Raw genomic sequence first — 288,358 nt, 5'->3', positions numbered from 1 at the left:
CAAAAGAAGTCAGGGAAAAAAAGATGTGGAAATTATCTCTGATAATAAAGAAGTTAATAATTTGATATTGTTAACGTGTTCATTATCAAAAGTTTTGGTATAATACCTTTATAAAGGATCATAAACGAAACAGTGAAGACAGGAAATCTATGAAAAATTATAAAAACAAGAGAATGCTAAACACCAGTTTATGCAAGCAGCCAAGGCTGGAGAACACGTTTAGCGTATTAAAAGAAATGATTTACAAGACTAGTGTTTAAAAAAAAATAATAAATGTTTTAATCACAGTAAAATGGGAAAGTAGCAGGTACTTGCTTGAAGACAAGGAAATTAAAAAAGTACCAGCTTAAACAATTATACACCCGTTAAATCTAGCTTTGTTCCCATAATATTCTCGGAGTATTCAGAGAAGCTGAAACAATAAAATGATGGAACCATCAACTCAATTTTCTAAAAACAAATACTTTAAACAACACAATTTCTTTTTCAGAGAGAACCAGGGGAAGGGGAGATGAAGAAGGTAAATCTAAATTCCACTCAAGCACTTGATAGAACAGGAACAATTGTGTCTCCCTCGCTTTGATACTATTCTAAAGATTTGAAAAGCTGATAAGGAGGAAGGTACGGCCTAAAGCATTAGGCATAAAGGTGGAGAGCTAACAGAATGTTTTTTGTTGCCTAGCAGAACATGTAAGTGCTGTTATGATTCTCTTTTTCAAGAAGTTAGATACTGGGCAATTCCCTCACATCACTGAGAGTTCAGGTAGCACAAATACGGCTTAAAATGCTCCTGGGCAGATCTAATCTTACACCAACGGTTCCCAGTAACTGTACATATTTTTCCTAGGATATATTGAAAAGAATATTCTAACCTGAATAATTCTTTGAAATCTTATCCCTAAAATAAGCTTTATTTACTTGGAAATGCACACTAATAGATTAAAAATAATCAGGTAAATAATAGCTATAAACATAAGTAACATACCTTAATATTCATAATAATCAGGGAAGGGTTCTAGTGAGGTTTTACTTTAATAGCTGGGAAGTGTTGAGTATGTGGGGAACAGCCAGGAATTTAATAAAATCTAATGACACAGTAATCAACTGAATAAAGCAATTTAACCTGAAAAGACTGGAAATAAAAGTAGAAAATGAACCGAGTTGTAACATGGCAAGTCGAGCGCATTATCTGGACAGCAGCCATACCAAAGGAAAGGAGAAAGTGATAAAATCAGTCTTAACAAACCCACAGTTAAAAATATAACATGGAAGCAGAAATCAGACCAATGTTATTATAAGCAACAGGAAGCACAGATGTGGTGTAATCTTTTGCAAACAGCTCTAACAGTAGCGTATTTGAAATGCTTCTATTTAGTTGGGATTTCTCACTCTGTTCCAAAAAACAAATTGTAAGAAGAGACTATTTCTGAACATTATTTTTACTATTCCATTAACCTGAATTCTTCAGCTATGTTTGGGTAGTTGAATAACAAATACAGGTGGGGGGGACAAACTAGACATGTAGGAAACAGAAGGATCATAAGCCAATAAAAGAATGAAAGAAATCAAATTACAAGATAAGAGGTGAAATAAGACAAAACATAAAACAGGTTGAATGACACAAAAATGCCTCACCTGCAAGATTAATCATATTCAGCTAAATAAATGAAGGCCTGTGTCAGCACAACTGAAAGCTGTTTCAGGTCAAATGTCACTCAATTTAGCAATTTCAAATCACAGTTTAACAGAAGTAATGTAAGCAGTCTCTAATACATTGGTAAATACTGATCAGAAAAACTTTCTTAAGTTGGCTGAGCATCCTGTCCAATAACCCTTAACAATTGTTTCTCTGGCTCATTTCAATATTTCCATGCTTCATTTATGTCTGTGCCTTTCTAAGAAGTTTAGAGTCCTGCCTGGCAAAAACCTAGCATTGCAGCAAAGGTTAAAGTCTGCAGAAACACTGTATTAAACTCAGGTTATGCAGCAAAGCTATGCTGAATTCTCCATCATTAAACGGAAGTTCACTTTAAACTTTTTGGGTGCTCTTCTATGGAAATGGTTATTACTGCAGCAGAAAAGTAGCTTAATTCAATAAGAACATTAAGAGTCTCCATTTTAACAGAAGATATTGAGAAACTTCAGTGCCATGACTATTTTATTTGCTGAGCTGAGCAGTGGACCTGAGTAGAAATATCTCCACGATTTTGCAATAACTAGCAGCTGAACAAAGCTCAAAGAGACCGTGACACACAGAGCAGTAAGCACCCAGAAAGCTCCTACTGTGGTTCCTTCCCTCTGTCATCCTTCTGGCTGGCTTTCTCATCCTCTTCATGATGAGCCGTGAAGGCTCCTTTCCGAGGTCAAACTTTGTTTTCAAAAAGCAGCTTCAAAATTAATGTACTGAAAAAAAAATTCCAAGTGTTATAAAACTACTTTCTTGCCATTTCTGTTTTCTCCATAAATCTTTGCCCAAGACTTCAGAAGGAGGTCTGGTGTATCTGGATCTTATGAACCTTACTGAATGAACAGTGCTTAGACATCTATCATTTACCAATCACACTAAAAGAGACTAAGCATCAAAAATAAATAAATAAATAAATAAATAAAGGAATTTTGTAACATTTGCCAATTTCACTCTATTTTACAGTCACTGACCAGCAACACAAACCCTGCCTTGTAATCTAGGCCTGTTGCTCCATTTCTGTTTGCAGTTATTTCTCCTCCCCACATGTTGTACTTGCACATTCAATCCAGTAATGTTTTGTACCTGCTGAAAGAGGTAGTAAAAAATGTCCATCATGCCAAAACGCTCTGCATTTCAGCTGTTCCATAGGTAGTCAGAAACCAGGAAAAAAAAAAAAGGGAACTAAAGCCATCTACAGCTGACACAGGTTATTTTCTTTCTGGAAGCAGTCACAGCTTATTTATAGGTGAATATTACTGTTTTATGTTGTCATAGAAGCTCTTTTGAGAGCATTTTTATGCTTTTCTTTATTGATTAAGACAATGTTTGCTATTTTAGGCAGTATTGAAGGCTTCTGCAGGTTTTTAAAATATTAATTATGATACCAAAAATGTCAGAGGGATTAATTAAAAACAGATCATTCTATTATGCATGTACCTTTAAAGTGTGATAAAAGTATACTCCGGTATTAGTTCAGACAGCAAATTCAGTGGGGAACAATTTCTTTATTAAGGATGAGTTTGAGTGTTATGGATGCTAAGGTGTAAGGCTGATTGAACACTGCTGAGCAGATACAGTGAGTTTTTTTTTTACAACAGAAGTATATTACGGGTAACAAAAGGTAGTTTGTTATCTCACTGCTTTTCAAAATGGATCACATATAACCAGACAGCGCTATTGAACTGTTTACTAAATACAGTTATAGCAAGCATGTAGTTCTGAAATTATGCATGAAACAATAAATTGATGCTTCTCATTATCCACCTTAAAACAAAACTATCACTAAAGCTTTGTCTTGTATAAGGTCTTGAATAGGATGTGTCACTCTAGGATTGCTCATAAGGAACTGTTCTTGGTCACAACTTATCCTGAACAAATTTCATTTAAAACTTCTCCCATCTTATTTTCCACTTTACTTGTGCTGACTTGCATGATATTTCTATTAGAAAGATGCAAGGAAAAAGCACTGACTTGACTCACTATTTGCCTAAAGACCAGACAAGTGGTAACTGGGAAGAATTTTTACAGTACTCAAGTGTCTTTAGCCAAGTAATGAGCTCTGAAAAGCTGACCTAAGCATTTTACTTACTGCTTAATTATTTTATTCCACTGGGTCAACTACCTTGACCTAGGTCTCAAATTAATTTCTATTGTCCATTTCCTCACCACATATTTTTTTCTCTCATTTTATCTGAGGATTTCTCCAGGAAAAACAAATCCATATAAGTAGAATAACTCATTTCAGGGTTCCTCACACAAGTCCCCAACAATGTTTTCTGAAACAACTGCACTTAGAACCAGTGAAACTGTCAGGAACATATAGACTGTCACCTTTAAGTGTTTTATATTTTTTGTTTTCACTATTTTCTATAAAGCAGCTGAACTCTGATGCAAGAAGCATAAGATGTTATATGTACTATCTTATACAGCCAGAGCCTTTTGGTTTAAGTGTTCAAGAGCAGAATGCTCTAAGCCTGAGGGTGAGTCTTATGTTCTACAACACAGCAGGATCAGCACCATTTTTAGAGTTGTCCTTCATCATTTCAGCTGACAAAAAGATGAAAAACATCAGGGTTTTGGCGCTGGTATTAGGGCCAAATCATTCCCAAAGATTCCATTTTCAACTGGCTCCAAAGATGAGTTGGTTCTTCGCATTGTATCTATGCCTTCAGTCTAGATATTTACGTAGATATTTATGCCAAGCTTCTCTTCAGAGAGTTTAATTATGTTAAATTCTTAATTTATTTTTTTTTCCCATGAAACAGGGATTTTTGCAAGTAAGCTTTAATTTCCCTGCTGCAGCTTAAGGAGCTTCTTTTTCTAACCTTGCATGGGAAATGAAATCTGTCTCCAGTTACCTTTGGAAACTGCTGAACAAGCTTAGTGGCAGCAGCATATAAAACCACACCACATGTACATGATGGATAGCTGTCCTCTGTTAATCCTACACATGAAATTTGACATGTAACCTCTTGGTCAGCTCAGCAAGTATCACCAAATGAAGACAGTGGAGCTTTTCAGTGACACTGTATAGCGTGAACAGAACTGCACAGTCTAGCGAAGAGATAGGACTACTGAGAAACTTCTTCCCCCTCTTAAATTTTCTGGGAGCCCCGTAATGCAAAATCATCATATTTCTAGAATGAAAATAGAATGTTGCTACTGTTTTAGAAAATTTATGACTGAAATTTCACATAGTCTACAGGCAGTCCTGTCATAGTGGTTCACAACTTCAGTTCATGTTGAAATAAAAACTTTTTGAGTGGAGAAGCAGCCTGCACTGAAGAGCTCTGTTGCCACAATTAGACTGATTCTGGAAATTAAGCTTGCATTAGTATTTCCACATTACTTTACAGACTGTAGTGCAGAAAACAAGTGTCAAAGCATTTCATTACAACATGAGTAGATCTGGAAGACTAAATGTTTCAATCAGAACTAGTTAGAGATTGCTGATAATTTTTTAAATATTATAAATATGTATGATAACTTTTTATTCCACTATATTACATTGTCATGTGTTAGTTCCAAGAATAGCAGTGTGTGTTTCCTAACCAGCTCTCCCTAGACAGTTTCCTCCTGTACTGTATGAGGATACTGATATGAATATCAATGTAATCCACATTTTGTGATAAGTCATGCATCAGGATGCACAAAGTCATTTTACTCTGAACTTTTTATTTAAAAATCCCTTAATGCAAAGTGAGTTTTGAAAGAACTGCAGGAAAGAAAAATTTTGATAAATGCAATTTCTTCAGCATTTTATTGACAGATCATCAATAAAAACAACAAAAAAGCTGCACAACATAATTGAAGTAATTTGTTAGAAAATTCTTTCTCAACAACAACAAAAAATCAGTCCTCCTCATACCACCCTCAGTTTCTAATCTCATCTGGAAAATAAGATTAGGCAAAAAAAAATCTGTGATCATCTGGTACTACAGAGCTTTACAATGAAAAATTACATCACCTGGGTTTTGTTAAAAGCAGGGAGAGAGAAGTAGTTTTCTGCTCAGAAGGAGAGGCTACTCCTGAAACCCATGCCAAAGACAGACCTCAGTTTCACTGCTAAAAACTGAAGAAAGGTTTCCAGTGTCCTGAAATGTTTTAGACAAAACATTTAGAAATTGGGATGTTTTCAGCAAAACAAGATGAATTGCAAATGTACTAAATTGTGTGTGACTAAAAAACATGCCAGACAAAGTAGGAAATAAGTTAGGATTCCTCACCATGCCACTTAAAAAGTGAGAATTTATAGTTTATATTCAATTAACTCATAGCCATATTCAATGGCTGCACAGTGATTTTTGGCAAAGGCAAGAACTGAATGAAGAAAGGAATTCTGAATCCAGAAAAGACTGAAATATGTTGTTCCTTACAGCATAACCTTAATAAACCATAAGGCAGAACTGGCAATGAAATGGGCAGAAGGTGTTCAGGTAAAACTTTGCTCTTTGTTCTCAGAGAAAACTTTCCGGTGAGCACCATAGTCACCAGTAGCACATTATCTGGTAAAACTTACTGACCTTGTGACTAAAATCAAGTTAAATTCTCTTGAAATTTCTCTTTTCCAGATCAAGTTTGTATAAGAGACGTGAATTGTGAATATTTCTGCTGGTTTTGGAAAGCTATTTAAATTTTTCCAAGTAAAAGGCTATTTTCAAGACAAAGCGGGTGAAAAAAAAAACACTAAAAACAATAAGAAAGAATTGTGTCTGATAATAACAAACAACAAAAGCAATCACCATTATTGTTCATCAGACACTAACAAGAGCAATAAAACAAGAAGTGAATTTGAACCAAGGTTCAGGGTATACACAGCACCCTATCCACTATAGTTATGGGCTCTTACTTTCCACTCATGGCACCAGAGGATATCGAACTTTGATTTAAAGAGATCAGCTAATCACACAGAATATTTACTTGTTGAATTTGTATTGTTGAATATTATGTGTTCTCCACCCGATATTCAGCTTTCTGGTAAAATTTCAGGGACTGTCTTAAATGAACTGGTTTTGCAAACAAAACAAAATGCCAGTTATCCACACAACCCAGACTGCAGCTGCATCAGGAAAGTAATTTGCTAGATGAATTCTTCTAAGAAATTCTGAGTAATACAGAACCACTGCAGATTATACTGGGCACAAGAAGAGGAATCATTTAGTTTCAGACAGCTGTTGCAGATGTCTTTAAAAATCCTACTCAAAATACACATTGTCCACCACGTCTCCACTGCACCATGTCAGTCACCTTACATCTGAAATACCTACTCTGCCTGTGGACATGCAATTTCAAATACTAAAATGACCTTGATTTTAAGGCACAGAACCAGCTTACAAAAATTACAATTAAACAAAATCCTAAAAATATTACAAAATGAGTACTTCCATTATTGTAATTATGAATCCAATTTAATGTCACTAAAAGATCTAAAAGTGTGAAGACAACTTCTCTTAAAAACAGGTGATGATGATTCTCATCTTGAGACCTCTTAATTGACTGTTTTCCGACTCTATGAGTGGCTTTCCCTGTATATAAAGAGAGAAAATTAAAAGCAAGTTGCATTTCTTTTAGTTTGAACTGCAAACAAGCAGGACGATCAAATAATATCTTGACTGATACATATCACTGCTGTTTAAAAATTTCATTGTCTCAGAAAGCTTCATACACAGTTCAATTTCTTCTGTGCTATTATATGTATAACATATAATAAAAAAAACATATAATAAAAAAAAGAGAAAGGTTGCACATCTCCTGGCAAACTGATTCTTATTTGTAACTAATTCTGAAGGCTTCTCCTGGCTTCAAGTGGAAAAAGAATGAACAAATCTGTCCACCTCTCTAGTCTCTAGATAACATCCTGAGGGATGTATCTGCTTTTTCTAGATGATATCCTAAGGGTGTTTTAAAAGTTTCTGCAAATATGTTAAAAAGGAAGGAATGAAGGGGAGAAGAGGCAGAAGTAAAGAAAGTAGCATCAGTAGAAAAATAGAAATGGAAGCTAAGGCTGTACAACTTGCTGTTTTCTGCTTCCTGACCAACATGCAGACTACCTCACTGCTAACTGAAAGAGGCTGACTCTTACAAACAGGAGGAAACTACTCCTTCAGACTTGCAGATGTTTTGGGTTCTTTTTCATCTAAAATAAATGTCAGTAATGATGGAAGTAAATCATCATTACTATCCCTGTGGACAGGAATTGTTAGAGATGGTTAGAAGAGAGGAATCAGGGAGTTTTACCAGTACTGGTTTTAGCCAGGGGAGTTTGGATCCATAGCTAACATAAATCTGCAGAGACTTTCTGATTTCAGTTCCCAGCTTGAAAAAGCTGAAATGGAAAGTAAAAATAGCTAGAAAGCCAGTCTTCAAATGACTCAGATAATAGCACTTTATCAGAATTCATAACAAGAGAATAAAGAAAAATGTTATGGTGAAAGAGCTATCTGCAAAAGGAATGGATTTGCAATGCAAAACACTCAATCCCTCACAGAGTGAGAAAAGTGAGATTACTATGAGAGTGGTGTACAGTAAATACATTTTCTGCTCCAAGCAAGTTCAGCTCACTGTTAAACCCTTCTTGCTCTAGTTTTGCTTATCACTCAGAAAAAGCCATGATATTGCTCATAACTGTATTCAGTCATGTCAGAGAGCAAAACAACATAAGCTTGTTTGCCCTTGCCACACACATGACACAGGAACTGACTTGGCCAAGATACCTTTCCTCTAATGGTAACACCATGGTTTTACTAGCTAAAATAGAAATTTGTTTTTTTTCCCCATACATGGATGGCATTGGATCACTTATCTGCACTACACAAAGCAGAAATTAATATCCAGTGAGGAAAAAAAATTGCTGCCAAAACACAGTAAGCTCCTTAATGAAATGATATGTTAGAGTAGTACACAAATTTCAAAGTGAATATTATTCAGCTTAAAAATTCATTTTTGTATGTTGCAACAAGGGAATATTATTAATTCCATCATTTCTACTGTCCTTCCAGCTGAGCAGACACTCTTCATCTCTTGCATAAGCCTCATGATGAAGATAACATCTCATTTTTCAAAGCACAATCACCATGTGTTAGCACTGTTTCAAAAAATCAATAGAAAAAGCAGATGTTGGGATAATTAAAAAAATGTGTCTCCAAACTCTTCCCTCAGCTATTTTTCAAATATTCTGAGAATCATGGTAGATTCCTATTAACGCAAGCATTCAGCAAGTCCAAGAACCTTGCAGAGAGGTCCGTTAGGGAAGAATTGGATTTAGACCCAAACAAGCTGATTGTATCCACACCAACCCAAATGTCAGCAACCATTTAAAAATACGGAACATCTATGTACTGATAAGTAACACAGCCTGGGTTGAATCACGCTGCTGTGTAGGCATGTTACTGCATCTCTACTGCTGCTTTCACCATACTGCCTAATCACATGTTGGTGCACTGTAAGATTTTAGGAAGCTATTTGCAGAACAGGGTGCAGTGCCTGAAGGCCACAGCATGTAGTAATGCATTGTCAATGTTCATTAGAACTACAGCTCTTAGGAAAATATTAAGCATTCAGGCTTCAGTTACAGTGGGTTGCTTTAAAACTCAATGCTTAGCACTCTGCAGAGCTTGCAGAGCTTTACACAATGCAAAAACGATACGTGGATTTTACACAAACACGTGAGACTTTTAACAGATACTGCACAAGTGAACTTGGGAACTCTGCAAACTGGGCTACAACAGCACTGTAATAAATGTAGTTCAGTCAATTGAAAGCACTTTTTTTTTTTATGTTTAGTAGAACTACTGAAACACTGTGAAGTGTCATTTGAAATAGGACATTGCATACTAAAGCACATTTCCTAGGAAATATTGCAACAAAGATCAAAAGAAATGGAAGTCTGCTACAACTAAAAACATTATTTGCTAAGATGCTCCACAAACAAAGCAATGTGTGATCCAGCTGTCCCTCTATCAGGCCTGATAACCAGGCATTTCATTATCATGTCTCCAGCAAAGGACTCTAAACTACAAAAGCATCTTCCAAGGTGTTCCTCCTGATCCAATAGCATAGAATGATTTTGTATATAAATCATGACAAAGAAGAAACAAGAAACATTTTCTTTTTGAATTAAAACCAATAGCTTACTTCAACTGGTTCCATAGCATACCCAAATAAAAACTTTTAGAAGTCACATTATTTTCCTAGTATTTTGTGATGCAATGACAATTACCAATGCACAGCAAAGGGCCATTAAAGTAGTATAATTAAAACCATTTTCCCGAACCTAGATGAACTTTTCTCTTCCTAGCTGAACCCCATGCCTTATGATACCTAATCACACAGAACCAGTACAGCTCAATTGAGGCTACAACTGTCTTATGACTTTAAAATCTCACTTGTAATCAACAATCGACCACTAACAGTAATTCTTTAGCTGTCAAAATATGATTTACAATATTTTTTTCTTTTATTTTTATCTCCACATGACATACAATAACCAAGTATTTTTCTTTAGACAAAAGTAATTCCTTTTGAGCAAAAGCACCATTAACACCACAGGATATCTGGAAGACAATTCTTCATCCAAGATACCTCCAGATAGCGATTGCAAAAGTAAAGTATTCTACTTAGACAGTACGCTTGTTTCCAGAGGTATACAAATCACTGATACATTTTTAAAGTGCAAATTAATACAGGTTTTTTTAAAAGCATAACAGCTCAAGACCAAACCCACAATGCCACCACTACCAACAATAGATCTGGAAGCAAGCTACTTTTCTTCAGTCCTTTCAGGAAAAAAAACTTCTTAGTCCCTTTAGTCCATCCAGGTTTGCCAGGTGGCTGTCCCAGTACAAAGGTACTATGTGCTTTTCTAATGCTTGGCAACTCTTGCACCTAAGGAAAATTTTAAGTATTTCAAGAGCTGAAGATGTCCCCTGTGCATCTTTCAAAGAGTGCAGAGCATCTTTTATCTGTTTTCCACTCCTCTGCAATAGTGGTACATCTGCTTAAAGCAACCTTTCTAGTTGATTTTTGCAGCAGATAGTTACAGACAAGTACAAGTAACCCAGTTTCAAGTCTTCTTAGGGCTCCACTGTGAGCTAACATGAATGAAATTACAAGGTTTTAGGCTCTGTCAATCCCTACTGTGACAGTCAGCTGCTATTTCAGAAAGTAAGGAATTGTATTCTTTAAGCTGCAAAGTAATGCCAACAAGATGTTTCTTTTTCAAAAGGAAACAAACAGGATGAAACGCTTTCCTTTATTAGCATGAAATTTCAGCAGCCACTTGCCTTGTTCCTGGACATAACTGAGCAGAATCTCAAGTCTGCAAGAAGTGCGCTCTCTGTGTGAGATGCTTGGGTGGCTCAGACCTGAAATTTTGTAACACTTTTTAGGCTTTTTTAAAACATTCTTCATCAAATTCAAAACTTTATCAAACAACACATAAGTTTTTGAATCAGAAACACTTTTAATCTTTAAGATAATATGTTCAGATAGGAACATATTTACCAGAATAGATCATAATCTAGCAGTTTTCACACTCATCCGAGGTATGAGATTTAGGTTCGGGTCCTTGTTCCATATATGTCTTATGGAAAGGGAGAAGTCTGACCCGAAGAGACAAGTAGTCACTGAAGAGTAACCACGAACCTTGACCAGTGGATCATTTTACTGCCTCTGCTTGGTTCATCAGAGGCTTCCTCAGGCAAAATACCATAATTATTGTTGTTAGCTAACTACTACATAGCATTCTCTCTCTTGCATATTGCTGCTTTAACAATACCCTTCACAACTCATTTGTTTTCTCATTTATTTTGCAGGTTTGAGTGCGAATGTTCTCGAATTCCAGTAAAGTTTCTCAAATCATGATGGAAACATACATTATTCACTTGTTCTAGCAAATATTTGGATTCAGAGTGAGGTCAAAACTTCTGAGCAGCACAGACATCACCAGTGTTTTGCCAGCTACACAGTCTGTGCCTGGCACCAGGACAACCAAATCCCAATCCTGCAGGCACAGGCAGAGTAAAATCTGTGATACTAACCTGAAATACATAAATAATAGGGGGATAAGTAGTTTTTGGCACATATACATCCCCAAAGCTTATGTAACCACTTGTATGGCTTGGAAAGAGTTTCAGAGAGGATTAGGTTTTTGTCATTTGTCAGAATATTTTAAAATCATTTGGGAACAGCAAACCTACCAATATTACATTTTAAAAAGGAAAATATAATGTAACAGAGAATCCAAGTGTTTTGTTTCTTATTACTCATTCCATGTCACCTAAGGGAAAGAGCAATTAGCAACAAAAGGCCCACAAAACCAATGCTGTGCCTTCTCTGAACTTCTGGAATAATACAGTGTTTCATATAGCAAAAGTAATCAAGAAAAATTAAACAACAAACCTAGAATAAGCTACTCACAATATAGCACACAGACATGTAAAAATATGGAGAACAAGATCTCTATTTCCTAGCCACAGATTTGCAGGTCTATAAGGTTACTAATTACAACAGAAAACTTTTGCCCATGCTACTCTCAAATTCAGATAAAACAGAAAGAATATGCACTACCTATCGAGGAACTTGAACAAATTGTTCCCGGCATATTGGTATAATAACTGCATTTAGGAAAGCGAGAAATCAGAATAATTTGTTCACAATATCTGTTTTGAAGCATTTTTCCACTGGATGGGCTGAAGCATTGTTCCACTGGATTCATGAATGTCACTTGAATGCTAAGGATTTGCTGCTGTGGTGGCTTTTGGACACACACTTCGCATCACATGCCTCAACCTCTAAACACTCTGGGACTGAGTGAGTTACCTCTGCTCTGGAGATAATCAGCATACTTCCAAATGAGAAAGGCTTTGTGAAAATCACCAATGAAATGTCTAAAGTAAGCTGTCACTGCCTAAGTAACTGGACAGATTTCCAAAGACCTCCCATTGAAGAAATAAAAAAGAAGAAACGACACAACTGTCTGAAGTCCTTCCCCATGCTTCTTTTCCATTTAAGTCATATACTTTGGATTTGCTTTGTGAGATATTGGATATGAAATAGATGGGCTACATCTTCTCTGGTCATAGTCTGTATTAAGGTACCTTAAAATCAAATGCCTAAAAGACTACTTAATCCAATATACTCTGATATTTCACTGTCAAAATTACAGTTAAAAGAGGAGGAAACAAAGCACCAATCTTTTTTGTCATAAAAATTGCATGAGAAAGATTAAAATTAACTGTGTTTTGAAGAGTATAATGTCAGAGTGCTCTTTGAATGCATAATTTATGAGATATGCAGCTGTTTTCATTTAGCCTGAAATAAGGCAGAAACAACTTTGTGAAGAGAAAAGAAATGGCTTTGTATTGTACAGACGCAGTTCTTCGGACAGACTAGTTGATCTTAAAACTAACTAAAATTTAGCAGAACTAAAATTTAGTGAAACTAACTAAAATTCAGCATTGGTAAATCCACCAATGCTGAAGGGTTCAGTTACTTTTGCATGGAAAAAGTATTCTCTTATGCTGAAATATGAACAAGCCGCTATATTTGTGGTAGATGTAGAACTGTTTGTAATTAGTTTTAAAAATTCAAGTTTACAGCGTCTATTTAACACAGTTATTTTGACTTACTTGCTTTATGAAACAGAACACTTAATCTGCGCCTTAGTAACATATATAAGACATAGAAAGGGATAAAGTAATTATTAAGCAAGAAAAAGGAGCAAAATAACTCTTGCTAATAGGGACTCGTCCAATTTGTGTATTATTTCCGAATCTGCAACTCATCTCATTTGACCATGGGACACTTAAGGATAAATACATTAGCATTTACATGTCTCCAACTGCAAAGATGGATAACACCACAATGAAGTTCTCTCTGTTTCATGGAAGATCTGGTGCTACAGACACCTGGATTTTGTGAATAATGTATGGCAGAGAGATTGTGTAGTACATGTTTGAGTATCACTCTGTTCTTGTCCCGCCCTATGCACTGCTGCTGGCTGCACTTAGATACAAGACACAGGGCTGTGTAGAACTTTGGACTGCCCCATGTTGACCTTCTCACATACTAATGTTTTCCTGATTATCAAGATTACAAAACAAAGTCTGAGAGCAGCACAACATGTGCACATCATAGGAGCCACTCAGATAACCAAGCACCTGTTTGACCACACAGTTAATCTCCAGATCTCCAGGACTTCAGGATTTTGTTTTCTTTTTTATTTTATATGGTGGTTTCTTTTATTTTTTATTTTTTTGGCGTCAATCTTATCTTTGATCTAAATACTTCTACTTTATCAGAAATCCTAGGAAGGGAGCAGTCTCTTGCTGTAGCACATCCAAACACAGGGAGAATCCCAGTCCTGGAACAACCTCAGTGGAAGGCACAATGCATTGAACAAAATCTCTGCAGCCATCCACATGCAAGGGTACATACACCCTGCAAGTTCTTCAGCCTAATGAAACATTCTCTAGCCATTGTGGCTAATGGTCTATGCATTGCCATGCCAGTGAAACTCTTATCACTGTTGCAGATATAACAATATCACCACAGTCAGCAATAAACAAAAACCTAAAAAAAGCATAAGTTTTCTGAGTACTTGATTATATAAATTGAGTGACCTAATTCAGAGAGCTTTCACAATGCAGATTCTATTTAAGAGAATCTTCCACACCTGTCAAAGGTATTACAATATGTTATTTTGATCCAGAAAATGGATTACAATCCCCTCCACCCTCCCCCCTTCCAATTTTGTCAGTGTTAATTTTTCCTTTCCCCACCCACAAACCAGAAGCTTGCAGGAATGCCTAGCCTCTATTTGGGCACTACTCAGATAAAGCACTGATATGACAGCAACACAGCTCACACAAACTGGCTTATTTATTGAATTTGGGCTGAAAAGATAACTCCTTATTTCCATCAGGAACAGATCAATTTATTGCACTGAAGTTTAATTTTACTCAGGCAAACTGTTAAGGAAAACCTTCTAAATGAGCCTCCCAATTGCTCCACTTAAATAACCGATGTTCGAAATAAAATACTGTGGATATTACATACATGTAATAAAGCTAATAGAAATGTCTCAAAACAGAATATGATCAAAGACAACTGGAAATAAGCTGACCAACTATGAAATGATATTGCAAAGAAAAACTGGAAAATTTTGAGCATATTGAAGTTTCCTTCCCCCAGGGAGTGACTGAGGTAGAAAAAAATGAAAGGCTCTCTCAAGTATGCCAAAAAAAATATTTAAAGCCAAATACACAGTTCTTTGAATTTTCCAGCCTCCTTAAGATGTGGCACATATTCTTACCTTCTTTTTGCAGAGGAATGTTTAAAGTGGTGTAAAACAAGTATCTAATAGCAGGACTCTGAAATGGATGGCAGGCGAGATATGCTCAGTGGTTGCATGAAATAGTTAGATGCTTTGCTTGTACTTGACACAATTCAGCATGCTCTCCTGGGAACACGGTTCAGTTCTGACCCACCCAGGCACAACCTGACAGATAAACTAGATTTCTGGAAACCCTCTGCTAAAGTACTTGCCAGTGCCATTGAGCAGTTTTCAAACAAAAGCAGCACTTTAAGAAGTTAGCTGGGAGAAAGCACTGCAAAATGCCCTTGATGCAGATTGTCTTCCCTTTGTTGCTAACTACCAGGAATCACCACTCTGTCCACTAACATTATTTGACTACGACATTAATTGCAGAGGAGAATAACATTACTGAAGAGGACTACATTTTGGCAGACATGCTACCCAGCAAACTGTGGAGTTCAGTCTTCTGAAGGAACATCCAGGTGACAACTCACTCTCTTGCTTAAGCTTTAGTAGGGTGTTTTTGGGAAGCCCTACTAAAAGGCAGCCATTTCTACCATGTGAACCACTGCACTGCAGAGCACATGGAGAATTTCTATTTCTGAGTTTACTTCGCAGAGATGCTGCAGCTGAAGCTGAGGCAGTTTCCCAGCTGGAGCACATCACAGGCAAGACCCCGCTGCTCTTCACCCATGCATCGGATCTGCATGGAGCTCCTGGGAGCTGTCATTGCTCACTGCATTGGGTTAGTTTGTAACTGCCAGAAAACTGCAACCCTTTTGTGACCAAACAGCTTTATAACACACAGAGGTGCCATGTGAGATAGGTAAAAGAGGGGAAGAGAATGAGACCACTGAGAGACATTCACAGCAATTGCTGCATAATATGAAATCTTGTGTATGCAGTAACGTGAAGATGAAGTGGTGTAGTTTAATCTTTGTGGTTACTCCCCAGCCAGTACTCTTAAAAATGTATATACACTTACCATTCATAACAGTGGCATATACATTGACTTTAACTCATGAGCTCATGTGTGTTTACACCAAGAAATTTAAAATTACTTTTAGCAACATAATGATCATATATTACACAATTACACATTGACCCCACACAGAAACATACCCTGAGCTCAATAGAACTTCCGATAAAATAGAATTATTCTCACCAGTCAGAGCAAAAGACCAGTGACCTCTTTGTTAAGATAAAAGTGAGATGAAAGTGCTAAGTGTTTATTATAGATGGCAAAAATATTTGCCTAGTACTATCAAATCAATAGAGTGAATGCAATATATTATTCAGAGACAACAAAACTAACTTACATGAAAGTTCATCATCATGACCGTGTTCATAAATACAAATAAAATTACTTAAGCAAATTGATGAAGTATGGACCCTGGCAAAAAGTGTGTGTGCGAATACATAACTTCAATTTCAACTAACTTCAATTTAGATTTCATTTAAAGGTTTTATCAAATCTGTTCTAATTCTATAAGACTGTTTCTGTGAGCTGACAACATCAGCAAATACCATCAGCAGATTAAAAGCTTTATTTTCTCATTTAGCAATTGAAATTTCCAAAAGAAGAGGTAAATATTTCATCTCTTCACTAGGAATTATCAATAGGCTTAATGCAACACTGGGAATTCCTTGGCAAGGCTCCAGAAAAAAAAAAAAAAACAAAAAAACATGTTTTAAACACCATAATTTGATCAGCAGCTAAGAAGTTACCTGGCACAGGGTTAGTACACACTACTAAGTTTCAAAGGTTCAGCAACTTTTGCATCCAGCTCTGGCACACATGGAAAAGCATGTTGTGCTCCACTCCTCCCAAGCTGGTAGGCATCCACACGGAGATATATACTCTTCGCTGCTCAATGTTCAAGCCCCAGGGGCCACCTAACCACTCCTAACACATGTGTTTGCCAAAATAAGGGTAGAACTGTTCCCTGTGGAGCAGAAAGAAAAGTTCAAGGCCACCTTGAGACTATAAACCTCCCCAGAAATGGAGGACTCTTACAAACCTCACTGCATTTCTGTAGACATGCAGAGCTCATTTCGTTAACTTGAATTTCTAAGCACCGAGCAGGATGATTACATAACATAGTGCTTCAGCAAGCACAAATGAACAAGGTGCCTGCTGGACCACTACCAAGACAACCCAGCATCACCCCTGGGTGAAGAGGTAGTGAACTCCCTGCAGCGGTCCCCCTCTGCCTAGTGTACGGGTGAGCCCCGCGACTGTGCCAGGGCAGCAGGGGGTCGGTAATACAGTGCCACACACAGCCTAAACCCATCCCTGGTAGCAACTAAACTACTAAGAAGGGAACGGGCAGCTGGATATATTCATAATTAACATACAGTTGATTTCTGTGGGCTCCCCAGGTGACATTTTGTTGCTCTTGCACCTTTCCAGCTGGAAGGTTTCTGAGCAGGGAATTGGAGGGTTGCCGTTGCTGCAGGCATCTTCTATCCTCAGTAATATGATACTGCATTCTTAATATTGTAAAGCTGAAAAAGCTTATGTTCCATAGAAGGAAGAGGAAACATTTACTGACAAATGTTTTAACAGTTTATTATACTGTTTCTTTAGAGTGTGTAAACTTGGCTAACCAATGCTGCTAACAACTTTGATCATCTTTTAAAAATACATATAAGCAGACTCATTAATGTGGCCAGATGAAAATGTATAACCCGGGACTAGCATAAATAAAGCAGATAATGATTTCATAAACAGTATCCTAACACCCACACCATCAATGCCAACTCATCCCCTGAGATAAGAGGGAGAGCAGGAGATGAGCTAAAAGAAAGAGAACTGCCCCAGCTGTGCTGGCTAGTTGGTTCTTAGTACACGTAGATGAATACGCATGAGTTATGCCAATATATTTTTAGGTGTGGAAGTAATTTTATTTTTTAAACTTCTGCAACAAGTCATTCAAAAATAACATTTTTATTTTTCTAAACAGGCACATTCTCTTCCCAGTTTAATTAATGGGATTTGTGCCACTGATATCAGAATGGAAGAACCTGGACCAATATGCTGAAAGCTATTAATAAGGAAGAATTTATACGAAACAGCAGGCTTTTAATAATGTACTACGCACAAGTGGAAGGCTACAGGTAAAACATCTGAAAATATCAAAAAATCTAAAACAGAACTACTAAAAAGCAACTGTGAAAATGGAGTAAACTTCAGTATATATTTTCACGTTACTACTGTGCCACAACTTCAAAAATTCAACCAAATTAAACTACTTATGCAGAATATTCAATTTGTGCTCCATTTTCTGTCTTAGAAGCATTAAAGTATTAAATTTGCAGTAAGCCAATGCATTCAGTAGAAATGTCACTGACACACTAGACAGAATTTTCCTCTTTAGCCTTACCAGGCCTTCTTTTATCTGCACAGAGAAGAAGGGAGATATTAATGTTAATGAATCCCTGCCTGGGATTTGTATATGTTTAGTGGCTATCACCAAAGCAAACAAGAAAAATCCCAAACTAAGTCATACACAGTACATAAAAGATTAAGTATTAATGTGCATGCGGAAATTTTATTTTTGGTCATCCAAAAGAGGAAAATATATTCCTTACAATCCTTATCAAAGAATTAAAACTACACATAACTGCAAGTTCAAATACTGCCCAGGTAGCCTACCATGTTCCATCTGTTAACTACATTTAATCTATTTGTTAAAATATATTTATATATTTGAAAAAAAAATAATATATATATATATATATATATACATAAAACTTAACTTTCAAAATGCAATCCTATTGTTCTTGGTTAAAGGGAACATTCAAAGGTTTTTCAAAGTGCTATCATGCATTCATGACTACTTTATAAAATGAACATACAAAAAAATGTAATGCCGTTTGAGATATTTTATCCTAGACCAACACTCATTTAATCACTAACTTAATAGGATTACACCATTCCAAGTCTGCTGATGGCCTACCCACATCCATTAAAAACAAGGAAATTTCCATGTGGTCTACAACACTTCTTGCCAAAATAAATAAATAAGTGTAAATCCCTAATATCAGTATTTCACTTCACTAGATCCCAGCACATTCTTCTCTGCAAAGACCTTAGCAGACAGGGACAACAGGTTTTCAGATCCCAGTTTTGCTGCCTCTGCAATGAGCCTAGGCTTAAGTTGACAGGCACAGAGGACAGGCACAGTCAGGATGCTCATCGGCATCCTGTGCAAGCAGCCTCTTGGGTCTGCTGTTAGCAGTTTTCAGCTGCTTTGTAAAACATGAGTTTACTGGCCTGTCCTCCTAGAATGTTAAATAGACAGACAGATAAATGAGAGAGAAGACAGACCGAAACACCCGATCAAGAGCACTAGAGAGAAGAAAGTGTACCTTCTGCATTCTTTGACTAGTTTCTTTCATGTTCTTTGTTAGTTTGCCACTAACATTGTGAGAACATACAAGCTGGATAACATGTAGGACCAACATAACTGATCTAATTCAAAAGAATATCCCTAGTGGACGTTCTTTTCTTCTTTTGCAGAGACACTAGCATTGAGAGATTAACATACTGAACATCTGTGGGTGATCTAATCCACTCATCCAGTTATTCTAAAGGGAGCTTTATCCATGATTTTTTTTTTTTAACAAGCCTTATAAATATGCATAATAAAACTGAGGGTTTCAGAGTCTTTCTAGCAGCAAAAGTATGATTAGAAATAGATTTTTCATTTAGAGATTAAAAACACTTTTATAATTGTTTTTCAAAATTCAGAACTTTTGTAGCTGTGGAGAACAACCTTGTAGCAGAACAGATTTTTATGACCTGAAAGAGCTCTCAGCATATGGATAAATTGAATGCTTAAAATATTTTGAACCTTTTTAGAAAACAAAAACATCTACTCCTCTCAGTATTTAGTAAGATATTTAAAAAAAAAAAAAAAAAGAATTTCAAGACACACAATTTCAAGAATTCCCACTGTAGTATGTCAGTAATCAAGTTAAATCAACTGACTGTCTGAGGTCAATATTAGCACTTGGTAGTATACCACAGGTTGTTTTAATGAAGATGCAAGAAAAACAGTAAAATTGGTCAATTTAATTAGATAAAATGTCTTCAGTATTGGTCAGCCCTGTATCTTTATTTGCAAGTGTTTGAGTGCACAGAACACTTCAATGCGTGTTGCTGATTCTACATAATCTTTAAGAAATTCAGCTGAGAAAAAATTAAAGTAGAAAAAATAAAAAGCAGGCTACTCAACTATCACAAACCACAATTGCCTATCCTGCCCATGCAAACTGAATTTGAATGTCCACTACCAAAAAGAACAAAAGAAAATGTGGAAACATCAGTATTATGCTTAAAAAGGAAAGGAAATCATGATATTGTTCCACCATACATGAATGCCTAGGAGTTCATTTGCCATGCTTGTAAATATTCAACTAGCTATTTGTATGAGGCAGGCAAAAAGTGAAAAAAGCAACAGTGCAATTTACGTAACCATGCTATGGCTGGCAGATTGCAAATAGTGAACACGTCAAGCAATAGACAGTGATTAGTTGCTGAGCAATTCACTGTGTGAAATATGTTCTGAAATTCTACAGAAAACAAACTGAATACAACAAAGGAGAAAGCAAAAAATGTATTTGAATAGAGAGACAAATTTGTCCCCTGCAAGTCATGTAAAGTCAATCTTTCTTCTGCCTGTGCCTGGCAAGGCTTGAGTAGAAGCATCTCGTTGGGTTTCAAGCACAACATTCTAGGAAAGATTTGGACCAGGAACAGAAGAGCAGTAAATCAGAGGTGTTAAACCCATGATCCATGGGAAACAATTGCACAAGTGATGCCTATTAAACCACACCAAGACAAGATTAGATACTGGGATAAGCTTTATCTTCCACAAAATATTGCCACAGAGAAAAAGCAAATTAAATGTAGTATATTTTTTCTAAAAAAGCAATTATAGACAGCTTGAGGGAAAAAAAAAATAAAAGAGAGAATTACATATATGGCAGCAAGAAAAGCTTATCTTACATATATGTGGAACTTCTTAACTGTAGCTGTAGTTAAATACAGAAAGAGGTTACCTAGAAGTTTTGTTAAGAGCAGCTTGGACAAACGTCTGTCAGAAGTGGTTTAGACTCAGCTGATCCTGCCCTGGGGTGAGCAAGTGGGCTGGCCAGCTTTGTCATCTGTCTTCAGAATCTGCTTTGTAATTTGTGTACAAAACTGCAAGAATATTTAGAGTATACAAATCATTATTCAAGCCAATCTATTCACAGGAATTCACAAGCATGCTTTTATTCAAGTCAGACAAACAAGTAGCTAGAACTATGCAGCTCTGCTCCGTTGGTGCTGGACATTATTGCCAGATGTAGCAGTTCTCCAAATATTAGCATCAGACTGCAATAAATATGCCTAGCAGCTGGTGATCACATGTAAGGCAGAGGGATGCGCAAGCCATAAGATGAACATCCACTCAGAAGCAGTCCTACCAGCACTGCAGGTCTGGCAGCAGTAACACAGGGTGGCAAGGCAGAGTTTTGGCTGTGGCCAGCCAGAGCTCATAATTAACTCTACGTCAGCAACATTGCTCTGTGCAATTAAAGTGCCACACGTTCCTTGAGCCACCCCCCCCCTCACCCAGCTTCTCATTGCTATACCACCTCAGCCAACAAATCACCATTTTAAAGCAAGTAACATGCAGAGCTGTACTATTGTTTAAGCAGATATTTAAAAATGTTTCTGAATGAGTGTTTGCAAATCCAGATGCCGTGGTTACTGCAGATGACAGTTAACAGTCTTCCAGGCAGAAGCTGCTTCAGTATATCACTGCATGAATGTTTCAGAAGCAAAAACTGGGAGTTCTTGTATTTTTAGGTGAGCCCTGGGGATGTTTGCTTGCTGCTCCTGAACACCAGCCTCCCTTAGTCTACCACAGATGCAGGGGGTAGATGCAGAGGAGGACTGAAACTAGAGCACTATCACACTAATGGAACTCCGTAAAAACAAGTATCTCAGAGATGGGACTGACATTAAGAACTGCTGCTGGCTTCAGCTCAGAAATATGACCTCAGCTGTTCTCCTCCAGCAATAAGTGAATGTTATGAATATTAGCTTACCATAATATAGATTTGAAGTCCAGTCATTGAATTATCATGTTATCCTTTTTCTGTTGTACTATCCGAAAATCAGATATTCTCAGAAGTGTCTGTATAAAATACTTTCACAGAGAGTATTTGAAACTCAGGTACTTGGGAACCAGAGCTACAGCTCATGTGCACAACTGAGCCCAGGCCCCAGACTATTCAGATTCTGTTGATGCACTATCATCTTTCCAAACACGGACGGATTACATTGCTTATTGACACCAGCTGATAAGAACAGAGGAAGGTAATACCAGAATAATCAGATAAGCAGGAATAAAAGGTAATCAAGCCCCAGACAGATTATTATATTTCAGTTCTAATTAAGGGCTAAAACCTTTCCTAAGGAGATTGGCTGTTAATGCAATATTTTATGCAGACTTCAAACTTGTGCACCTGTCACTGTTTAACACCTAGCTCTAAGGTGTATGCTCTAGTGCCCCAAATGTTTGCTTCCAGACCTCATATTTATTAGGATTTGTTATTTTTGACAGTTATGGAAATATCATTAAAGGCATTTGAAAATAAACACACTACACATTCACAGGTTGATATTTTAAGGTAGGAATTAATTAGTACCACCTACTGTTATTCAGGATTACAGGATACTTGCTTGTTTTAGCAATTAGCCAAGGCATTTTGGTCCAGATTCTCGAAGATATTAAGGCTGATTTTTCCTATTGAGAATTAGCATCCAAAGGTCTATGCTTTTTTTTGCACGATAGCATCATTAAATGTTCTTAAACAACTGGATTATTTTGTGCAAATATGAAAGGTTAAATAACTGTTCTAAGGAAAACTTTCATTTTTTATTTTCTAAGGAAATAAGAGAAAAAAAGTGACACAGGTATTTCAAAACAGTCATCTAGAGATCAGTAGCTTCTACATGTGTCTAGAGGCCCCAGGGACCTTAACTTTTGGCTCCAGAATCGCTTAGTTTATTGTACTAGAATATTATTTTAATCAACTTTCACAAACTGGAGCAATTTATTTTTAATTAATTCAAGTATAATTTACCAGTCAAGAATGTACTTTATATTTCAGGCTTCATAACTTTATGACAGCACTTATAGGACAAGATGCACTTTTATTTTTTAAAAATAGTCTCTTGGAATTTTGTTTTCTTTTGGGCCTCTAGATAAATCCCAAAGTTATAATTGGATTTCCCATTCAGTGAAATATTGAATCATTTAAGCTATCCAGGCCTTGAATCTGGTCACATACAGTCATGTGGATTTCATGCAAGGAAAATTTGAAACAATGAAAAAGTCATTTAATTCATAGTAAATAATTATATATTAAATTTATAATATATATCTGTGACAGATAAGATCTGTAGTTCAGGGTTGTTTAAGTTGAAGAAAGAGCTCTCTCCAAAAACACTTCAGTGAGAACAATCCAATTCTGCTTCTGTGAAACAATGCACAGAGCACATGCATTTTGAATTCTTTCACACACTTTTGCAGTGGCCCTGAGAGGATGCATTTCTTCAGTCACAGAACTAAACTGATGTTTTCGCGTGGTTTTCAGACCTACATCACATTTGCAGTGCAAACATATTTTACTCTTTGTGCAGCATTTTTTGGGAGCTCTACATGCTATGACACAGCCCTTCTCCCCCACAGGTAAAGCTCATTGGCACAAGCATTTTGTTCCTTAAGCATCTAGGCAACGCCACCAGAAGAAAGGATCAAAAGAAAGCTTGTTACTTTCTACTAAAGAAACAGATGTTCCAAATGTGAATACAGTAGGTGTTGGGTACTCTGCAACTGTAGGACATTCAATGTCATCTTTAACCATGCAACAGAAAGAACATCACAGCTCCCCTGCCAATTTATTGCTAGCTTCTTGACCTATTTCTTAAATGTTATTCAATGAACCATCCTATATTTCAAGTTGATGAAAATATTCTATAATTCAATGTTTGCCTAAATTTTGCCAGTTTTTCAGTTTCCATAATTTTCCTTTTAATACATTTTTCTCTTCACAACTTCTCATTCCTGCACTGGTAGGGAAGAAAGCATGGACACCTCCCAGCCCCAGTCCCAAGCCCTATACAAAGGCACCTACTTGGCAAAAGCTACAGCGATACACAGCTCAATTCAGTCTAAGACCTGTTACAACAAGAGGCAAAAGCATCAAGTGCATCTATTCCTGATGCACCTTTGGAGTAACTGGCAGCCTTTGCCATTAGTGTTCCAGGATCAGGAATTCATGTCTGGGTGCTCCAGGGACCTAATTCCTGAGTTTCTGTGCACCTGCTGTAGCTTTTGGGCCATTAGATCAGATATTTTTTCACTTCATTTCTTTCCTCAATTAAGGTAATAGCAAGTTTTGCTTAGAATTGCTGGCACAAGGTGTAATTATGATGACAAAACAATTTTAGAGTGTTACTGTAACTGTACTGTATGTGGTTAGCAAATTAGTTATCTCGCAAATCAGAATGCCCATCAAGTCCAGGTATTTCTGGATTGCATGCAGTAATTACCATTTTGTTCTTGAAGTGATTTTTTCCAAATAGAAAATTTTGTCACCCGTGCTCTAATTATTAATGTTGGAGGTTACATGCATTTCCTCTCTGCTTATTGCAGGAAATAAGTACTGAAAGTGTGAAAGGAAATAACTGCTGGTAAGAACAACTGTAAAGGCAAAATAGCTTTCACTGTCTGGTTTAAATAATGATTGAATGTCCCTCTCGGGGACTTTCTTTATTCAGTCTAGTAACCAGTCGAAGTTTAAATGTTCAGCAATTGTACAGCAACGTGGGGCACAAAGGTACAATAGTCCCAAGGAGCCAACTATGTCACAAGAGAAAATAGAATTAAAATCTTTACAGAATAAGTCTCATCTGGAGCAAAGCAAAGTCATTAACAGCTTTAGAGTCTAATTTTGCATTTTGTGCTTTTATTGTTTGAACTTCTGTAAACTATGCTGCTCAGTTCCTCCTCACCAATTTCCAAATGCAGCTCTCGTGCTAAACAGATTCATTAAGAAAAGGCACTGTCCTCATCTATAAGTGCACACATTTGTCTTAGTCAGCCTGAACTATTTGTTGATGTGCTTAAAGCTGTGCAACATCTGTGGGCAGAAGTAAGATCCTTTCTTGCATTCATCCTGGATTATTACATGTATTCAGAAGCAGCGTTTGTCTCAAGAATGAACATGAAAGTGGCAGTGTTAGTCCAAAACTACCCACTTTCCTGCTGAAATGTCTCCATGTCAACTCTGAGACATTATTACAAAGACCTAATAAGTTCCAAAGGACTTTCCCAAATGGAAAATAACTCATTTCTGGTACTCAGGCCCAGCTATTTTTCACACCTGCTCAGTACAATACCATATACTACTCTCACAATAAAGCTTTTAAAATTTTTTTTAAAAAGTGAACTAGGATGTCAAGTATAGTCTGTACCAGAAGAAAGAAAAGAAAAAGAAACAATTTATACTTGTCCTGTGCAAAAGAAAAGGAAGAAAAATGCAGGCTACTCTCATGATCTTAGAATCCGTACAATGTTATACCCTGATTAAAATTGTTCATGAAGTATTTAATAGAGATTTTTTTTTAAACATTGTAACATTAATTTCATTTTAGTTAGCTTGCTACACTGCTTTTCCTAATCAGCATCATTAATTTAATCCAGTCAAACAATGAGTACAATTAGTGAACTCAATTCTGCATTCAATTTTACTCAAGTAAACCTGGTCTAAAAAACAAAAAGCAAAGTTTGACTGTGTTACTTGCAAATATAGCACTGTATGAGCATGGACATTTTAACAGTCCAGCCAAGCAGAAAAAGTGTTAGGTTTCTTTCCATGTTTATTAATTTCAGAATATTCTGTAGTAAACTCAATACCTGGGCTAGCTATTCTTTATTTAAATATTATCAGTTGCAATCCTCTAAAGCTATTTATGTTTTAGTTCATCGTTTGGAATACAATTCTATCAGAAACCTCTCAGAAGGAAGGGAAAACTTTCATCATACCTTTGAATATACAAGGTTGGACTAGAACTTGCATATCACTTGTGTTTTATAATGAAGATCTGTTAACCTCTTCAGAACTATTAAAGTCATTGATATTCTATAAAAGAAACTGGCAACAAGAAAAAACTGTATTAGTAGAGGCTGAAATCTTCTACTGTTGATCTAGTTGCATGTTAGTAAAATGTTTATGTTTTTCAGAACAGAAATGTTTGTCATAAAATGATCATCTTGCAAGAGATATATTCCAGTAATATTTTCTGTACAGTATAAAAGATTTAATTCTTCCTTAGTTGCAGGCCGTGACTTCAATAAGCTGCTCCAAGTTTAGTGCATCACTCAACCTGCTGTAAGTCATCTAAAATCTGTAACTGGATTCTGTGACACAGAAGAAATTACTGCTTACTGTTATACTATTTTCTGTTTAATGTTTGCAAGTCTGATGGACCTCTCCTAATGGGCTGAGATCCCCAACACAGGGCAGCAAACAGAGGTTTTGATCAGATAATAATTTTTTTTCCTTGGATTTACTGTTGAAGGCAGCTATTACATGGTTATTTTAAATAAGTTGACTATTTATTCTGCAACAAGGTTATTCCATTTCTTTCTGACAAAGATGTGTAAAATAAACCAACCAGCCATATAGAATCTACAGAAAGGCCTTTGTTAAGAAAAGAAAAAAAGTTTCTAAAACTTAATGATCACTTTTCTAATTAAAATATATATATATGTATACATATATAGGTCCTGTTCCTGAAAAGCTATTGGAGAATGGGGGAGACAGATTATTGAAAGAGCTTCTGTGAGGTTCCTAACTTTATATATATACATATATATATTATATATGTATGTATTATATACATATTAATATATAATATATATGATATATTAATATATTGGTATATATTATTATATAATATATTATTATTTACTTTAAATGTATTATATATATAAAGTTAGGAACATCACAGAAGCTCTTTAAGCTTCAATAATCTGTCTCCCCCATTCTCCAATAGCTTTTCAGGAACAGGACCTATATATGTATACATACATCTAATCCTACTTATATATAATATATAAACACGCATACACTGAGCAAACAGTCAGAACAGATCTTGAACAAAGAGCAAGAGATGTTACAGAAAGAGCAGGGACCTATCTACACCTGAAAGAGCATGATATCAGGCTGGACAAACTAGCCAACGGAGTGTGGCAGCCAGTACCTCTACCTCCCTCTCATTCTCCGAAATTCCTTTTTTTTCCTGGGAAAGGGACAGACAAAGAAACTAACCCTAAAACAATGTGTGTGCAAGAAGAAAAGGAAATGAGTGTAATCTGGACATGTGAAACACATTTTGTTAATGTTGCAGTAGGACCGCAAATCACATTTCAAAGTGATATGGTCATTAATGACTTCATGCAGCAAACGTGCTACAGCAATTACCACAGCTCCCTCTGCTCTTTGAGTTCTCAGCCTTTTCCTAACACTGGCAGTTCAGCACAAGCCTTTACCCGTCATTCTGCAGCAATCAACAACAGACTAACAAACTTTGTGTACTTTTGGCCAGCTCTTCCTCTGACTGCTGCGAAAAAGTGCACGTTTCTGAGGATTTTTTTCATAGCCTTGCTGCTACAACATTTCCTAATCAATACAGCTCTACATCACACTGCATGAGACCACTCCCTTTTCAGCATTCAGTTCTCAGGTGCCTGTAGCACACCGCAGTATCTGTTCTGTAACACTAAACCCCACAACGTGCTGAACCTGGCACGCATGCAACTTCTGCAGGACTTAGACCTGCTTCTATGGTGCAGGCCCACATGGATGTTCACTGCTCATGGTACACAAACTCTAAACTATGGTACATATTTTATCAAGAACATGTTACATATGTGCTTACTGAAATTGCACATTGCACATTTGCAGTCTTAATTTTGTTAAAATGCCCATTTCTTCCTAACTCATTCCTCCCGTTTTTGCCTTACTGCAGCTATTCTGACAGGAAAGTCATTGATAGCTTTTTGCTAAGTCTGAAACCTTAATGTTCCTAGTCTTTTCCACCCCTGCAGGAGAGGGAATATAATGTCTCCTTCATAAAGGACAAATCAATAACTGTGCCATTCCAGTTGGATACTTGGTGAAGATCTTCAAGAACATGTTGTATATGCCCCACTTGGTACGTTATTTCAGCACTTTACTGTTGTTTTTCTAAAGCTTTTCCTGATGTCTAATAAACCACTTCTGCTGTAATTTAAGCACCCTGATCATTATGTGCAACACAGCAGGAAGAGTTTAATTCTTACCTCTCACCTATCTAAAAACTCTCAGGACACACACACACACACAAGACTGCTTTGGGTCTAGACAAATTCAGCCTCAACTGCAACCTTTCCTCACAGGGCACTGTCTAGGGGTGATGGTTCTCAGCATCTGTCTCTGTTTAGTCTTTATCTTATCTTGTCAGTCTCACATCAGTGCCTGGTAAAATCATGGAGAAGATGGTTCTCAAACGTATTGAGGCGCACCTGGGGGACAATGCAGTCATTGGTCCCAGCCAGCATGGGTTTGTGAAGGGTAGGTCCTGCCTAACTAACCTGATTTCCTTTTATGATAAGATCACCCGTATGGTGGACCAAGGGAAACCAGCTGATGTGATTTTTTTGGACTTCAGCAAGGCTTTTGACACGGTTTCCCATAGGATCCTACTGGACAAAATGTCCAGCATACAGCTAAATAAAAACATCATACGATGGGTGAGCAATTGGCTAACGGGCAGGGCCCAAAGGGTTATGGTGAATGGGGCTGCGTCAGGCTGGCGGGCGGTCACCAGTGGGGTCCCTCAAGGCTCCATTTTAGGGCCGGTACTTTTCAATATTTTTATAAACGATCTGGATGTAGGAATAGAAGGCATTTTGAGCAAGTTTGCTGATGACACCAAGCTTGGAGGAGTTGTGGACTCGAATGAGGGTGGAAAGGCCTTGCAGAGGGATCTGGATAGGTTGGAGAGCTGGGCGATCGCCAACTGCATGAAGTTCAATAAGAGCAAGTGCCGGGTCCTGCACCTGGGACGGGGAAACCCTGGCTGCACGTACAGACTGGGCGATGAGATGCTGGAGAGCAGCCTAGAAGAGAGGGATCTGGGGGTCGTGGTAGACAACAAGTTGAATATGAGCCGGCAGTGTGCCCTGGCAGCCAGGAGGGCCAACCGTGTCCTGGGGTGCATCAAGCACGGCATCGCTAGTAGGTCAAGGGAGGTGATTGTCCCGCTCTACTCTGCGCTGGTGCGGCCTCACCTCGAGTACTGTGTGCAGTTCTGGGCACCACAGTATAAAAAGGACATGAAACTGTTGGAGAGTGTCCAGAGGAGGGCTACGAAGATGGTGAAAGGCCTGGAGGGGAAGACGTACGAGGAACGGCTGAGGGCACTGGGCCTGTTCAGCCTGGAGAAGAGGAGGCTAAGGGGAGACCTCATCGCAGTCTACAACTTCCTCGTAAGGGGGTGTCGAGAGGCAGGAGACCTTTTCTCCATTAACACCAGCGACAGGACCCGCGGGAATGGGGTTAAGCTGAGGCAGGGGAAGTTTAGGCTGGACATCAGGAAGAGGTTCTTCACAGAGAGAGTGGTTGCACACTGGAACAGGCTCCCCAGGGAAGTGGTCACTGCACCGAGCCTGACTGAATTTAAGAAGAGATTGGACTGTGCACTTAGTCACATGGTCTGAACTTGGGTAGACCTGTGCGGTGTCAAGAGTTGGACTTGATGATCCTTAAGGGTCCCTTCCAACTCAGGATATTCTATGATTCTATGATTATCCACACACAGGAAATGCAGACAACATCTGAAGCCTTATCAGAGCAGAAGAAATAATTTGCAATAATAATAATAATAATTCTACAGAGTATTCTGGCTTCTATTTTTGATTCAACACAGTCCTCTCTGATTTTAGGTCAAGTTAAAAATATCCAAATTAAACAACTTAATTACTTGGGAAAAGGTAAGCCAAGAACTTCAAGGAAAAAAAACTGGTCAGTAGCGCGAGTGTAGCTTACTGACACACACACACAAAAGGTAGAGGGGTGAGTGGAGCACAGCATTTCATGAAATTTGAACTCAGATGGAAATCAGGGATAAAAATACTTTTTAAAATAAAAAAATAATAGATGGTTATCTTTTGCTACCTTTGTTACAGCCACTGAAAACAAACTATAAGACAAAATACCAGGACTGCGCTTCATGCATAGCCAAGTCTTGCTCTATTACCCCCACTGTACAGCTGCAGAAGCTGCAGCACATTTGGCAGTCTGCCTAGAAGTAATACTTTTTTATTGATTTTTATTGACCTGGTGTAAGTATGGCACCATACTTATTGTGTGAAGAAGTTTTGATTAAAAACCACAAGGACACTGTAAAGAAACTTCCCCTTACACCATCCTCCATAAGCTGACTAAGGATGCACACTAAGGACACTTCCATTCGTTGAGTTGAAGGCTTTGAGACAAATACCAGAGGGCCCGCTCACACAGGGGGTGTTACATACCATTTTGTACGTCATGGAGTGAAACTGTGGGAAGGAACCAGTGACTGACTCACAGTGTAGAATTAACATCACTGATAACATCTTTGACTTTGGTTGGTCATGTACAACTGGCTCTGTTGTGAGCTAAAACACCTTTTTTTTTTTTTTTTTTTTTTTTTTTGCTTTCTTGTATTGGCAAGTTGGCTTTGAAAATGTATGAAAATCTAAAATAAGACAGATGAAGTGGTGCTCTTTTAACGAGAACAATTCTTTTTGGACCAAACTCCAGATGAAGAGAATATTTTTAGCTAATTTGTACTTGGGATACTGTTTTATTCTATAATGTTTCACTACAACTTCCATTAGTATTGCATGTTGTCTGCTGTAATAATGCTCTGATCAATAGCCTGGGCAGCAGGCATATAAGCAGGAACCACAAGGAGCAAATTGAAATGCAAAATCTGCACTCTGAAGACCAGAAGACTTGAGAGCCTTCCTACACACATCAATTAAGCTCATTAATTCTACACCAAATTTAAGATGCATATGTACAGATTGTTTTGCTACATCTTTCAAAGCCATTCTAAAAATTTACTTAACAGAACTCAAATTTTTGGTCCATCTTAACTTACTGAACTGCTTCTGCCTGATCATACCAGAAATTACACCTGAGTAACCAGGAATTAAATTTTCACCCTGAAGTATTTCCTGAACTATGATCACATGAAAAGGTGGCACATTTTACACTTGCAGCATAGCAATCACACCTGTTCCCTTAAAAGCTCTTTTCATTAATAATTTGAGGCACTGGTTTGTTAAAAGTGACTATTTGGTGAAGCAGGCAAGGCAAGAATTTCACAGTGACTGCGGTACGCATCATGATGCTCCCTTGCTAGCTGTGGTTTGACATCACTAAGCCATGGACAGCAACGTCTCAGTTTCTCACATTTTTACCCTTATTCTCCTTTCCTGCTGTACCAATTCTTCAGTGCTACTGTGGCAATTGTTTGCATGGCTACAGCTTAACCCAGCAGAAACTCAGAAAGGTAGGAATATATATTTTTATTTTTATTATTTTTTTTTTTAGCCAGTTTCACTAGATGTGGCTGCCCAAGTCACAGTAACACAACTGCAGAGGTAACATGAGGACACAGAAAAGAGAGAGAGGCTGCAGCATCACAAAGGGCAGCATGCCTGCCAACCCTGTTCAACATGAAACCACAGCCACAGGGAGACTTGCGTCAGAAATGGAGATGTGTTCTCTGCTCCTGCCTTACACCTCCGTGACTCACCAGTCCACTGCTCATTGGGCTGGACTGTGAATTGGGAACACACAACTGAAACAACCTGTGTTAGAAATATCCTTCTCCCTTGTTTGAAAAATAGTCGATAATTCTATAGAACAGAGAAGAAGGGATGTTTAGGAAATAGTTTTTAAATCCAAGGCCACCACCGTTTTCATTGTGGTCCTGTGCCTCTCTTGGCAGAACTCAAGGCTGGTAGCCTGGGGCTCCAGGAAGGGACCCAGCTGTCATGAGGCAAACATCTGGGAGCTCAGCAGATCCTCAGGGCACTCCGTGGCACTGTCCTGCCATCTGCTCAGCAGCAAGCCGCCCAAGCTGGTGGGGCAGCCTTGCAGGAAACAAGCCACCGCCTTAATCTGAACGATCTTGAAAGTCAACCTACAGAAGATAGCCTTCAGTTCTCAGTTTATACAACACAAAACTTCAAGTTTAATGAAATAGTACAAGACGTAACATCTAGGGAACAGGCATTGGACCAACTCTGAAACAATCTACCTTTGCTACAGAGAACACTGGCACATCAGCTGAGTGTTTTTAACATCAGCTTGGCCTGAGTATTATTCTACAAGTGACAATTTGTCAACAACATGTGATAACGCATCATTGCATTTAGGAACGCATTTACAGGAGAGTCCTACTGCTTTCTACTGACCCATTTCTAGCATTACCATCTCCTAAATGTTTAGCTACGTACTTTCAGTCATTGATCGAAGATAGCAGATCTTTTAGCTATGACAATAATCTATGGGATAAATTAGGTCTCATTAGGCTGATTGTAGGGAGACAAGTGCAAAAGGAGATCATTTATAAATTAGTCAGGCAGAGAATATTCCAAGCACATTTCCAGCACCACTGATTAGGCTGAAAAATTCACTAGCAGGAAATAAAGCCTAAAGAAAAAATCAATCAAGCTTACTAATTAATGGCAAATGAGCATTTATCTGCAATTGTTTCCTTAACAGCAACCTCTCTTAGTCTTCAAAATATCATAAAACAGTTATTGTTTATATTTTGGCAATATTTAATCCTAATGAGGATTGAGAAATCATTATTCAAGACACAGTCATACTCTGAACTGTAGCACAGGACAAAATAGGATTCAAGATAGAAAGATAGGAGCTAGGAAAACCATCCACAGTGGTATGCGAAAGTCCAGATTTCTCATTGTCTGCCTCTTAATCTCTCAGTAGGAACAGCATAGGAGAGGAAGCAAGAAGGAACATGGCAAAGAGCCCAAGAGAATGAAGAAGTACAGGAAGAAGGAAATGCACAGATCCTGCGTCTTGCAGCACATTAGATGCAGTCTCTAGATGCCTGTTAGCACAGCTCTGTGCAGGAGTTCTGTACACATTGTTTTCCTGGAGCCACAGCTTCATTTCAAGGCACATGCAGTACAGGGGCACTCAAAGGACACTTTTGAGCATCCTATAGACCAGAAAAGCAGCTGTGTGTTTTTTGGGCAGTGTTGGGTCCCAGGTAATGAGCACAGTGCTTGGCTAGCACAGCTTTACCACTGTCAGCCCAGAGTGCTGGGAACAGAAATTCACTCTTCTCGGGAGAAGGAACGAATACATCCAGCACAGCCCCCCAGCCCTCACCACATCCTACCTTCTTCTCCCTTTCTTTCTGGATGAAGTTTGAGCTTTGGAGAGCACAGCAACCCAAGGTGCTACAAAGGCTCCTTGTGCCTTCTCCCTCTTGTTCACGTTACCCCTGAAAATCACTTGTAACTATTCAGTATCGTAAAAGCAATATATATATGTATATATATTTATATTAATTGTAGGCTTGACTTTGAATTCAGCATTGCTTTAATATCACCATTTGAAGTTTATTATGCAGCTGAAGTTCTTTGCAATTCCATACTGTATTTGTTTTTATTCATCACACTTATGTTTCAATACAAACAAACAAAAAGTAAATCTTGTCCCTAAGATGAAAGCATCCATCATTTCACACAAAGTTCTATAACCTCTCCCAGGGAAGAGGGCATAGTCCTTTTTGTATGATTTACAAAAGGGGGTAATAAGAGTTTTGCACAATTACACTGCTAATGGCTTTTCTACAGACACCAAAAGATGACAGAACATGTTGCTGCCTTTCATGTTCCAATTAATACAGGCCAGCAGAGACATCCCACTTTGCTCCAGTGTATTCTGGGTGTGGGATTTCCTCTTCCCCACGATCATTTTATGTTTACCTACTGCAGAAGTAATTTTTTTTTTTTTTTTTTTTTTTTTTTTTACAGAGGAAAGAACCAACAGAATAAGATTAAAGACAGTTCCTCAATACAGGCAGTTTGTAACGTCTTAAATTCACTTGTATTACAGCAACAGTCTGCAAACTAACAGTGACATTTACAAATAGAGACAGGTTCACATAAAAATTTAAGTATTAAAAAAGCATGAGAAGCTTTTTGGAAAAAACATCAGCAATCAAGTTAAGGACTGCTATTTATACCGAATGTTATATGGAACACTTTACAAAGTGTGCCTGTGAGAATTTTTAGTAGATTTGTGCCTTCATACCTTAAAAAAGCCTTTAAAAAGGTAATTATACAATAATTAATACTCCTTTAATAGTTGGTATGATGTTCATGACAAAGAGCTGCTAATGAAGGAAATCTAGAAACAAAAGCATAATCTACAGTTTGATTAAAATTATGTATTTTTTCTGGTCTGTTTTCAGGATGTCATAAATATACATAAGATAGGCAAAACTGTGAACTTCCTCGGTTTTATTCACTTTTGTTTGTTTGTTTTCCAATGACTGCTTGTTTTCCTACAGAGCAGGCTTCAGTGAGAAATTTTTTCCCACTTTTTCATACGTTCTGTAATATTCTTGCTTGCACAGAGTCACTTTATCACTTTGACTTGAGCAGCTAGTGTTTGTTGAAGACATTTCATATTGTTTCTATGTTGTGGAAGAAGACTCATGGGATCAAATACCCTCTTCTTCTGAACAAAATATAAACCCATTGCACAAGGTGGTGCTGTCTTTAAAGTGAGGTCAGGACCTAACACAGCTCCCTTATTTGCAGATACAACCAACCGCCTCACAGGTTTCTGCTCTGTAATATTCGCACACATGCACTTGAGCCTCCTCAGTTTGTGCAGAACAGATATCCCAAACAAGTATACTCTGACACCTCTGCTGATTTTCTCTGGCACACTTTTCAAGCAAAGCCTTCACCCACACAATGCAAATAAACTATGCAACTTTAAATTTGCCTTAGTTTGGAGAGGGGATGTATATCCTTTCGGCCAGGTAGAAGCACTGCTGTTTCATAAAGAATTAAACATTTCTCACCATTGATTTTAAATGAAGCATCAGTACATAGATCAATCTTACTGATGTTTTCCTCACTTGATTCTTAGTAGACCTCAAGAACAGGAATAAGCCCTTAAATTGAAGAACAAGATTCACGAGCTCGCCTGATCCAGAATCTGTTGTGCTGTTTATCAGGCAATTCAAATCTGCTAAGGCAGTGGGAAGCCTTTGTGTTTGTGCTCATCAAGAAAAACTATGCACCAGAAGTACTCAGGACAACTCTTGTTCTCATTTCCAGAACCACACAAACACGTTTTGTTACATTATTATAAATAATTTTTGATTTCAAAGTTAATTTTGTAGTCATTAAAGAAGCGTTAGTGCATCACCTGTGCACACTGTTTTTATCGTAATAAAACTACCTCTTTGGAGGCTGACAAGATTTTGGATCTAGAGCTCAATGTATGTTCGTTAGCAGTGCACGTTATTATCACATTTAAGGGGACATTCTGTTTCCTGTAGACCGTGCCTACTCTGCCATGGTGTGGCTGAGTATGTTTGTCAGCTACAAGGGCAGTTATTGGGGTCACTGCCATTTGCTGTTTGCATACTTTACAAGCAGAATAGACCATCATTTTGCCTCTGTGTATTTCAATAAAAGCCGTGAAAGCAAACAGCATTTTCTATTTTATGTAGCAAAACCAAAGCAATTCTAAGAATGAAACTGTCATAAATCTAAATGTTTAGAGATCACAAAGGAGCAGCTGGGGAAATATGCATATGCACATACACAAATATTCAATTCCAAATACAAAAGTGTTCTTCTTTAGTGAGTGAGAAAAATGCCAAGTTATATTGAATTGATCAGCAGCCTGATCTGAATACAAGTTCTGTGTAAACCACTGATACTGAAGATATTGAAATAAAAGCATCAGGGAGAGAATACATTTTGCTTAGTTATACTGAGACACTTCCATAGCAAAATCATCTATGCAGATAAATCTTAGAACTTGGAGTGCAAGGACATAAAAGGGGAACATTCTATAGATTTTCCTTTTTTTTTTTTTTCTAGCCAAGGAAAACAGTGATCTTTGTTTCTTCCTATTTTATAGGCACATATCAGGACAGATTTTGACTACACAAGCAAAATTCCAAATGAATTTGAGCATACCAGTGCAAAGGGACACTATATGGTGCAAACATGCTGCACTGACCACCAGCACACAAATCCCTTTTTTGTAATAATTTTCAATCAGCTACAGAAACTACATTTACTGAAAATATTGCCCAAGCCTGTCAGATGTCACCCAGAGTGGAGAAGGAGGTTGTATCCTTTTGTTTAGTCAAAAACCTAAATGTCTCTGAGATGAACAGTGAGACAGTATTGCAATTTATTCCTTATGTGTTCATATTGTGTTAAAAACTGTGCTGTAGATTATGTAAAAGCTCCAAAACCCCTCTTTCAGTGTTTCAGCTTTGCATTGATTATTGTTATTAAGCCCTCAGGCTACAAGGCATCTGACAGTTTGCTGACATATATATTCAATACATGCTTCATAAGACAACATCTGCCATGCCCCATGGATATACCATACATATATTTACATTGAAGTTCTAGGATCAATAGCCTGACTTGAAAACATAATTAATTTACCACTCAAAGGACAAGCACGTCTTATCATTTCAACCTTCCAAGTGCAGCCCCTAATTATTTTTTTTCTTTAGAGAATCAGAGGGGAAAAACATCTTACGTCTATCAGTGCAAATTTAGAATCCTTTTTGGGCTCAAGAAACAGAATGGTTTTGAGGAAATTAACTATTAAATATTTCACTGATTGTTGATTTTTATTTCAGTGATATAAGCTAGTAAAGAAATCATTTACTTTCACACTAAAAAGATTATGACACAGGCACCAGAACTTCAGAGCAGGGACGGCCAGCAGAACTACCCAGGCTGGTTAAAAGCTTCCTGAAGAGGTACCTCAGTTTTGAAAAAGGTAAGTCCTTGAATACATTCAAAAAGAATTTAAAAGCATTTTTTGTGTTTAAAAAGTGACTTAAATTCAGTCTGGAACATCCTTACCCGGGCTCAGTGAAGTAAGCAGGCATTGCCTACATACCTCTACACAAAATTTTTTTTTTTTCCTGTATGTTTTCTCCGGGATGTATCTATGTTTATGGTCTGATTGAAAAAACAGTAGGAGGAAAAGGGGGTAGTGATGAGAAGACGAAATGTTTTCTTCCACACAGCAAACATATTCAAAGGTTAAACTCCTGTTTCGGCAATAGCAAGACAACTTCAACTTGCCCTTGTTAGACTACCCCGGACATGCTGAGTTCACACTCAATCCTGCATGCGAAAATAACAGTTTGTAAAGAAGTATCCGCATCACACACATCATAGTTATTCATTCTTGAATATCACTGTCTCACTTCAGCACTCACCATTTTTATGCTTCTGCAGTCAGTGATAAGTTCAGATAATGGAGAATATGCCAGGACATGCACCTCCTGGCACTGAGCAGAGACTGCGTAAAAATAGATCATAAAGCATAAAAGTAAGTTTAAGCTTTGGAATAAACATAGTCTCAAGTTTGTATTCTTCCTGCCACTAGCCATTTCAGCATGAAAGCAGTTTCCAAAAGCACCTGCAAAAGCAGCATAAAGGAATAAAAAAAAAGTGAGAGCATCCAATGAGCTGAGGTTCAGCTGTGGTCAGCATAAAGGATTCTCAACAGCTCTCACACGATGACACCTTGTAACAGTCTACTCACTCATGCTGAATACCAGTATTTTGGAAGGTGCTGCAGTGAGGTAAAATGCAAACAGCAAGTAGAAACAAGGAAATTTAAGAATTGTAGAAAGGAGAGAATCTTAAGGATAGTTCAGAAAGGAGGAAGATTTCTGCCTGGATTTTTCTGCAAGCAGCACACTAAATTCAGATGTGGATTTGACAAATCTTTTTCCATCATTAATTTTGAGTACTGTTGGATTCACTACTGGTTTAGATGCTATACCATGGTTAGACAAGTTCTCTGAAATGGACACAAGAAAACCAGTGAATTATCTGATGATTGAAATGTGATCCAGACCAAATGTTGTGAATTTTGCCCTCAAAGTTTTCATTTTTTATTTTTATTTTTTGCAAGTACCTCTTGCAAAGTAACTCACTGTTACTGCTGTTAGCTATGCTTCTCCTAAGACATGCATAGTCTCTACACAACTCTTGGTAGGAACAAGACCTTTTCTTGTATCAAGAACCCAAAGATAAACAGCTTTTAGGAAATGTACACAAAATGGTGTAGAATAACACTATGACAAACACTGTAGAATAACGCTATAAAACCCTCTCAGCCACAGCTGAGCCAGGGCTCCCCCAAGAGTCCTGAAAACTTAGGAAGTGAGGATTGAGGATTTCAGAGCCTGGATCTTAAGAAGAGGACTTCTTAAGGACTTCAGCCCTCAAGTTTTCACAGCTCCCAGTCAGCCTGACAGACAGGCTGTTAGGAAATCAGTTTGCCCATGCTTTCTCTCATTGTGCTAAAAAGGCTGCCAAGCATGGGGGAAAAATGAGCTGGCAGAATACCAGACCTATGGCCACAATTTACTCACTTCCATGCAATTACATTTTGAATAGTTTGAATATTCAAATACTTCTGCAATTGAAAAACGTTGGCAGAATATATTTCACCTGGCCAAACTGAGTGACAGCTCAGCATGATCTATTTTTAAAAAGTGAAGGACAATTAATATCATATTAGGAAATGTAAGATCAGTTCTACTTTTTTTTTTTTTCTTTCCTGTTTGAATGGGCTCATATCCTCCCACTTTCCCCATTGGCTCAGCTGGAAGTCAGATTTTGCACAGGAACCTTCTGCAGTGGTTCCCGTCATAAAATAAATAAATCCCCACTAAATCAGAGCACTTCTCTATTGGCGGAGTCGTAGTATAACTAAAATGCAAAAGAGCAACACGCTGGATGAGCATATCCACCTCGATAGTAAAAATCATGAGAAAAAAATCTCTTTTGAAAGCTTCCCATGTATTTCATGTTCCAGGACTGCTATTCCAAAGAGTATGTTCCTCCTCAGACAGTTAGTTCAAGAAAGAACAAGCCTACAAAGTTGGTAACTATACACTCTTTGGCAAATACATTGTGCTTTTCTAGTTTAGTAGGTTGTTTTCTGGAATGGAATGATTTCATTACTGAGTCCTGTATATTATGCTCATAGTTCCAAATTGTATTGTCACTACTAAAGTGAAATGTACCTAAAATAACTATCTTAAAACATTGGTCCTGTACACACCCGTATGAAGGCAACTGGTGCTGTTCTATTTATCTAGACACAACTCATTTCCATGTGCAGGAAAACAAGTACCGATACGAAGATAGGAATAGAGCTGACACTTGACTATAGGGACCCATCTGCATGATTATATTCAGCAGCCTGTGCAAACATGCTATATTAACTTCCTGCAGCATCAGTTCAGAGTTTTCATCACCTAGACAGAAGTTTCAATTATTGCCTGTCTTCCTCATACCTCAGTAAATACGAAGGCACCTGCCTGCCTCTCTGGAGGGGAGGAACACAAATGTATTGAGCTTCTCTAATCACACAGGCTGTGCAGCAGCAAGGATTTACCTTAAAAATTCTCCAAGAGACAACAACTGGTATTGGCTTCAGGAGAAAAGGGTAGTTTGGCCCATACACTTCTATTTGTACTGAAGAGACATTGCCGTCTGAAGCTTCTAGGTGTGCTGCCTCATTTGTCCAGGAGCTCAAAGTGACCAGTCACCAAGTGATGGTAAGAGTCCTATGGCAACTACTTCACCGATTTTCTTAGAAGCAGCACAATTCCCTCTCATTATGCCAGTCTCTCCATTAGGCACTGCTGTCTTTGACAAAATTATTATTCTTTGTATCTCTTAATATTAATATTAATATTTAAGTCCAAAATATTAAGAGTTATGCATGGTATTATCAACCAAGGGATTCACTCTCACTCCCACTCCCTGTGAAAAAAAAAAGATTTTTTTTTTTAAAACATGACATGCACTGTAATTAACTTCTTTGAAATATGAGCAATCTAAGGGAATTTTGATATGGTAATGTTTACTTACAATAACCTTACCAATCTTTACCAGTGTTGACACTATTAACAACAACCTACTAATTTGTAAACAGTTGAATGTTTACTGTTCTTTTATTTATTAAAAAAAAAAAAAAAAAAACACGCAAGAGGAAAGTTGAAATTTTATGTTTATAGTACTAAAAAGATAGTAACAAATATCACTTCATAACATGGTTAAAATTTAAAAAAGACCTAGAGGGATTAGAAAGACATTAAGAAGGTCCCTGGGTGGCCTAAGCTAGTTGTAGCATCTCAGGTCACGTTTGCAGTCACAGGTCAAAGTAGACCAAATATGTCAGTACCTGTATTTTAAAAGGGTGTACAGGCATCTCAAATATGATCTTGCTTCATGTTCACTTGCCATTTTAATTCTTTCATAAGCTATTCAGATGGGTGTCTTCAAAATTGACACTGTTAAGTCATGGAAAAGTTGGGGAATAGAAGGGAACCTTTGCTTCTGTTCACAGCACATTTTTCTTTCCTAGTTGTCAACATCAGAAACAAGAAAAAATCCTTTTGATTGGCACTTGGAAGTTTTTAAGGATGCCAGTGAAGCTATTCTTCATGGATTAAAACACTTGGTCTTTTCCTGGGAGAAATTTTACTGATATATGATTCAAGTTCTTGAGCTTTAGTACCAACAATAAATCCAGCATTATGCATTGTTAACACAGTAATTACACTTTCCACTTCATAAACCAGCCTGTCGTCATCTCGAGATCTGTGCCATCTGGAGGGCCAGCTGACAGCACAGTCACCTGGGATCCAGTAGGAAGCCGAGCTTCAGTTGCATATCTTGCTCACATTGCATTATACAAGCAAATAACAAATTTTGTCAAGCCATTCATAGTGCCTTGTATTGAAAACAAATTTTGTCAATTAAAATATAACTGAATGTTCATTTATTTAAACCAAGAAATGAATTATTCATGCTTTGAACATTCTTTATTCCAGACACCCTTTGTCTCTTCATCTAGAATGATGAGAATTAGCCTCAAAGGAAGGCCTTGCACGTTGCTATGCTTTTGGTATTCCTGATGGAAACTAAGATTTTCAAAAGGATCAGCCTAACTTCAGAGCAGGAGCCACTTTTGAAATTGGAACAGGGCACACAGTCTGATTATATATTCTGAATTATTATGCTCCTTGTCAAGAACAGATCAGGGAAATAATAATACTCCCAGAAAATTATGCTTCAGAAAAGCCAGACTTTGGAGTGCATGAAGCCTTTTCAGACAGGCTCACAGATGCACTAACTTCTGCAGATTCCAGAGATGAAGCTTTCTTCTCAGTACTCCAGCAGCAATAATAGCTATACAAGCATGGCCATTCAACCACATAAACCCACTGCATTCTCCACAGGTAGGTTCCTGCCTCTTCCTCCACACCAAGGAGGCACAATGACATGCAGCCTCCACCCTGAATTCCTCCCCAGCTTTGCCATTCTTCATTTCAGCATCATTTGTTAATTCTTAGTTACAAGTTTTGAATCTTGCTGTAAGACAGTTTGACATTTCTGCACTTTTTTTTTTAAAACAACGACACGAAAAATTATCATCATAACGTACTTCCCAGTAGGATAAATCAATTAGTAACTAAAAATACAAAGTCAGATTCAGATTTGTCAACTGATGCCAATGATGTCTCCGCGGAACCCACATGCTCTGCAGAATCAGCTGTATATTATGCATGTTCTGATAAAGTAACTTGATTTCTCTGTGCTTTAGCTAACAAAGTAGGTTTGCTTTTTTTTTCCTTGGCCTCCTACTCTAAGTTCTTCACAAGACTATCAGCAAGTCTCCCATGTGAATAGCTTTTAACTGGCAATTCCTTTAAAATTTTGTCTAAAGCATATTGCAGCATAGGAAGGATCTCCTTCCTAATCACTGAAGTGACTTGAATACCCTGGTGACAACCTTAGAGTCAAAGTGACTCAGTTCAAGTCATATCCATTTGCTCCTATACCTTATCAGTCGCTGACCATCTGTACTGAAAAAGCACTAACTGTACTTTTAACACAATTACACAACAGCAGATCTTTGCCCCAGACTGCCTGCAGCTGATCAATAGCAGTAAAAAACTTCTAACTTGTCAAGATTTACTGTAGACCAACTGACTATTTCCAGCATCTCAGTAAATTCTGACCTCTTCCAAAAGCCTGCAGAACATCTTGGCTCAGACTGTGCAGCTTAATTAAACATCGGGAACTATTACTACAATTTAGTATTTGTGCAAGCAAGATTTCAGAACCATGCAGCATCTCATTATAGTGATATATGCATATATATACACACACACTTTCTGCTGAGACAGGAATACCACAATATTAAACTGAGATGAACACAAATGAACTGAGTTGTACTTTGTACAAAGCATACTACCTAGAAGAGACCAAGCTATGGTAATAACAGTGCAGTTTCACCTGCACAGCTTCATTCGGAGTTCTGCGGGCACACTAATATACACTAGGGTTTACTAGTGTGGAAAACGAGTCCATCTCATGCACAGTCCCATTTTCAGGTCTGCCTTCTATTCCATATAAATGTATCACACCTGCAAAAGGCTGGCAGCAAGCTGATGACTTGCATGCTCTGCCCAACATACCCTCTATTGACTGCTCTATGAGCCAGCCCTAGGGAGCCATACGGCCCATTGTTCTGACCCTGTGGTGTTATGCTGAGAACTCATTTTAAGAGCAAGAGGTTTTCAATTAAGCAGCTATTATCCAGAAATCATTCTGCTCGGTATCTCTTGAACAAAATAGGTGCTTGAGGAAAACTTCAAAAGACCATTGTGAGGAACAAAGCAAATAAATGATTTTCTTGGCTTTTTTTTTCCATTAACAGTTGCTATAGCAAGTATAAGATGAACTCTCTCTCAAAAAAAGGGGGAGAGGCAATCCAATAAAGTCACCAAATAGACATCTCTTTATTGCAGACTAGCACTCTGAATTTATAAGTTACAAAGAAGGCTCTCAGCTCCAAACAAAATGTTCAGAACACATTCGGTTATAGTAATGATAGCAAAAACAGGAGAAAAAAAAAAAAAAAGAGACCTCAGTCTTCCAATATATTCACTAATATTGACATTTTCTGCATTTTCTGCAATGTTTATTCCACCAGCTTGGGACTTTCTTTCCCTATAAATAACTTCCAGGTTCCTAATCCTTCTTTGGCACCATATTCAACGGAAGAAAGATTACTCAGAAGCAAGACCACCCCAGTCTTATGCAGAAAACAGTCATTACATTAAACATTTGTTCAACATTCAAATCAAGAATAAGGCAGATCAGCAAGGCAGTGCCAAAGAAACATGAGGTGCTATTGAAGTTCTTCAAAAATCCCTTAGAAGTTATTGATGCCTGACCTCCTGCTGTATGACTGAAAAGCCTGAAGGGTTAGAGTGGATTTGTTATTGACCCTGGATGTTCTGGGTACAGGGACATTTGAGGTATTCTTAACAAATAAATCACTACATCTAAATTATTTTTAATCAGGGAAAATTGCAGTGGAAACTGGGGAGCCGTAGGAGGAATGGCTGCAGATATGCTCTGGCAAAACCACAAAGCCATTAGATCTTTTCATAGGTTACCTTTTACATTGTAAATTAAGCCTTTCCAATGGAGGGTGTCAAAGCAAAATCACATCACAGCCAACTCCACCAATTCCATTAATTAAGACCATCATTGTTTTACGTTAATAGCCTCTTTTCAGAGAAATAACGATTTGGATAATGGATGAAAACAGCCTTAAATTACATTGAAAGTTTTTTTTATAGTGATTTGCTATGTTAATTAAATTTTAAAAGGAAAACTTGCTAAGTTTTACAACAACTAGATGGTATTGTCCAAGTAAGTCGTTACATTCATGCTCGTTTATTTGCTCATTAGACTGAGTTTTCGATTTAAGCAATTAGTTATATTTAGAACAATAATTGCTCTAAATCTTTAGAAGAATTTAAAATAAGATTTTTTTTTTCTTAAAAAGATCCTCTGCTAAAACAAAGGTTAAAACAAATTTCATCTAATTTCAAGTATTGACAGAGAAATTCTAGCCTTACAAATTCTATGGCAAAATTCCAGGTGACTTCAACAGAGCCAGGGTTTGACTCACATGCCAGAGTTCATTAGTAGAATTATATAAGTTTCCCGAACCTTTGGCTTCTTTCGTCTCTCTCCCTGCTTTGCTAAAGCACAAAAACGGATTTTTTGTAATATTAAATGGACCATTAACATTGTCCAGAACACAGCTGGGTTTGATCACATTCTTTCTCCAGCGTTAAGTATGAGGAATTCCAGGTACTTTACTGCTCAGCATTTTATAAACTGCCTGTTAGTAAGAAATGAGACAACATAATAATGAAAAAACTATCAGAGTCAATTTTCAAAATCCTTCAAGCAGTATATGTACAAGAGGGTGGAATAAAGATAAGCTGGCACTTCTGAGAGGGCTGAAATTAGCGACATGCTAGAGGTATTTTTGAAGAATAAATTTGTCTCTACCTTTTTTTTTTTTAACCTGTATTTTATATCCATATTTATATGTACAGATGTAGATTTTAAATTATTGCCCAGTGAGTACTACAGACAGTGCAACGGACAGCATTTGGTGCCCATGCACAGGACTTGAGAGAACATTCAACAGGAGACAGTGACTCATGGTGGCAGGCTGGCTGCATTAGTAAGTGCCAGTCATCTTATCAGGAACCTTTTATTGTTTATTGACTTTCAACTTGGGTGTACTGAAGCACAAAATAATAGGCAATAGCTCATTTCATGTGTCATAATTATAATATGCTGCCCCTAATCAGAGATCAGAGAGAAGAATTAAACTCCAGTTAAAAAAAGTTTCAACATACCCCCCTACAAAGGAAAATAATGGCTTTAGTACAGTCCCTATTGCTTGATAACCTCAATCTCTTACCGCAACCCTGTGGCAGAGGTGCACTTAGCAGGCCCACAGAATGAGAGACAAACACTTGGCCTTTGTGGACAGCCTTGACTTTCAGGCACAGAGAAAAACCTGCTGCAGGGATCTGCCCATCTCATACAGACATGCTGGCGAGAGAAACACTGGGACAAACTGCACCCATGTCAGTCAGATACAGAAAACGGGGAAAAATATAAGGGCTTAACATGATAATTCTATTTGTCCATGGACAAATAAATATTGAGCAACTTTGGGCACACAGTCAGTCTTCGCTCACCACAATTTTATAGTGATCACAGCTGGTGGTAAGTATCCCAAAACTATGGCGTTGCTCTTTCTGAAGATGGCACCAGTAATAGTACTATTCCTTCTTACCTGGGAGGTGCTCCCACATCCCTGTGGGATCCCTTGTGTCCATTTCAGGGCATCTTGGAAATGCCCTGAGCACAGTGGTTCTGTAAGGTGTCCTGGCAAAGTCTCTTTTCAATGTCAGTGTTTTGTCTTTATGCCTCAAAGCTCACCTTTTTTCCCCCTTTCCCTCCAAAGGCACACAGTGTACTATAATGAGAGGTTTTCTCTGCAAGCAAGCTAAGGTCTGTAGAAAACAAGATCACTGGAGCAGAGAGTAAAAGCCCTGCATCCTACTTTGAGAGCACATCCTTGCCAGCAGAGCTATCTTCCCTTGTTCCATTTCAGATGCTATTTAATTCTTTTGTACAAGATAGGACAGCTCTAACAGGTGAGGGCATCCTCCTAGGAGGGGGGGGGGGGAAAGGACACGATTTCAAGTAACCCTCTTGCCAGCTTCACTACTGGATTATTACATAAAAGAGCAGCCCATTCCTCCACCACTATGAATATAGAACTTTGTTGTCCTTTCTTGCAAATACACCAACTTAAGTTGTTCTGCATCATGACATTTTTTATATACCAGCTGAAGATATAGGAATTGATTAATTAGATTCAAATGTGGGTTGAGTGCCTTTGATTTCTTTTTCTTCACCCTACAACAGACACGGGGCAGTGAGGAGGAGGGAAATAAAGTCATTTATTCCTATAAATGACTTTACTGACAAGACCTGAAGAGATTTCTCTGATGAAGCAAAGCCACTTGGGTCTGCTGAGGTCTCACAGGAGAGCTGCGAGCCAAGGACTCTGAGTACAGTGAATTGAATTTTATGTGGGAGAACAGACACAGGCCTGTGAAGTAAAAGTTGTATCCACACAGAGCCTACACAAAGGCTCACAGAAACAGCTTGCCCTCTACCAGACACATCACATCACTCTGCTTTGGTTCACTAATCCCTTTACAAGCCACATGCTTTCAAATGCAGGCACAGTGAATGTTTTATGGACACTTTTAGCAGAGTTCCCCTAAACCAAATACTTCAAGATATTATGCAGATTGCAAATTATTTGCATTTTGATTGACTAATCAGCTTCCTGAACAGAGCTCTCTATATACTATGATTACTGTCTTGATTGGAATTCAGCTTTGCCAGCCTCCTCTATTTTAGTAAATCCATACATTTAGCTTGAATGACAAGGATTCTAGAGCCTTTTCTGTTGTGGTGATGCTGGATTGTTTTTTCCTTAAAGTTGTTGTGTTTTTTAGATGTATTGTTCAAGATCAGTAAAAGCTTTTATTTGGTTGCATTTAAAATGAAAGATGGTCATTTTTTTTGCTGGCAGCTCCTGTGTCATTCACAGTTTGGAAGGCATCTGAAAGATTTTAGTTAAGAACAGGGAGTTCTCCGTTCATACTTGTTTCTGCTCACAGTCCAATTCCGAGACTGTTAGACTTCACTATTGTAAAAAAAGAAGTGTTACTCTAGAAACACTTTTCTGAAAAGACCTTCTCTCCTTCTTGAAAAGCAGTAGCTTTAAATGAGTGGCAGATAGATTGACAAGTGTTCAAAGTAGAAAGGAAATAAAATGAAAGCACCTACTAGCTCTAAGGCATCAGGAGATCCAGGAATAGTCTATGTTGAACAGCTTAGCAGCTCTGGTAAACGTGCTCCCTGCTGTTTATAAGGATATTGTTCATCCCTCTGAGAAAAGTTCCTGTCATGCCAGAGTGAATGCTAGCTAGGTAAGCAAAGCACAACAAGCTACATGTATATACACTGAATCTGCAGCAACATCACTGTGGAAGAAGCAGGGAGAACTGCATCAGTCCCAACAGATAAGAACTGATTTTCCTACTGGGGGGGGGGGGGGGAGGGGGGGAGAGTGAACATTTATAATTTATTTGCATTTGTGCAAAGCACAAAGACACATAGACTACCTTTCCCCTCTCGATCACCCAAATTACAAACATACATCTATGTCTGAGAAGGGCTGAGAACCTCTTATGACTCATAAAAGATGGGAAGAAAGAATAACGGGGAAAAACTGGAAGCAAATTTTTACGGGAAAAGACAACACACTCCTCTCTGTTAATAATGAGGAGCATATCTGGCTTTTCTCCCACAGCATCACTTATGATAGTAAGAAAACAATTAGGTGACATGATATTCTAGGAGACAATTCAGAAGGGCAAAACTACAACTACGTGTAAAAATAAAAGCTAATTAAATAAAAATGGAGAAAATAGCAAAAGGTTCCATTCTAGGCAACTTGAAATAACACACGTGACACTGAACAAACTAAACAGATGACTATTTTTGGTTGAAAGAGCTTCTAAAAACCCTTTCAGCCATCTGCTGTCATTATGTCTGTACTGAAGCTGGAGAAAATCCTTCCTTCCAGAGCCTTGTTGCTACACAGTAGTCTGATTACAGATGCTTTTTACAGTGTACCTAGATTCTAACAGGAATGAAGACATCGCTTTTTTGTGGTTGGAGCTTCACAATTGAGATATAAATCTGTTTCCTTCCAAAGCTTAATGAAAGTTTCCATAACTTTTGCATTGCAGGTCTTCTCAAAGCCACAGCAAGTTAGGTACAAAAAGCCTTTTTGAATGATAACAGTAATGACATGTGGAACAAAGCCAGCTGAGAAGGCAAATGCAATGCTAATTGTAGAAGTGCAACTTGTGTGAACAAAATGATAGACTTGTGTTTATTAACACTTGTCTACACTTAGAATTTTCTCAGAATAGTTCAGTTATCCCACAATAACTATTTTGGTGGAAACTAAAATCACTATTCCGGAACGATTACTGAAAAGGTTTTTCTGGTACATTTTCAAGTATAAGCAAAACCTCATCCCTTGGAATCAATTTAGTACAATAGGCAATTTTAGAAGTTATCATATTTTTTAATATCAATAGATGTGTTTGCACACCTCCCAGTACCAAATCACCTTTCTGCCACAGACTTTAGCCACCCGCTCTTATGACACAGAACTTCTGCAATGCTTAGTAAAACGCACAAGCCACCAGCAGAGTTCAGTCTTCACTGGACTGGTATGCATTTTTCATGGAATGGCTAAAAACAAGTGAATGCCTTTCCACTCAGGTAGCACAGCAGTCTCCATTGTACCCCTGAGGCTTCTTTCCTTGCTTACAAAACCATCATAGTTGAGTCCCAGCAGCAGAAGTTTCTGGGAAGCATTTACCATCAAACTTGCTGCTCTTGTGCCACCGTCAGTTTCTACAGGTCCAGGCTTTCCAGCCTGACAGTTCTCACACAGGTGTCATTACTATCTAGAAAAGCTTAATGTGCCTGCAAAGGTTGAACCATCATCTAAAAGCTGGTACAGAAGAAACGTCTTCTTCCAATGCTTCCCTCAAACCACAGAAATTTTTTTGCTCAGTTTCAAATATCCAGTTCTTCAGAAGAAATAGGAAGTCACTATTGCTATAAAAGATGGCAACCAGAAAAGAACATTATGAGTCAAAACAGGCTTCCTATGTTCAGGCTTGCTGCCATGGCGCATTTTGTACTGCATTTTTTTGTTTTTTCTTGTGGTGTCTTTTCAGGAAATGATTTGCCTCTAGAAACATTCAAGTTTCACATACATGTTCCACTGTGTACGCAGGGGAGGAACAGAGCATTCACACCTCAAAAACATCTTCTAGCCCAATGTCTCTCTAACATCAGAAGAAATAACTACACAGTGTGTGCGCTCACCAGAGCTCAAGTTGCTGAGCAACAGTTCTCATCTTCTGGTCTAGTTTTCTATTTGTTTGGGAGAAGTAGCATAGATCTTTAGATTTATAGACCTCCCTACTCCTTGTGAAGATTATAGCGAAATTAAAAGTTACACATGGAGCATGCAGTTGTCAGGTAATTAGAATAACTACTCCACCCTTCTCACCTACTCATTTTTCATGGAAATCCTAGGAAATTAGATATTTTCTTCCTAAAAGTTAATATAAAATAAATTCTGTATTATGAGTAAACATCTTTCTACAAGTCTAATTAAAAACTGGTAGTTGTGATATGCTTTATAACAGATTTAGTTCGGTATATTTGTTCACATATGGGGCTAGTAAGTTTGTTTATTGGGGAGTAGAAAAACAGTCAGGCATGTACAAAGAAGGGTTAAGATCCAATATGTATAAATATCATCAAGGTCTGACTTTACAGCCCATACAACTCCACCAGTACAGACTTTTTCCACACTAAATACAAAAGTTAAATGCTTTTATAAGGCAAGAAAATCAAGAACATGAAACTGATTTCAACAGTAGAAAAATGGCTTAAGAAAGCCTAGCAAGAGTTTGAAAATATTTTAGTTTACAATTGAACTACAGAGAGAACGTGTATGTTTGGTATCTCTACTCTCCCATGACAAAGGCTGTAATTAAAATCAACTGATAAAACGAAGTTGTTACAGGCATTTTTAAAAACTAAAATAAAAAAGTATACCTGCAGGCACAGCAGGTATTTTCCCTCCCTGGAACCATGGGTCTGCAACACACTTGCAACAGGTGAGAAGCAAAGTCTGAGCCTGCCTTAAAACGTTCCTACACTTTACCACATCAGTGAGAAGATTTGCCACTGTGAAGGCATTTACGTACCATTTTAAAACAAAAATAATACAGTGTGGACAGAAGAATGCATGGCTTTAAGTCTGACAAAAAAAAAGGTGCTACAGTACTCTTTTTTCAAGGGTAAATAGCTTCACATTGGCTCCCTGCAGAACTGTTAACACCTCAGCCCCATTTGCAGCTATATTTTCCCTGCTAGATTTCAATGTTCTCTGAAGATGACCCCTCAAAGTAGCAAAAATAGTTCTTTCTGAAAACAGGGGCTTACCAACAATGGTTTGGTTGGCAAACACTACCACAGTGCTAACGTTACACCAAGAGATCTCAGTTTAACAGGAAAAAAAATCAGTTGCCAACCCTTTGTGGTGTATTCCACAGTCCAATAAAGCACCCACTTTATCGTGGACTTTTTTTTTTTTTTTAAGTTAGTATGATCTTCACTGAAAAAATACTCCTTGAAAGACATTGAGATGAGAAATTCTACCTGGTAATTCTACTCTAAGAATGCAATATAACCAATGATAGCCTGTTCTGTACAGGATCAAAATGTTCTTACCTCACTGGCAGCAGTTACACACCTTCTGTACTATATAATACCACAGCCTCCAAAGAAGAAACAAGGATGAACCAAGCAAGCTGATGTTCCATAGTGAATCTAGATTCTGTATCTAGACTAGATGCATTTGTGTGTATCTATATCCATCTACCATTGATTGGGCTGCAAAGGAGTCATACATCTCTGTTCCCAGGGAGGTGTCTACATGACCATGTGGGATTCCACCACTGATAGCAGAAGCAATAAGAAGATCGTGACAAAAATTCATCAAAAAGTTTCAGAGTATCCTTATGTGGTTAAGACCTTCAGAATTGTTTGAGCAGAAATATAACCTGCTCATCAGCTTTACAGAACGATCAGACCTGCTTTCTTTTGTCTGCAGTCTTGACCTACTTTTAATGAAGATATGCACGCTTAAACCCCAGTCTAACAGTAATAGGCAGTCAGGTTATTTCAGGATTCAAGGCCAGGCTGGAATTTGTCTAGGGCACGGGTGGAGGCCAGCTGGCTGCCTTCCTTGTCTGTTGTTGTGCTGCCCCTTGCAGTTCCTCCTTCATGGGGTGCGCAGGGGTAGGAGAGGAATGCATATTCACTGTCTAATCAGCCATCCCCCTCTACTTCCCTCTAAAGCAGTGAATTAGAAAAGAATTGGGGTCAGTACCACTGGTCTACAGGCTGACACTACTACTCAGCAAATGGTGCCCTAAAGAATTGAGGTCACTGCTGTTTAAACTATAAAGCAACACAAGCAAAGCAGGAATGATGAACATCTCTTACTTTGTATTTGTTTTGCTCACACTCGAGGCTGCTCTTGTTTTCAGGGGATTTTCTCCAGGTTGAATGCACATGTTTAGGTTCAACCTTGAAGAAGTGCAAAGCACTATGCCATTGGAGTAGAAGAACAGAAAGGAAACTTTCACCACCAACAGTACGAACAATCTGCACTTATGTGAGGCCCAAGTCCAAAACTAGAAATCAGTAATCCCATTGGGAGACTTTTTAGTTTCAGCAAAAGACATTTGCAGACCAATACACAGGTTTAAACACAGAATATGTTCTCAGGGAAAAAAAAAAAAAAAAAAAAAGTCCTATTAGAAACCAAGAAGTCTTATAAGAAAACATTTATCTCAGAAAGTATAACTGTGAAAAATAGTTAACTGATTTTATAACTAAGTACACTTTTTATTTTGGAAGAGTTCAGCGTATTCTGCATTTATCTGGAGGAAAAGGAAATTAAGTCAGCATAGTTAAATAGATATTTTGATGTATTTTTCCCTCCCTCTCTTCACCTGAATTACATTGCCTCTGATATTCTCTTTAAGGTATTCTTTATTCAAGTTAAACTACATTTTTTGCTGCCTTCTTACCATTTGTCTTCATTTCTATTCTAAACATGACTAGGCATCAACCACAAATGGCGCTTTATTGTGCTAGGCATCACAGACAGAACAGCAGAGAGTCTGAGAGCAAGCATATGGGAGAAGTACGATGCAGGAAAAGGAACACAGAAACGAACTGTAATAAAACCAGCACATACCAAGCTATAGTTTGCTAGGGGCTAGCTGTGGCTAGGAAGGAATAACAGTGTTATGTGAAGTGAATGCAACTAGGAGGAAAGAGAAGGAAACAAACTGAAGCCAAGGTGAAGCGTCACTTCTCTTCAATTATTCAGCTCAAACATATAGGATATCAAACTGCAAATCATGATTATAAACCCTGTTAGCACATAAGAGCTAAGTGCCAGTTGATCCGTAATTCCTGTTAATCTTACTTCATTCCATGTCTACAGACTACCTCTATTCAACTGCCATTGAGAGTCTTCTAAAATTATATTCAGGGCATCTCAATTGTATAAGTTCAGCTTTCAAATATTCCTCATTAGAAAAACATAAAAGCCACTCTAGAAACTATTTTTGCTACAGTTTTCATAAATTTCACCTCATGAAGACTGCATTCTTACTAGAAATGAACTGCCCACCTCTTGTTGTTACAGCTGTAGAACCATTCTAAACAGGCTATATATATATACACACACACACACACACAGTCATAATAAGAGAAAAAATTGTTTCTCATCTAAGTTCTGAAGCCCAGAACACTGTGTGACCGATTTTGCTTGGGGAGGGGTTGGGAGTAGAAACTCAAATACAAATATACAATAACTAGAGAATGGAAGTAGTGATTATAGTCTTTTCCATGCCAATTCTAAAACTTGAATGAGAATGGTACAAAATTCTTCCTGCAATCAACCTGCTATTCTACAGCTCCCTGTGAAGGCAGTGGAATAATCCAACTAGTTCACATCTGTGAGCAAGAACTGCTTGCCTGCATTACTTTCCTCTGAAATACTGCTGTTATTGGACAAGTCAGGAGAAAGTCACCTGAGGACGCAAGACTCACTCTGCCTGCCTGGTACGTAACAAATTGTGTTTAATGCTCTATATTTCAGGGGGACACCATCTACATGAAGCTATTCTCTATATGTACCTTTTCAAAGGAGGGGGGGTTGGTAACCTCATCAGGATTAACTGCTCTTCACATGCATGGGCACAACTAGGTAAGGGGTGAAGGCCACATCATTGTCACACAGAAAACAATCACACTGGAATAGCAATTGGATAAGCAGAGCAGAAAAAAAAACAGAGGTTTGCTACCTTAACCAGACAACGTGAAGGCTATTGTCAACAGGAACTGTTTCCATGCCTGTTGTCTCTCATCCACAGCAGTGCAACCACTGATCATCATCATAAAGTGTCAAAGATCTATGTCCACGTAAAAGTCTGCAAAGACTACAGCTACAAAAAAAGTTATTTCTTCAATCAAAAATGTAGGGAATAGTGCATTTCAAATGCCTCAGCAGCATCTGCCAACTGAGAAGCAGCTCTGTAATGGCCCTATATAATAGGGCTTGAGGTTACGTATTAATTATGCAGAGAGACACTGTAGAATTACTACATTTAAATCAGAAAAAGAATAATTTTCCTGTGAGCTGCATGGAATAGCGCATGTCCAGACTTGTCTGGATATCCAAGCATAATAGCAAGTGATATTTGGTGATAGTATTGTCCTCTATCCTAAGAAAAAATCCCAACAGAGCAGAAAATAACTTGGAATAAATTCATCAAAATTAGGCAACACAGGTTAACTTCAATTACTAATTAATTTCTGAAGATCATTCTTTCTTCTGCACCATGAATAGATAATGCATCATCATTTATGATTCTTTCCTTGAATAAGTGTGAGGCTTATTATAAATGGGTGAAATATCATTTCTTTTTTAGTACTGTATGAATGAAAAGGTTGATTCTGAACTTAAAACAGTTCAGCCTGTTCTTCCATTTATGAAGTATTTTTCAAATTACTCCATGCAATTTTATGTAAGCCTGCAAGCCCTTTTCCAGTTTGTCATGCTGGAAAATGACATGGACTGGTTGCCTTGGAAAGTGTTTAAAACTTGATCAGCACCTGCCTAGAACTGTAAATTAAGCTATACAATATTATGGCAGATTACAAAGAAGCAGATGTTTTTCAAAGTATTATTGATTACATCTTAAATGTTCTGGTGTTTGAGCCAAAGCTGTTCCTTAAAATTCTTTTGTCTTGATGGAAGCCTTTTTCATATTTCCATACTGTGCACCACAAACCACGACAGACATGAGACGCCTTTCTCCTCAAAAACGGGAAGTGTAAAGGCTGCATTCAGCCCCACTTAAGTCAGTCTTTTTATTGCCATCAATAGGTACTACTGTAGAGCTTTTATGCTACTAAAAAAAAAAAAAAGTCAAGAAAGGAAAAGAGTGCCAAGCAGGTATATTACTTTTCACATGCAAAAGTGAAAAATGCACCACGGCTGAGAACTAAGCTTTCCGGGCATCAGCCAGTCAAGACTCAGAAGAATGCTGTAGGCTATTGTCCTATTTTTTCAAATTCTTTTTATAGATTTGACTCATTTTCCCCAATATGTTTCCCAAGCAGTTTTTTTCTGCATGGTTGGAAGGCAATACAATTGCTGAGCCATTTGTTCGGCTCAGCTGTGCGAATGTATTGTATTTTACTGGTTATTTTCAGCAACACAAATATTCTGTATTTGTCTTCATATCCCCAGATAAGAAGCAGAGAAATGTTTGGCAAGGAATACTTGTCAAGACAATGACAAGCATTACTTGATCTTTGTCCACCTCCCAACTCTTGAGCATTAAGCTCTCATCTGATGTTAAAGACAATGAAAATCCTAAGTGTGTTTTCCATTTCCTCCTAAAGTAACAGCTTTCTTTGCTAAAACATTGAGCCATTGAATTTAACTAATCAGAAGAGTGCATCCTGACACTTCCCAGATGATTATAGTAGTCTGACAAGAAGATATTTGAGGTGGCAAATGTCCTTATATTTCAGCATCAATTGCTTCAAGAATTTATCAGTGAAAGACAAAAACAGTTAAAAAAGATTCCCATGTCAGAATAGCTATTACCAGCAAGTTAATAATTTTACAGCTATTTCAGGAGACATCAGATTACAGATGTACACATAAAGCTGCAGGCTTTTCCGATGCAGCTCCACTGCTTTTTCCACTGCCAGGAGTTCTGTGGCAGAAGAAAACAAGAAGCAGCTCAGAGCAGCAGCTTCCCTGCTTCCTTGCTGCCAGCAATAGCAGCCCATGCTTGCATTGACTGACTCAGCATGACTCAAAACAGCTGACACCTGTAGAAGATGCACTGTAGTCTGTAGGCAATATCGTGATTGCAGGCCCAGTTGCTTATACCTCAATGATTATAAATGGCACTACCCTCTACTCATGAAGGTCTCAGGGTGACAGGCAGACAACAACAGGGAGAAAGGCTTTGAAGAACATCAAGTTCATTATAGGGAGCCTATAACAGCAGCCACAACCCTGCCAATAGTTTCTTCAGCGCCAATAACTTCAGGGGCCAAAAACACCTAGTTAGGTGGGGTGCAGGGAGAAAGAGTTTTAAGGTAAGGCTCACAGTTTCAGGTGTCGAGACCCATATTAAGTAGTTTCTTCATCAGGGAATTCTCTAGGTACTGGGTTATTGATTTCTTACAGCCAATGAAAGCCAGGAGAAAGCAGTAAATGATTCAAGCAGAAATCATTTTCATCTTACTGCCTCCTGAAATAATGCATTTCCAGGCCTGCTTTAAGAAAAAAAAAAAAAAAAAAAAGGACGAGAATGTGGAATGATGAATTTTGGCATATTTTTCTGAATTTTAAAATATTATTTCCAAGGAAACATAAGAATGACCATCCATGCAGATACCTGTAGCTCAGAGCTCAGGGGTGACCTTATTGCTCTGTATAAGTACATTAAAGGAGGCTGTAGCGAGGTGGGGGTTGGCCTGTTCTCCCATGTGCCTGGTGACAGGACGAGGGGGAATGGGCTAAAGTTACGCCAGGGGAGTTTTAGGTTAGATGTTAGGAAGAATTTCTTTACTGAAAGGGTTGTTAGGTACTGGAACGGGCTGCCCAGGGAGGTAGTGGAGTCACCATCCCTGGAAGTCTTCAAAAGACGTTTAGATGTAGAGCTTAGGGATATGGTTTACTGGGGACTGTTAGCGTTAGGTCAGAGGTTGGACTCGATGATCTTGAGGTCTCTTCCAACCTAGAAATTCTGTGATTCTGTGAGAGAACTAGCAATACTTAAATCGGAAAACTAATTGCAGCTTGTTTTGTCCCATGCAGTGAAAGAGTAATAGGGCTAGAGCAACTCCACAAAGACAGAGGAAGGGAAGTCTGAACCAACAACTGAGAAAGCTGAGGAAAAGGTTTAATGTGAGAGCTACGGCTGGCACAGAAATGAAACAATGAGATTGTTGTCATCCATGTAGGCAGAAAACAGAAGATAGGAATAGCTAGCAGTGGTAAAAGTGAGAAGTGCCCACAAGTAGAATATGTTTTGGAGTATCAGTAACGGACAATAGTAAGGTATTAGGTATGAAGACAGTTTACATTATCAGTTCATTTCTGCATCGCTTTCACAACAGTCTGGCCTAAACTGAGCACAACTCATCAACACTTAATGGACATTAGCAAAAGATGTTCTGTGGTGATTACGCAGGTCTTCACAACTGCAACTCAAATTACAGACAAGTTTCATAGCCAGCTTTATTACACCCCGCATAAACACAGCTACTCCACTGCACTTTTAATCACAGACAATTCCAGTAAGATGGGGAACACTGTGGAAAGTGTTAAAAAGCAAAAGCTAGCCAATTCGGACATTTTGTATTAAATATACATATATTTAGGGAGCCAGGAGTCTGACCACTGCACCAGAAAGGTTTTTCTTATTTTTAAAACACTGGCTCATATCTGTTTACATCACAATTCAACCAGACAGAGCCAGCTGGCTCTGGATCTGTCTACACCAGAAAGAGAAATTCATAATAGCTTCCTATTATCTCAGAGTGACTACTTAGGTATGCAAGTTTTGGCACTAGGACTTTACTCATCATCAATAGTATTCTTCCACTGAGTCATTTTGCAGTCAGTTTCCAGTTTTCTATACTGCCTGTAGTCTGTTTTTCTCCCGTGAAGTGAGAGTCATATCAAAGAGTTAACACTGATTGCAAGGATTTGAGATTTAAAATAATGAAATCTGTAGGAGGGAGCTAAAGAGAAAAGAAGTCTGCAACAGCAATATGACAAACTCCTTAGAAGGTCTCTCTGCAGCTGATACTTTATAACTTTTAAAAATAGATACCAGACAACAACTTATTTTTAATGTCGTTACAGATATGTACAAACATGGAAGTTTTTCTGTTGTGGTGTTTTTAATGACTCAAATCAGAGCTCCTTTAGAAAGTACTTCAGAATAAGCTAAAAAGCAGTAACATTCACATATGAGGGTATTCATTATGCAAGTTGGCTCTTCATGCTATTATCTCCTACACAGAAATGGAGCAGAGGAGGTGAAAATTTCTGCTAAGGTTAAGAATGAAAAATATTGACAAAGGGGCAAAACAGAAATTTCTGCATGCTGAGTATCACATTCTGGTGTTAACAGTACCATATCACAACAGTCTCTTAGAGGTGCACTAGCAGCATGGGAGAGAGAACATCGAGGGGAGCATTGCAGTGGACAGAATTACTCTGAGGGATTGGAGATTTAACTAGGATATTTTTAGATTTTTCTGTTCATTTCTTTCTCAGAAGAGTTGAAACAAAGCTCAGCAAGAACCATACAAACCTGTCAGCCTTCTCAAAAAGGACACGAAACCACAGGCTACCATTTGAGTCAGAACTATATTTGCAGTGTTAATTTTTCAGCTTGGGGGTCTTGCAGAGCAAAGTGAACAGCAATAATGTTTTTGTATGACAAAGGCACAAGTCATTACAGGGAAAAAAAAGACAAGGCCCTCAGGGTTCCATCTCACCATAGTACAAGTTCCTTCATTTGCTACTTAAGTTTCACAGCAAAATGGCATGAAGTTTACATAAAGGAGTAATAACTCACCATTTGTGTAGTGGGAATGGCAAGTGGCTTGTGATAGAACTTGGGGAATGGTATAACAAAATAATTACTTGCTGCAAGGAGAGCACAAAAGCATTTGTGATGCTCCTAGCAAGATCTCCAATGCCCAGAACCTTGTTTTGCCCACTGTCTCTGCCTTTCTTACACAAGGTTATTATGCTTAAAGTAATTGGTGTTCAACCAACTTTTATTTATGTCAACAAGACTCAAGACATACCAATAACTCTCTCCTCACTTTTGCTAACATTCCTATCATTTCTCATGACCGTGAAGCAATCGATCATAAAGTTAATTTCAGACCGATGAAACCTAGCATTGTGAAGAATGTGCAATAAAGCACAGACTGGGTATAAACTGGAGAAGACAATAGAAATTCTGAGCCAAGATAAAATTGAACCATCACATCATAAATAGATATTACTTGGCCGAGGGAAGATACACTTACTCAACAGGGCTAAAATCCAGAGTTGTGGTAGTAAGTCACTTAATTGGCACATGAGGCAACATAATACATTATACAGTTATGCAGAGCACCCTCCCTAAGAAGCAGAGATGAATATCTCTGAAGAGTTCCCCAGTATGACATCTCTAGAGCCCAAAGGCTTGTATGACTACAGCTCACGCTTGCAACAGGCAGGCAAAAAAGCACTTCCTTATGCATACCGAGGTCCCAGGTTTAAGAATACCTGAAAAGTATCAGGTCATGATACATGGGAGAGGGACAGCAAAGGAAGCGAGCTCTGGTCACTGCTAGGTGCCATGAGTTTATGATTTTACCTAGTTGGACAGTCCCTACCATTTACTTTTCTTGCTTTTTACCACCTCATTACTTTCTCCTGACATACAGGAAATCTGCAGCAGAAGTCCCTGAGGACACAGGACTGGAGCTAGTTACAGCATGGAGGAAAAATGAATGATCTTGTTTCCTCACTTATTATAAGATCGAAATTGTACTTAGTTTACAAAAAAAAAAAACTTCCAAGATAACATCCAGTTCAAGTTCAGTGATGATTAACATTAGACATATAATTTTTTAAACTATTCTTGTGAAAAATTAGTAACCATTTAGTCATACTTCCAGATTTTTTGCATTTGAGCAATTATTGAACACTCCAAATTATGATTTTTCATTAATTGAGATAATATATACTGAGTAGAAGCTGGTAATACATTACATTTTATTAAATGAAGTATAGTTCAGCAGTATCACTTACATGAAATTTATCAGGGAACATAACACTACTTAGCATGAAGAGGGTAGAAGGGGAAAACTGAATTTCTTGCTTGTTCTGCAGACCAGAAACACACATAATGAAAACTGTAATCTGTCAGTTTTGAGATTTTAGTTTTAAATGACAGGCATTTAACAAGAATGTTTTCAGGGGGCATTATACAGCAACAGCACCTCAGAAGATAGCAGCCCTAGCCTTTTGGCAGAAAGGCATGGTGCTGCTTCAGGAGGAAAGAATCAATCACAAATGGTGGATCACCTACCATTTTGTAGCCACTGAAATCTCATGCTCCACAGAGATACATGCAGCAGACGATAGATGTATCTTTTCCTCTGTATTAGCTATGACATACATGGGTATAATACAGGTGATGGAAGCTCTAGTGACAAAGCAGAGGTGAGGGGTTCTAAATAAGCCATTTATAGGATGTAATCAAAGGAATCACACAGAAGAACTAGTGCATTTTAATCAGCAATATCCAGGAAAAAAAGCCTTATAAAAACAAGTATTTCAAACACAAATAAAACAGCTTCTGATGACTTATATATTCAAATTACAAAACTTGAACATTTGATTGGTATTAAAAGAAACACATACACCCTTTATGGCAGGCTGTTACTATATACTTTCACTTCCAGTGAAACTCCCCCCACGCATGTTTGTTTACTTGCTCTAAACACAAGATTTAGACTGAGGAGATAGGAGTTCTGCTGAAATAGTTTAAGTAAACAAAACCTCAGCAGCAGCACTAGCAGAGCTCTTCCCACACCTCCCATATCCAGCCACGCATTGTGCCTATGCAGAGGCACCAAACTGGAGCACCCAGCCCTCTTTAGCTGGGTGGGCTTCCCTTGCTTCCTGTTCCTGTTCTTCAACAGGCCAATGCACATACAGCAGCTTTCTTTATGTGGCAGAGGATCAGCAGACCCAGACGAGATGCAACCAGGAGAAACAAGGTGGGCCACTAAGCCCGTGCAACTGTGTTAAGTGTTTTGCCTCATTTGAGGCATTTCAGCCTTGCTGTTTCAGATCTTTGCTGGCTATTCCCAGACACTCAGCCTGCTTCTAGCTCCCAGCACAGCACATTGTTGACACTTTGAACTTAACTGAGTTTTTTTTTCCTCCAGCTATGTTGCCAATAGCACTAGTGCTCAAGATAGCACTTGCTCTTACACAATACTAATGTGCAGAGTCAAGAGGGGGTTTCTGATATGGATAACAGCAACCTCACCCCAAGAGGAAGTGTAACCAATGCAATCTCCACTTCCTAAGCTTAACTAGATTGTATTCAATAATAATGTTTATAAAAGCACTTGCTTAATTGCCTCACTAACAAACCCCAGCAAGCCATGCGTAATATAAGCTTACATCAGTATGGGATACCCAGGCAGTTAAAGTAATGATACCTCTACTTCTCCCACCAGGGGTCTTGCAGATTTTTATTTATTTGGTTTTTGAAACCCAGTCACATTAGCACTCCTGTCATGCAAAGTTACATCCATAAACACAGTGATCCAGGTAAAGGGAACAGAAGAGGACATTGCCAGAGAGATCAGGCTAACTTTAACATTAAAAAAAAAAAAAAAAAAAAAAAGATAAACACTAATTTAAAAAGTCAATTAGAAATATAAATAAATGGGCGGCAACAGCAAGGTCAAATATTTAGATTCAGAGCTGTGAATACTGCAGTTACCTAGGCAACATCTGCTTCTCTAGGTAGGCTTTAATCCTTTTAAAATGACAAAAACTGAAGGTTTTCAGAAATTGTTCAGGACTAATTGAAGCAATAATATATATTTTTAAAATATTGTCTTAAGGGGCAAGCATCATTTTATACACTAATGTGCATTTAAGAATTACATTTTTTTTCCATGGATTAATGACAAAAATACTTCTGAGCATCTGAAGTTATTGCCTAAAATAGCCACCGCAATTATTTAAATACTGTGAATATCATTTGAATGATTTCTGCCTGAGATAGCTAGAGCCAGTCCATGGATGAGTTTTACTCATCTCGGTATCTTAGACTTCTCTGAAAATAAAAAAGCAAAGATTATTGCATTATGAAAATTTGCGCTAAAAAATAATCTGAAAATTAAGAGCCTCCAAGAGTGCCAGGCTGGCAAGACCTATTCAGTTTCCATGTCCATTGAGGCCTGCACTGAAATATTTCAGAGTTAACAGAACAGTCAAATCAACTACCTCTTGTAACTTGTTTAATGTAGCGCTGTAGCCAGTGAAATTATGATTGAATTTGTTTTCCTTCAACAGTAATATTTACTACCGTTAAAATCTTTCAGCTTAAAATGAAGGTATTCAAAGACAAATTTGTATCTAGGAAGACAGATTACTACATTAAAATTCACTAATTTATTCTTGCTGCAAAATGAAAACAGTTATTGGATTTGACCATGGAACAAAATGACATTTCTGAGGCATTAATCTTTACAAGATGTTAAATTACTCGTAAAACCTCGAGGAAAAACAAAAGGAATTAGTCAGAGCATCATTTTCTCAAGAAATTAGAGTGACTGAGCAAATTGAACCACATAAAATGCTAAGGACATAATTCTTCAAGAAGTTTAGTGAAATACTCAGTGAGACCCTGTAACACAGCTGTCTTGTCATGGACATGCAATACAAAAATCAGTGTCTTTCTGACACCTGAAGTTTTGCATATTTCCAAACCGGTATTGAGCAATACGCTGTGATCTTGAAGACATAAAACGAGAATATCGTGTGTGCTTTTGGAGCAAGGAGAGAAAGGATTCGACTGCATACATTTATAGACAGAATTCCCTTATTAAGTGGAAAACAGAAGCAGCTAATTCCGTATTTATATTAAAAACTGACAAAAAAACTTGGCTTATAGCTATACTGTTGATACCAATCCATTTGGATAATGCCTGTACATATCCTAAATCCTGAATAAATTTCATTGTTTGGCTGAACTTCTAAGCCTTAATTATTCACATTTAAATTTGAGACTATAAGAGTCCTCACCCAATCACTATGAACTAGCTTTATTTTTCCATTATGAAGTGATTACACACCTGTCCTTTTTATCTACTTGTAGAAGTAGCTTTCTTGTTGTTACCCAAATGCAAATTACAGTTTTAAAACTGGCTTGCAACCATTTTCCAGTACTGCCATTCCATGGTTTGCTATTTGTTGACCAATTACTTCTCTAGATTTTTTGTTGTTATTGTTTTAAAATAGGAAGAGTTTACGAAGTCTTTCCTTACCTGATCTGTTTATTTTCGTTGAAAGATTTCTCATTAAGTGTTATTTCCCATACCAGTGTCAACTGTTTAAACAGAACTAGACAAAACAGTAAGAATTCTATTTGGGGAAAACATGGTGACTTCAGCATGTGTTTTTATGAGGTATCAGGTGGAAAGAGAGAGTCTTGAAGGGAAATATGTGAGAAGGAAATCAGGGAGGAACAACATTCCTCAGCTCTATGATCACTTATACACAAGGAAGAATGAGCCAGGTAGTGAAGGTACCCATCTGCTCTCTTCCTCCCACCCTGCTCTCCAACAGCAGCTGCACTCAATCACCTGACAGCCGCAAGCACACCAACATCAAAGATGGACAATTAGTGTCTTTGCTAATCTTCATTTGCTCAGCTGCATCCCCCAGACTAAAGCTAAACCACAGTTGCCTTCAGTTGTCAAACCACCAGGTTCCATGGGTATTTTAAAAGAAAAACCTGAAGCTATCCATTAACATTTCAGAGAAGCAAATGATGTTTATACAGAAAAGACATCCATCTCCTGAATTACAGCTGCTCTTTAAATGCTTTGTGCCTGCATAAAAAAAGTTCTCCTGCCCTTGGGAATGAACAGGCAGCACTCAGGACTGCTGCCAAGGCAGTCAAGACAGCTTCAGTTACAGTTCAGTGTAAGAATCATAAGACTTTTTTTTGTCAGAACACAGAACAGAAGTCGTGTCAGCAACTTCTTTTAAATTGACAGTCCAGCAAGAGTGTGCCTGAACAAGGTAGGATATTTAAGAATCACAACAGTACCAGTTGCATTTTAATCTCATACACAGCAATGATTGACAGATTGTATTTTCTTATATGTGCACAAGATTTTCCATTTACAAGTACTCACCACCCCACAAAAAGTCAAAACAAAAAGCTTTATAAATTGCAAATTAAGGCTGCTAAATGATGTTTAGTACTCTACCACCATACTATGTTAATCAGTACTCCAGAAGAAAAATCGTATTTCCTTCTTTTAAGTGGTGGTCTCCTTAAGCAATGTCTAGGGCATTTCTAGACACTCTTCTCCCTTAATCCATGGAATCAAACCTCTGTACAATAAGCTTCATAGTTGTACCAATTCCAACAGTGCCATCAGTCCACTTTACATTTACACTCATCAGTTACTCCTTACCTCTGAGATCCTACTGATCATCACTATAACCACTGAAGAGTTCTGCTGGAGGCTCATCCCACAACTTAGTACAGAGAGCTTGCAAGCAGTGCTTAAGCAAGACATTGGGTCTTCTTGGATGCAAAGCACAAGTTGAGAATCTGAAGCATCTAGTTTTACCTGTCTCACAGTATTGCCACACAGTTTTAACCAAACCAACAACACAGCTATACCCAAGCAAAGCATTAACCACACACATCCTCTTTGGCTACCAGCAGCTTCAGAGGGTGTAGGTAAAGTTGGGTCAGTTACTGTGTACTTCAGAATTTTCAGACATTTGATTCTTGCTGAAACTGGTATAATGAATAAACATAAGCTTATAGCAAATAATTTTTACTATACTTCATGAAAAAGTTAAGACAGAACTAGACAAAAAAATTAAGTCTTTTGCACACACATAGATAGGAACCACCTGCAAGAAAAAACCTGTCAGATCCAGCTATGTCCTCCACAGAAGAGATCTCAGAAAGCATGCTCCATCTCTTGGCTGCATTTCTGTCCTTTTGTACCACTTAAGAGCTCAGACACTTTATGCTGCTAAAAGTACTGTCCACAGTCGTCATGGTGGAAACAGTTAATGAAGTTCAGAGATCAAATAGAAACAGCTGATTTTGTTTTAGCAGGGCTCATATGACAGAAACCAGACCTGCAGACAGAAGGTGCTATATATTGAGTGTAAACGGCCTACAGAAAGAATCGTCCTTCCCCCTCTGCTGCACCCCAAGATTTTTGATTCCAGCTCTTAGCTGCTAATACTTTTGCAATTAAATTTCTATGACATTTTTATGAGAGAAGTGGCAGAGGAATTATACCTTTCATGCAAATCATGTGTTTCAACTAACAACTTGATATTTCAGAATGTCACATTTCATGGAAAATTGTTGTTATTTCCCTCTCAGGCTGCTTTCAGCAAGAGTCAAAAGAATTACAAAATTAACAGGTTTGACAGAAATCTCAACAGAAAACCACACTCCAAGTCACCTATGGATCCTCCAATTCCCCAAGTCATTTACACTTCATACAACTGTTCAAAGCACTTTTCTCCCCAGAGCAAAGCATTCATTTCAAGTGCACTCCCGCATTTTCTTGTTCTAAGCCTGTCATTATACTAGCAACCACATGAAGTAATTTGTCTGCTTAAACTTACCAGAGGCATCTTCAACAAACCTCAAGGTCACCTTTGAGGTAGGCAGGCCCAGCACTCAGCTACGTTTGGTCAATCTGTGTAACATGGGGCAGCCTTGCCAGCCACTGCCCTCTCCTCACAGACCTGGGATGTCCCGACGCCATGTTCTGAAATCCACGTTCTGTAAGATGTAGGTGCAAGGAGATATCGATCTGGAAAGGTCTTCTCAGCTTTGGCACAACACATCTACTCTGTCTATTCAAAGGTGCCTGGTATCTTTAAATAAAGAAGAAATTTCTTCCTCAGTTCAGGCCATCTATGTTGCATTAACACTTAAAAGCAAGCACACTTAGACTCCTTTTCTTGCTTGTATCAATTTTCTGGAGATTGAGCTCTTCCCCCCCCCCCCCCCCGCCACGCCCCCCCCCAAATCGGCTTCCCTTTACATATTAACTCAGAAAGCCAGTCAAATTCACCATGTACATCAATTCTAGTGGCTTCATGAGGACACAAGTTCGATAACAGCAGCCAAGGAAGGTCAAAGCACTGCGTGCAACTTCTATGGTAAAAATGAACATACATTGCTTGTTGTCTGAACCACAAGGCTCACCCCTTCTTTCCAAGGGCAGCCCTTAGGGGACTGCTACTGTCCTCCTTCCCACCCACTCCCAATTCCCAAAACACCTATTGCTTTGATTGGCAACAAATCTTCCAAAGAGGCTAAATTAAGTTCCCCAAGCCACAGTACTGAAGGGACACCAAACCATATTCACTCCATCAGTACTGAGGCTCAAGGGAAGGCCACACTCCCACCTCAGGCAATTTTTGCCAAGATGGAAGGTAATTCTCCACAGGTAACCCATACTTCAGAGCACACTAGCTGCCAGCCAGACGATTTTGTGCCATAACCTCATTAACCAAAAGATGCATCTACCTGTACAAAACGTAGCTTGTCCAGCACTGCATTTGGTACTGACTGGCAAGAACAACTCTTAAGACCAATCCTGCAGGTGTCACAGGAAGGCAAAAGCCATCCCACATTCAAGAACAAAGGTCTTCCTTGTTATTAAAAAGCTCATCTTTTTCAGTGTTTTCTTATGCCTGTTCAGCCAGGTCTGTGGCAAAAATATGGTGATTCTCACCATTTTGACGTTTATAGCACTCTGTCAAAAACTACATCATCGTTGCTCCTCAGCACATTTGTCACAAAACTAAGCTGCACAACACTGATAAGCTGGTAGGTCCTTCATCAAACACCTTTCAAAGGCTTCAGAAACCTTCAAATTTGTCATCTTAGTTTTGGACCCTATACCTGAGAATATGATTACTATCTCCTCCCCGCTCTTCAGTACTAGTCACAAACACAAAAATATAAAAAGGTAGCCCAATTCAGAATTCAAAACCTATTTCCACTACTTCTTTCTGGATCAGCTTTACTTTCCAATTTTCTGTAATTCTCACAGTGGTCAGGAAATAGCAAAACTAACTTTTAGCTTTAAGAAATTCCTAAATTCCTACACTACGTTACCCCTATTCCTTTTGGGGCATTGGGATTTCTTTCACTTTCAGGCAGTAGGTACACAACCCAGAATGGAAATTTACATTTAATTTGCTGTTGATGAAGCAGGCTGGGAAAGAAATGTTAGTTCCTGATCTTTACAGATGCATTTATCTCCAGCACAACAACAACAGGATGTTTGGCTTACTAGGGTTTAACAAATACTGAATCTTCCAGATGGAGAGTACTTTGTAAGAACACAATGAACATCAGGGAAGATTTCATTTATAGATTTCTACTTACACTCTCAACACTGCATCTGCCTGCATATTAATAGCTTGTTGTTAAGTTAACTGTATATTTCAGTATTTCTGAAATTGGATGTGCCAGTTTATAGCCATTACTTTATTTTTCCCTTCTGGCATAAAGAGAATACAGCCTGGCCTTGTAAAGAATTGAGCTAACATTTCTGCATATTTTATTCAATATCCTTTCAAGATTATTGGCTTGTAAAGTTCTCCCCAGCTATTAAAAAATCAGAGAAACATTGCAGTTTTAGCTTCTGCATTTGAGCCCTTAGGAAGATGGACTCAACAAGCTAAAGAAAAGGTTCTCTGTTATTTCTTGACACTTTTACCCTGGCGGCAGATATCTAAGCAAATATCTGAGCAGTACACCAAAAGAAATACAAACAGTGAAGCACTTGGTCTCTTTTATAGGGCTAACAATACACAGTGATTACCTCAGTTATAGAACTAGTTGTTTAAGTTGAAGAATTAAGCAGTGACAAATATATAGGAAAAAGAACCTAGTACCTTCTGACTCTCAGATCTCAAAATGATAAAGACTTGGTAAATACATAGCCCACATTCTCAAAGCTCTGGTCGCCAGAGTTAAATTCAGGTCTAAGTTTCCATGGCTGTCTTCTCCATTGTGGTCTAGAGAAAAGTGAGACAGAAGTTTGAAACATACCGGTTGGTAGTCACTTGAAGCCTGAATAACTTGATTTTTGCCTTTCTAGACAAGAATTAGAAGTTTTGAATAATGCAGAATTAATTCTTTAAATTCTCTAGTGAAAAAAAAAAAAACAAAAAACATTGCAGTTGTCTATACTAAACCCAATGAGTGGGCAAAACAACTGAGCAGTTTGAGAGCAAGGTTGCAGAAGCGTTATATTTTTTCACATTAAATACAACATGCCTGAATTTTATTTGGAACGACCACATAATAGGTTTTCAGTTACAATTAAGTGAGAGGGGGAAGAAAAAAAAAAAAAAAAAAGAAGTCTGCTTAACATTCAGTTAAATTCATATCCTTTTGCAGAGGAACAGTATTATAACATTAATCTACACTTTTAAAATCCTACTTGCTGAAGCATTGACAAATTGCTCTCGTGAAAGCACAGAGATCAGCACACAAATTTAATGGAATTCCTGATCAAGTAAGCATTTTCGCAGCACTGAATATGCAGCCCAACAGGCTAGGAAAGGCATTAGGTCTTTACATCTGTTGTAGAAATAACTATTCTTTAGAACTGCTCACTTCAGTTCTTATGTAAGCAGAATACTCTTCAAAGGGAAATAAAAGTTTATCAAATGCAGGCTAAATAAAGATCAGAGAACCTGAAAAATCTTTGATATTTTTATCTCTCTCTGCACCACAGAAGATAAAGCCTACATCACAAGTCACTTTAGTAACCTCCCAGACAAACAGCAGAAACATTTTCTAGATGAGGATCCTGGTCATGAGGAAAAATGTTAACCTCTTGAGAAAAAGAAGATCAAATAAGAGATGTGAATAAGAAAACGTTCATCACAGCAGAAATAACATATGTGATGACAAGCACCCAATTCTTACCTCCCATGGGACTGGAGATCATACTGATTTATTCAACACCTTCAGCAAACAGAGCCCCAAACTTGTCCTCAGCAGTGCAGCTACTCCTTAAAGTCTTTTCCTTCCACTCCCTATCACGCAGAGAAGACGCTACTAACATGCTTCCACACCAAACACCCCTTCTCTCCACCCCCTGAAGACTTATCTAGTTTCTCCTACCTACATGTAGTTTATGGCTTCAGCTGTCATCACTCTCTCAGATCAGACATCACCACCAACACCTGAACAAATTCTGGACATCAAATTACACCTGCAGGAACACCTTTAATCAAATTATCTTATTATGTACTAATTCTGTGGCAGTACCTATGGATTATCAGAGCCTATCTCGTTCTCTGCATTCTGGAATGCTTTATTTGCCTCCAGAAATTTTTGGGGAAAATCAGGGGATTATAGGGTGAAAGAGCCCTATCTTACTCTCAAACCTGCATTTTAAGGTAAACATGCTGTTTATTGGGGGGGGGGGGGAGTCTTACTCCTGTTTTGATCCAGCATTTTATTGAATACGTTATTTGAAAGGTTTTTTTCCATTGAGAAAATTATATCTACCAAGAGACTTCCACTTCCATCCCCTCCATTTTTCTTTGCCAAACAAATTCTTAAACAGCAACACATTTGGGTTAAATATTTACTTTTCAACAAATTGGTGACTTCAAGTAGAAAATTTCTGTTGATATCGATTGCCAATATTGCAGCAGAGGTTATGAGACAGGAACACAGTGTGCTTGATGTTGCAGGTTCTTCTGTCATACCATGCTCTACTTCCATCCTGTATGGAACAAGGTGTGCTTGCTCATTTGTATACTCTATAAATACAACTTTATAAGCAAATTATGTTATTTTTCCACTGCTACCTGCATTTTTTACCACAACCAAATTCCAAGTCAGTGGAACAGCTTCCGTTTCTTTAGGCTGGAATTGGCAGAAATACAATGTGTATTTCACAAGTAGTCCCTGACTAGGTGCACTTGCTGTACCCTCAAGAAAACGTTTTTTAGACATCAAAAGATATGCACAGATCTATATACACTGTCTTGCAAATGCTGGATCTTTTTACTACAACTTACTTTGCTGAAGAAAACAACTAGGATTTTGTTACTTCTTAATCAGGCACCGACTTTTCTTATGCCCTATTAACTTACACAATTATTCCTTCTGACGAAGATATTTTAAAAAACATTTTTAATTCAAAAGGCAAACTAAGTTTTCAGGCAAATATGTAGAGAAAGAACTTATAAAGAAAAAAAGTTAAACTGATTAATTTTCATGTTCAGATAGTTTCAGCAGTTTGAGGCATCTCTAGAGTTGTCTGGACTGGCTTGCTGGAAGTTTGCCCTCCTCTCTTTCAGTGTATCTAGATGTTATCTCAACTCCCTTCTCACAATCTCATTACCTCTGGAAGCAGATATCTGGTCACAACTGATATTGTGAGAAGCAGCAGTGTAGAGACTGAAGCATTCTTTCAGCATCTAATTCAATCAAAATCTGAAGGCTGGTTCCCAGAGGTGAGAAGTTCTTGAATTAACTTACAATAACTGCAAATCTGTTTGTTTGTTTTCTTAATTTGCTTCACTAGGTAATAAAAGCCACTTGTCAAAGACAATTACTAATTCCTGATATGTAATGGCAGTAAATAATGAATAGATGAACGATTTTATAATTTGGAAAGACATTTTCCCTGGAAAAAATAGTTTGCCCTATTCCAGGTGGAACTTTCAAAATCAAACTTCCTTTAGGACTTCTTTTTCCTTCTCCACATCTTTGTGTATATATATATGTGTGTGTGTGTGTATATATTTAAAAAAAACAAAAGTTGTGATTATGGTCTTGCAGTTTCTTTATAGGATGTTTCAATGCAGTCCTCTTATAATTTGGCAATCTCTGCAAGCATTATTGACCCACCTCAGCCCTTTCAAGAATAGATACCATTTTGTAAAGCATTACAATCCGTTACATTCTTTCAGATAAACAAATAACAAAGACAAGCAATCCTAATATCAAAATCTCAGAGTGGTGTCTGAAGCCAAAGAGAGAAAGAGGGGGGGGGGGGGAGAATAATAATCTCAGCTCTTTTTTTCTTGCAGGAAGAGATGCATACAGACTCAGTTAAAGTGTTTCCAGACAGAGACTTCTCAAAGGAAGTCAGGATCAGATGAAATAAGGAAATGTGAACCATTTCCACCTGTGTATTTCACCACTTTCTGGAATACTAAAGCCTGGTTCTTTTCTCATTCATCTGGTAAAATAGTTTTGGATTGTTTCTTCTTCACCCTTGCTTAAATGAGGAGTCTGTCCAAGGCCCTGGGTGCTCTAACATGGCCCTGACCAAACCTTCTCAAGCCTCCTCCCAGGCCTTACTGTGGGATGGGCTCTGTCCCACCAGCCCTGGGACTTCCTCTGTTTACCAGCCCTCGCTGCTGCCTGATGGAGCCAGAAGAGGGACCACCTACTCTTCTGAAAAAGACAACACTGATGGAACCAAGAAGCACCTGTAAATTTATTGCAAATTTTTCCCTTGCACTGGGCACAGTACAGGTCAGAGAGCTTTCAGTCTGAAGAAACACAGCTGTGTTTTGAGTTTAATCTGCATCAGGTGATGCCTACAGTCTGTAAGTATCTCAGAGAATGTGCCTAGGCTGAACCTAAATAAAGCAGCACAGCCATAAGCATAGCGGTTTAAGCTTCAGCGGTTGCTGGACAAGCAGGACCACTGGCAGTATGGTGACAAATTATACAATTACTGACCAAGGGGAAGTCCGCAACACTTCCATCTGACCGGGATACCTGGCCAGCGCGGCCTGGATTGACATACTGTTCCTCTGCAACAAATCCAATGAGGTTGCAGATAGCTCACACAAAATTGACACAGGCTCTACACTGGAGCATCTTACTGTTCTCGTTTGGGCCCACTGTATGGCGAGAGCTAACAGGTTCTCCCACTGCGGCAATGCAACCTTTGGGGCCACACAATATCCAAAAAGCAGTGGGTGTCGACTGTCCCCTTGGGGCAATATTATGACCGCCCCCTCATGCTGTATTAAGATATGTGCCTGAATTCCCTTCCCCGATTCCAGCCTTGCGAGCCCACCCGCCTGCATACGTGAAATGAAAGACTGTAACAATTTTTGATGTGCAGGTAACAATCATCGTGGTGCCGTCAGGTCTGTGTCTCCCTGCAGCAGGTCCAAATCGGCACCCATGGCAGGATGCCCCTGCATGTTACATGCTGCCAAGAGCCTGCTCTGCCAGTACCTTTATATTCTGTTCCCAAAAAGTAGTCTGCGCTGGCATTAAACATAGCCGGGCTACCTGTCGCCAATCAAATATGAGTGGCCCAGAGGCAGCAATAGTGTCCATCAGCAACCGTGTTGCTCCCCCTCAAATCCCGCCCTCCGAAATAGCTTTTTTCAACTGCATCAACAACTTACAGGCTATAGGCTCCCAACCTCTCCCTTGTCCCTGCATAATAACTGGCTACGTGCTCAGTCCCATTGAAGGGACCCCTTCAGGTTGTAATTGAAGTCCTTTCAAAACACACTCCCGTGCCACTGCATTCCAGCCCCCACGCTGACTCGCCTTCTCCCACTCCTTTGACTGTGCCTCAGCGGCTGCTGCCACATTACCCATCTGCATCTGCATTTTTGTAAACCCTTTCAACAACCGCTCCATGCGCTCCTGCAAATCCTTCAACCGTTTCTCCACTCCCTCTTGCTGTTTTCACACCAAGACTGCCTGCCCCAATAAAGGCGACTCCCTCTGTCCTCCTCGAGGACACTCTTGCCTTTGATCCCATCCCTGATCCTCCACTCCCTCTTCCAGAGGCGCTGTCGGCTCCATACATGGTGGAGGCAACGGCAACAACATACTTGTCCCTGACATAGACGCGGAAAGGCCGGAGAGGCACAATGGAGGCAAGGAAAACACTGGAGTAGAAGCAGAACTCGCACCAGAAGGCACCTCGCACACCGGGAATCTGATCATCATGTTCCCCACCATTGTCCACCACCCGTTCTAACCTTCCTCCTTGGTTTTACTCTCAGGTAGGGAAGCCTTAAAGACAGGGGCGCACCAAGGCGCCCCACAGTCCTCTACAGAGGGCCCATCTTTCCCCGAGTCCTTCCCTGCTCCCTTCTCCCTATCACTAGTTTGCGTCCCTTCCCCCCCCTCAGCCGCAGACATTTTGTCAGCCACCGCCATTTTGTCGACTGCTGCCACCACGTTTTCCGACAGGGCACTCGATGACTCCACCTTCACCTCCTGGCCCTGCCTACATTCCTCTGACCCTTGCAACATTCCCGCTGCTGTTGCGAGGACATTTGTTGTCGACGGAAGGAAGACAAGCGCACTCAATATGAGTGATCAGCAAGCTCCATTTTATTGCCCGAATAGCCTAACTTTTATAGTGAACTTAACAGGGGCAGACAGTGTCTCACACAAGATCATTGGTCAAAAGCACTCAGACAAACAGTTACAAGAAAACAACCCCACCTGCAAGAAAAGAACCCCTTGTGATTAGCAGTCACCTAAACCTTGTCCTTGAAGCCAGCTGCTGGTAACAGTATTTTCTGAGTTCCTTAATTGGGCGATGTGGGAGTCATAGCCGTGGAAGCTTCTCACAGTTACTCTGGCAGCTTGGTTTGCTCAGCTACAGCAGGCCCTGAGATTTTCTAAGACCTACCCCTGGTTGCTTAAAGCAAGCTCAAATTGAACAATTGCTCCACGGGCACATGTCCACGTCCTGTATGCCAATTCCCAACACGCTGCCAACTGCCATATGGAGTGCTGCTCCCTCACCTGCTTAAAGGTCTTGAGGATCTTCATAAAAGCAGGAATCAACCCCAGAGCCTCCTTATTCCCATTACAATCCACTGCCCAAAGTTCCTCTTCCACCTTTTCTAGTGTTCGCCGTTCCAGCCAATTGGACGGTGAATCAGCAAATCCCCGCCATTGCATCCATTGGAGCAATGGACAAATCTCCTTCCCCTTTTGTGCGATTCCACACTGATTCCCTAACCCCTTCAGTATACTCACCACCTGATCCATGGATGCCATGGCTATCGGCTTTCCACTCCCTTACCTACCGGTCGGCCACCCACCTATCACGTTGGGGTCACCAAATGTTGCCACTCTGCATGCTACCCCAGCCCAAGAGACATCGATTGGCTGCCTGGGTGTCTGCTCCCCGAGCAGGGACACCAGAGATGGACACACTGTGTCTAGCTCAAGTGCCAATTTATTGCTGCGTAGCATAGCTTCTTATACCCATACACATGACCGCCCTGGATCCCCGTGACCCTTTGTTCCACCCACGGTCCCTCCCAATCCTCTCCCACATCTCACCCCACATGAAGTTAAACAGGAGCCCTTCAAAAAGCAGAGCATTTACAAGAGTGTTCTTGATACCTGCATGTTGCCCTCTGTCTTGGATATTTCACACCATTCACCATCAACCATTATGTTTAAAAGGTAATTAAGTTCCAGTTACAAATGCATTGTTTGCCAATTTACTCACTTTTTTTTTGCACATTTATTCACTTAAAATTGTGGTTTGTGAGGGAGGAAGAGAGCATTTGAGACATTTAAACACGTCCCATATGTTTGATTTTAATGTATTTCCTTTGAAAGGAGAAGAGAAGGTGAGGGAGAGACTGATGGCAGCCATCTCACTCACAAGTGTCAAGTGTTAACAAAGGTGATCCGAGGTAGGAAATCACTGCTTGTTCCCTATTTTGCAATTCTACACTTCTGTTTCTTTAGCTTTATCTTGATTTGGGAGCATCTGTAATATTCTGCTTGGCTTCAAGCAAAACATTTTGTTCTATTTAGAATAATACATTTACTTGTTTATTCCAGAATCAATATACTCAAAACTCATCTTAGCTGATCCTACGCTAATCATTGAGGTGTTTTCCCCAGTTGGGCTGCCACATTATCATCCCATTCATAACTATATTATTCTTGTATTATTCTTGCAACTTTAGGGCCATTATCTGGCTGAATCAAGGCAAAAAATGGAAAAACAGGGTGATATTCAAAATTGGTTTAGGCATAACAGAAATAAGCTATAACAGAAAAAAAAAAAAAAAAAAAAAGAAAAAAAAAGAAGAAGAAAGTTATAACTCCTTCCTTTCCCTAAGAAATTTAAAGCTATTCATAATTAAGAGCCACAAAAGCTCTAGGAATGAATTTATTTGCAAAGAAATTTATGTTAATTGCAGACTTTTTTCAATAGGAAAGACTTTATATAAATGGTTTATAATACAGTCATTGGTAAAGAGAACAAACTGATTTACATGAGAAATAACCTCTATTAAGTAACACTTTGCAAAACTCTTTGGGTTTATCATACAATTAAGTCCCTATGAGCGTTCTACCTAGTTATACCTTGACCATGGAAGGGAACAGACGCCTACTATCTTCCTGATTCTGAGAAGCTGTAGGGCTACAAACCTCCAACAGCACAGTTATCTACCAGGTAACTGCTATTTCAGGCACTTCCAAAGACATCTTTCATTCAAACCACAAATCAGAGAGTTCTTAATATAAAATGATGCCTCTCAAAAGAACCTTACCACCTAGTGCTTATGGTACTTGTTAATTCAGTTAAGGCTTTGTTTTCTAGCCAAAATGAATTATACAAATCCTGGCTGTATACCATGGCAGTTAAAACCAGTTGATGTTTTGTATGAGAGATCTAAAAGCCTTGGGAGAACAGAGAGTTGAATTACATAGAGAAGAGATATTGAAAGTGTTGCTGCTCAGAAACTGTGAAGAATTCAGGACAGATGGATGCTGAATAATTATAGACCCGTAGGATTAAAGGACTTAGAAGAGCTTCTTTACATCTGCCTGCGAATTCAGACTGCCTCCCCGCATACAAGTAGCCACTTCAAATGCAGCCTGGAAAGGAAGGTCAAGGCCCTTTACAAGTTCTACAAGCTAGAAACAGCAAAATGATAGAAATGGCAGTAACTGCTTAATTACACCGTATACTCTTGTTCCAATAAACCAATTTACTTTATTTGCCTAGTTGCTTATTCCCAGCTCTCATGTTTCTTGTGTTGCTTTCTCTCCCTCTCATAGTTGTAGAAGACGAGTTCTATGAATGACTTAAACTGGTTTTGGCTCTTTGGAACTGGCCACTAATATTCAGCAGTGTCCAACCTGGTTAGTCTAGACCTAACTTGAGCTATTGTCTCCTTTTCAAACTGAGCTGAAAAGCCCATTTCCCATTCTTACTGCCACCCACTGTTCGGTGAGTGGGATATTTTCTAATTATTTTATTCTATATAAATAACACAGAAGTTTATCTTTCGTGGACTTCTGCCTCCTCCTCTGTAGCTCTGTGATGGCATCACCTGCTGCCCCACAGTGACACTGCAATTAGCTGGGACACAGCTACCAACAGCTTTTGCTTAAATACACCCAGCCATTCATCTGCATCAGGTTCAAAGAGAACCGAGGCCAAAAGGATTCATATGGGGAATGACCGAGCAGTCATTTCTCAACTTCTGATTTCTTTGATTCTGTTTAGAACAGGCCACAGCAGCATCCTTCAAATGAACCTACTAGCTTGTGTTTGGCTAATACTTCTCCAGAAGAACTTGAGGACATCAAGTAATGAAGAACGTTCTTGTTTCTAGAGAGAGATGCTAGAAAAGCTTAATCTAAGGAGAATAAGTGATATCTAGTTTGTCATTTCCTTTCATTGTCATTCATAAAAAGCACCGATTTCTATCAGACCCAGCTCGTCTTTACAGATCCCTTGGAAATAATGTTGCTGTTCAATGATGATTTTCCAGTAACAAGCACTTTTGGAGATTTGCCAATCCTTATACCATTTCTTCTAAGCTTTGGTATTACCATATAGTGCTGGATATTTAGAAATTGTTGGGATGCCTTTGAGACACATTACTGAATAGTATGTCTATCTTTATTCACATTCCATGAGAGAAAGCTTCCTTCTCAGGATGTTCTCTCCTATAAAAGCGTGTGGGTGTATTATGTTGTAGTGAAATGCATAAACCTGGAACACCTATTAACTCCCTCATTAAAACGTTCAGCAATTTACCACTACTGTGTGCTGCTACCACTGGAACTGCTGCTTAGGACAGAGTTACCCCAGGAATCCTACAGGTACTTTCACAGAGGACTTTCCACCTGATAGTAATTTAGGTTTCATGACAAAGGAAAACTAATTACTCATAGGGATGCAGTTGAATTTCCATGTCTAACATCACACAAACATGAGAAATAAACCACTCCAGTTAGCAAGGACTGTCCAGCATGGCAAAACCAGGCTACCTGGAGAAGGGTGGGACTTGATGCAATCAGATACTGAGGATGGGAACCCCGGGCATTTGCTGTCGCAAATACAAACAAGCTGATGTAACCATGTGTTCTGATATCCATGTTCGAGACACAGCCTGGGGGAGACAGACCTGGGAACAGACCCAGGGACAGAGGACCACCCACTGGAAGCTGGAGCAGCAAGTTTCTCAGAGAACCCCTTTTTCCCAATTGTTTTTTCATTGCAACTCATGTACCCATGCCTCTAGTGTCGAGGTAGATTTTCCATCCCGTTTTCTCCCGTCCTGTCCATAGTCACATAGGTAAAACCACAGGGTGGCACAGGGTGTGTACCCACTATATCATCTTCCTTGCACAGAAGGACACTTAGCCCTGATAGCTGAGACACTGGTTTGTACAGGTGGGGAGGAAGATAAATTATCTTTAAGTTGGTGGACCTCTTCAAAACGTTTCTCCACAGTCAAGATGCATGCCTGTAAGGAAGAGGAGAGACTTTCTTCATACTGCTGGAGTTGTTTAGCCAATTCATCCGCTGTGGGTTCCTCATGGTCTTTCCAGGCCATTACTGCCAATGAGCTGGCATATAATGATGGTGCACTCCGTACAAATTTCCACCACATGGATCATGTACAATTGACTTCATCTGGATCTGTGGATATTTATTTGTTGTCTAGGTCCCTATAAACAGCTGTAAAATTATGGTAACACAATTTTATCAGATCAGATAGCCCAAAGGTTTGGCTACCATAATAGAGTCTGGAGTTTAAAAGTCCTATTTGTCCCCGGATACACGCCCATGTACACTTTAATTTACATGTATTTACCATTTTTTACACTGAAACATCCTGAAAGGCAAAGGGGATTTCCATAAAATCTGAATTAAAAGAAAACTGCAAAAAATATTACCCATAAAGTCCCTCAGATCTGCTTCAGCTCTTTTTTACACATGAATGTTTTCCAAGAATTCTTTCCTCCACTCATTAACAGAAATCAGGACACCAAAGTCTGTGGAGGAGAAATTTTAGCTGAGAGCTGTGACTCTCCCAGATTTTTCAGATAGCCTCATGTGTTTTTTTTTCTAGGAGTTTTAATTAACACGGTGAAAATCCATCCAAATAGTGCCAAACATGACAAATGATGCTATACCACACCAAACTTTTTAGCTATTTTTTGACTCAGAGATAGATTTTTCTTCTCTATTATTTGCACTTTTTCTAACAGGAGAATGTTTACTAAGGTGCACACCTCAGCATACATTAGTCTGTAAGGGAAATCAAGCCAAAAAATGCATTGTACTTACATTCTTGTGAAGACAGACAAACTAAGCTGCAGTCACTTTACTGGTGTAGAGCTTTACATCATAATTTTATTTATCAATTAATGCAATTGTCTAAAAAGGGAGATAAAATAGGATGTGACTAAGGCAGGACCACCTGATATCTACTGCAGTATATCTGTTTGCAACGTTAAGGTGCAAACATCCATGACAAGCATCTCCATCAGACTTGATAAACTTACGTAGGCACTCCTCTGCTGCTGACGACATGATAGCCTTCATGAACCTGCTGCCTGAATCCAGAAGCAGAGCCCAGCACTGATGCAAGAAGGGGACCTTGCCCTTCTTCCCCTCCCTTCTGCCCATGCCTCTTTCTTCTTTGGTATCACCTGTGGGCCCTTCCACCAGCTGCTCACTGTATCAGCAGAAAACCACATCTCATGCAACAGCACCCACAGCAGGCTGTTGGCTGAAACGTCTCAAATCTCAGTTGTGACAAATGAAGATGGGTTTAGTAGAGCACACTGCAGCTGCCTAGAAATGCCCATGGTGAGCTTCTTCCCTAGGTTGTGTGTTTGAAAGCAGAGGCATACAGTTTGCCATCCCTCATCGTCAGCCCAAGCTGCTCTCTGAGGTACCATCTTGTGGACCAAGATTTTGATATTAGTAAGACAACTCAGCATAACTATAATTAATAAAGAATAATCTTGCTCTGTCCCAGAACCGTCTGGTGACAGTGTTTGTCAAGAATGGATCTTTTTTTAAATGAAAATATTACATTAAGCTTTATCTACTAATGTTGGAACACTATAGCTGCAGCACAGCTTGCAACAATTCTCTTTTATTCTCTGCACAGATTAAAACGATGTTCAGGTTTACACAGAGTAAAAATTCACCTCTTGATCAAGACAAATTTTATGTTCTTGTATGGATTGTATTTACTGTTATGTAACCCTGGAGAGTTTGGAATCTTTTAGTTAAAAACAGATGAAAATTACTTTCTTAGCTTTTTCTTTACAAGCTCATGAATCTCATTCCACATAGCAAATATTTGTCTCTAGAGAAGAACATATTTAAACTTCTCCTGGGATTACAAAAGCTCCACTAAATCAGAAAGTTATTATACCACATCCAAAGCAATGTCACAACAGGGCACAAAAGCTCTAACTTCTCAGGCAGGACAAAAGGAATGTAATGTATTGGACCAAGTAATGGAAGAATTAGACAAGCATTTAAGCACAAGTCCTCCCCAGACTCATAAGGACAATTATGTCCTTAGACAACCATGGCTACTGCAGATCCACCAGAGCATGGAAGATAAATGTTGCTGTACGAAGCAGTAAGTACAAAGTGGGGCCTGAAGAAGACTCTGTGTTGGCACAAGCTCATCTGATCTTTTCAGCAATGTCCATCAGTCAAATATATCTCCATTTATAGATACTGTTCTCCTGTCTTTGACAAATCAGAGTCACGGCAAAATACCATGAGTTTTAGCACAGGCTCCAGATATCCCAGAGCACAGCACGCTGTGGAAACCTGGAATAGGTGGAGCTCAGGCAAGATGGTGGCCAGGAGAGATTGGAGGCCTTTCCCCAGACAGGGAAAACCAAACATGAGCACAGGGAATGAAGAGAGATCTAGAAAACACAATCTTTTAAGAAACACTGAAAATCAGTAGACATGAAAGGCCATCCTAAAATATGTAAAAGTAGTCATAGAGAGGTTTTATCCTGTGAGGACAAAACAAGGAGTAAGGAACTGATGTTGTAGGAAGAAGATTTAGAGGACAAGAAAACCTACAGGTGAAGAGGATGAGGTCTAGATGTCCAGAAGGATCTGGACTTCTGCTCTGGTGGACTTTGATACTGGACTGGACTTCCATCTGCCAAGGATATGGCAGATAGAGCTGATTCTTGGAAGAATCACCCAGTCCAACACAACCCTCCTCCAGTCTCTTATTCCTATAGCTTTTCCTTCTCTCTTCTATTTCTGCATGCTGCTGCTCTTCAGGCCATTTTGACTACACGCAGTAGTTCTTTTCCTAAGTTTTTGTGAAGATATTCTACCCTATTTTACCCTCAATTTTATTTCATAAATTTTCATTTAAGTTTACTGAAACTCTCAAAATGCAAAAGCCACATGAAAGGCATTTGAAGTCAGCAAGTTCAAAACAAATGTGAACTGTTTATGCCTAGATATTTTCTGAAGCTTGTGCTATTTGAAAGGAAAAAATAAAAAGTTTCACAATGACAGGCAATGTAGGACATTTTCTGAAGCTTGTTTGCTGCAAAGATTGACTGCAGCTACTGTTGAAGTAAAAAATGAGCTTCATCCTTTCCAGAGGTGTGCTATTCTTTTGTGGTTTTGTTGTAACCCTCACACAGAGATCACTCCTGAACAAGCAGCTAATCTCTATTTCAAGAAAATTACAACACTGATGTTAGAAAATCTTTTTTCTGATGGGCAATTTAGATAAAACCACATTGGATTTTTAGCCTCAAGTTCATACCTTTGCTGGTTTCTTTCATTCAGTTCGATGGGCAAGTTCACACCTTTGCTGGCTTCCTTTATTCAGTTCGATGGGCAAGTTCACAGTTTCCAGATAATGGTTTTGACAGAATGCAGATTAGAGCAGGGATAAGGATGAATTCAGAGTCCTGCCATGCTGGTTTTTGTGCTCACTGGTCAACAGCAGAGCTCTGGGAGATTTGTCTGGTGCTGACAGTGCTGACACCATGACTGCAAACAAGAGAAAGTTGGCACTAACTTGTGGAGGCTGCTTTTTGTCCAAAAGTTTGTGTTGTTCACTGAAGACAGGAGGATAGAAACGCTGCAGTTTTAATTCATTTTAATTCATTTTATAGGGGGTGCTGAGACCTTCTCCAGCTCCTTATTTAAATAAAGTGAAACTGTCAGCATTTGTCTGTCAAACGAATCTCTGATCACACCAGGAACTAATTCAGTGCTTTAGGAGCTCTTGTTTGATTGGTGTCCATGAAACAGTAATTTTGTTGTTTTGGCAGACTCTGAGTCACAGATTTCTTACTTTTTGTTCAGAATTCATGGGACATTATCTCCTGAAGTGTTTGGTCCTTGATACAGGCTCTCATGAAGGCACAGAGATCAGTTCTGTTTGCAGGCAAATTTCCAAAGAAGCCAACACAACCAGGTACAATTACCTTTAAGGACAGGTTTTGGCACATGTTAGTTAACAGTCAGTCAGGGCAACTTGAACAACAGAGCAGCTAATACAGAAATGTGATTTATCACATAGGCAGTTTGCTCTTATTCAATTTACAAGTTGAATAGGTTGCTCCTATTCACCTTCCAAGCTGGGATAGGGTGCTCTATCACACTGTACATGTGCTCCCAACATGACAAGTTTCCTCTTCCTGCTTTAGCCCCTAGCCTAAATGTCTTTGAATCACAGTCTTGAAAAGCAAAACTGTAAGGAGTGGGAAAAAAACTATTACCTAAAATTTAAAAATCGGTACATCACACATCGGTATTCTCTGCAGTTCTGCTGTGCTAGTCTAATATCCAAGTACGCAATGTCCTACTGTCATAGTTCTGAACATGTTTTTGCTTTTCTGTCCATCACTGCATCTATCATAAGCTATTCCAAATCACCTGCAATTAGTCCTACTGTTATGTAGACTCATGTTTTGAGTGTCTTTAGTCAATGCAAGAAAAAATGTCAGTAACCAAGAAACAAAATGTGTCAAAAGAAAGATAATGTAGAAGGCAGTTTTTGAAATTCTCTATCACAATTTAGATTTAATTCACTCATGTCCAGGCAGTAATAAGTTAATTCAGCTTCAGTCATTTGAAAGTTGACATTAAAAAAAAAAAAAAAAAAAAAAAAAAAAAAAAAAACACTATTTAGTGACTCTGGTTCTTTGATTTGATTTAAATAAGATTTTAACTGTTTACAGAAATCTGAAAAATTATATGTTAAAAAGAGAGAAGTGTCCTTGTGCTTTTCTCTAGCAATAATATCTCTGTCAGTAAAGTTAAAAACAAAACCAAAATTGATATTTTGATTCTTCATGTGGGCTGGAAAAGTAGTGATTTAATATTATGTACCAAAGGAACAGTCATCATCCCATTCCCCCTGGAGTGAACAGGACCCTCTCGTGCTGTTTTGCTTTGGACAAAAATTTGTTGATCTTCATAAAAGAACAGAAGAAATTATGGAATAACATTGACTCCACCACTACAACAGTTCCCCAGAAAGGCTGAGAGGTGCCGGATGACCAATGCATCACCTGCAGTGCTCTACCTTTCCCCTCCGCCCATAGCTCATGACAGCGGTGTCCTTGAGACATGTCACAGTGCTGACCGCTGCCTCAGGGCTGCCAGGGCAGGGTGACATCCCTCCCTCCAGGTGACAGATCTTCCTCTCAAAGTACTTCACAGGTGTCTTCCCTTCTGTCCCCCTGCAAGTGCAGAAGAGCCTCAGCACAGGGAAGTGAGTTAGCCTCTCTTGGGCCATTTCAGCTGCTAGACAGAAAACCTGAGGAGGCCTGGCTAGCAGCTGGGTTCGGTGAGGTGCTCAGGCCTTAAGGCACAGGACAGACCTAAGGAGGGGAGGCCAGGTGAATACAGCCCCACTGCTGGGGGTAACCTCTGAGAGAGGCAGGCAGGGACTCACAGCCAAGACTGGCTTCTCCCACCAGTTCCAGCTTCAGCTGCCATGGGCTAGTTTCCCAGCAGATGAAAGAGTGGTGTCCCCATGGGAAATGCTAAATGAGAGAGGAAACAGTACAGCCCATTCCACTAACAGCACACGGGCACTTGGCAGTACTTCTGTTCAGAGAAGTGTGTCTTTCAGCACAGGTGACCACAGAGCAGCCCCAGCCCCAGCTCTGAGCCCACACCTGATCCAGATGAGCAGGCTGTAGGCAGATTAGCACCTGAAACTGTTCACCAGTGCTGTCAGGCAAATTGGTCCGCATACTGAAAGGGACTACCTAATGCTGTTCCATCAGCTCTGAGGAAATCTCTGTTTTATGAATTTCCCCAAATAATGCCAGTACTGCTCATTTCTTTAACATCTTAATGCAAGACATCAGCCCTTACTGACAGCACCAAGATAAGGGAATATCCAATAAGAGCAGCTATCTGCAGAAGCAGCTTCTGCTCCCAGTATCAGATCGGCCCCAATGTCCCTCCAGGTTCCTGCCAATAGAAGCAGATTTGCTGGTACAAACTCAAGAGCTATTAATATAATCAGAGGAAGAAGTAGTTGCACACTCCCATCAAGATATAAAGTAGCACAGGTACTGGATTTCCACTGACCAGGCCTGCACACAGACTGTAACCACTTTGAATGTCTAGGTCACCTGGAAGTCCTTTTTCATTTGCAGTGTGTATGTAAGTAATGGTTTTAATTTCAGGAAACTAGATTTCAGCCAGACACAATTAAAATATTTTCATGTTAATGAAGCACTGCTGCAATTACTCCTATCAATCTCCTAGTTCTAGTTGTGCACAGCACACGTTCCTCTCATTATTCATAGACTGGGTACATCCCTTAGAGCAAGCATTTTGTAAGTACCAATGCTGAAAATAAAGACATATTAGCAGCTTTCCTAAGGGGCACAGAGATGTGCAACCCTCGGGAGATGTCCCTCCAGGGCACACCAAAGCATGCATGTCAAACCAGGCCTGCTGTTTCTACCAGCTGGAAGACAAAACTGTTAAGACTGCCATGCAGCAGAGCAGCAGGCAGCCAGGTTGACAATGCTGGCAACTATCCAGCAGCACAGTTCTTTACTCGTGACAAGAACACAACCCTACATAGTGGTGATGGGGGCTTTACTAACCTCTCCTTTCTCCTCTAAATCCAACATTTGACCAGTAGTGCCCTAAGTAATTGTAACGACCACATCTGTCTCAAAGTCCTCTCAAACACTAAAATCTCTCTCCTATTTATTAATTCTGAGCAATTTTATCTTACTTCTGCTTTGTTGATATCAACTTTTGAAATGTCTGGACTAAATCAGGCACCTTGTCCTTGAATTCTGCATAGAAGTTGCTCAGATGGCCTGCATTAAGGAGGAAGAATGTGGGACTAAAACTGCATGAAACCAGTACACAGAACAGCAGTGTGATCTCTAAGAAAGGGAGAACAAAGGGAATGGTGGACATTAAAAATACCTTTTAAGCCTTGATAATATATATGACAAAAAAAAAAAAAAGTCAGGTAAAACAAGTCTAAAGAATGAAAGGCAGTAAGGCAAAGGTATAAAGCAATACTTAAAAGTCATTCAAAAAGATGGAATTAGATAGCTTTTGATGCAACATCTAACCTCTAATACAGCATTCTTGGTGGAATTGGAAAACTCCGTAACAGGAGAGTCCTCTTTTTTTCTTCCTTAACTTCATCTTTTTTGCTGGAGAGGTCAGGGAGCACACAATCACAGCAGTTGGTGCCCACCCTCATTTTCATCTGTAGAGCATTGACTTCTAAACAACATATTTTCCCTAGTGGCTATAACATTAAAGCGACACGGGTGAGAAAGGTCATTTTACACAGGTTTTTGAACTTTTTATTCCCCTTATGAAAAAAATATTTTTAAAAATAATTTGGGAGATAAATATTATTAATGTGTTTGAAGTAAAACATTTCCTTTCCTGTAAATCACAAAGGTTAAGCAAATGCAGTTTTCATGAAGTATATATATCTTGTACTGGAATTTAGATTTGTACTTCCCGGACCACTGAAATGTTTGAGTTATGAAGTAGTTAGTATTTTGGCAATACATGTATATAACGAGTTTCCTCTTTCATCAGTTACACTTACTGCATTAGCTAACAGGTGTTGCTCCAAAAATGAATCCAACTTCAGGGTTTTTCTTCAAAAGAAGTTATGACAGTCTAGGAGACTGACTGTACTTGCTGTTCCTTTCTTCATTACTCATTTGCCTCACTGGAATTTAACTGTTTATGAAGTTTAATTTGCTAGGAAGAGAAAATTTTCTTTATGTGAGATGGTCCAAGAGATCTGCTATGGGCTCTGTTGCAGCACCCCAGAAGCTGTGTGCAGGCTGAAGCCTTTGGCATGCACTTAGGAAAATATTGACTTCCTGAGGAGCTCTGCTCCAGCAGTGCCTGCAGGAATAAGCACCTCACCAGGCCATTTTCCATAAGTGAGAAGCTTAACAGTCAGTAGTACTGATGAGAGCACCTATCCAGACATCTTTGCATTATTAACAGGAGCTAGAGGAAGTCAGTGCCATGTGGCATTCTACATGTTAACATCACATGCTTCAAAATATGACGTGAATTGAGCTCAAGGCATTTCCTCCAGAATTTGTGTGAAAACAACCTCAAATATATATATATATTATTCAGAGGTGTTATTTGGATAATGTATTTTAGCTGGCTAAACTACTTGGAAAGAAAGACATCCAGAGAACCTTGCACACAGAGTGCCCATAAAGCAATTATTTCCCTAATTTCAAAATTATTTATTGAACCACTAAAAGACTGTTTCTTTCTTAGCAGCTGGACATGGCTTAGTGCTCTGAAAGCTGCATACTGGGTGATTTACACTTTATAAAGGGAAAATTTAAACAGGTGACTGGAAAGTAGACTTGCTTCTGCCATCCCACCACAGGTAAGGAAAGAGAAATTTTAACTAGAGAAATGATGGAAAAGAAGAGTAGAGTTTCCTAGGCTGTTCCTGGTGTAGTTTGTGTTTTGTTTTTGTTTGAGTTTGTTGTGTTGTTTTTTTTTTAACAACTGAGAAAAATGCCTCACATTTAATATCAGATCAGGACCAGCAAGATTCATCCCTGCCAAATGAGGATTAAGTGTCTTTTTCAAATTCCTGTGAGCATAGAGGTGTCTCTGTAAAGCAAGTCTCCTTAGAAACTCAGCCGTTGCCCTCATTTCAACACCTAGCTATACTTAAAGCTTCACAGATGCTTTTCGAACACTCTCATATCACAGAAGCAGTGTACTCATTCTGAGGGGAGTAAAGGCATAGGTTTTTTCATCTTTTCTCCAGATGTCTTTTCCTCGTAAACATCTTAAGCCCCGAATGGAGATATACAGATAAAACATGTCCACGTTGTTATGGATGATAAAGCCAGAGCTTCTCGTGGGAGAACGAGAGGATGTCAACCTGCACAGCAGTCGATACCTTTAAGTATCAGCTGATCTGTTACCACAGATGATCACATCTTTCTCGCAGTGAGGAAACACCAGAATCCATGGTTGTAACATTCATTGCAGAGGAGGAGGTTATGACCACATGTGTGTAGAGCTCAGTTTGAGACCACCCAGCACCTCCCACATTTAGGAGTCAAATCATATTTCTACAAGGTCTAAATAATTGGTCAAAAAAACTAACATCACATTAAATACTGAGAGTCTGGTGGAGCTGGTGGTGGAGCTGGGATTAAATGCAGGTAATTTCATTCCATTTACAACTGAGCAGCAGAGAGCTCAGAGACTCGGCAGAAATGACAAGAGAACAAATTTCTCTGTTTTTTTTTTAGGCAATCGGCTCCGGGGCAGACGCGTTCTGCAGCAGAGTGGGGGGTCGGACAGGCAGGGCTAATTTTTCCAACACCGAGCCCACTCGAGGGAGCCGCCACGACCCGGCAGCCCTCGCCCTCCCGAGGGAGGTGAACGAGGCGAGAAGGAGGCGTAGGCGGAGCCAGCAGCGCCCCCTCCCCGGCCGGTCAAAAGCTGCCCCTAGGGACTTCGAGTGACCTGGAGCGTGCGCTCTCCAGGAAGTCTGTACACACCCAGACCGACTGCCCGCACAAAACTGCGGCAGTTCAGGTCTCCGGGTGCAGGGAGTGCCTGAGCCTGTTGCTACCACCTGTGGGGGGCAGAGAGACTGTGTGCGTGAGGGGCGAGCAGGTGGATGACCTGGTCCGCCTCGTGGCAGAACTCAAGGAGGAGGTTGAGAGCTTGAGGGATATCAGGGAGTGTGAGCGGGAGATAGACTTGTGGAGCGACTCCCTGCACGGCCTGAAGGACAGGCACTGGGGTGAGACCCCCCAGATGGGGGTGGACCCCCTGCCCTGCCCTGTTGCTGTCGGGCAGAGGGAGGGGACCTAGGAGTTGAGGAGGAATGGAAACAGGTCCCTGCTCGACATCGCAGGCGATGCCCCCCCCTACCGGCCCCACCTTCCCAGGTGCCCTTAGCAACAGGTTTGAGGCCCTGGAGCTTGAGAGACTGGTAGCTGAGGAAGAGGTAGGAAGTCTACCCAGGAGGATGCCTGGTGCGAGGAAGTTGACTCCACGCCTCAGGACTGCCTCCACCAGGACAGAAAGAAGGGTGATTGTTGTGGGCGACTCCCTTCTCAGGGGAACAGAGGGACCTATTTGTCGGCCTGACCCTACCCGTAGGGAAGTCTGCTGCCTCCCTGGGGCCAGGGTCAGGGACATTGCCAGAAAGCTTCCCAACCTGGTTCGCCCCTCTGACTATTGTCCTCTTTCAATAGTTCAGACTGGCAGTGATGACACTGAAGAGAGAAGCCTGAAGACCATCAAATGGGACTTTAGGGGACTGGGACGGTTAGTGGATGGAGCAGGAGTACAGGTGGTGTTTTCGTCCATCCCTACGGTGGCAGGGAGGGGTACAGAGAGGACACGGAAAGCCCACCTGATAAACACATGGCTCAGAGGCTGGTGCCAACACAGAAATTTTGGTTTTTCTGACCATGGGGCACTTTACTCGGCACCCGGACTGATGGCCGCAGGGGGGTTCCTATCTCTAAGGGGAAAACGGATCCTGGGCCAGGAGCTGGCGGGACTCATTGAGAGGGCTTTAAACTAGGTAAGAGGGGGGACGGGGCTGAAACAAGGCTTGTTAGGGCTGTGCCAGGGGTAACAATGGCAAGGCTGGGAGAGAAGGCAATGGCCCAACTGAAGTGCATCTACACTAATGCATGCAGCATGGGTAGCAAACAGGGGAGCTGGAAGCCATCGTGCAGCAGGCAGGCTATGACTTGGTTGCCATCACGGAAACGTGGTGGGACCACTGTCATGACTGGATTGCTGCAGTGTCTGGCTATAGGCTCTTCAGAAGGGACAGGCAGCATGGAAGGGGTGGAGGTGTGGCTCTGTGTATCAGAGGGAGTTTTGATGTTGTGGAACTTGAGGCTGGAAATGATAAGGTGGAGTCCCTATGGATTAGGATCAGCGGGAAGGCCAACAAGGGAAGCATCCTGATGGGGGTCTGTTATTGACAACCGAACCAGTATGAGGAGACTGATAAGGAGTTCTACAGGCAGCTGACAAAAGTTGCGAAGTCGTCAGGACTTGTTCTTGTGAGGGACTTCAACTTCCCAGATATATCCTGGAAGCACAACACAGCCCAGAGAAAGCAGTCTAGGAGGTTTCTGGAGAGCGTGGAAGATAGCTTCCTGACGCAGCTGGTTAGTGAGCCTACCAGGGGAGGTGCCCCACTAGACCTTCTCTTCACAAACAGAGAAGGACTGGTGGGATATGTAGTGGTTGGAAACTGTCTTGGGCAGAGTGACCATGAAATGGTAGAGTTCTCCATTCTTGGAGAAGCCAGGATGGGGACCAGTAAAACTGCTGTATTGGACTTCCGGAGGGCTGACTTTGAACTGTTCAGGACACTGGTTGGCAGAGTCCCTTGGGAGGCAGTTCTGAAGGGCAGAGGAGTCCAGGAAGGCTGGGAGCTCTTCAAGAAGGAAATCTGTCCCCACGTGCCCAAAGACGAGCCGGAGGGGAAGAAGACCGGCCTGGCTGAACAGAGAATTGTGGCTTGAGCTTAGGAGGAAAAAGAGAGTTTACAATCTTTGGAAAAGAGGGTGGGCCACTCAGGAGGACTATAAGGATGTTGCGAGGCAGTGCAGGGACAAAAGTAGAAAGGCCAAAGCTCATCTGGAGCTCAATCTGGCTACTGCCATCAAAGACAACAAAAAATGTTTTTACAAATACATCAGTGCAAAATGGAGGACTAAGGAGACTCTCCAGCCTTTACTGGATGCATGGGGGAACTTAGTTACAAAAGATGAGGAAAAGGTGGAGGTGCTTAATGGCTTCTTTGCCTCAGTCTTTAGCGGCAAAACCAGTTGCTCTCCCAGTACCCTGAACTGGTGGAAGGGGATGGGGAGCAGAATGTGGCCCTCACTATCCATGAGGAAATGGTTGGCAACCTGCTACGGCACTTGGATGTATGCAAGTCCATGGGGCCAGATGCGATCCACCCAAGGATACTGAGAGAACTGGCGGAGGAGCTGGCCAAGCCACTTACCATCATTTATCAGCAGTCCTGGCTGTCTGGGGAGGTCCCAGTCGACTGGCAGCTAGCAAACGTGACCTCCATCTACAAGAAGGGCTGGAGGACAGACCTGGGGAACTATAGGCCTGTCAGTTTGACCTCAGTGCCAGGGAAGCTCATGGAGCAGATTATCTTGAGTGTCATCATGTGGCACTTACAGGGCAAGCAGGTGATCAGGCCCAGTCAGCATGTGTTTATGAAAGGCAGGTCCTGCTTGATGAACCTGATCTCCTTCTATGACAAAGTGATGTGCTTGGTGGATGAGGGAAAGGCTGTGGATGTGGTCTACCTTGACTTCAGCAAGGCTTTTGACACCGTTTCCCACAGCATTCTCCTCAAGAAACTGGCTGCTCTTGGCTTGGACTGGCGTACGCTTCGTTGGGTTAAAAACTGGCTGGATAGCTGGGCCCAAAGAGTCGTGGTGAATGGAGTCAAATCCAGTTGGAGGCCAGTCACTAGTGGTGTCCCCCAGGGCTCGGTGCTGGGGCCGGTCCTCTTTAATATCTTTATTGATGATCTGGATGAGGGCATTGAGTGCACCCTCAGTAAGTTCACAGATGACACCAAGTTAGGTGTGTGTGTTGATCTGCTGGAGGGTAGGAAGGCTCTGCAGGAGGATCTGGATAGGCTGGACCAATGGGTTGAGGTCAACTGCATGAAGTTCAACAAGGCCAAGTGCCGGGTCCTCCACCTGGGGCGCAATAACCCCAAGCAGAGCTACAGGCTGGGAGATGAGTGGTTGGAAAGCTGCCAGGCGGAGAAGAACCTGGGAGTATTGGTGGATAGTCGGCTGAATATGAACCAGCAGTGTGCTCAGGTGGCCAAGAAGGCCAACGGCATCCTGGCTTGCATAAGAAGCAGTGTGGCCAGCAGGGCTAGGGAAGTGATCGTCCCCCTGTACTCAGCTCTGGTGAGGCCGCACCTGGAGTACTGTGTTCAGTTTTGGGCCCGTCGCTACAAGAAGGACATTGAGGTGCTCAAGCGGGTCCAGAGAAGGGCGACGAAGCTGGTGAGGGGTCTGGAGAACAAGTCCTGCAAGGAGCAGCTGAGGGAGCTGGGTTTGTTCAGCCCGGAGAAAAGGAGGCTCGGGGGCGACCTTATCGCTCTTTATAAGTACATTTTTAAGGAGGCTGTAGCGAGGTGGGGGTTGGTCTATTCTCCCACGTGCCTGGTGACAGGATGAGGGGGAATGGGCTTAAGTTGCACCAGGGGTGTTTTAGGTTGGATATTAGGAAGACCTTTACTGAGAGGGTTGTGAGGCATTGGAATGGGCTGCCCAGGATAGTGGTGGAGTCACCATCCCTGGAGGTCTTTAAAAGACGTTTAGATGTTGAGCTTAGCGATATGGTTTAGCGGAGGACTTGTTAGTGTTATGTCAGAAGTTGGACTCTATGATCTTGAGGTCTCTTCCAACCTAGACAATTCTGTGGTTCTGCTCCTTTGCTGACTGTTGAGTAGTGCCCATGGCCAGCCTTTGGGTGACAGCACTGTCACAGCTCAGAGGGCTGCAGCTAGAAAAGAGCCACCACTATCTAGTTAACAAACATCTTGTAGCAAAAGAGCAGCACTGAAAAAAAAAAGTATGCCTCTCTTGCCCTAATCACCTCGCAAAGCCTAAGCTCGGAACCTAGTAATAACATAGTCTTCAAATGTTGTCAACAGCTTTGAGAGATAATTTAAGTTAAAATGGTTAAGTGTCAAATGCTTGAAACTGATCGAACTGCTATGTTAAATGCTTAATTTCTAAAAAAAAAATTAAGCAACTTGTTTTCCCCAGCTGTTGTGCATTATGAAAACACACAGAAATGAGTCTGAGACTCACCAAACACACTATGTGACATTTTGTAAAAAGTCAGTTATGTAGCAGCAAACCGCATAGGAGTGTAGTAAATGGACAACTACTTTTTTTTTTTTTTTTTTTTTGTACAGCGGAAGCCAGTAATTAGGCTGTTCTCATAGTAAAAATGCTATTTTAAAAATAGTGCTTCTGTTGTGTAATTAAATGTGTCTTGAAATGTCCAATACTGATGTTAACATCTCCTGGAACAAGTAGTTTACTCTCACCCCTCCAAAGCCTTTGCCTCCAATGTCACACTGTCAATAACTTGCAGTCTTCTGGAACAGAAATATTTGCAAATAATTTGCAAGTTGTAACTGATCAGTCACTAATCAATTCAAGTCATAGTGTTTCATTTTGCAATTTGATCATGAGACATTCTGTTGTACAATTTGGTATTTTTAGGTTGTAAAATAACCCCAAGTTTGTTTCTCAGGAGAGTCCTTATTCACTCAAAAATAGAACAAGTTTATAGCACTTACTTGAAACATGTTTTAAATCCCTCTAGAGGAATAGTTTTTGTTTTGGGTCAACATCTCTGGAGAAAAATAAAAATTCAGCTTACTGGGAATCTCTAAGTATTAAAATGAGCAATTTCAGAAACAAACTCTTCCTTGGAGAAACTGATATCCTATGTTTTCTCTTAAACCTCAGAGAAACTCTATTTCTGCCTAATGAATTTTTCAGCGTGAATTTCGCTTGTAAATAAGATGAAGGATTAGTGTGTAAACTCCTCTGAAAAGTTAGCTTGCAGCAAGAGATAAACAGGTTACAGTAGGCATCAGTACACACAAACCAATGCTTTATCTCAATCCTGAAACTACAGTTTTAAGTTTTCACTAAAATGACCTATAGATATAATCAGTTTACGATAAATAACATTTTCTGTTGTTAAAATTGACAAAAACAACAGGGAAGACAAAACATAGCAGTGTTTGACTAGAGAACTAGGTAAGACTCAATATCACTAGGGGACTGATGGACTTATCTAGATAGTGGTGTTCTGGTAGTCTTCTGTTGCAGTTTCTGATGTTTGCATGCGTATACATAAGACTACACAGCTGAAACAAGGCTAAAGGTCTTATTTACGTGCCTGTGAGACATTGTGCTTGCTGACAGCTTCTGACAGACTTTGTAAAATGGTTTCACTTCATGGGACTCCATAGAATTTAATGGTGAAACTGATGCCACTTCTGTAAATATACAGCTGTCATAAATAATTCTGCACTTCTCTGAGACAAGTTTGAGGAGGAAGTCTTAAATGTTGTTACAAACACATTTACCTAGGAACAGCACTAGACATTCATTTAACAATTTCACCTATGAACTCCTCTTGAGCTGGCACATCTGGCTTTACAAGCCAAGGTAGGCTTTGAAAAGTGTGCAGCTTTAACTGCAGCAAGAAATCCTATTCCTATTGACTTCCACAGAAGATTTAGGTCAACTCTGAAATTCCTCCCTTTCCATGAAATCCTGCTGCGTGAAACTGTACAATAGAAAAAAAAAATAGAGGGTTTCTTGTAGAAGCCAGATGGACCACAGATGGGATGTGGTACTGAACCAGCAGCAAATCAGGTGCTGAATGAAGCTCAGCTTTATTAGAGTCACTGGCTATGAATTACAGATGGATAGGAATTACATACTTGCAGTAAAATGAAAGAATATGGAGCCTTTAGTTACTCTGTGCATCTGCTCAAACAGTTGAATTTTCTATCTACGAGAAAACTGAAAATAAAGCATTGCACACACAAGGTGCCAGTATATGAATGTTCAGAAGGTAGTCTAGCTTTTGACTTTAGATAGTTCAGAAGAATTTTGATTACTTAAATTAATTGAAAAGTATGTAAAGGAAGCAGCACAGAAACCTAAACTGGTAAACTACGTATTGAAACCTAACATTAGCAGTACAATTCTTACGGTGGGTACATGAAGATGAGAGAGAGTTTATGGCTGAAGAACTGGAGCAGAACATGCATCTCCAGCAGTGACAGAGGTAGGACACTGAAACCACTGCAATAGAGATGCTCACCACAGATGACAAAAGCTCAGAAGCTGAGGGATTTCCCACTACCAACAATGCAAGTCAGTAGCCCTTAAGGGGAACCACAACACTATGTCATGGAGCAGTCCTCACCTGGAAAGGTGAGGAAAACTACAGCCTGCCAGACTTCTGAGTCCGTCCAGACGTTTAAGCGTATGGCACAAAAATATGTCCTGAAGAAAATCCTTTGTAACAGGGCTGTATGCTTAATGCTTGTGTGCACGTGTAGTATTCATTGCAGTAGGGAAAAACAACTGAGTAGGTCTCTTAGTGAAGACCTAGACTGTATTTCACCAACATTTCGTTCCACACTTTCTACAACACTTGTCTAAGTGTGATGAGAAGTGGATTAGTTAACAAAAAGCATATGGAAAAAAAAAAACAAAAACAAAAAAAACACAAACACACACGTTTTCTGCCTTCTTGCACCTCCCAGCTGAAGATCTCAGTTGGGAGAGCTGAGGCAAAGAAGGGTGCCTCAGCGCCATCTTCTGGGGACTGAGCTGTTGTAGGGAAGACACGAGTTCAGCAGGCCTGCAGATGTGCACACCCACCCAAGCAGGCCCGTTTTTTCTTGATTTTGGTTCTTTCACAGCACTAGTCAAGTTGCAAGAACATATTATAGAAAACTATCCTGTTACTGAAGAAACACCCCCAAAATACTCTGCTTCTCACAGAAACGAGCAGAAAATAAATCCATGCTCTAAATTCTAGAAAGTTACCCTCATTTTAGTGAGTTGTCTGATCACATTGCCACTGCTCCTCCCTGTTTTCTTTTGCCAAAGGAAAGCCTGAAATGTATGAAGTAGTGCCTTCCAGTAGTATTAGCATTCCAGAAGCCTTTGCTATAACCATAATCAGGGTGCCATGAAGAGGAAGAAAAAAAAAAAAAAAACAGTTCACCCCCAAATTAGCCAGAGGTAAACAAGGAATAGTCTTTTCAAGATGTAACTTATCCATTGGAAAAATTATACAGCCTGATACAACTGTAACACGTTATTTTCTGGGAACTCCTTATAGCATGACATGCTTTAAAGGAACTATTCAGTGACAGACATGTTTGGCAACACTTATTAAAACAAACTGCTTGATCAATTGTTGGAAGTTTAGTCTTTATGAAGAGGATTTCTGTTGCTGTTGGTTTGTGTGTTGTTTTTTTTTTTCTTTTTTTTTCTGCCAGTATTACCTATTACTTCACAGTGTAGCATCACTTGCTGTGTGAACACATTTTGTAACACGCACTTCATGACTGAATACTGTAACAGCTCCTTTGCAACCTTTGAAAGTGATTTTTCAAAGGAGCTGTATGCTGACAGGTGATTTAAAGCAGCTCCAGCTTACTGCTATTCAAATAAGAATGGCATTTCACTACCTTCAATTTTAAAACCAGATTGAGAGACAATAGCATGCCCGTACAAAGCACTTAGCAGAACTATGGTGTTAGATCAGAAATTGAAATGTTTCATGCTACATAAGTTTCCTTCTTCGTATGGGAAACAACAAAAAGTGAGGCTACGTTTGTTACTGAAGTTATAGTCATCTAAGTTCATTCTTTCCTGGGAAAAGGAAACTTCATTTTAAGTATCAGAATTTCTCAATATATGAAAACAATCAATACCAAGCTACATTGTCTTATTTCAGATAGTTCCAGCAACTAGGTCTCCTCAAATTTAGAAAGAATAAGGGAAGTTACTGTTGCTACCCCAAGAGACTTTCCTTTGTGAGATTTTAGTTCTCTTAGGATATCAGTATTGATATCCTAAACTGCTTGACCCAGTTTTGTAGTTAGGTCTTATTCTCCTCTTCAGCCAGTGATGCACAAGTGGTACATACATCAGAGAACACCACTGGGTTATGCCTTCCTGCAGATGGAAAGTTCACGAGACAACAAGGAAGACTTAAATATCAGGTGTCTTCTCTTTACTCCAAGCCAAACAATGAAGTTGATAAGGAGGTTTAGAATAAATGAGGAGGTATATTCATGCTCAGCTTTTACCTACCTACAGCATTTATCAGCAAAAGTCAGAAGACAAAGGAAGGTGATGTTCTAAAACACCTTTGTGCTTGGTCCCCCAGAAAAGGAGCTGAAAGGAGGACAACATCAAGCTAACTGGAAGCCTGGCCAAGAAAAGGCATTTTCTGTTACTTCCAAAGAATTTAAAGTGAACATATTATATCACCAAACAAGTGCTTTCCTAGTGTTTTGTTTTTAACATCACATTTTGACAGTCACATTCTTCCTACTCAGGAGGGAACTTTTATTCCTGACATGGACAATGGAGTACACAGAGCATGATTCATTTTCTAGGCTAACATATAGGCTCAACCTTCAAGAGGTGTAGGAAGTAAGCACAAAAATCACAATCCCTTGACCAAAGCAAAGGAAATGTGTTAACTCTGCAAATATTAGAAATTTTTAATTATGAAGTATGATAACCACACCTGAATTAAATTATGAATTTAATTCAGTGCAGTTTCTACAATTACAGAGGCTATCCTAGCAACCAAATACCCTGGAATAAGTGAAATAGACAAATACCAAAATTGTGTAAGTACAGGTACTCTAATGTACAGTACTCAGCAATTATATTAAAAACATCTATTCAAATGGCTTTCTGAAAGAACAGCTTACTTTCTGGAAAAAATATGGTTTCCAGATAGCTCAGCAACACTGTTGAGCTTCTAATACTAAGTATGAGAATTTAGAAAAGTTGACAATGCAGATGGTGAAATACAGTAGAATTCCTGTAGGTCATAGTAGCTTGACTTAGTTAATAGAATCTGTATTCTAGTTAGATGCACAAATGACTAAATTGCAATTAACACAGCAATTAATTGAAATAAAGTTCTCACTTGCTTTTTTTTTTTTTTAACCCACAAAAGCTAAAAGCATTAAGGATTTGAAACTATGAAACTTCAAATTTGGTAGGGAGAAGAACAAACATTACCAATCAGCAATTTCAGAGACGTCAAGTGGCTGAAGGTATTTCTACTACTTCCCCATACATCTCAGTCAATAAAGAAATCATACATCCAAAAATCAAGTGATGTAGAATCCTTTCAATCCTGCATTTTACCTTGCCTTTTTTTTTTTTTTTTTTTTTTGTAAAACAAGAGCTATAAGCTTCTGCTGATTTAATGATAAGCAATCAAACTGTCATTCAAAGCAACACGATGGAATATGAATCTTGCTAGAGGCAAGCACAAGGTTACACACAATGGAAGGACCAATCCAGCTAAACAAGGACATGCTGATGGGTTCTAAAATTAACTGAAATTATTCAGGAAAAACAAGTTAGGGGTCAAGATGAACAGCTGACTGAAAACATCTGCTAAACATGGAACAACGCAGATCAAATATTGAGGAAGACAAAGAATAAATGTGGCAAGTACAGCCCCGTTGTGTAAGAGCGTTACATGACTTCACCTTGCATATTTACTATGGTTCCAGCTATGACACTTGTCTAAAAATCAGTAGCATCTACCTCAAGTAAGTCTTCACTGCTATACTCGTCTATAGTCCTGAAAGAATTTAGTCCAGATACCTGGACCAGACAGCAGAAAACGGAAGAGCTGGAGAAGAACAGTGATTTGATTATGAACTAAAATCTTAGTACAAAAAGCACCTGTTCTAGTTGAGGATTGGATGGTTAGAATAAGCTTTCAGACGTCTACACCAAACTGTGTCACTTGAAATATCAGATTACATTTATAGATATTAATACTCCTTCAGGGATTATAAAGAATTTAAGGATGCACAAGTCATGATGTGTACTCTTCCTCCTAACCTTGCCACCCCAAATTTAGGGTAAGTATACGAGCCACCTGAAAACAAGAATTTAAGCCGTTCTTCACAGGCATAGTTATCACTGAACAACGGATAACTAAGGAACAGTTCCTATAAAAAAAAAAGATACAAGCTTTCTTGAGCTTATTTCAATTTTAATTAAGTCAAAGTGTGAAACCATCAGGAATATTCTACATACCTATATACAAGCTTAGTAGCATGACAAAGTATCTATCACCTCCTATATACAATCAGCTAAAATAATACAATAAAGCATGCCTTGACTAGGAAGTACAAACATGCTTCTGCAAGATTATTTAGCTGGTTTTGATCGGAGACGTCGCTTGATGATTAGATGATCACTTTCCTTCTCATTTTGTTCTATAAAAATCTGAAAAAGACATTTCAAGAGTTACTCATCTTTTCTTTATAGAAGGCTGACATACACTTCTAGACTCATGTAATCAACTACATGTTTTTCTCCCCATAATAGGCAAATTTCATTCTGAAAACATCTTCTCTTTTAACCAGGTGTTTATAGGACAGAGACCATTTTACAGCTGCTTGATTAGAAGCAACAAAAATGCTATGACCATACAAAATTCCATTTATCTTAAAAAATGTCCAAAGAAAATCTGAAGGCAAATTTAACTTCTTAACTCTAATACTCATTTTGTGAAATGAGGTGTTCAAAATACATTTATAGCTTAAACTTCTGTGGCTTTCTCACTTTCCCAGAATTCCGTCTTTCATTTTTCCTTTCAATTTCATGTTTCTCAGTTTCTGTTGTCTCTGTAGTTCTGTCCCATTTTCTTCATCTTCTAACAAACAACCTTTTGGTTTCTGCCTCCTTCATTCATACAATTTGAATGAAGAAAATTCAATGAGATAATGCAGCATGGACAAATGCTCACCATCATGAATAGAAGAAAGGCTTAAACAGATTTAAAAGACGTAGTTCCAATAGAGCAGGAGTACTACCAGCACCATAGCTACTGAGAGCCATGAAATCGCATTTCAGGAACAGTACATCGAGCCTTAGCACTTAAGACCCTTCATAAACTGGCTTAGACAGGAGAACACAGCTCAAGCATACCCAGCAGGCTGTCTAAAGTGTACTTTGGAAAAGCACAGATGTATACAACTTTTTAAAGTAACCTGAAGATCAGCTAGACGTAAATGGAATTTGAAGTTACCTTAAGCACTCACTTCCACTGCAAAGTTAATTGTACATGCAGAATTTTCTTTAGTGCTTTGATCATGCTGTTCCAAATTAATGGATCCCTAAATTGCCTGTATTTCTATTCTTTCTTTATGCTATAGTTAACTAGCATAGCATAAGTAGTATCGTATAACAAGTTATGTTATGCCAGTTAATTGCTGGAAGAAACACATACATTATGACTCAACTACTGTAGCAGAATAATTCACATTCCCCGTTACCAGAACTAAGCTACTTATGGCTCCAAATAGAAAGAGATCTCCAAGATTGTTTATATCACCTATCAAGTCACAATCAAACACAGAAGAGAGGTGATAATAGAAAATGAAACAGTAGGAAAACATTACCAAAAAGAATGGCTAGGTATAATCAAGAAATGCTCAGTACTATCAAACCCCTTATGCAAATTTACCAGACTTTCAAGTTTGTTCTGTTCCCCTTATAGCTTATTCTGAGCAAAGATCATAGAAATATATTACATTAGAGTAACCTGTAAGTACTTACTGAAGAAGCAGAGATATCTAGAGGGTAGGAAATGTCAGTTGAATACAGCTTTCTCTTAGCTCTTTTGGGCTTGATCTCATTTTCTTTGAGACTTTCTGGTTCTGAAGACTTCGGAGAGCTCTTTGGAGAGCTTATTGTTGCCATCAGCTTCTTTGCTAGAAGAATTTTAAGCCATAAATCAGTATCTTACTGGTTTAGTGAGCCTCAAAAAGGTAATGAATACAAAAAGAAGTAGTTAAAAATAAACAGAATGAAGTGGAAACATTCAAACATTTTATTTCACCACCACGGTTTCTACAGATGAAACATCTTTTTGGATGCAAGAGTTTAAAGTATACATTCAAAAGGGATATTAAAATAAATTCAGGTTCAAATGTCACTAAAAGTTAAACTTCAGCAGGAGTTGGACAGCAGGCCTAAGTTTATACACTTACATGGTTTCAAACTAGTACTAAATCTCTAAAGAGATGAGTACTTGCATATTATGAGCTAGAAGAAAACAAGAAAACTCCAGAAATACTAAGTTATGCAAATAGGGAAAGAAAATACCAGATGTGGTAATGAAGGTTGAAAACTGAAACCCATTTACTTGAATTAAGTAACTCCAGGTTGAAATTTTGAATAATCTGAATTTGGTTTCTATTGATATGCTGTCCCCATAGAATAGATATAAGCCTGGAAAGTTTTTGAACAATCCCGCTATCATCGACTAGATTATTTTAGAACACAGAAATAACATCTATTTTGTAGCAACTTTTCAAATTGGTGTAGAGATCTTCAGTTTTCACTATCTACACAGAATGTTTGAACGAATGTTTGAACCAGCCAGATAAGAATGTCTTTTGGGACTTAAAACTGATCATCTTTTATGCATTCTGCTAATCTTTTTAAGCCATAGAACCTCAGATTGTACATTACTGTAGGAAAGAACAGAAAAGGTTCTTCAGTGAAGATGCCTAGCAGTTAATCTTCCCAAAACTATGTTTAAATATAAGGAAGATCATCAATAAAATATGGCAATTAACGTACTCTGTATTATCATATAGCTTTCATATTCTGTAGAACTAATCTTCTCACAAATACACGCATCAAAAGTCATTATTACACATTATACAGAAAACATGGACAGGTAGAGATGGAAAAAAAAAGGATTACTTATGGAAATACAAAGGATTTTGAATTTGGATTTAGTTCACCTCCTAATTCTTAGTGGCCTCTAATCCCACCAAGATTACCTTTTACACTTAACCAAAACTTTAGAACTGTATGGTCCTTGCAATCAAGATAGCCTTTTCCACTCTGCAGGATTCAACATAGCAGTCCCTAATTCAGTTTCCATTATTTCATAAACTACTTAACATGGCAGACATGTCCTTTAATAACATGCACATTAACAGACCACAGTAGAAACACGCCATTACACAATGCCCAGAAAACACAGAATAAGTCTTATTTATTCTGTACAAACCTTTAGAATGAATAATAGTAGGAGAACTCTGAAAAAAGCCTCCAAGCTTTTGTAGTGTTCCATCCTTTTTTCTAGCTGACCTTTTGTTTGATGTAGATTCTTGCTTTCTTAGAGAATATTCTTTTCTAGACGTCTGTGTAGTAGACACCTGAGCAGAAATACAAGACCAGTGTTTAAGCTGAAGTCTGAGTTATTTTCAAATTTAATTCCATTTTATTTCAATGGTTTTTTTTAAGCTGACATTTTGAGCTTTGCTACTGACACCACTTTGGTCTATATTGCTCGCTGTGGGAGTATCTCATTCTATATCCAGAAAAAGTTGTCAATGTTTCAAGTATTTCAGGGCACGAGTGAAATACCTGAAAACAGTTTCTTTAAACATCAATTACAGGTTGTAGAGCATTTCTTTACACAAACCATTCTAATTATAAATAAAACATAAGGAAACTGATAGGAAAAAAAATACAGTACCCACCCTCTGAACTTGCCCAGGATAGTACTGCAGCCTGAAGACATTTTTGTAATTGTTGTGTATTTAAGTGACATGCATTTAAATGAACTTTAGTTTTACTTCAAGAGCATCACCTACAACAGCACTTATTGATACACTCAAACTTGACTTTCCTGATATTCAGCATGCAACAACATCCTTTCCTCCAGATCATTATACAATACAGCCAGTACACGCTTAGCAAACAGACTTACTCTCTCCTTGGTTAGCCTATAGGATTTAAGAGGAACAAAGTGTTTAAGAAACCTTATATATATACTTGAGTGAGATAAGATATTGCTGAGTAATAATGTTCACTCCTTTCACATCTCCAGAAAGTTAGAGAAATACATTACAGAAAATGCCAAACTATCAAAAATAGTAAAAAAAAAAATAAAAATAAAAATAAAAACTTCAAAAACACTAAAATACTTCAAAAGAAGAAGAAATACGTCAAAAATAGGAAAAAAAAAACAAACCGTTTTCTTGTTGCTTGTAGAAGGTGAGCTAAAAGCCATAGATTTTTCATTTTTCTTGTTTTCACTTTTCACAAAATCCTAGGAAAAGAAATACGTAAATTTTGGCTAGGATTCTTCCAGAAATAATTTGTCATATAAACAACCACTGCTTAAACTTAAATGCTATGGCTAACAGTATGGAGGTGTTTGCTAATGTGGATATTTGGATATTTTGCTAATATGGATAATTGGATAGTGGTAACTATTCAAATGCTACATAAACTTAAAAGGAACTAGAAATACCTGTAGGCAAACCATTCTGCCATTTGAAATTCTCTTCTCTCCATTATTTCGTACACATCCAGTATTGAGGTATTTAACAAGCAAACATGTAAGTTGAATTTATACTTAGATTTATTGAGTTGCTTTCAGGTTTATGGTGACAATGATAAAAACAGATTGTTACTAACAGATTAACAATAGAATTAAGGCATCTCTCTACATAAGCTTTTCTTTGAAGATCCATGTGAAGCAAAACTGCACATCGACAATTCTATTAAAGACACGCTTGGATACTTTAGAAAGCCAATGTATGGGAAGTCTAAAAAGCTGATTTGTGTGTACAGCTGTCTAGAGAAGAAATGCAATGGATTTCAGATAAGATAACTAAATACTCTTCTCCCTTTTCTGATGCCGTTATAGGTCTGCATGGCTGTTAATTTGTTCAGTTAAAGATTGTACTCTGTACAAGGTTCAATTTTGTATATTTCTAAAAGCAAAAAAATAATTTAAGGTCAACAAGAAAGAGTCGTTTCACCATTAATAGTTTTTAATTTGTCCCTGACTTTAGTGTTGACAATACGCTTTTCAGTTCTGAGGAATTTAAAAACCATCACTAGTTTGAGACACCGTTAAAGTTACTGAATAATTTCATAATTTGTTTGGCACACGTAATGCAAAAATAAATATTTAAGAGTAATATTCAGATGAATAAAACAGCAATAAAAATAAGTTAGCATTACATAATTAAGTAACATTTCTAAGTTTAGTTAAGTGTTATCCCATGAAGGTATGGACCATTATACTATGAAAGGATTTAAGTGAATCGTTATAGCAGTCTTTAAAAAGGTGGATAAGCACATTAGATGAAATATATTCATCTGCAGATAAGGTTCAGCAGTTTTTCCAGTGCCTTCAGAAGGGTGGTTATTTTTTACTTCAAGTTTTCCATCTGTTTGATGGATATTACTCCTGAATGAAATTGGTTTAAGATGCAAATATTTTAAATCCACTCTGGACACTAACCCAGAATAAAGCGTAAATTCCAGGTAACTTAACTTACGCAGCTTTCAACAGTTATTTTTGCAATCCAGGTTACGTATTTTGCAAAAAAAAAAAAAAAAAAACCACGCAAGTGAATTTATAGAAATACTGTTGAACACTAAATCACTGATGTGATTATTTTCCTCAACTACTTCACTGAGATAAAGTTATCATTTGGTAATGCTTGAATAAGAGATGCTAGAAAAGCAAATGTTTCACTCTCCAGCTGGGACAAGCTCACCCACTTGAAAGACATCACACATTAGCCAAGTCATCCACAAGTCACCTCCTTCTTACTAACCTGTCAACTCCGTAAGTCCTTACAGATTCAAATAAGGCCCTTAAGTAGCATTACAGGTACAAAACCCTAAGACCAAACTGTGGTATTTAGGTAGCCTTGAGATAGCTGTGTTGGTGCTAATGCCGTGAAAAGTATGCTGGTAACGTGCAGGGAACAACATATACCATCCTGAACTGCACTGGAGTCTCAGGCTCACATACAAACATACAGCACATTAAGAAGGCTGCAGCATATAACCTAGCCCAACTTAATTCATCTTCAGTTCATTCAAGTCTACAGAAAACAGCAAGTTCAGGTGCTGGTGCAGTTCTGTGCAGCCCCTCATATGATGGAAAAAAAAAAAAAAGGAGGTGGCCTTGGAGTTCAGGAATGTGTTGATTAAGCTTAATTTGAAATTAGGTATTAGGAGAGAACCAACAGTTGCCGAAGCCAAAACTAGCAATTCTGTAGAATTGGTCTGCAATCCCACAAATGAGAGCTGGGGACAGAGCAAATGGTACTGGCAGGGAGAGCACAGTGTAAAAGGCAAAGAGGAAATGCAAGGCAGGGATATGGGGCCAGAGATATGGGGCCTGGATATATTGAAGTCTATGGCCTTATTCAACACACACTGGCGATCCACCACTCATGTCTATTTAAACTTCTTTCACACCCCCACCCCTCCCTGATATAGAGGTATTTGTAGACCTCGGTAATCTCATTGAGAATCAGATAATAAATTTCTAATAAAGTATCACAGTAATACACTGAAAAACTACACAATACTTTGTTAGTTGGTCTAGGTCATACCTCATCCATTTCGTCACTCTTCCTTTTCCTTCTTGTTTTGAGCATTTTAACTGTCACAGGTAAGGCACTGCCCTGATGCTTTACTTCCATCTTATTTGGTTGCAGAGGTGTGAACTGGATTTCCATCTCTGGTTTTGGGAACCGACTAGTTCTTCCATTTTCTGTGGACACTTCAGAAGAGTCAAGGACAGTTTCTGAATGCTCCTGCAATATATGGAAATTCTTAGGAAACAAATTAAGTAATTATGAGATAAAAATATAATGCAATCCCCCCTGGAAAAGGATACGTGAAGTAAGCATTCAATCAATTTTTCAGATACTAGTTTACAGAGTTCTTATGACAGAAGAACCCCAGTCCAATTATAACCGAGTTTAACCCTTATTTTCTAGGGGGTCTTTATTTTTTTCCAGTTATAGATTGGAATAAAAACTTAAGTTTTCCATGCTGAATTCAGCTTGATACTTCCCAGGTCGTTTTCCTCAATGGCACAAACAACTGGGTTGTTTATGCAGCTATCAGCAGCAGAATTGACATGATTGTCCATTTCAATTCTGCTGCTTAGGAACTGGGCAGGTACAAGAGGTTTAGGCAGATACAAGAGCTTTAGACAGAACAATTGAATTTCTCTGTAGCCTATCTTCAGAGAGTTTGCCCTTCTCCTTCAACACTATGGAAGTTAATTGTGTAAATAACAAGGTCCAGCTGGCAAGCTACAAGCCAAATTCAATCTGCAGGAGTCTTATCACTTTTTTTTCCCTGGAGAAAGCCCAGGCATTCAGACAGCAACGCTGTCAACAAGCTGAAGATTTTCTCTTGTACCACCTCACAGCCGAACCACACATCTTGCATTTCCAAGAATGAGTTGGTTAATAATAACATTTTTCTTTATGTAACTGCTACTTTATGAAAGATAGCAATCAAAGATTTGCATAGGGTTGGTTAGCATCCTCAGCTAACATGGCTTCAGAAGTGTTTTTCCAGGTGGCTTATCTAATCAGCTACTTTATAATGAAAGTTTTCAAAAGCACATAGATAAAATTCACCACTAAGTTATGTTTCTTCAGCTTTTGGTGCTACCAAAAGCTCTCAAATCAGACAATCTGATCACGTCAAAAGATACCTGCAGAATAACTTCAGAATTGTTCAGACATGACACTGTTTCCTACCCATTTTTTTACTTATCAAATCCATACACTATACAACTATAAAACTTTCCAGTTTAAAGTTCCATACCAACCTCAGTTTCACTTAATGAAGAAGCACTGTTGGAATCATTCTCCTTAACTTCATGTCTTATTGGAACAGTGTCTCCAGTGATTGGATTAATCTCACTCTGTTTCTTCATAAACTGTAAATATTTAGAATGAATAAAAGTTATCCTATAGGATGAACTTTAAAAAAAAAAAAACACTGAGTTCTCTAAATTTATAAAATCTCAAGCACAGACACCTCATGAACACCTAGACTAAAAGACAGCACAAGTCTGAGAAGCAAGTAACATCATGATGTGATTGTAAGATGTGAGCTGCTGGGTCTCAGCAACAGTCCATCTTTTTCAATACTCTGTCTCTGAAAGTGGCAAAGGGAAATTCTATCTAGGGGTGTGTGATTCTGGACAGCTTGTCCATTCCCTTCCTGCTCTCACAGCACTCTCAATGACTGTCAACACCAGTTGGCTTTTCTCCTCATTCATAAGTAGTGAGTGTCCATGCATAACCCTTCACAGAAGCAGGAACAGTAAAACCAATTAAGTCAATTCAAACAAACAGAATGGGACTGATGTGAGCACTGCTGTTGGGAACAACTATTTTACAGGAAAGTAAGTGAAAGAACAAAACAGAAGCTACTTCTGAAGCTGTATTGCTGGCCTTTTCCTCATGCCACATAAACTAGAGAACTGCATATGTATTTCTTCCAATAGTAATAATAGCACCAGCCACAAACTTGTTTAATCACGCTGGTCACGCTGTTTGCTTGGACACGTGGGGATGATCAAAAGAAAAGTCTAGCAGCACTTGTTTTTTCTTTCAAGCCAGACACATGTGGTAGAGCTTGCAAATTTCATTATCTGGATACTAGAATTATATCAGCAAGATTAGTGGAGAATGCATGATAACCTACACAACCTTTTCTTTTGGGAACATGGGAACTTTTTTTAAAAAATACACTTAACAGTTCATTTTGGAAGTTCCTGAAGTTATAACTTTTGGGATATTACCAGTATCTCATAAATATATACTGAGAAAGGAACAGAACAACAATTATTACAATTATTTTCTCTAAATATAACAAACATTAGTATGTACTAATCATACCTCTTTGTTTACAGGTAAATCCACTGTATCTTGACTTTCTTCATGTAAAGGTACTTCTGGTGAAAACTGAAGGCTTTCATGGTTAATGCATTTTTTCAATTCCTTTATGAAGTCCTCTTTATCAGCCAACTGTTTTCTTAGTTCTATCACAGTTTCATTATCCTAACAAACATAGTAAAAATTGCCAAATTACAGGATTGGCAAAAAGAATTAACATATACATGAGCAGCACTGCAATTACTCAATAGCATTAATTTTAGTTTTCTGTTCTAGCCTGCAATTCTATCAAACGGAAGCTACGATAGTTTAAATTATTTGTGTGGCCACTATTGGAAGTAAATAAGTCACGTAGCCTGGAAAGATGTAATACGATTTTTATTTTGCTCTATTTACGTGCTTCAGTCATCTTCCCTAAGGTCTAAGAAGTTTGGCTTTCTATTTTTTCCATTAAGTCCTTGCTGCTGTGAAAGAGCCAGCAGTTGGGGTCATTTTGTTTTAAGCATGTCCACCTGGAGAGACTGAGGTCAAATATCCAGAGAAGGGATAACTAAATCAGTCTTCTGTTTAGCTTTTGAAGTCGTATGCTGCTAATTAGATTTGCTATCCTGGTTAAGAGCTGGACACAGAAATTAAAAAAAACTTGAGAAATCATTCCTTCTCTGCCTCCATTGTTTTCTTTCAACTTTCCTCACTTCTTTCATCTCATGCCACTCTACATGTTAGATCAGAAAAGCACCTGAAGAAAGAGAAAACTATTTCCTATTAAGTGTTCAGCCTAGCCTGGGGCAAAGTCCTACAAGCTACAGGAAAAGTCATTTTAAAATTTTTAGTCCAACTTTGCAAACAAAGAATCAAATTGACTTGTGCATTTATTTGTACTATTAAACATTTTGAAATTTTAGCCACTAACACAAATTCAGTTTCAAAAGAACATAAAGCCAGCCTTATTTTAAGCTGGCTGCAAATGTTAATATGACCATGTTTAAGAACAAAAATACAGCTGAAATGGTGAGTAAGAAAAGTGTTTTGCAGAATTTATTGGAAGCAATTGACATGGTAAGAAAAAAAAAAAAAGCTGACCTTTCCCGAATCCTTTAGGACAGACTGTTTCAGTTCTGCTATTTCTTTATCTTTTTGTATGGTCTTAGAAGCCAAAGTCTTGAGCTGTACTTCCAAAGCTTCTACTAATTTATCTCTCTCTTCACGCCACTTACTAAGATCGCTGTCCTTCTCCACCAGCTGTGCAGCAAGTCTTTCCTAAATGGAGAAAAGATTAAAAACGAACACTACTACTACACACTATCCGAACTGTTCTGACAGTTTGGCTTCATATAGTTAGTGCTATTTTACGGCCTTAGCAAACTTGAGAGCGCTTTTACATCTTAAAAAGGACATGCAGAACTAGAAATATATTGTATACAAATACACAAAAGCAAACCACGCTTCAATTTTCACAGTCTATTTCTCCTTGTGAAGAAAGATTTTTTTCCCAAAGAACCTCAACCTCTGTTTGTTAAAGTGATTATTAACAAGCATCAGGAAAAGTAACAGAGTAATAGTAATACTAAGCTCCTAACGTTTTTTCTGTGCTGGTTGCAGGTCCACAAAATCAATGCTAACTACTTCTAGATAATAAATATAGTTCTGTAGACTGTACAGATTCATACAGTTTCATGTGCTTAAGAAGTTGCAGACATGACAACAGGCTTGTGAGCATGCAAAGTAGTTATATTTTCATAAATTATCAGTCACTGTTTTGAAAGCTATATGGGAGCAAAACATTGGCATTTTGACCAAGTGTTTTTACTTTTTATCTGGAGAGAAGCTTTTTTCTTGCCACCTTCTGATTATTCTTTCTTCATCCTTCTAAGGCCTTATAGGCTTCTATTTTTATAGAAGATTTATAGGAGACCCAAGAAACAAATTGTTATTCGAAATATGTTTCCTTAGCTTCGTTAAACAGTAATTCATTTTCAGTTGTAGATCCCGTATTGATGGCTTACACTATATACTATGCTTTTTTTCTTTTTTTTTATTTTTTTTATTCTTTGACCCTCCTTCCCTTTTCCATATGGAGAACATCTCATCTGGGCTTTGTGTCATGTAAGAAAGTGAGTGGACTTTGACAAACGTAACCTACTCTCAAATGCTGATACTGCTAGTACTTGACATGAAATTTGTTCTGCACTACAGACTTACACTAAAGGACTCTGCCAAGACCTCATCACTTACAATTTCTGCTTGCTGCTTTATATGACGCTCTCTGTCCTCAGCAAATTTTTTCATTTCTCTGTTGCGATGGCTCTCAGCTTCTTTTACTTGATCTATGAGTCCTTTTTTTTCTTCCATCCACTTTTTTCTGTCAGTTTGATACTTCACCTCATTTTCCTATTTTTAAAAGAGATTTGAAATGAAGTCATAAGAAATCAAGCAAAACCAAAGTCTTAAAAGCCAGATTACCATTAAATAGACTTGTTTCAGAACGATAAATACTAACAGTTTTACTCCAGCATATTCTCAAATGCTGGTATTAGATATTCATCACTTCTTTTCTATTGGAAAAGACATTATCAATTTTCAGCATTTCTTATTCAGAAAGAAGCGACTTCATAAAACATTTCTTTAAAAATGCTCCGAGTAAATCATGAGCACTATAAAAGTTACACCAAAAGTAGTACTAAGGAGACCCTTCTAACTTACAAGCATCTAATCTTTTATGCCACCTTACAGGAAACATTAGAAAACTTGCTTCTAATTTAAGACTGAAAGGCAAAGAATGCAGTACAATTTAAATGGTAGGAGTAGATGAGTACCTAAGAACGGCCAATCCACAGCAACCTTGCCTTTTTTTTTTTTTTTTAAATCACACTCAAATCTGTTATCCTTCTCTTATGTAAGGCAGACAGCGCCTGAGAAACTGCTTGGAAAAAAGTCTACGTAATCTAAGTAGCTTATTTAGTTAACCAAATCAATTGACAGGAAACGCGTTTGACAAAACTATCATCTGAAGTTTATGATTTGCTTCGAGTTCGTATTTCCTTCTTGCATATGATGTACAAATCGACTAAGTACTTGGTTTATATTGTGTAGATCTAGTATAAAATGGAGCAATGAGTGTTCAACTTTCCCTTCTGTTTGAAGGACAGCATTTGTTTTATGCATTAGAAACAAATAATTTTTCAGGAGGAAAGAAAAAAGTGCAGAACCATTGCACTAACGGAATAAATGCAATCTGTTGTATAATCACGTCGGAAATTCCAGTGAGTCTATTTCTTTTTTCAATGAAGGAAGTCAGATCGGTTAAGACAAACATTCAGGGGAAGGCAGCAACAGAAGCACTGTCCATTGTAGCATAATGTAGGGAAAGTTGTACTCCTTATCATATGATTATGAAAAAAAACTAGTCTCCTAGAAGGTACTGCTTTAAAATTAAGTATGAATTAAGTCACCCTATTTTACCTTCAGTTCTTTCTGCAGCTTTATTAATTCCTCATTTCCATTTATGTTTGTGTCATCATTTCTGGTCATCTTTGGCTGCCACTCAGTATTGCTCTGGTTATTCAGCTGCATATATTTCTGCTTCCACATTTCCAATTCTAGTTGGTACAGAAAATGAGGTTACATGGTGTGTAGTTTCAAATATGTATTTGACCACATTAACATTTACCTGCTAAAGTCACTTGGCTTTATCAGCTACTAACACAAAGGAATAACAGAAGCCTTCAACTATTAGAAATTTGTTATGCATTACAGAAAATTAATACCTAAATAACGGTCAACTGGAAAATAGAAGTGGCTACTGCAACATATATAAAAAAACAACGTTGCCTCCCTGCTTCCTTTCCCTGGAGAGATTACCTGAAACTAATCTGCTGTTTTCTTCTAGTTTGGCTTCAAGTACTTGTTCTTGTTCAATCTGAGTCTGCTCTTGTTCTTCTAACGTCATCCGCATATCTTCAATTATTTTTTCTTTTGCACTGAGTTCTGAAGGTTTGAAAACAAATTTACAGATGAACCCCCTACCAGTTCCCATGATTTTTTTTAAGAAAGCCTTCAATACAAAGTAGTTTCCCCCTATGATCAAAAGATCTATTAGAAATAGAGCATCTCTATTCAAATATTTATATACAAATAAATAAAAAAGCTTAAGAAAGCCTTACTGAATAGAGTTAAATCTCTCATCTAAGTTTAAGATAAATAAGAATATTGACTGTATTATGAGAAAGCCATGATTCAGCTACTCTAAGTTCATCAAGCCTACAGAATCTATTGTTGTAGGATTTCATATTTCAGTGTTTGATTTTTGTTAAAGGTCATTTATTTTGGCAAATAAATACCAGATTAAAGAAAGTACAGCATATCTACACTTTCTCAAGGACTTGTTTCTTATTTTAATTCTGTTTCTCTGCTTTCAAATACACATGATAAGAGTGATACAACAAAAATTAATTGCTAACTAACATTTTAACATTCAGCTTAGGGTTTCTCAAATCATGTCTCACTATACGAATATGTAAAACTTATCAAGGTAGTTAATAGCATGACAACTCATTACACTGACATTCCACACCCAAAAAACAGAAAAGTAATGGCTTTTTCTGACCTTTACGTGTATTCTCATACTGTCTGGAGACTTCTTCCAGCTTCTCATTACTCAACTGCTCCTACATATCATTGAAAGCAAGTTAAAGAAGAGTGTTGAAAGAAAAACATACATACTAGAAATCAGTAGCAGCCTACAATGCTTTTCATTCTGAACTTGAATGAGTGGAACATTTAAGACAGTCTAGAATAAATATTTTTTTCTATAGAGTGTAAAGGAGCATTCAAGCTGATAAAAAAGGTTTAGAGAAAGACATCTCAACTAAAAAAAAGTAGACATCACAAAATAGAATCAGGGTATTACATATGTATTTACTAAGCTGATTGCTGTATTTAAAAAAAATTACCAGTGCTCTGCAATAATCTTTTAAACACTTCCCATCTGTTATGTCTAGTTTCAGCTGGTTACTCTAGTTTTACCTCCAGTTCTGTAAGCTTTGTTACTTAGAGAACATGTCATTAACAGACTAGTTAAAAAATTAAGAGAAAAAAAAATACCCTTTTAAATTGCTGGATAGCACGCTGTTTGATATCCAGTTCTTCACTCAACTGTTTTTTGATTTTTTCAAGTTCATTAACTTTGTTCCTCAGGGATTTCTCTTCGGAACGCATTGTGGACACCTACAATGGAGGTAGAATGCAGAGACAACAAACAAAGCTGACAATTAGTTACAAGCTTTTTTTATACAATCTAGAGTTACTTAAATAACTAAATACTTTCATTAAAAAAAAATCAATTTATTGCAAGAATATGAACGTCTTAACTAAATTTCAGGGTCTGGATGTGCATTATACTGTGCATTCTTTCTGACACGATTTTCCATCAGTTATTACAGTATGTTTGGCAGGAAAAACAAAACTCAAATGGCATAATCTAAACTCCAAATTTAGTTGTCTATTTGGAAAAACAACAGTTTTTTGACATGATTTCACCACCCCTTACTCTTTGTCAAATAAAGAAGAATTAACCACCAAACTCTGAGCAGTAAAAGGTCAGCAAGCATAAAGCTACAAGAAAGACACTATTACATTTTTAAGCCTTCATTTTCAATCCCAAACTCTTCCAATCTTTTGTACTAAATTCTTGCAATAACTTATCAGGTTCTAAGAAACTATCACTTCATAACTATATACTAACAATTATTATTACTACAAGTTACGAATGCAAAAAATAACTGAAATTGAAAAGAAGCCTTGGAGTGCTTTCTTCTGGTATATACCACTTTTCCTCCCAGATATATTCATTTTCCACAAGTCTGAAGGTTGAGGCTTTAAAGTTAGCACAAATACCACTGTAAGACATAATACTTGTTATAGTAAAGTATCTCGCCATAATCAAATCATCCTTTCTTTCCCCACAACTCTTTTTCAAGGTCACTAATAAAATTTACTTCTTCCTTTCCCCATTACCTATATTAAACCACATTTTGGCATCTCATCTTCTCTACAACTTCAACAGAAATATTAACAATTCACAGCTACTCTAGCTGTATAACAAAATAGTCTTAACATGAAACACTTAACCTTCAAAGTTGGAGATTTGAGAGAAACATGTTTCAAATAAAACCAAGAATAAAATTGCAGAAGAAACATCTTGACTACGACTACAAACCTCTTTTTGTACTTGCTGGATTTGTTTCTTAGCATCAGAAAATTTCTCTTTCAAATCTTCATAATCTTCCTCTTTCCTCTGCAAATCTTTTTTCAAACTCTGTACAAGGGCAGAACTATCCAAGAGATCTTTATTTAGCCTGGTGTTAGAAATAAAAAGACAGAAATAACATTATTACTCATCTGAAAGAAACAACATTCACAGGTTAAGCTAAGCTCTGACTGTTGGTTTCTATCAATAAATAGTATCTCAGATCTATCAAGATCAATAACAAATTCTATGTGTTTACTTTCAGATTTCAGCTTTTCCTAAGGTGCTAAAGCAAACTACTCAAATTCAGTTCTCATGAATATACAGCATAAAACTATTATAAATCCCCAATTTATTCTGTTACCCTGTATGTTTCTGTTTTCCCCTTAATTTCAAGGTAGTAAGATATCTTGTAGTAGTAGTTTAGTAAATGATATTGATAACATGCAGATGGGTTATGTTAAAGAAGATCAGTGTTCATAGAAGGTAGTTTTAACTCAGACTCAGTCTCAAAGGGCTATGAGTTATCTCACTATTTACTTACAGTTCTATGGACTGTGTTCTCTCGTTTTCATATTTCTCCTTTTCCCAAAGAGAGTGTTTCATCTTCTCCAAGCTGTTTGTCAACTGCACAACTTCTTCGTTCAAATTTGCTTCTTGACTATATAACTCTTTGATTTTTTGGTCTGAATTAGCACATTTTTCTTGCAGAGCTACTGTATTAGCTTCTAAATTTAAAATAATAGATTCCTTTTGTTTAAGTATTTCTTCTAACTTTGTCATGCTGTCTTCTTTTTTTTGAAAAGCTTCTAAGAGGCATTCAAGTTTTCTTATTTTTACCTTGTAACTTGTAACTTCCTCCTCCAATTGTGTAATTACTCTATGATCTTCTGCAGCCTGTTTTTCAAAATCTTGAGTTTTCTTTTGGATTTGCTCTTTTAACTGATCCATAAGATCCTTTTCCTTTATGGACTGACTATCTTGTTTTGTCATCTCACTTAGTTTTACTTTTAGTTGATTATTACAGTTTTCACTGTCCTCGAGTCCCTTCTTTAAGTTTTCAACTTCTTGAACTAGTTCTTTGATCTGCTGACTTTTCTGCGAGGAAGCCTTAATAATACTTTTGCATTCTTCCCAAATGCTTTCAACACTGTAGTGAAAGGAGCTCTCCCATCTTGGATCTGCTATAGAAGTCGTTTGGGACTGCATATCCATAGAATTAATTTGAGATGTCTCCAATTCATCTTTTTCATAATCTAAGGAATCCTTTAGATCAACTAAATCCATAGCATGAGACTCTAAGTGAGATTTACATAGCTTATCTACTTTGGACTGCATTGTTTTTATTTGTGACACTTTATCAATTATATTTTGTTTGGCATCTTCTACTTCCTTTTTTAGTTGAAGAATCTTTTCTTCTTTCTCCTTATTTATAGTCTTCTGTTTATCCAATTCAGAAACAGTTTGCTGATAGTCAGTTCGATACTGCTGAAGCTCTTCACTCAAGCCAGTTGCCCTTTCTTCAGAGTGGGAGAGCTGAAGTTGCAAGTTTGTTACCTGCTCACTGAACTCTTCTTTTTCATTTTCTTCTCTTCTGCATTGTTCTTCAAGTGCAGCTATCTGACTCTCCAAGGTTTCAACTCTTTCCTTCAGTGCTAGCATTTCCATATGTTTGTCATGACTATTTTGGTTCACGTGCTCAGTTCTTTCTCGCTCTATTGAGAGATCTTCCCAGCTGTCTTTCACAACTCCTAAAAATGAATACAGCTCAGGTTGATTAAAATCATTAAGTTATTAGCAATACCAAGTAGCAATTATGATGTGAAAAATGGTCACAATATGGAAAACATACCCTCACGTCAGATGGCCTTTTGAAGTCTCAAAGTAATTAAAGCCCTCTGAATAGCTTAACATGAAATAGGTGCCTTGGACTTCTAAGTACTTTGCACCAAAAGGCCCTCAGCCTGAAAAAATTCTCTGCCTTAGCTCTGTTCAAACCTTCTACTCTAACACTAGTAGAGAACCTATCTAGTTTATAAAAATGTTCCAATATTATGAGCTAGATAATTTAGTTCTATCTAGTTTCCACATTCACTGGTTCAACAATCCCTTCAATACAGCTAATCACCCAAACTATGTTTAGAAGAGCAAACGCATGATACGCTTTTTGAGAAGTTTCATTCATACTCAACGTCCCCTTACTTTAAAAAGGAAGCTGAAATCCCACAAGTTTATCACTGTGTTCCTATCCTTCCCCTCCTCTTTTTTCAATTGGACTCTAAAAAAAATGTAAGAATCACCACTTCTGCCTACACCTACAGCATCGCATGCAAAGTTCTCTCACAAAGAGATACAAATTTCCAAACTCAAATTGCATAAATATTTTATTAGCTTGAGACTGCTTTTTCCATAAGTAATGAGCAATTAACTAAAAATCACATGCATTTTCTCTCTATCAAAAGGGACTCCAGCTGCATTTCATGAGTGCTTGAGAATCCAGCCGCCTGTTCAGTAACCTGCATGCCATGTTTTAGTACAAAAAAGCCTGACCATCTCTAAGGTTGAGGTTATGACAATTATGTATTCTAGGGAGATACTGTTTCTTGCAAGTACTGCACCTACCACAGGGTGGAATTGGGTGGCCATATCACATAGCATCACATGCACTGCATGGAAGCAGCCTCTGAACTGATCCAACAACTCTTACAGACAGCCCACAACCAATTTAATAAAAACAGTCATCAAATTGTACCAAACACTTTCTTCCTGCTGATCTCTTCTAATTAGACCTACCAAAAGCTCCTGCTAGATCAAACACGATGATAGCAGTACTTTAGCTTGTAAAGCCATGCTTTTAAGTTCTAGAAGACTAAAAGTTTTGGGTTAGGAGATAGTTTTCCTCTGAAAGGCCAATTGTGTGGGCAGGCCCAAGAAAATGTATCAAACTAAACACTACATATTCTTCATACTAGACAGTTTTACATACTTCATTGAAGGGGAAAGGAGCTGAGGTACTATAAGGTACTATGTTATCTCAGGCATCAAGAGAGAAATTGAAGAGCTTATAGCCCAACACCTACAGTAAGAAGAAGATAGCCATTCACAAGAGAAATTAGAAGCAATTGCAATGCTTTGTGCTGAAAACCATAATTATGCTTATAAAGCAAGATAAATATTACTGCAAGAAGATAGCGTGCCATTCAGTCCAGAATCTTCTAATTCAGGAAGTACTAAAAGCACCGTCCCAAAACATGGAAGGCAAGACCTAAAGGCCAAAGAAATGTACAAAAACTTCAAGCCAAGATAACACATCATCTCTTAAAACAAATTTAGCTCACGCCACCAGTATGGCAAAATCCTATGAAACAGCCAACACAATATATTTGTGCTCTTTTTGCTATTGTGCCAAGTATACTTAACAAGAATGGTAAATTTTTTTAACATGTATTTTTAACCATTATGGAACATCTCACAGCTCAGTTTTGAAGTCAGACACTTAAACACCTAAAAATAAGAGGAACACCTAAAGTGACTGAATAGCCTGTATTTCTCAACAGAAAAATCTCAATGCCGGAACTGTCAGTTCTCAAAATAAATTTCTATTTTTTGTTGTTGTTTTGAGAGTGTTTTAGTTGTTATAACAAATCCACTACCATCTAGTGTATTAAAGAGTCTACACCAGCTTCATCAACTGCCCCCACCTCCTCCTGTAACACTGATGTACATGGTACCTTCAAGTGGTACCATTAGGACCCAGTATTCACTCCAAACAAAGATGGTAGAGACAGAGATGTTTGGTGTACCTTGGTGTACCAAGCCACCTTCTGACAGAGACAGAACTTTCTTTCAGTGAGACTTCAGATATTTGACAATTGTTCAATTAAGTTGTAAAAACAGCAGAAATGCTCTACTGGGTCACACATACCATTTGCCCACTAGTATTTTACCTCCCTTGGCTACTGTTGGCAAACCTAGTCTCTTCCTCCAGACCTTTCCTTGCACAAAACAGTTGTGAATGTTGTTCCAATACTAAACACACCTCTGCTTAACACTTTATGAACCTGTTGGCTGTTAGTTTGTATAATCACTCCTAGAACCTGTCGAGAATTACTTGCTTCCTCTGCTTCCTAGGGCAGCATCCTCATCTAAACAAGGCCTAGATTTCCTTCCTCAAACGTACTTTGCAAGAGGAAGGCAAGAAAGAAAGAGGCAAGAAAGAAAGGGTCAAAGGGAAGTGTCAAAGGGATGTTTGATTCCCTTTTTGCATATGGCTTCCATAGTTCTAGGAAACTGAAGCCCAGCTGCGTCCAGAAGTTAAATGTGAAATGGTACCTGTAAGCTCTGCCTGCACAAATCAGGCCCACATAGCTCTATCTTGATGATTAAACAGACTTTAATGACGCTGATAGAAATAAGAAGCGGTACCCTGGGAAACTTGAAAATAAAGTAAAGAAAGCAAGATAACTGAAAGTGCAAACATAAGAGCTGTGCAACAGGCCAGCTATGGACTTAAATAGTTACTTCTATTCAGATGGAAGTCTTTTCTTCTTTGCCAGAACTATCATCTTGACCAGTGCTGGTGTGTTCACAGCACACACACAGAATTAAACATGGTCTCACAGCACGTATTGTATGACTGAGCAATTAATAAGTCATTGACAGCTTTGATGCTTGTCCTGAGAAATTCTGAAGCACTTGAGCAGGTGATGTTACTCTCCCAGAAGAAGAGCAGAAGTGGAAGTAAGGTTAATATGAGAACAATCCTGAAGATTAGAATTACTACTGAGTCTGGGAGTTTATCAGCAGATGAGGAAAAAGCAACAGAGGAAGCAGTCTAAAAAACTAACTTTTATTTTAAGCTTTTAAGAGTGAACAGTATAAGACCTTCTGCAAACAAGCATTGACATAACAGTTACTTCCATTTACATTTTAGCACAGATTTTCTCCTCATACCACAAAGTTTACGCTTTGCAACTTTTGGCTTCTGCTCTGGAATAGGAATCAAGTTTTTTTGAAAGACACCTTGTCCTGTGACGGTAGAAATTGTACCTTTCTTTGTAGGTGGCTCTTCTTCCACAGTAGGTTCATTTCCTAATGAACGCTTTCTTCCCACTTCCAATACAGTTTCCTCAGATTCCTTTACCTGGCTGCTTTCAGCTACTTTGTTAGAGCTCTCCTCTGCCATTTTTCTTTTAATGCTAGTTACAGTCTTGTCCTGGATTAAAATAAAGTCAGTTACATTGAAGTTTTTACAAAATGAGCACTTAAGTCTTAGTACATTTTGTAAATGTATTTGCATACAAAAAATATCTGGGTAAGATGTTCCTCTGAAAACCCCCACAGAAATCAATTACATATCTTAAAGCAAGAGCAAGTATGCCTTCAGATACCGAGAGCACAATGCTTTCGACAACATAGAAGGCAGAGAGAGCAAGAGCTTGGGAAACTGCAAAAATGTGAAGATTCACATACAATCAATGAGTTTACCACCCAAAAAAGAATTTCCTATGTACAGAGTTTATATAATTGCCAATTTGTTTGAAGGACAAATCATCAGTTCTTACGACACTGAAGTGATGAGCTTGTATGTCTGCTATAGTTTGGAGTTATAATCAACTTCAAAGGCACAGATCATTTTATTCATGACAGACAATGCAGTTTGAAAGCCTGGTCAGTTCTGTTGTACATACTTTGGACCAGGTGTTTAACTGAGTTAAGATGAGTTAAAGTTTCTTACAAGATGACACAAACAGTAAGCCATGCTGGCACTGCCAAGGACTTATTACTCATCCTCAGGACTTCAAGAAAATCTTACTAGTAGTGTTAAGGCTCGTGGCCATGTTTTAAGTGTCATGCCACACAGTCTCATAGAAACATTGGATAGAGTTGGAACCTTGCTCTTGGAAAAAATAGTAATAATAGGTAGCAGTTATTGTGACTCTCACTCAGCTTTAATAATATAGAAAACCTAAATTGCAGTGAGGAAGAGATAGGGAGTCAAAGGCTAAGCAAGGTCAAAGCCTTATTTTTTCAGGGGAAGAGAAACTGATTGAATGCTGACAAAGTAAACTCCATTTAAAGTGTTCTCAGAACTACTTAAGACTACTGAGCATCAGGTTCAAAAAAGCTACTGCATGTTTTTTCTTAATTTTTAAATCTACACACACTGCCCAGGTACACTTTAGGAATTCAGCAGCTAGCAGTACATTAGCCAGTAGCAAGTTTATTAGTCACAACAAAAGCAGAGATACCCTGGTTGTACATACTCTGGCTCTTCCTTTGGAAGTGGGTCTGTGGGATGATGGTTGTTGGGCCACACTAATATTTTCGTTCCTAATTCACGCAGTTGATCTTTATATTATTAACCTGAAGCTTCAATTAAATTTGAACTCTTCTTCTCAGTCCTCCCTTTCATTCAGGCCAAAGTACAGTCAATGACACAATCTGTTTGTTCCCACTGCCTAAGCCCTCCCAGTGTGAGCTGTTTCTTTAGAGGGCCTACTCAGTCTCATCAATAGTCCTCCAGTAATTTTAGTTCCATGCTTCTGAAGTCTCGTCTTTCATATTTCAACCCCAACACACACACTTTCCACTTGGTATTGCTTGAAATGGAAACAAGCGTGTTGAGACTGAACCTAGAAGTTATGACTACTTACAGAAAATTAGTTTTCCAAAACAGATAAATCCATGGCAAGCATAGGTTTGGTTTTTTTTCTTATAAAGAAAATTGAGATATGTACAACTTACATAGTCTTTTACAGTTTCTTCTAAATGGGATATTAAATCTTGTAGCCTTGTAATAACATCATCCTTTTGCCCCACAATGTCCATTAGTTCTTGAATCCTTGTATTCTGTGTATTCATTTTCTTGGAAATATGAAACAGCAGTTCAGTCAGTTTCTAATGTAGTATTAAGTCGTTGAATTAAACAATGCATTTTAAAGCAAGTTCAGATAAGCTCAAGCGAAAGAGCTATAAACGGACTGAAAAAAAGCATTTTAAGCTACCAGAAGCACAAGATTTTCTTGATAAAATTACCTCAGTTGCTTTTTTAAGTTGCTCAGCAGACTCATCCAGTTTAGTCATCTGCATTTCAAGGTCTGTAACATACAGAGAAGTCTGCATAATATAAGCAGCCATTATATTGTTTACTCACTAGTGCATTTTTCTAAATACTCGTGTACCTAAGTAGCTTCTGAATAAATTGATTCATTTTCACATTAACTTCTCATAGAACACATTTCAAACGTCGTCTAGATTTCTTGGAGAAGGATAATGGAGTCTTGCAACCCATATTAAGCGTAAGTCATATCAAGAGAATGTTGAAATCATTGTTGTATCCTTTGTCAATATTCCACAAGGTACCTGAAAACACTGCCTCAACATCATGTAAAGCGTAGGGATTACAACATAATCATCAATAACATAGACATTCTACCCCACACTTCAGAAAGTTTATAACTGTTTGTTGCAGACTTGTCCTAGAAAAACTAAAATGGAACAACCAAGATTTGTGTTGTTCAACCTGAATACACACACAACAGGTTACCACTTCTGGTATGCAACATGGTTCCCAGTTCTAGAGTTTCCCTCCTCCCCCCCCCCCCCCCAGTTCCCGCTCAAACGAATTATTTCCATTTCACCTTGGTTAACTATTTATTTCTTCTGCCTTCCATATCAATTATACTCAACTCACCCCTGTTTTTCTGTGTCAGCTCTTCTTCAGCTTTGGTTAGTTCAGTGGTTTTCTTTGTCAGTTCTTCTTTGGTCTTCGTTAGTTCAGTGGTAATTTTTCCCAGTTGGTTTTCAAGCCAACCTACAGCTTCCTGTGGGTCCTCTAGGGACACAATGTACCTATGTGCTGCTTCTGCCTGCTTTTTAATATCAATGACATCATTCTGCAGAGAATCAATAATGCCCTCAAGATCAATGCAGGTGCCTGGCACTACGCTATATTCTCCATCCTGAAAGATAATTCACATCCATTAAAAATTGGCAAATAATTACACAATAACCATTATTTCTAGAAAAATTATGTAGAATACCATTATGAATTCAACTATAAAAAGACAATTTTAGTTCCAGCTTCAAACGCTATCTTGTGAGTTCACATGCAACTTGGTTGCCAGTCCTTGTCTCCCTCCACATACAAGCCTATTATCAAGTAACAGCTGCCCTATTTCTATAGCATCTAATGATCCACCATTACATTCCCTTTCATACAATTACAGATAACTTGCGTTCAAGTTTAACATACAAGCTAAGACTTCTGAATGTGTACTTTAGACTCAGCAACCACTCTTCTATCTATATTTCATTTAACGTCTTGCTGAGGATACGGCTTTAGAAAACATCCTTGAAATAATCCTTCTGTCTAATCCTGATAAGGGATCCCACCCCATAAAAATTAGTAAAAACCAAAACAGCTTCAGGGGAAAAAGTCAATAAAAAATACCAGAGGTCCAGCCTGTTCACTGCAACACTGATCCTTGAATTTCTCTTCTTCATCAGGGTTTTTAGTATAACCATTTACAAGTTCCTTGAAGATTTCCAGACGCCTTTCAGAATTTTCTTCGAGCCGTTCACGTTCATGAGAAAGACACTCTCTGTAGTAGAAGAGAAAGTCAGCTAAAAGAGCTGCTAAGTTATTAGCACAGCTTCCCATAAACAAAGATGTTTCTCCTTTATTTTGGTACGACAGAATAATACACAGAATACTACTCTTACACTAAAAAAAGAAGTGTATTTCCCCCCACTCCCCCAAGATTTGCTGGGGGAATGGAGTTGGGAGATGGCAGCAAACAGAGCAAGGAGGAATTACAACAGTTTGAAGTGTATCCTAGAAGCATTTTTTCTAAGTTTCTTGAGCCAGAATACTTGTCTTGTCTGGAGTATCACTAAGGACTCCAGAGATACAGCCTCCCCCTTCCCATGGCCCCGCCCCCCAAACTTTTATACAGCGTGTTTTTCCTGAACTCATAGTACAAATAGAAACAGATATATTAACAGGTAAGAGTAACAGAGCAAGCCTAGCAGAAGAGTACAATCTATTACGGCCAAAGGTCAGTGTATTTACTTACTTTTAAGCAATAGTTCTAAGTCAAATTAAAAGCTAACTTACTTGAAATCTATTTCCCGTTCAGCAAAGTATTGGGAAAATTCTTGTATCACTTCTTCACGAATTTTTAATTCCAGCAGTAGCTTATTTTTCTTTTCAGTAATAAGTTTGTTCTTCAAGTCTTCTATAAGACTCAGCAGTGCCTAGAATTACAATTAGCATTTTTCATAAAGTATTGGTTTCCCCAGAAGTGAGATTTTTCCCCATTCCTCGAACACTAAAACACCACTTCACTATGTTTGGAAAAAAAAAAAAAAGTTCTTTCAATTCTTTTATTAACTTCTTCATAAACAAGAGCATTCACAATTAGATTGAAGAATAAAGTGCTGTGCTAGTAACGAACAGATAAATTTGCACAGAAATGGCATTTGTCAAGAACTTCAAGTCCTGCAAAATTAAGCTTTTTTAGCTCTTGCATTTCAAATACCCATTTTTGGTTGAGATAAATGAAGCCTCCACAAAACAGACTCTGATCTGTTCCCTACTCCCTCTTTTATCTGGAAGTAACTTTCTGAAGAAGCACTGTCCCAAAAGAGACTAAAATCTTAAAAGTAACTGTTAACAAAATGTAAGGGAAAGGTCTTCTCTGTTGATAGAACACAAGTAATCCTTGACACATACTGACCAGAGGTTACACAAAGCCAATAGAAGCAAACCTGCAGGTGTCATTGCTCAGTGTGTATTTCAACACATTTCATGCATCTTTCCTACAATAGATGAAAAATCTGAGTAATCCCGCTTTTAGTTCTTAACACTGGATTTATGGAAAAAGGTGATCAAAAGGAATACGAGAGAGGTGAAGGAAACCAGGAGAATACGTTTTTTCAAGACTCAGTGCTACACTAATTCCTGAAGTAGTCCTGATACGTACTGTATATTCTTCTTTTCCAATAAGGACTTGATTTTCATCATGTTTCTGCTCTTCTTCTTCTCTTTCCATATTATGATGTTCCTCCATCTCATCATTATCATCTTCGATCACATCTTCTAAGCTCCGGTCCCATAGAATAGTAGCTCTTTTCCTCGGAATAGGAATTTTAGCATCACTTAGTAGTGATGATTCTCTTACCAATTTCTGGCCAAATGACTGATCATGGGGAAGAATAGATGTGTCCATAACTAAAACCTACTCAGAAAATAAAGAACAAAGCAATCAGTATTTCTTAAATCTCAGAAGCTTTTGTGTCTTCCATTAAGGCTCCAGTACTGATCTGACAGTTTAGTCTTCTATCTTTTTCAAGGTTATATCATTGCATTTACTCTTAGCCATTCTGCTTAACCTCCACTTTCCTACCTTTCCAAAACCTTTCAGGCTTTGCTGTCGAACTTTTGTCAATACTTGAACAGTATTCAGAATTCGGATGTCAGTGGCATATGGGGCAGCTAACGTGCTCTCCTGGATAGGACTATATTATGTGCAGAGAAACAAAGTTTACCCAATTTTAGGGAGTTTCTTCTAAATATAAGAAGCCTCTTCCATTCAGGCTAGACATTTTGCAGGAGTAGAGGATTTTCTTGGTAGAGGATGTTCCTGCCCTCACACTCCAAAGTAAAAGAATGTTCTAGTAGAGCTTCTTAGACACTTCACAAGAAAATAAAGCCTGACTAAAAGTAATTAGAAAATTTGATCACAACATGGGGACAGAAAATGCAGTAATTAAATTCATGTTCTTAGAAGTGAGAGAGCCCCTTCTTTAAATGCAAATCATAATTATTGATCAACAAGATAAACAACTACACACTTACTTTTTGTGCAATGGCTGAGAATTTCAGCACATTGAGTGTTTCATCATATGCTGAAGCACACTGGCTTATGTTTACTATCATGTATACTTTCCCTCTTCCACTGAAGAATCCTTGAAGAAAATGAGTTAATTTACTTTCCCGAAATGGTATGTGCTGCTGCAGCCTTTGAAGACAAAAAAAAAATCATGGCCAGAAGTTAAAAAAGTTCCAGTCAATATAAGAGCTATCCAGCTGGAAGACTACAAGCTATAACTAACTACAGTAATATTTATATGAATTAAAATTGTTTTTTGCTAGATACACCTGCTCATGGAGATTGCATGGCTGTTTCAGCTGCTACTTAATCATTATCTTCTCAGTTAGGATACAGTAAAACTACCAATGGGAGCCCTTTAACATGTTCAACATTTAACCTAGGGTAGGTCACACAGCCTCACATGACAGCTGTTGAATTACATGAATAATGCTACAGAACATATCAAGGCAGTTACACTGTCAGAACATGTGACCCACAAGCAGGAGCAATAACCAATCATTTTAAGAAAAATAACTGCAAAAAAGTCAAATATTTTAAGAAATCATGCTTCAGAACATTTGTTGTATGTTGTTAGAATTCCAAGTTATTAGGACCAGAAAGACATTCTGAATACATTCAAGCCCATTATGAATCTGGTAGTTTTAATGCATCCTTCCTATCTAGAATGGACAGAAAGATAGGAGACTTCAAGTCACTAGCAAAGCTTTTTTTTTAAAAAAAAAAAATTCTTTTAAGCATAATAGACTGTGAATAGGCTGTCAGGCACAGCGTAATGGCACAAGTGGTAAAGCTCATAAGGGCATATCATGAGCAAAGTGAGTTCATTCAACTTCTGGAAAAGAAAGATCTTTAGATGAGAAACTGTGGAAAAGAATTCCTGGAAAGTTACAACTAGATGTGACAATATATATTGTACAGTTGTTTAAAATACAAAAAGTTCAGTCTACTCTCATTTAGATCCCAATCTAGCCTATAAATAGCAGGTAGGCTTTTTTGTCTGCATATGGTTACCATTCTTTCTGATCTGGCTAGTGTTACATCAAAATTTGGAAAAACAATTCTTTTTGTTAGGATAAACGTAGCAATATCACTGTGAGGAAAATTGGGACAGTAGAATTACATAGCAAATGGCATAGTAGAATTACATAGCAAATTGTTAACAGAGAAATAAATGAGTTAAACTTTCATCCTTTTACAGTAAGAGTAGTGAAAAGTGGTTTTAAAAGTCATTCCAGAATTTGTTTGACAAGCCAAACTCAGAAGAGTTAAATTGCTAAAACCTATGACAGCATGTTTACCAATTTACAATTTAATGATTTAATTAAAAAGCAAAGCAAACAAATTTATAGAGCACTTTAGTAGATCAAAAAGACTTTATACATCTGGAAAGTCTATCCATCTTTTCCAGAAGAAACTCAGCGTCAGCTAGTATATTTCAAGTACTAGCTTAACTGTTGTATGCAATGCATGAGAAGTATCTATGTATATATATATATATATATATATGTATATACATGTTTGCAATCTGTAGGACTTACTTTGACTGTTGACAGTTCTTGAGTGCATTAATACACTTGCCTAGAATCAGGAGAGAGGTATTTATATTTCCACTCTCTTTCAATCTATCACCTTCATTACGTGTCTTGGTGCATCTTTCTGAACCAGCAAGATCACACAGTGACAATCTAAAGGCAAAAATAGGAAAATTCAGCTTTCTTGCCTTGGAATATGCGCTAATTATTTATCACTTTAATCAAATTTTCTTAGAGAAAGGATTTTTTAGTCTTCATCTACATCAATCCTTCCACCTTTTCAGCATTGCTTCCCCAGTCAAGTTTGACACTACTTCCTGCCAAACCCCTTCCCAAAAAGCTTCCTATATTTCCCCTTCATCCTCTTCCGTGAGGACTTGTATGACTTCATAAGTAGAGTGAAGCAGGGTAGGGAAACATTGTGCTGAGCAGAGGATGCAAGATATAGAACATTGCAACCTGACAGCTTGAGGTAGAAGGCTTAGTACTACAAATAGATAAGAAATGGGGAAACCATAGTTTTATGCATGAGGCCAGGGAACACTAGGTGTACAGCACAGTACCAATACACCAGCATGGAAGGCAACTAATGACACATCCCAAAGGAAAAGGTGAATTCTGCTCTGAACTTACTCATTGACTCGCGTCACCCGGGGTGTTTCAAAATCTTCAATTTTCAGTACCTTAACTGTGAATATGCTGTGACTGAAAGAAGTTGGAAGTCAGTAGAGAGAAATGAAGTGAGACTAAAACTTAGAAAAAACACTTTGCTATCTACAACACCTGTTCAAAACCCCGTTAAATCTGTCCATGTATCTAAGCATTTACTCTACCAGATACATTAAACTTTTTAAACAGCTGGAACTCACACTAATTATTTTGCTTAGAGGAAGAATTTCTTGGTCTTCATCTACATGAAACCTTCTATTCTTTTCAGCTTTTCTTTCGGGATATAAATTTTTGTTGTATGGATTTTGCCCCCCCCCCCAGACATCTAGATGGACTAAAGCTAAGTTCGTCTGCCTTGAAGAGAATATTTGATAAAATATTGTTAGCTTTTATACACATTCATCTTCTTGAAGGAAGAATCCTTTTGATTTAAAGCATGGGGTCACATGCTGTTAGAGGACGAATTGAAACCTATGTATCTAGAACTTGTTAAAACCTCTTACCCTCCGAAAGCCACAGTCCATATTCTAGCTTCTCCTTCCCACCCACACCATCTTATATTCTATGTTATTCAAAATTTCTCACCTTCTGCTGGAGGAAGTATTTAATTTTGTACTTGCAATACTCTGGTGTTTCAGCCCCAGTTTCAGAAGTCTAAAAGCTTCTCTGGAATCAGAGATCTGAACCCATTGCAGATCTTTAGGAAAAAAGAAAGTCATTTTGTAACCATCATTAGACAACAGGAAGAAGAGAGCTGGGGATAATATATGCACACGGAGAATTATACATTTTCAAGCTATACAAACATTTTACTAATGTTTTTACTAATTTTACTAAAACTCTTCAGACAAATTATAGAATGATAACAAAGAGGATTAAATTCCTCCTCCAATGAAAAAGAAAGGGCAAGGTATATCACATCATTTCATCCTATCAACACACTAAAGCATGTTCTATCCAAATTAAGCAAGCAGCCTTAGCATGAGCACTGAAAAGCCGAGGTAGGCTCTAATATTACAAAAGTCTTATGTCTGCATTAAGGCAGAATACGCGAACCACTTTCTGTTTCAGCCAGCAGACTGGGAGTATGGGGAAGGACACCCACAACAGGTTATCTGGATACCTTTTCGGGCCACCAACTTAACTGAAAAAGCATCAGTGAGGAATTTTGGCTACAACATAATGACTATTTCATCTCTGTATGTGCTAGAGTTAATACCTACAGTCACCCTAACAGATCTTATAATATCAACAGCAGAAAGGCCACCAAAATTGTATTGGCAAGTATACCATGTGACCAAGAAAAAAAAAAAGAATAACAAGAGTCCTTAAGTGGTTCCTCAAGAAAAACGAAATCATTAAGTGTTTCTCTCAATAACAGCCTGACACTAAGCTTTATAATCAAGATTAAGCCAAAGCATAGCTCGAAGTAGGCTATTTCTTATTTCACACACTTTGGTGTTTGAAGAAGTGAATGAGTTAGGTTTAACGTCCACTTCAGCTTTCTCAATTTATGGCCTTGCCTATGTAAGATAAAAACATGCCAAATACCAGCAAACAAGCTTTTAATAATCTAGAATTGGCATCTCAATTGTCAAAAAAAGTAGAACAAGTCAAACAAGTATCAAACCCTACTTTTTCCAGGACCCGACATAAAGATTGAATTGTTATATATGAGGTCTGATACCACCCCCCAAAACTAATAATCAAATTTGTAATATTATTGGTTTGAAGTACTGTAAAATGTAAATCTGTAGCCATAACAAGTTTTCTTATATAGTGACTAAAATCTGATTTTCCACAGAAGATACTAAGAAACCCAACTGTTGAGCCAGTTATAACCACAGGTAAGAACTTCTAGAACTTTTTTTTTTTAAATGGAAAAGAACAAGATTTAAGATTCTCTTGTTTCTATGTTTCTAAGAAATATGAAGACTGTGGAATCCACACAGGCCTACATGCAGGGAAAGGGAAGACAATATTGAAGATAAGAGCTGTATATAGACTTGCCTTTCATATTCAACTGGACATTTCTAGTGCTTCACTGAATCTATTTAGGCATTTTCTAATCTAGAAAAACACGACTATAGGAAGAACAATTTTCCATACCAAGCTCCACATTTTACAATAGATTCTAATCACCTTTTACATAAGGACATCCCTTGACATCTTGAGCCAGGCGGAGTGTTTTTCTTTTCTTGTCATTTGATATAGGAACCAGTAAATCATAAAAACATTCATTATATATCTCAAAAAATGATACCCAAACAGAGAACTTCAAGTAATTTTCCACTGTGGTGCTAGATTGTTCTGATCCTTTTAAGGGTTCTTCCAAGTCTGTAAAGAACAAAATATTACAAAGTAAACAGAGCTAGTAAAGTGAGCTGTATTTAGAAATGATTAAGTGACCTACTACATAAGCCTTCTCAAAAAAAAAAAAGCTTTCTATTGAAATTCCGCCCCCCTTAAACATCTGGAAGTCATATTCTTACCTTACACATTTGCAAAGACACCTAAAACTAGAACATGTATTTCCAAGCTCATTATCTGATTAGATTTTAGGAATGGTTAGAATTACTGAAATCTCTTCAATATCTTCAGAAGATACACAATTAAGCTGAGTAGTATACTTCACTCTGACTGGAGGCAAACTTATTATTTAGGTAGTTTTTAAATGCTAGAGTTGTTCTTTTCTAATTAAATAAATACTGTAGAAGTCTGTCAGGATTCCATTAAGGACTCATAGCACAAGCAGCACTACTTTTCCTTGCTGTAGTTTTACCTCATGTAATACCAGTTTAGGGTAGATGCACAGGTAGTCTCCTAACCATTTCATCCTTGTGTTTTCTGTCTAGATAGCTTGCTCATTATTCAGTTCAGTCATAATAATAATAATAAAAGGATCATTTGGCATTTAACCTAAGCCAGAAGCCAGTTATCGACCTTAAAAAGCATCTTTGCCAGTTTTATTAATGGTAGTTCTTTAGTATCAAACATACCCTTAGAATCAACTGGTGCTTTGCTGTTGGCAGTATTTTGATGCTCTACCTACAAAAAAAAAAAACAGAGACTTTAGGATGTATCATTGAAGTGCGGCTTGCGAGCACACTTCTAGAAATTAGAGGAGGCACATACATCACGTGAACAGATTTGTTTACTGTTACTGCATGTACCTACACACAGCTGTTTACATTATTTTATTCTTATATCCTCACTCATCCTAGATCAGTTTTACACAGCTTTTTCCCCCCACACACACACAGAGAAGACTTTTTTCCCTAAAGTACTTAAAGACTGTTGAAGCTATACTGAATACATGCCTGTGCCTTTAAAGTGAGTTGTACTGCCACCTACCTTCCACACCACAGAAATTCACACTTAACTCACAGATAAAATCAAGGTAACGAACTCCACAGGTTAGAATACCCCAGTAAGACCAAGCACACCACTAAGGAAATGCTTCAATCTTCCCCAGTGAAAAAAGAAAATAGCACAAGAATCACTCTCTATTTTTAGTTTGTAGCATCTGCTCCTTTTTTGTAATACACCATCCATTCTGAATTAAAAACACCAAGAAAGAAGTATGCTAGTGTAAGACACAGCCCCCACAACTGTAATTGGACTAAGCAGGTTGAATTCCAGATAACTCATGCAACTGAAGTGTATTTTTGGACCGCTCAACAGTTAATGACAGCTATCTGCTAAGACTACCAGAAACCTATTTTGTTTCAAATCTTTAAAGCTCCACTGGCTTTATGCCTTTTCCATTTCAAAATAATTTTTGGCTTCCTTTAAATACACAATGCCAAACTGAAAGAGGGAAATGTCCTGAAGAGCATGAATTTCTTCCAGGTGTCCTGGAAGCCAGTAAACTGTTTAAAGGTATGGACCTACCCATGTCCCCACAGATTGGGTGCTACTTACATTCAGTCTTTATTAACGAACAGCAACCCCAGAGGATAAGTTATTAAGTGCTTAAGCTATAGAAAAAAAACCTTAGAGCTTACATGCTATCAAGCATTCAGCTACAAAACAAATCCACAGGAGACCACGGCTCATTAGCTCTATTGCTTACTTTACTGCTAATTTGAGTGCCTGCCCAATAGTAGATATACCCATGCATAAACACAGAAGCCTCTTTCCATTGAAAAATGAACAGGAGGAACACTGAGCTATCTAAGATGCATGTGCTTATCATAGAAAGAAGCGCTCCTCTACCTCTTTTGTTAGACGAAGTAGAGAGTTTTTAATAGCAGTTTCTTCTCTCACTTGGTCTTTAGTCAGCTTTACATAATCTCTACATCGATGGGGTTTGAGATCCATTCCTGGGTATAGCCTTCCTTGAATACTTTTGAACAGCATATCCATAGTCCTTGGCAGAACACCAACGTCATCTTCTGTTCCTGTAAGCAGCATCCAAAAGAAAGATACCAGTTACTATTGTAAACAAGACATACACATACATGAGGACAAAGATAAGTGATTCCAATCTCAAGGCATACATGAGGAATTCGGAGGCCAGTTACAGCCAGAAGTAATGTTTTCCATGTCCTTATGTCAGAGTGCTTTTGGAAAGTATTGGCTTGAAGCAGCAGCTCATGCTCTATTCCTTTGATAGTACAGGATCCACCATAACACAAAGAATGACAGCAAAAACTGTATAAGCTTAGCCTTACGAGTTTGAAAAGTCTATTGCGAACACAAGTGAGACCATGTACTGGAAAAGTTACGGAACGCTCTATGAAAGTTATCTATGTGTTTTTAAAGACTTAGATATTGAGCAATAGTAAGAATTGACAGGGCTGAATGGTGAAGACCTAGAAGCATAATACCTTGAGAAAGCATCAAATCTAAAAATGCATTAATCAAAAAAGTTAATGAATAGCCACATCTCATAATATACCCCAACCCAGTTCACATCAAAAAGAAATGTTGTTTCTATTACAACAAGAAATAGTTGGCATTATCACCCCCAAGTAATGATAACTGAATTCACGGGCAGTAGTCTTCACTTATAATTCACCTAAAAGAACATAACCTAGAATGACACTGAACCTTGTGTCATAGGAAATTCACATTTATTGAAATGACTGATCACTAGAATACCGATTGTCTTCTACTACTTCTGTGTATCAGGTAATTCATATAGCATCTAGAACTACTGAAAGTATCATAAAGAAAAAGGGGAACTTGATTCTCTGTAAATCCGGTCACCTCATTTGTTAAGATTGGTTGAAAAATAAAGAAGGACATCTTCTGGCCAGAAAGGAGATTGAGCTTTAACAGTACAAAAATAGATGATCTTGACTCCTGATGTGCTGTGATATTATTGCTAAACTCGGATACTTGAGGCAAGGTATAAATACTTAAAAGTAATCAAACATTTCAAGAATGTTTGCTCTTTGCCTATGACAAATGTAACAAACTCAGATATACTTTCTTCAAACAAGGAACAGCATTAAAGATACGTATGTAACTTCAATGTAGTAACAACAAAAAAAAAGAAATTAGCCTGCTGTAGAGTGACTTATATACCAGGATGTGTGAAGTGTGTAGAACATGTATTTTTTCTCAACCCCCCACCGCCCCACACTGACATTCAAGACACCTGACTAAAATTGTTACAGCCTGACAAATGAATATCACTGTATTTATACATAAATTCTGGTAGTGACTCCAGTTGCTGCCAGTTTAATGATATTTGTTATGGAATGAGACTTTCAAAGGCAAATTACTAATATTTGCTAATATTAAAGAGAAGCCAACATGCAGGTTCTGTAGTATCACTAAATGAAAGAGTTAGAATGACTCTACCAGAAGGAATTCTCACTTTACTAAGTGAAGAAAGTTAGTTCATTAGTTCAAGGAAAAAAAGTCATTACTCATACCTAGGAACGTGTATGTTTTCCCAGCATTTGTAACACCGTATGTAAAAATAAGACGATTATATCCTTCTAAGAAGTCTTGCACTGGTTGCTTCATTGTACCTTCAAAGAATTCTTCTTGAGTTGTTTCAGGTCCAAAAACCTGAACATTACCAAGAAACTGGTTAATATCTTTATTTAATCAATCATTAAAGACTTTTAAAGAACCAGGTATTGTTTTGTTTTTAATCTTAGACTAAAAGATTAAAAGAAGTTTGCTTGTTTTGCTTTTATTAAGTAATAGAAGTCAAGCAACATTTTTCCCCCCCCAATAAATAACTTAAAAGCTTTTAAAGACAAGTCATTTACCTGTGAAAAAGTGAATTTCTGTATCTGCTGCCCAGCAGTTTTTTCACTCAGTCGATTCAAGGAATTTTTAGGGGGCTTCAGTATAATACTTGTTGAATCCTCCAGTAAAAAACAGTCCTATTAAAAGGAAGCAAAAGCAAAACAGACATGAAAAAGAGTAAAAAGCTCACCTTACTGGAAAGGCATATATATTTTTTAATTAAATAAATGTCACACCTGTGATTCATTTTCTTTTTCCAATGATGTAAATGGCCTAACACGCAGGCAAACTTCAATGTGTCCTTTAGACTCCAAACTGCTCCTCTTAAAATAAAAGATGAGAATGAAGTTAGAAGTTTGACTAGATTCTGTTTGATATCTAGCACGTTAAGGCATTGCTGTTTTCATTAGGCTATTTTGGATAGACTCATTTGATGACACAGGAAGCAAAAATAACTCACTATGTCAGTTTTCACAAGCACTCAGGCCCCTACAAGAGTTCCCTGTGATAATCTAAAGTCTCAAAACAAATAATATTATAGCACATATGTATACTGCATTGCAAGAACAAAATACATAAAAAAAAATCTTATGATTAAGCTGCACTGATCTGACATTAGCCTCATCCACATGTAAAGATGATGCACCTTTTAGGTGCATCACCGCAATTTTGTCTATCCTATGCATACCCTTCAAATTAAAAGGACAGTAAAGAAGCTTTTCATCTCCTCTGTAAAATTGTAATGATTCTTACCAATGAAAGAACTACGTTTATTAAAACAATCAAAATAATGTAAGCATTTAAAGCTTTCTTACCTGGCTTGTATCAGAGCTCGATGAAACCAATGAAAATTCATCAGAGAGATCTGCTTTAATATCTTCCACACTTACTGGTCCTGTTCTTTGAGGCAGCTCAGCACTTGTAACGTAGGATGGTCTGAAAAATTTATCTTCATCCCAAATTGGGTCCATCCTGCAAGATGATATATTAAGTATTTTGTTTGTTATTTCTAGATAATGTAGAGTTCCTAAACTCTGACAAATGACATGAGGCTAAGTGACACCCATAACTTCTTTCAGGAGAAGGCTTTCTTCACACTGTTCATGGCTTGCACATCAAGCTTCCAATACTTGGACAGAAGCATTGACATCAGAACGCATTAAGACCAGCCACAGTTTTCTGTGAAAAGCAACTTGTCCTGGTTCCAGATAAAACAGTGTTAGTTTTCTTCATAGTACCTAGTATGGTATCATGTTGTGGATTTAGAAGAAGAAAAACATTGATAACACACAGATGTTTCAGTTGTTGCAGAGTAGTGCTCACACTAACTCAAGGACTTTTCAGCTTCTGTTGCTGCCCTGCCTGGGAGGAGGCTGGGGGTGCTCCAGGAGCTGGGAGGGGACAGAACCAGGACAACTGGCCCTGACTGCCCAGAGGGATGTCCCATACCATGTGTTGTAGTGCTGAACAAGAAAACTGGGGAGGCTGGCTGAGGTGGGAGAAGCTGCTGCCTACCCTGTTCCCGCACGTCAGTCAACAGGTGGTAAGCAATTGCATTGTGCATCTTATTTTGATTTTATTATTTCCCCTTCCTTTATCTCAACCCATGAGTTTTACTGTTTTCCTGTTCCCTCCCATCTCATTGTGGAAGGGGTGAATGCACAGCTGTGGGCTGCTATGCTGCCTGCTGTGCTAAACCACAACACAACTGTTTACCAGGAAAAAGCCTTTTCTGTGTACCACAACCTTGCCAAAACCACAGTGCCTGATTAGAAAATGTTTACATACGCTATTTAATAAGAACAGCCACATTGTTCCATATCCGCTTTGTCACATTTTGCATTTAGTGTCCAGTTGGAATAAAAGCTCCTTGCAAGATTAATCCAAGCTGCAGTTATCTCCACAGGACCTAACAAACAGTTGGAATTGTGGACATAACCCAGCGTAGCTTAACATGGGACAGACCTCAGAGACATTCCACAGCCTAACGGTTGGTGACTATGACAGTTGGTGACTTCGCGGCTTTTATCGGGCGTTACAGTAGCTCGCTGGGCTGTTACTCACGCACCACGGCAGCAAGTGTCTTGGCAATTCAACAATTATTTATTGCCCGGCTTCCCACTATTTTGGACGCAGCGATTCAGCAGCCTTCCAACGCCCACCCCCATGCCTACACCAGAGAACCGTACGGCTGCCACCTCCCTAACGGCAGCAGGGGACACGCAGCACTCGTTAAAGAGCAGACAGCGCCAGGGCCGCTTCAGAGCCCCCTCGCTCCTGACCCCACAGCCCCCCCACAGCCCCCCCCCCAGCCCCGTGTGCCCCACACCCGCCGCCTTGTTCGCCTACAGCACGCACACGGCTGCGCCCCGCGTCGCCTAACGGGCACCAGCCGGCCGCGGGGCCGCAGCGGGAGGGCTGCGCAGTGAGCACAGGCCGGCAGCCGCCCTGACAGAGCCCCCGGCCAGCAGCAGCAGCGCCACGACGCGCACAGAGCCCCCTCACCCCGGCCCCACCACCCCTCACCTGCCCCGGGAGCAGCGGACGCCTCAGAGCGAACCGGCCGCGGGCTCTATTCAAATCCAGCCAACGGCAGCGCGCCGCGCGGCATGCTGGGAGCCGGGAAGGGGCCGGCCGCTGGAATGGATGCGGCGCAAGGCTCGCTGGGAAATGTAGTCCGGGGGGGTGGGGGGAGGCGGGGGGTGGGGGGGCCGGCTGTGAGCAGCGGCCTGGGGGGCTCCTGGGACGGCAGCGGGGGAAATCCGCCGGGTTTCTGGTCAAAGCAGCGAGTGCCAATCGCTGTCCTGATCGTCCTGTTACAGAATGGCAGGGCACGGTAACGCACAGCGCTTATAATGGTAACGTACGGCTCTCGTGGTAACCGACTGCAGCTCTCGCTAACAGCAATCGCCACACGTTTCTCCTCAGGCTCACTCAGGGGTGCTTTGAACGCTAACGAGGACCGGCTGTCTGCTGTGCCTTGGAATAAAAGGAAAAGGCAAGTCGTAACTACCGAACCCAGAGGTTTGTTTTTCATTTGGATGAAAGAGCGCCGTGTAAGCGCAAGGAATTCTGTAAAAATAAATAAATAAATAAATAAATAAATAAATAAACAGTCTACGCAGGTCTTGTATCAAGCTTTGATGAGGTTGCCTTACATCCCGTAATCCCATCGTTCTTTAAACAGAGGCTGTGTCATCAGCAAAAGATGTGTATTGGATCTGGGTTTGGATGCAGGCCGTTTTGCAAGAGTTGCTCTGTTTTAACAGCACAAAATGATGTAACTTTGAATTTGAAATCGTTTGCTAAACATAAGCAAAAAAGCTCTTTTAGACTCTTTGAGTCTAATTTTTTAAAAGTACCCTAGTTTCTGTTGTGAACAGAAGTTACTGAACTCAGCTAATTCCAAACAACCTGTGTTCCTTTCAGGAGGGGACTGAGAACAGCTGTCAAAGAAAGGGAAGAAATTGCTTCTGGGGCAAACCTGAAAGTTCTTCTCTTCCACTTGCTGGGAAGGAAAGCTGAAGATCTTCTCAGAATATTTTGCAAGGTATGTTCTGAACAACGTTGCACTATTTCCATCAGAATTTTTTTTCTTGCTAAGGTGAGGAGCATAGCAAAGGATATGCTACGAGCAACATTTTGGTTTTGTTTGAACACTAGATTTCTGAAGCTATTTTTATTAAACTGCACGTGCTGCATAACTTAACCTAGTATCTCAAAGGGATATCATCATCATTCTAAAAGAGCAAACTAAAATACAATTTAACATGCGCTCCTAACCTTACACAAACTGTGATAAAGAAAACATTAGATCAGCATAACCAACCCAGCCTGTTTTGGCGTGAAAGATGATGAAACACCATCTATGTAAATAAACTTTATGGCATTCTACCAATATAGTCTCCTTAAGTGGTTTGTGCAAGGACAGCCAGTTACAACAAATACCTGCTGCCAAAACTATTAACTCATTGCCTTCTGAAATTTGATTATGTTCTTTTCAAATTCTCTGTAACTTGTGGAGCAAAGTTGTCACTCCACAAGGGGGTAAGATTTTTATAAATGACTTTTTAGAACTCTCCCCATTATCCTTGGAAACATAGGCTGCTTGTATTTGGGACAGGGTTCAAAAGTTGTGGATAGTTTACTCATCTGAGTAATAAGATGCCTTGTGAGACAGCTTATCTCAGTTGGCTTTTACATAGCTGTCAGAAGTAATTAGAGACACAGTCAGCACAGCTGGGACTTGGCCCAGAACCCTTCAGCACATCCGAGCAGCAGCCAAACCAGGATTGGCTCCAGTACCTTTGTAGTCAACTCACCTTCCCCAGGGAATTAACAAAGTACTTCAGTATCCCGTCATTGTCCTGGGTCCACTGTTCTTCTCCCGCGTTTGGCTCACAGAGACAGGCTTCCTTTCCAGTCTGGTTGCTGGGAAAGTCTTCCTGTGAGGGTTAGTTTGGAGCTCATTGGCACAGAAAGCTCCTGGTTATTGTCACAGGTGTCTTAGCAGAAAATGGTGTGATTCTTGAGTTATCTTCTTGGTAGTTGCTGCATGAGCCCCTTTTCACCCCATCCTTCAGGGCAGTGCTTGTTATTTATCTTGTCATTTGCACAGTTGTGGAAGCATTTCACACTGCCCTGAATTTGAACCTATGAAGAAGTACCCTCACTGTCCCACCCCAATCATTTGCCTTCAGGTGACATAATTTCTCATGTGTACGCAGCTAATTTTATGAACTCGACACTTTGCAGGCTGTTCATTTGCTTTTTATTTTTCTTTAGTGCCATAGGTATGTTTTCCTTCACCATACCTTCTAAGCAACAAGCTATATCCTTGGGCTTTCAATTCCCAGTTTGTTCCATACCATTTTGCTATGACCAACTCACTTCTTTACTTTGCCTCTTGCTCGTTCCTTACAACGTCTCAATTTGGTTTTCCGTGGAAGATGGTCTCCTGGTGCCTGGAACCTTGAGACTAGCATTAAAGGCACAAACAGAAGAGAAAAATGGCTTGGATTCTTCAGTGCAATTTTGTGCTTCAGGGTATGCCTGCCCGAGCTCTCCCTTCATCCCTGGAGCACGGAGGCGGTCACCTGAAAACCAGCAAGTTTGGTGGCTGTCCAGTGCAGACTTACACAGCATTTCTTCCCTCAGTCAGCCACGACAGACTGCCAGACAGAGCAGGTGACAGCACCGGGGCTGGGCTGGGTGGTCAGAGCCTCTTCCCTTTCCCCCAGTTCCCCAGTGGCTGTTCCCTCGGGGTGCCCAGTGGCTCAGCATGCTGCCCTGGGGTGAATTGGCCCCAGCCCAATTGGCCCACGGCTGGGGGCACAGCGGAGTTAAGATGGCTTGTCTGGATGCCACATGGTGTGCACGCTGTGCTCAGCTGCAGCCTGGCCAGCTGGTCCCATGCCTGTGTTTTGTGTGCTGCGTGTGATCAGCACGCTGGTTTTAAGTCTTTGAAGTTCTATTTAAAAACTCGTGTATGATAAAGATAGTATTACTCGTTGAGCGGCAATGTATTGCCTTACGTAGGAGAAGGTTTGGAGTGTATTTTCTGAGATTATTTTGTTCAGTTGTGTAACTCCAGACTTAGTTAATCTTTTTTAACTAAAGTGTTTTTTAAAAGTGCAGCTGAGACAAAGAAGCTGTCACTAATTCTTCCTGTTTCTCCCTCTACCCTCTCATTACTTGTTCTGTCCTTTATTTCACAATTCTCTGTTGAACTAAAAAGATCATTTAAGCTGTAATCAACCATTTAATTTTGTAACTGAAAACATCTCAAAATTATTTATATTATCGTACTACAGAAAAAAAAACAATCACTGCTTTGAAGGTCTGATCTAGCATTTTGAAATGGTTACCAACTATATGAGGGTACTTGGCTTCTTAGATTATTTTAATTTGAACAACCCTTTAATGAGCACATGTAACAAAGTGCCTTGTTCTATACTGGCTGTTGTTCTGCCTTTTCTAGGGTCTTTCTACAACTGGCAACAAATACCTCAAGACCACTACGGTGGCTAAGGATTTGTTGCTTTAGTGCTGAAAGGAGCTGAAGCATTTGGACATCAGTCAGTTGATCAGGCCAAGCAACACAATACCATATTAGTCAGTATTACAGCAAAAGTGGCCTTAGCTGGAGAAAATGGGGAAATATGTTTTTGCATTGACACAAGTATTTGTCATGTTAATATATCAGTTGTTTTGTCTGACTTATTCATAGTCATGTAGCAAATGGTGTAGTTGGTTATCAGGTGTTTACCATGTCTGTTGTGAATATTAAAACAATTGTTTAAAATACACAGTCAAAGTATTTTGTAAAAATGTAGTTACACAAGAAAAAAGGACTGCTCTTAAATTAAGTGATTATTGTTATTAAGAACAAATCTGCATAGATGGCTTTTCCATAGAATTGGTTGATAAGTAAAACTTCTGGGATATTTGTGGCGTATCCTGGAGCATTAACACTAACTCAGCCAGTTCCAGGACACTGTCTCATTTTGTGTTAAGATTGCACTGCATCATGTAAGCTGGGTACTTTTGAGTTACTGGAAATTACGTAATTGGGGATGTAGGCAGAGAATCCACAAACAGAAATATTGATAGTATTGACTAGACATATAATATTCTTCCCTCCTAATCAACATGATGCTGATGTCTCAGGAGATACCATAAGAAGTGGTTTTGCAGTGGGAATGGTAAATTGAATCATCTGCTGAGTGGCAAAACTCACACCAACTTCTGTCTTCACACCTTTATCCCAGGATGTGGGATCCTTACACCACGATCTTACACCTTTAACTGCCACTGGACAAGGTTTTTGCCTTCCTTCTTGTTTAAAAATTGTTGCATAGCATTGTTGATACAGAAGGACAGACACATTCTAGGCATGCTCGCTGCTTCATAAAATGTTGTCTGTACATGCTGCTTAGATTTCATGAACATGTGTTTTAAGTGTGAATCCAAATCTTGTTGGTTCCCTGAAATGCCTTTGTATTTTTTTTCTAAACCTAGGCCTGTTGCTGCATTTTGCTCTACAGTATATTAATTATTTTCTTTGCAGATTGTGTGTTGGCTTGTAGTCTCCAGGTGAAGGACTGGGGATGAATTCCAGATGTAATTAGTAAAGTTTTATTTATCTTGATGTGTTGCTGATTCTTTTTCAATCAGCCATAGAGCTGTTCAAATATAAATATAGGTAATCATAATTTAATGTTAAAATTTGAGGACTGACTTTCCTAAAATGAAATATATCTTTGGGGTTTTTTTGTTTGTTTGTTTGTTTGTTTGTTTTGTTTTGTTTTTCTAATAGAGGTTTCAGAAGTTCTATTTCAGTTCTAAGCTTCTTATGGCAATTATTCATATTGCAAGGAATTCAAGCTTTAATCCTTAGGATGACTTTTTTGAGAATACTGCTTCTTCTTTTGCAGTGTTACATACATTTTAGGCTATACGTAGCGGTCTAATGATTCCAGAGCCCTCAGAACAGCCCCAGAAAATTTTACCGAAAGAAGTCATTCTATTGATGATCACATTTTCACCCGTTGTTCTGTCATTTTACTAGAAACTTAGTAAGAAGTACATTAGAGCACGAGGTCAATACAAACCCAGAACAACGCAATGCAGAAGTAGTAAAACTGGCTGAATGCCAAGATATTTCTTAAGATATATACATATTTATTAGTTTCATGCAGAAGCTGCAAGACTGGATGCTGCAGTATCTCAAAAATATGAGGTGTCTCAAAAAGATGAGGTTCCGGGGCCAGAAGATTACTGCTTATGTAAGACGGGCTAAGTCCAAGGAGCAGGATATGTTACAGTGCAGCCACTACAGTATTTCAGTGTAGTATTACTCATCGGTCTGGCTCTTATACCCAGGACATAGCTGCATTTATTCTTGGCAGCACCCCTGTCTGTCTTGACCTCAGAAGCTAGTGCTGTTCTCTGGCGTTACGTACTGTTCCTCTGAATGTCATCATGGCGTTGGGCACTCTGGGCTTCTCCTTGACCCCATGTGAAGATGTGGATGGAGTGGAATAGTCACGCCACTGACCTTCACATGTTGGATTTGGGCTTCCTGGAAAGAGAGGAGAAAAGTGCTCAGAATTGTTTCAGGCATAGGTTAAATTCTTGTTCTGGAAGTGCTGTTATTCTGCTTGGTACAGCTAAACAACGTGACCACAACCTGAATTGCCCAGGAGGAACCTTGCTTTCTTTACTAGCCTCTTAGTTTAGATATAAAAGTAAAACGTGTAGTATTAAGTGACACAGTTATCCTACAACATGATAGAAAGCAAAGAAGGCACATTTAGAAAACAAATTTCTCAACCAGTGACTTATCTCTAAAGCACTTGAAAGTAATGGTTCTTCGACAATAGAAAATTACCCAGGGCATTTCCTGTTTCTGTGTGAAGTCATCTCTTTTTTTTTCCTTTTACTTTTCTAAAGCCTGTATTTTAGTAGTCTATCAGGATGCACAGTGCCTATCCTGTAGGAAAGAGAAAAGGCAGGGAGTTTAATACATGTCAAACATCTGTCCTGTGTGGAGTTGTACTCCTGAGAGAAAGGACCTGGGTTTGTGCCATGCAGTGCTGAAGAGAAACACAGCCATCTTCCCTGAAAGTGGGCCGGCAGGTTAAATGTGATAAATAGGCATGGAGTCTCAGTTGCTTCTCAAAAGGAAGGTTAATGAACAGATAATTGTTTAAACACATTCTTAAACCATTATTTTCAGCCAGACTGACAAACAGATCTGCATGGACAAACAAGTTCTGGGGCAGCAGAAGAGCAGGCAGAAATGCTGGTGGGACAGGAGGGCCAGGCTGCTTCTGTTCTGTTAGGCCCTCAGAGATTGGCTACGCTGCTTGTCAAGTTGCATCTTTGGCAGTTCTTCAACCAGAAGTCAAATATGCTGGCTGGATATACAAATATGCAGCCTGATATACTTACCTTTGGGCATATCCAGACTTGTGCAGGTAGAGAATTTCCAAGTGTAGTTCAACGTAGAGTTCTTAATTTGATGTTGTTCTGCCTCATGCTGTCACAACATGCTCCAGCCAAGGATGAGTGAAGTTTTCAAACAGGCCAGGCTTCCTTACTCAGAGTTTGCACGCAGCTAATCTGAGGAAACTGAAAGGTTTCCACCAAAATGGTGAGTTTTACCAAGCTCTGGCTGATCTGACTCTCAGAAGGTAAACCCAATTTTGCAAAAACAGAGACGTAAATGGCCAGATTCCATTGCCAGTGAAACCTTGATGTTTCTCAATTTCCCCTGTGCTGTTTCAAAAGACTGAAGGATTTGCTTGCAGTTCCAATCAGGTGCTCCTGTATAAAGTTGCCATGTGTTCTCATGCTACCATGAGAATACCATACCATATATATGGGTGCAACAAAGAATACAAAAAACTCAATCTTCATACACGTTTGAAAATACACACATTTATAAATCATCATAAGATCTTTCTGGGTGAATGGCATTACATAAAGTGAAGATACTTGTTCCAACAGCTAACCTAAATATTCTATATAAACCAGCATTCTGGCATTGTGAAAAGAACCAAAGCATGCAACAATTTATGGGTAAGGAGGAATTCTGTGATGCTAAGGGTAAGATTAATATAAAGTTAGAGAATGACTCATTTCTAACTGTGTGACTCATGCTCTCAGTAAATAAATTACCCAAGACAAATGACTCAGAAATAGATGCTGTAGTATTATTATTGTTTTAATCAGATGTTGCAAATAAACATGAGGCTTGATTTCAGATATAACAAATATAGCTGTACCCTACACATTATGTCATAGTGCTGCTTGAGAATGTGCTGCACATGCCAAAATTGCTTATCCGATGTTTTGTTTTCAGTTTTAGGTGGATGGTATAGCTGGCAACTGGGTGTCTAAAGCAGCCTTTAACATGGCCACTGAGAATCTCAGCACTGGACTTGGACAAGAAAAATCTAGCGTGGTAGGTATTTATTTGCATCTGGAAACTGTAAACAGTGGTTCATTAAAGCCTTATCACAGGAACATTCCTGTGAATAAACTTCTCACACCAAAGTTCTTAACAAATTGTTTGATGAATATAATGGAGAACGTTGATATGGGGAAGATGGGAGGATCCATCCCATCTTTGCTTGGGGTCAATACAGTACTGAAGGGATGCAAGACATGAACTCCTGATGGCTCTTGAATAGAAGGCGTTTATTGCCCATTTTCACTACTACATATACTTTCCCTGTAGCCCCATGCGCTGTCCACGTGCCCGAATCTGCCATACAATTGGTTAGAGACCCTCAGACACGTACCTGGAGCCTGCCAGCAATTAGCCACTGCCCCAAAGCTCATCTTTAACACTGTAGCCAGTTTTATCTCGACCTTGCTCAAGCTTTTGCTTCTACTGCTTGTTTCCTCATTATCTCTAATCCAGGGACGTGTGAAACAGTGCGGAGCCACCTGCAAATTCCTTTCCTACACAGTACCTCAGTAAAATTCCCTTTATGGAGACGCGCAGTGTTGTATCAATAAGAACCTAAATGCCTTGTGGGAGTTGTGCTTGATATGGTTGGTTTTGGTATAGCTTATCCTAAGACAATTTAGGAGAGAATGGAATGGAGTCCTAACCTCAATAATGATAAGCTTTATGTCTGAGCAAATAACTCCACGTTCTTTTTGCCTGAACACACTGTTTGGTAATTTGGAAGAACAGTGCTTTCCATATTGTGGACTTCTGTAAGGCTAAACATACTGGGCATTACTGACTGCATGCGTTCCTGTTAGGCCATCACCATTTGGAATATTAGCTAGGATCTACTCCTAGAAAACCATTTTTTTTAGTTTTAGTAAGCTTGCTTTTTATCAGTTAGTTTAGCCTGCAGATAGTAATAGAATTTATAGTGGTATTCTGGTAATTTCACGATTCTGAACACACAGTGATACCAGCCAAAATGGTGGGGTCACTGCCAACTGTGCTCTGTCACAAAATGGATGGAGATGACAGCACAGCTTGGCACTGCTACACCTCTTCCCAAGTATGGCCTTAGTTATCCAGCCCAGATCCACTTTGCTTGAGCCCCCATGCTGTAGATACTGTTCTGGATGTTTCCAGAGAGTGCTGCTTACTTATCTTCTCTGCATCAGAGAAGAGGAAGAGAGCGCGAGGAGGAATTACTAAAGCATAAATGAAAGACAAGGAGTATGCAACTTCACAGTAGTTCCCCAACAAATGCTTCCTTAAAAAGCAGCTGTGAAAGGCTGCTGGTCACAACTCTCTCTCCCTCTCCATTCCTCCTCCCCCTGCCCCTTCTTTTGTGTTTGTTTTTCCCCTTTTGCTACAGCTTATAAGGTATATATCATAATGCCAGTCTCATCTGACAAAACCACAGCTAACACTGATGCATGCTTATGATGGGAAGAGAACACAGACCACAGACTTGGGAACACTAGCCTCTTATTAGGCAGCACTGCGACAGGAAAATGGCTTAAGAGCAGTGCCTTGACTAGTAGTTTCTATTCCTTTGCTTTTGTTCAGTTGTAAATGAAGTAGACAACGGATCGAATAACTATTGACGTAGAGAATAGCACAGATTATGTCAAACAAGGACTTCAAACAGTGTGTTTGGAGGTCAGTAACCTGTGTGCCTAGAACTTTGATCACAGTGGTAACAGCCATAACTTAGGTGGATGTACAGGCAAAGATAAATAAGTAGCTTTTCACTGAATGTTACAAGCAGAACAACAAGATGTTGGTGGGCTGAAAATGTGTGTTTCTAGTAGGCTCAAGGAGCTTCAGCAAAGGAAGCTAATACTGATGAGTTAAGTTGTTGAAACTGCAAGCAAGGTTGGTTTTTTTTGGTTTATTGTTGTTTTTAAGAAACAAACAAAACAAACAAACAACAACAACAAAAAACTGAAATGGATCCTGGTTTCAATAAGTAGCTTGAAGGAGGAGTCTTTCCAGGGCCCTGCCATATCAAATGGAAGACAGCATGTTCTGTCTGATGAAATGTAAGTTTGACTGCTAATCAGCCAATCCAAAACATTGCTAGATTAATAGACAAACTGCCGTGGATACAATTTCTGCTAGATTGATAGACAGTTTGCTGGGAATACAATTTCTGGGGAACTGAAGCTGTTTGTTGAATCTGTGTTTGGCTTGAGATAAACAGGAATTCCTTTTCAGAAAATTAAGATATTTATTTCTGATGTTTTTCCAACAGAGTTGGAATCTTGCTGACCTTGTCTGGGCAAATGCAGTACAAATCTGAGAATGATTGTGGAATCCTCCAGCTATGTTTTTCACTTGAGGGGGCCTGGGTATTTTCATTTCCATTTTGGGGTCAATCTGATCCCAATACTGGTTTTAGTTTAGAGGTGAGAACTGTCCTTTCTCTGCTCTCTCACTACTTTCTAATTGTTGCTTTTCTCTCTTTGAATGAGAGGTGAGAAGAACAGTTTTTCACAGTTTGTGAAGTGCTTGAAGATCTCTGGGTACAGAGCGCTACATAAGTACCAAGTATTTAAACTGTTATGCCATTTCCCTTTTCCCTTACACCAGTTTGTGCTGTGACTCAAATCAATCTGCTTGTAATCAAATTTAAATTTGCTTGGTGGAAGGCGTGGAAGATTGTTTGTTTTGTTTGTTTGTAACCACAGACTTTCTAATTCCCTGTTTTTAACACAGACTTTCTAATTTCCTGAAACTGGAACTCCGGCCTGATTTCTCTCTGCGGGAAAGAGATCCCAGTAAACTTTTTATTAAGCATTTTCACTGAATAAGTAGTCTTTCCTAATGCTATGAAAAACAGTCATGGTGTGTCAGCTCAGTGCTGTTTGCATTTGCATCAAAATGTGGGAATTAAAATGAATTGGTTTATCTATACATTGTTTAGTTTATGTGCTCTGAGAGAATCTAAGGTATGAAAAATGGCATAATAAGGAAGTCATAAATCAGACTAGATTAGGGTTTTAGGTCAGATATATCAGTTTCACTTTATATTAGACTTGTTTTGTGCCTGTGAATGGAAACAAGATCATACTGTGTTACTTGTGGGGATTCTGTTATTTGCAGTTGTCAACCACTGTTGCCTCATGATTACTGTAGCAGTACTTATGTCATGCCTTCACGTGGCAGGGTAGCTGTACCTCCCTTCCTGGCTTGCGTGCTAGCTCTCTTTCTCCACTCTTCCCTCTTCTAAGAGGTGATGGAATGAAGATGAGGTACATGGCTCTTTTGATCTTTTGATGATTTTAGAGCAGTTAGGCAAGAAGTATTGGAGACCAACATCCTAGCCCCATCATTTCTGCTTTGAGTGGATATACAGAGGTCTTAGAAACAAACAAGCAAAAAAATCAATCTCTCCTGTTGTATGTGAGATATAAAATGCTTTTGTTTTCTTTTCCCATCTGTGAAATGGCTGGCACAAAAAAAAGGCTCTGTAGCTTCCTTTGACTTCCTTGTCAAAGTTGAGGATAACTACAACATATTTGGTTAGCGGTGTTCATGAGATTAAGGAGTCTAAATGTGCATCATCAGGACATTATGTGTGAGTGTCAAAAGAATGCTTTGGTCCCAAGATGTCCAGTCACATCTTACAAGATATTAGATACTTGGTGTACATCTTTCTGACCCGTTCAGATTAGTCATTGATTCAAAAAACTTATTTTGATGACCAAGATGATTTCTGTGGGTCTTAAGTTCCCATTAGACTAAGTGTGCATATGGATGATAAGTTATGTTTTATCACAAGGAAATAAATGTTTTGGTAACATGAAGGTTCCTGCAGTGAAGTGCAAATTCCCTATACAGGAGAAACCCTGCAAGTTACTTTATTTTTCTTTTCACAGTGTATCTAATGAGAAGATAGAAGTCTGTAATTATAGATTTTTTTGTTTGTGTACATAGTTTGTACTGACCACCTGAAAACCTGAAATCTCTAAATAGGCTTCTTGAGTAAAACCAAATTCATTGCACACAACAGACTATTCACTGTAATATTTACTCTAAAAGATCACCAATCCCAGAAATATCAGAGGATGTAACTATGGCAAACTTACCCAATGTTAGCATAATGTTTGGTTGTTTTTATTCTTTGTTACTAGGTAGCTGGAGCTTTTAGGAACAAGTTTGTCATTTATAGCACAGCCCCTTCCTACACAAGATTCTAGTTCCTTGCAAACATGGACTTTAAAAAGATACTTAAAAAAAGATTAGCTTTTGAGTTTTTAGTGTCTGTCGTTTTAGTTTAATCTCACAAGGACTTATATAAAGTGTTTTTTCAGCATCAAAACCATAGGTAAACCTTTGGTTTAATTATCTGAAAGCAAAGTCATATGGTTGAGGTACTGAAGGTTTAACTCTAGTCTTAGTTGTGGTGTTTGGATGTTGCCCTGTGCTTAAATGCTCGTTCAGACAGACATCTCCCTGCTCCTGAAGGTGGTTGAGGAGCAATGCCAAAGGTGTGATGTTTCCCTTATGCAGTTCCTTCTTCCAAACTAGTCCAGTCTGTGGACTAGTTTGGAAGAAGGAAACTAATGTTTGGAAGAGGGAACGTGTGTCCTTTATGTCCTTGGAGAGCTAATCCAGTTCTCTCTGGATTGAAGGTATGTCTGGCCAGAACAGTTCAGAGAGAAGCCTTTTTTTCTTCTCCCGCATACCCGCATAGGTCCGGTCCCCTGTTTTAACTTAATCCATGATCTTTAATATCCATGGGAATTTCACGTCAGCATTTAAGCACTGGGAATACAGAACAATGCAAGTGGAAAATCTCAGTGCAGCTGAATTTTGACAGATGAACCAGGTAATTTTTGTATCTGGTAGTGCTGGATGAGCAAGAGTTTTTTGTAGTTGTCAGTTGTAATTGTCAACTATTCTGTTGTTGTATTGCAGAGTGCTTGTTTTGAAACTGTCACTTCTTTACCAATGGCATTTTGATGAATGGGTGATATAAAAACACTGGGTTGAAAGAAACACCATAAATATATTCAGCCAAGCAAAACCAGTACGTGTATTTACAGGAGGATAATTGTCTACAGGGTAGCAGTCATAGAGCAAAGGCCATTGTTTTCTATGCTGAAAGCTCCACCACTTGTCACAATCATTTTTTACAATGATGAACACTATTTCTCAATCAGTGGGTTGTGAAGTTGCGTGTTTTCCAATTAAATTTTGTGTATTTAAAGATAAGTGTAAAGATAAGTGTGCTGAGCTAAGTACTCAGGAAGCAAAGAGAGAGTGGGTTAATGAATGGGGCCAAAGGAGAGTGTATTTGCAACAAGATTTTCAGCTTTTTATATATGTAATAGTTTGAATCCATTACCTGGTTTCAGCTTTTTTTTTTTTTTTGCTTTTTTTTTGCTTTTTTTTTTTTAGCAAACTGCAAAATAGGAACTATGGCATGGAAAACAATGATTCATCTCCAACACCTACTTCATTATCATTGACTTGTACTCCTAAGCAATAATCAAGGACTTGATTTTAAATGTTTACCGATTAGGGGAGTTTTATTTGAAATGTCTGAACTAAGCCACAGAAGGTTTTTGTTTTGTATAAAAGATGGACACCAACAGCTCTGCTGGAGAGTAAACACCTGTAAACTAAGATGTAATTGTCTGGTTGGGCACAGAGAAACAGAGGTATTGGCAGGCAAAGCTTTGGAAGGAAGGGTTGTTGTTCTGTGGCTGCTGCATGCTTTTTTCAGTTTGTTTGAAAGAGGGCAACCACAAACTTAACGTCATCTCAGATCTTCCTGAGAATATCTGTGGAAACCACTCAGCCAGCAAAAAGTCTGAATGGACAGACTGGTGAGGCCCGACTATGCCTGTGTACTCTCTTAACTGTTACTCCCATGTCTTAGCTAGTGTTGTTAGATATACGGGTCGTGTCCTAGAAAAACTTCCCAGGCAGCCTTCATCCTGCCTTGCCTGGACACTCAGCTTGGGCTTAGAGGTCTATCAGTGCACAATTTGTCATCAGTGAAGTGAAAGAACATTTTTCCTGATGGCTTTTCAGACCACCATGCTAGGTTTCTGCTTAGAGTGCTGCTCTCTGTCTTTCTCTCCCTTGAGCCAAGTGGTGGGGAGATGAGCTTTGGCTGTGTAGAGGAACAGAGCAGCTCTTTGCAAAATCAACAGTTGTTAAGTGTCACAGAAGGCATAACTGAAAAGAGCCAAGAGGTGGGTGGGGAGGGAAAGAATGGATGGTTTCAGTTAAAAAAAAAAAAAAAAAAAAAAGTAATCCCTCCCCAGGTTCTGAAGAAATCGGAAAAGAAATCTGAAAAAAAGGACTGGACTCGTGGACGTGGCACTTTCCTTCAGATATGTGTGAATATGTGAACGTAGCTGAAACAAATCAACAGTATCTGATTTTTGAAAGCAATGTTCCTAATATTTTTAATGTTAATTAAGCTGTGCTGTATTTATTTTCTAAGAGGAAAAATTGAATAAGAACTGGTATAAACTGGTATGACATTCCTGTAGTATACAAACAGGATAAAAATAAAGTAACCTGAATGGAAATGTAAGCAGGAATGGCAGAGTGCCAGCAATCCCTTGGACATAAATCTGCAGGCAGCTAAACCAGAAGTCTGTTTCCTTACACTCTTCACATTGCATAGTATGGTTTGTATAATTCGGGAAGGATGTTGCTTCTTATAAAAAGATGTCGCTCCTTATTACCACTTTTCTCCAGAATATGACCAAAGCTTTGTAGTTGACTGGCTTTGAATTAGAATAACACCAGTGCTCTGTTGCAGTTTTGAGGGGTTCTCGGGTACTGGGTTTACATGTGGCCTGCACCTGTTTGGTGCTTGCTTCTGCTTTGCCTCAATCTGGGGATATGCGAGCCCCACAGAATGAGCAAGAAATTCCTGAAAATTTCAGGCAGAGTTGCCTGCCTGATGATAAGACACTTGAATATGGGCGTTTGTTGTTTTTTGCTTGTGTGTTTGTTCTTTTTTTGTTCCCCTCATTGCCACTGGGCTTGAAACTGTAGGGCTTGGGGTACAGGGCTTTTGCTCCTGTGGTAAAGTATCTTAACCATGATGTGGTTGCTAGTTTGATGGAACTGACTTATAGAGTTAGAATATTACAGCCTGGTTCCGTGTGTTTATGAACAAATAAGTAGAGGCGATACAAAGCTGGGCATCTGAAGTGCAGGCAGGAACGGAATAATGGATGAAATGTTTGCCATCCAAATAATATGCAGTGAGTCAGCGTTAGACTAGTTACACTATAGCAGTACTATGTACACCTCAGGGCATGAGATTCCTTCATTTTAAACCCTCACAGGTCATCACGATGCATTAAACATCATCTAATTTTATCCATTTTGTCTTAATTTGCATTACAGAAGAGGGGAAGAATTCTGAAACTAAAATTGAGGGGCTATGTAAAATCTTTTTAAAAGCTTTTCAAAATGAAGCAATGTAAACTAAAACAAACAAACAAACAAAAAAGTGGTATTTTGAAGTACATAAATCAGTTCGTGTGATATTTGTCCATACAAGAGTCTGAAATTGTTTTGGTAAAGCAGCACATTAGTTTGAAATGTAATCTTTCCACAGTAATGCAAAAAATTTGGAAAGTGTTTTTGTTGATACCTGACAGAAAGCTTACAAGATTAGGGCAACTTGTGCACTTAGAATGGAATCTGTCCTTGTATGCAAAACCTGTTGATTGATTTGGACCACTCTAACATTTCTCCATGTTTATGTTTTCTCCAATATTATTTGTGGGTGACACTCCTCTTGTTGTATTGCCTCTGAACTTGTGACTGATGTGGATCATATCCTAACAGAATGTTGTCCTAACCTCCTCCTTCCATTCAGCACAATCCATTCCACTTCTACCCTGGACATAATTGTGCAGTGTCTACAGCAAAACATTAGGCAAATACTAGAAATATAAGATTGGAACAAATCTCAAAAAGTTATCTAGGCCAGGCCTTCAAAGCATCTGATGCTTCTCTGACTTCATTGTAGGAAATACCTGCCTCACATCTAAATCAAAATTCCCATACTGCAGCTAACATTCATGAATTCTTTCTTGTTTCTCAGCAGCCACAATATATTTCCTTTGCTGTTACCCATTCCAGGTTTGAATATTCCTTCAAATCTTTCCTTTCCAGTGTTGTTGTTTTATCCTTTGTTAGTTATTCTGGAAGTTTAGTGCCTAAGGTTGGATGCAGAACTTGAACCAGGTACTACATTCCATTGCAGAGTCAGCAGAAAGGCTGCTTCTCCTACCACAAGGAAACATAAGCGTGCAATTAAAAGTGGTTTTGCTTTGGTGGGGTAAGGTAAAAAGTTGCCGCCCTTCAGCCGAGTTGTGGTAAGTGCCCACGCGTCTACTCCCACTTCGGCTGCAGTTGCAGAGAAAAACAGGTTTGGAGGAAGATCTGCTCTGCATCAGGCTGGCTGTGTGTGCGGTCAGCTCCTGGGTCACAGATGGAGACGGCAACAGCCTTTGCTGGGCAGGGGACAGAAGCAGCAAGGACTCCTCATGACCTGAGCGGTCCCAAATACCACGTACAAACCCTTCCCAGCCAGCTGCCCACTGCAAACACGGCTGTGCAGGGCCCTGAACGCCAGCCCAGGGAACAGTGGTCTTGGGTTGAGTTATATGTCATTCGGTAAGGTGGTGAGCTCTTGGTGACTTCCACAGTTGGAAGGCCTACAGCTCCTAGCAGTAAATGTGTGCTGCCTCCATTCAGGGCAGCTGCCTCGGGGACAATCCTGATCCCCCAGAAATTGTTTTTATGAGGAAAATCGTTCGTGCTGTTTGTTCGCAGACACACTTTTCACTTCCCCAGCTTCACGCACGGCTCATTCTCGGTGCCGTGCGTATCGCCCGGCCGGCTCAGGCAGCAGGAGGGCTCCTCGTTCCCTCCCAGGGCGTTTTCCAGCGCGGCATCCCTGTCAGGAGGCGGTCGGCGCGGCTCCGTGCCCCGGGGGCACCGCGCACAACGCTAATTTCGGGTGCGAGGAGGAGCCGCGGGGCTCGCCGGCGGCCACCCCACAAACGACCTTCTTTTCTCCTCAGGGCACGGCCGCGGCCCGGCGGGGCGGGGGCCAGGCGGAGCCCCGGGCCGGGCGCCTCCAAGGTCGCTGCCGCCGGCTCCGTGCCGGGAGCGCGCCTCCTCCTCCGCCCCCCCCCAGGGCGCGTTCCCGAGGGCCCCGCAGGTGCCGCGGGGGGCGCGGCGGGTCCGGCCCCTCCGCAGCGCGCTGCGGCCACCACGCCTGCGCCGTCCCCGGGCTGAGGGGGGAGCGGGCGCCGCATCCCCGGGCGGCGTGAGCGGAGGCTCCGGCGCGCCCAGCCGGGGCCGAGCCGGCAGACAAAGGGGCCGAGGCGGCCGCCATGGGGGAGCAGCTCCGCGCCCAGCCCGCCGCTGCCGCCGCCGCCTCGTCCTGCTCGCGGCTCGGTGGGCTGCTACACGCCGGCCGCCCGCCGCCCGGCCCGCCGCTCGCCAACGGAGGCTGCGGGGAGGCGCCGCACCCGCTGCTGCTCCGCGCGGAGCCGCCGCCCTGCCACGGCTCGCCGGCCAAGAAGTGCAGGCTGCGCCGCCGGAGGGACTCGGGCAGGCGGCACCGGCCACGTAAGTGCCCAGCGCGGGGGGCCCGGCTCGGCAGCGCCCGGTCGCCACCGCCATCCCCCCCCCCCCCCCCCCTTCCCACCGCGGGCGGAGCGAGGCCCCCGCCGCTCGCCCAATGCGGCGGCGCCCGCCCGGCACGGCCCCGCCCTGCGCCAATGGGGCGGCGGCGGGCGGGGAGCGGCGGCCCCGCACAAACGCGGGCGGCGGCCCCGGGTCTGCCCTCAGCCCGGCTCCGCGTCTCGGGCGGCTCCCGGGGGTCTCTGCCGGCCGTGCCGCCTCCATGAAGCTGATCGTGCACAAGCAGCGCTGTGAGTAGCGGGGGGGAGGCAGGGCCCCTCGGGGGGGTTCTTGGTTTGGACTGAGTGCTCACAGGCTTTTCTCAGCACAGCGAAATGGTCAGGAGCAGCCTTGAGGAGCTGCAGCTTTCCTCCTGCTGCTGAAACGCTTCTGCTGAGCTCTGCCTCCCCCTTTCCCTCCCCATGGTCTCCGTATCGGTTCGTGCTGTGGTGCTTGCGGTACCTGTGGCTGTCTAAAGCAGGCTGCCACCGGACCGAACGTGCTGCTGACCCCATCAATCTCCGCCACAAACCGGCTCTGTTTCCAAAAGTTCCTTCAATTTTTCCAAAATTTCCTTTAAGAACAAAACCAAAAGAACTTGAACTAACTCCCACCTTCATCTGGTGGAGCTAAGAAGAGCCAGCACTTGTATATCAAACTCTTCATGATGCTTAAATCTATTCTGAAGCAAAGAATAAGGCTTCCAGGGGGTCATGCAATCATGAGTGAAACAGAAACGAGGAATTTTGATTCCCTCCCAATTTGAGGGGAAAAATCAGCAGAGCCCAGGTGACAGTGGTTGTGTTGCCCAGGATGTGCAGCAGCTGAGCCTTCGGCTCTGGGGTTTCCTAAGAGGGCTGTAATGAAAACAGCAGCCAAGGGAAGAAGTGCTTTTTAAAACTCTCTTGTGGGCAATTTTTGTCTTTCATTTGAAATGCATAAATTGTTGCTGATCTCATCCTTTTATTCTTGTCCAGAAAGCATATAAATTAACTTGCAGTTTAGTATTAGTCTTCCAAGAAAGCATGATAACACATTATCCTGAACTTAAAAAGTTGATTAAATCTGACTCGCGTTCTGGTGCTGCATTGCTTCCCACTGCATCCATCTCCAGAGAGTACTACACAGTCCTGTTTTTCTTGTTTTTAAGTTTAATCCTGTTCTTTACAGATGTTTGTTCTGTGCTTAGGGACACATTGCAAAATGTGGTGCAGTTGCCACATGGTGTGTAAGACTTGAATATTGATTGTGGGATTTGCTTTGCATGGTGATGAAGCTAATTGTCGTTTCCCAATATTCCAAAAATGAAACTCTGTTGCAATTCTTCCTTCAAATCCTCACAAATTGCATGTTTTCTTGAATGATTTTACTTCCTGCCAAGGTGCAGCAGACTTCTGTGTTCCCAAGCCCTTCTCCCCTCTGAGGAGGGGGGGTTCCCCTTGAAACACACATTCTTTGCTGATCTCAGTGGTGAGAGAGGATCTGGGAACTAACTTGCCTCCTGCCGAAGAGCTGGTCTTGGCTTTGTTTCTTTCTTGGTTGAACCAGGTGAGTTGTTTGGGGGTGTCAGGCTTCTGCCAGTTTTCTGGCCCCTCTGGGGCAGGCCCTTGGTGGAGCTGAGGTTTGTTACCTGTCTGTACTGCAGCCTGGTGTAACAAATACAGCCAAATACCTGTGATGATGCCTTGTGCTCTGTAGTGCTCCGGGTGATGATAAACTAGTCAAATGTTGTGAATTCTGCAAATTCCGAAAGCCTGCTGAAGTCACCATGTTCAGTATAAATGTGATCTTTGAACAGAAGAAAGAAGAACAGTTAAGTGCCTTCATCGATCCAATCTCCACAGAAGAGCACCGTAGCCAAGTAAGACCCAAGATTTCCGCATGGCAGTTACCTGGACAGATACTTGATGGCACTGTTCTACATCACGCATAGGGAAGAATCCAGCTGGACTTCTGAATTGGACTGCTTTTCTGAAATTAAGATAAAGTTTTGGGGTCTCTATTCAAGCAGTATCTTAGATCTCTCCACACCTCAGTTGGTAATAGGTGGAGGTCAAATAATGCATGCTTGGAGGCAGCAGGACTACTTACACCCAATGTGCCTTACAGCTGCCCCGATCAAACACAAGTTGCAGCTCCACAGTAAATAATGCTTTTGGCCAGTATTTACATCGTTACGTCTGTGGGGCATGGATGCAGCATAGTTATGCAGCACTACTTATTCTGGGTATTTCAATGTGAAAAGCTTTTTTTTTTTTTTTCAGTTGTGGTGATGTTAAATGTGGAACGCCATGACTTACAGAATGGCTTTTAGCGGAGAGCACAGGGAGTGACGTGGTTTGGATCTTACCACTCTTTGACACAGTGAACAAGTGCTGCTGGATGCTGATGCTTTGTCCAAGGAGTTGGAATATCCCACCATTTTCTAATCTTGTAAATTATTTCTGGAGGCACGCTGCTTTTCAGGTCTCCAGCCGATTTGCATGTAGGCAGATGTAAGGGCTGCTTGAGGAATGGGGCTCGTCGTAACCAGCTGAACCAGTGGGCGTGTTGTGGTGAGTGAGCATCCTGCGGGTTCCAGCCGTGTGCCAGCCCTACCGTGAGGAATGCTTTGTCAACAAGAGAGGGAAGCTTAGATCCTCTCGCTGCCATTGGGCTGGGCACTGTCAGATGCAAGAAGGAAAATCTTGTCAGGTGATCATCGCTTGCAGCTTTGTGAATTTGGCTTTTGGGTGGTTGTCTTCTTCTGAAGCTATCCATGAGGTAGTGACTTAGTCTCATGCTGCTGTCTTCAGAAATAGGTTTGTGGTAACAGAGGTACCTACATGTGGATGGATGGTCACACCTGTGTGACAGACAGCTCTGCTTTGGGATTTAAGATTTTTTTTCTTCATCTTTGTGATGAGGAGGCAGGCATTCAGGAAGAGCCTGCTGCTGAAAATGAGCTGCAAAGCCACACTTAATGCGGGTGTAAGGTTTGAAGAAACTTCCATTACTAAGCACTTGTAATTCATCTGTTAAGCTACATATTCTATTTTTGTTCAAAGGAAAACAAATGCTTCCATTTTAAAACATATGTTTGGATTGCTCAGAATAACTGTGCAAAATAGGAAGGAGTGATTGAAATATATATGTAAACTATTACTGCTTTATAAATGGAAAGCAGCTTTCAGAAGCTGTGAGGAGAATATCCTATCTTATGCGTGACTTTCATTTTGGTTTCCCCCCCTCTATTTTTAGTCTTGGCTTTCTTTCCCCTCTTCCAGTCCCAATTAAAGCAGGAAGTTCTTAGCTCATCAGTGCATCAAGCCATGGAAATAAGATGTAAATGAAATCATAGAATTTCGTCACATGCATCCAGGAAAAAAAACACAAGACAACAAGCAGCAGATGCTAAGGTCTTTTATCTGCGATTTATGGTGAAGGTATCAAAGAGTATTGATATCACCGTTCAAGTTATTGATAAAAATATTGAGATACTGTACCTGCGCTTGAGGGAAAGAATCAATTCAGACAAGCGCAGGGAAAGGGAATTCCTTAGTGATGAAAGGAGGCTGAATGAGACCAGCCAGGTTTGTGTAATTAAGGCTGCAGAGGTGTTACTGCCTGTTGTAGGGAGATGATCATCACAACTACCTTTGTGTGATGATTGCTGAAATGGATGAAAGGGATTGCCCTCTGTTATCCCTTCTAATTGGGGGCAATATTGCTGAGTGGCTTAGGAGCTCTCCTTTACATCTCCTGAGTAGTGGAGGAGGAGCAGGTTAGGCTGATACTCCCTGACCCCACCTTAAATTCTGTTAGTGGTAGGATGATTAAAAATCAAACGTTCAATTTTAAGTGTAATGTGCCTTATAGGAAAAGCTTTGTGGGTTCATATTGTTCATAGCTTGTGGAGAAACTAGGTGAAGTGTATCATGGAATTTCTCATGAGTGAACCTTTCCCCCAGATAGCACAGCTGTTGGTGTGCATCAGATTACCTCATTATGCAATGCTGTGGATACCTTCTGTTTGCATTGTCACATGCTTCTGCAGCTAAGTTTTGGAGTAATGGAAATTTTTCTCTCTAGTTAACAAACCGGTAAGTTGGTGCAGTTTATTAACATACAGAGAATAAATTTTCACAAGAAGATTAAGTGGAGCTTTTGATTTATGCAAGGCTTTTAAGACAGCATGATTCATCTTGATGCTTTCTGTATCATTTCTGTCAGACCTAGGCCTAGCTTTCACACTGTTATCACTTTTTATGACTTACTGCAATGCACTGGTACAGTAGGGTAGTTCTATTTTCTCTACAATAACAGATTTCATTGAGCCAATAGGTATACTGCTTACTGCCTTTGAGAAGAGACAAATCGGCTCACAAGTCGTATCAGAGAATTTTAACTAAGAAGTGCACGTCTTACGCTGTAGAAGCATTCTGCAACATGTCCAGATAACTCAAAATCATGTGATTTACTACAAAAAATGAATTATCTCAAACTATCAGCTAGGATGTAGATCTCACTGATTTCACTTCTTGCATTTTTGGTTTTTAACTACCCAAGAAACTGAACTTTGATGCATCATTTTAAGTTATCAAATTCTAGTGTTAAATAAAATAACACTTCTCCCCCTATCTCCTCTCAGGTCTGTGGAGACAGATACCTTTCTTCATACCCTCTGGTTGCAGCAGTGATGGACCTTGTAATTTTGGTGGCTTCTGAATGGTGTTACTGTCTGCATTCAGGGAGGCAGGAGAAGCCAGGACCACCTGCAGCCAGGCCTGCCTGTGTGCTCCTGTTGATACTGCATTAGCCGAGTCAGGAAAGCTGAAGTGTAGAAGAACTCACTAGGGTGGGCTGTCTAAAGATGCTGGAAAGACCTGGTGGTGCTTGAGTGTTGTGTTTTGTTCCAGGGTATATTGATGGTTACAGGAGGTACAACAAGTAAATTGTTGAAGTAGCCACTGGAATGCAGAAGTTTGTACTGTGACTCCAGTTACATGGAGGTTATTCAATTTTTAGCAGGACTCGTCAGGTACTTTGACACTTGGTTTATGTCCCAGTTGACCAAGATATGTCTCCTTTACTGCAAGTGGTTAGCAACAGATCACCAGTGTTAGCAGCTGTGAAGAAAACTAAGCTGTTTTCTTGCATAGCTGAAATATCAGTAGTTGTGGTCTGATCTTGTGCTCTTTATTTACTTGTGCTAAAGAAAACTGCTGTTGTTGTAGGAGCAAAGTTCTTTTTGTTCTGCAGCTCGCTGTTTGGCTCACAGCAAAAGGAAAGAGCCTTAGATTCATGGAGAGAATAAACTGGAAAAAAGAGTTGGTGTTTCCACTTGCTTTTTAAATGAGCATTGCATGCATATCCCAAGAAATAAACAGACTTGACTTAACTTGGTGGTGGTGGTTGTTTTTTTATTTCTGTTTTGTTTTACAGTATTTCTTGTTTGTTAATGATTTAATTATGACTTCTCAAAGTTAAATGACTGCCAGGACGTTTACATCTTATGAATAACTCGGAGCTATTAGCACTTACGCTTTCATTACTGGCTTTATATTTAATAAGGGGAAGGAATGCTTCTTCCCCCTCAGAAACTAAATCTGCACAACAGCTTTACAGCAACTGCCAGTGCAGGTAGATTATAGCAGAGTTCATGTCCATAATGTTAGAATATTGGTGTTCAGTGTATTCTTAGGAATAGGCTGGGTCTGCATGCCACAGTCCAACCATGCTGCTTTTAATATTAAACTTCCTGCTTGCATAGTTAAGATATGTCCTAGGTGGAGGAGACTTACTGTTCCAGTGCAACAAGTAATTAAAGATCTCAGTAGCTTAAGCAAAGATTTGTGCAAATCACTACTGGGACTGACATCCAAAGTTCCACTGCGTTGCAGTGTTGTACAGTGTGGACCCAGCTATTTTTGCTTAAGTATTTCTCTTCTACTTCCAGAAGTGATCAAATTACAGGTTACTACATGGTAAAATATTTCGCCCTTTCAAAATAAAGTCTGTTTTTAAAACACTTGTTTCAAATTTTTCTCATTTCAGGGAGCCGACATGCATCAATTCTGTATAGGACACATCTTCCTAAACATCAAATTGGATTTCATTTCAATGTCTTGGTGTCTTGCAGCTTGTAGGGAATGGAAAATGAAATCAACCAGACTTTACCATAGGTAACAGTAGGTGCTCTTATGGAAAGTGAGTGGTAAGGAAGCAACTTTATTGTAGTTAATTGCATTATACCCTCCCTGTGTTTATGGAAAGCAGGGTGAAATTGATTATTTGGCATGCAGTAATGGAGCAAAGAAGCCATTTTAAGCATCTGACATTTAAAGGTTTGTGTTTTTTGTTTTCCTCTTGGTATTAACAATTATGAAACTTAGCCTTTTGAATTATTCAGTCAGGCAAGAATGAGGCATAGGCTGAGACCCTTGTGGTGAGACGTAAGACTCTAAGCTCCTTTCAGCCTGAAACTTAGTAACTTCATACTGCTCTGTGATCACCCAAGGAAGAACAGTGTGATCACTACCCCATGTGCTTATTAAAATCTCTTTTCCGAAGTCGTTCATAGCTAGGTTCACTGGCAGAAAAAAAGTGATGCACATAGTATCGGTGGTTTGGAGCTCGTATCAGCACTAAATTGGGATGCCCTAGTCGGTAGCATTGTGTTTCTGTCAAGGCTGCTTGCTTCTCCCTGAAATCAGAGAGGTGATTGCGTGACTACTCTTTTTGAAATCCATCTTGCACGTCAGCAACATACTAGAGTGCTTTTTAATTTCAGTTTGTCTAAGAAATGCTACTAGAAGCTGCTTTCTGCAGTACGTGTGTATAGCTTCTGTGTTCTTACTTCTCAGTGCTTCATAAAGTTACCTGGCCCACTGTTGAAAATGCATGTGGGCTTGTATATGGAAGTAGAGCAGGAAGACCAACCTTGTTCAGTTGTTGTAGAAAGCAGAGGATGCTGATTTTTCTCTTGCTGCTACCAGTACAAAGGCTTTTGTAGACCTGGGACAGCTGGGGCAAATCTATATGCTAAGAAGCAGAGAGTGGCATTTCGTACATAATTGTATAATAGCTAATGCACCCAGCAGGAAAGGGAATCTATGCTCTGTAAAGATGACTGTCAGTGGGGTTTAAACACTGAATTTAAAACAGCTCATTCTATTCTAATATATGCAATAATTGTAGTTCTGACAGAGACACTGGTTGTGGTGCGTTGTGGAGATTCCCACTACGAGGGGAGAGGCATGGGTTGCTGCTGTTCAGGCAGAGCATTGCCATTGCAGAAATTCCAGTTCGTATCAGAAGGGGGTTTGTAGATGTGCTGTGGGAGTGTGACTTGAGAGATTTTGCTCTCCTGTTTGGCTGTGTCCCCTCCAGTTTACTTTAAGAATCAGTGCTGGGAGTCAGACCGGGTGTCATGCTGTAAATGTGCTCCATCAAGAGGTGCTGACTGGGGAGTAAAATGTTTTCCTGGAAAAATTATCGTTGCATTCTACAACCTGCTTCTCCAGAGAAGGATTTTTGGTGGTTTTTCTTCTTTCTTTTTATTAACAGGCTTTATGAAGTCTTAGAGAGTGCATGTGAATTGGAAACATGAGTGACCACTAGCTTTTAGGAGCAGGTGCTGATACTGTAACTTGCACTGCGCCAAACTGTCATTCAGCAGGTATTTGAAGTGCTGTGGCTAACCTGTGTATTTACAGTGGCTTTCTCTTTTTTTCCTCCCAAACCCCCATCCTTAGCGTTTCCATGGTTTGGAATGGATATCGGTGGAACGTTGGTTAAACTGGTCTACTTCGAACCTAAGGACATTACTGCAGAAGAGGAACAGGAGGAGGTGGAGAACCTGAAAAGCATTAGGAAATACCTGACCTCCAATACTGCCTATGGCAAAACTGGCATTCGTGATGTCCATCTCGAACTGAAAAATTTGACTATGTGTGGACGCAAAGGAAACCTGCACTTCATCCGCTTTCCTAGCTGTGCCATGCACAGGTTCATACAGATGGGTAGTGAAAAGAACTTCTCCAGTTTGCATACTACGCTCTGTGCCACAGGAGGTGGAGCTTACAAATTTGAGGAGGACTTTAGAACGGTATGTGAACGGTTCGTGTGGGTTCAGTGGGAAGTACTTGGAAGAAAAAAGTCATGGGAGTCCTATTGCTTAAAACTTGCAGAGAAAATAACGCATTTTGCTCATCCTAAATGGTTAAGACGAACAGTATCAATGCATATTTGTTAATTGGTAGAATTGCTGAGAACATAGAGGAGGCAAAGGCAGGTGGGGAGGCTTGTGTATTCCACTGAAGTATGACTGTTGGATGTCTTCAGTAAATGGCTCCTTAGAGTGCAGCTGTGGAGATCAGATACCTCCTAGTCAGCTGAGGGTGTATTATGACATCTTTGAAGCCTGAGACTACAGCTGTTCATCTGTATGTGTATTGGAAATCCAGAAATGAAACCATACCGGCTGGAGACTATATCCTGGTTCCCTTCCCCTGGTATTAGTCCTTTTGGAGGCTTAAATCAAGATTGTGGAAGATTAAGCCTGGAATAGGGAAAGAAGTAGCGTATGGGTGCATGGCAATAGCAGCTTGCTTCTGATTTCCAATTCTGGGAGTAAGTCACTTCAAGAACTGCCTTTCTTCATGTGACAATGTCCCAGCTTTCCTAGAACTTACAAATAACCTCTCCAGGGAGCTCTGGAAGCTGAGGTAAATCTGAAGTATTGAGATGCATACTTTTTGTGCAAACTTCAGCAATAGTCTCAGCTCCAGAATGAGTGCACTTTAGAAATGAACTTGTGCAAAAATGGCACAAAGCTGTTGTACAACTTGCATTTTAAAGCAAGTCATTGCGAAGCAGTTGCCTGTCATGTATGTATCTCTGTTGGGGTGTATTTTCATATATTTCTGTAGAAAAATGTGAAAATGCCCTGCTACAGTCAAACTAGTCAAAGAGTAACATGGAGTATTTACTCAAGAAGGTCTAACACTTGTCCCTAGCTTTTGACCTGATCTTGATGGTGAGGGATGGCTCGGGGAGACAGGTTACAGCAGTTGCTCTTCTGTGGCTGCTTCAGTCTACAGAGCTGTCACGCTGATTTATCAACTGCTGTTGAATGCAGTCCTTGACTGTGTTTGGTTCAGTTTTAATTCCAAGCACCCATTCCTGCATCCTCAAGAGGGCTTTGTTTTGTCTTGTTTTTCCCTTTGTTAATATCCCTCACCTACCAGATGGTTAAAATTCTCTGATTCCTCGGCAAAGAGGGTGCTGCAAGAGATGAACGTGAACTCCAACTGTTACATTGTTGTGCAATGATTTTCAGTAAGTGTTGGATGTGGAAGAAGCTAGTCTAATGAAGGACTGTCAGACTTCTGAATAGCTGTAGCAGTCTACTACTAGTACCAGATTTCTTGCCATTTAAGGGACTTTCAGGCAGCCTAAGTGTTAGGTTCTGGTGATGTTTGAGTTCTCGAAAGGAGTGGTTTTCATTTCTCTTGCATTGTGTAGGGGATATCAGGTACCACAGTCTGAGGTGAGCTCTAGCAGTAGTCAGTGTGGCCTTAGGTCAGGTTTTAGGTCAGGGGCATCCTTGCGCATGCCCAGGGATGATTCAGGTCATGTTGTCTAGTAAGAATGGGAGGTCATTTTGAGGCTTTCTGAAGAGGCTGGCTATTCCTTCGGAAAGGTCAGTGTTCCCAGATTTCTCTTGCATCATGGAGCAGCAGCTAGAATTGCCTCTTGAGTAAGGAAGTTCACGTGCCGTGTTCCCATAGCTGTGGAATTGAACTAGAAGCTGCTTGGTGGCTGTCACAGCTAGGCATCTCTCTCCAGAGCTTTCACCTTATCTGGTGAGAATAGGCAGTTTACAGGGAGGGGACCAATTAATTCCAGTTCAGCTGAATGTAGGGCTAGAAGTCTTAGTCGAAGCTGAGGCTATTTTACTAGCTGTTGTACAAAAATGAGGTCACACTGCTAATTTCTGAAGCACCTGGGCATGAAGTCCTACACTGTGTGTTATGACTCTTGCAAGTAGTTTAAGAAAAACACTTTAAAGGCTGTCTTGGGGTATTGTGTAGTATGATGCAACCAGTGAAGTGCACTCACACATGAGATTAGGGCTTTGGACACCTTGCAGCTAGCTATCAAATTCCACACCGTATTTTAAAGCAAACATTTATTGGTTCAAACTGCAATATCCATAGAGTATTACAGAAGCAAAATATTGTCTGTTACAGGAGGGTTTGCTTGTTTAATATCACTAGAAGGACTAAGTGTCCTGGGCACTAGCACTTAAATTGTCACACCTCATTAGTCATTTTAACAACAGCTGGTGATCTTAATGTGTTCTGCTGACTGTAAATTGCCGTTGGACCACAGCTTCAGAATTGTTCTCAAAGCATTAAAATGCCTGGTTCAAATATTTGATCAGTAATGTACTGGCAGAAGTAGAGAACAAGTGCCAAGTGTGATACCCTGCTGCTGTGGGATTCAACATTACATAATGCCTTTTAGGGAGGAGGCTTTAAATGTTGATGTCCCTGCTAGAAGCAGTGTGGAAAAACTGAGGTATGGTTCTGGGTGCTCTTAATTTCATGAAGAAGTCTAGTTAAGTGCTAGTAAAGTCATGAAACTGATACAAGTAACATGCTTTTCTCCTAGCCCTCTATTTCCCTATGCATGTACTTTTAAATTATTTGTCTTTCGTGGTATTTCTAAATGTTTGTGGGACTTCCAGAATTGCATAGATTTTGGACGAAAGATCCAACATATTGCAAAATAACATATTCAAATCCCAAAGTAAGTTTCCCTCTGAGGTTGCAGCCACTATTTCTCCTTACAATAAACTAAAAAATAAGCAAATACTCTTACTTGCCTATTCTAGTGTCCAATTCTGAATCCCTAAATAAGTTAAATAGGGTTGTTCTAGACATCTGTGTTGCTTTGGTATATTAAAACAAAACTGGGAGACATCTTGTGTTTTTCTAACAGCTGTCTTTTGTGCCACAGGAAGGCAACTAAACTTACAGAGCCAGCTAGGTTTGACTGTCTGACCTCTCCCTCTCTTGTGATCCACGCTAATTGATAGAAGGAGACCTGGAAGAGTCTCTGTGGACTGCTTGATGACTGCCAGCAATAATGTTCAACAGCCTGCAAATTATTTAATTCACTCTTAAGATCGGAATGCTCCTGTTAGAAGTAGGAAAACTGACTGGATTCATTAAACCAGACCACAGAAATAATTTTACCAAGCATATGGTTATATTTGATGCTCATTAAAGAGCATCAGTAAGTAATTCACTAAAAGGACTGTTTCCAGCTTAGTTTTTTCTTGTGCGTGTATATGTTCTTTGTTTTGTTTTTTCCCTTCCTTTCTTAATGTCTGGTCTGTATGGCTGACTTCTGTTATTTTCAGGTAGCAGTGCTGTTGAGGCATAGATGAATCAGTCACCTAATTCTGCTTATCCTCCTTCCTTTCTCCAAATACGTACTGTCACCTCACATCTCCTATGAATGTTAAAGCCACACCACCTCTTGAAATGAGGAAACGACGTGGTCTTATTTGCCTGTGTACCTGTAATATAAAGTGCTTATGCTCTTTGCCTCCCCCATGCTAGCAGGCGTGCTGCTTTCACAGAAGTATGTTGTTAATATCACGAGGAATAAACAGGCTGTCACTTTGTTCTGTAAAACAGGTCACTAGGAGGGACGTGTGGGGGAGAGGGAAGAAAGGCCTATTCAGACTTCTGTCTGAAACCTGCTCTGCTGCAGGGTTCCCGCAGATGGGTAACTGGAGGACCTGACTTGGCTCCACTGCAGCTTCACTGCTGGCTCCACTGGAAGCAGGGCCTGAGCCAAAAGGCAGTCACTTAATAAAGCACATTTGGGGGGCATGCGAGGGGGGAGGGCTGTTACCAGCACAGACTTAGACCTTGACCTTCCCCTTGACCATAAGAAAAATGTTTTTAGACTAAGCTTGGCAGTTGGAGAGCGTTTTCCTCGTGCCAGTTACTAGCTGGTTCTGGAGCTTGCCTATGTGTTAGGGCCTGAGTGCCTGGGGGCAACTTGTGGGCCACATTTCACTTCAGGGGGCCTGGGGAGAGGCAGTGTGCATCTCCTCCCTGCCCAGGGAGGGAGGGCATCCTTCTGGCTGCCTGGGCAAGAGGGCAGGTGCTGAAGAGCATCCTGGGCTGGTGCTTTTTTTGCTCAAAGCTGATACAGCGTCTGTGTTCGCTTCTGCCTCAGTGAACATTAGGCTGACCTTTCAGTTGTGACAGATTTTGTCTTACTTGAATCTGAAGGGTTATTGCCCAGCTTCAGGGTGGGGAAGGAGCTGCAGGGAGTACCCTCACCAGAGCTCGAAATGGAGCAAGTTTGGGGGCTGGATGGGCAGTTGAGGTGAAGACAATTGAAACGTGAAGAAAGTGAAGTACCTATTTGTGAAAGTGGAGGAGAGCTACTGGAGATGGAAGGCAAAAATAGACTGAGCTATTATAGGAAATAAAAACTGGAGCAAAGCCCAGAAGGAATATAAAAGCCAGCATGATGCAGTAAGTGAGGCTGTTGTAGCTGATAATTAAAAACTTGCAAGAAGTTACATTCCTAACAGTCTGTTACAGAAGTATTTTTTTAGTTCTCATTGAAAGTCCAAGACACAAATGAACTTGTAACTGCACCCACGTTCTGCGGTTCCTGTGCTCTCCAGAGCTCAGTAACAGTTTAAAAATTCAAACCAGGTGAAATCTTTCATGAGCCTAAGCTCCTCTGAGGAGATGTATGTGTCCTGATGCTGATCCATCAGGCTTCAGCCCTCTGCAGGTACCTCACAGCGGCCTCAGCCCCTCTCGGGGACTGGGCTGTTCCATGTCCTCCTTTCCTGAGGTGGAAGTACTCGTGAAAGCAAACATGACCTAAGTCTTCAGCTGTGCTTCCACGCTACAAAGAAGCTGAAAGTTGGTACCTCTTTTTTTCCTGGCAGCAAGGCTCTGTCAGCTGCCCTGCTGTGGTCAGCACGGTGCTAATCTTGCTGGGTTGAATTATTGTTATGCTGCCCGGTATAGCTAAAGCTCATTTGACACTATGCATGTTACAAAAAAGCCTCGAGCAGACTGTTGTTGAACAGCACTCCTTATGGGTTTATAACAAGAGGTGGGCTTTCATTCTCCTTAGGATAGCATCTATGTATGGCAACGAGGGGCTTCTTGCATATCCTTGCAATCAGCTGTTTTAGGAGCTGGTAGCAAAGGCATGGACTGTCACATGGAAGCATTCACTGCTCCCGTGCTGTGTTGCACTCTCTTGTAAACATGACTAAAATCCAGAGTCCCTGCTCTGAAGAATTCCTTGAGATCTAATGTGTTCTGTTCCCTCCCTCTACCTGGTATTTGAAAGCAGTCTAAAATGAATTTCTATGGTCTGACCATAATGTAGAAAACCTGTTCTTTTAAAAAACGTATGGTTTTGCTGTAACAGTCATAAATTTTGTCCTACAGGGTCCTGTTTAGTGCTCTGTTCTGCTGTTCTTCCTCCATAGCACAACTTTCTGACATCTCATTTTTTGAGAGAGGCACCATACTGAACGTAGTTGCAGGAGCATGAAGTAGAGCAGTGTGCTGTCTGCCATCATATTAGTGGCTGTAAAGGGCCAGTGAACATTTAAAAATGCTTTTTGTAAAAAGTTGTGGGAAGAATATATAATGCTCTTCTCCTGCAAGAACTGTCTTGAACAGCTCAAAGATGAGGGTGAGTAGAGGGTGGGGTGAGGTGGTGGTAGCAGAAAAACACATACGTTAGTTACAATGTTTTCAAGCATATCTATTTTGTGATGCAGTTGAGCTGCTTCAGTCACTGTGAGCAGAGAATGAATAGAGTGAAAAGCAGTTTTACATACAGTGAAAGGGACTGGGAAGGGTTTGTGGCCCAGGCCCATCCTGGCTTCTTGTGTGAAGCTGGGTTACAGTATTTCTTGCAACTCTGTCCTAATTTGTGCTTAGGGGAGAAAAAAAAAAAAAAAAAAAAAAAAAACAAAACAAGCTTGCTGGGCTGCCCAAAGCCTCTGGAGACTGAGGGTGAAGAGCTTGCAGGTTGCTCAATGCAGGCAGGCTGCGTGGAATACTGATGCCAGTCCTTCCAAAAATGAGAAACAGACTGCTGTAACAGTTCAGGAAAACAGTTTTTCAGTCTGCTATGAATATCACACATGAAAGAAAGTAGTATAAGTCTTTCCTGCTTGCAGTATATTAGCTGTTAAATGTAGCACAGAACCATAAAAAAAGAGTAAATCTTAATGTGGCTTTTATATGTGGATGGTTGGACCTAATAAGACTTCTGTGCTTAGTGCCTAAAAGAAGCCTCTGATTACTTGCTTTTGTTCTGTCCTTATAAAAGTGCTGGGCTGGCTGGAGAGCTGGTAGAAAAGAGCACTTTATCGTTCTGCACTAATGCCAGAAGTGTTTTTACCCTTAGATTTGTATTGCTCGTGTTTTTGCAAGTACTTGAGATTATGTATTTATTTAAGTGTAATGCTGGTGAGACAAAAGCAGCTTGTGGCTGGTTGTTTGGCCTACAGGATGACCAGAGATTTTGACAGTAAGGGCAATACATCTACTAATGACTCTTCTTTGTGTTGCAGGCTTCTGTTTCATAGCATGTTTGTGTATGATACAGCTGTTGGATCATGTCTTATTGTGCTGCGTCTAGTTCGTACAGTAAAATCAGGACTACGAGACTCCAGACTACTTTACCTAGAGAAATACGGCTGGTATACAATCGCCTGTTTTGACAAGCTAGTGCAACACTTACTAGTTGTAATAGAACAAATAAATCCTCTAACTAGTAATGCCTCAGTGAACTCCATACAACATTGCAAGAAAGAGTGCATGAGTTGTTTGCTGGTAATCTCTTGCACTGTATGTCTCTTGGAGATGTTTCTCTCAGTCTAATACCAAGAAATAGCTGAAATCCAAGATATTTGGAAAGACAGCCTTAAGATTTTTTTGTGATGCTTCTTTAATTTTCTCCCCAGTTTGTGCTTGCTTCTTTTATTTGCTGGGCAGATGGTTCAAGACTTATAATGCATTTCTTTAGTTGTAACTTGTATAGCCATGTGGTAACCAAGGGAAGCATGTGAAGGGATTGTAAAATTGCAGGAAGAAATGCTGAAAGAAAAATAAGTGATCCCCACCTGTGTCTGTTGTCCTATGAATAACTGTATTTATACTGAGGTCTTTGAGTTTGCTTGGTTTTGTCTTGTGTAGAAATACTTTTCTATAGTTGCAGGATTTGAGAACTAGCAAACATAAAGTGAGGACAGACCCAAACAGTAGGGCAGCTTTCAGTTCAGGCTAGTTAGAGCAGTGTAAGAGCAGACAAAACGTAAGGGGAGAGATTTAAATAGCTCAGAAGAATGTAACCTATTGGCTGTGCCTGTTCCACAGAAATAGCTTCTCTTTGTAGTGGCTGAATGTATCTTCCAAAATTAAAAATAGGAGGTAGGTAGCCCTTTGAATCTTATCTATTAGCTGTTATAAAAACATCCTGCAATATGCAAATATTTGAGAACCTGCTCTGAGCTGAATAGCTCCCATTTGTTCTTAATACCCTGCTGCTTTTTCTGGTAGAAGTGGAGTAGATAAGCCCTACTGTGCTGGTGTGAGGATGCAAGTGGCCGCAGGATTTGCATGTGAGACTTTTCTGTATTTTCTCCCTCCTCCCTTACACGTTTAATTTCAATGTCATTTGGAGAGCAGATTTTCTACAGATTATCACTATCTTGTTTCCTAGAAAGGAGTGGGATTTTTAACTCTAGTAAACAGAGTGCTATGATAAGTAGATGTCTGCTCATCACAGTAATGGGTGACCTGTAAGATCGAAAAGAATATGCTTTTTAAGCTCTTACACTTGTTTTTCTGCCTTTTCCTACAGTAATTTTTTTTTTACAAATATTATTATGGGGGCATGGGCCTGAGGATATTTTTGGTTTTTTTTTTTTTTTGGATAGTTTTTCATCAAACACTGGGAATGCTGTATTTTTTCTCATGAGGCGTTTTAAAATACTCATTGTAATTTAAAGAAGCAATTCTCATTACTGGAGAAATGCACTTGGAGGAAAAAAAAAAAAAAGAAAGTCTTTAAGTATAATCCACTGCATTCTTAATGGGTATTGACATACAAATGTGCACTTTGCAAAGCTTCAGTTATCTTGTACTTTAAATGCAGTTTCTTGACCTTACTGCTTCTGCCAAATATTTCATTAAATGTCTGGGAGATGTAGATGGATGATGAGTTAAAGCACTGTGCATCCTGATGAATGCTGCTTTGCCTACATGTGTCAGATACTGTCCCAAAGCTGCAGATCACAGTCCCCATGGGGTGGGAATGAGGGGAAAAATTTGTTGTTGCAGACTGTTGTTGGGGAGGAAAATTTTTCCTGGACTGCTTGCAGAGCATGGGTTATCTGTGAAAGGCAAACGAACTGAAGGACAGTGCTGCCTAACACCTTGTTTTGGGAGGTACCATTGCCAGGCAGAAAGCAAACTCCTTGTATTTTGGACCTCATGCTTGGACAGATCTTTGTACTGTTTGAAGAGCACAATACGTTACTGTTAAATTGATGAAAGTGCTTCAGCAGCACCTTTTGTCCTTCTCAGTGTTGTACTATACTAAGAAATATTTATTAATTTCTTGTTCTATTCCAGATTGCTGATCTACAACTCCACAAGCTGGATGAATTGGACTGTTTGATCCAGGGCCTGCTTTATGTTGATTCTGTTGGTTTCAATGGTCAACCGGAGTGCTATTATTTTGAAAATCCTACAAATCCTGAACAATGCCAGAAAAAACCTTACTGCCTTGATAATCCATATCCTATGCTGCTGGTTAACATAGGCTCAGGGGTCAGCATCCTAGCTGTATATTCAAAGGACAACTATAAGAGAGTCACAGGATCCAGGTAAATTTAATTCTATTTTGTTCTTCATATTTGAACAGATAAAAGCAGACAGTGACAATAGGTCCAGCTTCAAATTATTTTCATCTTCCCATTTCTTAAAAAAAAAAAAAAAAAAAAAAAAAACTTGCTAGTAGCAAGGCTGGAAATATCCCAGGATTTCTTCAGAGGAGGGTGTAGGTCAGTGAAATCACTTGTTCATTCAGTTTCAGAGCTGCTTTAGTCTCTCCTGCATGTTCTCACCTGCTTCCGATCTCTTGCTGTGAGTTACCAAAATAGACCTGTTCCAATAAATAGATGTTCTCTTCCCTATGCTTTGATCCACTAGAATAGCCAGAGCAGTAAAGTAAAAACGTTTGGGCCAAACAAAAATGTCTTGCTTAATAATTAGGATGTGTATCCAGGATACAGGAAAACTTTATGGTATTACCTGTTACCACTGGATTTTGGCAGGGGAGTCTTATTAGATGTCTTGTTTCCTTACTGACTGCAGTAGGCTTTGGACTGTGCTGGTAAATCAACGAATAGCAGCATTTAAAGACTAGAATTTGTATTCTTACTTGATTCTCAGCATGATTTCTGCCTGTGTCAGTTAGTGTTGTCTGAAGCAATTTGTAGGGTACGGTGGAGTTGAAATGGACTTTGGCTTCTGTTCAATAAAAGGGGAAAAAAACTTTAAATGTGACTGCTCTGTTTAAGAGCTTGGGAGTTCAGTGTTGTGGATGCAAAATTTTGCTGTTAAGGCCACAGCAGCCTGAGGCATGCTGAAGTTTACTCATATTATAAACTGTGATGTGGCCACAGAAAGTATTTACTTGTAGGGAGCTACTTTAGTCCAGATGGGCATGCTTCCAGGTAGTATTGAAGCTTCCAGGTAGTATTGAAAATACATACGTATCTATGTACTCTTCAGTCATACATACAAGCTAAATTGATATATTTCATATTAGTAATCTTGTGACCTTAAAAACAAAAGTGTGTGTGTGTGTACATACATACATACATATATATATGTACGCACACACACACATTCCTCCCCACCCCCAAGTCCACTTCCAAAGCAACAACCAAAGAAACTTTGGATTTGCTATGGCCTGTTCCAAAGCTGCATTCTGTTCTTCAGTGCATGGTATATATTAATGAAGTTTTTCATACACCCTCTAGATGACTGCATGTCTGTTTTCCATTATCTGAAGTGTATCTTAATATCATAATTGTAGACATGAGCCATTTTTCTGTATACAGTACAAATGAACAAAGTTGATTTTAGGGGAGGCTTTGGTGTTCGTGCCATTCCAGTGTGTTTTGTTCAATCACAGCCCTTTCAATATCTGTAGATCTACTTCTGAGCATTTACATCACAAAGGGAAAAACATGACTGCAGCAGGTTGTCGACTTGTTAGCAATGATGAAATCAATATTGTCTCATGTCTGCTGTGCAGAGCTTCCTGCTGTTCAGATATTAAATATATTACAGCACTACTAGATGTTTTCTGAAAAACTTCCCTAATAATTGAACACCACCGTCTAAGCAGTGTTCCTGTCTAACCTGCAGTGTGTTCTGTGAAGTGCAAATGCAGCATCTCATTGGTCTTGTTTACTGTGACTGCAATCTGTGCAAATAAGTTACTCTTTCTTAATCTTCAAGGAAGTTAAGGAAGGATGTAGAGGTTAGTAAGTTGAAGTTCATGTCTACTTTGGACTCTGCAGTCTTAACAGAATTCTAATGAATGCATTAGTAACTCGTTACACATAGTTGGATACTGAGTAAATATGTGCAAAGTTTTCAAGAAAAGTGACTGTTCCTTGCTCAGAGATCTATGGAGGGCTGAGACAGGCATGGAGGGGTGCTGCCAGCCTTGCTTTGAACAGGAACTAAACGGACTATTTCCTGCCATTGCCTTGGGGGACAAGATGCATCTTAGCTGCTTGCCCCTGCATAGATACTTTGTGTTGATTGCCATTTATTCTTTTATTGCTGACTCTGGTGATTTGGCAGGCTGCCTGTTTTCTTACCCCAGAAGAAAATTGGTTGAGCGCTACCAATAGCAAACTGGCATCCGCCGAGTTGGATTGGGCCATGTTCTCAGCTAGCACTTTCTTTAGCATGATTTTTTCCTGTTCAAATATAAAGAACTGACGAGTAGTTGAGTTGAAAACCATGCAGGTGTATTAAACAGGAACTCCGCCTGGGGGGGGTATCTTTCCTCGCTTCTCCAAGAGGAGTTGCAAAATTAGAGTTGGTAGCTGTGCAGATCACTTTGAAAACAAGAGTCTGAAGATCTGTGGTGAAAGCTGGTCCCAGCTGCTGTTCTGAAGGCAATGTGCTTTTCTAGTCTTGGAGGAGGAACCTTCCTGGGCCTCTGCTGCTTGCTGACTGGCTGTGAAACCTTCGAAGAAGCACTAGAAATGGCCGCAAAAGGAGACAGCACCAATGTGGATAAACTGGTGAAAGATATTTACGGAGGAGACTACGAGCGGTTTGGCCTTCAAGGGTCTGCTGTAGCCTCAAGGTATGCTTGGGGCTGTTTCTAAGGAGTTCTGGGAAACTTGGTGTGCATGCTGAACTGCGTGCGTAATGATGTGCTGTGTCCATGTGGGACTGTCACTCTGAATGGATCATGTGCTTTGCACTTAGATCTCTCACCTACTTCTTACTGTGTGTTTTTTCTAAGCAGGTATAAGCAATGCTTTAGCTAGCTTGCCTCCATTAAATTATTTTAAAAGTATCTTTGCTCATTGCTTTGTCTTTCCAATGTGATCACTTCTTACATATTACATTATGTCTAAAGCTGATGGATGTCAAATCCGAACAAAACTAATTATTTAATTTAATACCTTTCTAAGGGCTTTCAACACTCTTAAATGCCTCATTAAAAGGAATGATTTTCCTCACACAGCTTTGGCCATATGATGAGTAAAGAAAAGAGGGATTCCATCAGTAAAGAGGACTTGGCCAGAGCTACTTTGGTTACCATCACCAACAACATAGGTTCTATTGCTCGCATGTGTGCACTGAATGAGGTAAGACAATATATTAACTATAAGCTTAAGCCCTTTAAAAAGAGCTTACTAAGATTATCAGAACACAAAAATGCAAATTGCTGGTGTAGTAGGTATGTAATTGCTTGGTAAATACGCGTGTATTTAATGCTGTGTCTTAAATGCTGTCTTTAATTCTTGTGATTTGTCATGTATGCTGTGGTGCAAAGAGTAAGATACTTTGAGCTTTGAAAGTAGGGAAGAGGGGAGAAAAGTTGACTGTAAAGCTCTCCTTGAATGATTGATGCATAGAGCAGTACAATTGTTCTTGAACTGTACTCAATAGATATCAGTGCCTTTAATCCAAATTAATACTCTTAACTACTTCTTTGTTATTAACAGATGATATATTGTGACACTTTATTTTTAAACAAAACAAAAATAAGTAGGGATTTTTTGTGAGCTGCAAGTTGCATCCATTAGTATTACTTGGTAACTGACTGCTTTTGTCTAATCTCTATGAATTTATCTAAAATTTTGGGGGGTACATTAATGATTTTAGCTCTACAACATTCGCTGGTTAGAATAAAAGTTGCTTTTTTTTTTTAATCAAACAAAACACCAAAGAAACCCCCTAAACTGCCACCTTATGACTTTATTGTGTGCAACTTAATTTTTTACTTTATGAGAAACAGCAGACAACTAATCACCAGTAGTTTTTTATAAGCCTTTGTCATATCTCCCTCTTGATTTATTTTTTTTAAAGACAAAAATTCCTAATGCTTAATCTCTCCTCTATGGGAGAGACAGTTACTCTTTACCAGTGTTTCATTTTGCCTCTTTAATATTTATGGTTCTAATTTTTAGATGAAATTATAGGTCTTTATGTAGTATGTGGAAAGTGGTTGGACAATGGAATTGTGATTGCATACTGATAAATCTTGCAGTCAGTTCCTTTACTAACAGTTTTTAACACCTGATTTTTGTGAGCGTGAGCTCCTACCTTTGAGAAACCATCTACAGTCTCTTCAGTCTTTCTTGAGTGGTGGTGGTTGATCTAGAGCCTATTCTTGTGTCTAAATACTAAATTCTTTCCCCCTTCTGTGTCTTCACTTTTTAAATTTCAGTTTCATCTACTATGTTATGGCTCAGTCATTAAGTCTCTTCAGCATTGCTATGCTGTTCATTTTTTATTTGATTCTCCCAAGTAACTTTGTATGTCAAGTTATGTTTGTTACTAATATCCCTTTCTAGAGCACTTCTGAAATATTTTGAACGGCACAAGTCTCTGTCTGTGCTCCTATCAAATGCTACAGATAACATCCTTTTATTGTGAAAAGTGACTATATACCTTTTTTTGGCAATTTGACTTTCTCAGTCGTGATGATTCTCTTTCGGTGTTCTCTTTGCTTTCAGCTTCTTTACAGTGTTGCCTTGTGGCATGGAGTTCAAGCAGCATTGTACAGGGCTATCAAAGCATGGAGAGTTGCAGCAGGGAACCACATGCGATGCATTCAGAGGAGGAAATAGGCTACTAATGCAACTAATGCTTCTGAGTCATTGTGGAAAAGTTGCTAACTTTTTTTTGTCGCGGATGGGCTTATTTAAACTGGACGTGATCCACAGAATTTTATGGAGTAATGTGGCTTGATGTGTTAAGTATTCTTCACGTCCCAGACAATGTCAAAGCAGAATTTCTCCAACATTTGAGAAACAAATTATTCCATGGTTTTAGAGAAGAACTTTATTTAGTAGCTTTATGTTAGTAAAAAAAAAAATAAATAAAGAACATTGAAACACGGTATCACTGCAAGTCAGCTACAATCCAGATAGCATTACTACTTTCTTCAGAGCAAGCTACTATTCTGTTAAGTACTCCAGACACATAAATTGTCATTGTGAGTTACAGCTGTATCTTCCAACAAGGCTAGTGAATGAAACATCTGAGTGAGAGCTCTATGCTTAAAAACCAGTTGAATTTGATAAGTTATTTTGTGGAATGTATGCATTAGATTTAGGGTTATGGTAAAGCTCACTTTGACAAAATCAATTTATGCCCTGAAGCGTGAGGTGTTTTTTTGTGTGTTTTTTTTTTTTGCAATTGCAGCTTTAATATTGTGTTGAAAATGACTTGCATATGTGCAGAAAACATGAGGCTGGGGAATAAATGAAATATTCGTTCTGCAAAACTTCAAAGAAAAGCTTGCTTGCACAAAGTTGGCAGTAGGGTAAAAAAAAATTCCAGAGTCTGGAACCATTTGGCTACACATCATTTGAAACAGTCTGTTGTAGGCACAACAGAACTACATAAAGGAAACCAATCTCCATCATTTATACTTTCCATACAAGCAGAACATGTAAGCTGCATCTGAACAAGCCTTCTTGCAAAAGTATGTGCAAGTTGTTTCTGTGTTGCATTGGTATAGATTCCACTGTTCAATTGAATTGGCAAATGTGTATATGCTATGTTTAAAGGCATAGTATAATTTTCTACTGCAGGGTAGTTGAACAACTTAGCAAAGCCCCAGGATGGAAGAGTGTATGTCTTTTCCATGATGTTGTAATTTGGTTAGCTTAAGCAAGAGTTTCATCACCAACCCTCATCGGTTTAAGGGCTCTGTCTTTCAGCTTTGAATATTTCATCTGTTAACAATTCTAAGTTAATAGGCAAGACTCTCTTAAGAGATGAAATAGCATGCCTTCGTTTTCAAAGCCCTGAGAAATGCTAAAGCTGTTTTCTGTTCAATTCCAAAATCTGGGAAACTAACAATTTTTAACCTTGACAAGCAAAGGAATGTTGGAAAATAGTTGATAGAAAACTTGTGTGCTGACAGACACTGCTATTCTAGTAGATAATGACTACTATTTTTGGATTTAACGTTTTAGTAATTTTTACAGTCAGTGTTAAGTATTGCTTGCTTGAATTTAAGATATGAGTAGCTTCGTGTTTATGTTCAGGAAAAAGAAATTTGGGAAATGAAGTTCTAATCAATTTTATGGTACTGACTTACAGGAAAATAATCAGTTACATGTTTATCCCTCCTTTGTTAGAGATGATTCCAGAGCTAGAACTGCTTTGTCAGAGGGTGCAGAGTCCCCTTGGCCATGTTTAATAGCAACCTTCTGAAACTGGAGAAGCTCTTATTTTCAGCGATATAATTTACTAGGAAAGCGTATTGAATGCATGCTGATGTGTCTGCAGAGTATAAGTGGATAGATGACTACAATCCTGAATTATTTAATTAAAGTTTGTGTGTTGCTGTGTTTGATTTGAGAAGGATGATCAGAAATGAAACTCTTAAGTCACTGGAGACTGAATAAATGCCTCACTGCATCTGGATACCAGCACTGTCCGGTACTGAGCCTTCAGGTGAAAGTGTTGTGTGTGGTGTGTCACACACACAGTACCGGACACTACAAACCTGCTGTTTGTAGGGAAATAACTGCTGCAGAACAGAGTGCCAGGCCTACTCAGTGCTTGGTAATGCTGGTCTCAGCAGGTTTTTGCTGTTAATTTTCATTAGAGGGTTGTGAGGATGTGTTCTAACATTCCCTCAAGGCTCCTTGAAGAGCTTATGTCTCTAGGATTTGGTCTCCTACCAAATCTTCTACAGCAGTTCTAGTGTATGGTGAGCATCACGTGCAGCATGCCAGCTCAGAATGCACATACAGATGTTTTTGTGCATAACTGGTGCAACAGGGTCCAGTAAAATAGTTACTGGCATTAAGTACCAGAGCTGTTGGTAATGAACCCCGGTGTGTACGCAAGTAAGGATGTGGTATGGCTTTTGCACTGACAGTGTGGCACTGATTGTCTGGAAAACCTAAGCTTCTTTATAAATGCTGAGTGCAAGTGAGCTCTGAAACGAAGGAGTGCGATACGCATGAAGTGTCATGTTGGCTATGGTTCACTTGCTTTTTGTAAACAGAACCGCAGTTGAGATAATAGGTACTGAAAGATGATTCATCCACTCTCTAAGGTAATTCTCGTCAGATACCTTTCAGAGGTTCTCCACGTGTATTCTCCAGTGCATCTGCGTCATATACAAACAATGAATCCTGTTTGCTGGGAAGGTTGTGGGCTTCTAAACATGCATTCACCATCTGTGGTACCAGCCTCTCTCTAGAAAAAAAAAAACAAAAAAAAAAACTTATTTTATTGCAACACATCTACTTAGTGGTCAGTGACTAAAATTATTTGGGGGCTTTTTGGTCTGGAGAATTTAAATGTAACCCAAAATACCCGTATAATTTTATAGCGGAGACAGAAGTATATGTTGAATGGGACAAATAACGCAGCTGAATGTAATTTTTGCTGGTCTGCTTTTCAATTTTACAGAACATTGACAAGGTGGTGTTTGTTGGAAACTTTCTCAGAATTAATATGATTTCTATGAAGGTGCTAGCATATGCTATGGATTATTGGTCCAAGGGACAGCTGAAAGCTCTGTTTTTGGAACATGAGGTAAGGAAATAAGTGTTGAAATTTCTTCTATTTATAAGGGAAAAATTCTTGTGGTTCCTTACTTTTTTGATGAAGTTAAAAGGGAGAAACTCAATGGTATTGCTTTGAAGTGAAAGCAAAAACTAAGTTCTGTATAAATACCATTTAATTATGAGTTCTTTTAAAAATATCCCTTATTAGCTCCATGGCTTTACCACTAATCTTGTGGTGTTTATTGCTAAACATCACACATGCTTCTTGACCCTACTAACAACTGTGTTGTGTGTGGCATTATATATGAGCCTCAACTAGAATGAATTTCAGCAAGTGGTTCTGAGGGGACTGTCGGATGGTTATGTTCAGAATGGAAACTGCACTGCCTCAGCACACCATCACTGTAGTGGTTCTGTTGTTTTTCAACAGTTTTAGAGAACTGTGTGAGGTTTCTCACGATAAAATGTTCTGCTGGACCTAAACAATATTGTATTAAATCGTAATTCAGATAGAGCAAATGCTTGGCACAGTGGGGCTGATCTTGTAAGAAAGGTCTTTTAATTGTCTTACTAAAACTGAAAGCTTTGCATGATCATGCTTCTGTCTTATTTTGGAATTTGATTGCATTTTGTTTTGTTTTTGCTTGTTTGAAGGGTTATTTTGGAGCTGTTGGGGCTCTTCTAGAATTGCTTAAAATGACAGATGATCAGTGATGAAGCTGTCTGAAGAGATTTTTACTGCAGATGCTGCTGGATAAGAGCGGAAGCCACTACAAGGATGGAAATGAAGCCATTATGATAGTTCTACCTGCTGGATTTGTAAATAATTTAAAATCCTTTTAGCTGATCTCTAACTTCTGGGTTTTGAGCTTAACTTCAAAATTCATACGGGGAATACTGAGATTTTTTTTCTGTACACTGTATTTTTTAGGGGAAAAATGTGCAACGTGGCCAAACATACAGATTTTATGGAATTATTTTAAAAAGTGGATACTGTTCAATGTAGGACCTGTGGTACTAGGCATCTGCTTTTCTTCTGGGGTTTACTGATTAGTGCGGTAATTTTAACTTCATTTAGTAATCACTCTAGGAGATTTTTATCTTATTTTCATGACGTTTCATGATTTGTTCTTGGTTTCAAATGAAACTACAAAGCTGATGCATTTTACTGTGAAAACTAGTCATTGATTTGTTGCCTTTCCTTTCCTCGTTAGATGAGACACACTTTTATTTAACAGCTTTCCCTCACCCTGCCAAAAATAAATAAATAAATGAGCTGCTTGGCAAGACTGCAAGAAAACCTGGGGGGAGTGTGTGTGTTTAAACACTAAATTTTCAGTGCTCCTGACTTTAAAGATCAGGAACAGACTGGTAACTGGTTTTGCAGTACTGTCCTTTTTATTGGAAATTGTAAACAATGCAAAGGAGAATTTTAATTATTGGCTTGATACTGAAATTTGTTTCTTTTGAAAAAACTCTGATCTATATGGAGAGTTCCATAGTACAGATGTTGTTTATGTATCGTACATACTTGGTGTTAGATGACAAAGGGAGGAGATTGTTTCAATTTATTTGAAGACTTTTCTGCAGTTTCTAAGTTGATCATAATTGAAAACAACTGATAACTGCATTATTCAAAGCCCAGTTTCTAAAACTAGAAAATCACTCACTAATGTTTTTTTTGGTTTTTAAGCTAATGCCAACTTTCCCTCTCGAACACTAAGGTTTGAGTGTTTATTCCAGTGCAGTATTTTCTACATTGGTTTCATTGGTGGACCTCTCTAAATTTTTTCAGTTGAATTGAGACCACTTTGAAATCTGTGTACTTGATTGCGCATGGCATGTATGAACTAGCTTTTCCTAGACACTTTGAAGGCTCATAAATCAGAGGCTGAAAACCAGTCCATAAATTATTTTGTCTTGTAAAACTGTATGTGATGTCACATAATGTAAAGGGCTCATCAGAGGGACAGTGTAAAATTCAGACTTACGTATTATCCAATATATTTTTGGAAGGGGGTTAACTCACTTTTTTAAGTCATTAATTTCCATATCTCACAAATGGTGAAATGAATTCATATTAGTTGAAGTGTTACCTTGTCTGATGGAAATAAAGACCACCACTGTTTTGACTGTTTTAATGCATCTGTGGAATTCATTTCTTGAAATTGGTTATATGAAATGCATAACTGTTTCATGGCACATGGCAAGTTACTTTCATGATAACTCTTTGGTACTTTTTTAAAAAAATCTTCTGTTACATTCCTTTCGTCTTTGAAGCTGTAGCTGTTCAAAACTGTTTTTTTTTGTAGTTTGTAAATAACTACATGAGAATGTTAGCATGTTGTAGTTGATCCTTCCTGTAACACTTCATGGGAGATGAGTGGCATTAGTTCTGCTCAGTGCCTCTCATTTTTCTTGAACGAAATGAAACTTACTAGTTTATTTGTGAAGTTTTACCTGCAACTTAAGGATTCTTCTTTTTCCTCAAAGGAATATTCAGAGGATACAAAACGGTATATACAATGTCATATGTAGAGCTATTTCAGTTTCTAGAAATACTGGAAAGAGTTTAGAAATGGGATTTTTGAAGTGTGATCTTTGGTCATAGAATCTTCCACTGGTGTTGATCCAGGACAAGATAATTCTGGACTTCTACCAGGTGGTGATAAATGTTTGTAAGCCTTTTCCTTCAGAGGGGGGAAAAAAGCAACACCACATTTTGGTTCTTTTTTTTTTTTCTTCTTGTTTTTATTTACCAGACTAGTGTTGTAGACCTTCAAGTTCATTTGGTATGCAGTTCTTCATTCCTGTGTGAAGCTACAATGTCAAGTATTATTGACAATCTCCTAGTGAGACAATTTGAGAACTGTAAAGCTGTTTGAACAACAGTTAGTGTTTTAGTTCAAAATATGATGAACTGCTTGTTGTTGCTCTCTCCTCTCCCTTGAGTGTTGCTATCAGGAAGTGTAAGACAAGCAGATTTGCTAGTGGCTGCTCTTACACAGTTGTCACCTGCCCCTAGTGAGGGGAGAAGGTCCAGGCAGCAGAGCAGAAAAGACGTGTGGGTGGGTAAGATGGGAATGTTGTTCATGTGCCTACATACTGCTAATGCTGTCTTCACTTGTTTTTTCAATCTGATGGTTGCTTCTGGAAGTCTGTGGGAAGGAATATTCCCCTGAAGGAAAGAAGGATTGTCTTTCTGTAACAGTTGCAATAACTCTGAAATATCAGGCTGCTGTCGGGACTGCTTAACCAACTCCCTTTCTTCCACCCACTTATTTAATCTAGATTGTGTCAGTGTGCCTGGTCTTGCCTAGCAGAAATCAGATGAACATCATTGTTACTACATTCAGTAACAAAAATCATGTAGGTTACGTGTAGAAAAGAGCTCTAAAGATTTTCTTATGGGTAGTTTACATTGTATCAAAACTACTATTTCTCTTTAATCAGTTTTTATAAAACACATGTATAACTTTATAGCCTTTTAGTTCAGTTTGCAGTTTATACACAAAGGAATAAATGAACGAGCAGAATTTTTGCCAACTATCTTTTCATGGCTCTCTTTAACCAGACTTCAGTGTTAAGAGTTGCCTGCACTTCGTAGGACAAACAGCAGAGGGAAGCATTACATCAGCAATATAAATGTGCTTTGCTGAAGGGAGAGCATAGGGCAACTTGGGGAGGGGGGCGGGAAGGGTATTTTTTTTTTAGTTTTAGTTTGTTTCCCTCCCTTTTCCTCCAGAAAAGATTTGATCTTTCCCTCCAAAGTCTTTTTAGGAGATCTGATTTGGGCATGTTTGTCACTGATATTCCTCTATTAGCATTTATAGTTACGTGATGAAAGAATGTAAGGTTAAGTAAACAAATAGGAAGTATCGGTGCTTTTAAATGCAAATCTTCAACAAAAAGATGCAAAACTCTTGGAGGGGGGGGAACCCACAACCTTAGCAAGTCATTCAGGAAAATACATTCATAGACTGCAATATGAACAAATGCAGGCTTTGCGATTGAAGAAGGAAAGCACAGTTCCTAACATTAGCTGTAAGTTTCGGAGGACTGTCAGTCAGGTAAGTTAATCACAGCAGTTTTAAGCAGATCATGGAATGAAACTAACTTCAAAATGTTGAACTGAGACTTAAGGTACTTAATATGCCAGGTGCCACAGCAGAGAGACTGGGGGGAAAAATGCTCTGAAGTATAAAACACATTGAAAAGGGTCTGAATAGAGTCTTACTTGATGATGTGGTGAACAAAAGAACTTTGTGCTTTTCCAATAAGTGACACAAACTGGCATTTTGAGCAAGCAAAGTTCTGTCGCACCACTGTGGAAGGTCTGTCTAAAGAACTTTGAAATAGCAGGTCCTTGAATCTTTGTGTTTTGAGAAGGGTGAGGGTGAAGGAGCAGACTTCTGGGGAAGATCAGTGAGTCTGCAGGTTTAGTACATATTCAAAATGCTTGTTTCAGTATAAATTGATGAGGTCTCTTAACAAACCAGGCTGTGTTAATCTAGCTTGTTTCTGAATCATGCTAAGGTTAAGTGTTAATGTGAGTTGGAGTAGAGTGAACAGGATTCCTTGTATTCTCTTGTGATGGCTTCTGCCAAGTTCCACCGCTTTTGGTTGTGAACACTTGTTGAAATGCATGCTGCTCCCATTGTTCTTCCCCACACCCTGATTTTTAACAGTTTTGATGGAAAGTCAAATTATGTCCCATAGGAAGAGGGATCTGTGCTTTAAAGTGGAGTTTTTGGTCTAATTATTGGGTAGAAGTTGTAATTTGGGGCTGAATTTAGTGGCTGAAGAGTGAGAGGTGACTAAGATACAGCACTTAACTGATCAGACACGACAGAGAAGACAAGTACGGGATGCCTGGGGACAGTGCAGGAATCTGACTTCCAAGACAAGCGGTGTGTCTTGTGGTGCATTCCAACCTCAGCAAAACCGTCCTGGTGTTTCAGTGGTATCAGCACTTATGTTCCTGTTAGACTGTCACAAGATACTCGCAAGTGATTTTTGGCAGAACACAGCAGAATTCTAGAGATGGGAAAACCATATGGGGTTGAACTGGTGACAAAATAAACATACATGATTGTTTCCAGTCAGAAACAATCCAGTTCTTCTACTGGGATTTGTTTTCAGAGTACAAGGTGTCTTTTTCATAGCCTGTATTTTGTTTTATCCCAGATTCAAAGACCACAGTCTCTTGTGTATTTCTACCTCTGGGCACCTGGGAGGTAGAGAACATCTGAACTTCAGAATGTGCTGGACAGTGAGTGCTTGTTCAAACCTAAAAAAATGAATCCAGTTTCCAATTCTCTAAGTATTACTAGTACTGACTGAAACTCAATTGTAGCGCGAGTGTTAGCATGTTCGGAGGAAGAGATGTAGGGACTGTGACACTGTCTGCAGTTAAGTATTCTTCAAGTCTCCCATACTAAATCCCACCAAAAAATCCCAACAGAAAGAAGCATAATAGAAATTTATCCTAAATTGTAGGAGCTTGGAGAACCTGTTGACTACCTTGGGATTTGATATCTTCCTCCTTTGAAGCAAGAAGAGGGATGGCACCTGAAAAGGTGGAAAAGAAAGGAGCAAAGAAAAGCTGGGGTTCACGAAAGGGGAAGCTAGTGAGCCTGGGAAAGGGGCATGGCAGTGGTACTCGGGGTTTATGGTGGGGGATGGCAAGGATAAGGTGGGAAGAGTGCTGTTGGTGGTGTGGCAGAAGGGCAGGAGTGAATGGGTTGCTGTGAGCTAAATAAAGCACTTACTGAGTAGTACTTGGCTTGAGCACCTCTGAGGAAAGCACCCAGTGATCTCTGCTGCAGAGTTATGTCTTCATCTAGGTGCAGATCTGCTCTCCAGAGCAGGCAATCGCCTGGTCTCGAACATGGCTCATCTAGTACGTGAGAGACACAGTAGAGGATGTGCTGGCCTCAGAATGGTTTTTACATCAAAACCAGTTACATTGTATTGGCAGAAGCACCTCTCTTCTGGCCCGGAGCGTGGGGCTGTGCTGCGGTGTGTGCAGCTGTGCACAGATATGCACCACAGCTGGCTGTTGCGAGTGGTCCTGGGGCTGCCCGAGCCCTGGGGCATCTCAGTGCAGCCACAGCCATGCCGGGGCAGCTCCACGCCTGCCTGTTTTATTTCTAAACACATGAACATAGCTTTGGAGCACCACGTTAAAGGGATGGTTTAAGGTTGTAAAGGAGGGCGACAGCCTGAAATGACAGTGTCATGCTGAAAACAGCAGCGTGTCACCCCCTGCTCTCAAGTGGCTTCCTTTACTTTGTTTACTTTGCTGTGAGGGATCAGTGTGCTTTCTCTCTTCAAGCTGGTCAGCTCACAGTTGTTCAGCTCTTCTGACTCATCCATCCCTCTGCGAACTTCCAAGCGTGAGCAGGTCTGACACAACCCAGATGTTACTCTCTAACAAATGTGTGTGCATCATGAGTTAAGTTCAGCCCCGGTACTGAGTCTCCATTCCTGCAGATGCAGGATGTGGCCTCTCCTCTGTATTAACACTTTCTCATGTTAAACTGTTTTTTTCCACCAAGTAGCACCTATTTTTCCCTTACTCTTTTGTGAGAGGAACTTTGCCGGGTGAGGGAATACGTAGCCTCTGCTGCATTGAAAGCATCAAGGAACAATGCTTAGACAGCGCTTCATCGGGAGTGATTGCTGCTTTGGTGATTGCAACAGAGACATCGGTGCTTCAAGCAACGAGATGGTGTGGCTGGTGGTATGTTGAGACTTGCCATTTTTGTATTCATATCTGCTAGTTAATTGCTCCCAAAATAAAATAGCTGGTCTCAGCTTGCAGGTGCTCACAAGACAAACGCTAGGGATGTCTGTGTAAAGACAAGGAATACCTTGAGCCAGTAGGAAAAATGTGCTGATCAATGTTCTTTCCTACAAGCTTCTGTAACACTTGTATCAGCTGGGAGATTGCAATCTAAGTATCTTGTATAAATTGCTAAATCATTACCAACTGGCAAAACTAATTTATCTATTCTGCTGAACCTGTCCCCTCTCTCCTCCCAGTGGCATTACTAATCTGTGTGATGATTGACAGTGTACCCTTAGTCTGGGGTGTGAGAGCCATAAAAAGTCTGAATACCTCTTTTATGAAACATAGCAGTAAAATGGGGGCATGGCAACCGAAGCTATGAAAGAATCTTTGGAGAATGTAGCTTGGGCTTCACCTGGAGACTGAAGTAAAAAAACAAAACAAAACAAAGAAACTGTAATTGAGAACACTGAGAATGCTCTTTTGTATCTGAAAATTGTGTACTTCTTAAAAATAAAATCCACAATTCAAAGAACTAAATGAGCAAACTAATTTTACATTTTTGAAGGTAGCTGGCTAAATGAAACTCAAAATGCTGAATGTATTTAAGATTTTGGTTCCTTTTAGCAGAATTGTTGTGTGGATTTGTGTGGTTGTTTTTTGTTTTTTTTTTTTTTTGAGCAACTTCACCCCTGGTGTTATTTGACTAAGTAAATAAATACATGCTGTTCTTAAGACATAGCATGAAGCATGCTGTTACCCAGCTAGCATTCAGTGTATTGCACTTGGCTACAAAAGGCCATACACAAAATAATCCAGAAGTTTTTGAGACAAGCCAAAAACAGTTTCCTACATTTCCCAATGTTTGTCTTTTCTTTTTAGCTTAGAAAGTAAGCTTTCTCTCTCTCCTTCTTTCCAAATATAGGAGGCTTGAAGTCTCTGCAGCAGATTCACCTGTGCAGTGTGGCAACTCCCTGCGCATACCTGGCTTGTCTTTTTGAAGAAGAAAGAGCAGTGCAAGGGAAACCAATGCTGTGTTCTGCTGAAGGCTGCAAGCTGACCCAAACCCATCTCATGCTGCAGCTGCTCTTTCTCTTTTATAGGTAAGACAGAAAATATTCAGGAAATAATCCTTTGTAAGGTTTTTCTTTCACATCCTTTGCTCTCATCACACTAGATATTGCATCTAAGAAGAATTAATCTGAAGAGGCACTAATGCCTGAAAACGAATTCACTTACTCATGAAAAGAAATGCCAAAGCATCAGTTACCAGTTGTAAACTTAGCAGCATTAGCTTTACGGCAGTTAAATGATGTAGTTACTACTGTTCCCTGTCTCTGTAATATTTTAAAAATTATGTGAGCAGCTGAGTTGAGGCTTCCAGGCAGTTTGCAGACCCAAGAGAACAGAGGCTGCATTTACCCTGGCCCACTGGAGAGCGCTCTAATGTGCACACACATGGGACGTCAGTTGTTCACAGACGTTTTTTCAGGCCCACTGCAGTGTCCCCCAGCCTTGTGTAATATCTGTGTAGTTGTGCAAGATGCCCAACATCTGTGTACTCCTACAGCAGGAAAACCTGGTGAAAAGGTTGGTTTGTGCTGATCTGGAAGCTCTTGGCCTTGCAGCATCATACTTTCTCCTCCCAACCACCACTGTCACAAAGAGCCAGGCCTTTGAGCAGTTTTTCCCACTAGATGGCATCGCCAGCCCGGACTTCAGCTCCTGTCGGCGGCTGGGAGTACACCGGGGCTGCGGTAGGGGCTGCTCTTGGTGGGGTCTGCTCCCGGCGGGGTCTGTCTGGGGCAGTCACATAATTCACACACGTTTCAAGTCGCTGCTCAGTATCCACGATAAGACACCGCTGAGATCCCCGAGACAGCTTGCCCAGCTGCTGCTCTGTGGCTGGTGGTGCCCGTGCAGCTGCTGCGTTAGATGGTGGCAACCTCTCTAGCTTTGCAGCCACATGGCCGGTGCTAAGGTGCAAGGCCATGGAGCATCAGTGTCATAATGTTTACCAAAACGTCTTGCTACACGGAGCAGGTTTTCGATGTACATTTAGCTGGCGGTGGTTTAGGTATCTGTCTGCACATGCCCAAGTCAAAGAGAAAAAAGCAGGGGTGGTGTAGGGAACAACCCACTTGCACACGAACAGAATTTAAAAAAGAAAAAATCAGCAGGAAGGTTTTGTGTTGCATAAGTGCCCCTGGAACTCATCTGGTACATCTCCAAGTAAAACAGCACTTTGATGCTTGCAACTTTCTGGGTAGAATGACAATATTATCCGGAGTTTGTTAGCTCTGTAAATATTTGCTGTAGATATTATCAATGGGCATGTTTTATGTAAAGAAGTATAATAATGTTTAAAACAAAGAAACTCTTCCCTGGCCTGTAAACACAACAACAAAAAGAAATTAAGTCATAAAAAATATATTGAAATTAGTGATAGCTATTAAGTCTATTAAGTTGTGTGTTTTACAGGTGAACTGGAGCAAAAAATGCCCAGAGCCGCAGTATACCCCAGGGAGGATGAGGTGCAATGCCTGAAAGCCTCAGCAGGAGTGGTGTCCGAGGTACAGCCTGGGCTTGGCAGGTAACCATTCTCTGCTTTGTAGAGCTGTGGAGAATTGGAGGTGGCTCACCATCTCCTCTTACTTGGCATTGTGTACCAGTTTGGGGAATAAGACAAAACTTGCGCTGTCTTCAGGCTTTGAAGCCCAGCTCAACTTTATGCAAGTTTTTCATAGGGGCAGAGTTCTTTGTGCTTTTCCCCAGAAGTCGGTGGGGGTGAGGTGGTGGGTGATCAGGGTGAGTTGCTAACACCTTTTCTGCAGAACACAGCAAGCCAAACTTGTCATCCAGCAGGGAGAAGAGAAACATAATGCCATGAAAATTTGTATGGAAATGGTTAGCTGTCCTCAAACGGGCGCAACCTACAGGCTGTATTTGGTGTCACGTTCCTACATGGATTGAGACAGCCTGAGCCTCTGGTCTGCAGTAGAGTGGACGTGGAAGAGAGACGAGTGGCTGTGCAAAGGCTTGTTTCCAAGTACAACTAATTCAAATTGGTCATTCCTATGCTGTGAAAAGTTCCAATGTCTAATTAAAGATTTGGACTGTAGTTGCAGAGGCGGAACTGAGTGAACTATAGGGACTACAGTTTGTCCAGCCTGTGCTGTTTTTCGCTTCATTTTTGGAGATGTCAAGGAAGCTGTGTCCCTTTGACTATAGGGTGCCAAAGGTGGTAGGTCCAAGTGTGAGTGAACAGATTAGAAAAAGTGACTCTGTACAACTGGCTGACTGTCAGGGAGGTGGAAGCAGAGGGCAGAAGAAGGAGGTTGGTGTCACTTACAGTGCATACCCTATTGTCATTAATTTAATGCAACTAATTGCGTACAAAGGCTGATGTATTAAAAGGGCATACTGGCATAGGAAGTCCACTCAAGTGTACCACGGTACATAACTGTCTTCCAAACTGTAAAAGCATTTATCTCACCCGTTAAGTTCTAGTGTTGCAGTTTATTTTTTTTTCTCCTTTGGAAAGTGGGAGAATGCGTAAAGGTGGTATCTTGTTTGCATAGGGACAAAACAATCCCTTTCCCAGATATGGTGTCCTTACCTGGCCAGGCAGTCCAGGTGAGGGAACGTGTCCTTTGATGCCTTGATGACAGCTGTCCTGGAGGAGTGATGTATGTAGTCCTGCCACCCTGAAGTGATTACGGTCTTTCCAAGTGAGTTATATTGTTGCTTATCAGACAGTGGGATGGATCATTTTTCTGGTGTCAGCAGTTGAAACTTGCATGAGAAAAATGTCCTGGTGGTAATGAGAAGAAGCTTGTCATGAATGTGTAAAGCAAGTATAAAGCAAAACCTTGTAGTCACTGGTAATCACTGGTAGTGTTGCTCTGAGAGCCAAATGCAGTTGTGTCTTTTGGTGATACCTAGTTTGTGATGCTTCAGTGCTGAAAATGAATTTGTATAAAAATTAACACAAAAGCTTTTCACAGTTGCAGTAGTCCTAATGGCCAGCTAAGCAGACTGTGAGTGGTGTTACAGCCTCTGTGTGTTCCTGGGACGTGCAACACATGATGCGTGTGCTTCTGTGGTGCTCTGACCATATCCTTCCCACACCACAGAGAAGGAAGTATTACCTGTTGTTGACCCAGCATATTAGCAGACAACATAAATAACCACTGCCGTTCTCATCGCTGATGGGGAGTTGTCATAGAGATGCTTCCAATGAGATGTTCTCTGAGGAGTTTTGCTGCAATGCTGAGATCCCCAATCTCTTGCATGGCAGCTTAATGCCCAGGCTGTCTTGTTTGGAGCTCTCTGTTATCTTGCAGTGTTATGCAGCACAAATAAAGCCACTTGCAATTACATGAGAGTATGTTTTGGCAAGGAAAATCTTTGGATATGAAGCACATTGAAGCATTTAACTAATATTAACTTTTCTTTTTTTTTGCCAAAATACTATGGAACTGTAAAAATAAAAACCCAAACCTCACCAAGAAAGTAAGATCTGCATTTGTTCTCATTCAAGAACAAGTTTTCATTACCCATACAGTTGGTTGTGAAAAACCTAGCCCTCCTCCCTGTGGCTGCTGTGAGCTACCACGCACCAGGATCCTAGGGAGGGTGTGCACAGGTGTTGCAGGTTGCCCAGCACCCTGCTTCATCCTGCAGCGTGCCAGAGGGGGAGGCACTTTCAGACCAGCCTCTGCTGGCCCCTTCCTGCCTCTGTATTCTCCAGAATAGCCCTGTCACCTTGGAAAAGGAGCCTCTGCTAGCTAATAACCCACCCCAAAGCTGCCATGCTTACCCAGATTGTGTGTACTTCCTTTTGTTGAAGGATTTTGAGCTTTCCCTGGAAGAGCGGCATAGCGAATGGCTCCCAGCCCCCTGTGCTCCATCCCTGGTTCACTTCTGGGTGCTCTGCGCTTGCTCTTCGTGGCAGTGCTGAAAGGCAGGAACCAGGCAGTCCTTGTCAGGCAGCAGTGTTCGGGAGGGAAGGAAAAGGTCCTCTTTTATCTTGGTTCTCATGGAAAGTGTCACTGGACGTCTCACGTCCCTTCTGAGCAAAGACCTGTTGTTTCCCAGATCACGTCTGAAAGCCCACGGGGTATTCAGCAGGCCACTTAGTTTATCTCCCTTGGATAAACAAAAAAAGCTGCTGGAATTTGAAACTCGTTCCAAGAGTCTAGGGTCCAAAGCCTGCTGAAATCCGTGTGAGTCCTGCCCCTGGCCTGGGGCTTTGACTTGGCTTTAAGCATTTCACAGAGCAGCGGCAGCACGGCTCCTAACGGGGTGTGCGGGACTGGAGGCCACCTGCGTGCACAAGTCGTGGTGCTAAGTCCAGTCTGAGCGTTGCCTGGTTTAAAAATACCTCCTCAAGTGGCAGGGGAGCGCTCAACCACACACCCCGGTGCGAGCTTCGCCTGCGTGGGGAAGAAAGAAAAGAAAGGAGGGGGTGGAAATAAGAGGTGGGTGCCCGGGGCACGGGGAGCCGCGCACCGGGGGCAGGTGGCGGGGCGAGCAGGGAGCTGCTTGCTGCCTCGGGGAGACCCGGGGGGGCTCCGGGAGGGGGTGTCCCGGTTCCTCCGTGCAGCCGGGACGGAACCGGGGCTCTCCGCTCCGCCCCGGGTCCGCGGCGGCCCCGCTCCGCCCCGCCGCGTCCTGCGCTGGGCTCGGCGGGGCTGCAAGGGCCGCAGGTAGGGCGGGGGGCGCGGGGCGGGCGGGCAGGCGGCGAGGTGCGAAAGGCTGAAATGCAAGCCTGGAGTGCGGGGGGGCGGCAGGAGCCGCGCCGGAGAGGGAACGGAACAGCCCAAGGGTGCCCGCTGAGATGGTCCTGCACCGCTCACCGGGTCCTAGGGGGTAGCTGGGGGGTGCCGGGGGGTCCCCGAGCCCTCTATGGGGCTGCCCCGGGTCAGGGCGGGGCTCAGGTGCGTGCCTGCATCGGCACCTGGCTCTGCGGGGAAATAACGCCCCGGAGGCGCTATCCCCGCGGCGGGCTGCGCTCGGCTGGGGGCTCGCCGTCGCCAAACGGGCGCTGTGAGTGGAGTGTCCGGGGCGGGCTGGGGTCTGCCGGCAGCCTTTGGAGCGAGCTGATTTCGTGAAGTTAGCAGCCCGGCCGGGCTGGTTGTTGTTGTAAGCCTACTCCCGCGGCGGCGATGAGGAAACGTTTCCGTTAGTGCTGGGAAATGCAGGGGCAGCGCAGAACTTAGCGAAGTGGGGCAGGATGGCATTTTGCTTGGTGTTTTGCGCTGCGCCTCGTTAGGGCTCTCTTACTGCTCACCTCAAATCCTCGGCCGTTATGGTCTCTTCATGCAGAGTCCGTGTGGTTACATATTGCTTATTCTCTTTGCTTTTATTTTTCACTTGCATCGTACTTTAGTTTACTTTCCCATCTTTTACAGCCATGTAGTGGCAGCTGCATTTTAATCGCGGGTTTCTCAGGGCTTCCCTTCAGGGCTTCCATGTTAACGATTTGAAAATTCAATCATTAACTTCTGCCTTACACTCCGCTTGCAAAGTGATGACGACAGGAGAACCAGCGCAGCGTGTAACTTCATCTTACACAGCTTCACCAGAACTTGGGGGGGGGGGCTTCAGAAGCCTCCCTTTCCCCAGCTTGTCCTGCACTATGCGTCCTGCTGCCCGAGGAGTGACCGGCTGCAGCGGGTCTCTGCCTGGGTGTCCTCAGTCCGTTCCCTCCTGCGGCGGTGAGGAGCAGACCGAGGAGACCCCGGGGATCCATCCCAGATCTGTATTCCTGCGCCAGCATCCCACGGCTTGGGCACGGGCAGGGGGGAAGATTTTTGAGATGTTTTGATGCAAACACAATTGCTTTCTCAGGGAGAAATTTGGCCTGCGTTTCTGTAGACAACCGTGCTTGCGTAAGCAACCCCCTGCCACCCTCGGAGCCGTACTAGTACAGCCCTTTGTGGGACTGGTGGAGAACCTCATTGAGGAGCTGCTGCAGGTTCAGGAGGGCTCCTGCTCCGTGCTGGTTGGTGACTTGTAGCCCCGACCTGGCTGGCGGTGGGCCCTGCAGACGGCTGCTGCGTTGGGGCCGGGGGCAGGAGGTAAGGGGTGTGCTGCTGCTGCTGCAAGATTGTCTTATCAAGTTGTGGCTGGTAGTGGACAACATGCTTCTGGCAGGAGCATGACAAATGTAGCCGAACGCTCAGATATCTTAATGAGGTTGCCTGCATGTGCAGCTAGCTGTATGCACAAAGGACAGATCCTGTACTTCTGATGCAATGCTGAGTCTTCACCTAAAGGTATTTATTTTAGTGTTGTAGAGCTGTGTCTTTGCATAAATTCAGAATATGTTTCCTATACTATTCTCTTGTGAAGTATGAGGGTTTCAGAAGCCATTTTTTCCTGGCACATAGACCTAGGCATCATAAGGGTTTTATGAATCGCTTTATTTTCTGCTGGATAGACAGATACCTAAAATTCTGAAAGGGAAGATTAAGCCACTCCTGAGAGGGTGCCTGTAATCACAGAATACAACTGTCACCTGCATGCAATTTATTCTCTTCTACAAATGTGTGTAATTTTAAATATACTTTTGAATGTAGGGTAGACCCACTGTTAAATTGTGAATGGCAGATGTGATTATGCAAGCAGCACCATTTTAACTGGTATGGTGAGACTGAACAGTCAGTGGAGCGTAAGCTTCCTATAATATGCTGTAATTTATTTCAATCTGAAAAGCACTGCTGCTTTTGCAAGTACTTTTGGGACTTGTTCTCACTCTTAGTTATGCACCTTGTTTAACTGTCATGATCCTATTGCAGCCACTAAGAAAGCACTCAGAGCACATCAGCTTCTTCTGCGTAGCATGTGTGCATTTGGAGAATGATGGTACACTTTATGTTCATGGAACTTGAAGGAGTGATTACTTGTTATTGCAATCTTCAACAGAGAAAACAGTTGTGTTTTTTTTTCTTCTAACCTAAAACATTGCGTGAGTTAAGAAAAATGTTATCTTTACTGTTTATCCTGCAATTGCAATTTGGATTGTTATCTTACAGTCTTATGTAGATATGTTTAAAAAAAAAAAAAAGAAAAGGTAGACTTAAAAACATAGATTGAAAATATGTTAATTTTATCTGCTCTTTCTAAGAGGAAAGGAGTCTCTTGCCGGCAGCCATAGGAGAGACAAACAAATCTTTCATGTGCTGTATTATTGCCTGTATTAATTGACAGATATTGATGTGTCTGTGAGCAGCAAAATTGCAAGCTACAGCCTTTCTGCATGCAGTAGGCTCCCAGCCTGTGATAGGGGGGAATTTGGAAAGGTATAATCCTTTAAAACCAAAGCCCAAGACATCCAGGCTAATCACTCAATTTTTCTTCACTGAAGCTGAAGACATTTGCTGTTGAGCTTATTGGACTGTGGAGGCAGCTTTGCTTTCTTCTCTGGAAGCTGTCTGCACCTGTTCTGCTGTAGTAGGTGGTAGAGCTGGTGCCAGTGGGACCACAGAGCAATCGAGCTGCTCTGGATGAAGATGCCCACATGGATTGTCTCCTTGTCTCTCTTAAGCTCGTAGGGTACTGGATGTAACTGCATGCAGGGTAAGTTATGATCTTCTGTATTTATCTTTCTAGCAAGACAGGGCTCTAGTTGGATTTTGAATGCAGTTCTGCAGCCTGTGCACAGCCTTCGCTGTGGTGAGGGTCTCTGTGGGCTGGGTGCTTGCAGTTAGCCCTGCTTTGTGCTGTGCCTTGCAATCCTGCAGCACCTGCATTGCTTCAGACAGAAATGGGTTTGCAGTGTGAAATTCTCTCTGTTCTTCCTGTCTTACTGTATGCACAGGTCGGTGTAAGCAGGGACATCAGCTATTTCCTGCTGAATGTAACAGGCTCGTGCAGTTCGTGCATCAGGGAAGCAGGCACAAACGTGGGCAGCTCATGAAATGGCAGCTATGTTTTCTTGTATGGGGTCTCATTCAGCTCACCCGGGAGTCAATGTTTTTCAGGGACTGTTTACTGAGTAGAAATCTGCTGGAGCTAAGGTTCCTCATCCCCCCTGCTTTTGGAAGAAGCATTCTGTTTCCAGCCCTGGAGGGAGGATTGGTGCTGTTTGCCTGGCTGTTTTAGATGATGCCCATCTGGCACTATCATAGGTACTGTGGCAGCACTGATCAGGATCCCGCAGAACCCAGAAACAGCCTGGTGGCACATGCAGCATCTTTCCTTTCCCCGTAAAGACAAGATCCCTGCTTCATCCCTGCTGAATTTAAAGCTGTGCTGGCCCCAGAAGCAGTAGATCATTATTTTGGCAGCAAAATAACACTCGGTAGTAAGATGAGCCAGCAATTTGTGGCAGCCTTATTCCCCAGAGTCTGTGACAGCTGAGGATTGTCGCTCTGCCTCAGGGGAACAAGATAATGTATTTTGTTAGTGAGCTGGGATGAGTTTACTCTTCATTAGTAAATTTAATCACTTACTTTGCATACAATACAAAAGCCATTGAAAAGTTGCTTCTCTGCTGTGGTTCAGCGTTGGAGAGTTGTCGGCTACCCACAAAGCAGCATGTGCTTACTTCCTTTCCTTGGCACTTCTAACAAATGAAGCAGCACTTTCCTGCTGCTGTTTGTTTTGTATGTCATATTTATTAGTTTCTGCTTGTTTCATTTGATGGGGCAATGAACCGAGAAAGCAGTAACTGTCTTTAGCGTTTGCTTTTAGTCAGTTACTGCATTTTATGAAGGGATTATTGGACCCTTTCTCTCTTCTTCTGATGGTTTTATTGTAAGATAATTTTATTGGCTTTGGTATGAATGTTGTTTCAGGGTGTGATGTAAATAACAAGTGTGAACGGAGGTAAAAGAGACCATTGCTACATGTGTATTTTATGCCTGGTATATGTTTTGGATGTATCTCCACATTCGTATGCAGGAAATGGATTTGCAAGATGGTGCAAAGTGTAAGTTGGGTAAGTCCACCTAAGTGAATTGAGCTACAATTAATGTAAAAACAATGCATCTGAGTTAAATTGTACTCCTAGAAAATGCTTTTACCTATTAAACATTGATTTTCATTAACCATTGTGGTTATCACAAGAATCTATTAGGGTTCTGTGGAATATTACCCTTGAGTGCTTTCTGAATGGTAAGTATATTGGTTGCTGCCAGAAGATCATCACAACAGTATCCAGAAATAATGGTAATGTTGTAGCCCTTAGCCAGATGTGGATACGTAATTATAACGTACATTATTGTTGTCTTAGCTCGCTGGTTATCTATGGAAAACTAATTTGACACCCTTCCCTTCCCAATCGCAGAACAGTTTGTATTGGAAGGGACCTTAAAGCTCAGCTAGTTCCAACCCCCCTGCCTGTGGGCAGGGATGTTTTCCACTAGACCAGGCTGCTCAAAGCCCCATCCCATTTGCAGAGTTATTTGTGCGCTCTGGAAGGGACTGGGGATTGTACATTATCCTTCTGTTAGAGGCGAGCTGGCCTGTGCTTTTCAAGAGCACAGAAGAAGTGTCTCTCTTGGTCTTGACACTTAGTGATACCATCAAAACGATGTCCACAGCTTGCCAAGAGACATGACCAAGCTTCTGGGTTTCCTTAGCTGTCTGTTTGGTAGTGTCCTTGGGGGGGTTGTGTGTACACACCACTTATACTCCACTTCTGGATTAGCAGTGTATGTGTTTGAATTTACTTTGAGCATTAGATAAGAATGCAGGTGGAAGTACAGTAAAAGAAATTTCAGTTCTTGATTAAAAAGTTGGAGGCAAAGTTCCAGACAGGAGACAAACAGAAGAAGAAAATATTGCCTTTCAAAAATTAAAGTTGTTTCTCATCTGTTCATAGAATCCTTGGGGCAAGTTTGGGGTACAAAAATGGAGAAAATGTTTCAGCTAACTACCTAACTCTTGCATCCTCTCCTCTGCATAGGACCTGAAAGTAGTTTTGGAGTTGGGAATGTAAGTCCTCATCCACAGTCCTCAGCAGGACAGTGCTGACTTTGCTCTCTCTTTGTTCAGAATGGAAACAGTCCCCTCTCTTTCATTCTCCCTCCCCCCCAGTTCAAAGCTTCCTTCCTTCCTTCCTGCAGTTTCTGGATTTATACCAATGTGGATGTGATGACTCAAATTTCCCAGATGTGAAATGCAAATGAGGGAAGTGGGATCTTTCTCTTGCCTCTCTGGGGGTTTCTTGAAGTCTGTGATGCTGCTGAGTTTCCTAAATAATATGTCCCTCCTGCATTTTTGGTTGCTGTTATGGCATTCAGTGAGTCTTGTCTTAGAGCGTTCATTGTACTCGCGTCTTAAGCTTGTTTGGCTTTGAGAGATTCTTGAAGACCATGCAAAGCTTCTTAATGTAGTATGTTGATGTAGGCAAAGACCTCCTGCTCTTGTCAGTTTTGGGGCTTAAATCTTCAAGTATTCATGGCTGACATCAGTCTTCCTCGACAGAGGGGTGTTAGGAACTTGTTCAGGTAACGTGCTGGTTCGTATGCAGTTCAGAAGCTGGTGGGACAGGGCTGTACACTGTTTGTCTGTGGTCCCTACGCCAGCTCCTCTCAGTTCTGTCCCAGTTTGATGACACTGCTATGGGCTATTTGATCCTGCATGAAATTCCGGGCATTACTCATAGGCTTTCTCCAGGGTACCTTGTTACATGGAATGGTGACATCTTTGTGTTTGTTCTTCTTTGGAGGCTCCCATATTCAGCCTAAAATGCTGCAGCCAGCCTCAGTGATTTAGGCTGAAATTTTCTGGGCTAGGGACATCACGCTCAGCCTTGTCTCTGCAGGTGTGGCTCAATGTCAGTGTTCAATAAATATCCAAGACTTTGAAGTTGCTCTATCTGATCTGCTTAATCTAACAAACCAAACCAACAATGCTTTTTCTGGATGAAGGCAATAGGCATTTGGGAAATTTCTTTATGAAGTATCCCATGTCTGCTGATCCCCCTTTTCCCTCTTTACTAAAGTTCTGAAATAGCCTTTCTTTAATAAGTCTGAATGCTCCTTGGCGCAGATATAGTATGGTGTCAGAAGTAGCAAATCTGACGACCAAAAGTCCATCTTTTTTTTGGAAAAGACTGGAAAAAGTGTTCCTGTGGGCAGACAGAATATCAGCATGGAAATCAGCTGAGCTGGGTTAGCCTGCTGAAACCAGCAGCACTTTCCGTTGTGAAGGGACTGAGAACACCATGACCAGGTAATTTCTCTCCTTGAGATGTATCGGTGCTGTGTTCCAGTAACATCTAGGGCTTTTTGTATAAAAGCAGTTTTCATTGTTGAATACAGAATTAGTATTTTGTTTCCTCATCTAAAACAATTCAGGCTGTTTCTCCATGCATCTGATGTTTAGGTCACATTAAATACGAAGTATTTGGGAAATGCTACTGCCATGCAATAGAATGTGATCGTAGCAGAGAAATTGGCACTGGATGAAAAATATGCTGAATGTGCCATCACAAAGGGCCCTCAAGCTCACTGCAGAAATACGCAATTTGTGTCATTACGTGCTGAAAGGGCCTGGCTTCCACCCTAAATACGTAAAAATCTCAACAGTCAAAATGGGATGTAATTGGAGAACAATTGTTTTGGTAAGCTTGGTTTTCATGTTTGCAGATTGATACATAGCTACCACGTAAATCAGCAGAGCAGCAAGCTTTTGCAGCAGCAGGGACATCCGTGTGCAGCCCAGCCAAGAAGCAAGCACTGTATTGCTGTACCCCATTCTTTACTTTGATGCTGCACAGCACGGGGCCCAAGTGTTGAACAGTTACCATTTCTGTTTGCTTGGGCACCTGCATGAGGAGTGTGTGAGACAGCACAGCAAGGCAATGCAAGAGAGAACCTCTAATTGAGGATGTGCTGTAAATCCTCCCATACCTGATCCACTGTGCTCTACTAGTCATGCAGCCAGTGTTTCACCTTTTTCTTGTTTGTGGTTAATTCTATCGATGTCAATTTCATTTAGCCTGATGGAGCAGCAAGTTGAAGAGAATAAACAGATGTATCCCACACAGCTGGTTTATTCTTAATGAAGTTAATGGAGCTGAGATTAATCTTCTGGGAGCTGAAACCCATACGATGTAATGAAGCCTGTTGCTTGTGGTGTGCACTACATAAAAACAGCCCACGCAAGGCCAATATTAAAATGGCATGTCAGAGTTTCCAAACTCTGCTTTTTTTGCCAGAAAAGGTGGAATAATGAAATCTTTCACATAAGAGCTCTTGCATGGGTATCTCAGGCATAACTGCAGAGGACATATTGGACAACTTGGCTGCTCTGTAGCTAGATGAGAAAGTAAATTTTGGGAAACACTTGTGTAAAGGTTGTACCTGGAGCTACTCATTTGCAAAACTCCTTGAAAGTTAGGTGATAATTTTTATTGTTCCTAAAGAATGTAACAAGTAAATGAAGTTGTCAATGTACAAATGCCTCCTGACGGTAAAGGACTATGGAGCTTATACTGAGGCACTAATGAAAAACTGGGTGGGGGAAAAATGAAATAAAGAGGATGTGCAGGTGGTGACAGTCAGAAAAACATGTAAAAACAAGTTGAGTGTTTTAGGGTGCTTGTGAAGGAGGAAAATGAAATCAGGTGGCACTTGAGGACTGATTAAAAAAAAAGTTAGTCTTTTTCTTCAGGTGAATTTGGAAATTTATAGTCATTTCAAGTTTATCTAATACAACCTAATTGAAATGCATGTACAAGAGGAAAAATGATCCAATAGTGCAGGATGTGGAGCATGCAAGCTGAAAAGAGCTTTGCTCAGAAAGTAGGTTCATAGGCAGAAGATGCTGGCAATGTATTTCCATGTACAAGTGTTGCCTAACTGGAAAAGAAAACTTGTCTCAACTGAGCTAAGATATTAATTGACTTTTCCTTTAATGTTTGTTTCCCATTTTTGATGTGAGCTCAAGGTTTTCCTTTCATAATTGTGCTGTCAACCAAGAGTTCCCTGTAACAACTGTTCTTTGAGATACCCCAGGTTGCTCTTTCAGGTAACTCAGAAGATAGAATTTTAATAAGTTAATTCTCTCTAATAGTTTATTCCTTTAGGGTAAATTTCCATTGTAAATAGAAGTTCTTGGAAAAAAAAATCACTTTTCATTTCACCTGGAATAGATTTTAAGCTTTTAAAGATTTTAATATCATTCTCTGTGTATCAAGATAAAACACTTTTTTTTGGACAAAAGAATACTCAGACAATAAAAATTGAGCTATTTTTGTTTATGTCATCCTGTATAATAAGCTTTTTAAAGTGAAACTGATCCCACTGAAAGGATTATTGATAATGGGATCTACTTAAGGAACAATTAGAAAGTTGGTTGGAATAAAAGGATAAGAGGATATCTGTTGGGTCCTTCTTTTAAATCTCTTGCCTTTTGGCTCCTGAGTTGTCACATGTAGTGAGACTTTGACTAAACAGTACACTTGTGACTGTCCCATCTGAACAAGTAGCAAATCATAGAATCATAGAATATCCTGAGTTGGAAGGGACCCTTAAGGATCATCAAGTCCAACTCTTGACACCGCACAGGTCTACCCAAAAGTTCAGACCATGTGACTAAGTGCACAGTCCAATCTCTTCTTAAATTCCGACAGGCTCGGTGCAGTGACCACTTCCCTGGGGAGCCTGTTCCAGTGTGCAAATGCATGTCTTCATCACGGCTTCTTGACCAGCAATATCAGAAGATGAGAGAGGATGCAGGATTATTGTAATTATATTTCTCCTGACTCTTGTAGGAGAACAGTACCAGCTTGGAAGCCCGTACTTACATTTACAATCTTTTCTTGATTTTTTTTTTTTTTTTTTAACCAGATGCTTGGTTTCGTAAACTTTCTATTGCAGTGGTTTCTGAGTAGCGGTTCAGGGTGCTGTGATATATGGCCTGCAGTTGGTGTATGGGGCCACGTTAAGCAGCAGCGCCTGCATAGTTCCCTTCTGAAATGTTTCCATTTGCGAGTCACTGATAGGAGCGATTGGGTGTTTTATGGGATCTCTGGCACGCTGAGCTGTGGTTGTAAATGCTCTGCAGCTCTGCTCTGACTGGGAGGACTGGGTTTAACAGGAAGAAGAGATGGAGCTTTTTTTTAATCAGTTCTTTTGTGACTGGTTCTTAGATATATTTCTAGTTTGGTTTGTTAGATAGCATCGGTCTTTCTATTTTCCCTTTTCAAGTCCTTTAAAGCTTTGCCATTTATGGGCTCTCTTATCATTGCTGTCTAACACATAACGAGATAACTACCCGATGTCTTGTCTTGCTGCTCCATATGCTCTGTTTTCCTCTGTTGTAGTTACGTGTGTGCCTTTTCAGTGTAGCCATTGAAGAGCAAAGAAAAACAAGGTACAATCTGGGGAAACTGGTTTCCTGTTTCTATGTGTACTGCCTCATTCCTCCTAATGTAACTCACCCTTCTTTTCTGTCATGTTCCAGTCCTCCCTGTTCACAGGTTGGTTTTTGTGCCAGAGGCACCCTTGGTTCTTTGTTGCAGAGCTGCCTCTCACTTACCTCGTCCTTGGTTTCTATTTATGAGTTAAGACAAACCCTCACTTCGTGTGGCTGGCTTTTTTTTTTTTTCTAGCATTTTTTCCAGTTAACGCATAAGTTCCTTAAATGTGAACATAGGTGTGTTTGTCAGAAAAATTACTCAAATATTCTGCTTGCTGCCAGTTTGGTATATGTATGGAGCTGAGAGGGTACAAGCTGAGGAGCTGTATAGGAACATCAGAGAAAAACAAAAATATAAATCAGATTTCCAGCTATTTTAAAAGCTACAGAGCAAAGGTAAAATATTTGTAATGAGGCAGGGAGTTTTTTCATGTTTTGCTTACCAAAACAAATCTATATGAAGAGAGATGTCCCTTAACATAGCACTGGGAAACTGTAGATTTGGGCTGCAATAACAATTAGCAGAATTACACCCATAAGTAGCATGGAAAGTTCTTGCTGGTTGTTCCTGAAAATGAGGTAACTGAGCAGCTGCACCAACATGCACTCAGCAGAGGCACTTTTCTTGAAGTTTTAAAGATTTACTAAGAGCTAAAATAAGCTTTTGGATCTAGTTGAAGTGTGGCTTGGTGAAGCTGAATGGAAGACAGAGCATGAAGAATGTGCTGATCTGCTCAAGATGTGTCAGTTGTTTGTTAACTTCCAGTGTGTGATTTCACTAAGACAAACTGTTACTTGTGAGTAGATGCATGTTTTCACAATGTGCATGTAGCCGAATATGTTCTTCCTGGTCAGAGATAATACTTTTTTTTTTTTTCTTTTATAACAAACAATGTGTTTTTCTGTTTGTTTTTTTTCCCTTGACCTCCAATCATTTCCTTGTCTTTCACTGTAGCATTTAATGTTTTCTTCCCAGCTTGGTAGCTGCTGTGTTGTCATTTTCTGAAGTTTTCTACCCTTTTAAAAAAGGTGTAGAGCGTGTGCTGTGATTTTATCCTCATGGCGGATAGGGCTCTGGCTACCCTTAAACTGGTTAAGAAGCCTAGGGTTTCCAGATAATCTTAGAAAAATAATTTATAACTGCTCTCAGCTGAACTGATCTATGCATGAAATATTTTGCCTGCTATTAAAATGGGGAAGGCCTCCAGAGTAAATATTTCTGCCTAGATGGCATCAGATGCTGATAGCACATACGACTGAAGGAGAAAAATTCTAATATTACAGAGGGAATTTTTAGGCAAATAGAACACACGTTTTTCCAGAAAGATTGGCCAAGGTGTGAGAGTTCATGTCACTGTTCTCATTACTTTTCATATGAAAATTCATATGGTGTTATTAAAAAATGATGATGATCGCTTTGCTTTTTTCTCATTCAAAATGTGACACTTGAAGATTTTCTGTACTCTGCTGACTTCCGTAGACATCATATCATCCCTGACTTAAAGGATTGTAAATTGTTGTCTCTGCTGCTGTTTCCCATAGCATCTGTGTGTGTTTGTTTTACTTCCCATGTGATAACAATCGAGATTTAACTCGTGTTTGTTTCTCAGCACTAACAAGCTTGCTGCATGAGAAGTTATAGCCCAAAACGTCATCTGTTACGTGACTCAAAATTGTGCATGCTGGAGATGGAAAATTTACTATTAGAGGATTTATCCATCCCCTATGTTAGTGTATGTGCTCTCATTGTTCTCCACTCTTATTCTGCAGCTAGCTTTAAATAATGCCACTGGTGATATTCCTGCCACTGGTGGTATTCCCAACACTTTGTAATGAGACAGGTTGCCTGAGGAGCCCTGTGCTTCAGAGCACCACTCTGCTAGTCACAGCTGATCTTTGAGCTAAGGTATTGTTGCCCATAGCTTCTCCCAAACTGTGTTCCTGCTACTGTAATCACATTCAAGAGCAAGGAAAAGTAAGCAATTTTTGCCTGATCAGTACCAGTGTGCAGTTTGTTCATGTGCAGAGGTATCCTGCAGCGTTGCCCATGTTTTCTTCCATGAGCAAGGAGACAAAGTGGTTACTCTAAAGCAGTCTGGTGTGGGAACAAGATTGTTTAAATTGTGCTTGTCAGACCAACGTATGTCTCATGTGATTTGTGGTCTATCAGTCAGACTGAGAAGGCTGAAGACTCTTCCAGCATCACACCCTGACACCGCTCCAGACTCAGAAATGAGCCTTCTCAGATGGGATCCTCACTGTTTGTCCTGCTTTGTGCCTGAGGACTCATTAAAGCAATTCATGTAAAAGATTTATTATACCAATATCTGTACACAGATTTTTCTGTCTTCGTACCTTTGACTGTAAATTGCCCCAAATGTGAAGTTAAGCAGAAAAATGTTTCTGTGAGGTGAAGCTCAGACCTGACTCTGACACTTTGAAAAGCCATCAATTCAAGGTCTTATTAGAATAAAACTTGATGCGCGTTGCCTGGGGGTGTATTTTGAAATGTGTGTATGTGCCTCTTTCACACACTTCCTCATGTTCATATTCATAGAACCATAGAGTGGCTTGGGTTGGAAGGGACCTCAAAGATCATCTAGTTCCACCCCTCTGTATGATATATAGTGTGTATATATTGTGCATGGTACTGCTCTCAGTTGTATTTAGGTGATTTAATGCTGATTCGAAACAGCCCATTAAAGTATATGTCCATGCATACCATATATAGTATATATGTCTCCTGTATTAGAGATTTTCTTCCATTACTGCTGGGAATTATAGTAACATACCATAGTATATACAGCAATTATACAGTATAATTATTAAAAATAAACACCAGCGGCTTTGGGATTAAAATTGTGAGTTTTACAAGGCTCATGGTTTCAGCTGTAAGCCTTCCAAGAAAAATAATGATCATGGTGACAGTTTTTGGTGTCATATTGTGTGTATTGTCCAGTAGAAGAGCACATATGGCATTAACTATCCTAATAGGTTTCTCTTGAAACGTAAGCTTGTGTGAATGAAAGGAAATAGCCTGCCTTGCCTTTTCATGCCTGATTAGTTTTTGCAAACAAGTCTTGTGTATTGAGGAAAAGAAAACAAATTGACGTTAATAGCAGCCCTAGAACATCAGATAAATAGAGGCAATCTTCTGGATAGCTCGTTCTGTAGGTACAGGATTTGGTTTCTAAAATGTTATCTGCCTTTCTATTAGAAAGCAATTTGGTAAGACTGACATCTTGCAAATTAACAGTGCAGACTACTTTTTTTGAGTTATTGTCTTTTTTTATTAAAAAAAAAAAAAAAAAGCTACTCGGCTCTGAGCACTAAAAGAACAGGACAGAAAGGTATTTCTGTTTAAGTACAGCTCCTCATTTCACTAAAACCCAGACATGAACCTCAGGGGCATTATAAACCAAATTAGTTTTTCACAGCTTGAATAAGGCTCTTCCATAAACACAAAAGCCGAAATGATGACAACAGTGAAAGAGCTCAAAATACATTTTCTGTAAGTTTATCACCAAGCTTTCTAGGTGAGGACAGATCAGTCTCTGCAGCCCTGCTGCCTGCTTTTCTGGCTGCCTCTCTGTCGAGGAGTGCTCCAGTGCTGGGCTGCAGCTTTCCCAAGCAGAGCATTTGCTAGCGCCTTCCCAGGCTGTGACATCCCCAGCAGGGACCTGCACTGGGTGGCCTTGGTGCTTCCCCTCCAGGTGTGTCCAGGAAGCCTTGCTCTCTGTCTTGTGCCTGGGCACTGCTGGCTGTCATCAGCATCAGCATCCTCGTTTTCTCCAGAGGGATCCAAAGAGCATTAGTTTGGTACCTTCCTCCTTCACCAGGCCATCTCCAGCTAATCCAAAGAGGATTTAGGGATCCCTCTCACCCAAGTATAGAATCCAGTGTGCAGCATCAGTAAAAGAAGTCGAGAGCAATCATTTCCCCAGCTGACTGCAGCAGTCTGGGGAAAAAAACATCCTGTTCCCACATGTTGGTGGCAGCTCTGCAGCAGTGTCCTTTCTCAGGACAAGATTTTCCTGAAGGTGGAAAAATTAATATACCAGATATGGGAAAAATGTCAGCTGAAGACCACTTTGAATAAAAAGCCTTTTCAGCATTTCCCAACAGTTATTGTTGTATCTTAATATTTATTCAGAAATATAATGATATATGATTAAGTGCCTGATCCAGAGAAGTGCATTTTTGATTTATTGAACTGATAGAAATGACTCAAAGTGATTGGAGTATCATGTAGTTAAAAATTTAACTGTAAACAAGGAAGTTAAATAAAATATTTAGTCACCTTTAATGACACCTTAACAATCTTAAAAGGAAGAGACAAATGCCATGTAATTAGAAATCAGTTAATGTGTAAGTAATGGTGTAAACAAACAAAAACCTTCCACAACCATTCCCTACCCACCATGTGTTAAAAAAAATAAAATATAGGAAATAAATATGAGGTAAGCATGGGGGAATTATTAGCATCAGAGAATTCTGCTGCTATTTTATGCTCCCCGTGTGTCCTCAGCAGCCCTCCAACGCCAAAACTTCCATGAGTTTGTTGCAGAAGTTTTGTGCAACTGCAGTTGTTGGGCAGTAGGCATTGAGTATGTTACTAAGTATGTTATTAATGTTGCTCTTAATTGATATCATAGGGAACTTCCCTACCCCCTTTGCCTTCCCCCCCCCCCCCAAAAAAAAAAAAAAAATAAAAATTGAAAAGGTGTTAAAGATGTGCAGAGCAGAGTATCCAGATTGATTCAGGTCCATTGTAGGTAGATATCTGGAAAAAGAGTGAAGCGCTTATTGCAATCTGCGTAGTAAGCCTCTTGTCTTAACGTGGTGGCATCAATTAGAAGCAAGGTTGTTGGGTTTTGTTGTTGTTGTTTAGTTTGTTTTATTATTTGTTTGCTTTATTTCTGGTATAAGTCCCTAAATGAACTTTGAGGTGAGTGGTAACCATTTGTAGTGCTGCTGGTGAGGTTATTGGGAAGCTGAATTTGTGCCTAGTTTTTATAAATACCCATAACCATCAAAATTTCTGTCTTCCATAAAGAAAATGTCAGTGGAGCAGTCTACCAATCTTACAAGGAGAGCATTAACTTTGGCTTTATCTGAAGATTGGACAGAGCCACCTTTAAGCAGAGAAGAAAGTTGAGGCTATAGATCAGCAGCCTTGAGATGCTCAATGGAGTTATTTTTATTTAGGAACACAGGGCTGGAAGGGACCTCTTGGGTCATTTTGAAACAAGTCAAAGTCATAATCGTGCAATTCTTGATAAATAACCTCAGCTGAAGTCGAAACAAGCTGTTCCTTTCCAGTTAAATAGCTGACCCAGGGTGCAGAATGGGACAGCTCTTTATTGGAAAAAAATACTAGATTAGAAATAACCTTTGAATCCTAAGAGCTGTACAGAATTAAAGAGCATTTACTTCCTCTGTATTTAAGAACATGGAGTTTAGCTGGCTGCCACACCACTGACTGAAGTGCCTACCATGGTATGCAGCTGCTGGGGGGTAAAAAAGGCAAAAGGAGGCTGAAAAAGTGCTATTCCCTACACTACGCAGTTGACACTTGTGCAGCTGTCAGCATCTTTGGTGCTCCTATCAAATTGTGTCCTCTTTGAATGTGCTCCACTGTGTGTGGTGACGTGTAAGAAATGAGATAAGGGGCTGGCAAGCCTGTGCTGGGGGGACAGACAGACGGACAACGTTGTTCAGTGGGGAAGGGAGGGTCTGGCCTCAGCAAATATTTAACCTTACACGTCTGGTGGTCCATTGTACGTGCTCTGTGACAATGTTTCTCTCTGTTCTTTAACATTTTTCTTTTTTTCCCCTCTCCCATCCTTTGCTGCTCTTCTTGTGCCCTTTCTGTTCTTCTTCGGTTGTTGTTCTTTTCTTCTGTTGTTTTTCTTTTTGTTTATTAAAGGTGTGGCAGTTGGAGAAAAAGGAACAGAAAATAAGAAAATTAAAGGAAGAGGTTAAGATATATAAACATGTCAAAAGCCTACAAATAATTAATGCTTGGTACAATCTTAAGGATAAATAAGAAATGCAGTAAAACTATCCTAGTGAGCTATGTAAATAGGGTAAATGTGGGAAAATATTAAAACTGTCCTGGAGCTCGGTGAGTAGGGTAAATGTAGCAAACATCCACAGTTCCATTACCTTTCAGTCTAAGCATTAATGGATTTTCTCCAGCTGTGCCTAGGCTGCTTTATATTTGTTCTTCATAAAATTCGTCTGCACGAATGTTCTCCAAGTGACTTTGAAAGCTGTGTATGTTTCTGTTCACAAGAAAACAGAGTTTAAATTCCTTTGTGTGAATAAATCTGCTCTGGGAGTGTGTCCTGGCATTCATATGCAGACTGGCACAAGTTTCTCAGGCTCAGGTAGTGAGTGGCATCTACAGAGAATGTATATGTATGTATTTCAACTTTGCATTGATCCAAAAAGAAAATTCTTGTGTTAAGCACATTTCTGTAATGCCAAACAGGTAAGAATTCGTTGAATCCCATGCTTATTTACAGTGGTATTTAGATTTGAGCCAACTCCTTTGGGATAAACTACGGAAAATCCTTTCGTGCAGTTCTGAAAGGAATTGCAAAGTCATCTGAATGTGCAGCTGTTTTAACTTTCGTGGTGTAGAGGAGCAGAAAGCAGCAGGGGTGAGAGCCCAGGCTGGGCACAGGTGCTGCTGCTCCTGCTGTGGGCACTGTCAGCGTGCCTGTGTTTTCATCTGAATTCATTGCCTGCTCAAAACAAAGTGTTTTGAGAATATAAAAGACATAAAATATACATAATATAAAAGAATATAAAATATATTAAATTATATATAATTATGTAAATTATATATAATTATAAATTATATAAAGAATATAATATAAAAGAATATAAAATATAAAAGTTTTTGAGTATAAAAGAATATTTATAAAAGGTTTAGAAGGCAAGCAAACAGAGCTGGGTGTGTGGGGAGTCTACGCTCCACCAACACGCACACACGAACATCAAACATTCTAAATATACGGAACATTGCTTTTACATACTAAACCTGAGTATGCCTATACAATGAGAAAAGGTAACAAACAATCCTTTAAGTTCCATTACTTAACAGTCTCCATTTACCCTTCCTTTTGAACAATATGTCTTGCTTTAAGTTGTCAAGCAACTCGATCTTTGGGCCTTACGTATCCTGTTCTTCCCGGATCGAAGACAAGCATATCCATCTCCTTTTCAAGGCCAACAGGGCCTGGGCCAAAAGGCACGTCCAGGTCACCAGGGGGCGTAACAGCAAAAGCCTTCGATGGCTGTAGCAATGGAGGGGCCGATGGCACAGCAGTCGGATCAGTAGAGGAGCCCGCAGCTCCCTCACTGCCTGGCAAACCACACGTTTGTGATTGTGGTCCCACAGGGCTCTTTAAGGCCTCAGAGACTGCTCGCCAGGTGCCGAGCAATCCCGCTGCTACCTTGTTGTTTTTAGTAGCAGAGTCCCACACTTTGACCTCAATTTGGTCCCATATTTCAGGCTCATAAACTGTCTGACTGTTAATAAGGAGAATAAGCTGTAAGGTTACCAGGACAGTCTTTATTCCTAAGGACGTATGATTCCCCATAATGCGCAGCTGGTTACCAGCGAGGGGCAGTTGTGTGTACGGCTCTGCTTCTCTCAGCTTGAACTTCTTCCCAGCTCCAGCGCGCCTATTTCCAGCGACTTCCTGTACGAGCTTCTCTGAGCGGTTTGCTGGGTTTGGCCGAACCCATATTCATGAGGCAATCAAAGTGCCTGTTCCCATCTTGGTCTCCGTTCTGCTAGCCTGTTCCTTTTCATTCCTTCTTCCTACTTCTTTATTGATGACATCACTTCATCGTGTTGCCTTCTTTTTTTTGATCTTGAGGGCAGGCTCCCCTCTTATACCCTTTACCCCATAGCAGTTCTTTTCAAAACAATTTTTCGTTGGTCAAACAACTTTGCAAATAACAGCAACAGCAAACACCCAGAAACTTCCATGCCTTAATGGCTAGAGAACAAGCAACTCTGAGACTGCAGGGAATCTCCTGAATCACCCTTCTTTGTTCCCTGTAAACTCTTTTACATTCCTGATGGCCTCATTGTTAAGAGTCTGATGTTATCATCAACCACGGGGCTTTCTGACCCCCACGGCCACACTCCCACATCTCCCCCTTCTTTATTAATATCAACCATTTTCTTGACACGAGTTACCACTCCATGTATAAAAACGGTCATGCCCAGGTACATCAGAGCTGCAAGTCATGCAGCTTGACCCCAAAGAGACAAGTGTGAATGCACCTGGTGCTCCTCGGAGCAGCAATGCTTCCTTGCTCACATCACCTTCATTTCATGCTGTAGCTATATCATTATTCAGCAAGTTTGTTTAAAAAAGGTCTTTGCAGTGGCAGGAACGGTGGGCGGAGGGGGCAGTGAGGGCTGTGCTGTCTGCTCCCACATTGGTCAGCAGCAGCTGGCCATACGCAGGGCAGTTGATAGGCTGCCATGGATTTCTGCTCTCTCTTCCCTTGCAGGAGGCACCATGTGGCAAGGTGCAGGATTAACCTGGCACTTTCTCAGTAGCTTCGCCCACTCCTTTCTACTGCTGGCTGAGCAGGCACAGTAAGGGAGATGCTCGCAGGAGCAGTTGCTTTCTTTGCAGGGCTCTTGAAAACAGCAGCTGAAGTAAGGGATAGGTAATTTATCCTCCCACGTCAGAGTCTAACGCGTTAATGTCAGAGGCAGTCACTGCTCTGCGAGCTGCCAGGGTAACTGAGGCTTCCTTAGGTATAGGCAGAATTGGTTGCCACCTTCACCCCACTGCTGCCTTCTGTGAACCCACAGCAAAGCACATTTATTTGGTGCTTGATTGAACATCATCTGACAAAGGGTGCAAACAGCAGAGCTCTTTCATGAGCTTTTCTTTCCACCCTGCTTTCTTTAACAGGAGCTTTTATGCATGGATAAGGTGTGTTATAACAGCAGCCAGGACTGCAAGTGGGGATCAGGCCTTACAGTGCTAAAGTTTGAAGAGAGAGATAATTTGGGACTTAATGCTGCACTAGAAAGCTTGAGGAAAGATGAACACAAGAGTGAACTAAGGTAGGGTTGGGAAGGGAGGAGGGCATGGTTCCCCAGGTAAAGCATGTGCAGAGTCTGTGATCTGTACTGTCCATGGCATGGATGCACTTGGAAAACAGCATCAGGGTGTAAGCCAGTGAAGTTTTCTAACCTCAGCATAAATCTGTTAGGATGTCATACTAAGTGCTTATTAGGTATGCACAGTGAGAAAGCAGGTGATTATTTAACTTACCAGTTTACCTATTAATTCAGTGGCTATGACAGGCACAATACTCCCTGAAGGGAGCGTGAAGTCAAGGAGACGGTTTTCACAGGACCTGCTATGGGAAGGTTGGGTGGCCTGTTGTTGTGTTTGCCAGGCAGCTCCCATAATGGCATTGTTTTCAGCTGCTGGTAGCCCCATTAAGTGTTTGCTGTTCACGTGTGTGTGTTAGCAGGCAGGGATCTGTGAAAATAACAGCAAGTGATCACATAACCAAATACCCAATCTATAGTTGCTTAGCCTGATATGTCATCAAATTCTTCACAAGTATGCTAACATACAGCAAAAATGATAACTGGGGTCTCAGACCCTATTGAAGCTTGCCTGGGAAGTTGGGTCAGGGACCTAGGCTGAGGACCAAGTACCCAGCTCTTGCTGTACGTGCATTAAAAATAGCTAGGGCTTTCCATTTGGAGACTGTTGAATCCTCTGAAAGATTGTGTGTGTGTTTCCACTTTATTACAACATACTTAATAAATCAGGGTTATAGTTATCTCACCTGACTTTTCTGGAACTTCCTCTTCCATCCTTAATAACCAAAATTTGAAATACAATTTTCATCCTTCCAGGAGGGGCAGCAAAATATATTGTTCAGATCCAAAATAAGAATCCCTGCCTTGCCAAGACTCTACAAAAGTGCTGCAGAGGTAACATCTGAATCACATAGGATCCCTCTGCAGTGTATCATGTGCTTATTGCAAACTCCACCAAACTGCATTACTTGTGATCGCCAGCAAAACTTCAAGCAAAATCGCTGGCACTTTATCAGTGTGCTATTAATTCAGGCAGCTGTCGTGGATTGTCATGGGATATTCTATAACCCAGGCATTTGAATGTAACATATTAAACCTGTAATAAATCCATCTTTGAGGCCCCTAGTGTTGGATGCAAAGTGTGGTTGCTGCTCGGTACTTGCTGTGCTTGTTCAGATGAGTTTGTCAGGGTAATGTTGCAATGGGAGGCTTTGCTGCCAAACCAGGATATAATCTATCTGTGACACTCTGGCTTCATGCTAGATTGGATATCTGCTTTTCTTGTGGCTATGTTAGAAGCAAATACCTACGAAAGTGTTGAATTTTGTTTCCCATCTGCATAGACAGGGAGACAGGGATGTGGTTGTTGCTTGCATCAAATTGTGCTGTTTTTTTTCATGCCCTGGTCATTTACTGATCCAGAATGAAGAATCATGTAATGACACAGCCTTCACCGTCAGACAGTTGCTGCTTGGAGCTATGCAGACAGGGATGCAGAATTGACCCTAGTAGTTAAAAAATCAAGAATGAGTAATTCGTTCAAGTCAGCTCAGTCCAAAAGTAAAGTACACCCTGCAAAATTGTGTCATATGGATGGATTCAGCACTTAAGATGTATGGTCTGCTCATAAATCTGCAGTGCATGCTGGAAGGCAAATACAGAATGTGGGCATCAAGTAGCAAGTCTATGGACGTGTCCTCTGTATCATGCGCCTGGAATCCTCTAACTTTTGATTGCATACTTTTTCAGCTTCCCTAATGGACTTTTAACAAAAATTTTGTGAATAATGCTATACTTCCTTGCCTACACACATACTTTCTTATCTTACTGCATTAGCCCATGTGGTTTACCTTCCTTCCTCTATTTGTTCATATGCTGCCTCAAGGCAGAGCAAGTTTTGTTTAAGTCAGATTTTGTTTCAGAACATAGTGGGGAAGAAGGGTGTGGGTATGCACTGGTTTGTGTAGTGCTGTTTGTTTGCCTTGAAGTAAATAGGTAAAGTCAAAAAATGGACTTTACACTTCAAGGAAAAAGCCACAAGGCTTGTGAGGAGGCCAGTGATGTCCTCTGGATCATGTGGGCATCTGCAAAGGCTGCTTAGAGAGCTATGTCAGCTACGTAGGCAAATTTGGCTACACGTTGGAAAGTTGTGTCAGAAAACTATCCTGTCTCCACTCTGAAACTTTCAATGATCTTTTACATACCAGAGTCCTAGCAATTGAACACCTTGAAGATGTGGTTTGAAATCTTAAACTCATTTGGATTTCCTTTGCTTTGTGTGTTTTGTTCTTATCAGCTGTGGGAATGAACTTGTAAAGACTACATCCAGCTGGGACCCTTTACAGTCACTTAGGAGCATGCATGAGGTACCAGGTTTGGAGATGCTTACAAAAGCTCTGATAGTTGCAGCTGTGAATTTGTTTGATCTTTCTGAGCTGCTGTGACCATTGCTATGTGATCCAAACTGTGACTATGTCAGATGTCCCATTTGAGATGTGACCTTTCTAAAAAGAGTGTAGCACTTTATTAATATCAATCATCTTCTCGACACGAATTACCACTAGGAAGCTGCGCTTCCTAGCCAGGCAGTGTGATTTCACAGCTCCGTACCTTGACCCCTCTCTACCTGCTTTTCTTCCCTTTCTGCAGATGGCGAACAGCCCACGGGCTGGGCCACCCCAGCAAGCGGTGTCAGGAGGAGCCAGCCCCCAGCCCTGAGGAGGGGAAGAGGAGCGTGGCTGCACAGCGCCATGGCCCCGCGCAGTGGCCCACCTGATGGCGGCTGGGGCTGGATGATCGTTGCCGGCTGCTTCCTGGTCACCATCTGTACTAGGGCCGTGACGAGGTAAAGGGGCTGCTGCATGTCTCTCCGGCCTGCTGCGGCACTACCCCTTTCTTTTGTCCCCTCAGAAATATTTCTCAACAATGGAAAGAAGAGGAATAGGCCACTGCCTTGCACAAACATGATGTGTGTCTTTGGGGTGAGATGGCTTCCACAGCTGCTGCTGGGCCGCTTTGCTGTCAGCTGGAGACAGCAGCCTGCTCCCTGTGAACATGGATGTTAAGCTATGTTAAGCTGAGACAGGCACCTTGGGGAGGGAGAGACGCTGAGACAGCATCTTCTTGGACAGTCAGTATAATATAAATGGAGTGTTTCCCACTAAATATATATATGTATATATATATATATATATATATAATTTTTATTATTTTTTTTAATAAAACTGCCAGGTTAAGGATCTGAAGTCTAGGATCTTGGGATAAATAGCACAGAAGTGGCATGCAAACATCGACACAGTGTAATCTCTCTCAGTTAGTTAAATCTATCTGAATTAGGTTGTAGATCAGCCTGATTCCCCTGTTAGGATCATAGCTGGGCGCCATTTTGTGATTCCATTGTTGCCAGTGCAAAGCAAGGGTTCTTCCCTAGCTGAATCACACTAACCAAAGTGCTTTATATAAAGTACTGTTGGGACTACTGAACTTGCAGGTGCCATATGACGTTTTGTCTCATGTATTAATTATCTTCATTTCCAATACCCTTTTGCAACTGTTTAAAAATGTCCATCCAGCTGGGATCAATACGAACCAGATTTAATTTTCCTGGGAGCTGGAGAAGACCTTCAAGAAGGTTCTCTTTACTGCTGAAGAATGAGACTGCTTTCTGTGAGGCAAATATCCCAGGTTTAACAGACTGTTGTTCATGTTATCTTTCCTAGGTGCATCTCAATTTTTTTTGTGGAGTTCCAGGCATATTTTGGGCAGGATTATGCCAGAACAGCTTGGATCCACTCCATTGTCGACTGTGCCACGATGCTCTGTGGTGTGTATTACACTTTGACGACAAGTGTGACTGCTTTTTCTTCAGTTCCATCTCGTTTTGGCACACTCGTCAGCCAGTGGAGTAGGCTGGGAAACATGGTTGCTGTGGACTCTCTGGGGTCTGGTATAACTGAGCCGCTTCCCTCAGCATAGTTGGGCAGGAAGGGAGTGTCTTCATACTACTGAAAAGAAACACAATTTTGTTTTGTCAAATGATCTAAGTTTCCAGAAATGTACTTTTGTCAAGGTCTAGTGGGACAAGTTGTGTTTGAGAGCTGCTAACTGAGCATGTGTTTCTTTTGCCTATTGATTGGAATCATATTTGAGAGCTAGCACAGTCTGTACTTCTAGCCTTCGAATCATGTCACATCATCATCATTTTAGCAGACTTGTATTTACAAATATTCTTTTCCCTTAAAAGGAACTTCTGCGCTAAGAATAATATGCATCAATTCAGCAGCTGCACTAACGTTTCTCATGGGTTTACTTCAAAATTATACAATTAGGTGAAAATTCAGGCTTTAATCCTGACATGGAGGGGTTAATCCATGAGAATATCCATGAGGGCTTAGGAACACAGCCGAATTGAGACATAGCAACTCTCCTGCATCAGCCAGGCTATGTCTTGAAAAAAGATAGATGAGGATAAGCTTGTCCTGGCATTACAGGTAGCAGAGAGGGAGAGGGCTGGAGATGACATCCCCTGGTAGAGGCAGGGTGACCTGGGAACTGTCACTGTAGGAGAAGTTCCGGACAGGTTTGGTGGCTCTGGAGATGGTCCTCTGGAGACCTCTCACACCTAAGTCTGGCACAGAGCCTGCAGGAAGGACGCCTGAAGTTTCTGAAGTCTGAAGAGCAGATTGCGTGTTGGGGAAGGCCTCTGCAGTTGTACGAATGGAGTAAAGAACAGCGTGGGCTGTATCCGGTTGTTGCTGTGGCCTCTCTTGACCCTGAAAACTTCAGAGTAGCTGTGTCCCGTAATGACTTTGATCTGCTGAAAAAGCTACTGTAAACTTTAGCTTTATCCTGACTTTCGGGAAAATAATTTTAGAAGGTTTTTGATTCTCACACCATTCTGATAGGAAGGGTTGCTGAAAGACCACCCTGCGTAGCTGTGATCACCGCTTTCCCCTGCTTTCCTGCTGTGTCCTTTCCCTTGATGTTAGTTGCAATGAACTATTTTCGAGGACTTGCTATTAACTACCAGCTTTATTTGTTTCTTTGAAGCCCCACTTGGGAGTTTAATAAGTAATCATGTATCCTGCCAAGTTGGTATCATGCTAGGAGGGCTGCTTGCATCTACTGGACTAATTTTGAGCTCCTTCGCCGCCAGCCTGGAACATCTCTACTTATCATTAGGAGTCCTTACAGGTAGGAGGCACTCAGCTCCTTTGGTCTAGTCAGGAAAGCAACACGGGAATGATAAAAAATTACAGCCTTTCCTTTAAAGAGGGGTGATCTCTTCTCCATGTCATATTGCCACATCCATGGTCAGTAGAGATACTGAGGCTTGTTCTCCTCATTGTGAAAAAAGGGGTTCTGGCTGAAGTCAATGGGTGAACTGCCCAAATATTGCATGCTGCTACAGCATCACTTTAACGTTAGAGAGAAGACTATGGAAAAAGCTGTGAAACGATGGGAGCTCAAGAAGGACTTCCGCTACCAGTGATACACATAAAATTTTCTCTTTTGCCTGTGATTTGTGAGGATTTTGTTGTGGTAGTGGTTCTAGAGTGCCCCCAAATATTTGCATATTAAAAAATGAAATTTAAATCAAAACAAAAGAACTAATTGGGCAGGGTAGCCCTGGGTGAATACGTAGTACTTCAGCTGTGCACTTTATCTGCATTATATTCCCTTTGAAAAGCAAACACATCCCTGGCTGATAGTATTGCTGTAGCAGCTCCTCCATTTGCATTCAGGTATGTAGATAGCAGATATTTTTGCTCTGTCCAATTTTCCCATGTTCGCAGTGAACTGAGGAACATTAGTGGTGCCCATAGTCACACTGACATTCCTTCATTATTAATACTGACCTGGTAGCCACGGTGATATAAGCCCTTGTACTTGGTCCCCTGCTGTTTAGTAAGGAGGTAGTGGAATTACTGCAGTTCACATGCTGCCAACAGCTTATTAAAAAAAAAAAAATAAATCCGTGTTGTAGTGCATGTAGCTCCTTCATTACAGTGTTAATCTGTTGACAAATGTGTTCATAACAAATAAAAAGGTTCCTTGTAACTCAAAAGGGCTGTGCCACATACAACCCTAATGCCACGGAGGCTTCCTTAGTGAAAACCACAATTAATATTGGGGTGGAAAAGCAATTGCACTTCATAGATGGGGCTGTAAAGAGTCCATTCTGCAAGCAGTTAACTTCTAGTCTGTAGGGAGTGATTAATGTAGAGATAACTGTCGGTAAATGCTAGTGGTGATGCTCCAATCCAGAGAGGAGGCAGGAACATAACTGACAAAGGTCCATAAAAATGCAGGACTTGAAACCGTGAAAAGTGAGGCAGAGATGAGAAAGGGGACTGACAACAGGTAGCAGAGCTCACTCTAAGAGACATGGAAATATTTTCAGTCACAAACTTTGCATTTCCACTTTTCACTGGACATTTTTGGCTTTTGGGGACCTATTTCCTCTGCCAACTCATTCGAAATAGAGTATGCTTGTCACTGCTGCTCTGCCATCTCCTTCCCTTGCCCCCTCTAATCCACTTAGCTCAGCACTTGCCCAGCACAGAGGAGGCCTTTGAGGAGAATCTTGCAAGCCAGTTATGGCACAGATGATTACCTCCCTGGCTGGCAAATTCTGCCGGAAGCCATGGGGACCCTTTTAACCGGAACGTAGGATGTGTTCCAAAACCCTAGTCAGTAACACATTTCAGTGTCTGATTCAGAAGTGCATGTTTAGTATTGGGGCGAGTAATTGATGGTTAAAATTGCTCTGGTTTATGCAGCAGAGACCACAGTCTTTTCCAAGAGATTTTATTTGTCTGCTGACTTGGGCATGGCTTTTTCTTCTGAGGCTTTTTTCCCCTCCTTACTTGTACAAAGAGATTTACAAATGCTCAGGACTCCAACCAGCTGCTGCAATGAGTTAGTTTAGCTGACTAAAACACGTTTAGTGCAGGATATCAGTGACAGAGTCTAACTCCTTGTGCTGCCTTTGAGACCTGAAAATGAATAGCTGGGTTTGCACCAGACTGAAACACAAAGCATTGCCTCACCAGACCAGTGTGCCCCACACTGGTGTCTGTGTGGGCTCTGGGATGAGACCTCATGTGGTATCCAGGACACCTCATCTGGTATCCCGGAAAAACTGACATGCTGTTTTTCTGCTGTTCATTGATAGTCCTTGTTCTCGTTATTAAACGCACCCCATCACTCCTGTCTGAGCCTTGTTATCATAGATTTATAATGATCCATTAGATTTGTCAAGCCAGTGACCCTGATGGTGGAAGAAGGGAATCATCCTGGTTTCTTTTCACACTATGACTGGGCTGCATGTCAGGAAGAGCTTCCTATTCATTTGTGCTGATGGAAGTAGGCTGTGTGGTTTAATTTAATGTGTTCCATATGTTCGTGCTCAGAATTAAGCCATCTGCACTGTGCTTTCTCTTCCAGGACTTGGGTTTGCACTCTGTTATTCCCCAGCCATCGCAATGGTGGGCAAATATTTCAACAAAAGGAAAGCATTGGCTTATGGAATAGCCATGTCTGGAAGCGGAATTGGTACCTTCATCCTGGCCCCTGTGGTCCAACTCCTAATTGAGCAGTTTTCCTGGCGTGGGGCATTACTCATCCTGGGAGGTTTTGTTCTAAACCTCTGCGTCTGTGGTGCCTTGATGCGGCCCATCGCCCTTAAGGAGGATCATAAAACTGCTCCGGGGCTTCTTGAACAGGAGTATGTCCCTGAAGCACAGAAACAAGACTTAAAGCGAATGTCCATCTGTTCACCTTTAATCAAAGCATGGTCGCACGAGTGTTTATGCTACTGTTCATGGAAGGAATATGACTTTTTGCTGATGCCAGGCTTCATGGTGCTAGCAGTGTCGGTCTTATTTATGGCGTATGGCTGCAGCCCTCTCTTTGTCTACTTAGTGCCTTATGCCTTGAGCGTTGGAGTGAGCCATCACCAGGCTGCCTTCCTCATGTCCATACTTGGTGTCGTTGATATCATTGGTAACATCACCTTTGGATGGCTAACAGACAGAAGGTAATGGCGTACAGCTAAGGAAATGCAAGCGTTAGCCAGTGGGAGGCTAGATGCAAATGGGGTGTAATGCACATAAAAGGTAACATTATGGATGTTGTCTGTAGCACCTGTAATGTTTCTAGAAAACCAATGAACAAACTTTCAGAAATGCTTGCTGTTTAATGGTTTTGTCTCTTTGGAGTTCATTGGCATCTACTGGACCCTGCCCAACCCCAAGAAACGATGTGTTTCTGAAAAGCTAAAAGCTCTTCCATTTGACCATGGAAATGTAACCTCTTTCCTAAGGTATATCAAGCATGAACTTCTGTACCTAATCCCTAGAGGATGATGCTACTTGTGCCTTTCCATCTCTTTTGTGCTGCTGGAGGGATGCAGAAGTGATGGAAAAGGACCAAGTACATGCCTACCACTGTCAGGCATGTACTTCAGGGCTGACCTAAAACTGTTATACATCTCCCAGTATAAGAGAACTCACCATGCTTTATTAACTCAGCCATTCGAGACATCTGTGTGCAGCATCTGGCAAAACTAAGAGATGTTTTGGTTCTAAGGAGCACATTATTCTTTGTGCTTACTCAGTTTGTAGGAAAAATCAGTCATTGGTTTTGTGGGGCAGGGAGAGAGGAATTGCCATCTCACTTGGCTAAACTAACTCCAGTGTTTAAGGGCCAATGTGAAGCTGAGAGAGATGTACTGTAGCATTTTTTGCATAATACTGAGAGAACCTTTTAATACTGAGAGGACCTTTTTGAGCTGGAAAGCCCCTGAAATACTGCTTTGAACACTGAGACTTCAGAGGGCTGCAAAATCCTGGCAGCCTCGCTAGGGGCAGCCCTGAGAATAGTGTGGGGTGCTGCTCTCCAGGTGTTTCTGCAACTGTAGCGGGGTATCTTTCGTCAGCCAAGCACCTCACTGGTTGAGCTTTTAATCTTGAAGATGGAGTAATAAGTTGGACTTAAATTTGAGCAACATGAAAGAGAGAAGTGCTGCACAGTGACCGCGATGCTGTGTCCAGTGATACCCTTTCCTGTTTTGAATTTGCAGGTGTCTGAAGAAGCATCGGCACTTTTGCTACCTCTTTGCTGTGGGAATGGATGGCCTCTGCTGCCTTTTCTTGCCAGTTCTCCAGACCTTCCCCTTGCTTGTGCCTTTCTCCTTTACCTTTGGCTACTTTGATGGAGCCTATGTAACGCTGATCCCTGTTGTGACGGCAGATGTTGTGGGAACTTCTTCCTTATCTTCAGCACTGGGTGTTGTGTATTTTCTGCATGCCATACCGTATCTAGTGAGCCCGCCTGTTGCAGGTCAGTTCACAAATGACTTTCCTATAATCTCATCATTACTTTGATTTCAACTGTTGACCAAAGCAAAATAGTCTGGCATTTAGTCTAGAGCTTGAACAAAAATAGATATCAATGTGATAGTAAACATTTTACTGTCACTTTCAATTACCATTTTACAATTTGATGGAAGATTTCTTTGAAAAAATCTTTTTTTTTTTTTCTTTTTCCTGGAAGCTTTTGAGCATCTCATGTTTTACCCTCTGACAGAGCATTCTCTTTCTGTGGAACTGTGCACTGAAGGGTGAAGCACAGGCATGCACCCTGTGGTGTCCAGGTGGGGAGGGCCTGGCCCCTGGCTCTGGGCTGCTTTCCTGCAGCTTGTTTCTCTGTCGCTAGTGACTAAAAGCTGTGGTACAGTATTTACTCTAATTTTCAAGCTATAGGTTTTTCAGCATTTTGAGTATATTAGTAACAGTCCCCATTTTTCCCTTTGAATTGGTCAAAATGATATTCCTCTGGTGTGTTTATTGGACTGGTGGGAAAAAGGTGCAAAGTGCCTTGTCATCTCCTTTTCGGATTCCCAGGAAGAAATGCAGGTGGGCTTTGGTGGGATGTAATAGGAAAGGATAGGAAATACACACTGAATGGGAAGGTAGCCCCTGGGCAGAGAAGCAACACACGCAGACCTTCATAAGACTTGAGATCCACTTAAGCTCTGTCTTGATAGAATGATTTCTACATATAGAGTAAGCTGAAATTAAGAAACAAAACAAAACAAAGAACAGACAAAAACACTACGAAATTGGGTTTCTAACAGCTGTTACATTATCACTTCACATAGGTTAGAAATTGTGTAAGTAGATGGAAGAAAAGATTTCTCTGAAATAATACAGTTTTGAAAATGATAGCTAAAGAGATTCATTGCAAGTTGTTTTTTTTTTTATTTTTTTGATCTAGAGGACTTAATCTTTTTATCTCTGAACTGCTTTGAACAGTGGGTGAGTCAGCTTCACTACTGTTGGTCACAAACTCACAAACTCATCCCTGTGGTATCAAACCATCTTTTCCCCTATCAGTTTCATTGCAGTGAAGTAATGATGAGAGCTGTACTCCTGTTATTCTTTAGAAAGATCTTGACACAGTTATGAATATTATAGAAGGTCAGAAATCTTTTTCAAATGTATAAATATGTCTTGTACATCTCTGCTATTCACATCAATTTCCAATTGGGCTCTATTTCTGAGGCTTTTAATTTAATTTTCTGTAGCAAAAGATACTGCAAAAAGGAATACTTTGAAGTGATGCGCGAGCCTAGGGCATAGCTCACTAGCTTCAGTCAGAGGATCTCATATACACTGTATTTAATCCTGTGGCTCTTCTAAGCATGTCTAAAGACTTCCAGTTAAATCCACATGGTTGAAAGATGTCTGTGCAGTATCATGGTGATGACTGCTGTGCTTTTTCTCATGGGTTTGACTTCCAAACAAAGGCACATAATAAAATTATCTGCCTGCTGATGTTGTGGACAAATTTCCCCCAGCCCCAGGAGGTAAAGGTATAGTGATGGCAATGTAAACCTGTCTTGTTTGATGGTGTTTGTCTGTGATCACAGGACTTGGCAAATTACAAGAATTCTGTCAAGACTGAAAAAAAAAAAAGACTTCTCTTCCTACAGGTTGGCTTGTGGATACAACGGGCAGTTACACCGCGTCATTCCTCCTGTGTGGATTTTCTATGATATTTAGTTCAACGTTACTGTGTTTTGCGAGACTGGCAAAGAAAATCAAAAGAACACATTTAAGGTCACTCACCAATGACACCCACAGCAAACATCACATCTGGACAAATGGAGCAATAGCTTACTCTGTCACCGGAGAATTAGACCAAAAGGATGCTGAACTTTTGTCTGTGGATACAAGCAGCTATAGCAACAGATGACAAGCACTGTCAAAATTCAGCGCTGTGCAGCCATGACTGAGACAGAGGGGGCTGCATCGTGTTGCACTGCTGAAGATGCTACTTCTGTGAAACAAGGCATCTCCGTTAGATTTTTATGTCAGGTTTTGGTAGGCTAAAATCTACACACAGAATAGAAAGTTAATGCAGTAATAGAACAAAGCTAGACTGAAAGTGAAGAGAGTTGGTAGATACAAGTGTCGACAGATTTATTTCTAAGGAAATATGTTGACTCCAAAGGTAATCTCAAAAAACATAATTGGATATAATGAAAAGAAAAATACAAAGTAATCAGTCACCAAAGCTGAACAATGATGTTTAAATTATTTAAAAAATAGTATTAATGAAATAATTTTTTTGGTGTTCCAATCAATTGTTTCAATGGAGTAACACATGCCACTGAGAAACCTCTCCATTTATCAGTGTTCATTAAACTCTTTGTCAAATGCCAAAGCTATTTGTTATAAAATTCGCCAGGAAGCTGTGATTAATGCTGAAAGCATCTCTGAAGCAGCTTTAATTTTTACAGCATGCCTGAATCTTGTACATACATTGCAACTTCATTTCAAATGTGGTTTTAGAGCTACTTTCCTAGTCCTCCTACAGCAAAATTTTGAGGTGGCTGCTGTTTTGTTTTTTTTTTTTTTTTTTTTTTCTCATTTTTCTTTTTTTTTTTCTTTCTCTTGGAAATCTCTAAAGGATGAATTTCTAAACTTTGACATTCCCAGTATGATCCTCCAGCTGATCTTTTCTGGGTGGATGGAAGAATTGCTGTGGCTTCTCAGCCATCTGAAAAGGAGTGAATCTGTACCAGGAGACTAGGTGTGCTGGTAGACAAACCTGCTCTAGCTTCATTAGTTGGAAGAAGTCCAAAGGCAGCCCAGGAGACTGGGAGGAGAAGCTCTTGTTTTTCCAAATGCAGAGTCTCTTCCTCCTGCAAAATCACTAGTTGCTGAAAAAATTAATTTTTGCAAGCAGATGACTGAGAAACCCCCACCCCAGATCTCGGAAGACAAGTTGCTCATCCTGCATATTGCAATGGCAAGCCTGTCCCTTTTTGGATCCAGGAGACATATCTTCAGGTGGTGCAAATTACTCATTCATACTAACTGGAGAGCTGATCGAGTCACTTGTCCTGGCTGGCCAGACAGCAGCGGCTGTGATTTGCTGATGATTTCCTCTTACTTGTGCTAGGGATGTACTACAGCTGGCTGACTTGTTGAACCTAGAGACTGAATGTAGCTCATGGAAGTAAATTACTGATGGGATAGTTTATTAATTAACAAAATGCTTCTACATTTCCAAAGTGAAACTGTTAGAGATGGAGGAACTTCACATTCTGAAGTGCAAATGTTTTCTGTTTGATGCTGTATAAAACTGTATTCTGTTCACTAGCAAATTGATCAGAGTCCAGATAAGTTTTATTAATGCTATGCTAGTAATTTTATTAATCACTTGCGGTATATTTGATGTTTGCTATTGGTGTCCTATTCCATTCTGTGCCTCAGAAGGGAAAGCAACACAGGCTGCTGTTCACAAATTTTAATTAGATCAGGAGTACACCCACAGGGTCATAATGTATTTTTATATATATACGAATAGTATGTGTATCAATTTCTTCTATTTTTCATGCATATTTCAAATATAACATATTAAAATTGTTTGACTTCAGTTGTCTGCACTCAAAGCATTTACCACTACCATGCTCCAGAAGTACACTTAGAAGTACAGTTAAAGATTGTTTTATTAAGGGATGATAATGTTCAGGCTGTTCTCCATACAGGGTAGGCTGGCATAGCACAGTGCAGCAGTAGGCACAGACACCTCAGAAATCTGTGAACAATTTCCCAGGATAACGTGGTGCTTTCCCACCAGCCCACTGAGCACTGATGGATGCAAGCTTGGATAGAGCACTCAGATGAATCCTGTCTGTGCTAATGCTCTGCTTCAGGTGTTCCATGCAGTGCATGAAAATACAGTGTAAGTGCAGAATATGATTCATATTAATATGATTTAATTGGTTTTATATATTTTTTTTTCTAGGCCTTTGGACAGCTCTGCCATTTCAGCTTTGTGTTTAGTCTTGCATTGTACCTTTGGAAAGTTGAATTTTCATGTTAGCAAAAAGTACATGTGGGCAACTAACACATCCCTAGGTGGATTTAGCACTTACTCCCCCATGGAGTGAATGAGTGGGTCCTGAAGAGCAGGATATTTAGGGATCCAGTGAATGGGGCCCAAACAAACAAAAAAGTGCATAGGAGCAATTGCATTAAAGAGTAATGAATGACAGTGGACTGGAAAGGCAGTGGGGGACTCAACTGCTGGAAGCACAGCATTTGTTTCTGTCCCAGGAGGTTTGAAATGGAGCAATCATCATTCTTTTGGGAGTCCTTATATTGAAGTGGGAATCGTTTATCAAATCTGTTTTGGAGAGGGAGGAAATTGTGCCTTGAAAACCTGTGTGAAAACCATACTGGAAAAGTAAAGCCCCTTCTGTGGAAAACAACAACATTTAAACACTTCTACCACCTTGGATACTTTCGCCCCCGAAAAACAAAGGTGTCTGTGCTATTATATGGTGAATATACTTCATATTGCCATAATTCCTTGTCTGCTTTCCGAAGTGTCACAAGTTTGTTTGGGAAGAAAGGCTTGGTTAAGATAAGCTGTAACAACGCCTCCTGGTGGGCACAATGAAGACCTTAAGCACAGTCACAGAATCACAGAATTGTCTAGGTTGGAAGAGACCTCAAGATCATCAAGTCCAACCTCTGACCTAACACTAACAAGTCCTCCACTAAACCATATCACTAAAGTTCAACATCTAAACATCTTTTAAAGACCTCCAGGGATGGATGGTGACTCCACCACTATCCTGGGCAGCCCATTCCAATGCCTCACAACCCCCTAGGTAAAGAAGTTCTTCATAATATCCAACCTAAAACACCCCTGGTGCAACTTAAGCCCATTCCCCCTCGTCCTGTCACCAGGCATGTGGGATAATAGACCAACCCCCACCTCGCTACAGCCTCCTTTAATGTACTTACAAAGAGCGATAAGGTCGCCCCTGAGCCTCCTCTTCTCGAGGCTGAACAAGCCCAGCTCCTTCAGCCGCTCCTCGTAGGACTTGTTCTCCAGACCCCTCACCAGCTTCATTGCCCTTCTCTGGGGTCTTTCAAGCATCTCGATGTCCTTCTTGTAGCGAGGGGCCCAAAACTGAACACAGTACTCGAGATGCGGCCACACCAGAACTGAGTACAGGGGGACAATCACTTCCCTAGCCCTGCCGGCCACACTGCTTCTTATACAAGCCAGGATGCTGTTGGCCTTCTTGGCCACCTGAGCACACTGCTGGCTCATATTCAGCCGACAATCCACCAATACTCCCAGGTCCTTCTCCACCTGGCAGCTCTCCAACCACTCATCTCCCAGCCTGTAGCTCTGCTTGGGATTATTGCGCCCCGGGTGCAGGACCCGGCACTTGGCCTTGTTGAACTTCATACAGTTGGCCTCAGCCCATCGGTGCAGCCTATCCAGATCCTCCTGCAGAGCCTTCCTACCCTCGAGCAGATCAACACACGCACCTAACTTAGTGTCATCTGCAAACTTACTGAAGGTGCACTCAATGCCCTCATCCAGATCATCAATAAAGATATTAAAGAGGACCGGCCCCAGTACCGAGCCCTGGGGAACGCCACCAGTGACTGGCCTCCAACTGGTTTTGACTCCATTCACCACGACTCTTTGGGCCCAACTATCCAGCCAGTTTTTAACCCAACAAAGCATACGCCAGTCTAAGCCACAAGCAGCCAGTTTCTTGAGGAGAATGCTGTGGGAAACGGTGTCAAAAGCCTTGCTGAAGTCAAGGTAGACCACATCCACAGCCTTTCCCTCATCCACCAAGCCCATCACTTTGTCATAGAAGGAGATCAGGTTCGTCAAGCAGGACCTGCCTTTCATAAACACATGCTGACTGGGCCGGATCACCTGCTTGCCCTGTAAGTGCCACAAGATGACACTCAAGGTAATCTGCTCAATGATTTTCCCTGGCACTGAGGTCAAACTGACAGGCCTATAGTTCCCCAGGTCGGTCCTCCAACCCTTCTTGTAGCTGATAAATGATGGTAAGTGGCTTGGCCAGCTCCTCTGCCAGTTCTCTCAGTATCCTCAGGTGGATCCCATCTGGCCCCATCGACTTGCATACATCCAAGTGCTGCAGCAGGTCGCCAACCATTTCCTCATGGATAGTGAGGGCCACATTCTGCTCCCCATCCCCTTCCACCAGTTCAGGGTACTGGGTATCCAGAGAGCAACTGGTTTTGCCGCTAAAGACTGAAGCAAAGAAGGCATTAAGCACCTCTGCCTTTTCCTCATCTTTTGTAACCCCTCCCACCTCCCGCATCCAGTAAAGGCTGGAGATTCTCCTTAGTCCTCCATTTTGCATTGATGTATTTGTAAAAACAATTTTTGTTGTCTTTGATGGCAGTAGCCAGATTGAGCTCCAGATGAGCTTTGGCCTTTCTACTTTTGTCCCTGCACTGCCTCGCAACATTCTTATAGTCCTCCCAAGTGGCCCGCCCTCTTTTCCAAAGATTGTAAACCCTCTTTTTCCTCCTAAGCTCAAGCCACAATTCTCTGTTCAGCCAGGCCGGTCTTCTTCCCCTCCGGCTTGTCTTTGGGCACGTGGGGACAGATTTCCTTCTTGAAGAGCGCCCAGCCTTCCTGGACTCCTCTGCCCTTCAGAACTGCCTCCCAAGGGACTCTGCCAACCAGTGTCCTGAACAGTTCAAAGTCGGCCCTCCAGAAGTCCAATACAGCGGTTTTACTGGTCCCCTTCCTGACTTCTCCTAGAATAGAGAACTCTACCATTTCATGGTCACTCTGCCCAAGACAGTTTCCAACCACCACATCTCCCACCAGTCCTTCTCTGTTTGTGAAGAGAAGGTCTAGTGGGGCACCTCCCCTGGTAGGCTCACTAACCTGCTGCATCAGGAAGCTATCTTCCACGCTCTCCAGAAACCTCCTAGACTGCTTTCTCTGGGCCGTGTTGTGCTTCCAGGATATATCTGGGAAGTTGAAGTCCCACACGAGAATAAGCTCTGACGATTTTGCAACTTTTGTCAGCTGCTTGTGTAACTCCTCATCCGTTTTGTCATCCTGGTTTGGCGGTCTATAACAGACCCCCATCAGGATGCCTCCCTTGTTGGCATTCCCACTGGTCCTAATCCATAGGGACTCCACCTTATCATTCCCAGCCTCAAGTTCCACAACATCAAAACTCCCTCTGATACAGGGAGCCACACCACCACCCCTTCCATGCTGCCTGTCCCTTCTGAAGAGCCTATAGCCAGACATTGCAGCATTCCAGTCATGACAGTGGTCCCACCACGTTTCCGTGATGGCAACCAAGTCGTAGCCTGCCTGCCGCATGATGGCTTCCATCTCCTCCTGTTTGCTACCCATGCTGCGTGCATTAGTGTAGATGCACTTCAGTTGGGCCATTGCCTTCTCTCCCAGCCTTGCCATTGTTCCCCTGACACAGCCCTAACAAGCCTTGTTTCAGCCCTGCCCCCCCTCTTACCTAGTTTAAAGCCCTCTCAGTGAGTCCCGCCAGCTCCTGGCCTAGGATCTGTTTTCCCCTTAGAGATAGGGACCCATCTGCGGTCATCGGGCCAAGTCCCGAGTAAAGCGCCCCATGGTCAGAAAAAACAGAATTTCTGTGTTGGCACCAGCCTCTGAGCCATGTGTTTATCAGGTGGGCTTTCCGTGTCCTCTCTGTACCCCTCCCTGCCACCGTAGGGATGGACGAAAACACCACCTGTACTCCCGCTCCATCCACTAACCGTCCCAGTCCCCTAGAGTCCCGTTTGATGGGTTTGATGGTCTTCAGGCTTCTCTCTTCAGTGTCATCACTGCCAGCCTGGACTATTAAAAGAGGACAATAGTCAGAGGGGCGAACCAGGTTGGGAAGCTTTCTGGCAATGTCCCTGACCCTGGCCCCAGGGAGGCAGCAGACTTCCCTACGGGTAGGGTCAGGCCGACAAATAGGTCCCTCTGTTCCCCTGAGAAGGGAGTCGCCCACAACAATCACCCTTCTTTCTGTCCTGGTGGAGGCAGTCCTGAGGCGTGGAGTCAACTTCCTCGCCCTAGGCATCTTCCTGGGTAGACTTCCTACCTCTTCCTCAGCTACCAGTCTCTCAAGCTCCAGGGCCTCAAACCTGTTGCTAAGGGCACCTGGGAAGGTGGGGCCGGTAGGGGGGGGCATCGCCTGCGATGTGGAGCAGGGACCTGTCTCCATTCCTCCTCAACTCCTAGGTCCTCTGCCTCTGCCCGACAGCAGCCGGGCAGGGGGTCCACCCCCATTTGGGGGGTCTCACCCCGGTACCTGCCCTTCAGGCCACTCAGGGAGTTGCTCCCCAAGTCTATCTCCCGCTCACACTCCCTGATATCCCTCAAGCTCTCGACCTCCTCCTTGAGTTCTGCCACGAGGCGGACCAGGTCATCCACCTGCTGGCACCTCACGCACACAGTCTCTCTGCCCCCCACAGGTGGTAGCAACAGGCTCAGGCACTCCCTGCACCCGGAGACCTGAACTGCCGCAGTTTCGAGCGGGCAGTCGGTCTGGGTGTGTACAGACTTCCTGGAGAGCGCACTGTGCGTGGTGTACACCATTGCAGCTGAGCTAGCGGCAGACCGCCGTTAGAGGAGGTGTTCGTATGGGCGGGGGGGAACGCTCTGCCCTTCCCGCTCATCCTGCCTCAGCTAACTGCCACGCCACACGCGAACTGCCGCGCCACGCCCTGACTGCCGCGCCTCACCCTTCCGACACGCCACGCCCTGTTTGCCCGTCCTGGTCGACGCGCTCCAGGTCACTCGTGTTCCCTAGGGGCAGCTTTTGACCGGCCGGGGAGGGGGCGCTGCTGGCTCTGCCTACGCCTCCTTCTCACCTCGTTCACCTCCCTCGGGAGGGCTGCCGGGTCCTGGCGGCTCCCTCGAGTGGGCTCGGTACCAGAAAAATTAGCCCTGCCTGTCCGATCCTCCGCTCCGCTACAGAACGCGTCTGCCCCGGAGCCGATCACCTCGGCAAGTGGCCTCAATAAATAATGCCTTCTGCTAAGGGCCTTATGGTGTATTCCAGTGCAGTCTCGTAGATGATCTAGGAGGTGATTTGGCCTCTTAAACGAATGCCTCGTGCAGGGTTATCCCCCCTCCTTTTTCCTGCAGCGAGGTCTTTGCGTTCACACGCGGATCAGCCGGCCTCGCTCCGGCGCCGCTCCGCTTCTGCCCGCTGGGCTCGGGCGGCGCGGGGGGCGGTGCCGCAGCACCACCCAGCGGGACGCGATGCGGATCGCTCACGGTGATGAAGACCGCGCCTGTCAGGCTTGCGTTTTTTCCCTAAATAGCTGGCTGCCTCGCCGTGTTTCCCGGGAAAGGGGCGGCAGGGTGTGGAGGGGAGCTGGGGTGTGCAACCGGGCCTTCGGCAGCCTGTGCGACCCGTCCCTTCGTCTCTTCCCTGCTGCCCTCAGGAAGGCTTGGATGGAAATTGCGCTGAGGTGAGAAACCTCGAGACTGAGCAGGGTAGTGGGGTCACCTCGTGTACCGTTATGCCCCACAGCTGAGCCCAACACCACCGGTAATCACTAGTTCCTGACTTCAGCCCTGCTGTTGTACCTACAAGCTCTGAGCACCGTGTCTCAGTCCCGCTCCCATCCTTCCCGTTCTCCTCCCTCCCCTTTCCCTAGGTAGGGCCACCGCTGTTTGTAAGAGGAAAAGCTGGCAGGTGGCTAGAAAACAAGGCCAGATTTGGTTAAATTTGTGAAGTTAGCAGTCCCAGGTGTGGTTGAGTGTGCAGTGCACACTGTTATGCTCCTGGCTGCTTTTGCTCATGCTATAAAAGATTCTTAGAGAGCTGAGAGGTGACAGGTTCCTTGATGCTTCATTGCCTGGCACCATGTTTTACGCTCCTGTAGGACACCGTCCTGTCTGCGCACGGGGCCTGCTGCTGTTCAGGGGGCAGGAAGGCTGCCGGGGGCTGGGAACAGAAATGACCACCCTCCCACCCTCTCAGGGGCACGCGTATGGGCTGCTTAAGCGCTGGCCGTTGGATAGTGTTGCTGCCATATGTGTGGCTGAAGCTCTGACATCTTCTGAAGCTTGTCAGACTTCAGTGTGCACCTTAACCTGGTGTGTGGGCTCTGCCACCGGCTGGCTTCGTTCTACATGACTGACTAGGGCTCAGGAGTGTTCTGGAAGTGCAGTCTTAATTTTCCCCAAGCACCATCATCTATTATGCCAAGGTACGTAATGTGGAATTAGACTGGCAAGCCGTGAATACCTTTAGTTTAGTGATCTGAAGACAATCACTTCCTTAAGCTAGTCACTGTCCTTTCAACCCTTTCTTCCCTTGTTGCGTGCTTTTTGTTCACCCAGCTCTTCTCCCACCTGCACCTTGCACTCGGGTTTCCATTTCTCTGGTTCTCCAGCTTCACTCCATGCCCCAATTCCGGTTCAGTACATTGCTCGTGTTTTCTGTCCCTTGTTTCACCACATAGCCACAGACAACCATCTCTCTGGCATCTCAGACACTGCCTTTCCTTCCACTCCAGATGTTTGCCCTAATGGCTCCCAAGAGTGCCAGTTTGGGTAAACTATATGGATGCTATTTTCTGCACAAATTGATTCTCTGGAGGAGCATCTCTGAACCCAGCCTCGCCGAGAGTCTGGGAAAATAAATGGGGCTATCTCCTGACCTTTCCATGTCCCGCCCAAACTTTATCTCTTTTACTCTTTTGAATGGATGTTTCCCTTTCTTTCATCTACTAACATGAGCATTAGTCAGAGAAGAAATACTAGAAGCAGCAATTGGACGATGCATGCTCTTGGATAGTTCACAACAATGATACATGTTTTCAGTTCCAAGTAAACTAGACAAACAGTGGTTGTTTAAACAGTGGTCATTTATGATAAACAGCATACAAGGTGGTAATCTGAACAACTGTTCAGCACAAATTTCTTCTAAATGACACGAAAAGAGTCTTTCCTTAATATTTGAAAATGCACCAACAATCTATATTAACCATCAGCATGCCTTTTAAATTGATAGAATAAATGTTACAATATCATAATTCTCTGATCTTTTTGTCAGTAGAAGGTAAGATCTGGTTCCAGCTGTGTCCTACAGATCATCACTCAAAGACAACCTTTATACTAGTATTAGTATGTAAGGCTAAGATAGCTTAGCTATTTTTCTTTCTAAGCATGCCCTTTAATAGTGAACAAGCAAGCAAATGCACAATCATCATCCAGTCACCATCTGCAGTTTCTGCAGTTTTCACCAGAATGTGGTGGTACCGGGTTTTTCATCAGGTTATAACTTCAACCTTAAAATGTGCTTTTTTTTTGTGTACTTTTTTTTTTTTTTTTTTGTCAGAGAGGGATTTTTGGGAGCTTCAGCTTGAGAGGGAAAGTCGTAGCTCACATAATGCACTCAGATATTCTTCATTGTCAGGGTTACGTTCAATGGCTTTCTCATAGCACTCAATTGCTTCATCGTTCTTACCATCTAGCTGGTAAATAAGTCCAAGTGTACCAAAATCTGCTTCATCTGCTAAACCTTTCTGAATTCTCTCTCCCAACAATTTTTTGAGGGCAGTTTTGCACATACATCTTCCATGAGAATCTTCTTCAATTTTCAGCCCTTCTTTGTAATATCTAATGGCTTCAGATTCTGATCTCTTACAATACTGATGAAAATATCCATATCGGTAGCATAGGAATTGTTTTTCATCGTTACTCAGAGTCTTTATCTGAAATGCTTTCTGATATGTCTCTTCTGCTTTTTTATACTTCTTTGCTTTTGCATACATGACTGCTAAGTCAGTATAGGCAGAACAAAATCTTGGTTTTTGGTCAATCACTGCTTTAAAATGAAAAATGCATTCTTGAATGAGTTTTTCCACTTGATCTTGAGGTGGATTTCCTGTCCTTTCCAACTGCTTCAGCTTTGCTCTGTAGCTGACTCCCATCTGGTGATGCAAAAACGTAGATTTTGGTGTCACTTTTAAGGCTTTTCTCAAAATCTCCAGTGCCTTGTCCACTTCCCCTTTCTTTCTATAAAATATAGCAGCATATCGCAGGAAATAAGGAAGATTGGGGGTTTTCTTCATTGCTTCTTCAATGTATCTCTCCCCTTCATCATCTTGATGTAACTGCTGAAGTTTTAATGCTAGTAGTGCCATAACAACAGTGTCCATTTGATTCAGTTCCACTGCACGCTTCAGGATCTCCACAGATGAGTTTGCTTCTTCATTTTTTCCATTACTGTGTTCTTCCAAACGATATGCTGCTATTGCATAGCCAGCATTAAATTCCGGGTTGTTGGGTTCTTTGCTCAGAGCCTTTTCAAAACACTCCTTTGCTCTGCCATAGTACTTTTTCCCAAACTTTAATAGTGCCCACCCTTGCTCAGCATAGATTTCTGGAAGCTGAATCTTCAACTGAGCAGTACCTGAAAGTTTTTTGCAGCTGTTTTCCACTTGGCTTACATAAGCTTGAGCTTCTTCGTATCTGTCCATGTGGTAATAGATCCAAGCATAGTTTCCCCAGGTAACAAGACTTTTCATGTCGATTTCATTTGGATGACATTTTTGAACAAATTCTTCAGCTTTCTGGAGATTTTCCAGGGCTTCCTTGTTCAAGTGCTTTAGGTGATATACATAAGAGAGTAGATTGTAATTTGTGAAATTTGCATAAAATCCAATGTCAATCAGATCAATTATTGATTCTTCTAGGTTATCAAGATCTACATCCTCCTTCAGCAAAGTCCATGTAAAATGACATTCTAGCTGCAGCAGGGACTTCTTCAAGGAATTCTTGGAAATGGTACTAGAAGAAATCAAAGAAAAGATTACTTACACTCAATTTACTTTTTTGCTACTCTTGTTTTTAAACTGGGCATGATGTACTTCAAAATCAGCCAATACCTCACTTGGTGCCACTCGTCAACAGTAGTTCAAGTAAGCCAAAGCTGTGGTGCGCTGTAAGTCTAGAGAGCTCTGCAGTTCTTTCATTAATTCTCTTTGCCAGTGGAACTGGGGGCACCACAGCCAAAGAGCTGCTAGTCTAGATGCCATAAAGGAGGGCTGGTCTCTACTGTAAGGTTGGCACTCCCCTGGGCCTCAGAAATGTATTACCCTTCTTGGAAAGTTTGCCAACCTAAAAGAGGTAATCATATAAAAGTGGGATGCCCTCAGCTGCACTGGTGTCCCTGGGCTTCTCCATGTGTGAGGATACAATATCAGGACCTTAGATAAGTCACACAGCAGCTGAGGCAGGGTATTTGTCAAGTCCCCCTCCTACCACCATCTACCTGTCCCCATTTGTGGGTGTGCAGACAAGCTTTTATCATGTAGCCTATCAATGATACACCTTTACTCCATATTAGTCCCTTCCTTAAAGAAGTACTGGCTCCTTGGTCAGATCCTCCTTTGTTAGAAAAGACAGCTCTGCTCTCCATTTTGTAAAACCAGGAGGATCTACAAACCTGCACAGTGCTACATGCACTGCTGTGCCACTGCAACGTCCCATTAAAAAAAAAAAAAAAAGGAAAATTCTGAGGAGACAAGTGAAGGAGGAATTGGGAAGCAGGTATTGATGGTTTTGGAACAACATGCAGGATGCTGGGGAAAACAAAACAATATAAATTCCCACCCAAACCACCTGGAGTACTACAGATACTGGAGAAAATAGGTATTTATAAATGCTGTTAATGTCTAAGTTTGTCTTACTGACCTCCTTGCCCTTATCAAGTAATCTTCTCCAACCAACTGATTCTTTACTGGTATCAACAACAGTTCTTAATTAGAAAACTCCATGTAGGAAATTACATTTTTTTCTAGGATGAAGGGGAAGTGAGAGCAAGTTCCTGCTGTGAGCACTACCTTGTTATAAACCTTTGTCTCCTGGGGAACACCAAGGAAGAACAGATACTGGCTGCCAAATCAGCAAAAATAGTCCAGGAATAGCTTGAAGCATTTAAGTAGTCCCCGTCAAATCAAAATTGAAATGTATTGTTCAAATTGTGGCACTAAGGAGCATGACCTAGTGATGGGACTTGGTACGTCAGGTTGATGGCTTCACTTGAATGACCTTGAAAGTCCTTCCCAACCTACATGATTCTGTGAAAATGAAATAAGTGATTATGTGATAAGTGACCTGTTGTTTTGTTGCCTCAGCTGAGAACACAGAACATTTCCATGGATAAAAACCACAGCGGAGAGTAATTTCATGAAAAGACATTTGTTGGAAATGAATGTCCCCAGAATGGATTTGTGATGCAGATTAAACACAGTTTAGCTCAGTTCAATGCTTAGTTTGTAAGTGCAATTTCCTAGGTTCTCATAAACATCCTGGTTCTGCCCTATTTGAGTGTCTGTGTGTGCATGACAGTCCTCAGCAAATGTTATAACTTTTCTTCTGCTTCAGACTGCAATCCAGAACTGTTTGCTGGTCCTCGCAGCAGTAGAAAAGAGAAAGTAAATTGTCAGCCTTAAACAGTGCCAGCCATCCTTTTGGCTGGTCAGAGGCTGCTACTGCAGCCTGCATTTCATCCATGAACTGCCTGCACACTGTTCCTGACTGTCAGTTCTGAAAAAAGCAATAACATTACAGCATCCAATGGAATCCTCGTTTAATTTTCATTCCTCCAATAAATATTCTATAAAATATTTTCTGATGCTTGAATTCTCCAAGTCCCTTACTACTTTCTGTTACGCATATTATAAGCCTACATTCCCATAGCATAAGAGCACAGCAAAAAAGCAGCAATCAGAGACTACGTTGTTTTCTTACCTCATGTTTTTCCTTCTTTTTCCTTGCTTTCCTTTCTCTACCCGTTTGAAGGTAGCTTGGAAGCCAAAGTGCTCACTGTTGTTGTGGCTTGCCTTTTATGTGCTCCAGCCCTTGTGTTGTGTGAGTGAAATAACAGGGAACCAGAAAGTGAAACCATGCTAGCTATCTGAATCTGCAAGATGAAGCACAACCACTGCCAGATGGGGAATAGAAACTTAGGAGCAGTTTTTATTATCTTGGATTTATGGCATTACTATTCATGAAGATTAATGAATGACAGCGGACTGGAAAAGCCGTGGGGGGATACAACTGCTAGAAGCACAGCATTTGTTTGTGTCACAGGAGGTTTGAAATGCAGCAATCGTCATTATTTTGAATGTCCTTATATTGAAGTGAGAATCATTTATCAAATCTGTTTTGGAGAGGGAGGCATCTAAGAAATTGCACCTTGAAAACCTGTGTGAAAACTGTGTTGGAAAAGTAAAGCCCCTTCTGTTGAAATACCAGGAGGAAAAAAAAATCTACCAGGTTGGATACTTTCTCCCCTGAAAAATGAAGGTGTCTGTGCTATTATACGGTGGATATATTTTATATTGCCACACTTCCTTGTCTGAGAGTGTTGTCCAAATGCTTCCTGAACTCCAGCAGGCTCAGGGCCATGACCACTGCCCTGGGGAGCCTGTCCCAGTGCCCGACCACCCTCTGGGAGCAGAACCTTTCCCTAACCCCCAGCCTGACTCTCCCCTGTCCCAGCTCCATGCCGTTCCCTCAGGTCCTGTCGCTGTCCCCAAAGAGCAGAGCTCAGCACCTGCCCCTCTGCTCCCCTCGTGAGGGAGCTGCAGGCAGCCATGAGGCCTCCCCTCGGCCTTCTCTGCTCCGCGCTGAACAAACCAAGGCACCTCAGCTGCTCCTCACACATCTCCTCTGGACCTCACCCCACCTTTGTAGCCCTCCGTTGGATACTCTCTAATGGTTTTATGTCCTTATATTGTGGTGCCCAAAAGTGCACGCAGTGCTTGAGGTGAGGCCAAGCCAGCACAGAGCAGGACAATCCCTCCCCTCTGCTGGGTAGCCACGCTGCACCTGAAGCACCCCAGGGTACAGATGGCCCTTGTGGCTGCAGGGCACGCTGGTGACTCCTGTTCAACTTTCTGTCAACCAGAACACCTAGATCTTTTTTCACAGGGATGCTCTCGAGCCTCTCATCCCCCAGTCTGTACATATAGCCAGGGTTGCCCTGTCCCAAATGCAGAATCCAGCACTTGCTCTTGTTAACTTTCACGTGGTTAGCGATTGCCCAGCCCAGTAATTTGTGTTTGCAGATTACACTAAATTGGGAAATCTTAGTATACAGTTGAGTCCTGCATCCAGACTGTTTATAAAAACACTGAAGAGAATTGGCCCTAAAACAGAGCGCTTCAGAACCCCACTAGTGACTGGCTGCCAGCATGATGTGACCCCATTTACTAGAACCCTTTGAGCCTGACCTGTCATCCAACTGTTCACCTACCACATTATATATTTATCTAGCTCTACTTCTCCTTGCTGTCCTGCAGTCTAGCATCCTCAATAGCTCACACTACTGCAAGCAACTGCTTGCTCTCTCCCAAAAGAGAGTGCTGCTGCTCTTTCCCAAAAACTACAGTTGTACCACACAAAGAAACATCATAGTACCTATCTCCATTCTTGAATTCATTCCAGTTTAAAATGTGAACCAAAATAAAGACATATTTTTGATACACTGTCTACTGTCCTTTCATATTGATATTTGAGTCCTCCCATTTCGTGAGAAAAAGGTTATAAAAATACTCCCAGGGCACCTCATGAGACTTTTCATGGTTCCTGCCTATACATAATCTATAATCTGCCTTTACGCCTGCGGCTTGGCCAGGAGATGGCTCTGCCTGACCAGCTGTGTAGAGCATGAGGGTGGGTGCGTGGTGCACTCAGCAGCCTGCAGGAGAGGCAGCACTTCAGTGGGTTTGATAGGACAGCAGCAGGGTTCAGCCCCAGACGATATCCAGCAGGCAGTGAAGCTGTGGTCAAGTCTGTCTTTTCACTGTCAGCCTGTCCCAGGTGCAGGTTTTGCCTGCTAACTGGATTATGCTGCAGGTCTGGTGGGAATAAAAACAAATTAAGGAAGCAAACTAAAACAAATGAATCAGAATTGTCATTGACTAACGGTGCTAAATTAAACTATATGCACTATAAAAGGCAGTTTTATTAATCTTCCATTTTAATACATCTTTTCTATCCCTTAGGATTAACTCCAGGATGGCTGGAAGAACAGAGCAATTCTCTTCCCATGGTACTGGTAATCTATAAACAGGAGTGTTGGTACACTTGTCCTTGAGATGTGTCTTCCTGCAGCAGTTGTTGGTCATGCTATCTGTGGCACTAAGCGGGAAAGTGGGAAAAGAGCTTGAGCACAGAAGGTTATCTGGAGTTTGAAAAGGTGCAAATAAGATGGTGATAAAGCAGAAAACATAGATAAACCAAGCTTTGACATCTTTGTTAGAAAGGGAGATAGTGATCTAATTGGTAATTATATGATCTCCTCGTCAATTTGGGAAACTGTCCGTGCTGAAGCTTTTTTGTCGGATTCTGATAGTACCTTTTCTAAGCTTAGTCCATATATCAACAATGCTATGTAAATATAAAATGGCATAGAGCTTCCGTGTTTGGAAGCATGATGCACAGAAATGCTGATTCTTGCTTCAATATCTGCACCAAACGACTTTGCTAAGAGTGAGCATGACGTTGCAAATTAAGTTGTCAAAAACTGGAAACTGAGAGCAACAAAGCAATATAGAGAGCTACAGGGATGTGAAACCGCAATCTCAAGTGTCCAAAAGCATGTGCAGAGGGGAATCAATCCAAAACTGCCTGTGAAATATCTGTGCACCCTATACAATGCAGGTATTTTCCATCTGGAATGCAAAAATTTGCCCTAATGGTTTGTATTTTTACAGATTTAGTTACATCTATGCTTCAGTTTGACACAAATGCTTGTTGAATAAAGTAAGTGCAGAAACCGCTTGAAATGAAGTAAAGTTAGAAGAATATATGCAATGTCTTTCTGCAGCTGTCTTTGTAACTCTTTTGGCACAACACACACACACACACACACAAAAAAAAAATCAGAAATATTTCTTCAGTTCTGCTACTTTGTCTTCAAGGAAAGCTGCAGAAGTTTTGATGAGAGCTGCATCTTTCAGTGAGAGCTGCATTGTTCAGCAGCAAGTACTAGAGATTCTTGGAAAACATGCAGAAATGGGCTGGAAAGATCAACTGTGTTCATATTTTTTAGATTACTTATTTTAATGTTCTGTACATATACAAGAATAGGGAGTGTCTTTAAAAATATCTACTAATCGTAGAGAGAAAACTCATGTCTGTATGTTTCCTTGGATTTGAAATCTTTTTCAAATGTATAAATATGTCTTGTACATCTCTGCTATTCACATCAATTTCCAATTGGACTCTATTTCTGAGGCTTTTAATTTAATTTTCTGTAGCAAAAGACACTGCAAAAAGGAATACTTTGAAGTGATGTGCAAGCCTAAGGCATAGCTCACTAGCTTCAGTCAGAGGATCTCATATACACTGTATTTAATCCTGTGGCTCTTCTAAGCATGTCTAAAGACTTCCAGTTAAATCCACATGGTTGAAAGATGCCTGTGCAGTATCGTGGTGATGACTGCTGTGCTTTTTCTCATGGGTTTGACTTCCAAACAAAGGCACATAATAAAATTATCTGCCTGCTGATGTTGTGGACAAATTTCCCCCAGCCCCAGGAGGTAAAGGTATAGTGATGGCAATGTAAACCTGTCTTGTTTGATGGTGTTTGTCTGTGATCACAGGACTTGCAAATTACAAAAATTCTGTCAAGCCTGAAAAAAAAAAAGCCTTGTCTTCCTACAGGTTGGCTTGTGGATACAACAGGCAGTTACACCACATCATTCCTGTTGTGTGGATTTTCTATGATATTTAGTTCAACGTTACTGTGTTTTGCGAGACTGGCAAAGAAAATCAAAAGAATGCATTTAAAGTCACTCACCAATGACACCCACAGCAAACATCACATCTGGACAAATGGAGCAATAGCTTACTCTGTCACCGGAGAATTAGACCAAAAGGATGCTGAACTTTTGTCTGTGGATACAAGCAGCTATAGCAACAGATGACAAGCACTGTCAAAATTCAGCACTGTGCAGCCATGACTGAGACAGAGGGGGCTGCATCGTGTTGCACTGCTGAAGATGCTACTTCTGTGAAACAAGGCATCTCCGTTAGATTTTTATGTCAGGTTTTGGTAGGCTAAAATCTACACACAGAATAGAAAGTTAATGCAGTAATAGAACAAAGCTAGACTGAAAGTGAAGAGAGTTGGTAGATACAAGTGTCGACAGATTTATTTCTAAGGAAATATGTTGACTCCAAAGGTAATCTCAAAAAACATAATTGGATATAATGAAAAGAAAAATACAAAGTAATCAGTCACCAAAGCTGAACAATAATGTTTAAATTATTTCAAAAATAGTATTAATGAAATAATTTTTTTGGTGTTCCAATCAATTATTTCAATGGAGTAACACATGCCACTGAGAAACCTCTCCATTTATCAGTGTTCATTAAACTCTTTGTCAAATGCCAAAGCTATTTGTTATAAAATTCGCCAGGAAGCTGTGATTAATGCTGAAAGCATCTCTGAAGCAGATTTAATTTTTACAGCATGCCTGAATCTTGTACATACATTGCAACTTCATTTCAAATGTGGTTTTAGAGCTACTTTCCTAGTCCTCCTACAGCAAAATTTTGAGGTGGCTGCTGTTTGTTCATTTTCCTTTTTTCTTTTTTCTTTTTTTTTTCTTTCTCTTGGAAATCTCTAAAGGATGAATTTCGAAACATTGACATTCCAGGTATGATCCTCCAGCTGATCTTTTCTGGGTGGATGGAAGAATTGCTGTGGCTTCTCAGCCATCTGAAAAGGAGTGAATCTGTACCAGGAGACTAGGTGTGCTGGTAGACAAACCTGCTCTAGCTTCATTAGTTGGAAGAAGTCCAAAGGCAGCCCAGGAGACTGGGAGGAGAAGCTCTTGTTTTTCCAAATGCAGAGTCTCTTCCTCCTCCAAAATCACTAGTTGCTGAAAAAATTATTTTTTGCAAGCAGATGACTGAGAAACCCCCACCCCAGATCTCGGAAGACAAGTTGCTCATCCTGCATATTGCAATGGCAAGCCTGTCCCTTTTTGGATCCAGGAGACATATCTTCAGGTGGTGCAAATTACTCATTCATACTAACTGGAGAGCTGATCGAGTCACTTGTCCTGGCTGGCCAGACAGCAGCGGCTGTGATTTGCTGATGATTTCCTCTTACTTGTGCTAGGGATGTACTACAGCTGGCTGACTTGTTGAACCTAGAGACTGAATGTAGCTCATGGAAGTAAATTACTGATGGGATAGTTTATTAATTAACAAAATGCTTCTACATTTCCAAAGTGAAACTGTTAGAGATGGAGGAACTTCACATTCTGAAGTGCAAATGTTTTCTGTTTGATGCTGTATAAAACTGTATTCTGTTCACTAGCAAATTGATCAGAGTCCAGATAAGTTTTATTAATGCTATGCTAGTAATTTTATTAATCACTTGCGGTATATTTGATGTTTGCTATTGGTGTCCTATTCCATTCTGTGCCTCAGAAGGGAAAGCAACACAGGCTGCTGTTCACAAATTTTAATTAGATCAGGAGTACACCCACAGGGTCATAATGTATTTTTATATATATACGAATAGTATGTGTATCAATTTCTTCTATTTTTCATGCATATTTCAAATATAACATATTAAAATTGTTTGACTTCAGTTGTCTGCACTCAAAGCATTTACCACTACCATGCTCCAGAAGTACACTTAGAAGTACAGTTAAAGATTGTTTTATTAAGGGATGATAATGTTCAGGCTGTTCTCCATACAGGGTAGGCTGGCATAGCACAGTGCAGCAGTAGGCACAGACACCTCAGAAATCTGTGAACAATTTCCCAGGATAACGTGGTGCTTTCCCACCAGCCCACTGAGCACTGATGGATGCAAGCTTGGATAGAACACTCAGATGAATCCTGTCTGTGCTAATGTTCTGCTCCAGGTGTTCCATGCAGTGCATGAAAATACAGTGTAAGTGCAGAATATGATCCTTAACTGGTTTTATATATTTTTTTTCTAGGCCTTTGGACAGCTCTGCCATTTCAGCTTTGTGTTTAGTCTTGCATTGTACCTTTGGAAAGTTGAATTTTCATGTTAGCAAAAAGTACATGTGGGCAACTAACACATCCCTAGGTGGATTTAGCACTTACTCCCCCATGGAGTGAATGAGTGGGTCCTGAAGAGCAGGATATTTAGGGATCCAGTGAATGGGGCCCAAACAAACAAAAAAGTGCATAGGAGCAATTGCATTAAATGAATTGTCCACAAACAAGCCCCAGTTTTGCAAAGGTGAGCTAAGCAAAACCACCCTGAGGCTTTTTGTTACTCTATGGAAACCTCCCACTGCTGGGATGTCACTTGCTACAAACCCCAGCTGCCCAACAGCTCCGGGTCTGAATTTAACCCCAAACTCCCAGTGCTGAGCAGTGCTCAGCTGGTAAGGCCTGCAGAGCTACTCTGTCCTAGGTGGCAGCCAGAAACTTGCTTGCGCAGATGCAGGATGCTGTCAGGGCTTCTTAAAGAGTAATGAATGACAGTGGACTGGAAAGGCAGTGGGGGACTCAACTGCTGGAAGCACAGCATTTGTTTCTGTCCCAGGAGGTTTGAAATGGAGCAATCATCATTCTTTTGGGAGTCCTTATATTGAAGTGGGAATCGTTTATCAAATCTGTTTTGGAGAGGGAGGAAATTGTGCCTTGAAAATCTGTGTGAAAACCATATTGGAAAAGTAAAGCCCCTTCTGTGGAAAACAACAACATTTAAACACTTCTACCACCTTGGATACTTTCGCCCCCGAAAAACAAAGGTGTCTGTGCTATTATATGGTGAATATACTTCATATTGCCATAATTCCTTGTCTGCTTTCCGAAGTGTCACAAGTTTGTTTGGGAAGAAAGGCTTGGTTAAGATAAGCTGTAACAACGCCTCCTGGTGGGCACAATGAAGACCTTAAGCACAGTCACAGAATCACAGAATTGTCTAGGTTGGAAGAGACCTCAAGATCATCAAGTCCAACCTCTGACCTAACACTAACAAGTCCTCCACTAAACCATATCACTAAAGTTCAACATCTAAACATCTTTTAAAGACCTCCAGGGATGGTGACTCCACCACTGTCCTGGGCAGCCCATTCCAATGCCTCACAACCTTCTCAGTAAAGAAGTTCTTCATAATATCCAACCTAAAACACCCCTGGTGCAACTTAAGCCCATTCCCCCTCGTCCAGTCACCAGGCATGTGGGAGAATAGACCAACCCCCACCTCGCTACAGCCTCCTTTAATGTACTTATAAAGAGCAATAAGGTCGCCCCTGAGCCTCCTCTTCTCCAGGCTGAACAAACCCAGCTCCCTCAGCTGCTCCTTGCAGGACTTGTTCTCCAGAACCCTCACCAGCTTCGTCGCCCTTCTCTGGGGTCTTTTGAGCACCTCAATGTCCTTCTTGTAGCGAGGGGCCCAAAACTGAACACAGTACTCAAGGTGCGGCCTCACCAGAACTGAGTACAGGGGGACAATCACTTCCCTAGACCTGCTGGCCACACTGCTTCTTATGCAAGCCAGGATGCTGTTGGCCTTCTTGGCCACCTGAGCACACTGCTGGCTCATATTCAGCCGACAATCCACCAATACTCCCAGGTCCTTCTCTGCCTGGCAGCTCTCCAACCACTCATCTCCCAGCCTGTAGCTCTGCTTGGGGTTATTGCGCCCCAGGTGCAGGACCCGGCACTTGGCCTTGTTGAACTTCATACAGTTGGCCTCAGGCCATAGGTGCAGCCTATCCAGATCCTCCTGCAGAGCCTTCCTACCCTCGAGCAGATCAACACACGCACCTAGCTTGGTGTCATCTGCGATCGCACTGAGGGTGCACTCAATGCCCTCATCCAGATCATTGATGAAGATATTAAAGAGGACCGGCCCCAGTACCGAGCCCTGGGGAACGCCACCAGTGACTGGCCTCCAACTGGATTTGACTCCATTCACCACAACTCTTTGGGCCCAGCTATCCAGCCAGTTTTTAACCCAACAAAGCATACGCCAGTCTAAGCCACGAGCAGACAGTTTCTTGAGGAGAATGCTGTAGGAAACGGTGTCAAAAGCCTTGCTGAAGTCAAGGTAGACCACATCCACAGCCTTTCCCTCATCCACCAAGCACATCACTTTGTCATAGAAGGAGATCAGGTTCATCAAGCAGGACCTGCCTTTCATAAACACATGCTGATTGGGCCTGATCGCCTGGTTGCCCTGTAAGTGTCGCGTGACGACACTCAAGGTAATCTGCTCCATGAGTTTCTCTGCCACTGAGGTCAAACTGACAGGCCTGTAGTTTCCCAGGTCTGTCCTCCAGCCCTTCTTGTAGATGGAGGTCACGTTTGCTAGCTGCCAGTCGACTGGGACCTCCCCAGATAGCCAGGACTGCTGATAAATGATGGTAAGCAGCTTGGCCAGCTCCTCTGCCAGTTCTCTCAGTATCCTCAGGTGGATCCCATCTGGCCCCATCGACTTGCATACATCCCAGTGCCGTAGCAGGTCGCCAGCCATTTCCTCATGGATAGTGAGGGCCACATTCTGCTCCCCATCCCCTTCCACCAGTTCAGGGTACTGGGTATCCAGAGAGCAACTGGTTTTGCCGCTAAAGACTGAAGCAAAGAAGGCATTAAGCACCTCTGCCTTTTCCTCATCTTTTGTAACCCCTCCCACCCCCCGCATCCAGTAAAGACTGGAGATTCTCCTTAGTCCTCCATTTTGCATTGATGTATTTGTAAAAACAATTTTTGTTGTCTTTGACGGCAGTAGCCAGATTGAGCTCCAGATGAGCTTTGGCCTTTCTACTTTTGTCCCTGCACTGCCTCGCAACATTCTTATAGTCCTCCCTAGTGGCCCGCCCTCTTTTCCAAAGATTGTAAACCCTCTTTTTCCTCCTAAGCTCAAGCCACAATTCTCTGTTCAGCCAGGTCGGTCTTCTTCCCCTCCGGCTCGTCTTTGGGCACGTGGGGACAGACCGTTCCTGCACCATTAAGACTTCCTTCTTGAAGAGCGCCCAGCCTTCCTGGACTCCTCTGCCCTTCAGAACCGCCTCCCAAGGGACCCTGCCAACCAGTGTCCTGAACAGTTCAGTCGGCCCTCCAGAAGCCCAATACAGCGGTTTTACTGGTCCCCTTCCTGACTTCTCCTAGAATAGAGAACTCTACCATTTCATGGTCACTCTGCCCAAGACAGTTTCCAACCACCACATCTCCCACCAGTCCTTCTCTGTTTGTGAAGAGAAGGTCTAGTGGGGCACCTGCCCTGGTAGGCTCACTAACCAGCTGCGTCAGGAAGCTATCTTCCACGCTCTCCAGAAACCTCCTAGACTGCTTTCTCTGGGCTGTGTTGTGCTTCCAGGATATATCTGGGAAGTTGAAGTCCCACACGAGAATAAGCGCTGACGATTTTGCAACTTTTGTCAGCTGCTTGTGTAACTCCTCATCCATTTTCTCATCCTGGTTTGGCGGTCTATAACAGACCCCCATCAGGATGCCTCCCTTGTTGGCATTCCCACTGATCCTAATCCATAGGGACTCCACCTTATCATTCCCAGCCTCAAGTTCCACAACATCAAAACTCCCTCTGATACAGGGAGCCACACCACCACCCCTTCCATGCTGCCTGTCCCTTCTGAAGAGCCTATAGCCAGACACTGCAGCAATCCAGTCATGACAGTGGTCCCACCACGTTTCCGTGATGGCAACCAAGTCGTAGCCTGTCTGCTGCACGATGGCTTCCAGCTCCCCTGTTTGTTACCCATGCTGCGTGCATTAGTGTAGATGCACTTCAGTTGGGCCATTGCCTTCTCTCCCAGCCTTGCCATTGTTCCCCTGACACAGCCCTAACAAGCCTTGTTTCAGCCCCATCCCCCCTCTTACCTAGTTTAAAGCCCTCTCAATGAGCCCCGCCAGCTCCTGGCCCAGGATCCGTTTTCCCCTTAGAGATAGGGACCCATCTGTGGCCATCAGGCCAAGTCCCGAGTAAAGCGCCCCATGGTCAGAAAAAACAGAATTTCTGTGTTGGCACCAGCCTCTGAGCCATGTGTTTATCAGGTGGGCTTTCCGTGTCCTCTCTGTACCCCTCCCTGCCACCGTAGGGATGGACGAAAACACCAGTGGAGAGCACGCTGTGCCTGGTGTACACCGCTGCAGCTGAGCTAGCGGCAGACCGCCGTTAGAGGAGGTGTTCGTATGGGCGGGGGGGAACGCTCTGCCCTTCCCGCTCATCCTGCCTCAGCTAACTGCCACGCCACACGCGAACTGCCGCGCCACGCCCTGACTGCCGCGCCTCACCCTTCCGACACGCCACGCCCTGTTTGCCCGTCCTGGTCGACGCGCTCCAGGTCACTCGTGTTCCCTAGGGGCAGCTTTTGACCGGCCGGGGAGGGGGCGCTGCTGGCTCTGCCTACGCCTCCTTCTCACCTCGTTCACCTCCCTCGGGAGGGCTGCCGGGTCCTGGCGGCTCCCTCGAGTGGGCTCGGTACCAGAAAAATTAGCCCTGCCTGTCCGATCCTCCGCTCCGCTACAGAACGCGTCTGCCCCGGAGCCGATCACCTCGGCAAGTGGCCTCAATAAATAATGCCTTCTGCTAAGGGCCTTATGGTGTATTCCAGTGCAGTCTCGTAGATGATCTAGGAGGTGATTTGGCCTCTTAAACGAATGCCTCGTGCAGGGTTATCCCCCCTCCTTTTTCCTGCAGCGAGGTCTTTGCGTTCACACGCGGATCAGCCGGCCTCGCTCCGGCGCCGCTCCGCTTCTGCCCGCTGGGCTCGGGCGGCGCGGGGGGCGGTGCCGCAGCACCACCCAGCGGGACGCGATGCGGATCGCTCACGGTGATGAAGACCGCGCCTGTCAGGCTTGCGTTTTTTCCCTAAATAGCTGGCTGCCTCGCCGTGTTTCCCGGGAAAGGGGCGGCAGGGTGTGGAGGGGAGCTGGGGTGTGCAACCGGGCCTTCGGCAGCCTGTGCGACCCGTCCCTTCGTCTCTTCCCTGCTGCCCTCAGGAAGGCTTGGATGGAAATTGCGCTGAGGTGAGAAACCTCGAGACTGAGCAGGGTAGTGGGGTCACCTCGTGTACCGTTATGCCCCACAGCTGAGCCCAACACCACCGGTAATCACTAGTTCCTGACTTCAGCCCTGCTGTTGTACCTACAAGCTCTGAGCACCGTGTCTCAGTCCCGCTCCCATCCTTCCCGTTCTCCTCCCTCCCCTTTCCCTAGGTAGGGCCACCGCTGTTTGTAAGAGGAAAAGCTGGCAGGTGGCTAGAAAACAAGGCCAGATTTGGTTAAATTTGTGAAGTTAGCAGTCCCAGGTGTGGTTGAGTGTGCAGTGCACACTGTTATGCTCCTGGCTGCTTTTGCTCATGCTATAAAAGATTCTTAGAGAGCTGAGAGGTGACAGGTTCCTTGATGCTTCATTGCCTGGCACCATGTTTTACGCTCCTGTAGGACACCGTCCTGTCTGCGCACGGGGCCTGCTGCTGTTCAGGGGGCAGGAAGGCTGCCGGGGGCTGGGAACAGAAATGACCACCCTCCCACCCTCTCAGGGGCACGCGTATGGGCTGCTTAAGCGCTGGCCGTTGGATAGTGTTGCTGCCATATGTGTGGCTGAAGCTCTGACATCTTCTGAAGCTTGTCAGACTTCAGTGTGCACCTTAACCTGGTGTGTGGGCTCTGCCACCGGCTGGCTTCGTTCTACATGACTGACTAGGGCTCAGGAGTGTTCTGGAAGTGCAGTCTTAATTTTCCCCAAGCACCATCATCTATTATGCCAAGGTACGTAATGTGGAATTAGACTGGCAAGCCGTGAATACCTTTAGTTTAGTGATCTGAAGACAATCACTTCCTTAAGCTAGTCACTGTCCTTTCAACCCTTTCTTCCCTTGTTGCGTGCTTTTTGTTCACCCAGCTCTTCTCCCACCTGCACCTTGCACTCGGGTTTCCATTTCTCTGGTTCTCCAGCTTCACTCCATGCCCCAATTCCGGTTCAGTACATTGCTCGTGTTTTCTGTCCCTTGTTTCACCACATAGCCACAGACAACCATCTCTCTGGCATCTCAGACACTGCCTTTCCTTCCACTCCAGATGTTTGCCCTAATGGCTCCCAAGAGTGCCAGTTTGGGTAAACTATATGGATGCTATTTTCTGCACAAATTGATTCTCTGGAGGAGCATCTCTGAACCCAGCCTCGCCGAGAGTCTGGGAAAATAAATGGGGCTATCTCCTGACCTTTCCATGTCCCGCCCAAACTTTATCCCTTTTACTCTTTTGAATGGATGTTTCCCTTTCTTTCATCTACTAACATGAGCATTAGTCAGAGAAGAAATACTAGAAGCAGCAATCGGACGATGCAATGCTCTTTGATAGTTCACAACAATGATACATGTTTTCTGTTACAAGTAAACTAGACAAACAGTGGTTGTTTAAACAGTGGTCATTTATGATAAACAGAATACAAGGTGGTAATCTGAACAACTGTTCAGCACAAATTTCTTCTAAATGACACGAAAAGAGTCCTTAATATTTGAAAATGCACCAACAATCTATATTAACCATCAGCATGCCTTTTAAATTGATAGATTAAATGTTACAATATCATAATTCTCTGATCTTTTTGTCAGTAGAAGGTAAGATCTGGTTCCAGCTGTGTCCTACAGATCATCACTCAAAGACAACCTTTATACTAGTATTAGTATGTAAGGCTAAGATAGCTTAGCTATTTTTCTTTCTAAGCATGCCCTTTAATAGTGAACAAGCAAGCAAATGCACAATCATCATCCAGTCACCATCTGCAGTTTCTGCAGTTTTCACCAGAATGTGGTGGTACCGGGTTTTTCATCAGGTTATAACTTCAACCTTAAAATGTGCTTTTTTTTTGTGTACTTTTTTTTTTTTTTTTTTGTCAGAGAGGGATTTTTGGGAGCTTCAGCTTGAGAGGGAAAGTCGTAGCTCACATAATGCACTCAGATATTCTTCATTGTCAGGGTTACGTTCAATGGCTTTCTCATAGCACTCAATTGCTTCATGGTTCTTACCATCTAGCTGGTAAATGAGTCCAAGTGTACCAAAATCTGCTTCATCTGCTAAACCTTTCTGAATTCTCTTTTCCAACAATTTTTTGAGGGCAGTTTTGCACATACATCTTCCATGAGAATCTTCTTCAATTTTCAGCCCTTCTTTGTAATATCTAATGGCTTCAGATTCTGATCTCTTACAATACTGATGAAAATTTCCATACTGGTAGCACAGGGATTGTTTTTCATCGTTAGTTAGAGTCTTTATCTGAAATGCTTTCTGGTATGTCTCTTCTGCTTCTTTATACTTCTTTGCTTTTTCATACATGACTGCTAAGTCAATGTGGCCAGAACAAAATTTTGTTTTTTGGTCAACCACTGCTTTAAAATGAAAAATGCATTCTTGAATGAGTTTTTCCACTTGATCTTGAGGTGGATTTCCTGTCCTTTCCAACTGCTTCAGCTTTGCTCTGTAGCTGACTCCCATCTGGTGATGCAAAAACATAGATTTTGGTGTCACTGTTAAGGCTTTTCTCAAAATCTCCAGTGCCTTGTCCACTTTCCCTTTCTTTCTATAAAATATAGCAGCATATCGCAGGAAATAAGGAAGATTGGGGGTTTTCTTCATTGCTTCTTCAATGTATCTCTCCCCTTCATCATCTTGATGTAACTGCTGAAGTTTTAATGCTAGTAGTGCCATAACAACAGTGTCTATTTGATTCAGTTCCACTGCACGCTTCAGGATCTCCACAGATGAGTTTGCTTCTTCATTTTTTCCATTACTGTGTTCTTCCAAACGATATGCTGCTATTGCATAGCCAGCATTAAATTCCGGGTTGTTGGGTTTTTTGCTCAGAGCCTTTTCAAAGCACTCCTTTGCTCTGCCATAGTACTTTTTCCCAAACTTTAATAGTGCCCACCCTTGCTCAGCATAGATTTCTGGAAGCTGAATCTTCAACTGAGCAGTACCTGAAAGTTTTTTGCAGCTGTTTTCCACTTGGCTTACATAAGCTTGAGCTTCTTCGTATCTGTCCATGTGGTAATAGATCCAAGCATAGTTTCCCCAGGTAACAAGACTTTTCATGTCGATTTCATTTGGATGACATTTTTGAACAAATTCTTCAGCTTTCTGGAGATTTTCCAGGGCTTCCTTGTTCAAGTGCTTTAGGTGATATACATAAGAGAGTAGATTGTAATTTGTGAGATTTTCATAAAATCCAATGTCAATCAGATCAATTATTGATTCTTCTAGGTTATCAAGATCTACATCCTCCTTCAGCAAAGTCCATGTAAAATGACATTCTAGCTGCAGCAGGGACTTTTTCAAGGAATTCTTGGAAATGGTACTAGAAGAAATCAAAGAAAAGATTACTTACACTCAATTTACTTTTTTGCTACTCTTGTTTTTAAACTGGGCATGATGTACTTCAAAATCAGCCAATACCTCACTTGGTGCCACTCGTCAACAGTAGTTCAAGTAAGCCAAAGCTGTGGTGCGCTGTAAGTCTAGAGAGCTCTGCAGTTCTTTCATTAATTCTCTTTGCCAGTGGAACTGGGGGCACCTCTTACATAGCCAAAGAGCTGGTGGTCTAGATGCCATAAAGGAGGGCTGGTCTCTACTGTAAGGTTGGCACTCCCCTGGGCCTCAGAAATGTATTACCCTTCTTGGAAAGTTTGCCAACCTAAAAGAGGTAATCATATAAAAGTGGGATGCCCCCAGCTGCACTGGTGTCCCTGGGCTTCTCCGTGTGTGAGGATACAATATCAGGACCTTAGATAAGTCATGCAGCAGCTGAGGCAGGGTATTTGTCAAGTCCCCCTCCTACCACCATCTACCTGTCCCCATTTGTGGGTGTGCAGACAAGCTTTTATCATGTAGCCTATCAATGATACACGTTTACTCCATATTAGTCCCTTCCTTAAAGAAGTACTGGCTCCTTGGTCAGATCCTCCTTTGTTAGAAAGACAGCTCTGCTCTCCATTTTGTAAAACCAAGAGGATCTACAAACCTGCACAGTTCTACATGCACTGCTGTGCCACTGCAACGTCCCATTAAAAAAAAAAAAAGGAAAATTCTGAGGAGACAAGTGAAGGAGGAATTGGGAAGCAGGTATTGATGGTTTTGGAACAACATGCAGGATGCTGGGGAAAACAAAACAATATAAATTCCCACCCAAACCACCTGGAGTACTACAGATACTGGAGAAAATAGGTATTTATAAATGCTGTTAATGTCTAAGTTTGTCTTACTGACCTCCTTGCCCTTATCAAGTAATCTTCTCCAACCAACTGATTCTTTACTGGTATCAACAACAGTTCTTAATTAGAAAACTCCATGTAGGAAATTACATTTTTTTCTAGGATGAAGGGGAAGTGAGAGCAAGTTCCTGCTGTGAGCACTACCTTGTTATAAACCTTTGTCTCCTGGGGAACACCAAGGAAGAACAGATACTGGCTGCCAAATCAGCAAAAATAGTCCAGGAATAGCTTGAAGCATTTAAGTAGTCCCCGTCAAATCAAAATTGAAATGTATTGTTCAAATTGTGGCACTAAGGAGCATGACCTAGTGATGGGACTTGGTACGTCAGGTTGATGGCTTCACTTGAATGACCTTGAAAGTCCTTCCCAACCTACATGATTCTATGAAAATTAAATAAATGATTATGTGATAAGTGACCTGTTGTTTTGTTGCCTCAGCTGAGAACACAGAACATTTCCATGGATGAAAACCACAGCGGAGAGTAATTTCATGAAAAGACATTTGTTGGAAATGAATGTCCCCAGAATGGATTTGTGATGCAGATTAAACACTGTTTAGCTCAGTTCAATGCTTAGTTTGTAAGTGCAATTTCCTAGGTTCTCATAAACATCCTGGTTCTGCTCTATTTGAGTGTCTGTGTGTGCACGACAGTCCTCAGCAAATGTTATAACTTTTCTTCTGCTTCAGACTGCAATCCAGAACTGTTTGCTGGTCCTCGCAGCAGTAGAAAAGAGAAAGTAAATTGTCAGCCTTAAACAGTGCCAGCCATCCTTTTGGCTGGTCAGAGGCTGCTACTGCAGCCTGCATTTCATCCATGAACTGCCTGCACACTGTTCCTGACTGTCAGTTCTGAAAAAAGCAATAACATTACAGCATCCAATGGAATCCTCGTTTAATTTTCATTCCTCCAATAAATATTCTATAAAATATTTTCTGATGCTTGAATTCTCCAAGTCCCTTACTACTTTCTGTTACGCATATTATAAGCCTACATTCCCATAGCATAAGAGCACAGCAAAAAAGCAGCAATCAGAGACTACGTTGTTTTCTTACCTCATGTTTTTCCTTCTTTTTCCTTGCTTTCCTTTCTCTACCCGTTTGAAGGTAGCTTGGAAGCCAAAGTGCTCACTGTTGTTGTGGCTTGCCTTTTATGTGCTCCAGCCCTTGTGTTGTGTGAGTGAAATAACGGGGAACCAGAAAGTGAAACCAAGCTCGCTATCTGAATCTGCAAGATGAAGCGCAACCACTGCCAGATGGGGAATAGAAACTTAGGAGCATTTTTTTTTTTCTTGGATTTATGGCGTTACTATTCCTGAAGATTAATGAATGACAGCGGACTGGAAAGGCAGTGGGGGGATACAACTGCTAGAAGCACAGCATTTGTTTGTGTCACAGGAGGTTTGAAATGCAGCAATCGTCATTATTTTGAATGTCCTTATATTGAAGTGAGAATCATTTATCAAATCTGTTTTGGAGAGGGAGGCATCTAAGAAATTGCACCTTGAAAACCTGTGTGAAAACTGTGTTGGAAAAGTAAAGCCCCTTCTGTTGAAATACCAGGAAGAAAAAAAATCTACCAGGTTGGATACTTTCTCCCCTGAAAAATGAAGGTGTCTGTGCTATTATACGGTGGATATATTTTATATTGCCACACTTCCTTGTCTGAGAGTGTTGTCCAAATGCTTCCTGAACTCCAGCAGGCTCAGGGCCATGACCACTGCCCTGGGGAGCCTGTCCCAGTGCCCGACCACCCTCTGGGAGCAGAACCTTTCCCTAACCCCCAGCCTGACTCTCCCCTGTCCCAGCTCCATGCCGTTCCCTCAGGTCCTGTCGCTGTCCCCAAAGAGCAGAGCTCAGCACCTGCCCCTCTGCTCCCCTCGTGAGGGAGCTGCAGGCAGCCATGAGGCCTCTCCTCGGCCTTCTCTGCTCCGCGCTGAACAAACCAAGGCACCTCAGCTGCTCCTCACACATCTCCTCTGGACCTCACCCCATCTTTGTAGCCCTCCGTTGGATGCTCTCTAATAGTTTTATGTCCTTATATTGTGGTGCCCAAAAGTGCACGCAGTGCTTGAGGTGAGGCCAAGCCAGCACAGAGCAGGACAATCCCTCCCCTCTGCTGGGTAGCCACGCTGCACCTGAAGCACCCCAGGGTACAGATGGCCCTTGTGGCTGCAGGGCACGCTGGTGACTCCTGTTCAACTTTCTGTCAACCAGAACACCTAGATCTTTTTTCACAGGGATGCTCTCGAGCCTCTCATCCCCCAGTCTGTACATATAGCCAGGGTTGCCCTGTCCCAAATGCAGAATCCAGCACTTGCTCTTGTTAACTTTCACGTGGTTAGCGATTGCCCAGCCCAGTAATTTGTGTTTGCAGATTACACTAAATTGGGAAATCTTAGTATACAGTTGAGTCCTGCATCCAGACTGTTTATAAAAACACTGAAGAGAATTGGCCCTAAAACAGAGCGCTTCAGAACCCCACTAGTGACTGGCTGCCAGCATGATGTGACCCCATTTACTAGAACCCTTTGAGCCTGACCTGTCATCCAACTGTTCACCTATCACATTATATATTTATCTAGCTCTACTTCTCCTTGCTGTCCTGCAGTCTAGCATCCTCAATAGCTCACACTACTGCAAGCAACTGCTTGCTCTCTCCCAAAAGAGAGTGCTGCTGCTCTTTCCCAAAAACTACAGTTGTACCACACAAAGAAACATCATAGTACCTATCTCCATTCTTGAATTCATTCCAGTTTAAAATGTGAACCAAAATAAAGACATATTTTTGATACACTGTCTACTGTCCTTTCATACTGATATTTGAGTCCTCCCATTTCGTGAGAAAAAGGTTATAAAAATACTCCCAGGGCACCTCATGAGACTTTTCATGGTTCCTGCCTATACATAATCTATAATCTGCCTTTACGCCTGCGGCTTGGCCAGGAGATGGCTCTGCCTGACCAGCTGTGTAGAGCATGAGGGTGGGTGCGTGGTGCACTCAGCAGCCTGCAGGAGAGGCAGCACTTCAGTGGGTTTGATAGGACAGCAGCAGGGTTCAGCCCCAGACGATATCCAGCAGGCAGTGAAGCTGTGGTCAAGTCTGTCTTTTCACTGTCAGCCTGCCCCAGGTGCAGGTTTTGCCTGCTAACTGGATTATGCTGCAGGTCTGGTGGGAATAAAAACAAATTAAGGAAGCAAACTAAAACAAATGAATCAGAATCGTCATTGACTAACGGTGCTAAATTAAACTATATGCACTATAAAAGGCAGTTTTATTAATCTTCCATTTTAATACATCTTTTCTATCCCTTAGGATTAACTCCAGGATGGCTGGAAGAACAGAGCAATTCTCTTCCCATGGTACTGGTAATCTACAAACAGGAGTGTTGGTACACTTGTCCTTGAGATGTGTCTTCCTGCAGCAGTTGTTGGTCATGCTATCTGTGGCACTAAGCGGGAAAGTGGGAAAAGAGCTTGAGCACAGAAGGTTATCTGGAGTTTGAAAAGGTGCAAATAAGATGGTGATAAAGCAGAAAACATAGATAAACCAAGCTTTGACATCTTTGTTAGAAAGGGAGATAGTGATCTAATTGGTAATTATATGATCTCCTCGTCAATTTGGGAAACTGTCCGTGCTGAAGCTTTTTTGTCAGATTCTGATAGTACCTTTTCTAAGCTTAATCCATATATCAACAATGCTATGTAAATATAAAATGGCATAGAGCTTCCGTGTTTGGAAGCATGATGCACAGAAATGCTGATTCTTGCTTCAATATCTGCACCAAACGACTTTGCTAAGAGTGAGCATGACGTTGCAAATTAAGTTGTCAGAAACTGGAAACTGAGAGCAACAAAGCAATATAGAGAGCTACAGGGATGTGAAACCGCAATCTCAAGTGTCCAAAAGCATGTGCAGATATAGTCCACATGTGCAGAGGGGAATCATTCCAAAACTGCCTGTGAAATATCTGTGCACCCTATACAATGCAGGTATTTTCCATCTGGAATGCAAAAATTTGCCCTAATGGTTTGTATTTTTACAGATTTAGTTACATCTATGCTTCAGTTTGACACAAATGCTTGTTGAATAAAGTAAGTGCAGAAACCGCTTGAAATGAAGTAAAGTTAGAAGAATATATGCAATGTCTTTCTGCAGCTGTCTTTGTAACTCTTTTGGCACAACACACACACACACACACACAAAAAAAAAATCAGAAATATTTCTTCAGTTCTGCTACTTTGTCTTCAAGGAAAGCTGCAGAAGTTTTGATGAGAGCTGCATCTTTCAGTGAGAGCTGCATTGTTCAGCAGCAAGTACTAGAGATTCTTGGAAAACATGCAGAAATGGGCTGGAAAGAACAACTGTGTTCATATTTTTTAGATTACTTATTTTAATGTTCTGTACATATACAAGAATAGGGAGTGTCTTTAAAAATATCTACTCATTGTAGAGTGAAAACTCATGTCTGTATGTTTCCTTGGAGCTGAAATGGATACCTGCTGTGAAAGAATTCTCCCCCAGTGTAATTAGCTCAGCCAAATAATTGCCAGTGTTCCTTATTAAAATCATGTGTATGCAGTGTGCCATTGTAAACATTTGGATCACTTTAATATCTAGTTTCAGTTTAGCCGAGTTTAGCATGCCATTACTACATTTGAGAGCAGCACTTGTGGCATTTTGTAATTTAGGTTTTCCTCTGGAGAGAAGAGTACTCTGTAATTAATTTTGCAGAAAACCCAGGTGAATCACTGAGCAATGTTTTTACTACCCAACTTCTTTAAAACAAAACATGACCCTAAGAAATGAGATCTAGGAATCCAAAGGGTTGCAGAACATGTCTTTCACTGAGTGCACAGGACACCTCGATCTATCAAAACAAGTGCAGACTATGATGCTGAAGGGCCTGAGATAGCTCTTCTAACATATTTCCCCAAAAGTAGTTCATTTGTGGTCTTATCACTTTCATTGTTGAGAAAGATGAAAGAAAAGCATATAAACTTGTAAAAAGAGCCTTAAAAGAGCCTTTGAGACTCCACATTAGTATTACTTTGTGGTATTCTGTTTCTAAATGTCAAACATTTTACCCTTGCACTTTTTATAGCACTTTTTATCTGATAGTGTACCCTGTAAACTAACTGAATTCCAAAACATCCTTGTAAAGCAGGAAAATCATACTTATAAAAATATCCACCTGTGTTGGAAGGGGATGTGTAACTTATCCCATGAAGCTGTGAACTTCCAGTTCCAAAGGCACAGGTCTCCAGGTGTCCACCACTGGAGAGACAGACAGAGGGAGATGGAAACATATCATGTTGCACAGGAGGTAATGATTCCCTCAGACTTAAATCCTACAGAGGTGCCTAAACTGCAGTCATTACTGGTACTGCAGCTCACAAAGATACATCCAAGCCCAAATTTTAACCTCATTAAGTAAAAATGAGACATGTTTATCAGTTCACTGGGTAGAAGAACTTCATCCTTTCTCATGGAAAGCCACAGAACTACTGCTCTCAAACCGAGGTGCTGACTGAGTTAGCTCTGCATTTTCTTTCTCCTGCACATAGAATGCACACAGGAGCATCACAAGTGCACGCGGTGTGAGGACCTGGCCTCCTACGTGGTGCTCTGTGACCCCAAGTGCCAGGCACAGCTGGGTGGCATGTAGAGCAGGAAAAGGACCAACACACAGGACTGTGGACAGCCTGATTGCCTAGTGGTGTCAAATGGTCTTGTTCACAGTCTTGTTAAAAAGTGTGCTCTCCAGCTGCTCAGCTACACCCAGGCACTGTGGCCTTGCCTTGCCATACGAACTTTTCTGCCTCACAGCCCCTTCAAATGATCACTAGCTGTGACCTCACAACTTGGAAGAAGAAAATTGAGGATGATGTTAAGGAGAGCAACTTCTGAAAATGAAAACATCTATGAAAGTCTTAATGCTCTATAAAAATCAAAAAAAAAAAAAGAAAAAAAGAAAAAAAAAGTTTATTATGTTGACATATTACTGCCCTACTACTGTGTATTTCAGGTTTTGGTATTATTCTGAGGATATTACTGTGTACCAAGTAATATGAATATTTATGTTTCAGGATTGAATTTGGCCCAAGGTTTTGCAAGCACGGCCACACATCGCCTGACCACAGGCACTCTGCTCTGTGGAGCTATAGATTATCAACTGTGGTGCCAACTGCCTCAGAGTGCAAGGACAGACCAGATTCGCAGGGAGATGTGGTGACAGCACTGCTGGGACTGTGCACTTGCATGTAATTTAGGCCTGTTTGTATTAGATTTGATGTACTTATTTTGTGGTCAACAATTGATTATTTCTGTGAGAACAGTGCTTGTTGACAACGCCTCGTAGTCCTTAGGAGTGACCCCCTTGCCCTTCATAGCGCTCAGCGCCCAAGCTCTGAGGGGGCAATCGGTGCAGCAGGCGGAGCTATGAGGACTAACATCTCAGCCAGATGATAAGAGCAGGTGCAGGAGAGGAGGAAGCAAGAACAAGGGGCCAAAACACTGAAAAACGGAGCTCGGGGGGGCGGGCTGGGCGGCCGGCCGCTACCGCCGCCGATAGGCCGCGCCGCATCGCCTGAGCGCCGCCGCCGCCGCCCAGCGCCCTCCTCCCGCCGCGCTGCGGGGAGCGGGGGGCCGCGGCCGGGCGGAGAGGGGCAGCGGCGGGGCCGCGGGGCGCGGCGGGGGCAGCGCCTTGCCCGCCGGGCTCGGCCGCGCTCCCTCAGCCCCTCGGGGCCGGACGACGCCCGTCAGGAGGGCGGCCGCCCCCGCCCCGTCACGCGGTGCCGTGCCGGCCGCGGGGCTCGGCGGAGGCGGAACATAAGGCGGCGGCTGGAGAGCCGTGCTCCGCTCCGCTGCGCTCCCATCGGCTCCGAGCCGTGCCAGGCCAGGATGCGGGGCTTGGTGCTCGCCGCCCTCCTCCTGCACAGCGCCGGTGTTGCGGGCGCGTTCGCCGGCGGGCGGGGGAACGTGGACCCCGAGACCAACATGAACATCGTGAGTCCCGGGGGGCGCGGGGCGGCCGGCGGGGCCACAGCCGGGCCTGACAGGGTGTTCAGGGTCATCCAGATCGCGTCAGGGGGCTGTGACATGGGCACTCAGTCTAAGGTTAATGGAATTCGATAGAGTTTAGTTTTAAAATCGCTTCGGAATGTTAATGTCACTGTTAACTACTGAAGATTTGGCTAAGAGACATAGCGTGGTTTGTGTAAGTGCCCCTCTCTTCCCTGCCCGGCAGCCTGCCAGTAGACTTCCAGTCGTGTCTTGCATTTCTGACATTCTCTCAAAGCATAATTGGAGTCAAAAACAAATAGCAAGTTCACTGGCCTAATGGAGTTGCAGATGGAAGAAGTGAAATTGACATAAAGCTTGAGACAGAAGAGATGGGGGATGCATCTGTTAATGAAACTACAGCATTAAAAAAAGTGCGGCGGTTTTATTGTTTTCTTCTTTGGCTTGTCAGGAAGTTCAGTTAAAAGCCGTGCAATACACATAAAACTTTAGGAGAACAGTGAGTAAGAAATGACACACGAAACTGCAGGTGGAGGCGGCAATATCAGCAGCTCATGCGTGTGAGGACTGTGATCTTAGTGCTTTAAAGCAGCTCTGTTGGTAGGTTTGTTTCAGCACATTGCCTAAATGTAACACAGAGAACATGATAACACTAAATTAGTCATAAAGCTTGTGTATGAATCTGCAATGTCTTTGAGGAAGTCTTTCTCTTCAGAAGAGAGATGAACTCTGCATGGAATCATAGAACCACACAATACGCTGAATTGGAAGGGACTCACAGCGATCACAGAGTCCAACTCATGGCATTCTCACAGGACCACCCAAAAATCAGGCCGTGTGTCTGGGAGCGTTGTCCAAATGCTTCTTGAGTTCTGGCAGATTCAGTGCCGTGACCGCTGCCCTGGGGAGCCTGTCCCAGTGCCCAAACAGGATTATTCCCTCTTTCTCATCCCTCAGTGTTCCACTGTGATACCAAGTGTTGTGAGAACTTGGTTCTTACTGGAAGATACTAGTTTTCTGGAGAGCAAATTTTATTTTTTGCCTACCATTTCTGTCTCAGTGTTTTGTCCTGTCACGATAATTGCCTTTTCAACTTCGCAATCTCCTTTATCACTGGAAGTGGTGCTCAGGGTAACTAACCTGACAGATATGGATGGGGACAGGTTAGGGAGTTTGCCTCGGTTAAAGTTTGTGCTCCGACTAGTTCCTATGCGGGGTAAGTTGCAGAAGAGAACCTGTCTGCATTGAATAGATGAATGGTTATGGCACATTCCTACCACATCCTTTGATTTCACTTTGCCGTCTCTGGAAGGAACACAGAGTACTTCGAACATGTTAATGAGTGAACGAGGCTGAGAGTCTGACTTCAAGTTGGTTTCTTTTCTTTCTTCAGAGTCAAATTATCGTCTTCAGGGGATATCCTAGTGAGGAGTATGAAGTGACGACAGAAGATGGCTATATCCTTTCCCTTAACAGAATTCCTTATGGAAGAAAAGGTCATGGGTTGAGCAAAGGTAGGGTTGATTTCTGCTTGGAAAAATGGAAAGTCATTAAAAAGCTTTCCTTCACTTACAGAATTTCTGTTCCTGTAATGATCCAGAAAAATTAAAGACTATAACTTGTGTGGTTAGATGACTGCTGAATGTTATGACCAGAATAATTCAGGCACATGTAGAGTGACTTGAGTACAAGAAGGGAGAAGAAGTTAGAAAGCTATATTTTCCTGGTGCTCACATTTTGTGTTAGTAATACACACCCCTTAGTGTTTGATTTTATTTGCGGGGCTCAGAGGCCTCAAATTTCTAGTAAGTGGAGAATAAGGGTTAAGATTTTTTTAAGTAACAAAGTATGTTGAAAAGAGATTGATTGTACCATTGTTGTATTGTTTCAAAACATATTAAAAAATACCTTTTCATTAAAAAAATATTTTTGTTTAAAATGCCTGAGAGTTTTCAGAAATAAGGGCAGTTAGTATGCTTCTTTTTATGATGTATAAGTGAACTGTAAGAGTTCTCACTGGAGTGTTCACAAAATAATTGCTGCCTGATTTCTGGAAAAAAACTATTTTGTTAATTATAACCTTTGAAGTTGCCTTTGCAGAAAGTTACAAGCTAGAGCAATTCTGTCTACTGTTGTGGTGTCATTTTGTACACAGTACATGGCTGGTTAAATAGATAAAATACTATTATAAGAGAAAATCCCCTGAGAGCATCTTGAGGACAATACTTTTAAAAATATATTGCAAACAGGTGGTAGATGGGAAGTGTAAAGGGAATGTAAGCTGAGACTTACAGGCATGATACAGGTGAAGGTTTTTGCAAAGACAGAAGGATGGAATGCTTTAAAAATGAGAGAAATGTACTTGGAAGAAGAGAGATGGATGACCTTTGACTTGCTGTCATCTTGCATTGCATACGTAAATAACAGTACATCTGAACAGCAGTCATGGAATTTGGTATCATGTCACCACCCATTGTAAAAGATCTTACCAACAATTGCATGCACGCAACACCAGCCAGTTTGTATAGGAGTTGTACATGTCCTAAAGACTACCTGAGAACTTTTGAGAGGTAAAAACATGGCACTCGCAAGGAAAGGAGTGACTGCCCTAGGGTACGAACAAGACCCGTGGAAAAATCCTTTCCTCTGCCAAAGGCTGAGCAGCAGTCTTCCTGACCTTAACTGTTGGTTTTGCACAAACTAGGATGTTTGCACTACACGTTGCCACTCACAAGGTTGGTGCATAAAGATCGGTGCATGGACGAGGCCAGTCAAATCTGGCAGGTGTCTTTGTCCTTAAAAATTTTAAAGAAGCTACAGGAAAAAGACTGCCTTTGAGCATGCTGATTTTGTCAAATCCTTCATCTATGACATAAGCAAACAGAAGTTTCCTGACTCGTGGGAATTCTCCACATTCCCCTTGCCACACCCTCGACCCCAAGTTCATGTTTTGCAAAGTGCTTTAATTTTAAAAACAAGGATTACTGAGCACATTGGGGAAGTATGATCTCCTAGAAGAATGAAGATTTCAAAGTTCATGTTGATCTTCAGTTTTTATAGACTTGGTATCTTTTCCCAGAAAGATACCAATGTTGTGTTACTGCTGACTTAGTGTATGTATGCCGTAATTCTTTTGCAATACCTGCTTAATGTGAATAGGATCCCTTGGAGTTACGTATCACATGATGTTTTGGAACAAGACCTACAGTTCCTCAGCTCAAAAAAAATGGAAAAATGACTGTAGATCCTAAAAGCAAAAAATCTGACTTTTCCATTTTTAGTAGGAATTAGTTTTAACTGTCTTAATGAAAGATGTTGTTGATGAAACACTAAAAGAGAACATGATGGTAAGAATGAAAGGGATTAAATTTGGAAATATATTTTCCATTTAGATCTGGGGTTGTGTGTGACGAGAACAGAATAATACATACACGAAATGGTAGTTTAAGTCCTTACCCTCTTTATTCATTCTATTTTATTTTTTGGATTAGAGGTGATACAAAATTGTTATTGTCCAAGTCAGTTTGTCTTGTGATGGTACAAGTCATGTGCTTGGTGAAGTGAAAGAGGAATTGGCAGAAATTCAGCAATTGGTGGCAAATAGGAGAACAGTTAAAAACATTAAAGGATTTAAACAGTTTCTCCTTCCTGTGTTATGAAACATGCAAGTAGTGGTTTGAGAAGAGCCTCTTCTTCAAAAAAATAAGAAGTTGGTTGGCCTGAGTTCAGTAAAAGGGAAGAAAGTATAAAGCAAAAGTGACCATTACAGAAAACAAATTTAATGTTAGGCTTGAAAATCACGCACTCTGTTCCTAAAGCGATGTACTGTTACCACAGTGCAGTAAACAGTGGTGTGGAACTATACTGTCTCGTGCTAGTCTGACACTGCCAGAAACTTGCTGTGATTCCATGGACAGTGCACCACAATTTAATTCTTTTTTTTTTTTTTTCCAAACAAAATGGGAAAAGCAGGCACCAAAAAGCTTCATTGTCACAGCTATAAAGGCTGCCAGCAGGGAGGAATCTTGTTAATTTGGATTTATGGAACTCACAACAACCTCTTATGGCCATGACAGAATGTAGGGTCTTGTTGTGACTTGGATGTTTTTGCTGAAAGATCTAAGTCCACTTTACTGAACTGACTCACTGTTTTCTCCGTTGAAATTGTAATAGAATGATCCCTCACTGCAGGAGGTAAATTCCTGAGTCATTTCTGTCATTGAGCTGAAATTACCACATATCAGATTTTAGTTATTAATGTGGGAAAAATGTCACCTTTGATACTGTGTGATCTTGAGCTAGGTCTTTAGAATTTCTGACCTTCATTTTCCTCCTGAAGGATAATATGTCATTTTATTTTCCTTCAGCTGGAACCTTCCCTTTTTAATCTGTATTCCAGGTAAAGGTTTCACTTCTCTTTTGCAGTAGGAGAGTCAGGAGAGAACCTTCCTAAATTTCATGCGGGTCTTCACTGCGGTTCTTTTAACTGCTTAAGTTAAGGGCAAAAAGGCCTTTGGAACCTGGGTTTCCTTGTTGTCTATCCACACTGCTCTTCAGGTTCTGCCAGAGCTTTGCTAACAGAATGGTGTTGCATAGAGATAATGTTGGTGCTGCTAACCTTAGTAGATTAAATCAAGTAGATTAGATATGTCTGCGTCAGATTTGAATAACTCACGTGAATTTCTCTGAGGCGTTCAATTCCAGATGAACAGGAAGCTATAATAAATGCATTGTTTTTCAGGTCCAAGGCCTGCTGTGTTTCTGCAGCATGGTTTACTTGCTGATGGCAGCAACTGGATCACAAACTTGGATTACAATAGCCTTGGCTTTATGCTGGCAGACGCTGGCTATGATGTATGGCTGGGAAACAGCAGAGGGAACACCTGGTCCAGGAAGCATATACACTTCACAGTGAAGCAGGATGAATTCTGGGTTTTCAGGTATCCTCATTTTTGTAGAGAAACTTCACATTTTGTAGAGAAACTGCTGTTTGCGAGCAGGCTTCTCTTCCTGTCTTTGCCCATCATTTGAGCTCAGTCACAATGTGAATGTACGTGATATGGTTACGTGTGCTGTCTCATATGTAGGGGTAGCAAAAGGGAGTTCTATATCAGTATGGTGTCCTGGGACAGCTTTCATAGATGGTCAGTAGAACAGTAACTGCTTTCAGCAGTGCTTGGTGTGTTGACTTAATCGCCAGGTGTACTGTTTCATCCAAAGGCAGCTGTGCTTTATGTCCAGACAACTGATCTTCAGTGCAGTAAAGTTCCATGCAGCCATAACACACTGATATTTTTCTTTGCTTTGTAGCTTTGATGAAATGGCTAAATATGATGTTCCAGCCTCAGTGGACTTCATATTGAAGAAAACTGGCCAGGAACAAGTATTTTACGTTGGCCATTCCCAGGGCACCACCATGGGTATGTGAAGAGATGCATTCATTAGAACATGCTGTAGTTGAAATGGTATCAAGTTCTATATGTGTGGGTTAATGAGGAAAAGAATAGAACTTCAGAAATACTCATCAACATTAAAAAGAAAATAATTAATTAATTCTGTGCTTGCATAAAGTGGGAAGCTGTTGAAATGAAAAATTGAAGTCACAGGTAGTCAGTACGGTTTCTGTTAAATACTTTGAGCTACACAATAATCTAGAATCATTATGTATGTGTAGAATAGAAATTGTCATTTACTGTATGTAAGGTCTGCATCAGGTGCTTTTAGACCTGCATACAGAAAGAGCAGGAAGAGTATTGGGTTAGTTAGCATGGACTTGTTTTTCAGAAGAGAAGAAATCCTCCTAATATGTCTAGTTTAATTTGTGTTCTGTGGTAATTAATAACTTGAAATACCTAAACAGTCAATCCATTAATCTAAAAATCCTTTTGTACACTACATCTTAAACTTTGTAGAATCACCAAATAGAATTCTCATCTATCTTGTGTTATTGCTAATTATTCTTGTATTATTTACAGCTTTCATTGCTTTTTCAACTTTGCCACAGCTGGCTAAGAAAATCAAAATGTTCTTTGCCTTGGCACCAGTAGCTACAGTCAAGTTTGCTACTAGCCCTCTGACAAAACTGGGAGTGTTTCCTGAGCTGCTTCTCAAGGTTTGTGTTTGAATGTATAAATTTTAAGGTGAATGAAGGGCGTCCCTCTCTGGTTGAAAACAGCATAGCAAATAATGGTAATAGTTGTGGATTAAAGATGAGCATATCCCACAAGAATGCTGGGCCAGTTTTTCCAGCATAATGCTATAATGCTATGGAAGTCAGCAGTGGTTTCTCTAGTTTTACTACTGTCTAATGAAACAATTTTCATCAGTGCAAAGTAGTACTTAACAAGCACAACTTAATAGGTGGAATAAAGTTATGTTTTTCCAGTTACAAATTTCTAGAATTCAGGCTACAGAAATCACACGATTACTTAAATAGGTGGTCTGTTTTAGAAGAGTCATGTGTTAGCTTTATATAGAATTCTTTTTGAATTGCCATGAACTTTAACAGATTTATTTCTCAACCATTTAATATTGGAAGAGGATCCACCAGAGCGTGATTAAGTGCAGCAGCTTTATTTAGATGCTATGAATCATTCTCTGAATGAGTTTACCTTTCACCATTATTAACAGCAACTGGGACATGGGCAGATTGGCAGGCTGCAGTTAAGTGCCTGGAGTCAGACATCGTGAACGTCCTGCTGTGTGTCACTTTTAACACTAGCATTTCTTTACACCACCCACAGAGCTTTCCACATAGACCTGTTTGTCCTGTGAGATAAACCTTTCCCTGATGTGCCTTGTACAGATGTAATGCTTGTCCTTGTGCTTTATTTGTTCCCCTCTCCAAAGGGAGTTGAGAGAAAAGTGGTGGTAACAGTTGTGATCTCCTGTTGCTTGTGTACTGAGCTTTGTCTGATGAGGATGGAGCTGATCAGTGCCTTGTGCAGATGGTCATGTTGTGCTGGGGAACTTGATTCTCATGATGACTTGCAAAAAAAACCTGCAGTGTACAAATGCATGACAGTCTGGGGGTCAGTCATATCCTTGAAGAGCTGTCACTTTCTACGGAAGTGCTCAGTTGGCTGTTTTCAAATCCTTGGCTGTTTTTAAAAATACCCACCAAAAGGAAGTGGCCACCACAGCTCATGCATCTGGTTTTTCTTTCATGGTTTGAAGAGAGGAAGTTGCAGTACAGAGCCATTTAACAGCAGATGCAGCTTAGAATATTTTAGCCTTAAACAATTCTGATGACGAGAAGCTCTACAGTACTTCTATAAAATACTGAATTTAAAACAGATTAGGTTTGAAATTCTTGAGTGATTGCCTCAGTTTCCACATACGTTTTGTGGGTGTTGATTGACTGCATCATTTGTAGCAGAAGTACTAACCCTGACCTTCCCATTGGACTGTAAACAAAGGTTGATAAGGAAATACGTCATATGAAAATGACTTAACTTACCTATCACCAGTGTGAATGGAAGTAACTGCCTTAAGAATGCTTTAGTATGAAAAGTAAAACCAGGTGATTCTATACAATTACATGTTTGTCTTATGTGTTTGTTGTTTTTCAGGACATGTTTGGAAAGAAACAATTCCTTCCTCAGAACTTTTGGTTGAAGTGGCTTGCTACCCATGTTTGCACCCACAGAATACTTGATGACCTTTGTGGCAACATATTCTTTCTTCTGTGTGGCTTTAATGAGAGAAACTTGAATATGGTGTGTTTTGGTCACTTTGATAGTTAACTTATTGTGAATGCAGTATTGATTGTATGATTGTACTGATGGTTCTTTATGTGTAATTAGGAAAAAAAAAAAGCCTTCTTCACTGTACCGAGTTAGGTTGAATATCTTTCTTTGATGTAGACGTAGTTTCCCAGTTGGAATGGATAAAATTAGCCTTTGAAAAAGGTACTAGAAAACAAAAATTAATTTAGATCTGTTGGAGTAGTGTTTTCTGCTACTGTCTGCAGAACTGTTGAAGTTTTTTGGTCTCTTGGTGGGCATATAAAATTACTTTCTCTGGGAGCAGTTTCTGTCCCTGCTGATACCTTTATCTGTGGTCCTAGTTTGAGAGGACTCGTCCATAGGATTTGTTCAGTTGTCTAAAAGCTAGTTAACAGCAATTGGCGTGAGACTGCTTTTTTTTATGATGATGCTTAGTGTTTCTACATCCCTGAAATCATTAGAAGCTGGTATCAGCTTACCCACAGGTGGAAGAAGGCTGAGGATTTTTTTAATTGTAGCGAGATAGAATTAGCATTTTTTTTTTCACTATTCACTGTGTGCGGGGGAAAAAAAAAGTACGTATTTCACATCAACGTGATAGTACTTCTTTAAAATATATTTTTTCTTGCCCAGCACGTGGTTTCCATGGTTTTGTGTATTTTTTTTTTCCTGTCAGGATTTAAGTTTCCCCTAGGTATCATGTGCTTCTAAAGTCAGGGTGTATGAAGTTTTGAATCACTGTGAACTGACAACTTCTAGTTTAGATGTAGAATAGGGTCTAGGTTTCTGTGGAGGTCCATCTAACTATTATTTACCATGTTCCCAATTCTTAAAATATTAGCACTTTAAAAAAGATGGTCCTTAAGTATTTTTATATATTTATAATGTCATTGTTAGGTTTAAAATTCATCTTTAAATTTCTGCATTTAATTGTAAACAGTCCCCAAAACATTAGAACCTTTTACCTCATCTGTATTGTGGCACCAGTTAACTTCTTGTTCAGAACAGTTTTAAGAGGAATGGAAAATTTTATTAGTTGTTCAAGAAGCAAAATTGGGTAGAACTGTTGCACTGTGAGGAGTAAACAATGTTAATTATCTTGTTGCAGAGCCGTGTGGATGTGTATTCAACACATTGCCCTGCGGGAACGTCTGTACAGAATATGATCCACTGGACCCAGGTAAGCTTCAGGATCTCAGATGTCCATGACTATCTTGTAAATATCAGAGATGTCAGTATTCTACAAACATGGAATAAAATGTCAAGATATGTATCTAGTGTAGCCCAAATGAAATTCTAGAACTGCTAATTGTCAGAATGGCAGCTGTTCACTGCAGCTGCTTTGATGATACTGACCTTATGGTGGCTCACCTCTTTCCTATTGCTGTGAATAAATGTTCACATTAAGTACTTCAGGAAAAAAAAAATTAAAAAAGGAATAATTTAACTCAGATGCTGTAACAAGTATTTGTTCCTCTTTCAGCAGACCTCATTTTCATTGTAAGTTGTATTTTTAGCCAGAGAAAAGTAGCAGGCTTTCTATTTTCTGTTTGGCTTCATTTTGTATTTTATTAGTATATTGTGAACTTAACCTCAACGCACAATTTTATGCCTGTGATGCTACTGTGCCCGAGGCTTGCTCAGAAGGCACATCTATATGCTGGCAAATAAGGGGAGACATTTGCCATGAAAAGCAGTTATCAGCGCTCCTTGTGATCTTATAGTGGAACTTGTTCATCCATTTGGAAACAATCTGTTGTGCTGTACACAGCTGTTTAAGTGTTGGCTGAGAGGAAATCTGTGTGGATCTCTTTTTTCCCATTTTTCCAAAACCCTACTATATAGACTGCTGTTTCAGGGAAAAAAAGTATGTGGTGAATTATACAGAGTGGTATTTATAAGAAAACTCCATTGCTGTGTTCTTATATATTTAGACAGCTATGTAAATATTGCAGAAGTAAACATGAAGCTGACGCATTCTGGATTTGAATTCTGGAAATTGTTTTCCTTAGTGTTTCCTACTGCTGTTTCGAAAGAGCGTGGAATCTTAAGGGATGTGACATGGTCTGATGGTACTGAATGTTAATGTTTCCCGATCCTGTGATGCTGGTACAGCAGTGATACTTCTTATGCTAATACTTGGCATTTCAGTGGTTCTTGTGTCAATTGCCTTTGCCAGTTCTCCAGCTGACATAGGCTTTTTTGTTCCTTTGACAAAAGTGTTCTTTTTTTTTCTTTTCTTTGTGTGTGAATATTTGATTTCTAGGCTGTGAAAACCGGGGAACTCAAAGCTTATGACTGGGGAAGCAAGGCTGCAAATATGGCTCACTACAACCAGGTAAACATCTTTTATGGATCTGTTAAAATTTTTGAGTGACACACAAGAAAAACATCTTCAGGCACTTCTCTTGAGTGTATTTTTACTATGTGCATAAAGGATCATGAAGTTCTGAGGTAGTCCTAAATATGGAGTCCGTGCTCAGATACGAAGTTGTGGTGGCACAGTGTTTCTTGAGGGTGATCCTTTTGCTAAGATTTAGTTCAGGTCCTGCCTGCCTGGGTCATGAGGTCCCTATGCACTTCTCACAAGAAGGAACATACTGTCAATTCATGTGTACTGCTTATCTTCATCTTGCTTAATCTCCATCTGTGTTTGTTTCTAAATTGCTGAGTGCAGTACTAAAAATATTTTGCCCCTTGTCACTTTAGCGATGGGGAAATATTGCTGTATCATCCTTTCAGAGAAGGGATCGTTCTTAGTGTTTGATTAGGGGTTAGAAATACCTAAATGCAGTGTATTCTCTGAGACCTCCCACTACACAGTAGTCCTTCCTGCTATCTTGTAAACTCACCATCTTTACTGCTGTGCGTGCTACGGTATTGCAGGACTCTTTGGAATTACATTTTTTCTTGAAAGTCAGGACTCTGTCTACATCTCTGGTTGTCAAAGAGCAAAAGAGAAAATCGGAATCTAACACATTCTTCCTGCAGTTGCTAGTGTATTGCACTGCAGTTGAGTACAATGCTGGAGACTTGTTCTAATGCTTTTGTTTTCACTTTTTCACTCCTCAGTCTACTCCCCCTTTCTACAAAGTGAAGGAGATGACTGTACCAACTGCTGTGTGGACTGGTGGACAGGACTGGCTGGCAGACCCAAAGGACGTTGCCATGCTGCTCACTCAGATCACAAACTTGGTTTACCACAAAAACATTCCAGAATGGGAACACTTGGATTTCATCTGGGGCCTTGATGCACCTTATCGCATGTATAATGAAATAATTAACATGATGAGGAAATATGTCTAAACCTGCATGGTGTTTCAGAGTATTAGTTCATCAGAAGTTATTTTTTTCTGAAGCATATGCTTTTCTGGCAGTAATGCTACATTGCTTATTTATGATGCATTTTTGAAATGCCAGCATTGACTACTGAATTGGATTCGTACGTGACTTGTTTTTCTCAGTATTATTTCTCTCTCCTACACAAATCCTCAGTATAGCCTGCTGATTTTGCACACAGCGGCTTGGTACCCCAGAAAAACAGCAGTGTGACTCTGCACAAAAGCAGTATTTCATGTGCATATAGATTTAGTGACATGTCTGAAAGACAAGTTAGTCCACTGAGCACCTCAGGTGCTTGACAATAAAACTGGTTTGCTCTGCATAAAGCACTGCCATTTCTTAGTACATTGCCATTTCTGAGTCCTTTTCAGAAGTATGCCTTGTACTGACCCTATTTGGTGCTGGTACTTTAAAAAGCACTTAGTGACTTCCTGCTGCATTGTTTTAGCCATCACTCACAGGCTAGCTATATCAGATTACTTTTTTTTTTTTCCAACATTGCGCAGAAGAACTGTCTTGAAGCCAGAGAAGATCACCACTGTCAATTGAAATCTCCTGTTTTGGAACTGATTCATTACTGCATTTTTCTTGATTTCAGCAGTATCCCTGAAGCCTTTCATGTTCCACATGACAACTGTGGATAAGGATCATTATTTGCCCTTGAAGATTTCTGGAACAAGAGAAGCAGTTAAAAAATACCACTTCTTGTTAGCTTTGTCAATAGGTTACGACTTTCAAGGAGAATAACGTAACATACTTGTGTTCTGTTTGCACTGACCACTAGAAAACAAGCTCCTCCCAGTATACTACTGGCCAGGGAAGGGCCAATGCATTAGTTCTATAGCTTGAGTGACTTAATTTGCATGAACTCTTCCCATTAATCTTCTGCTGCTTTGCAGATCTGTTAACTTTTTAGCTGCTTATATGGTGCTTGCCACCATTGTGTTCACCATACAATAACCTGGAGAAGCCTGGCTGTATTTATGGTGATTTCCATTTGTCTCAGCTTCTACTTTAGAATGGGGCTAAGCCCCCATTTAATGGGGGAAGAGGATTCACATCTGCTTTAGGGGCCTGACTTTGGAGCTATAACTTTCTCTGGTATAGGTGCCTTGCTCACTCCTTTGACTGCACAGGAGACTTTGGCTCCTCTGAAGTGCATGTAAGTTCAATGCCTAATGTAGGTGTATGAACAATCTCCAGAGTCAATTGCCTCAGTCCAGATGAAAATTTCTGTGCCAGAGTTGGAGTTCAATCCAGATCTCTGTCAGTAATCCTAACGGGAACAAAAGACTTTTCTATATGTAATAGAAAATAGTACAGTTTAAACTGTGGCAGCCTTTTTTTGTAAGAAAGAAAATGCATAAGCCATAAATTAGGAGTTGAAAAAGGAGAAAAAAAAAAAAAAAAAACCTAATTCAGACTCAGGGAGTCCTCAGGCTGTAAGAAAAAGTGGTTCATGGTATTGCAGATGTGATGCCTAGCAGGACCTTTAAGTTTGCTTTATAGCAGTCATATTTGCTCCACATTGCTATACTGGAAGGAAGACTGTAAGAATCCAAAGTGGTTAACTTTGCAGTTGTGATGGTATGTGATACAGCAAGAGCCATGTGCATTGTGTTTATTAAGCTTGAGGTATTTCAATAAATGAGAGACCTGTTTGGAGTGACGTGCTCTGTTTCACTTCTTGTTTCCTGAATACATGTGAGTCTTTGGGACAGAGTCCAAAGAGCCAAGTCTATTTTTCACAACTATTCATCCGTAGAACAAGTACAATAAAAAATGAAATAGGATTTTACTTGGTGATTTTACTACTTTCCTGAAAGAAGCTTTGTCTAAGCCTAAAAGGCCATTTGTATTGTTTCAAAAGATTTTTCTGAGACTTCTAGGTAAGGTATGAACTACAAGTAATTGCTCACAAGACTGAGGTATTTTCTAAGCCTCCAGGTGAAGGGTTCTGGTCAAACTACTGACACGGTGGAAAGCTGCTTGGATCACATTCTTAAGCCTTGGGTAGTTACTGTCTAGTAATCTCATAAATAGCATGTAACTGCATTGTACGGTAGGGAACTAATCTTTTCCTTTGTGTATTTGGTGTGAAGCCCCAGCTTTTGACCTTTTTCATCTTCAGTAATAAACACGCCATACCTTCCTGTCCATTCTGGATACAGTAGATGTGCGATTAAGATAGCAGGGTGTATTAAATCCTGTCGCCAGCTTTGTCAGCTGCTGAATCCCCAGTGTGCCTGGAAATACTACCAGAATAGCAGAAGCTTTATGCAAAAGCCATTGTGGAGCTTCTCTGCTTTGCTGGAGCAGGCATGGACATGGGAATTAAGAGCTGCTGTGCTGTTCCTGGCCTGCTATGTACAAGCACTGTATGACACGAAGTTGGAGAGGCATCAGTGGAAAGAAATGTGCAAAATAACACATTCTGAATGTGGAGTAGAATAGTGAGATGCTTGATCTAATAAGGAGCAGTGCTGTGATCAAGTTGTGCTAGAAAGCTGGAGACAGTAGTCCCCATGCAGCTGGTGAATTGTCAGACTCACAGACCTGTCTGCATCTGAAGCAAATGCACAGTCCAGGGTGTTCACTCATGGATCTACAGCAGAGCCAGGGCACCTATTTTTGCCTATGAGTTGTGAGTAGAACCTAAACAGGACTTTGAATATACATTCAGACTTCATCTCACCCAGTAAGGCCTGATGATAGTAGGGTGTACGTACAGTAGTGGTGCTTACTGTGTTCTAGCTCAATGGTGATGGTAATGGCCTTATAACAGTACACAGTGATTTGGTATCAGGTGGCAACACTGGCAGAAGTTCACACATCAGCTCCATCAACATGGAAGTGAGGCAGCATAGCACATGGTGGTAAAACAGCCCTACTCCAATGGGGCCCCATAAGCAAAACAGTTTAATCAGCTTGGGAACAAACTAGTTTTGTATAAATTGCTCTTTATGGTAAAGGTGCTATACAAATATGGGAAACACAAATACTTTATTAGCAGAAAGTTGCAAATGGTTCTCATAAGATATGAAAGGAATCTTGATGGAGGAATAGATTTTCTGATCGGTAATAAAGCATGGCTGTCAGTAGAAGATTGTACTGTAATTAAAGTATATATTTATATATGCTTTCTTTGATGTCTTATAAAATACAAACCCATGTGGCAGTATTTCATGTCATGAGTGCTAATGGCCTCTCTAAGTAGCTTATTTTCAGATAATTTTGTATAAATACAACATGGCTGAGATTGCTTCCCTGTAGTCAGATTTCACTGAAATCATCAATGGAATAAAAAATAAAGGTTGTATGAGCAGTAGTCAGGATGCCTAAGATGATTGCCTAAGTCTTATTTTCTGAGGATAGCAAGCTGAAAAATGCCTTTATTTCCTGATTTCCAGAGAAGTCAAAGTGGATGCAGGCAGTGGTAGAGAGTGTGAATCAGTTTTGCACAACTGAATTACAAAATTTGAATGAAAGAATTTTAGGATCTTTTCCTAATGGTTATTATTTTGAAAATTCATCCTGGTAAAGCTTTAGAACTAACAATTTACTTTGCTGGCAGTTTTCTCTCCCTGAGCATTGTTAGGAATTTATTAAAAATTCCTTAATTAAGCTTTCCTTCAATACTGGCTGGAGAGGTTTTTGGGGAAGCTTGGTTGGGACAGTGGAATGTTGGTATGAAAATATGTTGATTGGGAAAACATGTTAGCTCTGTTAAGTACTTTGTGTTTAGGCTGAAGCTTTTCGTCACAACAGAAAACAGAAGAGGAATGCGTGTGCGGGATGTGTCTCGCAGGATCCAGCAGACGTCGTGGCCCTGGGTTCTTGCTGCTTTACCCGGGACGTGAGGGCGGAGGCTCGTGTCCCTTGGGATTCGGCTCCAGAATCCGAGTCTCGGCGCTCCCCCTTTTCCTCCCGTGTCCCAGACCTACGCCCCCAGCCCTGAGAAGTTCCCGTGCCCCTCCGTGGGCTGCTGTCCCTGAGGTGCGGGGACCGTTTGCGGGGCCCGGCCCTGGAGAGGCCGCGGGCACCGGGGGGCGCTGTGGTAATGGCGGCTGCGGCCCGGCCGCCCCGCGGCGCCTCGGCGGGGGGAGCCCCGGGCTTGGCGTGCCGTGGCGCCGCTTGCTCGCCAGCGGGAGGAGGACTGGTTGTGCTCAGCTCCCCAGCCCCCTTCCCCGTCACTGTCCTCAATAAATTATGGGCTCTCTTCCCGGCACCCGTCTTCTCTAGACAGGGCTCAGCACGCACCGGGAGCTGCCTTATCTCTGTCACATGGGGGGGGGGGGGGGAGAAGAGCAGGAAGGAGAAGGAAATTTCGCCCCTTCTGTTGAGAGATTAGTTTCAGCCTATTGACCCTGGTTTTCCCTCGTCTCAACTTTTCTTTATTCTCCTAACCACTTGTTAGTGTTTTGCTGTTTACCTTGCGCAGCCTGGGGTAGGTGCTTGCGTCCTGTGCTCATGTGGAATCTATTTGAGACCCTTTGCGGGGCCTCATTCCAAACTATGTGCCCTTCAACCTAAGCTCCAGAGCAGCAGGCTTGATTTTTTTAAGAGACCCATTTAGAGTCCTGTAACACATGGGAGAGTTTGGCAGCATTGTTAGCTGAGTGAAAAAAGCTGGGGCTGTGTTGCTGAATTAAATACAGAAAGGATTTGCATGCACTTTGTCTCTTCTTCACCTTGTGCTGACAAGGAAACCTGAGTTGGAGGAGTGAAAACATGTGAAATAAATGCTTTTTGGTGGCAAAGGCAAGGAGCTTGAAACCAGTTTCTGGAGAATAAGGATTTGCCATCTCTGATGCATGACGATCTGCTTTCTGGAGCCTGAATCAATACCCAGCAGGGCAAAGCTTGTAATGGAGCTCATCCTCCTGAGCACCAGCAGATGGGGCGCAGCGCCGATGGCTTTGGCCGCCTTGGAGCTGCAGGCAGTCACCGAGGTAAGCTCTGCTTGCAGTCCTCGATTTGCTTGGACTTCACGCTGCAGGATAAACAGTAAGGCTGCAAAATTCTGTAATTTTCCTTAAGGGACTTAAGAATATTTTTCTGTGACATAATCTGCAGGCAAAACGCTGATTTTTTACATTTTAGCTGATAGGCACTATTGTTTCTACAACTTCTTGAGCATTCAGCGTAGTTGTTAGGGATTAGTTGGAACAATGTCTGTAGGGCAGATGAACAATTTATGTCAATCTCCCTTTTGGCAGATTTGAAATATGTTATAGGAAAAAATCAATCCTTGCATAATCCCAGTAAAGCAGAAATCATGTATCACATCTGGAGGCTTAACATCTGATTGTAACTCTATACATAAACAGAAATCATCTTTTAGAAGAAAATTTTCAGTCCCAGAGTGTGAATGAGTTACAAATGCATTTTTCACATTCTTATTGTGAAATGGAGGTCAGGTTAAAATATAGTCAGAGGACTGAAATTAATTTCTTGAATATAGGTCTTCATCCATTAGATTAGTGTATGTCACAAGTTTTTAGTTTCACTGCATTCAACAATGTGAATTCATTGAGTTCAACAGCACAGTCTCACACTGGCAGAACATCTGAACCTATTTCTAAAATGCCACAGATAGAGTCTTTGAAGGCCATACCAGAGCTGTCTCCAGCAAATAACTTATGATTGCCTGAATAATAGCACACATTATAATGATGTTACTGTTTCAGTAAACTTGAAGTCTAAAGAGGGAGCAAAATCTGTATTTACTTGAAGGACTTTCTCTTGAAGATGAAATATCAGAGACTGAAAACAAATTTAAGGATTAAGAGAAGTCTACACATAGATCAGAAAAGGTCACTGCTATCGCATCGTTACTAAGACACAAGGAAATTGTGTCTCCTGTATCTCCATCGGGTTTCTTTTCTGAATAGCAAAGAACTAAAATCATCTGAACAAGCTAATAAAGTCATCCAGGAAGTTGAGCTCACTTCCAATATTAGAATAAATGCTGTACCTACAAAAGAGGTGAGTTCATAGGAAACTGATGGCAAACTCTGTTTCCCTAAATATTCAAAGCTTTGTTCGTCATTTTCAAAAAGCACAAAGAGAAACAATGTCTTAGAATTAAATCAAGACCTCCATCTTTTACCCCTAAAATATTTTTAGCAAATTTAAAATGCTGGGATTCAAGCCTGCTAGCTTTTATTCTGTCCAGTGATTGCCTACGGTCAAAGGAAGATCATTTAGAGGACACTGTTCTAACCAGTGGATCTTTGAATTGCATCATACTTGCGTGAAGGATGATGTCCTTATCATATTACTCAAAGAGTTCTTAAGTTGTGGAGCAAATAGTATAATAATGCAATAATAATTATCAGTAGGTGTCTGTTTGGAAGGAAAATGACATTGTAACTAGCATTCTTCACAGAAAATGAGGGATATTCTGTTGGCTCAGTTTTGCATCTAGTCAAGTGGATTTTGTCATGTCAAGTGGTTAGTAGAGAACAGGACCTCAAACGTAGATGGAGATAAATCACAGCTACTACATTCAGGCTGGAAGCATGGTGTATGTTATACTCAGATTTCGACTTAGCCTATTTTAAACCAAAGAGCTTGTTAGGAAAACATGTGTTTGCACACATCCATTAGCCACAAAACATCCATGGGTCAGACCTGGAGCTTAGGTACATAATGCATCTTTGGTAGCAGAAAAAATCAATGGTAGGTTAAGTTTCCTCACATTTAAGGGCAAGAGGATAACAAAGGATAGTATAACTTAAATGAGTAAAAGACCAGTTTTTTAAGTGTATGTAGTAAGTGGAGTGGAAAGTATTCCTACCCCCTTTCTCTGAAATCCATTGTTAAAGAGTTCTGCATTTCTAATTTTTTCCTACTATGCAAGCCTTTTGTGAAGTTTCAGTGATTACCCTGGCTGGCTAATTCTGTTCTGAGACTGTAATGCATTACACCGCTTCTGTACAACAGGAAAGGGAACTTCCTCTTTAACGCTACGTATTACCAAGCTAAGTAAGGAGAATTTCTGACTGGGCGGAGTTTTCCTCTGAGCAGCCTAGATAAAGGCTTGCAGGACTTAGAGAGTCTCAGACAGCAGTCAGCATGAACTGCAGCGTGCCGGACGGAGTGCTGCACTGCTACGCAATGGACAGACAGCAGGACAGGCTGTGCCTTCAGTTTCTTTGGGACTTTGTCACAGCAAAAAAGCCATTGATCAATTCACCGTTTTTTCCAGTGCTGTTTTCTTTTACAGCATACATGGCTTTCTGTCTTCCATATATTGCACTGGACTTTTTCAGCACTAGACTGCCAAACTTGAGAAAATACAAAATCCAGCCGCAGAACTATCCAACTCTTGGAATGATGGTGCCTTGCATTATTCAGAGTGCGTATCACCATGTGGTTTGGATTTTCCCCGTGACATTTCTTCACTGGTACTGGAAACCAGTGAATCTACCGGTGATAGCTCCAGAGCTGCCCGAGGTCCTGCTGCAAGTAGTAATTTGCCTGCTGCTGTTTGATTTTGAGTATTTCCTGTGGCATTTGCTTCACCACAGAGTGCCGTGGCTCTACAAGACCTTCCACAAGGTGCATCACAAGCACATATCAACATTTGCTCTTACTACACAGTATTCCAGTGTGTGGGAACTGCTGTCACTGGGATTCTTCGCTGCCATCAATCCATTGCTCCTTGGATGTCATCCTTTGACAGAAATGATTTTCTTCCTTGTAAACATCTGGCTGTCAGTGGAGGACCATTCAGGTTATGACCTTCCGTGGTCAACTCACCGACTTGTGCCATTTGGTTGGTATGGAGGAGCACCGCATCACGATCTCCATCATCTGAAATTCAAGTCAAACTATGCTCCTTACTTCACCCACTGGGACAGACTCTTTGGGACGTTCACAGAGTCACATTCTAGTTAAGAATATTTGCCTGTGGATGAACTCTTTTTTTTTTTTATGATAAACTAAACTGGGACATTAATTTTTCAATGACATACAGAAGATTGTATATTTGAAGCTACTTATAAAGTCCATAGCTATTTATAACAAATCCTTTTAATATATATGTATTTGTATGCATACATGGAACTTCCTATGTTATATGACTGTAAAGCCATAGTAAATATGTTACTTAAATTTGTTTGAGTCATAGGTGTAAGGGAAGCATTAAGAGATGTACGTTCTCTCTTCTTTCCTTCTTTTCAGCTTTCATAAAGCATGTATTGTATTATGTATGATGTTTTATACATACACCAGAAAAAATTATCTTACTGCTGTAAGATGTAAACAGAGAAGGTACACAGCATGGATTTTGTGGAGTTTAACCTGCCAGAGCATATTATTGTACACTGATATTGTAAAAAAAAAAAAAAAAAAAAAAAAAAATGCTGCCAAACAAAGCTAGTTTTCTGACTGTGTGATAATTTTTATATTTATATTATAAATCCTGATGTGCTGTCTGTTTTGAACAGGAAATAAATATGCTCATTCTTTTAAAATTGTGTTTCATTTCATGCTATTCATTCCTCTGTTCATATTATGAACATGTATGATTTCTTTTGCAGAGGTGTAGTTTATTTCAGTTTCAGACATCAGGGTTTCTTATTAAAATGTTGTCATATTGTTTCGAAAGTGAGTCACTTTTTTTTTTTTTCCCTCCAGAATCATGTTATTTTTAAATAGTTCTTGATTGGGTAGAAACTGAATAATGCAGTTTTAAAAGTCAGGGAGAAAATTTGTTATTTTTAAGAAGCTTGAATTATTTTCACTGAAGTTGCAGTGTGAGAGCAGAACATTACGCAGCCCTTAAATGAACGGGAGCAGGTTCTGTATTGGTCCTTTGCAACCGTGTCATTTAATTGGTACTAGCATGCAAAAGCCTGGCAAGAAATATAAATAAAGCTTCTACAGAATAGAGGAATATTTCATACAGATTTCAGGGGAATGCAATCAAAACTGTGAGTCTGTGGATACATGCTGTTAGAAGAGGAGTTCTGTATGAAACATTAACCATGAAGTCTCAGAGAAATCACAGCGAAAAAGAAAAAACACAATAAAAACATGTGAAGAGATAAGCAGGTCTTCTGCTCATTCTGCTCATCCAGCAGAAATTCACGTGGATTTCTTGTGTTCACTACAGAACATTTTAATGCTGATAATGCTGATAGCCTTCTATCCTCTGTATTACTGATAAGCTACTCAGGAAACTGGTTGGCAAAGGAAAAGAGCAAGTAACATAGGGAGTGTGTAATGAATGCTTACACATCATCACCCAGAAATGTAATAGTCATTCTGTTCAGTCTAGGGGGTTTTGTGACCTTACAGAGGCTGTTTGTCCAGGAGAAGACAGAGCCCTTAATATTTCCCATAATGTGAACTTATAACGGGACCAGTACTTTTGGACACTCTGCCTCTTTTTGATAACATGAAATAATTTTGATGAACTTCTTCATAAATAGCATGAAGTGCTGCAGACATTACATATGACTTACTGCCTTTGCTCTCTGGGTATCACAGAAGTGCAATGCTTCTTTTCAGCGGTAAGAGCATGACACAAAATTGCATCCTGAGAGCAAAAGCAGAGTCTATAGAACTGGAATTTTTGCCATGCATTTATTCAGCTGAAGGAACAAATTCCCAATTTTTCTGATTATTATAATCTTAAGTATTTTGGGGTGTGCTACAAAGAAAAGTAAGTATTCTTTTCTTTTGCCAAATGCAGGAGGCAAAATACAGTCTCTGATTTCCTTGAGCTGGTTAGCCATTTTGAGGTATCCCAAAGTTACCCACTCAGTTCTACAAATCCCATTGAATTCAGCTCAGCAAATATCGAACATCTGGTGGGGATACTTTGTGGTTTCAATGGGTTCTGCTAGATAATATAACTATGTATTGTAGCTGCACTCTAATAGTCTCTTTTATGTACTATTGACTCTCTAAGTAAGTGGAGTTAAGGCTAACTTTGGTATGTCTCTATAAGAAGCCTGTGAACAAATCCCACAAAGTTGTAATTGAACCCATGGGGTTTACTCTGCTTTCTTTTTTTTTTTGTGTGTGTGAAGCTTAACAGATTATATATAACAAGCATTTTAATACAGGAGAAAGAGTCCCAGTCACCCACAGACTAAACTATAATTGTACTTATCAAGCCAAGTGGGATAGTCCCAGTCAACACTGAGAGTATAGAGGAACCAGCAGGGAGGCTCAAGGTGGCAATGCAAAGGAAGAATGTACGTCATGACGATTCCGCCAACTCCTCTGTTCCTCACATCCTACCTGTTTACATGACTTCAGACAGATACCAAGATTGCATTTCCTCAAATACGGAATTTTCAGATTAGATCTATACTGAACCTCTTGCCTATCAGGCTGGGAATGTTGATTTAAAGGCTTGTTATAGCATGAGCTTGTAATACTAAAAAAATAAAAATAAGACTAATTGTCATGTAAAATTTTCCAAGTACGTGTTCAGAATGGCTTATTTACATTCCACGTTAGAAAGCTCTGTACTTTGTCATCATTACATGATCCTAAGGTACCTTGTCCCTATTTCTCCAATGCTTTGTAGGTAACACAGGCTTTATATCACGAGGGATGGAAAATGTTTTCATATTGTATGTACTTTGAAGCACTTTCTGTAATGTTATATTATAATATAACTTTAGATGTATGTATGAGAAAAAATTGTGAGCAGAAGACTCAGACAAACATGTAACTTCAGGTTTTTGCAATTCAATAAAAAGCAAAATACAGGCAAAAACATATACTGAAAGCAAAGCAAATAAAAGTTGTGTTTTTTTTCCTGTTTTCATTGAAAGTTCAGCATATACTGTCTGAGTGAGCATGAGAGCATAGCAAATTTTGTGTAGAGATGGTGCTGAGATTTTAAAACAGGATTTTACAGATGCTACTTCCCATATTTGCATTTCCTCATAGTCTTACCACAAGATTTTACCAGGCAAATGGAACAGTGTGACACTCTATTGTAAGGGTTTATGTCAGAAAACCAAAACCAACTTTCTCTCTTCTGCTCCAAAATTCTCCTAGCTTCCTTCCTCGTTACAATGTGGTGTGATGTGCCACAGACTTTGTATCTAATCTGCTTAGAAGCCAATCTGTTGTGCTTTGTGAGCAAATAGTGCATGTTTGCACAGATCTTTGAAGCCATAAAATGAGACTTGATGCTGCTATTGTCTTCTTTATCTCTCTCAAAATCCTAATTTAATGAAGGTCAAAGAAATAAGATTTTATGTGCATCTCTCCGTAGCTGTATCTTAGTTCTGAAAAGTGGCACATGGTTAAATATTGAATTGTTTGTCTGATCTTATAAATTGCAGGAGTTCTGAAATTCTCACTAGTTATTTAACACTATACTTCTATTGAAATTTAGGCTGAGGCTTTCAAATGGCTAAAGGTGTTGCAACTTTAAAGTAACAATTCACAACACTGCAAATGGACTGTTTTTTTTTTTTTTGTTTGTTTGTTTTTGTTTTTTTTGTTTTTTTTTGGTTTTTTTGCTTAATGGGTGGAGGAAAATGTGTTCTTTGGGTCCCTCAGAGAGTATGAGAAGTTTAGAGCCATGCTGAGTCAATATTCACTTCTGGAAATTGCTTTGTCCTTATTCATGTTGATCAAATGCGAGTACCTTCCAGGGAAAAGCAGCACAGTGCACAGTCTACAGTCATTATTTTTTATGATCTGAAAAATTAGTGATTACTGGGTTTAGTAAATCAGTTAATCTAGTGTGTTATGTTTAAGACTATCAGACTATTCCATCTCTAAAGCAGTTTTGGAACAGTTTTTAATGACAGAACATTAAATTGTCATTCATTGTCCCTCCAAGTTACTGGAAGCAGTGCATAACTGTGATGTGGCTTTACTTTAGTGAACTCAGAAATTTTACTTATCCTTGCTTTAATCCACAATTAAGCTTCCACTATTACCTGCATACATCCATTCACTCCTTTTTGAAGCACCTATAAGGCTGCTTCTGAAAAATCAGTCATCTGAGTTTAAAAAGAAAAACTCTTACAAACTACAAAAACCCTGTGGATTTATTCCCAGATCACCTTGGATGACAGACTAATTAGTGTGAATTTACTGTCACATTTGCATACCGACCACATGTAAGACCCCGGGTTTGTGTGCTGGGCTTGGTGGATGTGCCGGTTTGCTCCAATGTTTAGGCTGGTCCTGCATCGCTCAGTATGATCCAATCGGAAAGGTTTTTGTCACAAAATCTGGAGTTTTGTTTGTTCTATGTTTTCTTTATATAAAAAAAACAACAACCAGAGAGTTGCTTTCCAAAAACTCAAATATGTTTCTAATTTTTGGAAATTGGAAGTTGCTCGGGACACACAAATAGCCCACACCTCCAAAGCAACAAACACAACCATTCCAGACACTTAGCAGAATGAATATAGAGAGGCCTTTAGCTGTGGAAAATAACACTGAGAAAAAAAAATATATATTTCTTTTCAGACTTTCTAATGTTTTAAAAGAAGGCTTGAAAAAGCTTACTAATCACCTCATCCCCCAAACTGCACAGCTTGCCATGATTGAGACTATAGGTGTGGACAAGGCAGTAGAAGGAGAGAAAGGAGAAATAAGCCAACATGCAACAGGTGGTTCTGCCTTTGGTCAGCATAAATGCAAGTATACCTTTCTGTCAGCTATAAGATTAAGTTTAAAAAACAAAACAAAACAAAAAACAAACAAACAAAAAAACACAAACAAACACACGAACTGGAGTTTTAAGATAACAGGTTTTCCTTATGGCAAGCTGAATGGTTGGTAGGCCAGACAGGCAGAAACACGGCTAGTTTGATTTGAATGTATGGAGAGAAACTGTAGTATTACAGATACGCAATTTGAAGGGATGTGGAAGAATACATTAGCAGTACTTCCTGAAGAGTTTAGATAGCAGGTACTTTAATTTGCCCTCAGTACTGAATAGTGAGCAATTTGGAGGGCTATGTAGCTCAAAGTCTAGGATGAGCTAGTGAAAATCTGTTTTAAGCTGAGCAAGATGTACCCTCTCCATCAAAAAAAAATCTGAAAAAGTACTCCTAGAAACTGTGTTGATGTAAGGCTGTTTATACACCTTTTCAGACTTTCACAGAAGCTGTAGGTTACAACCCTAAGTAACAACATTTGGTAATTACAAAGTCCCTTTAAATGATTTATTTACAAAACTTCTAGAGCCATTCAAAATATCTGACTCAACATTTTGTCGAGCTAGCCAGAAAAAACAAATAGGGGAATGACGTGGGTGCTGAGGGCTGGAACAATTAAGTATTGAGCATGCTCTGCTTATGTTCGAGCTTATACAACTTGCGAGCTCAGAGGTGGCCTTATCAGCTGAGCTTATGGAGGCAGCAAATCCTAACCAGCTGCCTCCCTCCCTCCCCCCCCCCATATCATCTTAAGTGCCTTCTGTACCAGTATTCTCTTTTTCCAAACGATTTCCAGCTGCTGATGGCTCCCCTCATGAAACTGGCTGAGCACTGCCAGCTGGTTTGCCAGGTTTGTAGTGTTTTTTCACTTAGGCGGTCAGATGATTGCTCCCTTGTGCCTGGAAAACACAGAGGTAGAGAAAAAAACTAATGCAAAACATGTACAAGTCCTGCTGCATGCAGGGGCTTATATCTCACAACCTGTCCTAAAACGCTGCCCTGAGAGCCAGGTGCTTGCCTCTTTCCTCTCGTGCTCAGCTCTGTGCAGGCCAGCTTGCGTTTCAGGTGTTTCTCCCTGCAGAGAACCTCCTGTTACCTTCCTCCCTCATCCCTGGGCTGTGGAGAAACCAAGATCAAAGTGGCAGATGAGCAAGCTTTCCTCAGTCCCAGTCCTGGGGGTTCACGGTTTGTCTCTGCACTTGCTGAGTGACTGTAAGTCATGTAAGTATGTCTGTGGGTTGGGGTAGCTCAAACGCTCCAGTTCGTGGTCTCTCCCTTGGGTGTCAGAGCTAGGTCCTCTGGTGAGGAAGCCAAGTAGGTGACGTATCAGGGACTGAGGGCTCTGTCGTGGCCATGTCTTGGAAGTTAGTGGGCCGATGTGGATTTAGACCCACAGGATGTGGTGCTTGGGGGAGCCAGCCACCATTTCATTGTGGTCAGGCCCAACCTGAAGCCTGTGGAGCCTGTAATGGTGACAGTTTAGTGACTGTGCTGGGCACTGAGGAAAAGCCAAGGAGTGTTTAATGCCCAGGTTTATGGGGCTGGCTGACTCCAGCCGATGTCCCTCCTCTGCTCCCACAGCCAGGGCTTGCCCTGGTTTCGGCAGCACTCGGTGCTCCCTGTGGCTGGCCTGGGGAATTGGTTTTCCACTTGGCAGCCTTCCTGCCCTGCAGTGTGCCGGCTGCCCACGCCAAGCAACGAGCGAAAGTGCTGGCAGGCAGCAAGGGTATGTAGCAACCCTCTTCTGGAAGTGCCATGCTCATGCTTGGTTATTGTACTTACTTTCTAGCAAGTCCTGATCCTTGCATTGTTACCAAAAATCCCCCTCCTGCCACTGCCAAATCTAAGTCCCAAGGCCTACTGCTCTGCTTTCTTCTCTTCCAGAAATAAATTGTGTAATTTAGCCCATATGCTATATACAATTTCTACCATTTTCTCTTGCGCTTTTTGTGACTCAGACTGGTGCCTTGAGAAACTGAAGCAGGGATTTCATTTTCATCTGTACGTGTTACAGCTAGGCAAAGAATGCTGGCTTTCTCCTGAAAAATTTATGTGTGCATCTATTCTCTTTGTCGTAAGAAAAGGGCAAAGTGCTGTGTGCGTAGAAAGGCATGTGTGTGCAGCTGGGTCAGCATAACCTGACGATTCTCTACGTCCTTTCTTCTGCCTGTTTAGTCAGGTTATTGTGGCACTGCTGGTCTCACAGGATCGTGGAGTAATGGGATAAATTAGTGGTCATGTTCTTAGAACCTGACAGATGCTAATAAATTGCGGTCAGCACTACAAATACCGTTATTTTTGCTATCATTTTGAAACCTTGGCCAGATGGGGTGCCAAGAGCTCTACGGAATAAGAAGGTACCTCTCAGGAGGCTGTAGGTACAGTGAAGGACTTTCTACCTTCAGGAATGAGTTATCAACTGCACCTACTTCTTGCTGACAAACTTGGTTCTGAGACCTAAGTATTTGCTGAGAATTAATTATGTGCTAATCATTACAGTTACAGTAAACCGAAGTAAATTGATGGTTTTTATGCTTCATATCTTCTTCTTCCTCTGTGACTGGGTATGTCTTTCCAACTTAAGTAAGCAAGTAAAAGTAAGAGGGAACCTTAAAATTGTAGGAGGTTTTAAACTCAGAAATATGTGGAAAGCAGTGGAAAGTAAATATCTACTCTTACCCTTCCAACTATTTTAGCAGAAAAGATAAATTGCGTGCTTTTCCATGCTATGCCAAACAGTTTTCTTGGTACTTACGCCTTCCTGATGGTTGTGATGAAGTCATGAAACAAGAGCAGATAGATCTATAACGTGTATTTTGTGAAAGCCATATTCATATCTTTGTTAGCAGAATTTAACTAAAACATAATCAATGTAAATGTCTGAATTTGACTTAGCGGTCACTGGTCCTTTCAGATACCTGAAAATCTGATGGGTGTGTGTTATCAACAAAGAACTAACATCTAATCAAAACAAGTAATAACTAGATATTATTTATTTCCCAGTGTTATTTTTACAAACTTTGGTTATTTAATGTAGATGTAGCACCTACTGAGTTTCCTGCTGGCTGTGATAAGGAGAGGGATTTGGAAACCAGTTTTGCTTGTTACAATGCACACAAAAGTATAAAATCCAGTGTTGTGTAATGTTTCTCTGAGAATTGTCATGACTTACAGTTCTTCAGCCTGCTAATAGAAAAAATGCTGACAGCTGCATAGAAAAAAGATTAATATAAGAACCAAAACAAGTTTTGGACTGAAGTCATGCGAGGTAAGTGACTGGTGTTTAGTCTAACTACCTTTGCCAGCAGCTTCTGGGGGAAGAATTGCATTTTCATTCTGCTTGGCAGGAATTCCCAGATGAGATTGTTAAGAATGGACGCGTGGCTGTTCCAGTGACTGCCCAGCAACGTGTGAGGTTGTCCATGATGGTGTGGATATATATATCTATTATACATATAAAACTGTGGTGTATAAGGTATGGCATAAAAAAGTTGAAGACAACAACACGCCAGCATTGTGGCTGGTAGTTTCGCAGGGGCACACCTCTCCACATCTTCTCAGAGGACCAGGAGAGGAGCACTGGTTGGGAGAGCTAGGCAGATATGCTCAACCTCAGAAGTGACCTCAGGGTTTTCCTCCAAGTCAAGACATGCTGACAGAGAACAAGACAACTGAAACTTCTTCATGGTGGCGATAGTGTCATTTATAGCCCAGTTTCACAAGGAAACAACAGTTATGCAACTGCAGCATCTGTTAGGGTCTTCCGATAACTTGGGTTATGCAACTCGGCAGAACTGGACAAAGCAGGGGAAGCTGTAAGACAGCAGGTACTCAAAGGTTCTATGAAAATTGTAGCTGGACAGAGGAGAGGGATACTTACAACCCCATGTTATGAAGAAGTAGTAAGGAACCAACTGTAGTTCACTGCGCGGACATAGTCTACCAGCCCCTTTGAAAATGTGGAGCTCAAAGTTAATTGCAGCCTCTACTGTGTATTCTTTGGATAAAAGGCTAACCGTGACAAGAGAGCGACACTGGAGGCAAAAGGAGCATGGGAAGGTGGGCTTTGGGGGCCTAGGACAGAACTGAGGATCTTGGAGACAGTTTAGAAACCTGGAGAAGTCTCAGAGGGGACCTGACAGAGGTTCTGCGGGTTTTGTGGTAGACATATGTAAATCTCAAGGAGAGTAATTCACAGGAATTGCTCAAGATCAGCAGCTTTGATTTGGACTGTGCATCTCTTTACTTTCTTTTTTGAAAAGAGTGAAGACAAATGTGACACAATCAGAGAGCTAACTCGTGATCCAGACTAAACAGTTCTACAGAAAAGATCTAACGGTGAGCTCAGCTGTATCACACTGATTCAAAGGAAGCTGAACTCCACTGCTGTGACCCTTGCTCTAAAAACGGGAGAGCAGCTCTTATGAAAGGGAGAACTGGAGATTTCACTGGTGATCAGTGCTGGGGCAAACTGGGGCAGGCTCACCCCATGAAAACGTTAGCAATGAGGAGTATGGAGTGAATTATAGGAGGCAGAGTGAATTTTAGGAGGTGGCTCATATGACAGACGTTCTGTGCATATTAAACACTAACTTGTACTTATTTCCATAAGTCTGTTTGATGTGCTGTGATATCAGGAGTATTTTATGATAGGAATCATATCTTCAGCTTTCATTTCAACAAGAAGCCTGACAGTGAGTAAAAATATGTTGCTGTATTTTTTGTATTTAGGCGCTCACTGCATGTCAGCCAGCCAGCCAGCTGTTTGATGCAGCTAACTAAAGTTAGTGCAGTGTGCAATAGATACACGATCCTTGAATGATTTAATATATTTGCTGTTGTTCTTCAAGAAGTCTGATGCATTTTCAGTAATGATACAATGCCTAAAAAGAACCTCACCAGGTGAGGCTTTACAAAACAAATATAAGGCTGATTTAATTAAAAAAAAAAAAAAAAAAAAAGAGAGAGAGAGAAAAAGAAAGAGTAGGGGGTGGGGAGAAAAAAGAGGAACAGCGTGCCTAGGGATGCACAACTTCAGAAACCACTTGAAGAGTGGAACAAGGCAGGAACATGACCAGAGCTATCTTTAATGACATCACTTTCCTTTTCATCTGATGGGCAGTGGTAGTTTGAGTGGCTAAAAACACTAGCAGGGTAGCAGTCTACCTGACATTCACTGAGAAAGGTAGTTTAAGCCTGGACTAAGTAATCTTTGTTCTAAAATCAAGTTCCAAAGTCTATGGAAGTTGATGAAGGAAGGACTTCTGTGGACTTCACAGCCTATATTTCAGGACTGAATATTGCAGGTGATGACGTTTTGCTATAGAATGGCAGCAGTTTTAAGTGAGTGTTGCATTGCATGACCGTGTAACTTTGTGTGTTTCTTTTTATCGTCACAAACCATCACAAATATTTGCAGTGTAATCACAAGCACCACTTATATGCCAGTTGCCTCTCTGTTTGCTTACATAGTTTAGATTAGTTCATGACCCAAGATTGGATGATAGGATTATAAACTATCATAAATCCTGGGAGCAGAGGCATTAATCATCAAATGAACAATCTTTTTCTGGGACTAAATGTATTCCAGATTAAGTGGAGGTGAAATTGCTATGAAAGAATTGTCCTAGAAATTGCAAACTGGTTTTACTTGTCTCTAAAGCTTTAAGGTCTTTGAAAATTTAGTAGGTTGGTCAGGAAGTTGGCTCAGGTAGATCCAGTTCAGCTGGCTTTTTCTTCTTATACGTGACTCTCCCGTGGATCCATATGGTCTGTCCCAAACGGTGACCCTAGCCTCCCTCTTTGCCTGTAGCAATCCGCACTGTCCACTCCCTTCCATCTCTTATCTTACAAATACCTGTGAATCCTGCACCCTAGCAAAACCAGCCCTAGCCTCATCCTCATCCAGCCCAGCTGTTCCCCCAGGCACCACAAACCTCTTTGCACCTCCTGGGTCCAGCTAGTTCCCCATTCTCCCCTTCTCCCACTCCTACATAGCTCGGTGTGTCCGTGCACCTGGCAAAGAGAGAGAAAAAGCCCTGCAGCATATCTGAGTATTAAAACAGTGGCTTTTTTATTATTATTAATGTAGTTCCTCTTCAGCATTTCAATGTCAGCCAGAGGCAGGGACAACTAGTTAAGACACTGTGCTACCAGCTCTCAAAATACTTCCTCTTTCAGAGATATGTCACAATGAGCTGCACTTATTTTGTTTGAGCAATACTCTGAAAGTATTTACCATTGCCTGCAGGTATTGCATTGATCTGAGTTGTGTAATCCCAGCACATGTAAATTCTCTCATGTAAAGAACAGAAAGAATGAGAGTGTAACTGTGTGGGCCCTAATCCTTTCAGATTGGTTTTGGCTTGCAGCATGTCAAGATGAAAATTAAACCTCCCCTCTGAAAAAACAGAAGTGCTGATGAAGACTTCAGCAACGTTTCCTACAAGCCGAAACTAACATTTGGATCTGGAAGGGGAAAAAAAATGCATACTCAAAAGTACAAGGATCTGAAATGTTTTCTGGGGTTTTCTCAACTTTGTAAAACAAAAGGGGAATAACGGCCTTCAAGGACAGAGAGAGAGGAATTTTTCCTGTGGTCACGGGGGAGTTTCCTGTCCATGCAAAACTCTGTGTGAGACCCTAGGCAGGATTGTGAAGGTGGTAGAATAAAATTTATGGAAATGGCTAGGCTAGACACTGGCTGAAGTTAATTATCTGTGCCTTCCCCTTCCCGCTCTGTCTTGTAGCAAGGTGAACTGCTCTGTGTTAAAGATAGACATGTTGTCCTAATAGTTCTCATTCATCCTCTTTTTCTTGGGTGTTTTTTCCCTCCATCTTCTATTGTGTAATGCCACACCACTCTGCAATGCTAGTCTGGCCTCCAAAAGCTTTCTGGTTCTTGGTCAACCTAATTACCTGTCGCTAAACCTCCTCTTGAGTGGAAATTGAAAAACCATCAGCAGCCAGAAGCGATGCTAGTTCACACCTCTTCTAACCAGAAACTAAGGACAGTGTGATTCTGCGAACCTGTGACATGTGTCATAGCCCTTCACCAACCAAGATCTTGAGGTGTCTTGTTCTTATCTGCTGCCAGATAAGTATCACTGATGAATGCGTGTATATATATGTATTTTACTGAATGGATGGGTTATACGTTTTGGAATATATTTCTGGAATTTAGGGTAATTGAAAGATTTTCTTGGAGATTTGCACAACTGAAGAAAATTACAAGCTGTACTGAGGCTGTTAGGTGGCTGGACTTCATCTGATTGGAGACATTCATTCCTGATCTAATTGGCTAATTGTCATTCCTAATGACCACACATATGCTAAATCTTACTTGTGTGTATTCTGCATAGAGCTATGACTGGTATTGCCCACACGTACTTTACTTTCCAAGCTGCAGGCTGGCCACAGGTGGAATGGAAAGGGCGGATTCAGCTTCAAAGAGGGGTGTGTGATGCTAATGATGAGACAGTCCAGAATTATAATGAAGACCTGTGATTTTCTAGGATTGTGTAGGACAGTCAACCAGTCCGCATGGAAGACTTTGAAGAAGAAAGATCAAAAACAGTCAGCTTCAAGTGACAGACATGCTTTCTGTTTAGGCAGTGAAGCTGCTGCAGCTTGCACAAAATGTGCCAAGAGTCCAGTTTGACCTCCCTTTTTAAGGGCTGTGGAAGGGCAACTGGAAGCTCCTTTCCTGCTCAGATGAGGTGAGGACTGAGAGACTAAAGCTGTCTGATGCAGCTACTTTCCTACTGGGACATGCCAGCTTGATGATACACATGTATTTTGCAAGAAATGTATTTCATTTACTTAAAACTCATTCCAAAGTGCAAACATCAACTTAACATTATGACTTCATTAGGATGCAAAGCCTAATGTATTACTGTAACGATGAAGTACTCTTCATTTCAAAAGTACTTGCTAAAAATGTCTTTTGGGGAGTTTTCTTTTCCTCTTCCTTCATTTCATCTTGTCCCACTCTGTAATATATGTGCATTGCCCCTACCTACCAGTACCACATACTCTTACTCCTCTGTCCTCGGACTCCTGTTCTTCCACTTAGCATCTGCTGTTTCTAATCTCGAGCTCCTGAATCCTCCCAGAGCCCACGACACCATATAGGAGTAACTCAGGGTGGCTCTGCAGGAGAGACAGCTTGATGGCAGCTGGGCTGGTGCAGCAGCAGAGCTTGTAAGGGGGCGGCAGGTTCAAGCCTAGAACAGAGCCTGTGCTCTGTCTGGTGTCTGCAGGGGCACAGCCTTGGTTTCCCTCATCCGGGGCCACACAGGAAGGGGTATGCAGATGTGCAGAGCTGTCCAGAAACAGCTGTAAGCATCACAGCAAAAGCAGAGCTTTCTGTGGCTTTGATTGTCTCACTTTTGCAAAATAGGCATTTGGAATCGAACCAAATCGACTCTCCTCTTTCCGTTTGTTAGAAGGAAGGTAACACTGTCTGTTTCCTGGTATTGCTAACTTTTAGATATTTTACAGAATGATTGCAAAAATATTAGCTTAATTTGTAAACAATAATAAAAGCATTTGCTTTTGAAAAATGGAAACGAATCATGTGATTGGTTACTTTTTTAAAATTGAGACTTTTAGGCCCAGCAAAAATAGAGATTTCCTAGTTCTTTTTAATGATCCAAAGATGCAACTTTTCAGCAAATAAGAGTTTAGTTTTATTCTGAAAAAAAATCACCTGTCTGCTATGTGAGAATTTGATACGTATGTATGATACTCTCTCTAGAGGACGTGTTCTACTATTCCAGCTGACATCAAAGCACAGTGTATTTTCCTTTCTTTCTTTACATTTCCTTACTCAGGCTTATCTTATTGATACTGTATAGCAATCAGGTAAACATGCAAGACATCTATTTTCTGTATATTATTATGTATGCTTCCTCTAGTAATCCTGCTAATGAAAAGCTTTTCTGAGCTGCACTATTTACAGTGCATATTGTGGTTTCTTGGATATTTTAATCCTGTAATCTCTCCAGAAGAATGACTTGATGTTATCAGGGCATAGCCTCTGTTTTGAGGGTGCTGTGCACAATTTGTACATTGAATTTACATAAACCAGATGTTGAAAATAATGACATCTTACCACTGGGCTCCCATTCTGCTTGAGACTTCCTTTGGATTATCTAGAAGTCAATCCTGTAAATGTTTCTTTTTTTTTTTTTTTTTTTCCAATGGTGAGAGTAAAAGTCTGGATCCAGCCATTCCTGAAAGCAGTTGATCATTCTGCATTTTACAGCTGAATCATCCCTCTTGTTTGCTTTACATAAACTCTGAGTTCTTACCCTAATTGCTGTGGTTTTTTTATACCCAAGAATTATTTTGCCACATCCAAAGTAGTTTCATTCCTGCTTGCTTAATCTTTTCTGAATACATCTTGTAACTTGACAGGAGTCATGACTGTAGGTGACTGTAGATGGCATAGAAAAGATCACATATGTTTCAGAATTAATACTAATCTTTAATTATTTATTGAAGCAGTCACAAAAGCTTATAGGAGTGTGGTCTACAAAGTTCTTTTGTTGAACTCTGCTCTCCTCTCCTCTCCTCTCCCAGCATAATGCACAAACAAGGGTGAGACTGAGCAAAGAAACTCAAAGGAACATGCTGGGCAGAGCTGGAGCAGAGAGAAGTAGAGCCTAAAACCTGTTATTGGAAATAGGGCAAAGTGTGGGGCAGCCCATGCAAAAGAACTTTGAGCTGAGCAGCCTGGGACACTGCTTTCTGCAAAAAGTGTGGTTGGAGTCAGAGCTGAGGTTCCTAATCATGCTCCACAATGTTTAAAGAAGCTTGGAAAGTGAGGCCAAAGAAAGACTGAGTCCTGGCATCATTGCCTTTTGTTTTCTTTAAGATAGCAAACAAAGAAAAATCCACAAAACAACACAACTCTGGTTCCTGTGAGGGATGATTTAGTAGTTTTACATGCCACTGTTTTCCTTAGACAGGACAGAAACAAACTCCTCATGGATTTTTCTAATCATGTTTTGATGAGAAAACAAGCTGAGGCAGGGGGCTATGGAGATGAGGGAAATGATGAACAGGCTGGGGAGCTGGGCACGGTGTGAAAGGAAAGACGGTAGGGCTGTGGGATATGACCTGTGAGAGGTGGAGGATGTCTTGAGGTGAGCTGCTGGATATGCAGCAATGCTGGGGAAGGAGCTGGTGACATATGCTGCTCAGTTGCATAAGCTTGCACACACACAAGAGTGAAAATTGAAAGTAGACTGCAATATTGAGCCATTTCTGAGTGGTCACAGAAACATTTCCTCAGAGAGGCTGGAGATCCGTTCCCTGCCAACTCAGTTGCATTAGAAACATTTCTCTCACATTCAGAGCCCAAAAAGGGACACCAAAAATCATCAAAGGAAATAGATCAGCACCACAACATCACTCATCCTCTCAGCCAAGGAATTAGAGTTCCATGTCAGTGTGAACTCTGACTTAAGACTTCTTTGAGAAAAGTTTTGATGTATTTATGTCTTCAGACTTTGAGAAATGGGGCTTCTTCTGTCCCTTGCCAATGTAAATCCCTGTAAGACAACAGCAGCTTTTTGATGGTACCTAGCACAAAGCCCCAGCCTGCCAGACAGTTTCCCAAAGAAAGTGGCATTACACAAGATTCCTGTAAGATTCCCCTTATGCTCTTATTTCAAGTTTACTTTAGAAATATCTTCAAGAAAAAAGCATATTTTACTGCTAATGAGTTCGGAATGAATCGTTGTCCAAATATCAGTTGAGTCATAACTAATGAAAGCTAATAACAAACACAGCAGCAGGACCAGGAAATTAACTTTGTCAGACCAGTTTGCTTGCAATATTCCTGCTGATTCTCAGACGGTGATACGAGATACAAATTTCCCAGGCATACTGAAGAAAAACTCCTACTTCTCCCACTCCCTACCCAGATGGCTTTGCATTTTTTACCCAAAATCTAGCTCTCAACCTACTGTCTGTGTGTGTTGATTCATCCTGAAATAACCAGCACGTACCTGTGAAAGTGGATTGTGACACCCATCTTCTTAATTGGCTTCTGAAAATGTAGGTCAGGGTGTATTCAATTCCTGACTGATGTAATCACTTCTGGTGGTAAAGTGTCTAACAGAGTGAAGCTGTACTTGAATGTCAATCAAAATGCTTCCCATACTGAGGGTTTTGATGTCCCCTGCCCCTAGATCCTCCACGAGCAGCACAGATAGTGAAGAAGTCAGGAACACGATGTCTTCATTGTGCAAGTGGCTTCTCACGGCTCTGTGTGCTTTTATT

The 288,358-nt window shown here is 40.8% G+C and overlaps 7 protein-coding genes and 3 long non-coding RNA genes across 28 annotated transcripts; 5 read left to right on the top strand and 5 right to left on the bottom strand.

Annotated features, from left to right (window-relative positions):
* Positions 1–60,947: 60,947 nt before the first annotated feature.
* On the bottom strand, positions 60,948–68,853 carry LOC137859228 (uncharacterized). Of its 2 annotated transcripts, XR_011098203.1 has the most exons (4): positions 68,404–68,853; positions 67,362–67,484; positions 65,066–65,324; positions 60,948–63,993 (listed from the first exon to the last, which is right to left on the bottom strand). It is a non-coding gene; the product is annotated as an uncharacterized lncRNA (long non-coding RNA). The 2 variants fall into 2 exon arrangements; XR_011098202.1 differs by having other exon boundaries at positions 60,948–65,324; positions 68,404–68,828.
* An 84-nt stretch (positions 68,854–68,937) lies between these two features.
* Positions 68,938–71,113, top strand: LOC137859866 (uncharacterized). The gene is made up of 2 exons (XR_011098609.1): positions 68,938–69,947; positions 70,527–71,113. It is a non-coding gene; the product is annotated as an uncharacterized lncRNA (long non-coding RNA).
* Positions 71,114–97,105: 25,992 nt separating this feature from the next.
* On the bottom strand, positions 97,106–134,051 carry KIF20B (kinesin family member 20B). Of its 8 annotated transcripts, none has more exons than XM_068687957.1 (34): positions 133,928–134,051; positions 132,217–132,373; positions 131,638–131,724; positions 131,422–131,538; positions 131,077–131,215; positions 129,407–129,591; positions 128,188–128,236; positions 127,331–127,525; positions 125,774–125,885; positions 125,153–125,224; positions 124,526–124,672; positions 122,951–123,113; positions 122,076–122,330; positions 121,208–121,347; positions 120,542–120,692; positions 119,783–120,050; positions 119,125–119,186; positions 118,834–118,953; positions 117,136–117,301; positions 112,631–113,837; positions 112,057–112,195; positions 110,943–111,065; positions 110,446–110,506; positions 109,701–109,826; positions 109,302–109,438; positions 108,075–108,230; positions 106,923–107,099; positions 105,843–106,004; positions 104,765–104,875; positions 103,527–103,730; positions 101,135–101,212; positions 100,166–100,313; positions 98,698–98,852; positions 97,106–97,362 (listed from the first exon to the last, which is right to left on the bottom strand). In XM_068687957.1, exons 2-34 carry the CDS (start codon positions 132,370–132,372, stop codon positions 97,285–97,287), a joined length of 5,646 nt encoding a protein of 1,881 aa, XP_068544058.1. In that variant the 5' UTR covers position 132,373; positions 133,928–134,051; the 3' UTR covers positions 97,106–97,284. The 8 variants fall into 8 exon arrangements, with proteins under 8 accessions (XP_068544058.1, XP_068544061.1, XP_068544059.1 ...); XM_068687960.1 differs by having other exon boundaries at positions 132,292–132,373; XM_068687958.1 differs by lacking the exon at positions 133,928–134,051 and adding an exon at positions 133,760–133,885.
* Positions 134,052–134,092: 41 nt separating this feature from the next.
* PANK1 (pantothenate kinase 1) lies at positions 134,093–177,554 on the top strand. Of its 5 annotated transcripts, XM_068687973.1 has the most exons (11): positions 134,093–134,237; positions 134,330–134,399; positions 134,831–134,951; positions 141,270–141,371; positions 141,834–143,410; positions 158,786–159,138; positions 167,744–167,997; positions 170,331–170,507; positions 170,895–171,018; positions 175,316–175,441; positions 176,068–177,554. In XM_068687973.1, the coding sequence occupies exons 5-11, from the start codon at positions 143,380–143,382 to the stop codon at positions 176,125–176,127; spliced, it is 1,125 nt and encodes a 374-aa protein (XP_068544074.1). In that variant the 5' UTR covers positions 134,093–134,237; positions 134,330–134,399; positions 134,831–134,951; positions 141,270–141,371; positions 141,834–143,379; the 3' UTR covers positions 176,128–177,554. The 5 variants fall into 5 exon arrangements, with proteins under 5 accessions (XP_068544074.1, XP_068544075.1, XP_068544072.1 ...); XM_068687974.1 differs by lacking the exon at positions 141,834–143,410; XM_068687971.1 differs by lacking the exons at positions 134,093–134,237; positions 134,330–134,399; positions 134,831–134,951; positions 141,270–141,371; positions 141,834–143,410 and adding an exon at positions 150,574–150,995.
* Positions 174,156–187,484, bottom strand: LOC137859201 (uncharacterized). 2 transcript variants are annotated; one of them, XR_011098189.1, is made up of 3 exons: positions 186,358–187,484; positions 185,826–186,020; positions 174,156–175,099 (listed from the first exon to the last, which is right to left on the bottom strand). It is a non-coding gene; the product is annotated as an uncharacterized lncRNA (long non-coding RNA). The 2 variants fall into 2 exon arrangements; XR_011098190.1 differs by having other exon boundaries at positions 187,029–187,484.
* Positions 187,485–187,491: 7 nt separating this feature from the next.
* Positions 187,492–236,015, top strand: SLC16A12 (solute carrier family 16 member 12). 5 transcript variants are annotated; one of them, XM_068687969.1, is made up of 7 exons: positions 187,492–187,689; positions 209,340–209,535; positions 210,410–210,513; positions 211,740–211,883; positions 214,140–214,731; positions 215,776–216,035; positions 217,690–219,641. In XM_068687969.1, the coding sequence occupies exons 2-7, from the start codon at positions 209,441–209,443 to the stop codon at positions 217,950–217,952; spliced, it is 1,458 nt and encodes a 485-aa protein (XP_068544070.1). In that variant the 5' UTR covers positions 187,492–187,689; positions 209,340–209,440; the 3' UTR covers positions 217,953–219,641. The 5 variants fall into 5 exon arrangements, with proteins under 5 accessions (XP_068544070.1, XP_068544071.1, XP_068544067.1 ...); XM_068687970.1 differs by lacking the exon at positions 187,492–187,689 and adding an exon at positions 187,780–187,917; XM_068687966.1 differs by lacking the exons at positions 187,492–187,689; positions 217,690–219,641 and adding exons at positions 188,252–188,928; positions 234,747–236,015.
* LOC137859542 (interferon-induced protein with tetratricopeptide repeats 5-like) lies at positions 226,913–230,977 on the bottom strand. Of its 2 annotated transcripts, none has more exons than XM_068688703.1 (2): positions 230,823–230,977; positions 226,913–228,857 (listed from the first exon to the last, which is right to left on the bottom strand). In XM_068688703.1, the coding sequence occupies exons 1-2, from the start codon at positions 230,825–230,827 to the stop codon at positions 227,423–227,425; spliced, it is 1,440 nt and encodes a 479-aa protein (XP_068544804.1). In that variant the 5' UTR covers positions 230,828–230,977; the 3' UTR covers positions 226,913–227,422. The 2 variants fall into 2 exon arrangements, with proteins under 2 accessions (XP_068544804.1, XP_068544805.1); XM_068688704.1 differs by lacking the exon at positions 230,823–230,977 and adding an exon at positions 229,913–230,050.
* A 7,371-nt stretch (positions 236,016–243,386) lies between the features above and the next one.
* On the bottom strand, positions 243,387–247,524 carry LOC137859497 (interferon-induced protein with tetratricopeptide repeats 5-like). The gene is made up of 2 exons (XM_068688609.1): positions 247,371–247,524; positions 243,387–245,403 (listed from the first exon to the last, which is right to left on the bottom strand). Exons 1-2 carry the CDS (start codon positions 247,373–247,375, stop codon positions 243,969–243,971), a joined length of 1,440 nt encoding a protein of 479 aa, XP_068544710.1. The 5' UTR covers positions 247,376–247,524; the 3' UTR covers positions 243,387–243,968.
* Positions 247,525–252,935: 5,411 nt separating this feature from the next.
* On the top strand, positions 252,936–266,072 carry LIPA (lipase A, lysosomal acid type). Its single transcript, XM_068688125.1, has 9 exons — positions 252,936–253,323; positions 254,732–254,852; positions 258,080–258,278; positions 258,649–258,758; positions 259,314–259,450; positions 260,910–261,056; positions 262,174–262,245; positions 263,332–263,403; positions 264,138–266,072. The coding sequence occupies exons 1-9, from the start codon at positions 253,219–253,221 to the stop codon at positions 264,369–264,371; spliced, it is 1,197 nt and encodes a 398-aa protein (XP_068544226.1). The 5' UTR covers positions 252,936–253,218; the 3' UTR covers positions 264,372–266,072.
* Positions 266,073–268,711: 2,639 nt separating this feature from the next.
* On the top strand, positions 268,712–272,890 carry CH25H (cholesterol 25-hydroxylase). The gene is made up of 2 exons (XM_068688126.1): positions 268,712–269,359; positions 271,356–272,890. Exon 2 carries the CDS (start codon positions 271,488–271,490, stop codon positions 272,310–272,312), a length of 825 nt encoding a protein of 274 aa, XP_068544227.1. The 5' UTR covers positions 268,712–269,359; positions 271,356–271,487; the 3' UTR covers positions 272,313–272,890.
* Positions 272,891–288,358: the final 15,468 nt, after the last annotated feature.

This window comes from Anas acuta, chromosome 7 (genome assembly GCF_963932015.1).
Source record: "Anas acuta chromosome 7, bAnaAcu1.1, whole genome shotgun sequence".
NCBI lineage: Eukaryota > Metazoa > Chordata > Aves > Anseriformes > Anatidae > Anas > Anas acuta.
Note: the sequence above shows the minus strand (reverse complement) of the source record. Positions and strands in the feature narration are given on the sequence as shown.

Coding starts and splice junctions, on each gene's coding strand:
- KIF20B (XM_068687957.1), bottom strand. CDS start 132,372: ATGGACCCAATTTGGGATGAAGATAAATTTTTCAGACCATCCTACGTT. Junction 125,886..127,330: donor GGGATGTCCTTATGTAAAAG/GTGATTAGAATC, acceptor TTTTTCCTAAAG/ATCTGCAATGGGTTCAGATC. Junction 119,187..119,782: donor GCTGACACAGAAAAACAGGG/GTGAGTTGAGTA, acceptor TGTATGTTACAG/ACCTTGAAATGCAGATGACT.
- PANK1 (XM_068687971.1), top strand. CDS start 150,758: ATGGGGGAGCAGCTCCGCGCCCAGCCCGCCGCTGCCGCCGCCGCCTCG. Junction 150,996..158,785: donor GGGCAGGCGGCACCGGCCAC/GTAAGTGCCCAG, acceptor CCCCATCCTTAG/CGTTTCCATGGTTTGGAATG. Junction 171,019..175,315: donor GCATGTGTGCACTGAATGAG/GTAAGACAATAT, acceptor TCAATTTTACAG/AACATTGACAAGGTGGTGTT.
- SLC16A12 (XM_068687966.1), top strand. CDS start 188,742: ATGACGACAGGAGAACCAGCGCAGCGTGTAACTTCATCTTACACAGCT. Junction 214,732..215,775: donor GGATGGCTAACAGACAGAAG/GTAATGGCGTAC, acceptor TTGAATTTGCAG/GTGTCTGAAGAAGCATCGGC. Junction 216,036..234,746: donor AGTGAGCCCGCCTGTTGCAG/GTCAGTTCACAA, acceptor GTCTTCCTACAG/GTTGGCTTGTGGATACAACA.
- LIPA (XM_068688125.1), top strand. CDS start 253,219: ATGCGGGGCTTGGTGCTCGCCGCCCTCCTCCTGCACAGCGCCGGTGTT. Junction 254,853..258,079: donor AGGTCATGGGTTGAGCAAAG/GTAGGGTTGATT, acceptor ATTGTTTTTCAG/GTCCAAGGCCTGCTGTGTTT. Junction 259,451..260,909: donor TTCCTGAGCTGCTTCTCAAG/GTTTGTGTTTGA, acceptor GTTGTTTTTCAG/GACATGTTTGGAAAGAAACA.
- CH25H (XM_068688126.1), top strand. CDS start 271,488: ATGAACTGCAGCGTGCCGGACGGAGTGCTGCACTGCTACGCAATGGAC.